The sequence below is a fragment of the Chiloscyllium plagiosum genome, unplaced genomic scaffold (assembly GCF_037043375.1).
Source record: "Chiloscyllium plagiosum isolate Xiang-an unplaced genomic scaffold, Cpla_swu_hap1 HiC_scaffold_18, whole genome shotgun sequence".
NCBI classification, from domain to species: domain Eukaryota; kingdom Metazoa; phylum Chordata; class Chondrichthyes; order Orectolobiformes; family Hemiscylliidae; genus Chiloscyllium; species Chiloscyllium plagiosum.
The window spans coordinates 53,780,461-54,068,818 of NW_028270156.1; the positions used below are offsets into that span (position 1 = coordinate 53,780,461).

The 288,358-nt window shown below is 41.1% G+C and overlaps 4 protein-coding genes and 1 long non-coding RNA gene across 17 annotated transcripts; 3 read left to right on the top strand and 2 right to left on the bottom strand.

Annotated features, from left to right (window-relative positions):
• Positions 1 to 25,762: 25,762 nt before the first annotated feature.
• On the top strand, positions 25,763 to 134,036 carry epx (eosinophil peroxidase). Of its 4 annotated transcripts, XM_087996633.1 has the most exons (17): positions 58,141 to 58,345; positions 67,393 to 67,483; positions 71,448 to 71,541; positions 79,867 to 80,042; positions 87,131 to 87,263; positions 90,430 to 90,559; positions 90,666 to 90,727; positions 90,821 to 90,872; positions 90,964 to 91,324; positions 94,417 to 94,577; positions 100,317 to 100,575; positions 102,181 to 102,351; positions 108,600 to 108,837; positions 113,019 to 113,230; positions 118,919 to 119,083; positions 120,102 to 120,195; positions 122,963 to 123,416. In XM_087996633.1, the coding sequence occupies exons 1-17, from the start codon at positions 58,343 to 58,345 to the stop codon at positions 123,096 to 123,098; spliced, it is 2,538 nt and encodes an 845-aa protein (XP_087852759.1). In that variant the 5' UTR covers positions 58,141 to 58,342; the 3' UTR covers positions 123,099 to 123,416. The 4 variants fall into 4 exon arrangements, with proteins under 4 accessions (XP_087852758.1, XP_087852759.1, XP_087852760.1 ...); XM_087996632.1 differs by lacking the exon at positions 58,141 to 58,345 and adding an exon at positions 25,763 to 26,054 and having other exon boundaries at positions 90,666 to 90,872; XM_087996634.1 differs by lacking the exon at positions 122,963 to 123,416 and adding an exon at positions 133,705 to 134,036 and having other exon boundaries at positions 90,666 to 90,872.
• Positions 127,142 to 195,491, bottom strand: rab3il1 (RAB3A interacting protein (rabin3)-like 1). Of its 10 annotated transcripts, none has more exons than XM_087996636.1 (12): positions 195,106 to 195,488; positions 144,355 to 144,610; positions 142,726 to 142,821; positions 142,183 to 142,260; positions 139,873 to 140,088; positions 138,865 to 138,981; positions 137,817 to 137,945; positions 136,948 to 137,060; positions 136,828 to 136,851; positions 131,302 to 131,401; positions 130,191 to 130,257; positions 127,142 to 129,548 (listed from the first exon to the last, which is right to left on the bottom strand). In XM_087996636.1, exons 1-12 carry the CDS (start codon positions 195,258 to 195,260, stop codon positions 129,466 to 129,468), a joined length of 1,434 nt encoding a protein of 477 aa, XP_087852762.1. In that variant the 5' UTR covers positions 195,261 to 195,488; the 3' UTR covers positions 127,142 to 129,465. The 10 variants fall into 10 exon arrangements, with proteins under 10 accessions (XP_087852762.1, XP_087852770.1, XP_087852764.1 ...); XM_087996644.1 differs by lacking the exon at positions 195,106 to 195,488 and adding an exon at positions 179,392 to 179,608; XM_087996638.1 differs by lacking the exon at positions 195,106 to 195,488 and adding an exon at positions 179,263 to 179,384.
• Positions 195,492 to 205,039: 9,548 nt separating this feature from the next.
• Positions 205,040 to 244,795, top strand: LOC122557879 (bestrophin-4-like). The gene is made up of 10 exons (XM_043706044.2): positions 205,040 to 205,119; positions 208,471 to 208,630; positions 212,857 to 212,951; positions 216,186 to 216,419; positions 217,463 to 217,617; positions 223,407 to 223,484; positions 224,533 to 224,685; positions 226,194 to 226,274; positions 228,758 to 228,909; positions 240,391 to 244,795. Exons 2-10 carry the CDS (start codon positions 208,479 to 208,481, stop codon positions 241,709 to 241,711), a joined length of 2,421 nt encoding a protein of 806 aa, XP_043561979.2. The 5' UTR covers positions 205,040 to 205,119; positions 208,471 to 208,478; the 3' UTR covers positions 241,712 to 244,795.
• Positions 244,796 to 269,510: 24,715 nt separating this feature from the next.
• fth1a (ferritin, heavy polypeptide 1a) lies at positions 269,511 to 280,409 on the bottom strand. Its single transcript, XM_043706046.2, has 4 exons — positions 280,136 to 280,409; positions 276,989 to 277,135; positions 272,918 to 273,043; positions 269,511 to 269,873 (listed from the first exon to the last, which is right to left on the bottom strand). The coding sequence occupies exons 1-4, from the start codon at positions 280,235 to 280,237 to the stop codon at positions 269,715 to 269,717; spliced, it is 534 nt and encodes a 177-aa protein (XP_043561981.1). The 5' UTR covers positions 280,238 to 280,409; the 3' UTR covers positions 269,511 to 269,714.
• A 3,068-nt stretch (positions 280,410 to 283,477) lies between these two features.
• On the top strand, positions 283,478 to 286,329 carry LOC122558054 (uncharacterized). Its single transcript, XR_006314028.2, has 3 exons — positions 283,478 to 284,027; positions 284,914 to 285,013; positions 285,996 to 286,329. It is a non-coding gene; the product is annotated as an uncharacterized LOC122558054 (long non-coding RNA).
• The last annotated feature ends 2,029 nt before the right edge of the window (positions 286,330 to 288,358 follow it).

A 288,358-nucleotide genomic window follows, 5' to 3' on the forward strand; every position in this document is an offset into this window, starting at 1 on the left:
CAATCCCCAACACCACTAAGCTGGCATGGCCTCTGTGCCTCTACTCCCCCACTCAGGACACATCACCATCTTTGCCCCATCTGCACTAGCATTAACTACCTATCCCACTCACTTTCATCTTATTTAGTCCCTGCCTTTTTCTCAATCCAAGAGAAAATGGTGCATAATAAGCCAGAAAGAGTCAGGGCAGGTGCCCAACGTTTGGAAAATCACCCAGTATAAGGAAAGAGTCCAGACCTGACTATATCCAAGCCCCTGCACTCATATTGGATGCTGCTCTTGATTCACTGTGTCAGGAACCCTTCACTGAATAGTCAGCTCTCCTCTCCTCTAATATTAGGACACAACCATTCGGTTAAAGCATACACAATCTGTTTGCCATGCTTCTGGTTGGCACATGATGCAGGTGCGGGAGCATGGTGCTGTACAGCAACATGCCCACCCCCTTGACAGGTGACTGCTGACAAACATGGCAGGCTGCCTGGATTTGTGTCTATGCTAAAAGGCAAGGCTTGACAATGAGAAGCAGGGCACAGCAGAGATGCTGTTCGCATCTGAGTAGGGTAAAGTGAGTGAGCACCAGGAGTGCAAGCGAGTAGTCCTGAGATGCAGCTTGGTCCAGTCTATGAGCTGATTCCTACTCTAGCAGACAAACTGTCCTTGCAGCAACATTGCAATGAGAATGACGTGGCAGTGCAGCACCTTACTGTAGTAGATCAGAGATGGGCCATGGTGGTGCAGAGAGGCTGGAAAGTGTTGGATGCCACTACTTATGGGCATGAGTGCATGCATTCACTATCCTGCAACACACCCTCAGATGTTGGTGCTGAATGTCTAAGATATAGCTCGGGAGGAGCAATTTTCCAGCTACCCACTTTGACTTTCAGGTCAAGAATGTTCAGTGTCAAGTTTCCATCCAGCGTGTGGTAGGATAGGAGCCAACATATTAATGAGATGACATTCTATGTTCAGAAGAGTGATAACAGGCAACAATCTGGATTAATAGGATCTTGCCACTCCCTAGTGAGCTTCTCGTCTCAATTTCCAGAACTCTGTTGGCATATGTGACCTGTTGCTCCTGTTGTTGAGAAAGGCCACCCTGTAGATCTCACATGAGTCTCTCAGGTTGCTCGCAATAGTCCATGTTGCTCAATGTTCCACCCATCATCTTTGTTACAAGTCAAGTCTTGGGAGTTCAGGAAGAAGCTCATCAAATATGTCTTGTCAAACTTGTGTTAAAATGCAGATCTGCATAGATACTTCCTTGGGTTCAGTAGTGTCAGTTGCTCTGATAAAAATTCCAAATATTTGACTCACATTGCCCCTACATTTAATCTTCAGGTTTATAACTAAAGTCCATCACTATGATTTGAACCAGATATTCATGCCTGTCTCATAAACTCTTGCTCACCTCTCCAAAGTTCCTCAGTGATGATCAGGATAATACTAGGTAAGATAAAAGGCAAGTTACCTTATTTCATCATAAATTTGAACAGCATGGACTCACTCATTGAAGCCTTTCAACCCAGTATTATGTTACACAATAAAGAACCCACCCTGTTTCTTCACTTGAGTAGGCTGTCATACTTGGCTTAAAGAAGATAATTTCTAACTGAACTTGAGCACTTCCAGCCACTGAGTTTCTATGGTAGGCCTGGTAACTTTAATTTTTAAAACTGACTGACCATGTATCTTTGTTCATCCTTGTTTCTGTCTTGAGGAAGTTAGAGCTTGCTTTTCATGTTCTGTCTTCGGGTTCAGGGCAATATTTGAGGTGCTGTTTGTCCTTTGAAGCTAACTCCAACAAAGAGAGACATTCCAATGCCTCAAAAATATCAATGCTTCTCGTGAACTCCTGTGATGGAATAACAATGCCTTTTGGTTCCTGATATTCATAAGAACATAAGAAATAGGAGCAGGAATGGGCCATTCAGCCCCTCAAGCCTGACCTATGATTCTAAAATAGAGAGCTGACCTGCCTCAGGCCTCAACTCCTCTCTTGTGTCAGGTACCCATAAGCCTTCAACTCCTCAATATTTCAAAAATCAATCTACAGCATCCTTAATTACTTCCAATGGTCTAGCCTCCACAACACTCTGGGGTAGAGAATTCCAGATATTATCCTCTAAGAGAAAATATTACTTTACATCTCAGTTTAAGATGTGTGTCCACTTGTTCTGTAACTAAGCCCTATTTTGAAAATGGAAACATCTTCTCAACATCTACTGTGTCAAGCCCTCTCTAAACCTTGCATTTTTCAGAAAGATTACACTCGAACTCTAATGAATTCAGGCCTAACCTGATTAGCAAGTCTTGATATGTCAATCTCTTCATCCCATGAATCAGCCTCCCACGCCAATGCATCCTATCTTAAATATGGGAATTAGAAATATACATTGTACACCAGTTGCTGCCTCACCAACACCCTGTACAATTGTAACAATATTTCCCTATTCTTAAACTCCAAACCCCGAGCCAAATTGGGGCCAAAATTCCATTAACTTTCCTAATTACTTGCCAAACTTGAATGCAAACCATTTGTGTTTTGTGCGTAAGAATCATCAGATCACAATGGAGTCTCACTCCATTTAAATTATAGTCTGCTTTTTGATTCTTCCGACCAAAGGCATGACCTCACACTTTCCTACATTAAACTCCATCTGCCAAGTTTTTTCATTTAACCTTTCTATATCCCCTTGTAGATACATTATGTCTTCATCACAACATCTCCTCCACCTATTTTTTATATCATCAGCTCATCTGCACACATCATACTCTAATCCCATAATGTAGATAATAAATAATGGAGGCCTGAGGACTGATCCTTGCAGCACTCTGCTAATTACATCTTTCCAACCAGTCATCTGTGTGTTAACTAACCCTCAAACCGTGTTAAGGTATTATATTACCCAAATAGCGAGTTCCTACCTTGTGTAATAATCTACTATATGGCACTTTATTGCATGGCTTCTGAAAATCCAAATACACTGCATCCACCACTTCCCCATTATTAACTCTGCTCATGTAAATAAAGGATGGCTTAATGGGATACCGGCCTCTGCGCAGTTATTTCAACTGCCATTTGTAGAAGACAGTTGAAAACCTTTACAACTCTGTGTGTAGAAGTGCTTCTTAAAATCTCTCCTGAATGGTCAGGCCCTAATTCACAGATTATGCCTCTTTTCACGAATGCCCAACCACTAGAAATAGTTTATCTTCATCTACTCTGTCTTTTCCTGCTAATATCTTGAAGGCTTCGATCCTTTTAACCTTCCAAGTTCTAGAAAAAAAATCCTAAATTGTATAATCTCTCCTCATAATTTAACCCTGAAGTCCACGTATTATTGTGAAACTATATCAATTTCTGGCTCTGACACACAGCTTCCAAATGGGCTTCCATTTGAAAATAATTTAGTTTAAAAGCTCAACTTTTTAATGGAACAAGTAAAGTATGAGAAGCCATGAGCTTGAACAATGGTTCTCTTTACTTCTGTAGTGAGAATTGCCCATAGCAGTGACTGTAGTAGATGTGCACCTTTATCACTGTCTTCCTGGAGAATCTAAATCTGTAAAGGCAGATCTGTCCTTCAGGCCCTTCCAGGTATGCCTGGGTCTGTGAGCACAGCTTCACAACCAATGGTTGTTGCACAAGGTCCATGCCTAGGAGAAGCTCACCTTCTCTTTCAACTTCAGATTCACATCAGAAACTTCAAACTATAATCTACAGCTATTTAAGCAAGTATCTTTACAGGTTCAAAAACTATCTCTGTTTCCATTTAAGAATTTAGTCCTTAAGAAGTTCTGATTAGATGTTAAATTGAACTGAAATGTTAGTTCGGTTTCTTTCTCTGCAGATCATGCCAGACCTGTTGAGTGTTTCTAGCATTTCCCAATTTTTATTTCAGATTTCCAGCACTTGCACCATTTCGCTTTTCTAACAGTGTAGTTCCTGGATAAAGCCTGAATATTTTGTCACTATTTATGGTTAGGCTATGCACACAGCAAAATCCAACCACAAGACTTTCTACCTGCCTTCATGTGATATTAATAATGGGAGAGTTGCCCCCACAATACTTTGCTGGCAATTTTGGATATTAAGAAGCAAGACAGTATCAGGCGAAAATTTCCCAGCCAGCTTTCCTCTATATTTACATCATCTAAAATTGCTAACCTTCATGCTGACTTGCTCTAGATGAGCTCTGATCATACCATGTGCCTTCAATATGGAATAATGAGCAAGGACAATGAAAAGACCCAACCCATCAGTGAAGACTGTGGAAGCATTGGAGTAAGGTCCCGAGTAGAGGCTGAAATGGAACGGTGATTTGTAATGGAAAGAGGAAAAGGTGGTGAGGTGAGTGGTGGAGTACAGAATAGAAATTAGGAAAAGCAAGTCAATGAAAGACAGTCTTGAGTGGACTGTAATCCCACCTGCTTACTAAAAATTATCCATTTTCTTCTACTGCCAAAATCAAATGTCACCCCCAATGCAAATAATACTCTAAATAAAATCTAAGAAATAATGTCATAACCAGGTTTTTGTATACAGTGCTGCCAGCTGAGTGGTATAGTTTATTCAGGATAATAATTAAGTTTATAATTAGAAACAAAAAACACAGGAAACAGATAGACAATAGGGGCTAAAGAGAAATTTCTTCAGATTTAGGATGTTTTTCCAACACTACTCCGTGTTTCCAGCAATTTCTGTTTTTATTCAATTTCTAGAATCCCAGGTCTTTCTTTGATCTTTAATATTTAAATAAACTTCATTGTCTGCAGCTCTGCTTGTTGTAGTGTCAGTGGGAAGTGACTTATCGACATAACACAAGCACATTCTTTGCTTTTTATTTTTCTATCGGTCTTCCCTTCGATAGGGTGAAGAGGATCTATTGACCAGTGAGCTTCCACTCAGATAATAACATATCTTTGAATTTCCAATTACTCCCAATTACTTCATAAGCCAAATGAAGCCTTTTTGACAACAGTGTGTTATTTCTTGTGCTGAATGTATGAATCCCAGGGTTGTCTGTGTTTTCAATGATTGATTAGAGTTGGAGTGTGGCAGCCAACATGAATACATTACTGCTCATTTAGACTCTGTCATACACACAAGACAGCTCAGATGACTTTCTGTTTGGTCTACAGCTGCCAAAAACAATAATTTATTGAATAAGGTTTGCAAATAAGCTCTCTTATGAGAGAGAAAACAAATGTAGGCCTTTCCCTTCAGTTCTGCTCACATTCAATGTATGATGGGGGGGTGGAAGCTAGTTGAAACATTGGAATCTTCCCTGCTGGCTAGAGAGCTGACAAGAGACCTGAGCTGCCTCTTTCAACTAGGTAAGGTCTGCTAAAGCAATAATCAGGCAGTGGCAAGGCCACTAACGGGTCTTTCACTGAAATTAAGACCCTGAGCTCAGAAATCACACTCAGCAAGATGCCAGCCCAATCAAAAATTGATGGTTCTTGAGCTTAGCAAAAGCAGGCAAAGGCTGGTGGCAGTAGAACATGTCTGGAGTCCCAAGGGTGCAGGAGACCGACAGCAGGCAGCAACTCCTGCCCCATATCCAGTCCCCTGATCAACCACTGGGCTGCCTTTGATCCAGCAGTTCCTACTGCCCTAAGCTGACAAGGAGTCCCCACAATTTGATCCATCATGCCCACTTGCAGCTGAGTTAATACCAGAAGCAATACGGAGACCTTAATTTGGCCTCAGAACCTGTTAGTGCAATGATCTGGCAGTGGGCCAGAAAGCCATCCTACTGTTCTGATTGGTCCCCAAGTGAGGTACCCCAAGTTGTTACAGTCCCAGGTGAAGTACCTCAAACCATTAAGTCCCTGGGGTGTGCGCGTGTGTGTGTTTGTGTGTTTGGGGGGAAAGGAGGATGTGAGGTGAACTGGCTCCACCTGGCTATTCACTCGCTCCCCTCGGTTGGTCACCACAAGGTTAATTTTAAAAAGGATTGATTTCCTTGTGGATATCTGTCTCCCACCAAATGAACTGATCATCTAAAAGGAACCACTTTAACCAGGCTTTCTCATGTTAAAAGAAGTGTTTTTATTAATTAATCTGAAAAACTTGAGAAGACAAGATGACTTGAGAAGACATGGATTAGAAATAAGAGGTAAGTCTGAAAACATAAAACTTTTTAAGAAGTTACAGATCAGTCTCTGGAAGGTTCATGAAGAGCCAATAGATGAATGCTATGGACATGGCAATGGAGGGGGTATTGATATGAATAGCTCAACAGTCAATCTTGAGATTCTTTGCTTTGTAGATTGATTGAAACTCTGGTTACTTTACTAGCAGGGCAGGGTGGGGGTTTAATTGGTTGTTCTCAAAGCTGTGATGCTTAAAACACCTAATTAACATAAAGCTATGTTAAGGATAGTTCAGAGCAGACCACATCACACGGTGATGGATGGAACTTAAGAAGTTTCTAAGATTTCAATTGATGTGTGTGTTTCCCGGGAGAGGTTGCTCACTATTTGGAGCAGAGGAGTGCTAAAGCAGGAAAAGTCACTACAGGCTGTACATGCACTGCTGTTAGCAGTCTCCAGACAGTAGCACTCAAGAGAAGTCCCAGGAAGTAATGGTTCTGTGCTTTAAAAAAATTAACTCTTGAATCGTTGATAGTACAATGCAGCGGGGAGTGGGGTAAAGAATGTTTACAAGCTCTTCATGCAGCTAAAAAAAAATTGAAACTTAGAGACGTTCAGCGGCAGCAGCAGCTCAGTGAGGCTAGCTGTTTAATAAAAGCTAAAAATGTAGCAGTAATTAGATACTTGGGAACAATGTTACCTGTAATATTTTTTGCTACTACGTCGGTCTCTGAAGTCCAGAAGTAGAAACCATTCATCGACAGGCCAACTGATGTGTGTGGGGTTTCCCATCAGCTGCAGGGCTGTGGAACTTAGGGAACGTTGCCTAGGAGCAGTCTCAGGAGTCTGAGGTCTCAGGCGAAGACAGCCTTCGAAGGAATTCCAAATCTTGATATTCAAAGGTGAAGAATTAAAATCTCTTGAAAAGAAAACAGAGGTTTAATTCAATTTGGGGATACACAGAGTCACTTGTCTCTGAAAGAGATTTATGCTAGCTGCATTGGCTATTTATACAACAATCTATGGGACAGTCGGCCACAGTTAGTCTGTTAAATCATATTTGCCTCCATTTAATCCTGCATGTTAGAATCTAAACTATATATAATGTGTACTGTTAGTATACTTATTTATTCATTATTGCTTATGATTGCTTTGTTCAAGTTAGTCCAATTAAGTTTTTCAGCATTTTAACTCAACCTGGTATCCTGCCATTTTTTTTTTGTATTTGATTCTTCCAGACATTGTAGTCCATAAAAGATTATGGTCTATTAAGTGAGATCATAACAAAGATCTGACTTGTCCAGTTCTCTCATAACTGGGATCAGAGCAAAAGTAAGATCTGCTAATCTCATACATTGTGTGTTTTTATCATCATCACCCTATATGATGTGAGAACAACCATTATCAGCTAACAGCGTGTAAATGAGTGGTCTCACCTCAGGTGATGCTTTCCTCTGTGCTTGCAGGAGTACATGGAGTAAGGAGGAGCAGTGGTTCACACTAACAGATGTTCTCTGGTTACGGTCTTGCTCCCCTATTAATTCATGTGTCTGTGAAAGTTGACCCATGAAATTGTTCAGAGACATTGCAAAGGCTATTCAATAAAAACTTGGAATGTTTTGCTCATGATAAGTATGAATAAACCAGAGACGTGTACACGTTTTATGGATCATGTAAAATATTTTAACAATTCATAGCCTGACAGAAATGGGCAGTTCTACTTAACCTGTATCCGGACAGCATGGAAACAGAATTGACTTATCAAACGTGTAGAATAAACTAGAGGAAAGAAACATGCTATTCACAAAATGGTCAGCCACACAATACAGATCTATCATGTCTATTGTGCCAACCAGGTCTTCATGAAGATGGTAGACACCAAACTACAAGAATGCTATGACTCATATTCTGATTCCACAATAAGTTAGGCCACATAGCCTGAATAATTACATTGAAAGTTATCCCTGCCCTTAACCTTTCTCAACTGGATTCATCCCGATACTCAAATGAGGATATCCCAGAAATCAGTTGCTTGGATGACAATGTTACATTACTATAACCAAAGCTTTTGTTTATCATTTGTGCAGCCGAATGCATGTCGGAAGCAACCATGTTATACACCATATTGTCAGCACCTTGCTTACGGTGTCAAGTGTCAGGGCAATACTTACTGTAAACATGCAGCCATTTTACTAATCATATGGCTTTTCACTAAAAGAAAGGGAAATTATTCTGTCAACCCCAGTTTAGCAGTTTATATTCTCAACGGAGGATTCTCCCCACTGTAGTTGACAGCTGTGTCTAACCAATCTCCTGCACTTCTACCCTCAGCACTTTCCCAACCTTCCCAAAACTACAATAGGGATCCCCCCTAGCAGTCTCTGTATTCAAAGGATCAAGCTCTGCCATTTCCGCCACATTCAGCAGGATGCCATCATCAAATACATCTTGCCTTTCCCTCCCACTATGAGCACTCTGCAGGATCAGTCCCGACATATTCTCCCACTTTAGTTTGCACCCATTTTACATCTTTTTTTTTTCTTTTTCACCATCATTAACAACCCATTTGTCTTTTGCATTGGGCCTCTACACCATTTGTTGCCTCCACCCCCTCTTCTGACAAAATTGTATAAAAGCGTTTTCTGACACTATTCAGTTCTGAAGAAGTTCATGCTGAACCTGAAACCATGTCTGTCTGTCTGTCTCTCTTTCTCTCTCTCCACAGATGCTGCTGAGATTCTCCAGCAATCTCTGTGTTTGCGCCAGCTTATTTATTTCATTTGGTCTCAAAACTACATGGGGTAGAAATTTAAATACACAAAGTTTACACACAAAGACATAGGGCCTACTTTTCACCCCGGAAGCATCAGAACCTCTCTCCCTGCCCCAGTTATTTTTTCTACTGATCAGTTGTTATTGATTGTATTACCTCTGTGTATAGTCTCCAGGGATGTGCAGGATAAATGAGTTAGCCATGGTAAAAATTCCATGTGGGACTATGGGTATGGGGTGCAGGCATGTATCTGAGTTGGATGCTTTTCAGAGGGCGAGTGCAGTCTTGATGGATTGAATGGCCTCTTTCTGCAATGCAGGGATCCTATGACAGGTGTGCCCAGGGCACCATTGTGTTTTCCACTACCTGTTTGTCCCCATATTTCTGAAGGGATGTGTGAACCTGTTCAATGCCCAATTGCACAGTACCTACTCTCCTGCCACCTGTGCAGTGCCAAGATTATCAAATTGTACATCGTACTTGCCTTGCTGACCCTGACATGGAGCTAAGATGATACCCTGAGCCAGTGTTGATAGACCCCCACACCACACCATCTCCCCTCAGCAGTTCTGAAACAGACACCGCCTGAAACACATTCGCACGCTTTGAAATTCCATCATGCCACCACCGTGGCCCAGGTTTTTGAAGATGGGCCAATACGCAGCAAGGTGGAGGTGTGGGGTGAAAAGCCTGATCCATCAGTAAGGGTGGCAAGGAGACACATATTGCACACGAGCAAGATGTGTAGGTGTCACATAAACTCATAGGGTGACACAGGAAGGTGCAGATGAGAATCTGTCATTAATTTGAACATGAATCGTGAAAAATAGTGCCTCCTGGGAAGGGTGTGGTGCAAGACAGCATTCCTGTGAATCAGACTGGGAGGAGATTGCAGTAACTCAAAAATGTATCCTAATTTTTGAGAACTTCTTCACTGTCCAATTTAAATAAAGGAATGACTCCACACATTCAGGCTACTTACACTGTTCCAACTTAAAAAAAAACCCAAGGCTTCAAAAGCTATTTACCTTATTGGCTTTGAGCAGACCCTTCTGAACCTCAGCCTCAAACTTTCTTTATCCACAAGAAAGGACAAAACACATCTTTTAAAGCCATAGTACCATCACACTTGGATGAGTGCATAAGAAGTCAGGATCACAGAGAAGCAGACCCGGAGGAGTGTACAGTGGGTCAGTATCGCTGTGAAGCAGACCCGGAGGAGTGTGCAGTGGGTCAGGATCACTGTGAAGCAGACCCGGAGGAGTGTGCAGTGGGTCAGGATCACTGTGAAGCAGACCCGGAGGAGTGTGCAGTGGGTCAGGATCACTGTGAAGCAGACCCGGAGGAGTGTGCAGTGGGTCAGTATCACTGTGAAGCAGACCCGGAGGAGTGTGCAGTGGGTCAGGATCAGAGAGAAGCAGACCCAGAGGAGTGTGCAGTGGGTCAGGATCACTGTGAAGCAGACCCGGAGGAGTGTGCAGTGGGTCAGTATCGCTGTGAAGCAGACCCGGAGGAGTGTGCAGTGGGTCAGGATCACTGTGAAGCAGACCCGGAGGAGTGTGCAGTGGGTCAGTATCACTGTGAAGCAGACCCGCAGGAGTGTGCAATGAGTCAGCGTCACTGTGAAGCAGACCCGGAGGAGTGTGCAATGAGTCAGCGTCACTGAAGCAGACCAGGATGAGTGTGCAGCGAGTCAGCGTCACTGTGAAGCAGACCCGGAGGAGTGTGCAGTGGGTCAGGATCACTGTGAAGCAGACCCAGAGGAGTGTGCAGTGGGTCAGTATCGCTGTGAAGCAGACCCGGAGGAGTGTGCAGTGGGTCAGTATCACTGTGAAGCAGACCCGGAGGAGTGTGCAGTGGGTCAGGATCACTGTGAAGCAGACCCGGAGGAGTGTGCAATGAGTCAGCGTCACTGAAGCAGACCAGGATGAGTGTGCAGCGAGTCAGCGTCACTGTGAAGCAGACCGGGAGGAGAGTGCAGCGGATCAGTATCATGGTGAAGCAGACTGGGAGGAGTGTGCAGAGGGTCAGTATCACTGTGAAGCAGACCCGCAGGAGTGTGCAATGAGTCAGCGTCACTGTGAAGCAGACCCGGAGGAGTGTGCAATGAGTCAGCGTCACTGAAGCAGACCAGGATGAGTGTGCAGCGAGTCAGCGTCACTGTGAAGCAGACCCAGAGGAGTGTGCAGTGGGTCAGGATCACTGTGAAGCAGACCCGGAGGAGTGTGCAGTGGGTCAGGATCACTGTGAAGCAGACCCAGAGGAGTGTGCAGTGGGTCAGTATCGCTGTGAAGCAGACCCGGAGGAGTGTGCAGTGGGTCAGTATCACTGTGAAGCAGACCCGGAGGAGTGTGCAGTGGGTCAGGATCACTGTGAAGCAGACCCAGAGGAGTGTGCAGTGGGTCAGTATCGCTGTGAAGCAGACCCGGAGGAGTGTGCAGTGGGTCAGTATCACTGTGAAGCAGACCCGGAGGAGTGTGCAGTGGGTCAGGATCACTGTGAAGCAGACCCGGAGGAGTGTGCAATGAGTCAGCGTCACTGAAGCAGACCAGGATGAGTGTGCAGCGAGTCAGCGTCACTGTGAAGCAGACCGGGAGGAGAGTGCAGCGGATCAGTATCATGGTGAAGCAGACTGGGAGGAGTGTGCAGAGGGTCAGAGGAACACCTTGCTACGGAGCACCATTCAAGGAGGGGAAGAAAAGATGTTATAGTAATAGGAGATAGCATAATTAGGGAACAGACACTGTTCTTTGTAGCACGGACAGACAGGGCGTGTGGCCTTTTAGATGTTACCTTTGAGGACATCTCCTGAGGTGTAAAGGAACTTGAAGTGGGAGGGGAAGGATCTAGATGTCATATTCCACAGAGGTACCAATGACATAGGTACGACTAGGGAAGAAATTCTGCCGTGGAGCTATGCATAGCTAAGAGCTAAATTTGAAAGCAGAACCACAAAGATCCTAACCCCAGAATTACTATGTGACCCATGTGTAAATTGACATAGGGTAATAAAATTAAAGAGATAAATGCATGGCTGAAAGATTGGTGTGGGAGAAACAGCTTCCTATTCATATGGCACGTGCACAGTACTTAGGAAAGAGAGGGCCATTACTTTGAGATGTGCTTCATTTGCACCCAGCTGGATCAGGAGATCTGTCTAACTAGCATTGTAGGTCGAGGTTTAAATAAATTACTGGTGGGAGGTTTCAATTCAAGGGAAGTTTTAAAAATCAGAAAGAACCGAGAGAGCAGTTGTACAGGATAGTAAAAGGACAAGTTGGTTGCACAAGTAGAAATAAGTGATTATGACTTGATACATTTTGAGGGACATGGTCACGGCGTGACCAAGACTGGGAACTCAATATTCAGGGGTATTCAAACCAAACGAATGGCCAAAAAAGTAGAAGAGACGGGATAGCTTTGTAAATAAAGGAGGTTACCAGTGTGGTGTTGAGTGGTGATATAGATGCAATGAATCATTTTGTAGCATCAGTTTGGGTGGAAATAAGAAATAGCAAGTGAAAGAAGTCACAGGTGGGCCTCATTTATAGTCCCAAAGAGTTCCCTCTCTGTTTGACAAAGTATAAATTAAGAAATAATAGAGGCCTATAAAATGGGAACAACTGAGGTGATGATTGCTTTTAATCAGTATATTGACTGGACAAATCAAGATGGGAAGGGTAGCACAAAAGACAAATTTTTTTGTGGGCATTAGGGATTATTTCTTAGAGCAGGATATAACATAGTCTACTGGGATTAGGATATTTTAGATGTAGTAATGTGTAGTTGGGTGGGATTAGTGAGAGATCTCTTACATTAGGATTCTCCAGAGAGTGACAATCACAACGTGATAGAATTTCAAATTCATGTTTGAGGGAGGGCAGCTGTCATCTCAAATTAGTGTTCTCAACTTAAATAAGGGCAATTACAGAGATAGGAAGAAAGAGTTGTCTAATGCAGGCTGGGAAAATAGATTAAATGGAAGGTCAGTAGAAGATTAATTGAAGAAACATAATTTTTTGCTGAGCAGGAAGAACTATTCTGATCAAAAAGAACTCAATGAGAAGAATTGTCAACAAAGGTAGCCTATGGTCAACAAAGGTAGCCAAGGAGAGTATCCAATCAAAATGCATATAAAGTGGCAACAAACTAATTGCAGGCAAAAAGGATTGGAGGTTTTTAGGAACCTGCAGTGGCTGACTAAAACCCTAATAGAAAGGGAAGAAATTGATTTTAAAAGTAACTGGCAAGAAGTTCAGAAACAAACAAGTAAGAGCTTCCATGGGTACATACAAAGAGACCACCTAGGATGCATGTGGGACCATTACAGGATGCAAGTAGAAAATTGATCATGAGATACAGGGAAATGGGCAATAATTTAGACTAATGTTTAGCATTGTGGAGGAGACTATAATAATGCCAAAGATATCAGATGAGCAAGGAGGTAATGGGAGGAATGTCTTGCAAAGTTCGCCATCAGAGTGGACATAGTACCTGATAAACTAATGTGACTGAAAGCAAACAAGTCACCAGGACTCAATGACCTGCATCCAAGGTACTTGAAATGAATGCAGACATAGGAGAGGTATTGGTTGAAAAATTCCAGAAGTCATTGGATTTTGGAAGGGTTCTAGTGGATTGGAAGAATGCTAATCTACCTTATCTTCCCATAAGGATGTGGAAGCTAGATCATTGAAAGTACTTAAACAAGAAGTAGATAGATTTTTGAAATATCAAGGAGTTGAGAGCTATGAGGAAGTGACACAAAAGAAGAGTTGAGGCCTGGGACAGATCAGACATGATCTTATAGAATGGTAGGGCAGGTTTAAGGGACTGAACGGTCTGCCTTTGCTCTCTTTCTTATGTTCTTCTGAGTGAAAACAGATAAAGCATGCAAGAAAGTTACTGAATTTTAAACATAACTGTGTTATACTCGAAGTCTCCCTTCCAAATCTAAATTCTCATTTACTGCAAACTTTGGTGCTAGTTTAAGATTTAATTTATCTAGATAATGCTCTGCCAGCAAACTGGCCTGGTTAAAGTTATGAAATTGCACTGATTCCACTAATTCAGGAAGGCAATTTACATTTTACTCATTGTTTGAGATTCTAGTATGCAACAGTTTCTTCACATCAAAAAACCTAAATTATTGCTTAGTGTACACAAATTAAATGATTAAATGGTTCATTATCATGTTTTCAGTCATTTTCAGTTACTTTAAATCAGTTTACTCACAGGGAGAGGTCAAGACAACCTTTTTAAAATAAATGCAAAGTTTTGGTGATTAAACCCATTTTCGTTTTATTAATAAAATGTCACTCTCCAAAACTTTTTCACATTAAGAAAAGCAAAAGAACTATTTCATTCTATTATGGGTTTGATTGTGATGGGTTCATTGAAAATTTTATATTTGTGATTATGCAAAAGAAATAGCAGAAGCTTGCACCATTACTTATCCAATGCACCTTGAAGTGCATTTTGAGAGTAACTTACCGATAACATCCAAATCAGAAACTCAGCCCTAGAGTGGTTTATTCAGGCCACAGATGGCTCAGTTTGATTGATGCTTTTGTCAAAGTCACTATTACAGGTCGCTTCAAAAGCAATGGGATAGCTCCCCCTCTGGCTTTGTTGGTAAACGCACCATATGTCATCTGAATGAATGCTTCCTGATGTCCTTCCTGCTCCTCATGTCAGTCAGCCCCAGCATGTATTTCTACCCATCTTATTCAATGGCTAGACCCTCTGAACATCGTACAACAATCGAATGAGGGACATTATCAGTTTCTCTGCCCCTTACCAACCCTCTACGTACTACTGCATACAAAACTTAGAGTGCTGGGGTTTTGCATGTGGATCATTTCAAAATATGCTAAGGGAGTTATTGAGGGCTGTTTTGGATCTCTTGAAATTTTTTAGGGGATCTGTCATCAGTTCTGAAGCTGTCAGTCTGCTTTTGTCAGTTTTGTAGGTTGGTACGTCTGAGTCAGGTTGCCAATGATTATCACTATCAGTATTTTCTGGGATGCCCAATCTCATTAGCAGCTGGATTATATATTTACACAGGGCTCTTCTAGTCAGAGAATACTTTCATTCTAGCAAATTGAGTCACACTTGAACCCAGGCCACCAAGCTGAAATGCCCTTAACTAGCCGACCAGTTCACTATCCACAGCATTTTATGAAACAGTGCAGTCAAAACAGCATACCGGAAAAGATTACACTCCTCTATTCCTCCTCCACTTCTCCAGCTCCATTTCAGTCCCCTTCCCCAACTTAATCCAGGTGGGACCATTTTGACTGGCAATGACGCGCCGAAAAGCTAAATTAAACCATATTAGAAATGTCCAGTTAATCTGCCATCAGCAACAGAAAAAGGACACAATATCATATCAGCTGCAGCCCATTTATCAAAGCGGTAAAATTTACAGAAGAACCACATTTATAAAAGGGACAGAACAAAACAAAAAGAAGAGGTTGGGGGAACAACACACACGCATATATAAGAGGGGAAATATGTACCTGTCAAATACATTAGAAGAAAACATGAAATGGGAAGAAGTGGGTAAATTACCTTTCTGTAAATTTTCTGTACTACTGCATGTCACAGAAATTAAGGGGTGACCTTGAGTTTTTTTAAAACTGTTTATTAGCTGTTGCTCGTTCTCTCGATGTTGGTCTGTATGTTAGTGTGACATGGTTCTTCTCAAGTTACAATATGAAGTCTTTTTTCTAGTATTGTGAAAGAAGCACTCTGAGAAAAAGAAGAGAGAAGTTTGAACATTACATTCCCTACAGTTTGTAAACAGGCCATTTGGCCCAACAAGTTCACACCGACCCTCTGAAGATAACCCACCCAGACCCATTCTCCTACCCCATATTTACCCCTGACTAATGCATCTAACACTATGGAGTATTTAGCACAGCCAATTCACCTGACCTGCACATCTTTGGATTGTGGGAGGAAACCAGAGCACCCAGGGGAAACTCATGTAGACACAGGGAGAATGTGCAAACTCCACACAGACAGTCGCCCGAGGCTGGAAGCAAACCCGGGTCCCTGGTGCTGTGAGGCAGCAGTGTTAACCACTGAACCACCGTGCCACCCTCTTTGCTCAAGTAGAATATTCTACATCATCCCATTGATTTAGCAAAAGAGATCTAGTTGGAAAAACAACAGCTGCAGGCTGTATATCAGTATACAAGACAAAAAAATATCCTGTACAGAGTCACCTTGTGTCACAGCAGCATTTGAATGATCAGCAATTGACAACTCATTACTTAACAGCAAAGCATTCACCTCCAACCCACTGTTATTGCCAACAATACACAAAATAAACTGCTGTTTAAGTGCATGATCTCCAGGGTCAATGGAATGAGGCTAAATTCTTCTCACAGTTTAATTTATCTCCCCTAGCTCCTTCTATGAGGCAAGTGCAATGATGTGGTATCCCACAGATATAGATGGCCACCTCTGTTTGGAACAGTATTTCCTGAGTTCCTGGGACCGGTGAAATATCCCAATCACTTTTGGTGGTATTATGGAACATCAGAGTTCCAGTTAAAGAAGTTCCCACAATGTCTTACTCATGGTAAAGGCACTATAGACATGTGGAGACTGTTTAAGGAGCAGTTGTTGTGAGTGATGAATAAATATGTCCCTCTGAGACAGGCAAGAAGGGGTAAGATAAAGGAACCTTGGATGACGAGAGCGGTGGAGCTTCTCATCAAAAGGAAGAAGGTAGCTTACATAAGGTGGAGGAAGCTGGGGTCAAGCTCAGCTCTAGAGGATTACAGGCAGGCAAGGAAGGAGCTCAAAAATGGTCTGAGGAGAGCCAAGAAGGGACACGAGAAAGGCTTGGTAGAACGGATTAGGGAGAACACAAAGGCATTTTACACTTACGTGAGGAATAAGAGAATGGTCAAAGAAAGAGCAGGGCTGATCAGGGATAGCATAGGGAACTTGTGTGTGGAGTCTGAGGAGGTAGGGGAAGCCCTAAATGAGTTTTTTGCTTCTGTCTTTACGAAATAAATGAACTTTGTAGTGAATGAAACCTTTGAAGAGCAGGTGTGCATGCTGGAATGTATAGAGATAGAGGAAGCTGATGTGCTGAAAACTTTGTCAAACATTAAGATTGACAAGTCGCCAGGCCCAGACCAGATTTGTCCTCGGCTGCTTTGGGAAACGAGTAATGCAATTGCTTCGCCACTTGCGAAGATCTTTGCATCCTCGCTCTCCACTGGAGTCGTACCTGAGGACTGGAGAGAGGCAAATGAAATTCCTCTCTTAAGAAAGGAAATAGGGAAATCCCCAGCAATTACAGACCAGTAAGTCTCACGTCTGTCGTCTGCAAGGTGTTAGAAAGGATTCTGAGGGATAGGATTTATGACCATCTGGAAGAGCATGGCTTGATTAAATGCAGTCAACACAGCTTTGTGAGGGGCAGGTCATGCCTCACAAACCTTATCAAGTTCTTTGAGGCTGTGACTAGAAATGTTGATGAGGGTCGAGCTGTGGATGTGGTGTACATGGACTTCAGCAAGGCAGTTGATAAGGTTCCCCATGGTAAGCTCATTCAGAAGGTCAGGAGGAATGGGATACAGGGGAACTTAGCTGTCTGGATACAGAATTGGCTGGCCAACAGAAGACAGCGAGTGGTAGTAGAAGGAAAATATTCTTCCTGGAAGTCTGTGGTGAGTGGTGTGCCACAGGGCTCTGTCCTTGGGCCTCTACTGTTTGTAATTTTTATTAATGACTTGGATGAGGGGATTGAAGGATGGGTCAGCAAGTTTGCAGATGACACAAAGGTTGGAGGTGTCGTTGACAGTATAGAGGGCTGTTGTAGGCTGCAGCGGGACATTGACAGGATGCAGAGATGGGCTGAGAGGTGGCAGATGGAGTTCAACCTGGATAAATGCGAGGTGATGCATTTTGGAAGGTCGAATTTGAAAGCTGTGTACAGGATTAAGGATAGGATTCTTGGCAGTGTGGAGGAACAGAGGGATCTTGGTGTGCAGGTACATAGATCCCTTAAAATGGCCACCCAAGTGGACAGGGTTGTTAAGAAAGCATATGGTGTTTTGGCTTTCATTAGCAGGGGGATTGAGTTTAAGAGTCGTGAGATCTTGTTGCAGCTCTATAAAACTTTGGTTAGACCGCACTTGGAATACTGCGTCCAGTTCTGGTCGTCCTATTATAGGAAAGATGTGGATGCTTTGGAGAGGGTTCAGAGGAGGTTTACCAGGATGCTGCCTGGACTGGAGGGCTTATCTTATGAAGAGAGGTTGACTGAGCTCGGACGTTTTTCATTGGAGAAAAGGAGGAGGAGAGAGGACCTAACTGAGGTATACAAGATAATGAGAGGCATAGATAGAGTCGATAGCCAGAGACTAATTCCCGGGACAGAAATGGCTAACCCGTGGGGTCATAGTTTTAAGCTGGTTGGAGGAAAGTATGGAGGGGATGTCATAGGCGGGTTCTTTACACAGAGAGTTGTGAGAGCATGGAATGCGTTGCCAGCAGCAGTTGTAGAAGCAAGGTCATTGGGGACATTTAAGAGACTACTGGACATGCATATGGTCACAGAGATTTGAGGGTGCATACATGAGGATCAATGGTCGGCACAACATCGTGGGCTGAAGGGCCTGTTCTGTGCTGTACTGTTCTATGTTCTATGTTTTTTGAGTAGGCCAATGAACCAGAAGCTGCACCTTTACTCTTCATCATTGCCGAAGTCAGATAGTCCAAGCCTAGCAAAAGCATTAAATCAGCTACTCTATGATTTGTGAAATGCCATAGATCTGTCCAGAATGTGGAAGATTAAACCACTGCTTGGTCATTGTACAAAGATCAAAATGGTGGTCCAGATATAGTTACAGATAAAGTTGATATTCTCAATGCAAACAAATCAGCAAAGCAGTATTATTCCTCTGGCAAATACCTATCCAGTTTTGAACTTTGGTGGTCAACACATAATTCAGTGAAACTGCAGCTTTGTCTCCATGGGACAATTTTAAAGTTTATTTCTTTTTTTAAAGAAAATTACCATCTAAAATTGACAAAATGTTCAATTTCATGGTCAATGTTGTGCTCAATGACACACAAGAGATTGAGCATAACTTTTTAAAAATCTCTCCTTCAAAGCAATTCAACTTTGGGCCCACCTTCCACCCAGATCCTGCACATAAACTCCTTTCATAATTTCTTTTGTAGTTCTGGAAGTTAAAGATTCCATGACAGTTTTTGAAGGGAAGAGTATGGAATTCTCTTGATGGGTGAACATTCAACTGGGTGAACATTCACCCAAACAAAAACATTAAAAACATTAACAGATCATTCATCTTATTGTTTTTTGAGATGATGCGATATAAAATTACCACCACATTTGCTAGCATAACTCTAGCCACTCCACTCCAATAGTAGTATCATGAACAGGCGTGGCAACTTGATGTGATAATAGTAATGTGATCAAGTCAGCATGTATATATTCAACAAGTAATTGGGAAAGCTACTTGAATATTGCCCCTTATTTTAAGAGGGATAGCACTTAAAAATAAGCCTTGCTAGAACTTTGTGACACAGCACCTAAAGTATTGGGTGCAATTTTGATATTTTTTATTAAGGAATATGTTTGCATTAGAAGTAGTTGAGAGAAAGTTCACTCGGCTAATGTCTGGGAATGAAAGGATTGCCATATGAGGAAAGATTGAGCAAGTTGGCCTATTACCCCTTTCAATTTAGGAGATTGAGAGGTGATCTTAAGATAAGATTATGAAAGGGCTTGACAGGATAGATGCTGACATGATGTTTCCCCTTCTGGGGGAATCTGGAAATAGGGGGCTCAGTTTCAAAATAAGGGACTAATTATTTAAAATGGAGATGAAGAGGAATTACTTCTCTCAGAGAATCACTAGTTTTTGAAGTATTATTTTGTTAACTTATGAATAGGTACGAATAAAACAGATGGTTGCAATAATTCATAAAAGGCCAAAATTTCAGCCACCATCTTTAATTTTGGCAATGTAGTTTGAGTTGCCACGTCAACAGCTTTGGTTATTATAATCTGTTTTCATAGTAGTTGTCCCCCTAACAGAATGACAAGAGAATAGATTCTTAAAGCAGGTGATGCTGATTTACAAGCAAATTTAGCTGCCTACATCATGACCATGACTACATGACAAAGGTAATTACTTGGTTGTATTTTGAGATAGTGTCTTCTTATTTGAGAAGCCAAACCCAGGTCCGAAGCTGAGGGGTCAACACAGTATCTAACTCACTACTCTGTGTTATGTATTATATGAATACTCATGACGTCTCCTTTAAGAATTTTCCATTCCTACTCACACAACAAGGTATGTAAGTCCCATCAAAGGTCTTTGTTCTTTTATCTCTCTTTCCCAGGGAAGGGCTTAAGCAAATGTTTGGTAAGTTAGTCATTACCCAAAGTTCATTTTGTCTCGTTGTGTTGTAAACCTATTAACTATCCCAGCATTCTGTGCTTTGTATACACAGAGAAATGAAACACCTCATGATGCAACCTATGGGTCGTGGGATAAATGTCAATGAACTTCAGAACATCAGGCTTCTCACCCCACACACTGAAACATAGATTAATGGACTGCTCACATGCAACCACACTGGAAACCACATACTACAACAACAAGAACTTGTATTTATATAGCAGCTTTAACATAATAAAATATTCCAATACACTTTACAGGAGCATGACAAAGCAGGATTTGACACCAACCACTTTGGGTAATTTTAGGGCCAATGGCCAAAATCGTATAGAAGAGGTAGGTTTTACAGAATGTCTTAAAAGAGCAAGGTAGTAAAGAGAGAGATCTACAGAGGGTATTCAAAGCTAAAGACCTTATTGGCAGCTGAATACACAGCCACCAATTGTAGAACATTTTTAAAATGATATTTTTCAGAGAGTTGTGGAATTGGAGAAGACCTCAGAGGGAGAGACCATGGCAGAAAGGGTTTACAAACACAGAACAGGTGGGTGAACAGGATTTGGTGCAAAGGAGGATATGGGCAACTGAGTTTTTAAAGACCTAAATTTTACTGTGGATAGAAAGTGGGAGGCTGGTCAGACTGTTAAAATAGTTCAGTCTAGAGGCAACCAAACCTCAGATCAGAGTTTCTGAAGCAAATGAACTGAGGCAAGTGCTGGATCAGACGATGTTATAGAGCTGGAAGTAGGCAGTCTGAAGAAGGGTTTATGCCCGAAATGTCGATTCTCCTGTTCCTTTGATGCTGCCTGACCTGCTGCGCTTTTCCAGCAACACATTTTTAAGCTCTGATCTCCAGCATCTGCAGTCCTCACTTTCTCCTAGTCTTAATGATGGTGCAGATATATGGTCAGGAACTCATCTTGCCTAGTTTGCAAATAGATTGACTCGATCTCAGAGAGTTGCCATGATGAAGGATGGATTAGGTATCGTCCCAATACTTAAACTGGAAGAAATCTTCTAGTACTGTATGATAGTGTAAGCTGTCTGATAATGTTATGAAAGGAGAGGAAGCATGAGAGGCATGATAGCCCAGGACTGGCAATTGTCAGTGTGCTTGTGAAAGCTAACAGTGTGCTTTTGGATGATATCACTGAGGGTCAGTTTGTAGCTGAGAAATGCTGGGGTCCAAGATTAAGTTCTTGATATTAACAGGAAGAGAAGCCATTGTAAGTTATTCTCTGATTAGGATTGGATAGATAAGAGGCAAGCACCATATCACTCAGCTGGGTGAGGTTGGGAGATGTTGGAGGCTGATGATGCTATCAACCATGTCAAAAGTTGCAGATACATCAAGAATGATGAGGGCTGATCGTGTTGGAATTATTGGAGAGAAAAAAGAACCTGAAGAGAATGGACTGTTCACAATATACACTAAGTTTGGAAACAGGAAGGGACATTGAGTAGTCAACAGTTTAGTGGTTCATATGAAAGCTTTCCAACCACTCTGTCAGCAGCAAATGCTGTTCCATCTCTAGGTTGATGTTCCCAGAGATAATGGATTTGACTACAATGTACTGAATTAAAAGCAGTAACTCTCATTCCCTGTTATTGCTACATTCATTCATTAATATTTCCTGCACTGAACCTTATAATGGTGAGACATAAAGAATCGTGATTGCGGTTCAGGATCATGTGTAACCCATCTCCCCTTCACCTGTGAGAATCACCAGACTCATTGCTCCATCTGCTTCTGTCCATATCCCACCTGTCAGTGATTTCCTGTCCTCTGCTCATCAGCTTAAAGCAAAAGAAAAGAGTTATTACTAGAAGGAATTATAGCTTTCATACAACAAGTGAAAGTGGCCTAGTAAAGTACAAACTGTTTGGTAAAACTATTAATCCTAGTTAAAACTATATTTTCATTCAACAGTTTAACAGTTTAATATAAATAGACACTATCCCTGTGATTCAGAAGTTACACCATTTCAATAATACACATCCAAAAGTTTCTGATTTTCTATTGTGTAACTTGAAGTAGCAGGTAACACAACACAGAGAAAGCATTACAGACTTTAAATATAGTGTTAAACATCACAGAAGGAGGCCATTCTGCCCATATCTTTAAAGATCTATCTAATTTGGCCCATGGATTACCCAATTCCCATCCATTAAATGCTAATAGTAAACACAATGTCTGCAATAATTAAAATCCCATTGTACCTATATACAGTATATATAATGAAAAATAAGCTAACGACTGTCAATGAGAATGTTTTACCTTAAGTATCAGTTTCTCTGCTTTCTGGCTTTCCATTTCAACATCTCATAAAATGTTTGCTCTAGAGAATAGTTCCCCATACAGGCTGGCAGAAACTGGACAGAAGACATCTTGCCTGCACCAGAACAGGTCATCCTGAGGTACAGTCAATATTGTCTCATTTATATGAGGCATCAAGCTGCAGACACTTGTATTCTAAGGGGGCTTAACACCAGAGGGGATTTCAAAAGCAGACCACTACTCAGCCAACAAGCAGCAGGAATATGTTTAAGGTAAGACAGATTCCAGGTGAAATTGTAAAAGCTGTGTGAAACAACTCTTCTGTAATAGGCATAGGAACAGCAGTAACACTATCTTTTTGGGAGTAGCATAGACGACAATCAATGGCAAACACTTACTTTTCATTGGTAATCTGTAGGTTCTTTAACCCCAGCTACATGTTCATGATATTTTCATAAATAGGTCACTCTAATTTCTGACAACTCTCTAAGTGACATTTATTCTCTAGATCTTTTCCAATAGTCTTAAATCTGTCAGGTTTGGTTATTGATGCATGTTTCACTCTACTTGATAAATCCTCTCTTGAAAAATTACATGCGGACATCTCATAATCATCTCTGTTCCAAGAGGGCAGTGTGACCTTTCTTAGCCTCTCCTCAAACCTGAAGCCCCTCATCCCTGGTCACATCCTGATAAACCTACTCCACAGACACCTTTTCTAAGACCTCCATACTCCAGCTGAGGCCTATCCAGAGATTAATAAATTCATGCACAATCTCTTTGCCTTAATTTTCCTTGTCTTCCTAAACAGGAGGACCATTTTCTCAAAATGACTCAGTTTTCACTTGGTGACCTCCCACTGCTGATAAAATTTCAACATCAATTGGCCACTTATGGGCCTTAATTTGCCTAAAGGCGGGTGAGCCAATGGACTCATTTTCCACAGCTGGCAAAATCTCAGTGGAGGCAGGTGGATGACTGACATGACACTGCCATTACATCTAGGAGAAAGTGAGGACTGCAGATGCTGGAGATCAGAGTCGAGAATGTGGTGCTGGTAAAGCACAGCACTATCTGACCTGCTGTGCTTTTCCAGCACCAGGCTCTGAACACTGCCAATGCACTTCCCAATTACAGACCACTCTGCCTGCCAATGTGTCTCTAGGGGTGGGGCAATTGCCGGGCCAATATCTGCTGCACAACAGATATCTGCCTTCTCTGTTATCTCATCAAAGAATTCAATCAAGATAGTCAGCTCGATTTGCTTTGAACAAAGCCACACTGGCTCTCCTAAGACTTTCACAATGAAAGCAGTTCCTCATAATAGTTTTGAACACCTCCCACAACTCCAATATTTGACTGATTGGTCTTCAGTTTCCATTTGACCCTTTTCCCTTTTTATAGTGGTATAAAATTAGAAACCCTGCAGTCTGAATAATGACTCCTATATCCAGTTAAGATTGTGACCAATATCCGAGCTGTTACTTATTGAATAAGTGTTGCATTGCTTCTCGTACAGGCCTGACACCTGGGAACTCAGCAGATTGACTAAAGTTCGTTAGTCAGGCGAAATAGAAGGCAACCTCAATGCATAATATTATCAGTGGCTATCTTCAGCTCTGGGAAATGATATCCACAAGCAAATCAACACATTGAATAATGGTTTGGATAAATCAACTCTTGTTTTGGCTGGTCAACAGATCAAATGCAAATAAAGCAACTGGTTACAAAAACTGTTGATTGTTAAACATATGGTAAGAAATTTCTAGAAAATATATTTCTCACAACTATTATAAGCTCATGAACAAACTTAATGAAGTAACAATTAAATTATATCCTGGTTTCATTAACAAACCCTGCCACACCCCTTTTCTGTACAGAAACATTTCTAGTTTTTTTTATCCTATCCTTGCTGTCCATGTTCTTCCATGGTGTTATGTTCTTCATTCAGCCTTTGCCTGCCATCCTGATTTTTAAGTCTCTACGATTCTCAAATGATTTGTGTTCCTTTGACTCAGAATTCTTGATATTCTCCCATTCCCTTTCAGTGGCTTCAGCATAAACTATGCAATACCCTCCCTAAATCTCTTTACCACCTGTAAGAGTCTCTATAAATCCTCCATCTGTGACAGGGTTTGTCTTTATATTTCTTTCTGTGCTTTGATGTCAAAATTGGTAATACTTGTAATGCAACTTGGAGTGGTGTACTACATTAGAGGCACAATTGGGCGGCATGGTGGCACAGTGGTTAGCACTGCTACCTCACAGCGCCAGAGACCCAGGTTCAATTCCCACCTTGGGCGACTGTCTGTGTGGAGTTTGCACATTCTCCCCATGTCTGCGTGGGTTTCCTCTCACAGTCCAAAAGATGTGCAGGTTAGGTGAATTGGCCATGCTAAATTGCCCCTACTGTCTGGGTGGGTTGCTCTTCGGAGGATCGGTGTGGACTTGTTGGGCCGAAGGGCCTGTTTCCACACTGTAAGTAATCTAATCTTAAATGCAAATTGTTATTGTCAATAACTTTAAAATGAAAACATCCATTTTAATTCCAGGAAAAGCAGAGCTATATCTCCATTACTCCAGGTGATCATCACGTTAGCTGCATTTTAATAGAACCTTACGGATGTGTACCTTAGAAATGTCCATATTATAGTCAGCAATCCTTAATCTGACAAATTGTTCAAGTAACTCTGCCCTATTTGTATTTACAGTTGTTGCTGTGTTGCATCTTATGGCGTTGGAGATTCAGAAAGGACAGATTTTTAAATCTGTTTTTGCCTCCTTGCTGTATAAATCTTCAATCAGAGTTGCAGGGCTTTATCAGCAACGTGAAATAGATACAAAGTAATCAGAACATGGATTTAAATTTCATGCGTGGACCCAAAATTCCTGGGAAACTTGCAGGAATCTTGCAGGAATCTCATGCAGTCTGGAATTCAGCCATAAAATGTATTTTGAATGCAACGGCATTTTACCGGTTGAGAAAAGAGGCATCATTACAGGAATATCACCAGCAAATAAAGAACAATGGACTTGTGATACAGGGACTATACATGTCATACATTGTGTGAAATGGTCAGTCACCCCAGCCAGCCCTGCTGATAATGACTCATTCTAATATCTCTATAATTATTTTTGTTTCAAAGCAAGGCAGGGGAGTTAATGAAAGGAATGCAAGAAAAGGCTAAGGCACTGGAACTAGTGCTATTAATTATTATGGGGCAGGCGGGAGCAAAGCTATCGAAAGACAAAGCTTGTGAACCAAAGTGAATGGCTTGGAAAATGGGTCTGCAGAGACAGGAGAGTGAAGAGCAACCATGGAGTGTGATCTGTGAACAAGGTCAAAGCTTTTGAATTGAAGTTTGAATTCACGCCATTGAGGGATTGGAGGGTAATGGAAGTCACCAAGATGTAAATTTCAAAATAGGATACAATATTGATGGTGAGTTTAAGACGGGTTGAGATAATGTCGACTGGTGCTCAGGAAGCTGGTGATGAGGCCATTGCAGAAATTGTGTCTGGATGTAACAAACAACAAGAAACAAAAAAAAAACAAAAGTGAGCGTAAGAAATTTAAATCAGAGAACAGATGCACACAGAGTTGAGAGGCACTGCCAAATTTTAATAACTGGAGCAGAAATCTTGTTAAAATTTAAGAAACTGTTGATTGGTGATTTGCAGAAAGGCAATAAAGAAATGTGTGAAAAGAGCAAATACATGCGTTTTCTCCAGAACTGTGTCGTAACATCTCTGAGCAGGTTAATCAAAAATATCCAGAATGACTCTCCATGCAGATGATCAATACCAACATGAATTAGTTTAATCAAATAGTCTATTCCCACATTGGATGTCCTGTGTAAAAGTGTGAATGATGATTACAGCAGTAGGGGAGATCAGGCAAGCACAGGGATTGGTGCAATTGTGGAGCCAAAATTAATTGGCCTTGGCATAAGATACACACTCAGCATCAGATTGAACAGAAGTTACATAATTCACAGTGTATAGTTAAGACTGAGTGAGAAGATGGGACAAGCATGGCTTCAGAATTAAGCACACAAAACTTTTTTGGCAAAGATTTTTCAATGTTTAATTGAGAAGGTTTTAATTCATTCCCAGTTCAAAATCAGCAAAGTAGTGTGAAGATGCAGAGTAATGGGTACATAAATAGACAAGGAAGGTGGATAGGCAGAATTGCTCAAGACAGAATGCACATGGAAAATAACAAATTATCTGACAAGAGGCAACATACATGAAGAAATAGGATGGGGAAGGATTGCCTTATGGAAATTTTATGGAAATTATAAAGGTACAGCTTTAGAATGAGAAAATAAACAATTTTTGAAGATTTCAGTTTTTAGCACAAGCCACATGTTACAATTGAACTGGTATTAATAGCTCTGCTGGAATGATTTGCAAACACTCAGTTTGTGTACTCCTTTAGTTGTGTTGGCAAATGTAATGTCTTTCCACTGTCAAGGTAAGCATTTGTAGCTGGAAGTCTCCACTGCCATTACAACACAGGTTGACAGCTTTATACACATTGCACAAAGAAACAGGTGAGGAGGGAGGGCAAATATAAGAGACCACATACTTTTCATTTTTTGGGAGTATGAACTTAAATGGAAATTAGACTGCTATAACTGGAATACACTTGAATATAACTGGAATAACGTACAAATCAAGCATTGCATATTTTTGAGTTATGCGATACAATATTGTTTTTTGGAAGCAGTAAGAGGGAGAATTTGAGGCTTAGTGGCCCCTCAGAATCTTAGGAAAATGTTGCATGACAACAGCCCTCTAATCTGTCTAGTGTTAAAAGTCTGCATGTGCCAACAGCAGCAAAGTGAAAGAAAAATCTAGAACCCTGTAGACAGGTAGCATCTATCTCTCCCTCCCACCTTCTCTCCCTTTGGAAAAAGACAAAAAATCAAGAAAGTTTTTAAGAAAAAATTCATACAAGAATCCGTAAGTTTACCAGATTGAAAAACAACTGTCATCCTTCAGTCAACAATTTATCATCAATGCAAAAGTCAAAAATATATTACTTTTCAACTGTGGACTTTTGATCTGCAGAATTTAGTTTACCTTGTCTATATTATTTTTCCACCCATACTATCTGTGTTAAATCATTTGAATTCTGTCTGACTTAAACATGATTGAATGTGAGTGCATTTGGGGTTTTAAAGGAACATAGTTTAAGTTGCACAAATTATGAATCCTTTCTTTTCACTGTGCTTGTTAAAATTAATTGTATTACAATAAAGTAATTTTTCATGTTAATGAAGAAGTGCGGTATGAATTGAGTAGCAGTCAGTCAGGGAAATTGGTCATTTTGGTGATCTTATTGCTTATTCATTTTGTGACAGGTTGTGGAACAGTGGGGTACAATTATCAGAGCAGTCTTTCCAGATAAGTCATGACACTTGTCAGAACCTTTACTTGAAGTTCCATCAATAGCAGAGACTTGTCATACAAGTTAATACATAGGCTTAACATTGCAGATTTCTTCATGTCTAATATTTTTAATATGGCATTCTTCCAGATCCTGCAAATTTGATAATCAACATGATACTATCTTGAGACTTATCTTTCTAATATTCCTGCAGAGGATCTTCTGGTTTTAGTGAGGGGATGGCCATTGATTTCAACCTTCTGTCTTTCCAATCCATTCTGAACACCTTAAAGCTCTATGTCCAGAAATAGTGACTCTTTATCCTAGAGGTTCTACATCAAAGAAAAAATACTAAGTAAACAGTTGGCTTTTGTTCTGACTAGTATTAACAATGGTTTTGTGCTGCTAAATGATATTGAGTATGATTACTGAGCTTCATGTTCAGGTAACACTTGATATCTTTTTATCACAAAGAGGTGAAAGAGAAAATTATATATCTTTATCAACATGTTTAATTGCACTGGGGCAGAACTGAACAATGTCTAGTGCAATAGACTACCTTCTAACTGTTCTCGGATAAAATAAATCTGAAAGAAGTTAGAATTGGGAAGACAGTAATAAAATGAAATGCCAGGACTCTGCATACATTTTTAATTTTGTTTTAAATTAGGTTTAGTGTAGTATTTCTGGTGTAGGGCTACAGTTAACGGCATCTCAACTAACGCTAAAAGAAAGCATGCAAACTGACAGATCCAGCTGCAGTTTTAAAGTTTGAACACAACAACTTTAATGGAAGTTTATCCAGCTACATGCGCTAACTGACCATCCACTCCAGGTCAGGCGTTCCATGTGTAACACAGAGTGTATCTTATCTGAGTACCATACGATATCTAATGATCATCACCATGATAATTCTTATGTTTGTCTACATGTATTACTGTTTTATGGTATAGTCAAAAATAAACAAACCCAATCTGTTCAGGGAGTTAGTAATTTTGGTGGTAATTTATGGGTTAAAGAGTAAATATTAGATTTAACTGAGCTTGTGCAGTAAAGTGCATTAATTAAAGTTAATTTCTCTCAGCCTATACCAAGAACTGGCGTGTGACCCAATCAAAAATAACTAATTTCCCTTCCAGCAGAATACTAGGTTTCAAGTAGCAGGTAAACTCCAAATCTCGAGCATTGTTGGGAGGTTAGGTAGTGTACTACTGTTTGTGCATTTGGAGGAAGCTGACAATTCCAGCAGTTTCTGTCCATCGAACATAGATTAGGGTGAGGCAAAGGAATTCCACTCCAATCTAAAGTTCCAGATTTAGTCTATTCAGTCTTCAACAGAAACTGCCTCCCCTCTCCAGAATGATAAACACTAATAGCACAGTGCTTCAGATAAGGCTTGGCTCCAGCACCCAGGAAGCAGAGACAAGAATACTGGCTTTGTGCCAAAGCTGAGATCAACAGGAAACAAAATTCAGGGTCTCAAAGATGACTTCACCATAAATTAGTCAAGTTAAACCAAACGGGGAGGAAAGAAAACAAAATTCCAAGGTGAAATGAGCCATCTTTCAAAAGTGGAATCAGCTACACCCTCAGATTATTAAAGGGATTGTCACCAAAATGATTTGACTACAGGAAGTCTAGCAATGAATATATTTCTTTCATAAACACTTTTTTGAGAAGTCAGGGTTACTGTGAGTTATGGCAGTTCAGCAACCCAGTGGGACATCTGACACAAAATTTACAGAGGTTTGCTTATGTCTGAGAGGTGTGTGATGATAAAAATTTCAAACATATGAGTGAGGAGCAGGAGACGGCCATTTGGTCCTTTGAGCCTGCTTCAACATTTAATAAAATCATGACAGACACAATTGTCACCTCAACACTACATTCAATCTACCTCAATGACCTTTGCCTACCTTGTTGGTAAAGAATGTATTTATCTCAGCCTTAAAAATATCAAATAACATCGCTCCTTTGCACTTTGCAGAAAAGAGTTCCTCTAATTCAAAACTTTGAACTGCCTCCAATGCCAGTATATCCCTTCTTAAAGACAAAATCAAAACTGTACACAGTATTCCAGGTGCAGCCTCATCAATACCCTGTAAGTGTAACAAGAATGTTCTATTTTTAACTCAAATCTCCTAGCAATAAAGGCTAAAATTCTGTTTGCCTTCTTTATTACTTACTGCATCTGCACGTTAATATTTTGTGTCTTTTGCACAAAAACACACAAATCCCTTTGTGCTGCACTTTTTGGAGTCTCCTTCCAGTGAACTAATAGTCTGCCTTTTGTTTCTTTCTACCAAAGTGAATAGCTTCACGCTATCCTACATTAAACTCATTCCTGATGAAGGGCTTATGCCTGAAACATCGATTCTCCTGCCCCTTGGATGCTACCTGACCTGCTATGCTTTTCCAGTGCCTCACTTTTCAACATTAAACTCTACCTGCCTTTTTTTCCTTACTCATTCAACCTATGATATCCCCTCACAGATCCCTTATGTCTTTATCATGTTGTGCAGTCCCATCTGTTTTTATATATCAATACCAAGTTTGGATCCATTACATTCTGCTCCTCCTGCAAGTCATTAATGTAGATATTATAGTATTGAGGCCCTAGGACTGATTCTTGTTGCACTCCACTAGTTACATGTTTCCAATCTGAAAACGACTTAATAGTCCTGACTCTCTATCATCTGTGTGATAACCAACCCTCAATCCATGTTAACACTTAAGCCTAATTACCATGAGTTCCTAACTTGTGAAATAACCTTGGAGTCCACAAGATTGGTGCTGGGCCCTCTACTTTATGTCATTTACATAAATGATTTGGATGCGAGCATAAGAAGTACAGTTAGTAAGTTTGCAGATGACACCAAAATTGGAGGTGTTGTGAACAGCGAAGAGGGTTATCTCAGATTACAACAGGATCTTGACCAGATGGGCCAATGGCCTGAGAAATGGCAGATGGAGTTTAATTCAGATAAATGCGAGGTGCTGCATTTTGGGAAAGCAAATCTTAGCAGCACTTTTACACTTAATGGTAAGGTCCTAAGGAGTGTTGCTGAACAAAGAGACCTTGGAGTGCAGGTTCATAGCTCCTTGAAAGTGGAGTCACAGGTAGATAGGATAGTGAAGAAGGCCTTTGGTATGCATTCCTTTATTGGTCAGAGTATTGAGTACAGGAGTTGGGAGGTCATGTTGCAGCTGTACAGGACATTGGTTAGGCCACTGTTTGAATATTGCGTGCAATTCTGGTCTCCTTCCTATCGGAAAGATGTTGTGAAACTTGAAAGGGTTTGGAAAAGATTTATAAGGATGTTGCCAGGGTTGAGGTATTTGAGCTATAGGGAGAGGCTGAACAGGCTGGGGCTGTTTTCCCTGTAGCGTCGGAGGTTGAGGGGTGACCTTATAGAGGTTTACAAAATTATGAGGGGCATGGTTAGGGTAAATAGACAAAGTCTTTTCCCTGGGGTCAGGGAGTCCAGAACTAGAGGGCATAGGTTTAGGGTGAGAGGGGAAAGATATAAAAGAGACCTAACGGGCAACTTTTTCACACAGAGGGTGTTGTGTGTATGGAATAAGCTGCCAGAGGAAGTGGTGGAGGCTGATACAATTGCAACATTTAAGAGGCATTTGGATGGGTATATGAATAGGAAGGGTTTGGAGGGATATGGGCCAAGTGCTGGTAGGTGGGACTAGATTGGGTTGGGATATCTGGTCGGCATGGACGGGTTGAACCGAAGGGTCTTATTCCATGCTGTACATCTCTATGACTCTATGTCACACCATACTGAATGCCTTCTAGAAATCCAAGTGCATCTCCCCTACCCTCCAAATGTTTGCCTGCTAGCACCACCACACAACCCCTTGAGAAGAAGGGATACCTAGAGGGAGATTGAACTTTGTCATTCTCCTTTCACTTTGCCATTGACGCTGAGCACTAGAGTGATGAAGTGCAGGCCTGAGGGCATATCCAGCACCCAATGAGAATTCTGCTGGACCTGAACCTCTAAAAAGGCTGACACCTTCCCCTTAGAGGAGCCAAGTCATTGCATGCTGGAGTCATCATTGTATCGGGAACACAGATAGGCATCTCTGTCTTTCTTTCCAGTCTGTCAAGGATCCTTGGAACACCGACCTTGAGGTTCCTTAGATTCTCTCAGCAGGTTGATCATGTCACATATGGATGAGTACAGAAGCAAATCTTCTGAATAGGGCCTGAGCAGGTGCCTGATCTCCAGTTCTGAGGAAGGGTCATTCGACCTGAAATGTTATCTCTGATTTCTCTTCACAGATGCTGCCAGTCCTGCTGACCTTTTCCAGCAATTTCTGTTTTGGTTCCTGATCTCCGGCACAGATAAATCGGTGTCAGCAAACTCTGGTGTTTCTTCCTCCACATGCTGCGGTCTGGTACATGCCGGCGATGTGCTCTTGATATCACTGTGTCCCTGAGTCCACTCTGCCCAGTATGCCCCTGTCTATGATGGTGAAGGGCGTAAGTGGTACCATGTCAGTGACATTGATCTCTGTGAGGTAGTTTATTAAAGACAATAGAACATATCATAAGTTATGAAGCAGACATTACAGCATGCTAACCAATTTCTGTATTGCAACCCCACAACTGACAGTTGGCAGAGATACAACATTGTAGACACACAGCATATGGGGTGCTTACAGATAAATCCTTTTAAAGGCCATGAATTTTTAACTGATCTCTTGATGTTAATTTTGTCTGGATATTTTCACTGTTATCAATAATATTGTCTATTGTTCCTATTTGTATTGTAAGTTACTCTTTCCCCAGTAGATAGCCTTGCAAGGTACCTGAACCCTCAAAAGCCCCAGGTAGCTGAGGGTTCTCCAGGCTGTAGAAGACCTGGCCACTGCCAGGAAAATGGGCACACACCTTTAGAAAGTGGTAATAGTGATTACAAATCCCTTGATTATTTATGGAATGGAGCCCATTGCTGTTGCTGAATTCCACAAGTGCTGTGTTCATGCCTTCTCAGTGCCATGTGAGTGTAGCTGATGGTGTCTTGCACTGGCAGATCCCAGCTATGTTTCTGACTCCAACTGCCCAGGCTGCAGCACTGACCTTGTCATGGGGGCAGGAAATGAACTAGTGTGACCTTACACAGACACTGACAGTCTCAAAGCATGTGTGTGGGACACGGGCTGTGAAATCTCACACAGGTCACCCGTCACTCCCTGGCAGCAGCAAGTCATATAGGAGTGACTGTCATCTTCACAACCTTTGGGAGAGGGTGGTCACCCACTTCTGCAGCCCTCAGGTCCCACACCAGCATCTGGTGCAGCTCCATCACTGTGTCCCAGGGATATAGGGAGCATGCATCAATGCTGCACCTCAACGCTCCCTCAGGAACGGAATCAGGCACTAAAACCTCTTCAAGTTTCCATACATCCCTGAGATCACTGTGGCTGTGAGCTCTCCTTGAGCTGGCAGGTAACAGTATCTCCCTTCTCTTTACTGAGGATTATCCTCCTCCGGTTTCTGACATGGTCACTTGATTGTAAAAAGACACAGTGTATTTGTTGCACAGACAGCCAGCACATGCTTTAGGTGTTAGATTGGCATCCAACTGGGCTGCTTATCAAGATGTGCTACCGACACACCTCCCCCGCCCCCCCCCCCTCAGTTAACAACCCCTCCCCCCCACCACTGACAGATCCGTGAGGGTGACATGACAGGCAGCTTGTCTGTCTATGTGTACTAAAGAGCATCTTGATACTGCAGGAAAGACAGGCTTTTCTTTGGCTAAAGCTCCATAACAGGCAAGGCACTACTAGGCATGGATGCTTTTAGGATCTTGTTCAGCAGTGGGCCAGAAAATCTGGGTTTAAGTCCCTTCTAATCTGGACTTGTGTTATAACATTTTGAACAGGTTGATTAAAAATATCTACAGCAAGGCATGAAATGTGTAAGTACTATGAAAGTAAGCAAGCAAGCTGAGCTGCTGCCAGCCCCATCTTTGAACTGGGTGCCTATGGTGTGCACAAAGTGTCCCAAACTGCTGGTGTGCCTTACAATGCAATCATGTACCTTCTGAGCAGCCCGCAAGTATCTTGGTAAAGTGCCAGGAAGATTAGGAGGGTTTTGGAAAATGCCAGATGCCAATGACTATGGATGAGGGCTGAATGTGGCTGTTTCCTGTGCATCATACCCTGGCCTGCAGTTTGATCCCACACAACATAAAGGTGCTTCGGAGCAAGCAGCCAGCTGAATCCACCAGCCGCATACTCCGGTTTCAATGTCATGTCTTCCCGATGTCTAGTTTGTTTGGTGAGTTTAGTAAGACAGAAAGCTGAATCGTTCCATTAACAAGGCATTTAATAAGCAATAATTATCCTCAATTGCGAAGTCACTGGTGCATAGCAAGAAACTCACCACATCGCTCATCGAAACCATGAAAAGGTGAAGTGGGATGCTCCCAATGTTGAGATGGGCCTCATTACACTTGCCACCCAATTCTGCTACAAACCTTAGAATAGCCCACATTGCTCAGACCCCTGTGAGATTCTGCCCAGAATTTAATTTGTCAATCGCTTCATGTATAAACCTCTGCTGGGCTACCAAATGGCCTTAATTGCAGCTTGAAGGTACTCCTTATGCCTGGTCTATTCAGATTGTGCATTGCTCTTTGTAGCTTTACTCTAGTGCACTATCTCTGCCAATGGCCTTGTCCCTGCATATGCATTGCAAAATTAACTGAAAGCTGGGTGTCAGTTGTGTCAACTGTCTTGTTTGTTCTTCAAACCTGTAAACTTCATCGAACTGCAAAACTCACTTCATACTTGTTATCTGTCCTTCAATAACTCTGATGTTATAAGTTTTCTTGATAATCTTCTAGAAAGCTTTCTTGGAGTGGATGAAATCACAAAATTGAAAATTCTGTCTCTCTATCTGAAAAGTACATAATGAGTCCTTTTCACAGCATCTGCTCACAGGATGGTCTATAGATTCTGTCGGCTCTTATCTAAATAACATGAATTCTATTCAATGAATGTAGATGGTTAATCTGACTCTGAAAAGGTCTCCTTATGTGGTCCATATCTTTTATCCTTTTAAATGTGAATCCTGACATATTACATCTTTCCAAAGCAAATCTTAACAGTTTGTTGTTCTGAATTGGACATACCCAAGGCCAGAAACTATCACTCTGAACATTGTTCAGACATTTTAAATTCTGTTGGGTAGTCTGTTTTATCTCAACTTAAATGAGGGAACTTTGTGGAAAGTCTGACTATATGCCTTTGACCTTCCCTTGCTTGCTATCAATCTGGTACACTCCCTGATCACTTGCCTTTCTCAAGCGGTTAAACTGCTCTCTCAATCGGGATTTGCTGATTTACCAGCAAGCTATGTTGTCAATAATGTCCAACACTTTAACGAACAAAAAGGGGAAAGTAGGCTCAAGCGTTTTAATATGATTTAATATTGTCAACTTTGTGTTTCCTCTATAGATTAGTTTGCTTGCTAATGTTCAAACATGATAGATCTTGCCACCATAATCGTTACATTGCTGTTCACCATGTCACATTAATGTTAAAGGTGTCAAAATCAATTGCTCATTAGGGATTGAATCACTCTGTGGGTTAGTTGCTTAAAACAGTAAAACACATTATAAGTTATGAACCTGACACTCAGCAATCCAACTGATTTCTGTGTGCAGCTTGCAGACCAACAGCAGGGCCTACCGGCAGGCAGAGTCAAAACTAAGTATGTACTGTACATAGCACATGGAGTTCTTAAAGGTGAACTCTCTTAAAGGCAAAGTTACGCAGACTGCAAGCGGCACCTCTGAGGGTTCACAGCTGTCAGCCTTGGGGGTGGTGGTGCTGTTGGACAGAGGCATCAGCCTTTTGCATCAGATGTGTGTAGTAACTGAAGGAGAGAAGAGACAGGAATAGTTGATGAAGATGCACAATTCCTCATATAGATGTTTGACACTGCCTGCATATCTGAGAAGAGCAAACTGCAGTGTTTCTCACTCATTTGTTTCTGTCATTGCAATTTCTTCCTTGTTGTATAACCAGGTACAGTCCTCACCATGCTAGGTGCAGAGTCGTCCCCAGTAAGTGAGTGCGGGTGAGTTGTTCAGTGCTCAGTATGTGATGATGAGGTTGACACTCCTATGTGATATGGCTCTGCAGTGTTCAGTTGAGTAATATCCCTTTCAGTGTCAGTTGTCAGGAAGAAGGAGAGCAGGAGGTCATTCATCCTCTTTTAACATTGGGCTCAAGTCCTTTGTGCTAACCACAGATGCATTCAATGCCACCTTCAATGACCACTTTCAATGCACCTTTTGCCCCCGCCTCCCTGGTCAGTGGGAATACTTCCAGGTGTCACCACTGGGAAAAAGCACCACCTTCAATCCCCGTATGACCTGGAACATGACCTCTAGTGAGAGCCAACTTGTTCAATCTGTGACATCTTCAGGGAAGCTGGGAGGGACAAACACATATCGATTCGGTGCTCCTGGTTTGCAATGAAGGAAGAGGCGGCCTTTAAACATAGTGCCACAAACTTTAAACGTGGAATGTCTTAGCAGGAGCAAAGGATTCTCTACCTGGTTGACAAACGAGACAATTCATTTGCTTACAAAATAAGCGGAAAAGCACATAACTGTGACAGCAAACCTGGCCAGGTCATGGCAGAGGTGACATCCTGTAAGACACTCAATTCAGTACTTTAAATCCAAACTGGAAAATCCAGGCCAGCATTTCAAGTCCAATATGACTCGAATTTGGAATTCAGGAACAGGAAAGTGGACATTGTTAAAAGACATACCAAGTGAAAATTGTCTATGTTCCTGAACAGGTACAGTTAAATGGGAAGGGAAACCTCAGCTGAGGACTAGGTTCAGGTTTGGCTGTGACACCTCTCTGCAGTTTACACTGATGCACACTCTTTAGTCTTTTGCATGGGGAATAGCTACTTGTAGGGGTTGAGGGCATCATTCTTGCAATTGTTGGACAGGGTTGGGGGCGGGAGGGGGGGCGGTGTTGGACAGGGTTGGGGGCAGGAGGTGGTGGGGTTGGATGGGGTTGGGGCTGTGTTGGACGGGGTTTGGGGCAGGAGGGGGTGGGGTTGGATGGGGTTGGGGTTGGGGGAGGTGGTGTTGAACAGGGTTGGGGCGGGAGGGTGTTGGGGGTGTGTGGTGAGAGCTCACGCACGCTGTGATGCTGCCTTATCTCCTAAACAAGGAGAAGACTTTACAGAAAATTCCAAGCCCTAGGGGAAAGGCATTGAATCGATTAACCGAATAATCAATTATCTGAACGAAATAGTGCCCACCCATCTCGTTCGGATAATCAAGGTTCCTCTGTACATATTCACCAAGTGCTCCGAGCTCACATCCTCTGTGTTCATTCCTGCGCTGATTGTACTCAATGCTGGAAATACACAACAACCCCTGTGCATGATATCAACATACATATGTTACATTGAAGGGATACTGTTTACTATGACTGAAGAAATTAATTATCCTTTTATGGGATTCATGGATATTTACTAGTATCATCCAAATCTCCTTCCAGTAATGTATTTGCTTTTCCCTAAAAAAACTGTAATTCACGAACCTTGCTAATGGATCATGTAGTAAACTACAAACATGGTCACAAGGTGGCAGCACTATACAAATAATGCAGATAGCACAGCGCAGATAGTTCAATGCAGTCATGAAGCATAGATACAGACCTTTTGGCGTATCATGTCTATGCTGACCAACAAACATGAAACTATATCAATCCTATTTACCTGCACTTGATCCAGAGCCTACTGTGCCCGGGCACTTTAAGTGCTTATCCAGATGCTTCTGAAATGTCATGAGAGTACCTGCCTCCACCACCTCCCTGGCAGTACTTTCCATATTTCTACCACTCTGAGTGGAAAAAAAATGTTGTCAGATCTCCTCTAAACAACTTATCCCTCGCCTTAAACTTAAGCCCTCTGATCTTAGACATGTCTGCCATGGAAAAAGATCCTCACAATCTGTTCTGGCTCTCAATTTTGTATAGCTCAATCAGACACCCCCACAAATCCAGTATCACCTCATAATTCACATCCTGGTGAATCTTCGCTGCACCCTCTCCAGTGCAATCATGTCCTTCTGATAGTGTGGTAACCAGAACTGCACACAGGGCAATAGCTCGGGCCTAACCTATGTTTTATAAAAATGTAGCAAGATTTCCTTGTTCCTATATTTTACACACCTTGTAATGAAGGCAAACATCCATTTGCCTTTGTCCCCAGTACTTCCTCGGGATATACCATTCATTGTGTGTATCATATCCTTATTAAACCTCTGAAAATGCATCACTTCACACTTACAGAGTCATAGAGGCATCCAGCACGGAAACAGATGCTCTGGTCCAACCAGTCCATGCTGACCCTAATCCCAAACTAAATTAGTCCCACCTGGCTGTGTTTAGCCCATATCCCTCCAAATATTTCTTATTCATGCACTTATCTAAATGTCTTTTAAACATTATAATTGTACCCTCAACCACCACTTCCTCTGGAAGTTCATTCCACACGTGAACCACTCTCTGTGTAAAAACGTTGCCCCTCAGGGTCCTTTTTAAATCTTTCTCTTCTCACCTTAAAAATATGCCCCCTAATTTCAAAACCCCCACCCTAGGGAGAAGTGATCTTATCAATACTCGTCATGGTTTTATAAACCTCTATAAGGCCACCCCTCAACCTCCTACACTCCAGTGAAAATAGTCCCAGTTTATCCAGATTCTCCTTATAATTCAACCTTCTATTTCCAGTAATATCATGGTAAATCTTTTCTGAACCCTCTCCAGCTTAATAATATCCTCCTATGTCAGGGAGACCAGAACTGGACAAAGTACCCCAGAAGACAACTCACCAACATTCTGTACAACCTCAACATTACATCCCAACTCCTTCATTCAAAGGTCTGAGCAATGGAGGCAAGCATGCTAAATGCCTTCTTAACCACTCTGTCTACATGTGACGCAAACTTCAAAGAATTATGTACCTGAACCCCTCGTCTCTCTGTTCTACAGCACTGCCCAAGGCCCTGCTATTACTTGCATAAATCCTGCCCTTGTTTGTTTTACCAAAATACAATACCTCACATTTATCCAAATTAAAATCAATCTGCCACTCCTCAGCCCATTGACCCAATTGTTCAAGGTCTCTTTGTAATCTAAGATAACCTTCTTCACTGTCCACTATGCCACCAATTTTGGTGTCATCCACAAACTTACTAACTGTGCCTTCTATAATTCTCACCTAAATCATTTATATAAATGACAAACAAAGTGGACCAAGCACCGATCCCTGTAGAACATCACTGGTAACAGACCTCCAGTCCAAAGACAACCTTCCTGGGCCATTCTTTGTCTCCTGCCATTTAGCAAATTTTATCTCCAATTGACAAGCTCACCCTGAATCTCATGTGATCTAGCTTTACTAATTAGTCCACCATGTGATTGTCAAAAGGCTTTACTAAAGTCCAAGTAACAACATCTACCACTCTGCCCTCATCAATCTTCTTGGTTACTTATCAGGATTAAAATCATTCTTCTATTGCCCTGCCCATTTTACCAGCTGATCAATATCAGACTGCAGCCTGAGACCATTCTACCTCACTATCAATAGCAATGTTTGTGTCATCTGAAAACTTATCAATTATATATTCTACGTTCATGTCCAATTCATTAATGTATACAACAAACAAGGGTCCCACAATCAATCCCTTTTAGACAAGCTTTCAATCTCAGAAAATATCCCTTCTATTTATAAGCCAATTTATGAACCAGTTTGTCAACTTCCATGGCATTTATCTTTTGGACCAGTCTTCCATGTGGGACCTTGTCAAAAGCCTTACTAAAACTCATTTAAACCATATCGATGGTGTTACCATCATTGAATTCCCCACTATTAACATCTTGGAGTTTATTATTGACCAGAAACTCAACTGGACTCATCACATAAACACAATGGCTACAAGAGCTGTTCAGAGGCAATATTCCCCTGAACAGTTCAGTTCAGAGGAATACAGCTGCAAGTAATTCACCTCCTGACTCCCCAAAGTTATTCACCATCTACAAGGCACAAGTCAGGAGTGTGATGGAATACTCCCCACTTCCCTGGATGAGTACAGCCCCAACAATACTTAAGAAGCTTAACACCATCCAAGACAAAGTAGCTCTCTTGATTAGGACTACACCGACAAGCATCCACCATTGACTTTCAGTTGCAGCAATGTGGATGGCACGGTGGCTCAGTGGTTAGCACTGCTGCCTCACAGCGCCAGGAACCTGGATTCGATTCCTATCTCAGGTGACTGTCTGTGTGGAGTTTGCACATTCTCCCTGTGCCTGCGTGGGTTTCCTCCAGGTGCTCCTGTTTCCTCCCACAGTCCAAAGATGTGCAAGTTAGATGAATTGGCCATGCTAAATTGCCCATAGTGTTAGGTGCATTAGTCAGGAGTAATTGTAGGGGAATGGGTCAGTGTGGACTTGTTGGGCCAAAGGGCCTGTTTCCATACTGTGGGCAATCTAACCAAAGATGCACTGCAGAAATTCACCAAAGATCCTCAGACTGCACCTTCCAAACCCACAACCACTTCCATCTGGAAGGACAAGGACAGCAGATACATGGGAACACTACCATCTTCACGTTCCTCTCCAAACTACTCACCATCTTGACTTGGAAATATATTGCCATTCCTTCACTGTCGCTGGGTCAATATCCTGGAATTCCCTCCCTAAGTGCATTGTGGATCAACCAAAGTAGATGGACTGCAATGGTTCAAAAAGACAGTTCAAGGGCAACTAGGGAAAGGCAATAAATCCAGGCCAGACTGCAATGTCTACATTCCACAATAAATTTAAAAAAACAACTGCACAATCCTCCTCAATATATTTCATCACATTTTCCAAAAACTTATCTAAATTTGTCAGACAAGATCTCCCTTTAACAAATCTGTGCTGACTATCCCTAACCAATCCATGACTTTCCAAGTTTGGATTGATCCTGTCCCTCAGAAATTTTTTCCAATAATTTCCCTCCCACTGACATTAGTCTAACTGCTCTGTAACTACCTGGCCTATCCTAGCTGCTTTTCCTGAACAAAGGAACCACGTTAGCTATCTGGCACTCACCCATAGCCAACGAAGATTTAACTATCTCCACAAGAACCCAAGCAATCTCCTTCCTCGCCTCTTATAGCAGCCTAGTATACATTTCATCAGCCAATGGGGATCTTTGCACCTTTATGTGCACTAAAACATCCTATACCTCCTCCATATTAATCTTAACATGTTTTAGAACCGTACCACTGCAACTAAAATCCCCGGTTACAATATCTTTCTCTTCTGTGAATGCAGGTGAGAAATATTTTCCTCAGAGAGTAGTAGAGGTGTGGAACGCACTGCCTGCAACAGTAGTTGACTCGCCAACTTTAAGGGCATTTAAATGGTCATTGGATAAACATATGGATGAAAATGGAATAGTGTAGGATAGATATGCTTCACATTGGTTCCACAGGCTTGCACAACATTGAGGGCCAACGGGCCTGAACTGAGCTGTATACATCTAAGAAAAATGATTCACCATGCAAGAAGAGGGAATAAATATTATAAGACATTGTTATTTTACTACAGTGAGTTTTTAAAGAATCTGTTCATGGAATATGGGTATCACAAGCTAGACCAACATTTATTGTCCATCCCAAATTACCCTCGAAAATGTGAGAGTTAGCTGCCTCGTTACAGTCTGCGTGGTGAAGGGAGACCCACAATGCAATTAGGAAAAGAGTTCCAGGATTTCAATTCAGCAAGGGAATGAAGATATTGTTCCCAAGTCAGGATGGTGAATGACTTCGAGGGAAACTTTGCTGACGATCAAGAGTATTTGGCTTTGTTAAATTTGTCCTGCTTTTTGCCATTGGTGTTGTCAGCTGGATGCCGATGTCTTATCAGTACTGGAACAGATTGGTCTATACTGGTGACATGCTCCTTATGTTCACTGGCCCAGGCCAGATGAAGCAAGAGCACCAAGAGATGTACTCTATAGTATCCTCGCAAAGATCAACTGGGGAAATGTTGCACATTCCTGATTGGAATGACTCCACATAGGAAGAGCTCAGAAATCTTCACCAGATGCACCACCCATCCCCTCTACCTGGAAGTCTATCTTAGTTCTGCTAAGGAATCCTGGCCAATGAACCAGCATGAGCTGAAGGCCAAAGTCACTCTATGTGTGACAGTACCATGGGTCATAAATCAGCCAATCGCTGCCATGTTGTGGTACCAAAATGATCACTTTGATCCCTTCCCTGAAATCTGATACAATAATATAGAGATGCTCTCAAAGGCAGCAGTGAGTCACTTCTGAGATACTGAGCCTCCCATTTAGTGAGGCTGAGCAGCTGCTGAGGTGTGCTTTCACCCCCACACTCCACTCCCTACACCCGACTCGCCACACCCCACTCCAACTGGGAGTAACTTGCCTCTGTCAGACCCTGCAATGGTGTCCCCTGTGAAATATTTCTCAAGCAAGGTTCCAGCCCTCAATTATGAAGTGCAGCTCCTGTTTGTGAATGGCTCTGGTCTTTGTAACGTGTTACAGGAGATGCCAGTCCATTACGAGGACCTGGTCTGGGTTCAGGACACAGTCACTTCCCTCCGTGGCTCACCCTCATAAAAAATAGGGCGCTGTACCTCCTGAATTCCCACCTCCGCCTGTTCACTTTGAGGAGGCTGGAGGAAGGAGAGGACTCAGGCTGCTGAGGTGGCAGCCTCAGGGATGTGCTGGATGCTGGCGGAGTGGGATGTGATGCCACAAGAATGATGGGTGGGCATCAGTTCATGGCATACACACTGCCAAAGCCACCAGAGTTTGAAAGCAGTGGTACTTGTCCCAGAGTGTGGTGTCATATCAAACTGGCTCCATTCAATCAGAAATTCACATTCACCCCAGGTCCCAAAACTTCCCTTGAGTGTTGGCGGTGGGGGAGGGGCAGAGGAGCTGTCTTGAGGAAACTCTCCCCCATGTCATTTTTCAGCATGGATCACTTCCCTTTGTGGACTGCTCCTGCACACCCTTCACTCCCTCACCTCAGTCCACTATGCAGAGAAGAGTTGGCAGCCCATCATTCCAGGTGGCAGTGGCAGAGATCCCAGTGGAGTGCTTTTTATGTGGTATCATTTCTTTTAGCATCTGGCCCTGGGGTGGCACACAGCAGTCCCACATAAAAATATGGTAGATGGGTTTAAGGGCTTGCAGGCTGCCTGTAATTTTTGTACACGAGGAGTTCATTGTTGATATTCAGTGCAACAGGCTCCAACACTTCTTTAACTTGTTTTAAATATTTGTTTGCACTTTGTCCCCACACTCCTGACTTTTGGATACCTCCCCTGGGTACCCAATGAGGAACATCTCATCCAGACCCAATCCTTTTGGACCATGTAGAGCTACTGGAAAATCAGCATTAAATTCGATCATTATTTCTATTACTGCAAATGAGATTAATGTCTAAAAATACCTGGAGTTCCGCAATGGAGACAAGTGGGGACTAGGTAGAGGGCCCCAGGGTGTCCATTGCTCACCTTCCTTATCCTATATGCACTCTTGAGATGGTGGGCTGAGGGGTGTCTGGGTCTCACAGGTGTATGACAAGCTGTGGTCCATGTGGTAGCGCCCAGGGTCTTATGCAATGTGTCCTTGTGGTATTTGCTCTTATGAACACACAAAAGGATTAGGAGCAGAGGTTAGCCATTCAGCTCTCTGTGTGAACTCTGCTATTCAATAAGATCATGGTTGATCTGTTCGTAGTTTGAATTCCATAGTCCCATCTACCTCTGATGAATTCCCCTGCTGAATGGCAATCTACCTACCCCTGTCTTAAAAATAGTCAATCTCCACCCTCCACCCACTTCTAAAGCGGGGAGCTCCAGAGTTACACAGCATGCTAAGAGGAAATATTTCCTCTCTTCTCTGTCCTACAAGGGTGACCCATATTTTTAAACGCTGTCCCCTAGTTCTGGACTCATCCACAAGAGGAAACCTTTCCACGTCCATCTTGTCCAGACCATTCAGGATTTTATTAACTTCAATCAAATCACCCTCGCTCTTCTGAAATCTAGTGAAAATGAGCCTAGCCTGTTCAATTTTACTTGAGAAGCCAACCCACTCATTCTTGGTAACACTCCAGTCAACCTTTTCCTCCAATGCATTTACATCATTCCTTAAAAGAGACCAAAACTACACACAGTGTTCAGGATGTGGTCTGACCATTGCCCTGTATAATTGAAGCATAGGATCCTTACCTTAAGTTCCATTCCTTTGGTAATTAAGGTAGCATTCCATTAGCATTCCCATTTACATACTGAAACTGCATACTAATCTCATGTATCTGCAGCTTATTTAAGATAGGAGCCTCTTCTCTTTAGGCTACCAAGTGTTTTCCTCTACCACACTAGCGTAAGCAGGCCTATAGGACTCTTTCAGGAAAGCAAATGGTGGCAGCAATTCTACCGGATAATTCATCCAATGTGACAAGTAGTGGTGAAGATTCATTTTACAGCAGTCTAAACATTCTTAAAAAGAGGCACGTGCAGGAGTTCAGTCTGTGCTCCCTCTGAAGCACTTGAATGTTAGGTAACTATTATTTGTGCCACTATGGAAGCAACATCAGCCACCACACTCCGGCACATGGTTCAGTCAACAACTGTGGGACCCAAATACAACAGAAAGTGTTGAGAAACTCAGTCGGTCTGACATCATCTGTGGAGAAAGAAACAGAATCCAATATCCATCATCTTAGCTTGATACTGAAGCGAGCCACCATTTCCATGCTGAAAAGAATGGGTTTCAAGCTCTATCTAAAGCCTTGCATAAAGTTGTTATTAACCCTTCCAACCTCCTATTGACTACAAGCTTCTTGGCAAGTCTACCAATTCACCAAGCATTCCCGTTTGCATGATCACCAGGGATTTTTCTGCAGCCCACCCCACCAAGATCCTTCTCCAAGTCCACAGAAACTGAACTCTGGGAGTTAGCATCTGTGCTGTCCTAACCCCTTACCCAGGCCACAGGTCAATGAAATCAATGATTCACTACTCAAATCTCCGACCTCTAGGTATTCCTCTACAGTGTACACAGTGTCTCAGCTGGTGGCTGTGCGTATGAGATTAAGAGATGATGATTTCAATCATCATTCGTTTGTTCCTCTTTGACGTCACTACCTGTACCTCTGCCTGGACAGCTTCTCCAGTAAAGGAGAAAGGCGCAAGGATAATATGTATTCTGATGAAGGAAGGGATCAAAAACAAGTGGTGCAACTTTGTACCATCTGCAGCTTCTGAAGAAGAAGTGATTATGTGAGGACTGGGAAGTTGGGTGTGAGAAGGATACACAGCAATGAGCAAACGGTTTCCACCCTGCTGCAAACCAGAGCCTGGATACGGCTGCCCCAATGATGGCAGGCAACACTTCCTCCACTGGGCTTAGTACATGCAGCCAAACCTTCTCTCTCTCACTATTAAGCTGCTTCAGGTTATGCACCGTTTTGTCCTGCAAGAAAGTAAAGACTGTGGCGGTGAATGCGGTACAATGTGATTGGGTGATGTGGCTATTGTAATTGAATAGCTGACAGTGTTTGCAGGTTTTGAGACAGTGGTGTTGAAGTGGTGCATGAGTATATGAGGGTGAGATGAAGCTGTGGTTATTGGAGATAGCTGGCAGAGTTAGGGTGCTTTGAACAGTGTGTGAAGCTCTTGATGCAATTGGTGGGATATGTCATTTTAAGATTCATTTGCTGTACATATGCCTTGCCTCAAAGAGATTCAGCTTTAAGAATTTGGTGTGCTCTGTGTGTTTATAATTTTGAAACTCTATCTTTCATGTAGTCTAGCTGTGGGTGGGCAAGCTGAATGGACAGAAATCAGTTGCTAGTGTGTTGCTGGCAAAGCACAGCCGGTCAGGCAGCGTCCGAGGAGCAGGAGAATCAATGTTTCGGGTATAAGCCCTTCATCAGGAATGACGCTTGTGCGTCGGTGCAGAGAGATAAATGGGAGGGGGGTGTGGGGTTGGGGGGAAGGTAGCTGAGGAAGTGATAGGTGGGTGAAGGTGAGGGAGAAGGTGATAGGTCAGAGGGGAAAGTGATGGACAGGTCAGGAGGGCAGTGCTGAGTTGGAGACTTGGTACTGGGATAATGTGGGGGAAGGGGAAATGAGGAAGCTGTTGAAATCCACATTTATCCCCTGTAGTTGCAGGATCCCAAGGTGGAATATGAGGAGTTCTTCCTCCAGGCGTCAGGTGGCAACGGTTTGGCGGTGGAGGAGGCCCAGGACCTGTATGTCCTTGATGGAGTGGGAAGGGAGTTGAAGTGTTCAGCGGTAGGGTTGGTGGGTGCAGGTGTCCCAGAGATGTTCTCTGAAACAATCCGCAAGAAGTTGTCCGTCTTCCCATTGTAGAGGAGACCACATTGGATGTGACGGATACAATAGATAACATCGGTAGACGAACAGGTAATTTTCTGACAGATGTGGAAGTATCCTTTGGGGCCTTGGACAGAGGTGAGGGGAGTGGTGTGGGTGCAGATTTTGCAACTCCTGCGATGGCAGGGGAAGATGCCAGGAGTGGGGTGTGGGCTGGTGTAGCTCGTGGGCCTGATGAGGAAGTTGCAGAGGGAATGGTAACTCCGGAACATTGATAGGGGTAGGGAGGGAAATATATCTTCAGTGGTGAGGTCCGTTTGGAGGTGGCGGAAGTGGTGGAGGATGATGTGATGTATGCATAGGTTGGCGGGGTGGAAGGTGAGGACCAGGGAAGTTCTGCCCTTGTTACATTGGGAGGGGTGGGGTTCAAGGGCAGTGGTGTGCAAAGTGGAGGAGATGCGCTGGAGGGCATCATCAACCATGTGGGAAGGGAAGTTGCAATCATAGATGAAGGAGGCCATCTGGACTTTCTGAGGTGGAATTGGTCATCCTGGGAACAGATGTGGTGGAGCCGGAGGAATTGGGAATAAGGGATGGCTTTTTTGCAGGAGGTAGGGTGGGAGGAGGTGTAGCCTAGATAGTTGTGGGAGTCAGAGGGCTTGTAGTAGATGTCTGTGGATAGTCGCCACCTTCAAACGGACCCCACCACCAGAGATATGTTTCTCTCCCCACCCCTATCAGCGCTCTGAAAAGACCATTCTGTCTGCAACTCCACACACCGCACCAGCCCACAACCCACTCCTGGCACCTTCCCTGCCACCGCAGGAAGTGCAAAACCTCTGCTCACACCACTTCCCACACCTCCATCCAAGGTCCCAAGGGATCTTTCCACATCTGTCAGAAATTTACCTATACATTTGCCAATGTCATCTACTGCATCCGTTGCACCTGGTGTGGTCTCCTCTACATCGGGGAAACAGGACGCCTTCTTGCGGATTGTTTAAGAGAATATATCTGGGACACCCACACCCACCAACCCCACCGCCCCATGGCTGATCACTTCAACTCTCCCTCCCACTCCATCAAGGACATGCAGGTCCAGGGCCTCCTCAACTGCCAAACTGTTATCACCTGACACCTGGAGGAAGAACCCCTCATGTTCCATCTTGGGACCCTGCAACCACACAGGATAAATGTGATTTCAACAGCTTCTTCATTTCCCCTCCCCCCACATTATCCCAGTCCCAAGTCTCCAACTCAGCACCACCCTGAGGTCCTGTCCACTCCCCCCTCTGACCTATCACCTTCATCCACCTATCGTTTTCCCAGCTACCTTCCGCACAAAACCAACACTCCCCACTACCCCCCCCCCCCCCCCCCCCCACCGCCATTTATCTCTCAGCCCTGGCCCACAAGTCTCATTCCTGATGAAGGGCTTATGCCAGAAACGTCGATTCTCCTGCTCCTAAGATGCTGCCTGACCTGCTGTGCTTTCCCAGCAACACATTCTCAACTCTGACCTCCAGTATCTGCAGTCCTCACTTTCTCCTGGCAATCAGTTGCTCTGCTCTAACGTCTGTTTCATTACTTATAACGCATTGTCATGCTTTTCTATAAAAAAAATCCTTCGAATTAAACTAATCCCTAAAAAATGATTGATTATTAGTCTATGATCATTAACATGACATCATTCACTGACTAAATTGATTGAATTCTCTGCAGTGCTCGACTTTTGGAGGTGTCACCTTCATAATGAAATACTGAACCAGGTATTCTGCCCATCAAGGGGCTGTAGAAAATCTTATGAAAAGATTTTGAAGAAGAGTAAGGGGATTTGCGTTGGATTTCTTGTCAGTATTAGCCCTCAACAAAAATTGCCAGGGTTGAAGGCTTTGAGCTACAGGGAGAGGTTGAGTAGGCTGGGGCTGTTTTCCTTGAGCGTCTGAGGCTGAGTGGTGACCTTGTAGAAATTTATAAAACCATGAAGGGCATGGATGGGGTAAATAGACCCTGCAGAGTGGAGAAGTCTAAAACTAAAGGGCATAGGTTTAAGGTGAGAGGGGAAAGATTTAAAAGGGACCCTAAGGAGCAACTTGTTCACACAGAGGGTTGTACGTGCATGGAATGAGCTGCCAGAGGAAGTGGTGGAGGCTGGTACAATTACAGCATTTAAAAGGCATCTGGATGGGTATATGAACAGGAAGGGTTTAGAAGGATATGGCCCAAATGCTGGTAAATGGGACTAGATTAATTTAGGATATCTGGTCAGCGTGGACAAGTGAGACTGAAGGGTTTGTATCCATACTGTCCAGTTCTATGACTCTACCACTCTAAAAAATGAATTGTTTTATCATTATCACATCATTTGTTTTTGTTATGATCAGCTAGGTTACCTTTTTTTGTTTTAACAGTGACTACAATTCAAAAGTATTTCATTGGTTAGAAAATGCTTTGAAACAGACTGATGTTGTTCTGGGTCGTTTTAAACTCAATTCTTTATTTTATTCAGTTAAAAATCACACAACACCAGGTTATAGAACAACAGGTTTAACTGGAAGCCCACTAGCTTTCGGAGCGCTGCTCCTTCATCAGGTGATTTTACTCAGCTTCTAATCTTGGGGATCAGTGATGCAGACTGCTGCCTCTCAGAGATTTGATCCTGTCACCAGATCAGCTGGGGGCAGAGATCCAGGGTTCAGCATCATGGGGTTCACCTGGACACTGCTGCCCTTTCTCACCACAGTAATTTGCCCTCAGAACACCTTGCCAGTGGCGCACGGCAAACAAAACCTGGAAGCCCTGGTGCAAACTCCAAGGGTGCAGCCATCAGCAGTCCACTTTCACCAGCTGTTTGTAACACAGGAACAGCTTACCATATCTTGGCATAGTGAAGCAGAAATATACAGGCGTGTTTAGGTAAATATGAGGAGAGAGTAGATTGTGTTTTCTATATCCCTAGCTAGACAGATTTCTATAATTGTGATAACATCCTAAGGCTTTCAGCAGAGGCATTAATGAACCTGTGTCTTATATTTATTCATGATGCATAGTACCCAGTCGAGTCTGACCATGCTATATAATTATTGTCAATTAGTCAAAGCTTCAAAGAGGGCTGTTTGATGTTGAATTGCTGATTAGTGGCACTATTTGTACAATGCCTTTCATTCTTCCTGCTGAGGAGTGTATTGCAGCTTTTGTGGTCATAGGAAAGGTTTTCTTTGAAGTAAGGTGTGGGACTGAGCCAGTGAGAAACACACAGTGCTTTCAATTAGCTCTTGTGGACGACAACTTGGAGCTGTATTGAGGCTGGTGACTTGCTCGAACTGTCCTCACCTCTTATTAGGCCTCATGCCACTGGCATTAGGCCTGTGGGCCTTGTTGACAGGATTCTGGAAGTAGGCCATAACTCTCAGGCTAGGAAACAGTCAAAGGCAGAGGAAAGCTCAAACAAACAAATAAGCTCCACAAATATCTAGCCTGAGGAAGAGGCTAATGCTTTAGGGTTTTTATCCCTATCATCCAGCTGTATAGTGAATACCGACTAGACATACAAAGCAGAAACTTAATCCCATCAATAAGGTCAAAGAATTTAACTCAATACTAAACCTGGTACATTATGGGCTAGTATCTGAAAAAAAAGATCATCACAATGCTAGCTAATTGTAAAAACTGGTTAACTAAAGCCTTTCAGAAATAGGAGCCTGATCCAGTTTAGTCTACATTTGACTTGCATTACAATATGTGGTACTCCCAATAAACCAGCTACTCAGTTATCACACAGTGGCTACAGAACAGAATCATAGGAGAAATATCAACAACAATCTAAGCATCAAATCAGGGCAAAGCAGAAGCAGTCCAGCCTGATCAACCCGGAAAAGTATTTCTCGCTCATAGCTCGGGTATGGTGAAAGCTGGGAATCCTATATAACGAGTATTGTGTCCTCAAGCCAAACAGAAGAAAGGAACTTTCAGGTGGATTACCATCCAAAACACCTCACTCAAAATATCATTGCTCATCAATGATGAATATTTGAAGGAAGTACTGAGAAAAGTCATCTATCATGAAATATATTCTAGTGAGGTAACATCAATGGACTTCATTACCTCTGCTGTTTCAGCAAGCCAGAACACATGCCTGTGCTGTACTATCCAGTTTCTCTCATACTTCCTCCTAGTCTCTATCTCAGAGTCATAGTGATGTACAGCATGGAAACAGATCCTTCAGTCCAACTCGTCCATGCCAACCCGATACTCTACATTAATATAGTCCTATTTGGCCCATAAAAGGCCTCTAAAGGCTTCCTATTCATATACCCATCCAGATGCCTTTTAAGTGCTGTAATTATACCAGCCTCCACCATTTCCTCTAGCAGCTTATTCCATACACGCACCACCCACTGCGTGAAAAAGTTGTCCCTTAGGTCCCTTTTAAATCTTTCTCCACTCACCTTAAACCTATATTCTCTAGTTTTGGACTCCCCCACCTTGGAGAAAAGACCTTGGCTATTCACCCTATCTATGCCCCTCATGATTTTATAAACCTCTATAAGCTCACCCCTCAGCCTCTGACACTCCTGGGAAAGTAGCCACAGTCTATTCAGCCTCTCCCTCTCACTCAATCCCTCCAAACCTGGCAATATCTTTATTAATCTTTTCTGAACTCTCTCAAGCTTACTGACATCTAGCAGGGAGACCAAAATTGAATGTAGTATTCCAAAAATGGCCTAACCAATATCCTGTATAGTCACAACATGACTTCCCAACTCATCCACTCAATGCACTGACCAATAAAGGCAAGTGTACCAAATAGTTTCTTCTATCTGAGTTTGTCTTTGATGAGACCAACCTTTTGATCCCTTAATTCCATTTCTAATAAACTGATAACTTCACAATTTCCTTTTATATACCATTATATACCATTCATTATCTCAGGTGCTGCCCGACCATACAGACAATTAAGAGTTTCTGCAGCTACAATAAGGATGGTTGTTATCTCCCTGATTCTAGGTTCAGGACATTACTGAGCACGCAAGAACAGTCTGGGGGAGGGGGCGAGGATGAACAGTCACTAGTCCATATTGGTGATGACATAGCTGGGGAGAGGCATGCGGTCCTGGAGTCATGGAGCTCCAGTAAGCAAGACCTCAAAGGCAGTCATTTCTGGATTCTCATGTTGCCACAGACAAGTGAGCATAGGAATAAGACAACAAAGTGATAAATATATGGCCAGAGAGATGATGCAGGCTTTAGAATTCAGTAACAAATTTAGGGGGCTATGGGACATGTGCAAGTTATACAGGTTATACATCATCAGAGCTGGAATCATCGTCCTTACATGACAATCTGCTACTGCTATTGGGTGGATTAAACTAACGTGGCAGGGAAATGGGAACCAGGATGTAGCCTTAGAAAGGATAAGTGTACTGAGGATTGGAAGAGGCATTCTAGTACAGGTGAGGTCTGAGTAAAAGGGAGCATCATAAAGTCTAAACTAGATTTACTGTGCATGTATGTAGATACACAGAGTATGGTAAATAAGGTTGGTGAGCTGCTGATAATCATATGGGAGTATGTTGTGGTATTAATGGAGACTTTGCTCAAGAAATGACTGGACTATATATATATAGTCATTAAGCCAGTCATTAAGCACCTATCTAGTCCAGTGTTCCAGCACTTGACCCATAACCTTGTATGCCTGGAGCTTTAAGTGATCATCTAAATATTTCTTAAATGTTGTTATGATTCCCACCTCTACCACTCCTTCAGGAAGTGAATTCCAGAAAAACCCCACCCTCAGGATGTGAAAAACTTCCTTAAATCTCCTCTAACCTATCCGCCTTTTACCTTAATCCATGTCCCAGTATTGATGCCTCTAATGAGAGGAAATGGTTCTTCTTATCTGCACTACCATGCCCCTCATATTTATATGCATCTCAATCAGGTGTCCACCCCCTCAGCTTTCTCAGCTCTAAGGAGAACTACTCTCGTCTATCCAGTCTCTGTTCACAGCTGAAATACTTAATCTCAGGCAACATGCTGGTGAATCTAATGCAGTCATCTCCTTCCTATAGTGCGATGACCAGAACCCCACACATTACCCACGCTATGGCCTAACTAGTATTATATACAGCTCCATCATAACCTCCCTGCTCTTGTATTCCATGCCTTGACAAATAAAAACAAGTATCCAATTTGCCAAAATACATAATCTCGCACTTTTCAGGATTAAATTCAATTTGACGTTGTTTTGCACGTCTGACCAGCCCAACTTTATCATTTTGTAGTCTAAGGCTTTTCTCCTTGCTGTTTACCAATCACCAATTTTCACATCATCTGAGAATTTACTGAGCAAGCCCTCTATATTTATGCCTGGATAATAATGTGCAGTGCAAACAGCAAGGGACCCAGCACTGAATTCTGCAGAATGCCATTGGACACAGGCTTCCAGTTCCAAAACAAGCATTGACCATTACCCTCTGCCTCCTGTCACTAAGCCACATCTGGTTCCAATTTGCCATAGCACACTGGATACCATGGGCTCTTACCTACTTGACCAGTCTCCCATGTGAGAATTTGTCAAAAGCCTTACTGAAGTCCATTTAGACTACATCAAGCATACTACCCTCATTTAGTTACTCCTTCAAAAAACTAAAACAAACCTGGAATATTGCATGCAATTCTGGACTCCTTTCTATCGGAAAGATGTTGTGAAACTTGAAAGCGTTCAGAAAAGATTTACAAGGCATCTCTATGACTCTGTCAGGCATGATCTACCCCTAACAAAGCCACATTTACTATCCCTGATGTAGATTATTGGGCCCAAGGGAGTAATTGATCTTTAATCCCAAAAACTTTCCCAACAACATTTCCATACTAATACTGATTTCCTTCCGTTTCTCCCTCTCACTAGCACAGTGTTCCTCAACATTGGGATGTTACTTTTGTTTTTCTTTGCAAAGACAGAACCAAAATATATATTTAATTAGTATGCTACCCATTTTTGCCCATTGTAACTTCTCCTGTTTCTGACTGTAAGAGATCCACATCTGTTCTCACTAATCTTTTTCTCTTCACATACCAATAGGAGTTTGACAATAAGTTCTCCAAAAGTATATTTTCATCCTCTAACAGTCTCTTCTTAATCAAACCCTTGGTCCTACTTTGCTGAAATCTAACCTACTCCCAATCCTCAGGTCTCCTACTTTTTTGGCTAATTTGTATGCCCCTACCTTGGATTAGATTTTTTTAGATTTTAGATTACATTACAGTGTGGAAACATGCCCTTCGGCCCAACAAGTCCACACCGACCCGCCGAAGCGAAACCCACCCATACACCTACATTTACCCCTTACCTAACACTACGGGCAATTTAGCATGGCCAATTCACCTGACCCTGCACATCTTTTGGACTGTGGGAGGAAACCGTGGGAGGATCTAATGTCTTAATTTCCATTGTTAGTCATGGCCATAGCATCTTTCCCATTTATTTTTGTGCCAGACAGGAATGAACAATTGTTACAGTTCCTCCATGCACTCTTTAAATGTTTGCTATTATCAATCCACCATCATCCCTTTAAGTAATCTTCTCAAATTTATTGTAGCCAGCTTCCGCCTCATACCTCTATTTAAATTCAAGACCCTAGTCTCAGAATCAATTATGTCACTCTCCATTTAATGCAGACGGTCAGAGTCCAGTGCAGATTCTTGCAGATGGAATGAATCCCGACTTGTGTTACCAAGTGTACAGAAATAGGTTGAATTTTACCAAAGCTGAAAAGTTTGTTGCTGGAAAAGCGCAGCAGGTCAGGCAACATCCAAGGAGCAGGAGAATCAACATTTCAGGCATAAGCCCTTCTTTATGCCCGAAACGTCGATTCTCCTGCTCCTTGGATGCTGCCTGACCTGCTGCGCTTTTCCAGCAACACATTTTTCAGCTCTGATCTCCAGCATCTGCAGTCCTCACTTTCTCCTAGTTGAATTTTACCAAAAAATGACTAAATATCAATTTCAGTGAGCTTTATGTCAGATTTTTCTCCTTGAACTCTAGCAAGTTTTCCCACTCGATCTACGACTGCTCACCCCATTATGAATGTACCATGCATCCATGGCACTGTTCTCACACAATCTTGCAGTCACCAGCAGTGGAGGTATCCACTCCTGCCAGGACCTACAGTCTTGTGCTACTGGAACCATATTTAAATCCCAGCTGTGCACCAGATCTGACACTGCTAGAAACTGCCATTCACACTTTGTTGCTGCACAATTCAAAAGGTCAATAGTAAGAGAGAGTGGTTGCCCCCACTTCACCAAAAGGGACCTTGAAGCCCTGATGGTCAGGATTGGAGAGATGAGTCATCCTGTTTCCTTAGGATCACCAGAAGATACCAGACCCTGCCAGACTGGTCTGCAGCTACCACAAGGGTCAGTGCAATATCTATGTACTGGGGGAATGCCCAGCATTGCAGAAAGAAGTGTTACTTTTATATACAAGAGCTGACTTTATCCATCCTCTTCTCACCAATCTTTGTGTCTCCAGTAACTTCAGCAGGTACACACTCAATCCCTTCATCCCGGTTATAAACTGTAAATATTTGAGGCCCCAAAACTGAAAGTCTAGTTACAGCCCATTTATCCTGACTCTACGCTTCCCATTAGTTAACCAATCCTCTAACAGTGCTAATTTGTTAACTCCAACAACAATATCTGTGAGTGTTCACTTCATTCCTTGAGAAAACATCCATGCAAGCAATAGTCTGATATCCAACATCTGTTTCATTTCCAATGATATTGAATATATTTATCACTTGCAAATCTATTTATACCTTTCCTGAAACGCTGTGTCTAATTCTTTATAATGAGCTTTTCTCTTAAGTATAAAAAGCAGTAAAAACAGAGGTAATATTTGGAAATTAACATACTGAAGCTCCATTCTAAACTATACAAGTCAAACCAGTATATCATTTGCCATTTTTGCTGTATTTTCCTTCTGGGTCTGACGTTGTCAAATACCATCTACTTGTTACAATGGTGCATTATCTCTTATAATTTTTTATGTAGCATTTGAGAAGGTCAATGACACCATTCTCACTCCCTAATTCTCCACCATTCAATGTTTTTATCTTTCCTAAGTTCCATTCTTACCCATCCAATCATAGCAACAGCAGCTCCCAATAAAGACTCCTTTCTCTTTCTACCCTTGCACTATTGCAGGTAAATTTCCCCAAGATTCTGTTCTTGGCCATCTCCATCTAAATGCAGCTCCTTTAATGAAATAGAGTCAAAGACAACCTCCAAAGGCTCATCTCTGATTCCATCCTCCTCCATGCCATTGTCTTGGACTACACCAGATTGTTCAAAATCTTATTTGACAACAAGCTGAGCTTCCAACATCAAACGTTTCCTCTCACAAAGATCATCTTCTTCAAACCCAAATTCAGTTTACAAGCTGCTGAATCTTTTATCCATAACTTCAATCACATTCAAATTTCATGTTTCCAAAGTTCTTCATCCTGGGCTCCCGTTATCCATCCTCCACAAAATCCAGTTCATCATTAACTCTCTCTCCTATCGTGAACTAAGTCCCATTCACCAATCATTGCTACTCTTCATAACCTACATTGGTACCAAATTCCTTGCCCAAATCTCCTATTTAAAACCCATCCTCGTATATAATTATCAAGTGGGGACTTGACATTCCTATCCGTGCAGTATCTTCCATCTCCGGCCAAAATCTTTATTCTCAATTTAGACCTTTTCCCATCTCTGCTCCCTTTGATATGCTACTGGTAGCTATCTATCTTGGAATATTTTCTTGTCAGCTCTCTCTCTCTCTTCTCCTATGAGGCTCTTTTTAAATCAATCAGTTGTACAAAGTTTTTGGTCACCCCAGTTAATGGCTCTTTTGCTCAGCTCATTTATTTGCCCGATTACAACCTCCAAACTACCTTGGAATGTTTGCTGTTTTCCCTCACTGGGGTAGTGTGCTCAAAATCAAGCCCCACTATTCCTAGTGTCATCATAAAAGTATAAAAGTTTGTATAAATATGCAAAATCCTCCAATTTACCTGTCTTTTAGACCCAGGCTGACTGAAAATACTGCCCAGATTTTTCTATTTAGCAAAAATTAATATTGACTGCAAATAGATTTCTAGCAATAGGTAAACAACTTTGAATTGTCAGCATATATATCTCCTTGATAAAACTGTGGGTCCCTTATAAAATCCATCTGCACACTTATATAGGCAGTCATACCGACACAAAAAAAGGGTGTCATGGGCACAGGGTGAGCCTGAGAAGGTAGTTCAATGATCACTATCCACAGGGTTCACTGAGATAATCTCATTGGCTTGTCAAGACTTGCTGCTCCCCGACCATCCTCCCCCAGGTACTTTTACTTGGTAGTAGGAGGCAAACAATCAATAGTTCACGTTTATAAAGTCTCTGATTTAATGATTAAAACCTACAGCTTTCAGAAAATGATGTGGAAAATAAACTGGCTATCTTCAGGCTTGGTTTTTGCTGTAGAAAAAGGCCAGCTCCCTTCTTTCCAAATGTCCAGTGACTTGTAATCCAAACACTCACATTTACATGCTGTTCAGCTGCCTGGGAGCCAATCACACAGTTGGTGGCAGGCAGATGGCTGTTTTCATCAACAACAGGTCACCATTGCACAGACCTACCAGCTACTTGCTGCCAGCCAAATCTCCATTCATGCAACCATCGTGGCTCCAGCTCATCTCTAACTTGCCTTCCTCCTACTGCTTGAACAAACAGCTATGTAAACAGCATTTACAATGAGTTTCAGGTACTTGCCCTTAAAAAGGGCAGTAATCCTTTCCACAATCCTTGGTTTTTTTTTTGAAACCGTCCTTATCCCATTTTATTCTACAATTAAAAATACTGAAAAATAAAAAGATCCAGTCTTTATCTTGTCTACAAATGCAAGTTCATAATGTTTTGCCTCATTGACTGCTGTAGGTCTATGATGACTACTGTTGAATTTCTTCTTCACAAAACCTTCTGTTGTCATTTTAATTTTTTTTCAACAGTTACCATTCTAAATTAACTTTAGAAATTTTAGATACCAACTATCACAATGTAGTTTCAGTCTGTGGCCATTTGTTGGCTTTGTTGAGTGAGTTTCCAAAGTTTCTTTCTCATTTTATATGGAAGAGAAATTTTCAACCATCAAGGGACTACTGACAACGTTACTGACAATGAAGTATAATTATCAATGTATTTAAACATTTGCAACATGTGGGGGAGAAAATCATTACATTGCACAATAGGAATAAACTTTAATTTGATTGTTGCTTTGTGAATAATCTCACAGTACTCAAAAATACTCTGCCATCATTTTCAAATGCATGGAATCCCCAACAACATCCCTTATCAGAAGGGGAAAAGGCATCACTTTGACCTTCGTTGATGAATTCTGACAGAAGTTATGTTCTCTATTTTGATACAGATACTGTCTATCAATGCCCAAACCACAAATTTGAATATTTAGAGCTAGAAATCTTTTTGAAGTTTGTATGAATGAGACTATTATTTAGGAGTAGTTGATGCTTTGTTCTGAAGTAATGAATTCTGCCAATGCAACAGCTAAATCCAACAGATAAAAAGAGAACTGAACCTTATTGAACAAACACACAGGGATAAGTCACGAGTTATGAACACTGGTCTCGAATTAAACTACAGCAGGGGGAATCATCACAGGAATCGAGATACAGAGCTGGAAATCCTGCTTCAAAACTGAGTTTCAGCTTCAAACTAAAAATCCAAACAGAACTGGGATCATTAGCTTCACCAGTGAGAATTCAGACACCAAAAATTCAAGCTTTGGGAATCCTACTGAATAGCAGGAAACCGCAGCGTCTCATATTAACAGAATGGTAAGGAATAAATTCTTTAATCTAATTATAGCAAAGTTTCAAATAAACTAATGAAGAACTAAAGATTAGTTTGGCACTTCATACTGGAACAACAAATGACAAGGAGTTGGGGTTCCACGTCTCACTCCTCGTTTCCCAGTCTATTGTAGCCTTCTCTTTCTCCATGTCCTTGTCAGTTTCTGTCTCATACCACCTTTCCTAGTTTCTCCACATGTTAACTTTCTAATTTGTTCAGAGTTCATCTGATTGACGGAACGGGCTCAGGTCTTAGAGTCTGTGAAACAAAAGTGCCATCAAAGACTATTGTGGTTCAATCCACTTATACAGATACAGAATTGCTTAGATCGCTGATCACAAACCTATGATAGCTGTCGGTGTCTATTCCCACTCTCCATCTGTCGCTGTGTCGCTCATCCCAGTATATTCATTCTTTGAAAGTTTGTGACATCTCTGTAAATGTTTCTGCCATTATAGCTGATACCTGCTTATAATATTTAAATCTTATCTTGTCGTTCTGTTATGTTGATTATTACGTGTTATTTCCACTTGAAATTTGTAAATGTTTCACAACCAAATGTTTATTTTTAAAAGGAACAAATAATACAGGTGGATGCAATATAAAATTGAAGAAATATAAAAGTTAAATTAATTAGATTGTTAAAAATTAGCAGTCACAAAATGCTTCAAAATTGTAAGAATTATGAATCAATTTTCAGGATTTTATTTAGGAGTTTTTATTTCCATGGTCTAATTTGTATGTTTTAGTTGTCCTTCAAAAAAAAGTTGAAAATATCTAGCCACAACTTTGTGACCAGTAGGAACTAAACAGACCCATTTGTTAAGTTCAATGTAAGGCATAGCTCACTTTAAAAGCAAGATTTATTTTGATACTTTAATCATAACTAATGTGAACATTTTAATTACAGTAAAGGAGAGTAAAATTAATAATCATCACAATCCTTGGCTTCAGAATTAGAAAAACTCAAAAATAAAAGGGCTCAGTCTAACATCTTGTAATTTAATTCAGAATTACAATTTTATAGCTTCAGCTCAGTTCAGTTTAATGTAGGATAACAGTAGTATATAACTTCATGGAATACAATACCTGCTTGGCAAAGTGTTCGCTTGCAGTTTATATTGTGAAGAAACAGGTGGCTTTCAGACTGTTTCTGTTTCAATCCGTGTTGTAGACAATGATTTTAAAAAAGTACTCCACACTTTACCTACATAAAATCTTAAATAAATTGTCACCTCTTAAATTGTTCTATGTAAATCAGCTCAATTTAAAAACCTGCAGCCACAGTTGGTCATTAACAAAGCTTTTGTTAAGCAATACTTAATTCATTTATGTCATCTAGAAATAAAAAAAACTGAACAGGACACCCCATGTAATGTATTTTTGCAAACGTTTCATGGCTACATTAGATATGTTTGTGTAGTCTTTGTCTTACAGAACTTAGCTATTAAAAAAGCAAAGGTTTATTAAAATATAAATATGGAACCTCAATGATGCATGATAAGCTTCAATATGGACTAATGAATTATTATTAGTCTGTTACTACTTCAAGTATGTGTATATTAAATTTCTACAGTCACTCACCTTCTTTCCTAGGTGAATCAACTGTCTTACTTACTTCACTTATTTAATTACTTTGATTACTGACCTTTTTCTTTCATCCTAATTCCATAGACCTAGCCAATTCTTAGATTTTGACTGTCAGTGACTTTCTTACTGAAATAACAGTGATCTTACAAGCAGTGTTCAGAATGGCCTGCCAGGAGGCTAGAAGAATACAGCAAGCCAAAAAGCATCAGGAGGTGAAGTCAACAATTCCCTCGTGAAGAAGGATTTATACCCGAAACATTGACTTCTCTACCTTCCGATGTTGCCTGGCTTGCTGTGTTCTTCCAGCCTCCAGTTTGTCTACTTTGGATTCTGGCATTTGCAGTTTTTTTTGTCTCTAAATCAGAACGGTGTGCTCAGTACTCGAATGATTTAAATTGCTGGAATTTAGTTTAATCTCAATTATAATTGATACATGAGTAGCCACCCCTTTAATTGAAATTGTCTTGGGGATGATTCACATCTTGCGTTAAAGTGTATATATCATCTGCTGACCTATTAATAAGTTTATTGTATGAATCTGCCATGCTCCCTATGTTGTTACAAGCTGAAATAGATCAAGAAATCTCCTCTTATTTGGAATCAGTGTTTCTCTTGAAAATTCACAACCAAATTCATGAGAAGCACTTTAATAAATTCTTTATTAACTTCTCCAACATCCCTTTCTGTAAAGAATATGTATCATGGCTTCTAGCAAAAGGTGTTCATCTCTGTCTGTCAATGCTAATATAGTAAATAGCGAAAACATCCTTCACATTTGCTCCTGACTATGTGATGGACATCTTAGCTCCTAATTTTTCGATTACATTTTTTATTACAGCTTTTAAATATGCTTCTGCCTCCTCACTTAGATTTTTTTTCACTTTTTCACTGAAGTTCAGCATTTTGTTTTTTCAAATTCTCTATCCTTTTATTTCATTTTCACATTCAGCAAGCTTCTGACCAGGTGAGCTACTTTGACTGTCTGTTTGTTCTAACTTCTTTTTCATCTGTTCATATTCTGACTTCCTGTCTGAACTTGACTTCCTTCTTCTTCATTCTATTAACTTAATGTTCTGTGCTAATGCTACAGTTCTTTAACCACTGTTCAAGGTCGCTTCATTTCTTTCTGTCTCAGCTTTTTTTTTCTATTACAAGTATCATGATGGATAGGTTTTATGAATTTGTACTCTAAGCTGAGAGCTGTGTGCAATGGAGCCAACTGTGTAGGCATTCAGATAGAAAATCATGCAAGTGCACTGATTTGTAAAATCTAGGTCAATACTTTCAAGTGTTCATTGTCTCACTTCCAGAATTTTATGACAGTAACAATACTACACTTTTGTGCATTTTTAATGATCTATATTCCCCAGTCATTAACTCTTTACTGAGGGCACATAAATGCAAAATATAGGAACATGGAACAGTTTATAAAGTTGGGGAGATAATAATCCCATCTGGGGCTTTTGAGGAATTTGGGTGGGTGTAGATGTATCAGCTGTAGCAGCACAATGCTCTCTTATTCATATTCTGTACATGTAATGTTTAACATTGTAATTGAAGTCACTGCTCATTGAGGTCCACCCCCCACCCCCAACCCCCGGTTAGTCTCCACATCCAGCACCTTGAGTATGGTGGGTATTGCCTCATCTACATTATCTTTCTATCTATTTAATCTTCTAATTGTTTCCCTTTAGTTTGCTCATTGTCTCTGAACTTTTCATAAATATCATGTCCTCCAATTTACCGACTGCTACTATCATTTACAAAGTATTGTGCCCTTCTCTCTCATTAGCATTTTTGCATTTTTGTGCCCCATCTTTATGTTTTGTTTTTGTTTTTCTTTCCTGTCCTTCAACTTTGCTATCCCCTTTTCCTATCTGAATTCTAATGAGAAAGTTAATTCTGGGTCAGAGGTCACTATTAGAATATGCACAGGTAGTGATGCCTGGGTATGTGATGTGGTTGGGTGGGGTTGCTGCCACCAAAGCCCCTGCCAATTCAAAGAGTCAGTTCAGTAGACAGGTAGAGGATGGACTACAAATAAGTCTCACAGAAGAGGCCCAGCAAGATGTAGTTTACTGCTTAACAGCAACTATACACAGATTACATTAAATCCTAGCAATATGAACTATTACTAACAAGAAATAGAAAAGACATGTCTCCAACAGAGACTGTGCTAAACTCTGACTTATTCTCCAGCCTGTGGCTGAGTCAGTGTGACTAAGTCAGAAGTTATACGGCACCAGGTTATAGTCCAACAAGTTTACTTGAAATCACAAGCTTTCAGAGCATTCCTCCGTCAGGTGAAGGAGCAGCATTCTGAAAGCTTGTGATTTCAAATAAAGCTGTTGGACTGTAACTTGGTGTCGTGTGACTTCTGACTTTGCCCACCCAGCCCAACACTGACACCTCCACATCATCTTCTAACTAGTCAGAGCTCAAGATACATTAATTCTTTCAGAATCATTTTCTTATGCAACAGTCTCCAACTTTATAATTAGTTTGTTATCACAAATCCACTGAGAACACAATCTGCCCCTTACTTGCCTCACTGCACTTAACCTCCTCTTAATGTTATGCAGATTCAACCAAATTGATTGGACAGTGCTAATTATGATAGTGAGTCATCAACAAAAGGCTAAGTAGGACGACTTGGCTTCACTTTTAGCTGAAGATGCTGGGCATTCTTGCATTCACATGCTAGTTTCACCATGGTTGAGAACAGGGCTGTTCCTTGAACCAAGTGATACATTTCTTCGCTACCATGTTAGGTGCAGATTAGTAGAAAGTTTTGTTTTGATCAATTGGCTATGGATTGATTTGCTATCTACAGAAAAACCCTAAACATTTGGGTGTTTAGATTATGGGCAGCCTTGAGTTGCAGTTTCACAGGTTAGTGTCCAAGTCTGCATTATGGGTGCTACTGCTTCTGGGGCACCTTCTGTAATCCCCAATGAAACAAAGGTTGATTTTCCTTACTCACCATGAAACAAAAAGAGAGGAGAAGTGGGCATTGTGCTGACTTACGTAGTGGTATAACAATCAGCTGACATTTGGTGGAAGCCCAGTTCATAGAATCATAAAATCCCGACAACGTGGAAACAGCCATTTGGCCCATCAAGTCCCTGAAAAGAGCATCCCACCCAGACCTCTATCCCTACCCTATCCCCGTAACCCTACATTTCCCATGTCTAACCCACCTAGACTGCATATCCGTGGACACTTTGGGTAATTTAATGTAACAACATGACCCAAGATGCTTCACTGCAGTATTGTGTATCAAAATTTGACACCTTAAAGACAACATTAAGAAACCTGCATATCTGTACCTGCAGCTGCCTAAGCTCTGACACCTAACCTGCACACTTTTGGACTGCAAGATAAAACTGGAGCACCCAAAAGGAAACCCAGGGCACAGGAAGAATGTGCAAACTCCACACAGACAATCATCCAAAGGTGGAATCCAACCTGATGTCACACTACTATGTAAAATGCTTTGATCAATTAGACATGGGATGATTTTAACTAGTCACTTAGGTATTATCTGGAGTCAATTGAAATGAAAATACATGTGGATTATCTATTAACCAACTGTTCCCTATCCAGTGGGAATTATCTAAATCAACACTCCTGTTGTCACAAGCAGTGTAAGTTGATCAACTCCTGTAAATACTATCATGGACTGCAACAGATTAGGGTGGTCAGAGGTAAAATAGGTTCCTTCCACAAATTGCTTACCTCACTCATTCAGAAACCAACCAGCCCTAACAGTGGGGTTCAACTGGGCCTTTCATATTGGGAGACCCTGAAGTCACTGAGCCAGAGTACAATCTGCTTTCTCCAGGATGCTCAGCATGGGCAAGTTACTGATTAATCAGTTGATTATGGAGAAGAACTGATGACATTCAATTTAATTATTAGATCTATCTGATTTTTTCCTAATATTAAACTTTGTACTAGTTGATTATAACTGGTCACTTCAGAAGCTATTAAACACCTACTATGCAGCATAAGCCAGACATGTAGACCAGACCAACTCAGTCAAAGAGGTGGGTTTTAAGGAGCATTTTAAAGAGGAGAGAAACGTAAGTTGATAGTGAGACTCAGAGAGGGAATTTCAGCGCTTAGGCAGCTGTAGATACAGATATGCAGGTTTCTTAATGTTGCCTTGTTGTTACATTAAAAGCATTATATAAATGTAAATACTTGCTCTTATTGTTGGAGTAATTACCACACAGACTTTGTGGAGAAGTGGTGTCACCTTTACACTGAGAATATTCTGCATTGTATCATGCTCCCCCCCAGGCTGAATGAAATAGATTCAGAACAAATCTAGCAATTTAAAACAAAGCATGTGTGAGGTTGTGTGAGCCATTGGAAACAGCAGAATTGTACTCCATCACAATCTGTAACCTCATGGCCAGGCATATCCTTCAATTTACCGTTACCATAAAACCAGCGGATAAACACTGGTTCAATGAAGAGTGCAAGAGGGCATCCCAGGAGTAGCACCAGGCATAAATAAATGAGGTGTCAACACATGACTACCTGCATACTTGACAGCAGAAGAAACATGAGATGGGCAGCGCTAAACAACCCCAGATTTAGCAGATCAGATCAAATATCTACCACATCCAATTGTGAATACTGAAGTACAATTAAACAACTAACGTAGGAATTTTCTGCATAAACACCCTCAACCTTAACATATGTGGTGGCCAGTATGTGTGTGCATACAATACATTGGAAACATCTGCAACGGTCTTCAGCCAGAAGTGAAGAAAGTGAGGTCTGCAGATGCTGGAGATCAGAGCTGAAAATGTGTTGCTGGAAAAGCGCAGCAGGTCAGGCAGCATCCAGGGAACAGGAGAATCGACATTTCGGACATAAGCCCCTCTTCAGGAATGAGGAAAGTGTGTCCAGCAGGCTAAGATAAAAGGTAGGGAGGAGGGACTTGGGGGAGGGGCGTCGGAAATGCGGTAGGTGGAAAGAGGTCAAGGTGAGGGTGATAGGTCAGACTGGGGTGGGGGCGGAGAAGTCAGGAAGAAGATTGCAGGTTAGGAAGGCGGTGCTGAGTTCGATGGATTTGACTGAGACAAGGTGGGGGGAGGGGAAATGAGGAAACTGGTGAAATCCGAGTTCATCCCTTGTGGTTGGAGGGTTCCTAGGCGGAAGATGAGGCGCTCTTCCTCCAACCGTCGTATTGTTGTGGTCTGGCGATGGAGGAGTCCAAAGACCTGCAGTGGGAGGGGGAGTTGAAGTGTTGAGCCACGGGGTGGTTGGGTTGGTTGGTCCGGATGTCCCAGAGGTGTTCTCTGAAACGCTCCGCAAGTAGGCGGCCTGTCTCCCCAATATAGAGGAGGCCACATCGGGTGCAGAGGATGCAATACATCATCTATTGCGTCATCTATTTCCAGCAACACATTTTCAGCTTCAGCCAGAAGTGCCAAGTGGATGATTCATCTCAGCCTCCTCCTGAGATCCTGAGCATTCAGTTCATTCAACTCACACCAAGTAGTATCAAGGAAGGGCTGAAGGTACTGGATATAGCAATGGCTGTGGGCCATGAGGACATCCCAGCTCCTAAGCTGAAGGCCTGTGCCAATCTCTGTTCCAATATAATCAGAATACCGTTGTTTATCTGATAAGGTGGAAAATTGCCCTACATTGTGCTGTTCACAAAAAGCAGAATAAATTCAATCTAGCCATCAATCATCAAAAACGTGAGGGAAGATGTCATTGACAGTGCTATCAAGCATCACTTGCTCAACAATGACCTGCTGACTAATGATCAGATTGGATTCCATCAGGACAACTTGGATCCAGTCCAAGCATAGGGCGGCACAGCGGCTCAGTGGTTAGTATTGCTGCCTCACAGCGCCAAGGACCTGGGTTTGGTTCCAGCCTCAGGCCACTGTCTGAGTGGAGTTTGCACATTCTCCCCATGTCTGCGTGGGCTTCTTCCGGGTACTCTGGTTTCCTCCCACAACCCAAAGATGTGCAGGTCAGGTGAGTTGGCCATGCTAAATTGCCCATAGTGTTCAGGGATGTGTAGGTTAGATGCATTAGTCAGGGGTAAATGTAGACTAATACAGTAGGAAATGGGTCTGGATGGGTTACTCTTCAGAGGGTCAGTGTGGACTTGTTGGACTTAATGGCCTGTTTCCACACTATAGGGATTCTTTGATTCAATGATAGACAAAAGCATGAAATTCCAAAGGTGAGGCAAGAGTGAGTTGACTTAACATCAATGATTCATAACTGAGTGTGACACAAAGGGGTCCGAGCAAAACTGAAGTCGGTGAGGATTAGGGTGGAATCTCTCCTTTGGCTGGAGTTATATCTAGCACAAGAGAAGATGGTTTGCTATTAGAAGGTAAATTGTTGGCAGCTCACTACAACCATCTTAAGGACAATTTTGAATGGTCAATAAATACTGGCCTTGCCTTCCTGTGAAATGATTGAATACCACTTCACTGGGGACATGGAGAAATGCATGCTTGCTCAGATGTTTAGAAGTTAAAATGCACCTCGATGTCTTGGTTTCAAATAAAAGGTCAATCGCTCTTTGTTCCATCTTGGAAGCTCTCATATAACATTGGAATCTCTGTCAGAATGGAGGCAGGCAGGATTTCAGAAGGGTGCTTGGGATCCAACTCCGGGATTGTCGATCCCCATTCACATTTTTATGACACAGGATAACCATCTGGCAACATGCAGCACTGCTCCCCTTACCTACATCATTTGAGACATAAGAATTTTAGGCCCCACTGCTATTTTCATGGAGTTAGACGCATTTTGATACTGGACATAGTTCAAGCATCTCATAGGAACTGTGAACCATCACGGGACCTAATCCGGAATCAAGGGCTTGGGGTGAGTGAGGATTGAGGGCTTTTGTGAGTGAGAGTTAGGGTACCTCACACTCATATAAAGTGACCTTCTAAACTGCCAGCCTCAACCTCCATATGCCTCTGTTCCAATCTTGCACATGGTTCTAAAGGGGGAAGCCACATCTCCAGTCCATTTCAGTTACCTTATAATGAAATTTGTTTCTGCTCACACTGCCAGGCAGGAGACAGGATCACAACACCAGCAACTTACAATTCCTGCCTAAAGGATAAAAATCCAGGTCATGTTCCAAATTATCTTATGTTTAAAGACTCATTTACATATGCAGTTCTAATCTTTTTCAGATCACTTATAACTGAAAAACTGAGACACTCACCCACAAATCCACTAAAGTCTGCACATTAATGTTTGAAATGTTACTGTGCAAATGTTTTATATACAGTATTTATAGGATTGTTCTCTGTCCACTATTTTAGTTCATACAATTTTAAAATGAGCCTGCTAATTAATTCATCATTCTTTATAGGCTAATATACAATGAAATTACAGTGTTAGTGTGGTGCTAACTGTTTATTTTTTTCACATGTAGGTACTAAACACAGGAATCCACCAGTTCCTGCTCCTGCTTAGCTGCCTGAGCTCCACATGCACATCAGCAGAAATGCATCCCAAAGTATCAGGTAAATGAGACTGTAAGTCATGCGTTTAACAATTTTGCTACCCATAGAGTTTTCATAGCAAGAGAGTTTCGTAGACACAATACTAAAGTTTGGAATTTGGTGCAAATGGGAATTCAGTGCAAAGAAGGAATTTTACATTTATTATTGTTGAGTTCTTCCAGTTGCTTATGCTAAATAATCAAAAACAATAACCTTTTAAAAGCTTAAATTCGTAACTAATCAAATAAATATAACTTAGGCTATATTGATGTGGCAGTTTAGGTAGTGTGGTATTGCTTCATCATGTGATAGTTTGTGAAGTGAATTGGAATCTCCAACAACCATATCTACAGTTAAATGTTAACACTTTGATGAACTTCAGCTCAGACGTGTTGCGCTGAACTCAGAGCTGCAGCTAATGCTGGGCATTTTGAGCAGGAGAGCTACCACGACACATTATTCCAAAAGACAGTTACATTAGGTTAAGTAGGACATTAGGATTGGTCAATAGACAGGGACTGGAGGTGTATAACTGTTAGTCAGGCAGGCAAAGACTCTACAAGGAGCCTTTATGTTTAGATTTAACCATTAGACACAAGATACTCTCTGCCTGTTTGGATGAGAACAAGGACTGCAGTATGAATGATCAAATTAATCCTAACACTATAGTGTCAGAGTTCTGAATTACGTATCATCATCTAGGAGCTACAAAGATATTAGTCAGGGATCTGACCAGTCATGTCTAGGGATTGCTTATTGAAGTTGTCCAGAGGTCTTGAGTAAATACAGTCTGGGATTGGAGGTGGGGGGTGGAGGTTGCGGTCGGTGTCCGTCCATTGATCTTGCAGGAAGGTTCAAAGAGGGGTGCCATAGGGGCAGCAAGAGGAATCACTTTCAAGAGGGATGGAGAGTCAAGGGTGTGGGGTGTGGAAACTGAGGTGTTGGTGGAGGTAGGGACAAGGATGATGGTGAGGGAGAATTCAAGGTGAAATGGGAAGCGGGAGGGAGGTAGGCAGAACAGCTTCAGAGGGAATAGTTGTGTGAGCTAAAAGGAAACATGGAGGGTTTGGTCTGGTACCTAGTGGCCAGATGAAGTCTGCTGCTGATAGTCTTCACCTCAAGCTACATGCTCTGCCATAACTTTCCATTGCCTAGATGCAAAGTGCTTCTAGGAAATGGCTGGGACAATGCCTAGGGTGGACTGAGTCAGTGTCAATTTGTTGTGTGAAAGTGTGGGACCATATTTGTTGGACTCTAAGACATTGAAGATGCAAATACATAAAGCAGCCATTTACAAAACCCCAGGTACATTTAATTTGCAATCACTTCATCATCCATGAGCTGTGGAAGATGCTGGGTACAGGGCTGTTGAACTTGGGTGTCTCAATAATGGTGAAGTTAGCAGTAATGATATTAAAAAGGCCAATACTGGCCAAATGGGATTCATTATTCATGCAACTTCCAAGGTATTATATGAGCCCAAACCATTACTTCATCATCTGTCACATAAGTGTAGTGATGGTTCTTACTGAATACAGGGAGAAACTGAGTGACCAATATAGGTCTGAGATAAGAAGGGTCTCAGAGAACAGAAGGCACTCCCTTTTTGAGGCAATGTGGTGGTCACTCATCCAGTGTGGCTCCTTCATCAAGCTCCTGCATGTGATGAAGCTGGATGAATGATAGAGACATGGTCTCGTAATTGTCTGCAGCATATCTCATCATATGGTGAAGTGTTCTCAGTCCTTATTAGCAGAGTATGGAACTGATCACCCTGCTGAGATCCAAGAATCTCTTCCACACTTTCTGTTTCCAATGAAGGTCATTTCCACCAACAGCCCTGTACCCAGCTGCTGGAGGGACATTTCTCCCGATGGCTACCTTCCTAAGAAGGTGAAGGTGCACATAGCAGGACCAGGACCAACAGCAAGTCCAGGAGCAGCAGTAGGTTACAACAGAGGAGAAGGAGAACCCAGTTCAGGGAGAGGTTGCAGCTGTAGGGGTCCTCAGGATGCATGGTGTGTGTAAGTGGTCTAGATCTTGCTGGAGATGAGTGAGACACAGTGCAGAGGGTCTACACGTCCCAGGACACTGCAAGGAAACTGCTGAAATGGGACCTGAGAGCTGCAGGAATGCAAGGCCATCTTCTCCCAAGAGCTGTGAAGATGACAACCACTCGGAATATCTGTGCATCTGGCTTCTTTCGGGAGTGACAGGTGACCTGTATGGGATCTCTTGGTCATGCTCCTACAGATACATCAGGGCAGTAACCAAGGCTGGCTATGAAAGGTCACAGCCTTTCATTTTGATCTCCCATGATGAGATCTGTAGGATTTGGTAACATTGGCTTCCTCCATGGTTGTGACATGTGGCAGTGAGAGGGGACTGCACACTTTTCACACTGAGAGGACCAAGCCACTATGTTGTGGAATTCTAAAGGAATGGGTTCCATTCATTTAATGTCCAGGTGATTGGTGATCACTGTTTCCCTTTCCCAAAGAGGAGTACCTACTAACCTGGCAGCTGCCACATCTCCTCTATCCTGGAGCAGTGTGATGTACCTGCTGTGATTGAGGATGCAGGTGCCTTACAAGGCTGGATACTGGGAAGGAGAGCTACTTCCACAACCATGACACCATTGTACAAGTCCCACCCAACTGACACAGAGCTTGGGTTGAATGCAGCCCATGCATTAACAAGGCTATGAGGAAGCAGAGTGCAGGGCTCCTGAAGATGCAGTTCTGCTGTTTGTCCAAGTTCAGACAGAATGTGTCACATCACCCTGGCATGCTGTACTCTGCACAATTGGAGCAGGTAATGGGGCATTTCCTGGATGCACAGGTACTAGGGTAATGGTAGCATTCTTCCAAGGATGAGGAGGAGGAGGAGGTTGAGGACATAAGGGAGAAGGAAGCCTCCTTCCAGTGGATGTGATGTATTTGAATTTTCAGCAGCTTTTGGTAAAATCCCATACAAGAAGGAAGTAAACAAAATTAAAACCCAAGGGATTGAAGATAATATACAAGCATGGATTGAGGATTGGTTAACAGGCAGAAAGAGAGGAGAAATAAATGGATGGTTCACAGGTTGGCAAGCTATGACCAGTGGGTACCACAGGAATCAGTACTTGGACCCTGGTTTTTCACAAGCTCTGATTTAGATGTGAGGTCAATTATAACATTTTCAAGTTTGAGAATTGTACAGAACTTAATGGGAATATGAGGTAAGTGCAGCATGCAAAGAGACTTCAAGGGGACTTATGCAGGCTGAATGAATGGGCCAGGTCATGGAGATGGAAAATAATGTGGCTAAGTGTGAGGTTATCCACTTTTGGTAGGAGTTGAATAACTAAATTATTAGCTGTTAACTAAAAAACCTGACTGACACACAGTCAGAGATGAATATAAATATCTACATCACCAACTGTCTTAAATTTAATAAAACAAAGAACTCCAGATGCTGGTGATGTGAAACAAACTGAAACAGAAATTGCTGGAGAAATTTAGTAGTGAACAGTCTAGGATCTCTGGTTCACTTTCTTTTACCTTGAGGGCAGAAACCTTTGTTAAACACATTCCTGATATCAACCAGGTGTCAAGTTAACTCAATGCAGACACCACAAACATACTTGTGTCCTTCTGGTTCATAGACCTCAGTTCCCACTGGCTTTACCAGCTGGGCCATCAGAAACACTTGAGATTTTTAGAAAGTTTAATTCCATATCACTGACATGGAAACATGGACAAGATTTCTGCTCAGACTAAAGCAGAGATGATGCATTTTCAGCTGAGAATTCAACTGAAGATCACATTTCTATGTTTGGATGACCTAGTGTCTAAGGATAGCTTCCCAGAAATGGAATATACGGAACTAAATATGACTTTAAAAATAATTAATGTTAATCTACAGTTTCTCCAAAGTTAATACTATTAAATCTATTGCTTCACTCTTTAAACCATGTACCAATTCCTTTCTGCTCTTGCAGGATTGGTGACTCAGCGTGGGAGCGGGCTTGTCAATGACGCAATTCAGCGAGCACTTGATCTTGTCAATGCTGCGTATAAAAGATCAAGAGACAGGTAAAATGTTAAATAAAAGGGGCAAGTTCAGTTTTCTTTTATACTGCAAAACCAGTTCATGTGCCAGAGCCCACCAACAAAAATCTCCACATCAAAACGTGGCAAAGAATAGGTAGCAGGTTGAAATGAATCTAGGTGTAATGCATTTGAAATTAATTTTACAAGAAACTGTAGAGGATAGAGACTCTAGGAGTTCTGAGCTCCAACAATGAGGCCACAGGGAGAGGAGAACAATTTGATAGACAGTTGTGTTATTGTGAGGAACCAGATACACTGTAAACTACACACAAATTTCATTCAGAAAGTTCTCAAAGATAGCTGATGCAAGAAAGTAAAATGTTACTGGGTGAGATTTGCTATAAGGTATGTCATTGACAGACTATGCAAAGAGATTTACCTGATTTTCAAATATTCCTTGACTCAGTAGGTAGTAATTTTATCTCTGAAACAGTAATTTGTGAGCTGTAAGGCCTCAGAACAGCACTCCCTAATCTAAGTGATACATTTAAAATATCTTACATTTATGTAGGACCTTTAAATTATTGGAAGATGTCCTATGGCATTTCATGCTCGATGCATCAGATAAAGTGTTGTCTTGCTGGAGGTGTAATTCTTTGAATTATACTCTTAATTGGGGCCGAGAGTGTGGTGCTGGAAAAATACAGCGTCAGGCAGCACCCGAGGAGCAGGAGAATCAACGCTCCGGGCAAGAGGCCTTCATCTTGCCCAAAACGTCGATTCTCCTGTTCCTCGGATGCTGCCTGACTTGCTGTGCTTTTCCAGCACCACACTCTCGACTCTGATCTCCAGCATCTGCAATCCTCACTTTGTGCCACCTACCTCTTAATGCCAAGAAATTATCCTGGTTAATATACTTTGCTCTGTCAGTACAGATTAATTTGTCTTTAATCTTGTAGTTGTTTATTGGATCTTGCTGGCCTCTGAATTTATCTAAATAAATAACAATGACCACACTTCAAAGTTAATTATCATGTGAAATGATTGTTGATATTTCAGAGATCTGGCATCGCACTGCATATTTGCATGTCAGTTTGCTATCCAGATGGCGTTGTAAACTGGTCTAAATGGAGGGGGTGCTGTGGGGCGGGGTGATGTGGTAATGAGAAGTTTGCTTTGTACATACCTCATCCTGTACCTGAACTAGATGCGTTCAACAGGATCTGTGTGCTACTTGCTCCCAAATATATCTTCGTTTACTGAACTTTGAACAACGGAAAATAAATTACAAGATATGAATAAAGGGTAATGATGGTCATCTGTAATACAATACACAGACCTTAGGTAGGAAAATCTTCACAAATCTCTTCTAAAACATTAAAATGATTTTATCTTTAGTGCTATTGAATCAAACAGAATAAGTTACCTGCTGATCTATTCTTAACTCATATGAAACACTGCCTTAATACAACAATGACTGCCTCTTGACATCAAGGGTCAATTGACATTTGATTGTGTGGTGTCAATGAGTCTGAGCAAAACTAGAATCAATGGGAATCAGGGATTAACCCTCTGCTAGAGGAGGAGGCAGATTCTGTTGGAGTCATATCTAATCCAAAGGAAGATTGTTGTGGCTATTGGAGGTCAGTCGTCTCAGCTCCAGGACATCTCTGCAGGAGTTCCTCTGGGTATTGTCCCACTTCTGACTATCTTCATCAATGACCTTCCTCTGTCATAACATCAGAAGTGGGAATGTTCACTGACAATTGCACAATATTCAGCGCCATTCGCAACTCCTCAGATACTGAAGCAGTCCATGTCAAAATTCAGCAAAACCTGGACAATATCAGGAGTATGATGGAATATTCCTACTTGCCTGAATGACTGAAACTCTAACACCACACAAGAGGCTTATCACCATACAGGACAAAGCAGCCTCTGAATTGGCACCACACCCGCAAACACTTTCTGCCTCCACCCTGGATGCATGGCATCATCAGTGTGCATCGTGTCCAAGATGCACTGCAGAAATTCACCAAGGCTCCTTAGACAACACCTTCCACACCCATGACCACTTCCATTTAGAAGGACAAGGGCAGCAGATACATGGGAACACCACCCACTGCATTTTCCATTCCAAATCACTCACCATCCTGACTTGGAAATATATCACCGTTTTTTCACTGTCAATGCAAAAAAATTTGGAACTCCCTCACTAATGGCATTTTGTCCCTAACAGCAATGGCAAATGCACTGCAGCAGTTAAAGAAGGCAGCTCACCACCACTTTCTCAGAGGCAACTAAGGATGGGCAATAAATGCAATGTCCACATTCCATGAACAAATTTTTAAAAATGAAAATGGGGCTAAAATTTCACTGAGTAATTTTCCTTATTGATATTTTTTCCATTAAACATTATCTAGCTTTTCTTGAAATTCTCACTCAGTACATGGGCATTCCTGGCTGCACTAGTATCTGTTGACCATCACAACTTGTCCTCGAGAACGTAGTGGTCTGCTGTCTTTTTAACTGCAGGCCATCTTGTGTGGGTACACCCAGAGTGCTGTTAGGAAGGGAACTGCAGGTTTCTGAAGTAGTGACAATGAAGGAACAAACAAAAAGTTCCAAGTGAGAATGGAATGTGACTTGGAGCGGAACTTCAAGCCTATGGTGATCTCATTCATCTGTTGTCCTTTACCTACCAGGTAATAGAGGTCATGCGTTTGGAAGGCACTGACAGAAAAGCCTTAGCAAGTTGACTCACTGCATCTTGTAGATGATACTGTTATAGACTAGGCCAGACCACTTAAAACATTCTTAAGTAGGCAGCCCCGACCATAACTTTACAATTTGTTTCATTAAGTGTACCATGAAAATTACCTGGATTAAGTTAGCAAGGTTGAATACCAGGTTTTAAAACAGAAACAAAAATATTCACAAAATTACACAATGAAACACAAACAACAGAATAAAGAACCCCTACAGAACTCACTCTGTCCAAACTAGACTTAATTATACTGTTCCAAATATACACAACAGTCCCAATAAGCAAACCCTCTTGAAACACAGTTAAGAAATGGAACAGCTCTATATAATCATTCTCTAAAATTTGACACATAGTCCAAATGGGTGATCTCTGAATTCTGACGTATTAATTTCTCCTTAATCAATTTTAATGGCCCTTTTACTTCATGCCCAAAAGTTAATTCAAATGGACTGAATTTGGTCGATTCATTCGGTGCATCTCTGATCACAAAAACTAAAAATGGCACTCCCTTATCTCAATCATCTGGATAATCCTGACCATAAGTCCTCAACATGATCTTTAATGTTTGATGCCATCTCTCTAGTGCTCCCTGCAATTCCAGATTGTTTTGCCAGTGGGATAAAGAAAGGAGATGCTGCGAGTGGTGCATGAGGTACCATTTGGAGGTCATTTAGGGGTGAAAAAAAAGGCTAAAATTTGAATTGCTTGATTCCCAAGTTTTTCATAGTTTGGATAAGTTTGGATGTGAAGTTTGATCATCGATCTGACTGGATCTCTATTGGCACTCCATATCTAGTTAAAAAACTTAAGTAATTCTTCTAACCCTTTTAGCTATGATGTTGCATAATGGGATTGCTTCTGGCAATCTAGTCAACACATTCATTATTGTTAATAAATCATTATTCCCACTTTTTGTTTGATGTAGAGGACCTACGCAATCAATCAAGAGTCTTGTGAAAGGTTCCTCAAATGCTGGAATATGTATTAAATGTGCAGGTTTTATTACTGTCTGTGGTTTTCTGATTAGCTGACATGTATGACATGTCTAGCAAAATTCAACTCCATCCTTGTGTAGTCCAGGCCAGTAAAAATGTCTTTGTATTTTAGCTTGTTTTCCTCACCCCTGAATGACCTCCAAGTGGTGGCTCATGTGCCACTCACAGCATCGCCTTTCTTTACCCTCCTGGCAAAACAATTTGATGAATCTATGCCCAGTTCTCATCTGCTTGAATGTGCGATGGTCTCCACTTCTTCATTAAGACATCTTTTGTTAAGATAACACACAGAGGTGCATTCACTTTCCTTCTCTGTAAATGCCTTTTGATATACCAGTTTTAACTCTTCACCTTTCTGCTGTAATTCAATCAGCTTAGCAGAGCTAAAGATATTTGCATGTATACCTATTTGTGCCTGCTCTGTTCTACTTATCTGATCAAAAAAGGTATTGGATAATGCAATGTCAGCTTCCTTTTCTGTGCCGTTTGATCTCTCCTGCTTCAACTTGTGCCTCTGTGTTCTTGTGACCATATAATCGGGGAAAGTTCCTGGATAAACATTCTTCATATTTTCAGTTGCCTGCGTCTCCACTAGCTTTTCAACAAGAGTAGGCAGCATGCCTACCAGTGAATCAGCTATATAATTTACAAGGACAAATTGTATTCCTGGAGCTGAGAATTTGTCCAGTACTCTTACCACAAATTCTCCACTCTTCTCTGGAATCTCTAGCCTCACTTTACATAACTGAGCATATTTTTTGTCTCACCATGAATTCCTGTTACCAGTACCTTTTCTGGAAATAGTCCCTCAGGAGTACATATCTCCTCATCCTTCAGCATTACTGACTGAGAGGATCCTGTGTCCCTTAATATTGTAACCTCTTTACCTGTTACTCCTGGCCTATGTGAATAAACTTTACCCTTGCATGTATATTTTTTAAGTAGATCTGGCACTTCCTCCTTAACCAGACTCTGATCATCTTGAACACTCTGAGGCAATTGTCTAACTTCCCTTGTACTTTTTGTTACTAGTTCAAGAAAACTCCCAGGCTTGTCAGATTTTCCTACATCTGTCTTTCCCCTAGCCCACCAACACTATGATTTTGTGTGGCCCACTTTATTACAATGAAAACACTGGAGCTTTTTAACTCCTTTGTCCCCCTCAAGGGTTTCCTTTTTACCCTGTGGTAATTGTCCTTATGATCTTCACTGAGGTCTATCTTTCCCTTTCCACATGAGGATTTCTCTTTGCCCCAGTTTCTATCCCTCATGGACTGAAAATGATTCTGGAAGCCAAACCGAGTTTTATGAACCAGCTCAATCATCAGCCACTTCAGTTGCTAACCTTGCTGTTTGAACTCTCTGCTCTTCCACATGAGTTCACACTACTTTAGGCAGTGAATTTCTGAATTCCTCCAAAATAATTACCTATCTAAGGGCATCATAGTTTTGCTCGATTTTTAAAGCTCTTATTCATCTATTGAAATTACTCTGTTTGATCCTTTCAAATTCAATACAGGTTTGACCAGGGTCCCTCCTTAGATTCCGGAAACATTGTCTATAGGCTTCTGGTACAAGCTCATATGCGCTTAAACTGGCTTTTTTCACCTCCTCATACTCCTTGATACCTCCTCTGATAGGGATGTCAATACCTTACTCGCCCTACCTATAGGTTTCATTTGGATCAACAAAACACCATTGCGAGTGACCACTGCATTTGTTTAGCCACCCTTTCAAATGAGATGAAATAGGCTTCCACATCTTCTCATTAAATTAAGGCAATGCTTGAACATACTTAAGCAGGGGCTTGCTCATCCTCACGCTCTTCCTCACTCAGCCTTTATCTCCAGCCTTTTAAGCTGACTCTCCTTTTTAAGTGTAAGTTTTTAAAGTTCAAAAGCTCTCTCTTTTTCTTTCTGTTCTGCTGCTCTTTCTTTCCCTCTCTTCTGCTTTTAATTGTATATCAAATGGTTTCATTTCTGCTGCCCTTTCCTTACCTCTCGCCTCTAACTCAAGCTGCATCATTTGAAATTGAATTCTTGCCATCTCTATAGAATCTGATGGTTTCTCCAGCATGTTTAAATGCTGAGCTACTGCTGTAATTATCTCTCCTTTCCTCATAGAAGCAGGCAACTCCAATTCCAGCTTCTCTGCTAATTCCTGCAGCTTGGACTTTTTCACCTTTTGCAAAACTTCCAAAGTCACCGCATCCACATCAAGAGAACTTTTAGTGACTGAAAGAGCCATTCCTTTCCCAAGCTTTGTCTACCCAACCAAACCAACACCCAAAATAAAGACATTGGAATCTACCACTTGCTGTTTAAAATCCCACAAAGAGACCTCAGTCTGTTATGGACTAGGCCAGACTACTCAAAACATTCTTATGCAGACAGCCCTGACCATAACTTTGCAATTTGTTTCATTAAGTGTACCATGAAAATTACCTGGATTAAGTTAGCAAGGTTGAATACCAGGTTTTAAAACAGAAAAATAATTATTCACAAAATTACACAATGAAACATAAAGAACAGAATAAAGAACCCCTACAGAACTCACTCTATCCAAACTAGACTTAATTATGCTGTTCCAAATATACACAACAGTCCCAATAAGAAAATCTTCTTGAAACACAGTTAAGAAATGGAACAGATGCTTACAGGTTGGTTAGAAGGGCAGAGAAAGAGAGAGAGAGAGAGAGAGAGAGTGTTTGTTTCCACACAGTTCACTGTTGAACTCCAAACCAGTTCTGTACTGAACTAAACTGCTCAGCTAGAGAGCTCACCACTCCCCTTTCACTATATGGATCACTTCCAAAACATGACCACTTTGGCCTGAAGTCTCAGCTGTTTACATATAAAGAAAAAGACCTCTCAATACCTTTTAATCTCTGTTTCAAACCAGTCTAATCAGCACCAAAGTGGTTTATTACTCCTCTGAAAAAAACCAAGGACAAAATACTCTTGAGAAAAGGAACAACTTTTAGAAAACAGAAACCAGCTTTGTGACAGTACATACAGCTGCCACTGTGCATCTGTGGTAGACTGAAGGTTTAAGGTGGTGCTTATGGCTCCAATCAAGTGTGTTCCTTGGTCATGTGACCATGATGCCATTCTAAACTGATCCCATCTGCCCGCACCTTGTCTGTATTCCTCTATTCCCTGCTTGTTCATGTGTCTGTCTATATCTCCCTCAAACGTAGCTAATGTATCGGCTTCTATATACTCCACTGGCAGTGTGTTCCAGGCACCTACCACCATCTGTGTAAAAACCTTGCCTCGCGCATCTCCTTTCCCCCGCTCATTTTAAATCCTTGTCCCTCATCAATCATCTACGTCATTTGCACAAAAGTTCTCACACAAGACCTCCCCTAAACAAAGCCATGCAGACTATCCCTAATAAGTCCATTCTTTTCCAAATGTCAGTAAATCCTGTCCCTAAATGTCCTACCATTAATTTCCTGGATTATGCCTGTTACTTTCTCTACAAAGGAGTGTGACATTTGCTAATCTCCGGTCTTCTAGGGCCTTTCTACTTTAATATTTTTCAAGACACCACCTCCTTCTTAATATTGACACAACCCAGAATATCAGCATACCCCTCCCAGATCTTATAATCTATTTACTTCTACTTGGTGAATACCAATGCAAAGCACTCTTTAAGGACCCTTGCCCATTTCTTCTAGCTCAACGCATAAATTCTCTCCTTTGTCCTTGAGTGGACTTAGCCTTTCTCTAGCTACATTGAATATTGTTAAAAATCACACAACACCATTTATTTGGAAGCACTAGCTTTCAGAATGCTGCTTCTTCATCAGGTGAGCAGCGCTCCAAAAGCTAGTGCTTCCAAATACACCTGTTGGACTATAACCTGGTGATGTGTGATTTTTAACTTTGTACACTCCAGTCCAACATCGGCACCTTGAATATTGTTGGAACCATTGTCAAATGGAGTTTCTTAAAATGATGCCTCAAACGATTTCTGGTTGGCTGGACAATGGCATCAGAAAGTGGCCAAAGCCATTTGTCAAAACATCCCAACTTGTCATTTGCCCAAAGTAGATTGGGCAGCCCCTAGTGGCCAAATAGCAATTTCTTGCTATTGCTTCATGTCATTGATGACAACTTTGAGTTGGAAATTAGGGAGTGTTGAGATTTTCTTCTCTCCAACTAACTCAGTAGAATCCCTTCAAATAAAGGACTCGAGGTTCGACAGGAGGATGAGTCAAACTCGTGGACTGATTTATACATTTTATCTCCCTACTTTGTACACATTCTGTTGGGAAGGGTTCATACAAGATTTACACCACCGTGTGTAAACTATTTATTAGTCTACGAGAAAACAAAATACTGTGAACATTGGAGACCTGAAACAAAAACAGAAAGTGCTGGAGAAACTTAGCAGGTCTGTAGAGAGAAAACAGTTAATGTTTCAAGTCCAGTTACTCTTCATCTGAACTGGACTGGTCAGAAGCCCAGTTCTTACAAAGGGCCACTGGACTCAAAACGCTAACTCTGTTTTTCTCCCTACAGATGCTACCAGACCTGAGTTTCTCCAACATTTTCTGCTTTTTTTAAATTGCTCTAAGATGTGTTCTTTGATTTCTAGGAGTAAAGCAATGCTGGCCGAAGGCTTCATTAGTGCCAGTGACCTGCTTGGCTTCTTCAAACATCCAGTAGCAGAGACTCGCACAGCAGTGAGAGCAGCTGAGTTGATGGAAACTGCCATAGAACTCATTCGGCAGATGGTGTACACTCAGGAGAAGATATTCATGAATGTAACAGGTAAACAACAACAACTTATTTTTAGATAACAGCTTTAAAGTTAAAGTATTCTGCTGCGTTTTACAAAATAACAAGAAATCCCATGTGGAAGACAGAAACAGATATGGACTGGGGAGCAGATATTAAGATCAGTCTCGTTTTGCATCACATTCTGATAATATCATTTTTGGCCTTCTTATAATCACTCAAAGATTTTGGTAAAGTTAGAACCTCACAAGAGACAAAGGAAGACTGAAATCAGATCTAGATATAATACCAGAACAGGCACACATCTAAAAGCTGGTATTTTGGATGGATAAATGTAGTATTACACATAAGACTGATCTAACTGTAATATATTGCAATAATCGAGGATTTTGATATACTGAGCTCTCTGATGCCCTCTCTGTTGGGGAGGTGTAAATAAAGTTTGTTCAATAATGGCTATCTGCTGTGAGCTCACATACAATACAACATACACCAGCAAGGGTTGTTATGGACCAGGCCAGATCCTTTCAAAACATTAAGAAAGTGACCCAGACCCTAACATTGTTAGTTGTTTTAAGCAGGTGTAACGTGGATATTCCAGGAATGTTGCAGCTGGTCATCCCACTTAGTTGTAAACAAAACAGAATTTATTTACAAGATTACCGCATGTAACACAAACAACAGAGAACAGAATACCGAATAGCTTAATCTATCCAAAAATCCAACAGGTCATCCCAACTTGATGATGCTGTTCCAAATACTTGCAACAATTCCATGAACACCCCTTGGCACAAAAGGTAAAATCAAACACAGGATCTTACAGGAGAGACATCAAAGAGAGACCAGCATGGACCTGCTTCTTTGAGTCCAGAAGCTTTCTCCACACTTCTGTTAAAACCCAAACCAAACCAGAGAAAAGCTCACCTGGGAGAACTGGCCACTCCCTTTTCATTGTATAACTGTGTTTTTTAACTTGAAAGCTTTCTGTCTGAGGCAGTATCTGTTAGCTATAATCAAATTGGCCCTAAAATCCTTTAATCCCAGACTTTCAGAGTACATGTCACTTATGACCTCTCTGAGAAAAAAGCCAAGGACATCATAACCTTGTTAAAGGAGTGGTTTCATCTCAGAGTTCAACACTAAAATCTTTCAGGCAGCAAGGACACCTAGATGTTATCATGAATGAGTCCTTAAAAGTACATGCCAATGTTATAAGGTTATCATAAATAGAAAACTAGGAGCCATTCCCATGAAGGGTTACTGGACTCAAAACATTAATTCTGGTTTTCTCTCTACAGATGCTGCTAGACCTGCTGAGTTTCTCCAGCACTTTCTGGTTTTGTTTAGATCACCAGTATCCACAGTTCTTGATTTTATTATAGAAAAGTAGGAGCTATTGCTGGAAAGGTACAAAGTATAAATCAAGTTTACTTTCTTTATATAAGACCTTGATTAGGCCTCTATTTGCAATATTGTGTTTTGCTTGATCAACAACTAGAATGATATCTTATTTAAAGACTCTTACATGTTTATATAACCATGGTCCACTTAGTCGAGAAAAGCACAGTCAATGAGTTATCATGTCACATGATTTTACAGTTCTTAGATACCAAGTCATTTATTGCATGATAGCAATAATTACAGGTACATTTGGCAAAAACTACTCAGACCTGAGGGAGCTGGTCCAGACAAATCTGCTCACTACAGAAGCTGGAATAGAACTCCTCGTCTTCACGCTCACAGTGTGGTGTGACATTAATAGAATATTGGAGTCAATGTTACAAGAACAGTAACTTCTTCAGGATAGTTACCTCATGCAGTATCTCCACACAAGATTTCTTTCCTCCTAGTTAACCCAATATATATTCATGTAAGGAATTATCATGCAAGATATCAATAAGTGCAATTACATTTAGTGAGGCATAATTATTAGGAATTTAGGGAGCTGTTATAGATACAGTTCCCTTCAAAACCTAAAGCAGAATGACTTGTCTCCATTCACAGACTGTGTGTGACCATCACTTGATTGGATGGAATAGTAGATTGGTGATTGATTAGCTCAGTCGCCTGGATAGCTGGCTTGCAATGCATAATGATGCCTACAGTATGTGTTCAATTCACATATCAGCTGAGGTTAGCATGAATGTCCTACCTTCTCAACCTTTCCCCTTTCCTGGGTTGTAGTGACTCTCAGGGTAAACCACTAGCAGTTATCTCTGATGAAAACATGGGACTATGAGGATATTCCTTTACTTTTACAGATGAAGCAAATGTAACATGAACATCAACACCTTTGGAACAATTACTTTATATGACAGATCATTTCAATGTTGATATTCTACGTAGAGTACTGTTAAGAAAGAACTTCAGGATTTTGTCCCAGTGATGATGAAGGCTCTAAGTCAGGATGCCTGTGCCTTAGAGGGGAACTTGCAGGAGATTGTCCCCTACTGGGTTGCATTGTCATGGTTTTGGAGGGGTTTGTTCTGTCCAGCTGCTGAAAGAATCTACTCGGTTACCAATCCATTTAATCTCTTAAAGAAACATTCTATGATTTTTGTTTCTTGACCAAATTAAAAATCTGTATTCATTAGTATTATGCTATTAAAGATCAGATATTTTCCTTGGCACTGCATTTTTAGCGACACAAAGATCATCAAATCCACTGTTTAAGCATTAGATTCATAGCTTTAATATAACTACATAACTGACCTTCGTTTATAGTACATGGAACAGCAAGATTTTTACCAATGTTTTGGGAAGTAGATTTGTCTCCTTTCTTGTGAAAACAGCAACATAGTAGTTTCAGTTAGAACGCTAAACCCCAGTTTTAGTCAGACATTCATCTGGCTGTCTTTGCCCAGTGAAGCATTAGCTGTCGGACCTGCGAAACTGCTTATTGTTAGAGCGGAAAAGATCAAAGAACAAAGAAAATTTACAGCCCAGGAACAGGCCCTTCGGCCCTCCAAGCCTGAGCCAATCCAAATGTACTGTCTAAACCTGTTGGTCAATTCCTAAGCATTTGTATCTCTCTGCTCCCCACCTATTCATGCATCTGTCCAGGCGCCTGCCTCAACCACCTCTGCTGGCAACGTGTTCCAAACGCCCACCACCCTGTGTGTGAAATACTTGCCATGTGTATCCCCCTTAAACTTTCCACCTCTCACCTTGAAAAAGTGTGTCCTCTCGTTATTGAATCCTTCACCCTGGGAAAAAGCTTGTCTCTATCCATCCTGTCTATACCCTTCATGATTTTGTAATCCTCAATCAGGTCCCCCCCATCTTTTTTCTAGTGAAAATAAATCTATCCTACTCAACCTTTCTTCATAGCTAACACCTTCCATACCAGGCAACATCCTCGTAAACCTTCTCTTCACCCTCTCCAAAGCGTCCACATCCTTTTGGTAATGTGGCGCCCAGAACTGTACACAGTATTCTAAATGCAGCCGAACCATAGTCTTGTACAATTTTAACATGACTTGCCAGCTCTTATACTCAATACCCCGTCCAATGAAGGCAAGCATACTATATGCCTTCTTGCCCACTCGATCCACCCGTGCAGCAACCTTCAGGGTACAATGGATCTGCACTCCCAGATCTCTCTGCCCATCAACTTTTCCCAAGGCTCTTCTGTTCATTGTATAATTCGCTCCAGAAGTAGACTTGCCTAAATGCATCACCTCACATTTGTCTGGACTGAAAGCCATCTGCCACTTTTCCGCCCAACTCTCCAGTCTATCTATATCCTCCTGTATTCTCTGATAGTCCCCTATGCTTTCTGCTACTCCACCAATCTGTGTCATCTGCAAACTTGCTGATCATACCAACAGTGCCCTCTTCTAGATCATTTATGTATATTACAAACAACAGTGGCCCCAATACTAACCCCTGTGGAACACCTCTGGTCACCTTTCTCCATTTCGAGAAACTCCCTTCAACTACTACTCTCTGTCTCCTGTTGCTCAACCAGTTCTTTATCCACTTAGCTAGAACACCCTATACACCATGTGACTTCTCTTTCTCCATTAGTCTACAATGGGGAACCTTATCAAATGCCTTACTAAAGTCCATGTATATGACATCAACAGCCCTGCCTTCATCTAACAACTTGGTCACTTCCTCGAAGAACTCTATCAAGTTGGTAAGGCACGATTTCCCCTGCACAAAACCATGTTGCCCATCACCGATAAGCTCATTCCTTTCCAAATATAAATAAATCCTATCTCTCAGTACCCTCTCCAGCAACTTCCCCACCACCGATGTCAGGCTCACTGTCTGCAGTTACCTGGAATATTGCTACTATCCTTCTTGTACAGGGGAACAACATGAGCAACCTTCCAGTCCTCCAGCACCTCACCTGTATTTAAGGATGCCACAAAGATATTTCCTCTCTCGCCTCCCTCAGCAACCTGGATAGATCCCATCCGGTCCTGGGGATTTGTCCACCTTAATAACCTCGAGCATACCCAACACATCTTCCCTACTTATACCAACGTGATCCAGACAAGTCAAACATGACAGAAACATAGAAGATTCTTACAGTCTCCAGTCTCTACCTGGCTGCCTACTTGTTTTCTCTTCTGGTTCCAGTCCTCTGCCACATTAGTTTAAAACCTCCCAACAGCCGTAGCAAAACTCCCACAAGGACATTGGTTCCAGTCTGGTTCAGATGTAGACCGTCCCTTTTATAATAGTCCCACCTTCCCCAGAACCAGTCCCAATGTCCAACAAATCCGAACCCCTCATTCCTACACCATCTCTCAAGCCACGTGTTCATCCTGCCTATTTTTTCATTTCTACACTGGCTAGCACGTGGCACTGGTAGTAATTCAGAGATCACTACCTTTGAGGTCCTCCCCTTTAACTTCTCTCCGAGCTCCCTGAATTCTTCTTTCAGGACCTCATCTCGCTTTATACTTATATCGTTGGTGCCTATATGCACCAAGACAACTGGCTGTTCACCCTCCCCTTTTAGAATGCTCTGCAGCCGACCAGTGACATCCCTGACCTGAGCTGAAAATGTGTTGCTGGAAAAGCCAGCAGGTCAGGCAGTATCCAGGAAACAGGAGAATCGACGTTTCGGGCATAAGCCCTTCTTCAGGAATGAGGAAAGTTTGTCCAGCAGGCTAAGATAAAAGGTAGGGAGGAGGGACTTGGGGGAGGGGCGTTGAGACAGGCCGGCTACTTGCGGAGCGTTTCAGAGAACACCTCTGGGACACCCTGACCAACCAACCCAACCACCCTGTGGCTCAACACTTCAACTCCCCCTCCCACTCCACCAAGGATATGCAGGTCTTTGGACTCCTCCATCTCCAGACCACAACAAAATGATGGCTGGAGGAAGAACGCCTCATCTTCCGCCTAGGAACCCTCCAACCACAAGGGATGAACTCGGATTTCACCAGTTTCCTCATTTCCCCTCCCCCCACCTTGTCTCAGTCAAATCCATCGAATTCAGCACCGCCTTCCTAACCTGCAATCTTCTTCCTGACTTCTCCGCCCCCACCCCAGTCTGACCTATCACCCTCACCTTGACCTCTTTCTACCTATCACATTTCCGACGCCCCTCCCCCAAGTCCCTCCTCCCTACCTTTTATCTTAGCCTGCTGGACAAACTTTCCTCATTCCTGAAGAAGGGCTTGTGCCCGAAACGTCGATTCTCCTGTTCCCTGGATGCTGCCTGACCTGCTGCGCTTTTCCAGCAACACATTTTCAGCTCTGATCTCCAGCATCTGCAGACCTCACTTTCTCCTTCCTGACCTGAGCACCTGGGAGGCAACATACTATCCGGGAGTCCCGTTTTTGGCCACAGAACCGCCTATTTACTCTCCTCACAATAGAATCCCCTATGACTACGAGTCTTTTTCCTGCCTTTCTGAACAGCAGTGGCCGCCATGGTGCCATGATCTTGACAACTGCTGCCCTCTCCTGGTGAGCCATCTCCCCCAACAGTATCCAAAACGGTATACCTGTTTTGGAGGGAGATGACCGCAGGGGATACCTGCACTGCCTTCCTACTCTTTTTCTGTCTTTTGGTCACCCATTCACTGTCTCCCTCAGCAATCCTAACCTGCGGTGTGACCAGTTCACTAAACGTGCTATCCACGATCTCTTCAGCATCGTGGATGCTCCACAGTGAGTCTATCCGCAGCTCCAGAGCAGTCATGCAGTCAAACAACAGCTGCAACTGGACACACTTCTTGCAAGTGTAAAAGTCAGGAACATCAGACATGTTCCTAAGCTCCCACATCAAGCAAGAGTCATATGCCACGGGTCTGAGGTCCCCTGCCATTGTAAGCTTAGCTTTATATGAACTAACTAAAATCAAACAATGCACTTAAATAAATGTAAAAAGAAATAAAAGCCTTACCTTACAGGGTCTTTTTCTTCCGGTTAGAGGAGGGGGGGGGCCACTGCCCAAATATAAATTAAGCCCTTACTTTCCCAGCTGCCCTCGCTTCACTCCTCCTTCTCTCCTCGCCACTCTGTCAAAATGGAGGCCAGACTCCTGAGGTAAGTCCCTTTTTATGCGGGAAAACTTACCCTTCCCGGCAGCCCTCGCTTCACTCCTCGCCGCACTGGCAAAATGGAGGAGTATCAGTCCAAATAAAAATCTTACTTGACATGTTCATTGTTTACTCCTGACTTTTGACTTATAGCACAATTCCAGATCAATTATTTTAATATCTCAGTGGATAGCAGATGCACTGTTGAAACAACATCGGCCCAACCCCCTTTCAGTACCAGTTACCTGTGGCGTTGCATTTGGGGTGCAATGTCCGAATCCCTGTGACCCTAAAATGGAAGAAAGGAGACAGATTCACAACTCCTGAAGCTCTACTAGAAAATGAACATGTGGACATCAGATTAGTGCAGGAATGGAGATCAGCTCTGATGTCCTTACTAGCAGATAAATTTCCCAAATCTCCCGTCTCGATCCATACAAAAAGAATGATCACTCAGACAAGGAGTGAGATTTTGAATAGGAGTCAGTGCCTTCGGGGCAAATGAGGAGAAGGGTTGCAATTAACAGAGGAAAAAACTTCAAATATCTTGCTGTTTCCCTGACTGAAATCAGACCTTGCTGTCTCTGATCGTGAGAGTGTTTTTTCCCCTTGCAGATCTGCTCAGCAAGCTCGATCTTCAGGTGCTGGCTGAGGCAACTGGTTGCACCAGTCAGTTGCGATCGGTGACTTGCTCCAATTCCTGTCTACTGAACAAATATCGAACCATTACTGGCATCTGCAATAACAGGTACTGTACCCACTGGAATAAGTGTGTTGGTGGTTTTATCAGATCTATCTGTTGCTAGGACAGTCCATCAATCTTGGTTGCTTCTTCTTAAGTTGATGATCTTAGCTGAAAGTCAATGGCACAAGAATACCAGTAGGTTTGAAGGGAACAGGACAGTTGAAGATGTATGTTGAGGTGAAACCAAGCTTAGATTCAAACAGCCATAAAGGAGATAAGAAATTGTATAATTTCAAAGGGAAATATTGCTTTTTGTTATTTATATGGCAATGATTTGGATGTGAACATAGGGGATATAGTTAGTAAGTACACAGATGACACCAAAATTGGAGGTGTAGTAGATAGCGAAGAAGGTTACCTCAGAGTACAACAGGATCTTGATCCAATGGACCAATTGGCTGAGGAGTGGCAGATGGAGTTTAATTTAGGTAAATGTGAGGTGCTGCATTTTGTAAAGGCAAATCAGGGCAGGATTTATACACTTAATGGTAAGGTCCTGGGGAGTGTTGCTGAACAAAGAGACCTTAGAGTGCAGGTTCATAGCTCCTTAAAAGTGGAGTCACAGGTAAATAGGATAGTGAAGAATGCGTTTGGTATGCTTTCGTTTAGTGGTCAGAGCATTGAATAAAGGTGTTGGGAAGTCATGTTGTGCTGTACAGGACATTTGTTAGGCCACTTTTGGAATACTGTGTGTAGTTCTGGTCTCCTTGCTATAGGAAGGATGTTGTGAAACTTGAAAAGTTTCAGAAAAGATTTACAAGGATGTTGCCAGGGTTGAAGGGTTTGAGCTATAGAGAGAAGCTAAATAGACTGGAGCATCGGAGGCAGGCGGTGACCTATAGAGGTTTATAAAATCATAAGGAGTATGGATAGGGTAAATAGGCAAAGTCTTTTCCTGGACTGGGAAGTCCAGAACTAGAGAGCAGTGAGAGGGAAAAGATTTAAAAAGGACAGAAGGGGCACCATTTTCACGCAAAAGGGTGTATGGAATGAACTGCCAGAGGTAACGGTGGAGGCTGGTACAATTACAACATTTAAAAGGCATTCAAATAGGAAGGGTTTAGAGGGATATGGGTGAAGTGCTGGCAAATGGGACTAGGTTAATTTAAGATATCTGGTTGGCATGGACGAGTTGGACTGAACGGTCTGTTTCCATTTCGATGTGTATGGCTCCATGGCTCTACTATTGTCTAGACTCCTTGCCTGATTTAATTCAAGGAAAACAATTCAAACTAATTGATTCCAAAGCCAGATTTCAGGCAAGTAGTCTTGTGCGGTGGTCAACAGTTTGCAAAAGGAGCAATGTATTCTCAGAGGATTCACCTTGTTGGTGAGATGTTAAACTGAGGCTCTCTCTGTCAACATTATTAAAGAAACCTACCATGGACGTTTCTCCAAGAGTGAAGGCTTCTCACAGTGTCCATTCATCCCCTAACCACTACCACCAAAGTAAATTCATTGGTCATCCTTCTCACTGTAGTTTCCATACCTCCCTACGTACAAATTGACTGACAAATTTGCATAAAACTTCTGAAATAATTAATTAACTGAGAAATATTATGAACAATCCCCAGGTGATGTTCCCCAAGTCATAACATATCCAAATGGTGTACATCAAATTGTTAAACTCCTGGAATAAGGGAGATGAGCTGATTCCCTTTCTTTATTCACCCACTTCCTTGGCTGGCCACAGCAAGGTTAATTAAAACAGATCCCTTCACTTATGGATATCTTTCTCCCTTACCCAATCAAGTTAGGTTTTAAAAGGAGCCAATTTACCTCAGCTTTCTGAGTTAGCCAAATAATTAGTTGGAAATGAAAAGTGAATCTAAAAAAGATAAAAGTTAAAAAGATACATAGATCAGCGTTTGGGTTATTTCTAACAGTACATGGTGGAACACAGCTGATAGTTGAACATGGATTTCTAGAGTCCTGGCTTTTCAGGTCATTTGAAATTGCCTTGTCCATTTGTCTTTTGAACTGGCTTGCTGACCAGTTTCCAGCATTCCAAAGTTAGGAAATCCCTTACCTGCAATACAGGGGTGACTTGTAGAAAGCTCCTTGACTGTGATTTTCACTGCACACTAGCACTTGAACCCAAGGTAGTACATCGGTGCCTCAGCTCACGAGCACAAACAGATCATGTTTGAAACTCCATTTTAACTTCTGTCTTTGTGTATTTTTGAAGAGGAGCAAATACAAACTTGACTCCTTCCCAGCCTGTCATCTTTTCTACCATCATGTTCACAGCCTGAGATACACACAGGAGACTACAGTTTGGTTTGTAGTGCATTTCTCTCTGAAGCTTCCTTGTGACCTTTCAGCGGTGACATTTCAGGGTTCGTCTATAGAATTTAGATGTGCAGCTAACTTTTGGCTGTATTACTACTTTTTAAGAAATGCTTTGGGACATCTTGGAGATGAGAACATAATAATAAGATTCAATCTGTGTTCTTTCTTATTTTCTTCACAATCATGCAATTGAAGGGTTATTAAAAAAACCGAGAGCTGACAGGGTATAAAGTGTGAATGGAACGGGAAATGCAGTGAATGAATTAGTTTGTCTCCTCAAAAGGAGACCATGCCCATGGATTGGTCTACCAACATGTAAGCACATTTACAGAGAGGAGAAGTGATACATAGTGACCCTATTATTTGAACAAGGAATAACTTTCAGGTGGATAGCTCTTTGTAAATCTGGGAAAGCCGCTACATCTATGGACGGTGATTCTTTGAGATGCTGCCCAGCAGAACAGTCTCCTGTATACGAACCACTATCTTCACCACAGTATATAGCACACAGTATATTAGCTATGCCACTCTGTTCACTCGGGTTTCGGCATGTGCTTACTGCCAGTGGAATCTTGTAGAATCTGACCCACACTCTGGAGATCTGGCCTGATACATGTTCGATTAGAAATTGTCTTACTGACTTTATCAGTTGCTTAGATATCAATAATGTTATAGCCTTACTTCCAGCAAATTAAGATTTCACAATATCTCTTATTAGCAGGTATACATTTGTCCCATCAATAGATGTACTACAATTTACCTCACGTAGAGATTGATTAGAGTCAACATTACTACTTTGTCTAACCCCTTTTAGAATTCTTCAAATGTCTGCTCACCAATAATAAATTATGATTTGTTGTACTTTCTCTAACTATAGACAGCATTCCTGGTGGGGAGCAGCTAATGTCCCGTATACTCGATGGTTACTGCCAGAGTACGATGATGGATTCTCACTTCCGAAAGGATGGGTCAAAAGCAAAGAATATAACAGGTTCCCCTTGCCACTGGTATGTAGTGGGGCACACTGAGGCAAAGTAATTGTATACAGTTGGTCAAGCTGTAACAGTAATGAGACAGCTTTCTGAGCTTCACCATTGCATTGGTTATTTCCAGGCCAGGACAGTGTCTACTGCAATCCTGTATACTGGCAATGAGAATATTTCTCTGGACAGCAGGTATGCTCACATACTGGTGGAGTGGGGACAATGGATTGACCATGATATGGACCTGACACCACAAACTACCAGTTCTTCTTCCTTTTTTGATAGCAGTGACTGCTCATCGTCATGTGACAACAGAGGCCCATGCTTCCCAATACAGGCAAGTCTCTGTTCTACATCACTGATACATACCAGACGTAACATTTCAAATCCTGTCCATTTTCCAATGATAAAATCTTGTTGTTTCACAGATCCCTGATGATGACCCACGTGCCTATGAAAATGAGAAATGCATGCCCTTCTTCCGTTCAGCTCCAGCATGTGGGAGTGGCAAGTCTGGTGTCTTCTCCGGTCAGCTCCATCCCAGGGAACAAATGAACAGTATCACTTCCTTTGTGGATGCCAGCATGGTTTACGGGAGCACAGACTCCCTGGCACGGAAACTGAGGAATCTTACCAATGATCTCGGATACCTAGCCGTGAACCAGGAATACTCTGACAATGGCCTGGCCTACCTACCCTTCATGAGCAAGACACTTCAAAATCCCTGTGAACTGACCAGAGACCAATCTCTCAACACAAAAAGGTCAAATGTTCCTTGTTTTCTGGCAGGTAAAACAATATCAAGGTGTAAATGCCACAAATTTATCATTATACTGAGAAAGAGAAAGGGACAGAAAGTAAAGAAAGGCCTTTGAACTTGGACCCAAGTCTTCCCATGCATTTTAGACTTGCCAGGTGTCTTGTCCAAGAAGTGATAATTCCTCATTTTGAATGCATTGCTGACTTGGTGCCTTCAATCTTCAAATATATTTCAATGCACATTGTGCTATTGCTGCTAATTGGATGGTTCTTTCTACATTTGGCAAACATTGCATTTAGATTAAGCAAAAAAATGTCAAAGTTGCATCTCCTATTTCTTTCCTTTCTTCAAGTACTATCATCACAACCAATTTGTTTTCTGGCGATAAAGGCTCATAGATAAAATCCCAACCTCTAAGTCTGGACCAAAGGATTTTGCTCAATAACAATATGGCTAACTGATGCCAAAATGCTATCTCCTGAACACAGGAGAACCACCCCCCCCCCCCCCCCCCCCCACTGTACCACACATTGTTAACTGGTTCTACCCTTTACTTCCCATTGTTTAATAATTAAGCAGTACCTTTGTAATCTATAGACTTTTATTTCAGCCATTTGCAGTGTCCCCCTGGATGGTCACAGATCTATGTCCCGGAAAGCATCCCTTTCTAGTGGTGCTCTGAGTCCCTCACTAATGATAGTATCCAGCAAGCAATTATTTCACCTAATACTGTCGTTCTGCTGCATTTATCTCAAGGTGCTCTTAGGTTCTTTATTGCTGGCATCTACTCAAAAACCCTACTTTATCATTATCTTGTACACACTATTTTGAAGAATGACTTGTTAAAGCTTTAGCAGGATTTTCCACTTAAACCAAGAGCCTGAAAGCCATTTAATCCAGTAACTAAGTAATTAATCCAGTGCACTGAATTTCTGAAATAACTTGGTAGATAAAAGTAATGTGTGAAATTCACCCTTAAAGCTTAGAACACTCTAATCCATGGCTTAGTCTGTACCAAGTTATTTGGTCAAAATTGGATTATCTGTTGAAGTGCTTTGTTTGGCCTTAGTGCTTGAAGGGAAGGGGGAAACAAAAATCAATCCTGTGCCTGATCAGTGATCTCCGCTGGGATCATGTGTGGATGTCAGATTAAGACAGGACTGCAGTTGCCTATAACTCTAAGCGAATGTTCACAGTGAAAAATCTGCCAAGGGCTAAGGCCGCACTTTCTCTTCTGAATCGGGATTGTACAGTCATAAAAATTCCAGACTCTTCAGAGTCAATTCAGGCAGAAGTGTTTGGAGAGGATTTTTGTTCCAGATAGAAGGATTAACTGGAGTTGGGCATATCGCGAGCAGAAAGAATATTGGAGTAGCCACAAGTCCAAGATTGAATTAGTCTTTATTTCAGCTGTAAAACAAATCAGTTGATCTAACACCAATTCTCACACATTCACATCCATGTGCACGTGCACGGACACACACATATCCCCACCCCATGACTCTTCATGATCTGTGTCCCAATACTTAGCAAGCCATAATCCCACCCACCACCATTTGCACTTACATCTTCCATGCCATATCCACCAACAGCTGGCCTCAGGAACCCATGGTGAGATAAATTAAAATAATGTTTTAGTATCTATTATAGAAGTAATTATATTTTAATGGAAACACATTCATTAATAAAGCCCATTCAATAAGTATAAAATACCTTCAAGTAGTTACCAAACATAGAATTTGCATTCATTGTCCCAAATCAAATATTGCTAATCTCTTCATAACCATGTAGAATTATCAATCAAACTGAACTTGTTGTGATAATGATAGACTGTGGGTTGGGTACAGTAGCATTAATCCTCATGTCACCAAATGGTGAAATTGGAAAACATATTTCTTTTCAACTGCAGATTGGATAGTTCCCTTTTTCAAAATATTATAGAGTTTGAAGAACTTGAATTACTTGAAAATGTAATTAATCTGCAGAAATTATCCATTTAATATGTATGTTTATGTTTTCTTTTAACAGTTGCAAAGGATACTGATCTCTCCCAAAGAGGCAACTGACATTCCCAAAAAAAGAGAACCTTACCTTTGCTCAGATTCTTTTCTCAAATGCCAAAAGCCCACATGGCATGTTTTGGAAATCCCAAGAATGAAAATTGCCCCTATTTGAAAGCAGATGCACTCTTAAATGCTCTGTTGTTCCAGATACCACTGAGATGTGAAATATGTCCTGCCCAATTACCCTTAACACCATTCCCAGCTAAAATGGTAGTTGCTCAGACTGGGGAGAGACTTTTGGAATTAAGACGAGGGTAGCATGGTGGCTCAGTGGTTAGTACTACAGCCTGACAGCACCAGGAATCCATGTTCGATTCCAGCCTCGGGCAACTGTCTGTGCGGAGTTTGCACATTCTCCCTGTGTCTGCGTAGGTTTCCTCCGGGTGCTCCAGTTTCCTTCCACAATCACAAAGATGTGCAGGTCAGCTGGATTGGCCATGCTCAATTGCCCATAGGGTCAGGTGCATTAGTCAGATGGAAATGGGTCTGGCTGGTTTACTCTTCGGAGAGTCAGTGTGCATTTATTGGGCCAAATGGCCTGTTTCCATACTGTAGGAAATCTAATCAATTGAGTCCTTTATGGCTAAACAAATCTCCCATATTTCAAGAAACAGGAAGAGAAGATTAACATGCAAACAGTATGCAAAATAGTAGCTGACCTCTGTGATACCATTACATCTCAGAAAAGACAATGGAAGAGACAAACAGTTCTCTCAGGTCAGACCAGTACATACTGGAGTTGGGACCAGTTCTTTATAAACTAACAACCAACTGTGAGAAATTAGTTACCTTGCATTAATTAACAGCAGAGCTAGCTTATAGATTTGAAAAAGGCCCCAGAATTTATAACTATAAAGTTAATGTGAAACATTAAAATGTGTGAACTTTATTGCTCAGAAATTGAACACTTTCCATTTGAGGCATTGGTACCAAGACAAGAGAAACAAAGGTTATTTCAGAAACCATTATGGCCAGTTTCTGTACCAATAAAATAGAGACACTGCAGCAAGACTGGCCAGTTTGTCCAATACCTGAGAATTTGAGAATTTGTTTTGCAGGAGATTCCCGAGCAAATGAACATTTAGGGATGCAGGTACTGCACACAATCTTCTTAAGAGAGCACAATCGAATAGCCTCAGAATTGCACCAACTAAATCCACACTGGAGTGGAGAGATTGTGTACCAGGAAGCACGGAAAATAATTGGAGCATACCATCAGGTAATGAAGAGAATTACTATTGGCAAGATAGGGACCTCTGGATATTCCGAGCAATTTCTTTACCTCTGCACTCAGATCCTTTTAGGCAAAGCACTGTGTTAGGAGATTGTGGCTATGTGATTTTCTTCAATGCTTACATCGGAACTGCATTTTATCCAGGCTTTAAGAAATGCATGACAGATGCCTAAGTGAAGACATTTTATTCAATGACAAAACAAATATATTTGTAGATAATAATCATGTCAAGTCTGTGTTTTTGAAATTAACTCACCACAGTTTGTGTTTATAAATGGAGTTCAATGGCCCAGTTATTAAGCATATGAACAAGGAGCAAGAGTAGGCCTTTCAGCTCCTCAAGCCTGCTCCACCATTCAACTGAATCATAGCAGATCTGACTGTAACCTCAAATCTGCATTCCCACCTACCCTGTTAAATTTTTAGCTTTTTCCTGAACAAGGATCTACCTACCTCTGCCTTAAAATATTTAAAGGACCCTGCTTTCATCAACTTTTCAAGAAAAAGTTCTAAAGATTTATAACAGTTTGAAATGAGAAAAATGCCTAGTGTTGTTTTAAACATGTCTCTCCTGATTCTTAAACAATCACCTTTAGTCTAGATTCTCCCATAAGAGGAGGCAACCTCTCCACAACTAACATCTCAAGATTACATAGGATTTTACATGTCTCAATCAAGTTGCCTGTTAATCTCCTAAACTCAAGTAGAGCCTAACCTATCCAGCTTTTCCTCATAAGATAACACACTCATACCAGGTATTAATTTGTCAACCTTCTCTGAGCTGCTTACATCACATTTCCATCTTTTTCTTAGTAAAATGACCAATAGTGTGCACAGTACTCCAGCTGTGGTCTCACCAATGCCCTGTAATCCTAAAATGTAACCTTTCTAACTTCAGTATTCAATTCCTCTCCCAGTAAAGAATAAAATTCTCTTAGCTTTTGAATTACGTGCTGTATTTCATACAAATCTTTTGTGACTCGTATTCGGTCATCCAGATGCCTCTGCATCTCAGCACTTTCCAAAACTTTCATCATTAAGAAAACATTTTTTTTATTCTTCCTGCAAAACTATACATTAATTGTTACAAAGTAATGGCAATTCCATTTACACAACATCTGTCATGACATCCTGCATCTGAAGCACAATTGCCAACAATCTGTGGTTTTGCAGGGAACAATACATACACAATAAGAGAGTTTGGCTCTTTTCTCTGAGTCTGGACGGGACTTGCAGCGCACATCCAAATGAAGCTATGACAAGAAAAGCAGCTCATAAGAAATTCTCATCCCATGTTCCTTAGACTAAGATTTTCCCAGACAATTTTCACATGAAAACCACAAGGAGAGAATCAGGAGAATTTTATCACAAGAAATATTCAAAATTAAGAAGCCACAGGGTGATGATAACAACACACTATAGGTAAAAGAAAGGATTCTACAAATACCTCCTCCTTCAAGTATAGCTCTATAAAGAGGCTAAGACCTTTTGTACACAGACTTGCTTTCCTGTGATGTGTTGCAAAATGATTCACTCAACACCTGCTAAGTATTTTCTTTAAATATTTGTGATTATTCATTCACCAGGCACAAGTCTGCAGTGTGATGGAATACTCTCCACCAGCCTGTCCAACAAATAATGCTGACCTTGCTAACGTTGATCTCTTTTGCACGCCCTGTGCAATGTTACCTCTACCCCTCTTTCTAAATCTTTTCTTCTGTACATTTCTGCTTACTATGAACTGCCTGTACTGCTCGTAAACAAACCTTTTCACTGTACTTTGGTACAAATGACAATAATCACATCAATCAATCAACGGAAGAGATTTAACACCATTCTGGACAAAGCATTTCTTCTGATCCATCAACTACCTTAAATATTCATTCCCTCCACCAATAGCATACGGTGGAAGCAGTATGTAACATCTACAACTGCACAACAGCAATTTGCTAAGGCTTCTGCAACAGTACTTTCCAAACCCACAACCTCAACCATCGGGAATAACTAGGGCACAGATAAATGGGAGTATCAATACCTGCAAGTACCCCTCTCAACCACACATCATCCTGACTTTGTAAATATATCCCTCACTATCACTGGGTCAAAATCCTAGAACTCCCTTCCTATGTGCACTGTAGCAATTCATCACAAGGACCAAAGTGGATTCAAAACATAGCTCATTGCCACCTTCTCAAGGATAATGAAAGGCGGTCAATAACTGCTGGCCTTGCTTGTAATATCTGGACCCATGAATGAAAAGTAGGAGTGTTTACTGTAAATTAGTACAAGTGAATCAACCTGCCTTTCAGATTCCAGAGCTTGCCTGTATTGATTTTTGTCATTATTAAATACCATGTTCCTATTGTCATTATTCTAGGAGCTCCCTTTTTAACGATAGATTAATGATGATAAGCTGAATATTCTATCTCATCTTTTGCTCTGTGTAATTTTGTGAAAGCACACTAACAGCTACCACCTCTGAAAGGCAAGGTGCATTGAGAGCATAACAATGCAGGAAGTGGTGTAAATTATTGGGCAGTTGGAACCTTGTAAAATGGTGGAACCGACCAAAGGATGTGACAAGGTTCTCTAATGTATGTGCTGGGCACCTTGGTGCAAGAAATGCAATGGAGGAGAGGGAACTTCTTCCCTACTGGAAGAAAATACTGACAAGGCAGTGACAAAACAGTCAATTTCTGCCATGAACTAGATATGAAGTGAAATATTGTAATGATCTCGTACGAGTGCTCAAGATCAGTAAGTACACCCTTAGTCACTATTTCATTCCATCATTGTCCAGTACTCTAACCCAGGGTCAGTTTCTGTGTAATCCTCAATGTCTGGTACCCTAACCCACGGTTTGTTTCAATGTCACCCTCATTGTCTGATATTCTAATTATTCAAACAGGTAAAATATAGTTTAAAAGACTAATATTTCAAACTTAAGTGTAACAATTTGGCAGTCTGACAATTCATCCTAATACTCAGGATATCCATCTGGAGAGGTATGCAATGTTCTCTGTTGCAGTTGTCCAAGAATTCAGCTGTCTTGCTTTTAGTTTCTATTGCTCAGCCACTGAACAATCATAGTCATTGGAGTATTTTCCTCTCTTTTGTGTATGAGTGGTCTGCAGTTTATTAGTCTGAGCTGGTTTCCTTCACTGCAGAATCATGATCAGTAATCATTTTGTATTATCTGGGCTGGTGGCGTATTTTCAGAAACATTTGCATATATGCAAGTTATATTTGTATTTATAACTTATATTCTCTGTCTGGTGTGCATTTCTGGTAGATCTCCACCTGCTTACTCATTGTGTATCTCTTTCATTCTCCTCTTTCTTTGAGAAGAATGTCCTCTCTCATAGAATGTTTGGACAAGTAGTTGCTGGATAAGGTTGTTCATACTTGCCTTCCAAGTATAGGTTGTGCCTGCACTAGTAATTCTTTCACAATTGAGGCTGCATGAAAACTCAGCAATATAATGTGAAAGTCTTGTTTTGTTGCTCAACAATTAATGACTATTTGTTTAAAAGTATATATCATTTGAATGTGGATAGTGGGGTGATGACACAATATGGGTCACTCCCCACTTATTAAGTGTCTGGAAATGGTATGCCGGTATATCGTGGTCCTTTGCCAAACACATACTGATCTAGGCCAGTAAATATGCTGAAATAGCAAGTTCACCTTTGTATGCCCAAAGATTTGTTTTTAGGTACTTCATTTTAGGTACTTCTTTTATACTTTCAGGCCACCACAGAAAGCTGTGCTCATATGTAGCCCTACTACTGCATAGATATCCACCAGGTAGAAGATTTCAGGACATCAAGGCAAGATTGTATATTGGCACTGCAGTGTGATTCTGCCAATGCACAGAATTGCTGATTTGTTAAGGTGTGAGATGGCCTTTCAAATGTTGTACCTCAGCAATGGAACTCAATGGCACTTCTTTCAGGATGCATAGTGGCGACATATTGGTTTCCATCTTAATTTTAGCTTTTAGTGAGTGTGTTATTCTACCTTTGGATATCAATGGTAATAAAAGTTTCTGATCACCTTATACCATCTTCTGCCATTTGTCATTTCCTTGGCAGTCTCTGAATCTGATATGTCTGCATTGGTATACCTTCTTAAAATAAAAGATTAAAAACATCCTTGACGACCAGCTCAAATTAAGAATTAACTCAAGATTAACAGATTCCCACTGAAGTCATACAATTAATAACCCAACAGCCTACTGACCAGGTTTCTGTGACATGTCACAGGAAAAGTTAGGAGTGTGAATTTTTTTTCCAGAAACAACTGACAGAGGATGAAGGAGCAATTTCCTTGATACCAGTGATGTGGTGTTGTTCCATCTTATTGGTTACTGATTACTTGCTGGGAATTGTCTTGGCTTTTGGAACCTGACTTATAATATATAGGTGAAAGTGAGGACTGCAGATGCTGGAGATCAGAGTCTAGATTAGAGTGGTGTTGGAAAAGCACAGCAGTCAGGCAGCATCCGAGGAGCAGGAAAATTGACATATTTCAGGCAAAAGCCCTTCATCAGGAGTGAAAAATAAATGCCTAATATGCCTTGACACCACTTTCTTATAGATATCAAGAAAAGCTGGACAGTCTTCAGGTACATGTAGCAAACTGCATCTGTTACAGATTTTGTTAGTTTGGTATTCACAGTAATGATGCTAGCTGCACCTAAAGCATTTAATTTTGTTGGCCTACCTCTTTGGCCTCATGCTTGCATCTATCCTCAAATAATGTATTAATATTGTTTCTTAATTAATTTTCTTGCCTAAAGATCCTTTCTCAAGATTTAATTAATGCAGACAACTAAATGACTAACTCAGTGAGCCTCTCAGAGTTCTTCTTTGGAAGAGTCGCACTCATACCCTGTGCTGAAGCATCTTCCAATAAGCTGGTTAATAAACTCTTGAGGTTGCTAACTATATTGCCTAAGTTGAAGCCCGCTAATCCTCAAGTCAATTCGTACTTTGAGCTAGCCTTTGAGAATCTCCCAGGTCTTTATATGGATCTTTCTGATCAGCTATAGAAAGGCTGGGTGGGTTACCTTTGTAAAGCCCCTCCATGCCACTGCACTGATACTTTTAGAGCAAATTTTCATAGGATCACTGATCACTCGATCTGTAGAGTAGAACTATATATGTTGTTTGAACAATTATAATTCAGTCGGGGTGTCACTGATTGCCTAATCCATAATAACGTTTCTGTTATCCATGATTCTGTTTTAACAATATTACATTATGTCACCATAAGCCATGTGTCCCTGTCTGTGTATCAATTCAAGTTAAAAATGTCCTTTAGAGAAGGAAACCTACCATCTTTACCTGGTCTGGTCTCCATGTGACACCAGCCCCTCAGTACTGTGGCTGCTTTTTAACTGCTGCCTGGGCAATTAGGGGTGATCAACAAATACTGGCCTAACCAGCAACACTCATCTCATAAACTAATTAAAAATGGTCAGCAAGAACAGAGATTGTGACAAGGCAAATAAAAAAAGGTGAAGACAAAAATTGAAGTGCATACAGAGAGATGGAAGTCATTATTAATGGAGACACAGGGAAAGACTGATCCTCACTGAATTTCAAATCTATAAACTAAGAGTGTTGAGATGCCATTTTGCTTTCAGCATCTAAGATTTATGCTGGTCAATGGGCTGAGGAGAAGGAAATGTAACTGGAGCTTCCCTTCCCGTTCCGACAGGTTATAAACTGGAAGGAATATATACCTAAAATTCTCGGGCCAGATGCCACAAAGCAGCAGCTGCCTCCTTATAAGGGTTACGATGAAACAGTTGACCCTCGGATTTCTAATGTATTTGCCACAGCAGCATTTCGTTTTGCTCATGTTACCATCCACCCAACAGTGTTTCGACTAGATGAAAATTACAGAGAGAGCCCAGTCTACCCCAGCATCTCTCTGCACAAGTCATTCTTCTCTCCCTGGAGAATTATTGAAGAAGGTAAGAACTAAAAGTTACACATTTTAACATGTATAGTATCAGGAGCAAAATCCATTAATGTTGGGTTTATCACGTACCTGCTATTTGGTTCCAGAGATTTGTAATTCTTTATTCAAACCATCATGTTCGCCTGTAAATCTGAACAGAGAGTGTTAGTCAGCCAATGCAATCCTCTTCTCATCCTGTATGCAAACTTATTGGGTTAGAATTTTCTTTTGGGAAGGAATCCCGATGTTAGATGATATTCCAAATCCAGACGCTGCCTCATATCAGTACCAGTCACCAAAAAGAATTTGACCAAGAGGTGAGGATGTAGGGAATATGTTTTCCCAGCACCTGAACTGGAAAGTCCAAACGCAGTAAGAGGACACCTTGCTATGGAGGTACTTCTGAAGAAAGGTAGAAAATTGACAAGGTAAGAAAGGCCACAGGTGCCAGATCATCTCCCCTCCTGCCATTGGCTGGCAAACAGCCATGACAGCCATCCCAGCAGAGTGGACAGATGTGCTTTAAAATTGGAGGCTAATCTGCTACCACCTGTGATCTGGAAGGGGAACAAAGGGAAAATTTACCCCCACACTCTGTTTCAGTGTCATCCTCATTGTTTAATCCTCTAACACAGCGTCTGTTTCAGTGTCATCCTTTTGTCCAGTGCTCTAACGCAGAGACTGTTTCACTGTCACCGCCATTGTTCAGTGCTCTAATACAGGGGCCGTTTCACTGTCACCGCCATTGTCCAGTGCTCTAATATAGGGGTTGTTTCACTGTCACCGCCATTATCCAGTGTTCTAACACAGGAACTGTTTCACTATCACCCCCATTGTCCAGTGCTCTAACACAGGGGCTGTTTCACTGTCACGCCCATTGTCCAGTGCTCTAACACAGGGGCTGTTTCACGGTCACCCCCATTGTCCAGTTCTCTAACACAGGGGCTGTTTCACTGTCACCCCCCATTATCCAGTATTCTAACACAAGAACTGTTTCACTGTCACCCCCATTGTCCAGTGTTTGAACACAGGGGCTGTTTCACTATCACCCCCCATTGTCCAGTGTTCTAACGCTGGAGCTGTATCACTGTCACCGCCATTATCTAATGTTCTAACACAAGAACTGTTTCACTGTCACCCCCCCATTGTCCAGTGTTCTAATGCTGGAGCTGTATCACTGTCACCGCCATTATCTAGTGTTCTAACACAAGAACTGTTTCACTGCCACCCCCATTATCCAGTGCTCTAACACAGGGGCTGTTTCACTGTCACCTCCATTGTCCAGTGCTCTAACACAGGGGCTGTTTCAATATCACTGCCATTGTCCAGTGCTCTAACACAGGGGCTGTTTCAATATCACTGCCATTGTCCAGTGCTCTAACACAGGGGCTGTTTCACTGTCACCCCCATTGTCCATTGTTGTAGCACAGGGGCTGTTTCAGTGTCACTCTCATTGTGCAGTGCTCTAACCCAGTGTCTGTCACTGCCATTGCTATGTGGTCTAGCTCAGGGGCTGTTCCAGTATCTGCCACATTGTCTGGTACTCTAACCAAGTGTCTATTTCAGTGCCATTCTCAATGTTTGGTACTCTAATTGAGGGTGTTACATTAAACTGCAGGAGGTATTGACCCTATCATTCGAGGAATTATACTGAACTCTGCCAAGCTTCAAACACAAACACAGATGATGCCAGAAGAGCTGACAGAAAAATTGTTTCAGCCCAAGGAATCCTTAGCATTGGACCTGGCAGCACTAAATGTACAGCGAGGGAGAGATCATGGACTACCAAGTGAGTATTAGCAGATAAACCAAGTTCACAGACAGCATGACCAATAACATTGCAAAGCAATCACTTTACAATAACATTGCAAAGCAACAGCTATCTTTATGTTGGCTTCCAACTTATTCCAGTAAACTGTTTAGATGTGGGGCAGTCCTTCGTTGACTCAAAGTATCATCCTCTGGAGAAGTATAGAATTACCAATGTAGCTTTGCATTTCCACATTTAACTGCACACGTGCAGACTCCAGAAACAGAAGCTGACTTCAGAACAGTAAAGAAAATAGAATAGAATTGGCTTTATTGTCATGTGGAGTTGAATGAGTGAGTGAAACTTTTGCAATGTCGCCACATATGGCCCTATGGTAGGTACAGAATACCGAGGTACAAATACTCAAGTATTGTTACAGAATTGAAAAAATAATGAATAAAAGTTCAGCATAGGAATACAGAGATTTTTATTTTAAAAACCCAAATTGCATTCCTTTTCACAAGCCCATGCCAGCACTGAGCTCCAGACCACACCAGACTTCAAAACAATAGGCCTCACTGCCAATTGTTTCCTGAAGAAGGGCTTATGCCCGAAACGTCGATTCTCCTGTTCCCTGGATGCTGCCTGACCTGCTGCGCTTTTCCAGCAACACATTTCCAGCTCACTGCCAATCCACAAGAGCCTCGTTTCCCCTTGAGGCTTCCAGGCCAGGACTCGCCTCCTGGCTTCATTCCCCCCCCGCCCCCCCGCCGCAGCCAGCCTCCCGTTCCAGGACTCACCCTCCCCACTATCCCCCCATCCCCACCCCACCCACCACAGCCAGATTCCTGCTCCAGGAGTTGCCACCCCCCACCACCATAGCCGGGCTCACACTGTGGAGCTCTCCCAGACAGCAGAGATAGCAAAAGCTAGCAGTTTTACCATTGCTATAGCAAAATCTAACCATCACAAAGAATACATTACATGGGTGGGTAAAAAGACAAAGGAATCTGGGAGTCAGTTGGGGAGGGAGGTACATGTGATTCAGATTACTGCTGATATGGGAATAAAGACTAACAGAGACTGGTTTCATCAACAATTACTTTTTGTCTAAGTTCCATTTAATTCTCCAGCAACCAATCACATTAACAAATGGCTAAAGTATGCCACAAAAAGGATAATATATAATCTGACATGTGTAACAATTAGGAACTCTTTGGATGATATGGATGAGATTGTTCTATTTTAGTAAGATTCTTTCTCTTCCTGTTTGGAACCTGGAATTGCCTGCCTGCCAGCAACATTTCTTCTGGCCATTTACTGCAGGGCAAGGAAAGAGCAGCACTGGCTCACTCAGTGTTCAACCTTTAGGAAAAGTCATACATAAAAATATACCTACTTCATTCTCAAAGGCTAACTGGTAAAGCAGGTGTGAAATGAATATTCTGAGAATAGGGACTTGTAAAGAATTATCTTGCAATTAGAGGAGCAGTGATAACGCCGAAACTTAACAATGCCTCAGGCCTGGAGGTATCAAACCACAGGTCAACACAAAAAATAGGAGCAGGAGTAGGCCATGCAGCCTTTCATCCTGCTCTGCTATCCATTATGGCCATGGCTGATCATCCAAATCAGGAACATGTCTCCTGCATCTACACTGTCCCATCGTAACATCATACAGCACGGAAACAGACTCTTTGGTCCAACTCATCTGCATCGAGCAGATATCCCAGTCTGACTTGTCCCATTTTCCAGCACTTGGCCCGTATCCCTCCAAACCCTTCCTCTTTCCACACGTGCACCATCCACTGTATGAAAAAGTTACCCCTCAGGTCCTTTTTATATCTTTCTCCTCTCATCTTAAATCTACACCCTCTAGTTCTGGACTCCCCCACACCGCGGAAAAGAACCTGGCTCTTTACCCTATCCATGCCCCTCATGATTTTCAAACCTCTATAAAGACCCCCTCAGCCTTTGACGGTCCAGGGATAAAAACCCTAGCCTGTTCAGCTTCTCCCTATAACTGTCTTCCAATCCTGGCGACATCCTTATAAATTATTTCTGCACCCTCAAGTTTAACAACATCCTTCCTATAGGAGGGTGACCAGAATTGCACGCAATATTCTAAAAGTGGCCAAATCAGTGTCCTGTACATCCACAACATGATGTCCCAACTTCTATATTCAATGTTCTGATCAATAAAGGCAAGTAAACCAAGCGCTTTCTTCACTTTCAAGGAAATGTGCATACGCACATGTACCTCTCTGTTCATCAACACTCCCAGGGCCCTACCATAAACTGTACAAGTCCTGCCCTGATGGAGGTTTCAGTTTCTAAATGATATTCTCTCATTCTTCCTAACTCCAGTGAATATAATCTTTAATGCATTAAGCACTCCGCATTCATCAGTCCTGCCATTTTGGTAAGTACCAATGGAGCAGAAAATATGAAAAGTAGTAATTGCATTGATTTAACACATTACATGATCCTACAGGCAATTAAGTACTTGTTTGAAGTGATGTCACTATTGTAACAGAAAATATGACAGTCAGAGTGCACACAGCAAGCTGCCTCAACAGCAATGTGACAAGAGTCTTGGGTCTCCTATTAGCATTTAAACAATACAATTGGGTGGTAAAAGGAAGCGTGAAACCAATTCGGGATTATAAAAGGAACTTATACACAATGGCTGGGGACAACTTGAAAGACTAATTTAATATTTTCCATCTGCATTTACCAAAGTAACTTCATGGTGAAAGAGGAAGCAATGTAGGCACCTGATAGGCATGAAATTAGAGTCAAAGAGATGCATAGTATGGTAACAGACCCTTCATCTATGCTGACCATATATCCTAAATAAATCTAGTACCATTTTCCAGCACTTGGCCCATATCCCTCTTAACCCATTCTCTTCATATATCCATCCTGATGCCTTTTGGCAGCACAGTGGCTCAGTGGTTAGCACTGCTGCCTCACAGCGCCAGGGAACCAGATTCAATTCCTGCCTCGGGTGACTGTCTCTGTGGAGTTTGCACATTCTCTCTGTGTCTGCGCGAGTTTCCTCCCAGTGTTCTGGTTTCCTCCCACAGTCCAAAGATGTGCAGCTCAGGTAAATTGGCCATGCTGAATTGCCCATTGTGTTAGGTGCATTAGTCAGGGGTAAAATGTAGGGGAATGGGTCTGGGTAAGTTACTCTTTGAAGAGTTGGTGTGACTTGTTGGGCTGAAGGGCCTGTTCCACACTGTAGGGAATCTAATCAAATGCTGTAGTTGTACCAGCCTCCACCACTTCCTCGGGCAGCTCATTCCATACACACACTGCCCTGTGTGTGAAACAGTTGCCACTTAGATCCCTTTTAAATCTTTCCCCTCTTATTTTAAACCCATGCCCTCCAGTTTTGGATTCCCCACCCTGGGGGAAAGACCTTGTCTATTACCCTATCCATGCCCCTCATGACTTTATAAACCTGGATAAGGTCACCCCTCAACCTCCAATGCTCCAGGGACAATAGCCCTTGTCTATTCAGCTTCTCCATATACTTCAAGCCCTCCAACCCTGGCAACATCCTGGACTGTTTCAAGTTTCACCACATCCTTCCTGTAGGAGGGAGATCAAAATTGCATGCAGTATTCCAATAGTGGCCTAACCAATGTCCTATATACCCACAACATGACCTCCCAATTCCTATACTCAACACACTGACAAATAAATGCAAGCATACCAAATATCTTCTTCTCTATCCTATCTACCTGTGACTCCACTCTCAAGGAAGTATGAACCTGCACTCCAAGTCGCTTCTTTCAGCAACACTCCCCAGGACCTTACCATTAAGTGAATAACTCCTGCCCTGATTTGTCTTTCCAAAATGCAGCACCTCACATTTATCTAAATTAACTCCAACTCCCACTCCTCGGCCCATTGGCCTTTCTGATCAAGATCACATTGTATTCTGAGGTAACGGTTTTCACTGTCCAATATAGCTCCAATTATGATGTCACCTGCAGATTTATTAACCATACCTCCTATGCTGACATCTAAATCACAAAAATTGAAAGAGAAACAATATTAGATCAGTTTCTGTGCAGTATTCAAAGTCGATAAGATGCTGCATAAGATGCATTTAAACTTGATGAGGGAAGTAGAGTTGAAAATTGAGGAGGCATACTCTATAATATTCTGAAATCAAGTATCATCAATACATAAATGAAAGATAATTAGGGAAAATCTGCACCAATATGCTAAGGACAAATAACATTTAACTAGTGTGTTCAGGTTTTTTTTAAAAAGGTAACTCAGAAAGCAGAACCTTCACAGCCCATCAATGTGGTCATTAGTTAGGCCACTGTTCAAATATTGCGTGCAATTCTGGTCTCCTTCCTATCGGAAAGATGTTGAGAAACTTGAAAGAGTTCAGAAAAGATTTACAAGGATTTTGCCATAGTTGGAGGAGTTGAGCTATAAGGAGAGGCTAAACAGGCTGGGGCTGTTTTCCCTGGAGCATCGGAGGCTGAGGGGTGACCTTATAGAGGTTTACAAAATTATGAGGGGCATGGATAGGGTAAATAGACAAAGTCTTTTCCCTGGGGTCGGGGAGTCCAGAACTAGAGGGCATAGGTTTAGGATGAGAGGGGAAAGATATAAAAGAGACCTAAGGGGCAACCTTTTCAAACAGAGGGTGGTACGTGTATGGAATGAGCTGCCAGAGGAAGTGATGGAGGCTGATACAATTGCAACATTTAAGAGGCATTTGGTCGGGTATATGAATAGGAAGGGTTTGGAGGGATACGGGCCGGGTGCTGACAGGTGGGACTAGATTGGTTTGGATATCTCATTGGCATGGATGGGTTGGACCGAAGGGTCTGTTTTCATGCTGTACATCTCTGACTCTATAACTATGGCAAAAGAGTTAGGAGAATCATGAGATCGAGAATGAGTGCTTCACACCATTGAGAACAAGAAGTCCTAATTTCCAAGTGTTGTTTGGCAAGATGAGATTCTAGCTGCTGACTGGCAAGAGGTCTATTTGAATGTATTGGTTTGTATTTACATGATTAATTATGTAAACTCGCCTCAATATAGTTTTGCATTCTCCCACCTGCCACATAGAAAGTAAATGGTAACAATCCCAGTGTGAAAATCAGAACAGTTATCTGGTGACTCCAGCTCACTGTTTGCCCCTCCGGACCTCTATCAATTACCAACATCTCAGGACACACTCCATGGGCAGTAACAACCTGCACCTCCATGAAAAGGAAACACTCCATCAAACTAGTCACAATCAATATTTATTTAATTTTTGGTAAGAATTGGACCAAGTGTTAATTGGCTTAATGTCATTAATGTTGTGTATATGGACTTCCAAAAATTATTTGATAAATTAATGTAGAACAGACTTCTGAAAAAGGTTAGAACTCATGGAATTTAAGTAATTATAGCAACTTATTGTGAGCAACAGAAAATTGAGAGTAGTTAGGGCAGTCCTTTTTCATACTAAAGGGAGGTTTATAGTCAGGATTCAGCATTGAGACCCCTGTACTTCCTAACATATTAAGTATCCAGACTGTGATGTACAAAGCACAATTTCAAAATTTTCAGGTAAAGCAAAATTTGGAAGAAATGTGAACTCTTGAATAATATAATGGTTCTGAAGGAGTTAATGTTCTTGTTTCATTGAGTTCCACACATTACAGTAGCCAATCCAACAAAGTGTTGCATGGGCCTGGTTACTACACCCAAAATCAAGAGGTCCATCATAATATGTATTGATTCAACATATTTTAAATCATTAACAAGAGAAATTTACCCTTTGTTTACCCTCAATAAGAATTTAGCCAAATTGTCTAAAAGTATTTTTGCTAATCAAATCTGATGCCAACAGTCAGTTCTGAGAGGAGCAAGACTACTTACGATATTTTTCACATTATTTGGGAGATTTTGTTCAAAGATTGCCATTTGATCATCTCAGCACCAGAAATCTTCAAACTTTCTATTTCCAATACATCAAAAGGATTAGTTGGGGTAATATGCCACACTAATGGCTTATTGATACACAGGAGACAGTCTAGTGTCCATATGGTTTTGAAACGCTTTCTGGCCAATAGGCATACCCTCAATGACAAATGTGAATTTTCAAAGGAACGTATTTGCTTCCTGGGCCATATTGTTGACAAAGATGGGATAAGGCTGGAAATTAGTGCATTATGCCTGCAGAGCATTATGCAATGACACAGAATGTGGTTCTTTTTTGTTCCAAAGAACAATTTGAACTTTCTTTATTTTCTGGATAGGTTACAGTGCTTGGAGACAATTCTGTGGACTACAGGAAGCCAGAAATCTCTCTGAATTGATACAAATATTTAACAGCACATTCTTGGCCAAGAAGCTCCTATCAGTGTACAAGACACCTGCCAATATCGATGTGTGGGTCGGTGCAATAGCAGAGCCATTACTGCCCAAAGCTCGGGTTGGAGAACTCCTGGCCTGCCTTCTCGGAAAACAATTCCAAGTTTTGAGGGATGGAGACAGGTTTGTATAGGAATTCCCAGTGCTCCCCTAACCAAAACAGACTGGTTAGGTTAGAGTGAGTCAGAGACTAATTTCAATGATCTGCAAAGTTTTTAAACATTTTACGTTCGTTAATGTGTTTATTTGTTTTCACCCTAGCTGCGTCTAAGTCAAGTTACACATGTACTCTTGATTGCTTGATACAAAGTCTGCACACAGCATCTCCATGAGGACGCTCCATACTTTCCTAAATCCAATGACTGGCATACACCAACTGGGTTGGGAAATCAAATAACAGAAGGGCAAATTTCAGAATATATAGGATAATTGTGAAACTGGTTGCCAGGATCCATGTTTTAGATGTCCTCAGAAGTATTCAAATGTTGTGCTAGAGTTTAAAAAGCCAACACTTTGTCCAGCTCATCTATACATTCAACAAGGATCACCAAATCATTCTGAGCATTGATTTTCTTGATTATTGGAAGCTGAAGGGAAGAATCCCAAATCTTAGTGACAGGCATACCCTCTGGTGCCTGAACTCCTGCAGGGATTATGTATTCTCTATATGCTTAGCACTAGAGCCCCATTCGTTCCTCTGGGTCTAATTAGTTCATAAACTAAGCTCATGAGTAGTCAATGCTATAAAGAGTTAAATGTCTTAATGCCCTCAAAGTTACTGAGCTTGTGCAAAAGGAAGTATGTCATGGTGATGTCAAATCACATGGTCAGAGATTTGATAGAAGAAAGCACCAGAAAATCTCTAGTTATGTATTTGGTAATAAACATTAAAAGTTTATCCCAGGCTTGTGTTCAGTCAAAACACCTTAAAAATATTCCAGCATAGAGGCAAGTGGTAACCAACAACTTTCCCTCTAAGCTGGACATGCTACACTATCCCTGGTATTGACTTCTGGCTTTGGAAACTGTTGCTGCATATGGATGGTGGAGAAAAAAGAAGAAAAGAACACTGGGGAGCTTTGGTAACCAGATCCAGAGAAAATGGTGGTAAACAATGAGGAGAAACCTGCAGAAAAAGCCAGTGTTAACAAAGAGCAACAGGCTGACCTCAAGGCCACACCAACAATAAGAGTGCAAGAAGGAAACCCTGCCAGTATGCCCAGCAACCAGCACAGACAGCACCAAAGAAAACATGGCCTTCAATTCAGGTGAGCAATGAACTCACCCAGCACTATCCAGCCACTTTCCCGATTGTAGGTAGCCCCAGACAGCGAAGCCAAGGGCAAAGTGCTTTGAAGATTATACATCTCAGTGGGGACAAAACCAAAAGCACATCAGAACAACATTATTGGAACCATCCTGAAAAAGCAACAAACGTCATTTTGCAAAGTTGTCATGGCTTCAGGATGCCCATAGGCAAAAAGCTTACACTATCAGAACCCATGGCTATAACATTAGCAGTTGTTTTAAAACAACAGCTTGCTTCAAAAAGTTTGTGTTTATAAACCACTAGGCAGAAGCTATTAAAGAAAGCCCTGCACTAAAAATCACATTTAATGGAGAAATCACAAAGAATAAATAACAATATTAGAGAGCTAAAATTAAATTCAATGGACATCATACCAATTTTAAATTAAACACAGGTGTGATACTTACTGTTCTGTTGAATGGGCTTGAACAGTTGCAAATTATCTAGCAGTCTTCCCCTGGCAAAACTTCAAGGCCCAGGAGGAATCAGCCTCAAAGTAAGAGATTAGTTTCAGGTGATATTAAAGGCAAAAAGACAGAGAAATCTCTGAAACTCAATTAGTTATCACTCAACCAGTTAAGTAAGTAAGTCTGTAAAGGTTCGTCCTCATTCCCAATGTGGTAGAAATCAACAAACAATTAAAGTGAATTTAAATGACAATTTCCAAAATATTTCCAATGCCTTAGAAATGTAAATGCTGCATACAACGCAACACTGAAAGAAAATGTCATGACCAGTCTGTTTCTTCACACCCAGGAAGGTTTACAATTATTTCTACAAAAAGGGAAGAAGTGGGATTGAGATGATGCTTCTGAGCAGGTTATTTCACTAGTCACAGAACCCACAAAGCCTTGTGATCTGCTATTGCCAGTTCCTGGATAGATCTACTAGAAATTACATTAATTTAATGCATTTGAACAAGACAGAACCATGAGAAATGCACCTCATGGCATCTGGTTCACAAACAGCACAACTTTCACTAAGCTGAATACAAACATTAGATTCTGGTAATTTCCATTAAATGAGGAGTCCAAACTCTAGTCACCTTCATTGGGGTGGCATGGTGGCTCAGTGGTTAGCACTGCTGCCTCACTGTGCCAGGGACCCAGATTCAATTCCTGCCTTGGGTGACTGTCTGTGTGCAGTTTGCATATGCACCCAGTGTCTGCGTGGGTTTACTGTGGTTTCCTCCCACAATCCAAAGATGCCAGGTGAATTGGCCATGATAAACTGCCCATAGTGATAGATGCATTAGGTAGAGAAATGGGTCTGGGTGGGTTACTCTTCAGAGGATCGGTGTGGATTTGTTGGGCCAAAAGGCCTGTTTCCATACTGTAGGGAATCTAATCTATAACACTCTTTAGATGTTGTTATTTCAAAGGTCTTACTTTTGCAACCACATCCTCACTGGGGATTCTGGAAAGACAAATGTTTAAAATAGTTGATGTGGAAGGTGTCACATGCCACATGAATGACAGACTCATCCATGGATCCACCAACGAACAACATAACAATAGACAACATGGAGTGTTGAAAATATTACAAGATACCGGATTAACACTTAATGACAACAGTCAATGTTCAAGGCCCACCACAAACATTTGAGCCATAATGTCCTGGCAAAAGAGAATATGTTACACCCTCAAAAAGCAAAATTCTCTGGGAATTTCTACCACCCAGGAATATTATTCATCACCAAAGATTTATGGATCTGTGAACTAAATTGAAAAACTCCAGCCCTAGGGAGTCAAAGTAAACAAACATTTGAGGCAAGGCTTCCCAAACAATGGGTCATTAGCTCCAATGCAATGATGACTACCACAGAGCTCTGACCAATGACTAAAATTCTCCTTGTAGTGGAGAATTCACTACAAGGGTATACAGGAAAGCCACACACACAGACCAAGTCCTAAACTATGAAAGTAACCACCCCAACACACACAAACGAAGCTGCATCAGGACACTATTCAAAAGGGCCACAACACACTGCAGTACACCAGAACTGCAAAAAGAAGAAGAGGAACACCTATACAAGGTATTCGCCAAAAACGGATACCCGCGCAACTTCATCAACAGATACCTAAGAGAAAGACCACGGAACGAGGACATACCACAACCAAAAGGACTAGCCACACTACCATACATCAGGAGCATCTCGGAACTGACAGCCAGACTACTGCGACCCCTAGGACTCATAACGGCACACAAACCAACAGCCACGCTCAGACAACTCACCAGAACGAAGGACCCGATACCCAACATGAGCAAAACTAATGTAGTGTACAAAATACCATGCAAGGACTGCACAAAACACTATATAGGACAAACAGGAAGACAGCTAACTATCCGCATACATGAACATCAACTAGCCACGAAACGACACGACCAGCTATCCTTAGTAGCCACACACGCAGACAACAAGCAACATGAATTCGACTGGGACAACACTACTATCATAGGGCAAGCCAGACAGAGAACAGCCAGAGAATTCCTAGAGGCATGGCATTCATCCACAAACTCCATCAACAAACACATCAACCTGGACCCAATGTACCAACCACTACAGCGGACAGCTGAAACTGACAACCGGAAGCGGCAGGGACAAACCACTATAAACACCGGAGGAAACATCAAAGAAGCACTTCGCAGGAGGCTCCCAAGCACTGATGATGTCGCCTAGCCAGGGGACGAAACGTTTGCAACAAAAACTTCCAGCTCGGCGAACAGAACCACAACAACGAGCACCCGAGCTACAAATCTTCGCACAAACTTTGAAAATCAGTTAATGTTTCTCACTTTTCTCAGTTCTGATGAAAGGTCATTCACCTCAAACATTCTGTTTCTCTCTCCAGACATGCTGTCAGAGCTGCTGAATACTTCAGCATTTTCTGTTTCAACTTTTTTTCAGATTTTCAGCATCTGACAATACTCTACTTTCCAATTTTGTGCTTTCTTCTCAGTCCTGCACCTTACTCTGCTGTATTTTTCTCCTCAGGTTTTGGTGGGAAAGTGATGGCATGTTTACCAGCCAGCAGAGAGAAGAGCTGAGCAAAGTCACCCTGTCCAGAATCATATGTGACAACACCAGGATTCAGAGAATTCCAGTGGATGTCTTCTCACGCAATGAATATCCCGATGACTTTGTATACTGTAACAGTTCGGCTATTCCCTCACTCAATCTGTCTCCATGGAGAGAGAACGTCACTGGTAGGTAAAAGCTACCTGTCAATTCTAAAACCAGATTAGAATCTGGTGAGGCTTGGGTGGCGGGGGGAAACATGGCAGAAAGACTGGGAGAAGAAGAAAGGCGAAGAAAAGGGATAAGGAAGAGGACGGGGAGGAGGAGACAAAACCATACAGGAAGAGGATGGGATCAGGACAGCACAAGGATTGGACAGAGAAGATGTAAGAGAGAGTTAGCATAGGGAAATGGCCTGGGATAAGGTCAATAGAGATCAAAGTGAGTGCTGGGCAGGAGTACCAGGAATGGAAGTGGTTGGAATAAAAGGAAAATAGTGAGTGAACTCAAATAAGGGAGGGATGAGATTACAAGATGTGTACTGATGTTTGGTTTTGTAATGAAAATATTTTCAATAGCCTATTCTAACCTCAGTACCAATACATATGCATCAAGAGACAGAGAAATAAAACCGAGGTACTGCATAATATAATCTCCAGCCCAATATACACCAACACAAAATAGCCTCTAAAATAAGCCCAAGTCTGATATATTCTGTCCCATGATATCTCTGTGACAGATGTACCCCTTTGCCCAATATGCTGCTGCTTGTAGTTAGTCCTGCCAGGAGATCTGCTGGCATGCTGTGTCACACCCATCTGTCTTGGCCCATCCTCACACACACACGGTAGCTCTTCTGCAACCAGTGACATTTCCCCATCCAACAATGCTTCAATTAATGTCTTCATCTATTACCCTGCACATTTCTGTACCTTTTCAGCTCTAATCAAATGATTAACATTTTCTAAATGTCACTTTTGTGGATTTCTTTTTGTTCTTGAAATATTAAGCATCCTTATATTTGTCTAATGGACTGTGTTTGGAACTTTTAGTGTACATCTTAGTATCCACATTTCAAGGACGGATTTCTTCCACAGATCTTTATCTATTATCCAGGTTTCTGAGGCATACAGAAAGATGAATAGAATGTATCATCTTCTGAGTCATTCCTTTGTTACAAAGTGGAGTTTGTTGTTAAAACATCCTTGATCTTCAAAAATTTATTTCCGGCTATCTCTGTCCTTCTAACCTTTGCATTACATATAAAATACTTACCTCACGTATCAGCAGACTCCATTTCAGCAGCAGGAGTTGAGAGAGCACAAGACAGGAGGCAGCCAGGAAGGTGTTGAATATAAAATACTTACCTCGGGAATCAGCAGAGCACAGGCTGAACAGGAGTGGAAGCAGATACAAGGACTGCTGGGTTACTGAACTCATATATTCGGGCTGTGGCTAAACTCAAACACTATACATGTAGTGTCTCCCACCCGTCCTCCCCCTCCTCCTCCTCTAACCAAATAAAAGACTCTGTGTGGAGGGTTCGTACGGTAAGGATTTAAAAAAAAATCTTTTGGTAATTTAGAGCAGAGAGGATGGAAGCTCAGGCAGTTACATGCTCCTTTTGCAGGATGTGGGCGGTAAGGGTCACCACTAGTGTCCCTGCTGACTTCACCTGCGAGAAGTGCATCCAATTCCAGCTCCTCACAGACCGTGTTAGGGAACTAGAGATGGAGCTGGATGAACTTCAGATCATTCAGGAGGCTGACAGGATGGTAGAGAGGAGTTATAGGGAGATAGTCTCACCTAAGTTACAGGATGTGTGTAGCTGGGTGAGCATCAGGAGAAGGAAAGGGAATAGGCAGCCAGTGCAGGGACTCTTGTGTGACTGTTCCTCTCAGTAAGAAGCTTACCGTTTTGGATACTGTTGAAGAGGTGGGGGAATGACCGACCAGGGGAAAAGCCACGATGGCCAAGTCTCTGGCACTGAGCCTGGCTCAATGGCTCAGAAGGCAAGTTGGGGAGGAGGGGAGAGGGGGGGGGGGGTGTGGAGGGAAGAATAGGAGAGTGATAGTGAAAGGAGATTCAATGGCTAGAGAACAGCCTGGAACAGGCTGATATGGTCAAACATGATGGTGAGGAGGAAGCCGTGCTGGTTATTTTGAAAACATGAGGATAAATAAGTCCCCTGGGCCAGATGGAATATATTCAAGGTTACTATGGGAAGCAAGGGAAGAGATTGTTGTGCCTTTAGTGATGATCTTTAAGTCCTCACTGTCTACTGGAGTAGTACCAGTTGATTAGAGGGTGGTACATGTTATTCCCTTGATCAAGGAAAGGAAGAGAGATAATTCTGAGAATTATAGAGTAGTCAGTCTTATGTCAGTGGTGGGCAAAGTATTGGGAAGGATTATGAGAAATAGGATTTATGAGTATTTGGAAAAGCATAGCTTGATTAGAGATAGTCAGCATGGCTTTGTGAGGGATAGATCATGACTCAAGGCTTATTGAATTCTTTGAGGATGTGACAAAACACATTGATAAAGTGGATGTGGTGTGTATGGATTTGAGCAAGGCATTTGATAAGATTCCCCATGGTAGGCTCATTCAGAAAGTAAGGAGGCATGGGATGCAGAGAAATCTGGATGCCTGGATACAGAATTGACTGGCTCACAGCAGGTGGTAGTAGATGGAAAGTATTCACCCTGGAGCTCAGTGACCAGTGATGTCCCACAGGGATCTGCTCTGAGACCTCTGCTCTTCGAACCTTTTATAAATAATTTGGATGAGGAAATGGAAAGGTAGGTTAGTAAATTTGCTGATCACAGAAGATTGGAGGAGTTGTGGACAGCATGAAGGCTGTTGTAGGTTGCAATGGAACATTGACAGGATGCAGAACTGAGCTGAGAAGTGGCAGGTAGAGTTTAACCTGGAAAAGTATGAAGTGACTCATTTTGGAAAGTCAAATTTGAATGCAGAATACAGGGTTAAAGGCAGGATTCTGGGCAGTGTGAAGGAACAGAGGGACCTTGAGGTCTACCATAGAATCCCTCAAAGTTGCCACCCAACTTTATAGAATTGTTAAGGCTGCATATGGTGTGTTGGCCTTCATTAGCAGAGGAACTGAGTTTAAGAGCCACAAGGTTATGCTGCAGCTCTATCAAGCCCTCGTTAGACCATACTTGGAGTATTGTATTCAGTTCTGGTCATCTCAATGTAGGAAGGATGTGAAAACTTTAGAGATGGTGCAGAGGAGATTTACCAGGATTCTGTCTGTGCTAGAGGGCATGTCTTAAGGAGAAAAGTTGAGGGAGCTGAGGCTTTCTCATTGGAGCGAAGAACGATGAGAGATGACTTGATAGAAGTGTACGAGATGATGAGAGGTATAAATAGAATGGATAACCAGACACTTTATTTCAGGGCGGAAATGGCCCTGGAGGCATCATTTTTAAGGTGATTGGAGGAAGGTTTAGGGGAGATGTCAGAGGTAGGTTCTTTTACAAAGTGATGGGTGCGTGGAATGCACTGCCAACAGTGGTAGTAGAGGCAGATACATTATGGACATTTAAATGACTCTTGGATAGGCACATGGATGATAGGAAAATGTTGGGTATGTAGGTTAGGTTGATCTTAAAGTAGGATAAAAGGTCAGCACAACAGGGGGCTGAAGGGCCTGTACTGTTCTATATTCTATGATAAAGAGCATTCCTGATGAAGAGCTTGTGTTCGAAATGTCGACTCTCCTGCTCCTCAGATGCTGCTTTTTCAGTGCCACACTTTTTGATTCTGATCTCCAGCATTTTTAGTCCACACTTTCTCCTGTTCTATATTCTATGTACATTTGTTATCATGTTCCTAAAACAGACAAACTCTGATTTGCTCCAGTGTGACACCATCCACTTCAGTCTTCACACTGGATTCTGCTAATCTATTTCTTCTAATTACAATAGTTTTGGTCTTTTGTTGGTCATTCTGAAACCATCTTTTAATCTTTTCAATTTTACTTTAACAGTACATTGTAGGGCCTTTTCTAATTCTGTAAGTAATGTCGTATCTTCGCTGTAGCACAAGTTCGTATTTGCTCTTGCCTCCAATTTCTAGATTTAATTCTCTGAATCTTTGTTGTGTGTAGACGGAATAATTTTGATTAGTTATCGAGATTTATAAATCATGGGGGCATAGGTAAGGAAAAGGCCCTTCCTATTCACCTTAAGGTGGGAGAATTCAAAACTCAGGGTCATACTTTCAAGGTGAGAGTTGGAAGATTTAGAAAGGACATGAAGGGCAACCTTTTTCAAAGCAGAGAGTGCGCTTCGTGTATTGAATGAACTGCCAGAGAAAGTGGTGGATACAGGTAATTAGAACTTCTAAATGACATTTGGATAAGTTCGTGAACAGGAAAGGTTTTAAGGGATATGGGCCAATGACAGGCAAGAATGACTAGTTTAGTATGGGAACATGGTTGGCCTGGACCGGTTGGACCAAAAGGTTTATTTCTATGCTGTATGTCTCTCTGACTCTACAGCTATATGACTGTACCATTTTACTCTTACCTTCACATATAGAGTCATAGAGATGTACAGCATGGAAACAGACCCTTCGGTCCAACCCATCCATGCCAACCAGATATCCCAAAACAATCTAGTCCCACCTGCCAGCACCCGGCCTGTATCCCGCCAAACCCTTCCTACTCATACCCATCCAAACGCCTTTTAAATGTTGCAATTGTAGCAGCCTCCACCACTTCCTCTGGCAGCTCATTCCATACACGTACCACCCTCTGTATGAAAACGTTGCCCCTTAAGTCTCTCTTATATCTTTCCCCTCTCACCCTAAACCTATTCCCTCTAGTTCTGGACTCCCCAACCCCAGGGAAAAGACTTTGCCTATTTACCCTATCCATACCCCTCATAATTTTGTAAATCTCTATAAGGTCACCCCTCAGCCTCCGACGCTCCAAGGAAAACAGCCCTAGCCTGTTCAGCCTCTCCGTATAGCTCAAATCCTCCAACCCTGGCAACATCCTTGCAAGTCTTTTCTGAACCCTTTCAAGTTTCACAACATCTTTCTGATAGGAAGGAGACCAGAAATGCACGCAATATTCCAACAGTGGCCTAACCAATGTCCTGTACAGCCGCAACATGACCTCCCAACTCCTGTACTCAATACTCTGACCAAGAAAGGAAAGCATACCAAATGCCTTCTTCACTATCCTATCTACCCATGACTACACTTTCAAGAAGCTATGGACCTGCACTCCAAAGGTCTTTTTGTTCAGCAGTACTCCCTAGGACCTTACCATTAAGTATATAAGTCCTGCTAAGATTTGCTTTCCCAAAATGCAGCACCTAGCATTTATCTAAATTAAACTCCATCTGCCACTTCTCAGCCCATTGGCCCATCTGCTCAAGATCCTGTTGTAATCTGAGGTTACCCTCTTCACTGTCCACTACACCTCCAATTTTGCTGTCATAATTTTCCTTCCTCTGGTCTGATGCTTGCTGTTTGGTCCTAGTATACGCTCTGGATAAATCTCACATCTTTACTGAGCTGCACGATTCAGAAGTGCACCAGCTGACCAATAAAGCGGGGATTGTTTTGTTGGAGTTATTCAAATACAATAAGAATGAGCTGGCACAAAGATGAACTGACCTGGCAGAACAGCTCAAATTCTTAGAAGTGATCAGACACTTTGACAATCATAATGATTAAAGCGAGGCATTTAAATAACTGAAGCCCTACAGGAATTATTTAACAGGTCAGCCAGATGCTCAAAAACAAAATGGTTAAAATCCCAATAAATCCTCTTTATTCCACTGCCAAAACAATCTGCATTTCAGAAGTTAGTTAAAGTTGTATCTTCTGATTTTTGACAGAAACTCCTTGTGGAAAGGCTCCTAAAGCAGAAGGAGCACACTTCTTCTTTTGTAACACCTCCATCCATTTTGAATGTTACATGGGGCTTACACTCATTGGACCTTCTTCGCTAACCTGTGACCTCCCGACTGGAGCATGGAGCTCTACAGCACCTATATGCCAAGGTACCTAGGGATTTGTTGTCTTAGGTCTGAGCAGTGACAGTGCACAGATATTAAAAAAACTGGTTAGTGGGAATACCAAATACACCAATGACTTCCTCCAGTGGAGGATCCGCCCCCACTTCTCGGTGAAAGTTCCCTAGCAATTCTGAATAGCCATTGATGTCTCCAGTTGTCAGCTTAGTTAACTGTGTCAGTCCATGTCACGTTACAACGAATAGTGATTTTTGATCATTTGCATAGTTTTTTTTAAATTCTTTAACAACAAGAATTGAGGCTCATTTTATAGGGCACCACTAAGTTTGGAAAAAAGTGGAAGCCAAATCAACAGCTCGTATTTAAGCGATGGCAAGCTCAGTTTTTATAAAACCTATAGATTTAGGAGCAAGGAAGGACAAGGGGTATGGTAAGAAATTCTGATGTCCTGAGTAAAAACCAATGCAATTCGTGTTATTTCAATATTAAAGGGTAGTGAGAAGAGGAATGGGAGACAGATTAGATGTAACAGGAGAGTTTTTAAAAAGCGCTGACATTGGTAGTTTAAATAGAAGTATGACAGATTGTAATGGTAATAGTGTTCTTAGCCTTAAGTTGAGAGATAGGCCTTTGGTCTTTTCATATATTCTATGCAGGGGTCTGACAGAGACTGCAGATGCTCCCTCAACACTGACTAGCAGTTATTTTTCAAAAAAATGTGACCATGGCTGATTGGGGAAATAGTATTGGGGAAATGGACTCCGTTTAAAGCAAAATAAAAGCAGAATCATAATGGAAACTGAATCAAACATACATAAACTCATTGTGTTAGAGCTTCTTCTGTACTTACCGTAAGATAGATAAAGCCATAATTGTTCAACCAGCAAGTTGCAACTCAACATTCCTTCTGCATCATCATTGATGGCTATTAATATACAGAAACCTGATTCACTGATAGATAGAGGTCCTCCTATAATTTCACTTAGTTACTATTTCACAAGTTTTTTTTTTAAATAACAAACTTATTTTAAAATCTATCAAACAGATACCATCTCAAAGAGTCCAAGCCTTATCACAACGGTGGTCATTGTCTGTGGCTGTGTTTTCAGCATCATTCTTATGGTTTCCTGTTTCCAAAGGTAAGATTCTACTGGTAAATAGCTGTTCATCCATCAGCATTGAATATGGCGAGGTGAACATAGGCACACACACATTTCAGCACTATCCAAAATTCCGCATCTTACCCCACCTTACCTTAAAGATGACTCATGATAAGACGTGAAAATCATTTATACAGTCAGTCTGTATTTTGCCAAAGCTAAAAGTCTAGATAACTGAGTGCCCATGAGGTGTTCATGGGCTGTTTATTATGGAGACCAGCAAAGCCAAGCCTTTTCCTCATTTAACATCCACCTATTATTTAATCTTTATTAGAAATGAGTCCCACTTTCCAGTGCTTAGCATTTCAAGTGGATTCCTCAAATCCTTCTAAATCTTCTGCCTGCCATTTAAAGTTATGACACCTTGTTACTGACCCTTCAACTAAGGCAAACAGCTGCATTGTATCCACTTTGTCCTCCCCTAACTGAGGCACAATTTTCTACCCCCCTCCACTCAGCTTTCTCGACTCTAAAACAAACAAACCTATCTAGCCGGTCTTCATAGCCAAACTGTTCTATCCCAAGCAATCTCCTCTGCAGCCTCTCTAGTACAGTCACATCCTTCCTATTGCATGGTGACCAGAACTGTACACAGTACTCCACTATGGCCTAACCAAAGTCCAATACAACTTCACCATAACCTCCCTGCTCTTACGATCAATGCCACAACTGATAAAGGCAGCGATCTGTATGTCTTATTAACCATCCTATTAACCTGTTCAGCTTCCTTCAGGGATCTGTGGACAAGCATTGCAAGATCCTTCTGTTCCTCATGTCCTGCCATTCATCGAGTACTCCTTTGCCAGAGTTAAATTCCATCTGCCTCTGATCTGCCCATCTGACCAATAAATTACACCCTCCTGTACCCGAAGACCTCCTTCCTCACTGTCAACCACTCAGATAATTTTGTCATCCACAAATTTATTTGCATCCCACCCACACCGGCTTCCAGTCAGATTACTACTGTTTCTGTCTAGCTCCTACCACTAAGCCAATTTTGGATCTAACTTTCCAAGTTATCCTGGATCCTACGGGTTTTTATCTTATTAGTCTCCCTTGTGGGAACGAGTCAAAAACTTGCTAAAATCCATTATCCTCAATGACACACCTGGTCATCACCCCAGAAAATTTAAATCACATTTGTAGGCATTATCTCCCTCTGAAAAAGCTTGATCAAACCTTGCCTCAAGTGAAAGTGAAGTGCATATCTTCAGAATTTTCTCCAATAGTTGGATTATTTTTTTAAATTTCATTGCTAGCCAGAGCAACTACAGCTAATGTGTGTGGTATTGCAAACTTTGAGGAGGATTATGATAAGTTTCAAAAGGACATAGTCAGTCTGGTGGAATAGATGAACAAGTAACAGAAGATAATGCAGAAATGCTGGAGGTGATTGATTTTAGTTGGAGATTAAGGACAGACAATAAAAACATAACTCTAAAGAAAATGCAAGAGCAATGGGATATACGTGCACAAATCATTGACAGTGGTAGGGCAGTTCAAGGAAGCTATTGATAAAGAAGATAGAGTCCGAGACTTTATAAATACAGGCATAAGTTAGAAGAGGTAATTATAATAAACCTGTGTAAAACACTGTTCATTCTCAACTAATTCTTATTAAATGACACAGCAGACTCAAAAGGCTTGATGCCCTACACGGCTTCTAACCTGTATGTTCATTTTTAAGAATGGTGCAATATTCATGTGTGATGCCATTCTGTACATAAATTTGGTAAACCTAATTAGCACAAATCCTGTGGAGTATGAATTTCTGGAATGCATGCAACATGTTTTCTAGAATAGTATGCTGAGAAACCAAATCAAGAACAAGTTATTTTAAATCTAGTAATGCAATAATAACAATGCGCTGATTAATTGAAAAAGGGGATTTAGGGATAGAGTGAACATTCGTAGAATTTTACATTAAGTTTGAAAGTAATGTAGTTCAGTCCGAATGGATCTTAAACCTAGAGAAAAGGAAACTATAAAGTTATGAAAGGCTGTGGTTGATTGTGGGGAATCTGCAGTAAAACATGAGATAGACAATTAAATGTTTACAACACTTGTGCATTCCTTTTGTGCCTGTCTTAAACGTGCCTACCTTAGCATGCCTACACAGTACAGACTCAGTGACTGCATATGGAATTCTGGATCAATGGTGCTGGAAGAGCACAGCAGTTCAGGCAGCATCCAAGGAGCTTCAGCAAAATCGACGTTTCGGGCAAAAGCCCTTCATCAGAAATCTGATGAAGGGCTTTTGCCCGAAACGTCGATTTTGCTGAAGGTCCTCGGATGCTGCCTGAACTGCTGTGCTCTTCCAGCACCATTGATCCAGAATCTGGTTTCCAGCATCTGCAGTCATTGTTTTTACCCGACTGCATATGGAAGCAGAGCAGGTCAAATACAGAAACAAAAAGGTGATCCAGATGAGCTACAAATGGGAATGGTTGAAACATTGTTTCATTACCATTTCTTCCTTCAAAGGTCATCCTTTGTTATTTAATCTCTCTCATCTACCACCCTAATCACAGACCTTCTCTTTTGTTCTTTTCCATTCATCCTCCACTTACTCTATACAGGTTTAAAACTAATTTAATCTCCACATTTTTCAACTTCTGACAAGAGGCTTGACTTTGTTTCTTTCTTTCACCAGGCTACTGCCTGACTGGAGTATTTTATAACAAAAACAACTATGGGTTTTTAAAACTAGGGGAATGCTGTAAATAATGTCTTTCTTTCTGTCTAGATATCGGCAGAGGCACCAGGATAGGGGTGAGACAGTGATTAAATGTGAATTATGCATCAAATACTTCTCATCTGATGATACCAGACAAGGCACTAGCATTGGACACAACACAAAAGCTAATTCAGCATCCACATGACTCAGAAATTCCATTTGCTAATTCATTGCTGCACTAATTCATCATATAGACTTCCTTTCCTGCAAAACCTGTCTATTCAAGGGCTACAGCTTTTTCCACATGACCATGATACTGTCAGCCTGAAGCCACTGAATCCCAGAACCAAGTGTTCTGAGAACCTATTTCATCCTCCCCTTTATTGGAACCTCCAGTCACTTCCTGACAGATATCTATTATAACTCCAGAAGATGAAACCACTTGAGGTTGTGCAGACTAAAAAAAAAATGTAAGTAGTCAGATAGAATCTGCTGGAAAATATATTGATTTTGTTGGGTGTCATTCTTTCTCTCTTTGTAAGTAGTGTTGGAATTTCTCTCTTCCTTTCTATATAGTGTACTGGGATGGAGGAGAAAAAAAAAACTTACTTCATTCCCTCTGACCCTTATACTCGAAAACATACAGTACTGAGTTTCAGGAAAAAAAACTATTGTGGACCTTTATGGATTAGAATGTCTCTCATCAAATAGAGCAGTTGGATTCCCAATAGCTTGAATGGGGCTGTGGAATTTTGGGAGTATTTTGCTGGCTTTTTTAAATCAAACCAAAGTCAGTAATGTTATAGCATCACTGCTTCCAAATCTAGTTACACAGCCAGTCATCTGGCTGCCAGGACTAACACCACAGATTCAACAAGTACCTCACTTATACGGCAACATCTAAGTAATCACACTCTGAATGAATTCAAAAGAAACAGTCAGTCTTAACAGGGGTAATTCACATAACATTTGGTTTATTTTCATCTCATCACCTTATCACAATCAAACTCTGTGTCCCACAATTCCAACTAATGTCTGGCATCAGGAGCTCTATCACAAAGTGAATCAGTGCTCTACAAGTCCCCTCACACCTCTCGGCATTTGTGTGTGGATTACTGGCATTTTCTAGACAAGAAAAAAAAGAGGCAAATAACTGAATGGTTAATAGTGAGTGCAAGGGCCCTATTAAAATATAAGTATTCATTCAATGCACAGAAGCTTGGATATCTGTGCCTCCAAAGACCACTGTGGTTATTCTGAGGTGCAAAGGGAACCACTCTGAATTGAAGCTCAGTCAATATCCCCCACAGTCCAACCTACATGAAGGCAGTAAATCATTACAAAAGATGAATATTCAAATAGGCACAGGCGAGTGGGAACCTAACAACCTAATCACCTTTTAAGATATAAATTACCTTAAATTTTTGGTTACATAATTTATACTATTTCCAACCTGGAGATTCATTTGCTAAATTAACAGAAAACACTGAATAAAGTTCAAGATTTATTCAAACCCCAATAGCCATCAATAGGCTGCTTCCCATAGCACAAACTGTGGCTGGATTATAAATAGCAGGGCATTTAAAACAGAATAACAATTGTTACAAGGATCTTGGGCTCAAAATTTCCACAAAGCAACAGTAAACATGATGGTAACGTCCAAGAGAATACTAAGTTCATTCTCTCCAAAGTCAATGTCGAATGACAAAAGTGGGTGGGAATGAGGTAAGCCTATTGAAATCTTCCAGAATAGGAGGTACTTTTACTTACTCCTTTTGCAATTGATGGTGGCATTTGTTAATTTACTTGTAAACAATTTCACTCAAAAATTCTCAGATTTCAACAAAACTTGGTACACAACTGTTGTATAACCTAAGGAAGATTAAATTTTTTTGGATGATATGGCTCCAAATCAGAATCTTTGGATTTTAAAAAAAATCCATTGACATTGGGAAAAGGACAAATTGACATTGTTTTTTAAAACAAATGAGATTAAGACTGTTACGACTACTTTGGAATGCTGTGGATCATGGAATTCATCACTACTATCAAAATCAATGCTGAGTTTTCAGAGCAGGTTGGTGGATGTAAATTGGCTGAAGTCTCCTCAGCAGAGATGAAAGCTCTGGATAAAAGATTTTTTTTCAGCCAAGTCGCTCAAGGTGGTAGGGAAAATTGTCAAGGAAGAAACACAATGGCCACAACATTGAGTAAATAGTACAGCTGTGCTGGAACAATATACAGTGGGATTCAACAGGACAGAGATTTTATCTTGGTTTTAGCATCAAGGGTAATTGAAACAGATTATCCTAATTGGTACAGAAATAAAATGAAGTGAGATATTGAGATGTCAAAGTGTAGTTGTAGCACCTGTGTAATCACAAGAATTGCAATTGTGTAATTACCAAAATCTGCATCGTCATCCCATAAGGGTGTTAGATGATATAGCAAGTCTAAAATAAAATATTCAGAATCCCTACTTAGCATTATATATTCTTCCCATTGCAATAGTTTATTCCATATGTGTTTATATACTCCAATAAAACTTTCAAAAACATATCTTGCAACTAGGCTTGTTTCATATAAAATTATTCATGTTAGGAAATAATGCAAGCTACCATTAAGAATGTTTCAACACGCCAACATTGTCTTTATATTAAAGTCCCATGTTATGACCTGTTGAGTCAGAAAATACATAACCTGACAAATGAGGTGAAAGTATCTTCAATAGTAGAAACATTTCACTTACTGTCACCAACTCACATTGTATCCTGCCCAATAGTTTAATGCTATTAGTCAACTATCAAGGTGCTATATAACTGCAAACTGATGTACTAAAACATCACAAACCTTTACAGGAGTATCAATAACCAACAAAATGTGACAAAGTATGATTAAGATAGGGAAAATCAATTATTTAAACTTGTAGCTAATTAGCAAGATTCAAAACAAAAACATTGAAGGTTTCATTTGACTACAATAACAATATGAAAAGGTCACGCTTTAATTCATCTTACTCAGAATATTGAAGATAAAATTAATTTCTGATGCTACCTAATTAATTTAAATGAGAGATGCAAGGTGAGCAAATTTAATCTATATTTTAACTTTTTTTTTTAAAAAAAAGTCTTTAGGTTGAGAGAGAAGGTTTACTGGTTAAATTGTACTTTCTGGCCACAGTGATTTTAAAGCATGAGTGTCCTTTTATGGGGTTTTAATCATAGAAAGAACTTTTAAAAAAATGAACAAAGTAAGCAATTGTATATTAGGCTTTAAGTTGAGGGTCAGAGATCAAATTCTCCAAACTCGAAATCAACACAGCCAAGTCAAACCCTCTGTGACACAAAGTAATTCTCTATAATGTTTGGGTACTATAAAAAGTAGTGTTGTTGGTAAATGATTGAAATTCAGAGCTTTTCCAAATCTTTTAACTTGTGTAAATAGTTTGGTCCATTCTTTTATCTTAACTTCTTCTGTATAATGAACTTTTATTTTATTTCAACCAAAACTGCAGCATTGCATGCTTGCAATTCAGTGAAAGGCTGCATCATTTAAAATCAAAAATAAACATGATCTATCAAGCCAGATTTCAGTCTGACATCAAACATGTCCATTAAGTCTCAGATGGGAATCACAGCTTGTGGAGTTGGCACCCTTAATATGAACACTTTAGTGATGGCTGATCTATTTAAAATGGAAAGCTCCAAAAAGCATTAACTGCTGCTCACCAATTTTGAACAAGGCCAATAGTCTCCTCGTGCACCAGGGACATCAGAAAAACAGCAAACGGAAGTGATATAGATTGTGCACATAAGATAGTTCTATGCTAATATTAGAGACATCCAAAATTTTTACAATAAGAAAGTTATGATACTAGAAGAGAGTCTTGATTGGAAGTACAGCAGCTTTGTGTCCGTGACTTTTGTTCTATTCCACTGGAAGGTTCGGGTTTCTGATCACATCCAGTAAAGAAACTCCTGCCAGATTCAGACTGGAGTCCAAGGGATTACGTAGAACATCAATGCAAGTCAAAGAGTCAAATGAGCACAGTATGTTCCATGCATAACTTTTGCAGCTAAAAACATACAGAATAGGAAGACACCCTAACATTGTAACTAAAATAATCATGTAGATTATTTACTTCTATAAACCATCTGGAGCTCAGAAATAATGCCAGGCTACAATTCACATTGCGAAAACATTTCCTTCAAATATGCCCATCAACATCACTTTGTTCAAAGAAGCTAGTTGTCAGTTTTATAATTAGTATTTATTCATACATTGTAGAAACGTACTAGACATTTATACAACTATGCAGTCAGTCCAGCCCATTGAAGGAAAGTTCCAACTGATTTTCAGGGAGGCATGGATCCCCCACGTCCAGTAATCATTAGATTGGCAAGTGGTGAACAATTCCCCACAATAAACACTGGAATTAATGATACCTGAAAAAAAGTCATTAAAAAAAATTTTAAGCATGCACCATGCAGTTTAAAGGAGCACAACCTTTAGGAAAGGTGTTTGGCAAACACCTCTCTTTTGCAGGGTATGGAAAAGGGGAAAGGAAATACTGCGTCATTTTTGGGCATTTGAGCTCTCACACAATTAGATATTTTTACAACAAAAAAAAACACACTGGATGCTGGAAAATCAAACAAAAAGCAAAAACTGCTGGAGAAACTCAGCAGGTTTGGTAGCATCTGTGGAGAGAAAACAGAGTTGGTGTTTCGGGTCCAGCGACCTTTCTTCAGAACTGATTGGACAGCCACGAGTCCTGTCTCCTGATTACTATCCAGCAACCCCAGCTGGAAAGTATATCTGTGTTAAGAGGAGGAGAGCAGGCCCCTTGTGAATCTTGACATTTGAACTGCCTGACAGCAATCACTCATTAGTCACTTAGGTCCAATGCTGACGGCAACAATTGCTGCTCACCCTGGCAGGAGACTTCACTTTGAAGACAAGAATGAAAATTGGCATAAATTAATTTTCAGATTAATGTTTGCCAAACATTTGATGGTGCTCCTTTAATAGTAATGTATGGATTATAAGGAATTTTGTAGTGATTATAATACTCTAGTACAAGTTAAACATGTAGAAGAATGATACTTGGCTCAAGCCAGTTTGTAATCAAAGATTAAGAACTGAAAGTCTAGGCTCCCATCCTCAGAATTCTGTGTCGCACAATGAGGCATTTGGAGACATTACTTAGTCACAACATTTATTGCTTAGGAGACTGGTCATCATGGCGACAGTGCATCCAAAAAGGAAGGGATGCAAAAACATCATTGTACGGTTGTGGAAGAGGAGAGATACACTGTGGAATGTGAACGGAAGAGTATGGATGGCTAGTGTACATTCCATGTTTGTATAGGGCCAAGGCTTAAAGACGTACAGAAGCAGAATCAATGCTTCGAAACATCACTGAGTATCAGCTGGTAGTTTAAACTGTCCAACACAATAAATACTAAAAATGGAGTAGTCTGTGTACAATAATGGAATGCACTGCACATAAACAAACCAACAGGTCATAGCCGAATGGCTCTCAGCTGGAAGATGACAGCATGGACAGTTGAAGATGTATTTTGTGGGACTGTGCAAAGGAACAGTGACAAAGAGTTACAGGAGCTGGCAGAAAGCACGATGGCCATCTCAATGATTCATGGAATTGATAGGATCAGATCGTGACTGAGATACTTCATAGTCATGGTAATCCATGAAACCTTCATCCAATTAAGCATCCCTTGCACTAGCACAAGTGCAACATAGATGACATTTCATGCACCTATCACCACCAACCCCACATCCCACCCCCCCACCCAAATCCCTCCTTCCCAGCTTGTTGAGGAACTCTTCTGTGGGAGTAAGCGGCCTTTCCACTATCTAGTTGGGGGAGGAGGCGGTGGGTGGTTTAGGGATTAGTCTCTATACTTGTACTGTAGATCACTGCCACATCATTGCTGCTATCTGATGTGATGTAACAGGACTATTTCAACCAACTCAACACTGGCCCTACCCATGTATTCCTTCCAAAACAAAAAGTAGTTGGTGAATAGCACCTCAGAGAAGGGAAATAAAAAAATCAAATTGCTGCAATCATGGCTGGGCTTAATACCCTAGCTTGAAGTCCAATTTTCTACTATTATTACATCGAAAAGGAAGAAACTTACTTTTCCTTCAAAATGGTCCTCCAAGAACCACTTTTCTCCATTTTATACCAGTTTACCAAAAGGAATTAAGCCGCTGAGGCCTAACAGGCACAAAGGTTTGTGGTGGTTTTACAATTCTTGGTTGTTGCAACAAAGATCCAAATTACGAGACCTTTGATCAATGGCTAATGAGATAAGATTACCCTGTATATTATCCATAGTCACGCCTTGGCATTTAACATAACTTTTAATATAGCCCAGGTCACGGAGGCAGTCATTCATCCACGCTAGGAACATCACCATGCTTCCTGTTCATTTCCTGCTCTTATTTGTGATGGCATTTTCCATTTTGTTTAAATCCATTGTTTAAATGAATGGTCCCTTGACTTGAAGCTTAATTCTGAATCTGGGGTATCAACCCAGAGATTAAGACTCCTCGGTGTAGTATCCTAGTTTAGCATTAGACATTTCCTTCCTCAGCTTCATCACTTCCCAGTACATCTGTTCCACTGCAAAAGGGAAGAAAATAAATTAGAGTGAAAGACTTGCAGTTGTCCAATACCTTTCCCTAACTCAGATGTTCCAAAACACGTTATAGCCAAGAAAGTACTTTTGAAGTGTGGTCATTGTTCCAGTTTGGAAAAGGCAGCACCACCCAATCTGCACACAGTAAGGTTCCACATACCACAAGGTAATAACAACTAGACTTTAAAAATTATTGCTGTGGTTGAGGGATACATATTAGTCAAGATACCGGGGATAACTTCCACAGTCCTTGAGGAGTCTGTCATGGGATCGTTTACAACTACCTCAGTGAGGACACTGGACCTTTGTTTAAATGCCTCAACCAGACCACAATGCAAACAGAGAACTCCATTCCCTCAGCATTACAATAAGTGGCAGCTTTGTTTTCCTGTGGACACAAATCTCCGCAATACGATCAAATCTCAATTTTTTTCATTCAGACCAATCCTGGTTCACCCAGTACCCACTCAATCACTGTGGTAATCCCATTGCTATAGGAACTCTACATATCCCTTCAGCTTATAATCAAGTTGCTATTAAAAACTGCTTCTATTCTAATGTTAATCCCAGAAATGCTGAAAAGGCCACTATGAACTTTGAACATAAGAGATGCTTTACAATCTTACCATCTTGTCGGACTAAACCTTGTTGGATATAACGAATATATGTGAAGAAATTGCAAACAGCAGTAATCTGTGAAACAGACAGTATCACAATTATAAATGTCAAATCCACAATCACAAAACAGAGCCCAGCCTCCTCTTACCCTCCAATCCCCTCCATACCCAAAAACTGACTCCATGTTCTCTTACATCCCATCATTCCATTTCCATACCCATTCAAATCAGTAACCACGAGGAACAGAATTCATGAGCCCTTTGAAACTCTCACAAGAAAAAAGCTTTCGAACTCCAGTTGAGAAAAAAAAACTGTCCCTTTGGGAAACTCAATTAGCAAGCATAACCATTGAAACGCCACTTGGGAAAAAAATATACTTATATATATCTGACAAAATAAAAGATACTGTCATTTAAAAACTCGCTCAAACATTTAATCCAGCTCGTTGCTCAAAAAGTCAAATTAAACAGACCCCTCCATTGCCATGTAAACAGCCATGGAGTTAAATCCATGAGCAGCAATTGGAACTCAGTCTGTTGCACAACTGAATAGACAAATCCTCCAGAGCGCAATGCAATCTTTGATTGAGTCTTTGAAGTTGACTGCTGAAAATGTGTTGCTGGAAAAGCGCAGCAGATCAGGCAGCATCCAAGGAGCAGGAGAATCAATGTTTTGGGCATGAGCCCTTCTTCAGGAATGGCTCATTCCTGAAGGGCTCATGCCCGAAACGTCGATTCCCCTGCTCCTTGGATGCTGCCTGACCTGCTGCGCTTTTCCAGCAACACATTTTCAGCTCTGATTTCCAGCATCTGCAGTCCTCACTTCCTCTTTGAAGTTGACTGTTCAGTTTTCTTTCAAAAGGTTCAACTGTGTCTGGACAACAGATCAAAGAAAACAAAAAAAAGGGGAAAAAAAAATTTATGTTGTCCAGATGATCAATTTAAATCAGATTCTTCTTTAAATACATACTTTTTGTTTTTCCAAAACAAAGTATTTTTATCTGTTAATGGGCAATGCAAAGTTATCCTTCACATCCTGAAATTCAAACAACTTTGTGTGTGTTAAATCCTGTTTGCAACACACCATAACACAAGTCTTCTCCTTCTGAGTTATACATACCCTGGACCTGCAGGATGGTGAAATGTAGAAATAATTTCCAGAGTCCCCCAGTTTGATGCGATGCTTACAGGTTCTGGATAGGCCACTCAGTGCACATTTCCTGAGGAGAAGGAACAAAGAGTTGCACAGTAAAACACCAAATCGGAAACGTCGATTTCAAAGCTCCTTGGATGCTGCCTGAACTGCTGTGCTCTTCCAGCACCACTAATCCAGAATCTGGTTTCCAGCATCTGCAGTCATTGTTTTTACCTTTTTAAAACACCAAACTAGCTGACATGTGTATTATCCTGGCCGGAAGTTAACAACAGTGTGCACACTATTTAAATAGGCAAGGATCCACCGGAGTCTAAACTAGGCCTTTTCAAAATTTGGGCAAGATTTGAATACAGGAATTAATGAATCTCAAAAGTACATTTCTAATGGATAATGGTCAAGTATCTCCAAGGTAGGCAGCAATGCTTTCTACAGTTTGGCTCAGATTCCTGAGAGCATGAGGAGGTGCAAGAGAGAAAAGGTTCAAATTTCTTTAGAACAGAGGCAGCAGAGGGAAAACCTAGATGAGAGGCATGAAGTTCTAGGAGGTTTGAGAGCGCAGCATGGTGGCTCAGTGGTTAGCACTGCCACCTCATAACACCAGGGAACTCGGGTTCAATTCTACCCTCGGGATACTATGTAGAGTTTGCACAGTCACCCTCCGAGTGGGTTTCTTCCTGGTGCTCTGGGCCTTTTCTCCCCCCCCCTCCCCCCTCAGTCCAAAGATCTCCTGGCCATAAGAAACGTAGGGTTACTGGGATGAGGTAGTGTCTGGGTGGGATCCTCTTGAGGGTTAATGTAGACTTGATGGGCCAAATGGCCTGCATCCACACTGTGGGGATTCTATAGAATACATACTCTATTCCTCTTGTTGAGCGATCCATAACCAGTCCACAGATTTAGAGTGATAGGTAAGAGATTGAGGGGACATTTGACATTAACCTTCTCAAACCAGAGGCTGACTGGGGGCCTGGAAATCACTGCCAGAGATGGTAGAAGCAAAACCGTAAAGACTACTTAAAAAGTGCAGTAACCTTCAAGGCTATGATCTAAGAGCTAGAAAGCAGAATTAGTTTGGGTGGCCATAACAGCAGCATGATGAGGACCAAAATGGCCTCCTCCTGTGCTGTAAATGTGATCTGACATGTACTAACTCCAGGTGTAGGATTTCTCATCCCGAACCATACCTAGGACGGACTATTAAAGTGACTATAGTGTTGAAGTAAAATGGCCAACTGTGTGCGTCTGTTATCTACGTCAAGGAATCAAGTACTTTCAACATATACTTCTACATCTTCCTCTTTCAGTATGTTTATTTTCCTGTACTTCTCTTCTACATTTCACAGCCTGCCTGACTGTATGGTGCGCAAAAGCATTCTTTTATTTCTTCCTCTACTGTTGTGGTATCGTCTTTCTTATCTGGCATCATGTCCCTGGGGTACAGTACTTCCTTCTTGATCTGCAGGAATTATTTATACAATCATGGAAAATATTCCAACAATCCCCAGCCCCGTCAGATACAAAGAGGCCCCTCCATTAATCCTTCAAGCAGCACATTCCTGAAGCAGAGACTTTACACAATTTTAATTTATACTGGAAGTGTTGATTTATAAGGGGTTGCAGTCATGCTCACTCCCAGCAGTCCTCTTGTACTTTCCTTGATTAGTTAAATCCCCACTCTGGCATCTAAGTGTATTGTGCACATGTGTTGGTAAGCATTCGTGTTTTAATCTCTATCTCCATTAAAAAAAAACTTCCAAATAAAATGTAATTTCCCAGTGGTTAAATCTCTTTCCTTCCCGAGCCATGGGCAAGGACAATGCAGAAGCACCTTGACCTGCTCCATACTGCAACAGTCCTGGTTCACTGAACCTAGATAGAACAAATCTTTGGTACTAAAGGGATTGATCAGTTTCTTCTAGTTCCTGGAAAAGGATAAGTGCGGACAGTACACCACGCAACCAGTTTTGGTTTCAAACACAGTTTAGTAGCAAGCAGGGATGAACATACCAGATCCCTCTGGTATACTGAGCTGAAGGATGACCTGAAAAGGTAGTGACAGTTTGGATTACGCAGGCGAGCACAGAGACAGATAACATTGCTCACAGGGTCATCATGTACTGCTGTTGCAGGCTGTCTCTCCTACACTTGTCTGTCCACACACTAGCAGAGGAAGAGAAGGTGTAATAGCTAGAGATAACTGCTTTGTGCTGATGTGATATCACTGAATATATGCCAGCTTTGATAGATGTTTTATAACATCACAATTTCAACTCAAGTAGAAACATCACAATATAATACAAGGTTTCAACTTTGAGAAATTACTTGCATTTATGTTATGCCTTTTGCAACATTGGCAATATTTTTCAGCCGATAAACTTACTGAAGTACTCTCCGAAATGCTGCAGCGATTTTGTGCTAAGTAAGACCCCAGAACAGCAAAAAGTGACTAGTTAAATCTGACCTGGGTGGTGGAATTCTACATTGAAGATACTGGGAGAACACGGTCCTCTTTCAAATAGAGGCGATGGGATTTCTTCCAATCAAATCAATTCAAAAGATGGTACCACCCTCAGTACTGCACTGAAGTGTCAGCCTAAGTTTGGACACAGCAATTGAGCACGCTCCCATCAAACCAAACTTGTAAAAAAAGATTGTTGACTATTGTTTTAAAAAGTCAAATAAAAAAGAAAGTGCGTGTTCCTTTTTCACCAAAATCATTAAGCAGTTTCAAAAGAATTATAATTTTATTAAAACTCAAAAGAAATCCTAATTTAAACTAAACTGCGTTGGAATGAAGAGAGTTGGAAAGAGGAACGTTCATTGGAACACTTCACACAAAGTACAACAGAGATAGGAGGATATTAATCCAAGATCACTAAAACGAACTGTAAAAGCATCAAAAAGATGCGTTTGAGAAAGAGAAGGAATGAGATATACAGTGAGAAAACGTGTAGTTGAGGTAGATTTCTGAATAAGGAATATTATGTTTAAAAGCTTTTCCTAAATCATTAGAAGTGTACATACAACACGTGCTCAGCATGTTTCTCTGTCTGCATGTGAGTGCCTCTGGGAATAGTCTAATTTAGAAATTGTACATTTAACAAATTTCATGAAGCTGGGCATTTACCACCCTCTGCAGAACACTGTCAGAACTGCAGTCATAATAGGGGAGAGAATAGTGAAATGAAGACCGTTCAATCCACACAATTTCAATTTAGAATTGGGAATCTGGCCCCTGGTTCATCCCTACTCCAGGGATGAACAGGGATTTATTAAAGGACTAGGACAATTAATGACAGGGACCAGATTTACCATACAAGTACAGTGGGCAGTGCCCTGGAGACCCTCCAGAGACAGACTGGCAGCCCAATGGACTAAGCTGGAAGCTGATGAGTAAGAGAGAAGAAGGGGAAGGAAAAGGCAGGTCAACAATTTTAAACTTCAAATAGCCACAGCTACCTGGCCATGATCATGAGGGACAGCCTGTCTAATGAGGTAGCCAACAGTCACACCTCTGGCGTGGTCATCATTATGGGTCATGGGGGAGGGCCAGATCTTTTCTTGATCCATCACCACTGTCTCCCACCATTGTTTGCTCCAAGTTCATCCTGTTGACCTGGACAACTCAGGATTAGGGATTGTGGCAGTGAGCCAGCACACAGAGGCTAGTTACAAAGTCATAGCCCTGACAGCCTCCAATCCAGACCCCGCACCATTTAAAAATTCAACCCAATAGCTATAGACACATCCCCCACACATTTTCTATGAGAGAAACACTGCATAATAAATACTCCCAAATCCTCAGATAACCAAACAAAAAGTCCATTAAACACCGATTGAATTATCTCCAATTGCAAGATGCCCACCCATTGTTCACACCAGTTGACTACATGTCAAATGTTGAAACTTTATTGCTGGAACAGCACAGCAGGTCAGGCAGCATCCAGGGAACAGGAGATTCGACGTTTCGGGCACAGGCCTTCTTCGGCCTGTGCCCGAAACGTCGAATCTCCTGTTCCCTGGATGCTGCCTGACCTGCTGTGCTGTTCCAGCAATAAAGTTTCAACTTTGATCTCCAGCATCTGCAGACCTCACTTTCTCCTCCTACATGTCAAATGTTCCCTTGCAACCTACTGATATGCCCAAGCCCTCATACAGGTAACTGTGGCTGTCCTAGGTTTAAAATTGTTGACATGCCTTCTCCTTCTCCCTTACTCACCAGCTTCGTCAATTGGACTGCCTGTCTGTCTCTGGATGGTCTCCAATGGCCCTCCAGCCCCAGGCCACTGCCCACTGTACTTACTAGCATGGTAAAGTGGTCCGTCATTAATTGTCCTAGTCCTTTAATAAATCCCTGTCGATCTCGGAAATAGACCACGTGAGGGCAGAACCTGGGGTGAACCAGGTGCCAGATTCCCAACTCTAAATGGAAATTGCGTGAATCAAACGGTCTTCATTTCACGACCAGCCTCACTGTTCCAGTAACATGCAGAGGAGATGATTATCTTCATTATAGATCTATAGGCCACCCCTCTGCAGCTACAGGAAAACAAACACAGGGTCCCCCTCCACCTCATCAGATAATATTGATGGGCTCAAGTCATTACTTCTGAAAGGCAGCATTAGCAATGCAAAGAGTATTATAATTGCTGAAAACAGGTTTCATCCAAAAGAGGCAAGCCAAATACATACAATTACAGAAGCCATGCAACAAGCAGACAAAGAGGAGTCTTATGTCCATTTATGGGAATGAGTGTTACTGGCAAGGTGAGAATTTATTCCCCATTGCCTGGGGAGAAGGTGGAAGTGAGCTACATTCTTGAACTTTTACAGTCCCTGGGAAGATGATAGTCTCACAATGCTATTAGGAGCAAAAAGGCCAGGATTTTAACCCAACGACAGAAAACCAATGTTTCTACAACAGGATGGTCTGTGACTTAAAGGAGATTGGTCTTGCAGGTTGTGGTATTCTTGTGTGCTTGCTGCATGTTCTGCAAAAACAAAACAGTCTGACCCAAACATCTCTAGTACATTTGCATATGGGTCCCAAAGGTCCTTGAAACAAGTTTGAATACATATATGCTTCTGTGTTAGCAATATAGATCAGCACCACCTTGGGGTCATCTGCTACACAAATTCGGGATTATCCATTTTCCCAAAAAATATCCTGTAGCTAGCTCTGTCAGGGTTAGCTGACTTGAAAGCCTGCTATATAGCTAGGACAATAGCCAATAAAGATTTAATTGAAAACGTGTCCCCTACATTTCACACTGGGAGATTAGCTGCCTGCTGGTTTCAATGTGTTTACTCCACCAATACAACTCAGAGCCAGAATCCAGAAAAGTACAGATTGCAAGACCATATAGCCCCAGTCGGAATAGGTTTCAGCGCCACTATGGAGTTTACAGAAGCTGTATTAATACTGTGAGTAAAGGCTGATTACAAAAGTTAGTGTTCATTAGGATCAGGAATATCCATGTAAACACTTACGTCAACACTTCAGCCCGCCACCCACTAAAAGAGAGAAAGAACATTAAATCAAGAGGAGAATCAGACCAAATTAACAATAAATCAGATCAAAGGCTATAAGAGTGAAGAATGTGCTCTTACTTTGGTCCTCCACACTCTATTGCTGAGGCCTTGACGACTGGTAATGCCTGGGCAGCAGCTGGCTCAATACTCAAAGTATTGTTCTCCACAGCAGCTTGGACTGCTTCAGTCAGCTGAGAGAGACAGGGCGAGAGAGAGCGCGCAAACAAAAAAAGACACAGATCATGGGAAAGCAGAGGCAAAAGTAAATAGGACATATAGCAAGGTAGAGTGCAAGACAAAATCAGAGCATGCAAGTCAAGCAGGACAGCAAGAAAGAGAAACAGAATAAACATTATTAAATACAAGGGCAATTCAATATTTGTTCACAAGAGTTTTATTTTACCTGTAAACCAATTGAAGTAAATAAAAAGTCAATCATGTTGCTCATTCTCTGGTCCCACCCCCAATGCAGACAGTCTCTCTAGGCAGGGAGCGAAAGCAGCCCACAGTCTCCCTCCAGTTTATTTGCCTCACTTGTTAGACTTCTTTGCCATCCTGCTGCTGAAGTGCTCCAGTCAACAAACACAGTGCTTTTGAAAGTTGAACCATCAAACACTGGGAGGAAGTTTGGAAGCATAAAGCTGGATAAAATGTGTTAAAGAACTCTCAACTGCAGTCATCAGGAACTCCCAGAAGTAGTAACCAACCCCTCAAACAGAAACCAGGTACAAAAAAACCCTCAAAAAAACAAAGGACTCATTCCTCATACACCACGAGCACCAAGCTGCCCCTTAAAGGCACCAGTCCAGGCACAACGTGAGGTCTATGGGCTTTCCAGAAGCTAAAGATTCATCCTCCAGAACTCTATTTGCCATCAGGCAATCATTGTGCTCTGTCTAACAGCAGCTCATTCCAAAGGGTTATCTACTTTCAGCCACCAAGCTCACCTCATGTTTGGCAAAGGAGAGACATGGGCTGATATCTTCCTGGTAAATCCTCTCCAGAAATGGACAAGCCTTATCCAGGGTTGGATCCTCCTTCCACGATTGGAACTCCTCGAATAAAATCAGGTCGATCTGTAAGGAGCAAGATACGAGCATCAGGAATAGCAGTATTACCTTGAAACCAGAGGTCAGGCAGGTAAGCAAGCATCTCCTTCTTATATTAGATTAGATTACATTACAGTGTGGAAACAGGCCCTTCGGCCCAACAAGTCCATACCGACGCGCCGAAGCGCAACCCACCCATACCCCTACATTTACCCCTTACCTAACACTAAGGGCAATTTAGCATGGCCAATTCACCTGACCTGCACATCTTTGGACTGTGGGTGGAAACCGGAGCACCCAGAGGAAACCCACGCAGACACGGGGAGAACATGCAAACTCCACACACACAGTCAGTCGCCTGAGGCGGGAATTGAACCCAGGTCTCTGGCGCTGTGAGGCAGCAGTGCTAACCACTGTGCCACCGTGCCGCCCTTAGTGCCAAGGCTACTTGTATTCTCCCTACTCCCCAAACATTAACTCTCGATTACTCCATGAGCACCAAGCACACACTCCTTCAGTCTCATCACTTTTTGTAAGTATGGATGTGGAATGGCAGTAAACTGTCAATGGCTTCACATCACTAATGGGTTAATGAAATGATAAACCTGTTCTGACTCCAATAAGTCACTTACAACACAATTATTCCAGATGCATATTTTTCATTCTTCTAGTGACATTCCAAATTCGTGCCCTTGCTTATATTGTACCATAAATCACACTGGAAAACGAAACCCTAACTCCTTTCAGCTCATTTCTGTCTCAGAGATAGCAGAATAAGCATTAGCCATTAGCCTAGGCTGAAGGGTTTAATTCACCACAACACTGTCCTTCAATTCTTTTTACCCTAGTTTAACATCAAGAGGAGTAAACACAAAGTACATCTCTATGACAAAGATCATTCGCAGCAATATGACAGGACAATTGGGGCACAAGGTGACAACTGTACCTGATGCTCCTGCATTGACGATGGCTTGGTAAGATGCCCATACGGCTCAGGTGTGACATAAATCGCCCTCCCAGGTACGATGCAGAGCAGCAGAGAGAGGAGAGTGGGCACCCCTGCCTTCAGGAGCACCATGAAAAATCAGTGTTAGCAGAGTTAGAATATTAGAACAGACAGACAGGGAATTGACCATAAACCAATAGTCTCAAGGAGCACTTCTTGTGAGTTCAACTCAGCATGCCTTTTAAGATAGCATCAGGTCCCAGTTGATGAATAAATTTAGTCTTTAATTGATTGTTCACCCATTTTTAAATTCTAAATCAAACACTTTTCTCTCAAAGTGCCAAACACATTCAGTGGTCACTAACAACTCGTGAGCATTTATGTGGACAGTTACAAGTATATGTTGTTGTACACTTCCCTTAACCCTCCCCTAATCAGGGCTGACAAGGGGCTTCCACCACTTACTTTTGTGTGAGGCCAGGTATTAGGTCAATAAACATGATGCCACCCCTCCAAAATCAATTTAGTACCGAGGTTCAGGTTTACTAGATTCTTCCTGAAGAAGGGCTAATGCCCGAAACGTCGATTCTCCTGTTCCCTAGATGCTGCCTGACCTGCTGCGCTTTTCCAGCAACACATTTCCATCTCTGATCTCCAGCATCTGCAGACCTCACTTTCTCCTCAGGTTTACTAGTGGCAGAGCATTAGAGCTATAGCAGACAGATTCAAGGCCCCAGCTATCTCAATCTCTGCAAACCTACAGAATTGCCCCAGTGGTGGGTTGGAGTTAAAATTACCCAGGATTTGTTCTGCTGATGTCACATTTAATCAAACAAGGTACTGAATCACATTCCCACTGAGGGGCACATATCTCGACCCAGACAGGTAGAATGAGAAACAAGCAAGGCAAGACAGCAAGGCAAGCAAGCCAGGAGAAGCAGACAAGAGAAGACCGCTAATGAGACAGACAAGTGGACAGAGAGTGATCAGAATAGTTTCCACACTCACCTCCCTACCATCTTTGCTGATTGGCTTTAACTGGGTATTCTGTGTCGCTGCCGTCACAATGGCACTACTCAAGCTTTTGTTGCGACTATGGCCCTTCTTAAAGACCACCTTAGAGGGGCTCTGGAGCTGGGGGTGCAGCTCCCTGTTCGGAGAAGATGGTGTAGATGTAATCACAAGGGTCTTCAATGCTGTTACCTCAGCCAAAAGCATGTCAATCTAAGATGGGGTGGGGAGAGGAAACAGAGAAAGTCAAACATTACCCAGCCAATCATTTGAATATGGTAGTGGATGCTAATCCTGAAGAACAAATCAATTAATTTCAGACACTCAAGAATTGATTGTAACAAGACCTGCAATATGGAAACTGAGCAGATGGGGTTTGGGCTCAGTTTAAAATTGCCCAGAGGATCCGTGCCAATGTCCTGCTCCTATCCCACATTTTTCCAATTTAAATATACTTTTCTGAGCACATGCATTAGACACTTGTAGGGAACTGCAGGATATGTCTTCGTGTCAATTGGATTCTGATGACTTCATTGAATTGAATTTGTTATTTTAACTACTGATCCACATGCAGAAAATATCCCCATCTAGTGAATCAGGCAGGTTAAATGAAAAGAGAGTCAGGACTGAGAGGCATCCAAAGAAAGTTAGCTTATATTTACATTTTCATATAGGAACAGGACCATTGACAATCTGCAAAAGGACCATTAGAAATCAGAGAATTGTTGATACAGCAAAGATGGCCATTAGTTCCACTGTGCTTGCACCTCTTGAAAGAGCTATCCTCCTCTTTCCCCACAAACCAGCAAATGTCTTCCCTTCAAAAAAGGTGTTAGTGAATTACTTTTTGAACATGGACATTTATTCAATCAGCCTTCCAGATAATACATCCCAGACCATGACTCATCCAGCTGAAATGTCGTAGCCAATGTTGTATTTGGTTTTTGTTTGACAATCACCTTAAATCTGTGCCTTATGATTATCAAATCTTCTGCCACTTGAAACAATTTATTTACTCTATCAAAACTATTCAAGATGTTGAATACCTTCAAATTGTCCGCAGTCTCTCCGCTCTTGCCCAGGCTCTCCACATACATAAATCTTTAAATCATTGATACCATTCTAATAAACCCCCTGTAAACCATCTCCAAGCCCATCCTATTCTTCCTCATGTGTGGGACAGAGAGTTGGCCATAATCTACAGCTGTGAGCTAATTAGCATTTTGTAAAAAAAAGATTAGCACAGCTGCCTTCCTTTCACACACAAATCTTTCCAATGAAAAAGCCTGCATTAGATTTTTTTAAGGAAATGGCCATCTCATCTTGCCATGTCACCTTTGAAGGATTTGTCTCTTGATACCAAGATCTCTATCTTCCTGCACTATTTTAATACTGTCTCATTTCCCTCATTGCCTCTTCTCATTCTTAATGAAATTAATCACTTCACACTTTTCCCTGCCAGGTGCTTATTTATTTCACCAGTTTGTTTATCTCCTTAAGTTACTGCCCCCTCACCACCTGCTTTATTTCTAAGTTTCATGACATTTGCAATCCTTAAAATTATAGCACATTCCTAAATCCAGGTAATTACCCTTATATGAAAGAGAGCAGTGGACCCAACTGTGACTTCTCAGGTCTACCATTGCACACATGCTTTCCCTAGTCTGAAAAACAACTATGCATGTCAGTTGCGGTCTCTTAGGTAATTTCACATTCACTCAGCCACTGTCCTTTTAAACCCACCGTTTTGCTACAAACTTTTACCACAAAATAAATTCTAAGTTTGAGATCCAGAAAATGGTATAAAGAATCCTGGAACATCTTGCATGTACTCAATGACACCCAAACGTTATTTGCACTTTCAACAAGCAGAAATATAGAAAATAAAAGTAGGCCATTTGACCCTTCAAGCCTACTCCACCATTCAATATGATCATGGTTGATCATCCAACTCAGTACCACATTTCCACTTTTTCTCCATGGCTCTAAAGTAAATATATCTGACTCCTTGAAAACATTCAATATTTTGCTGTCAACTACTTTGTGGAAAATAATTCCATAGGCTCACCACTCTCTGGGTGAAGAGATTTCTCATCTCAGTTCCCTCTGTCCTTTAATCACCTCAACCACTCAGGAGACTACACAACAAACTATGGTCAATATTGAAGACCAGGGTCAGCTCCTTCTGAAAAAGATGTTGCTACAACTTGAAGCTATAATGCTACAAATCCTTCTGAATCACCCTACAAGTCATCAGGTAGCTTGTGGGACACACGTCTGACCACATGGTGAGGAGAAGTTACCTACCTTGCCTTGGGCTTCTCGGAGTTGCTTCTCAGCTGTGGCCTGTTTAGTGTTTGCTTCCCGCACCATCTTATGCGCTTCCTGTTCATAAGAAACAGTAACAATTACTGACCATGAGCAAAGAGCATGGGTTAGATGACAGGGTCAAAGGACAACAGCTCAAGAATATATTGGCATCAAACACCCAGGTTTGAAGCCCCAGAAATCACAGACCAGGTCAAAGGAAGCAGCTCCTTTGTCTGTGAGAGTCCACTCAAAACCTACAGGCCAAACCTGACCCTTCTGCTCTCCAAGTAGTCAAGTAGAGGGGAAGAACTTTATAATATAGAAAATCATGAAGTAGTCAGGGACGCCAACATAAGTTAATTACAGGAATTAATCCCAAAATGTGTATTTGCCCATTTTAGAGTTTTGTTTTTAAAAACTACAGTTTTCTTCCAATAGTCAACGTAGAAAACAGCATGAAGCAAACCTATCCGATTAGGAGGAAAGTACATTGCACAGGCGCCATTTTCCTGACTGACTGAAGCCTAGAGTTGGCAATACCTCAAAGAGACTGGCTGTCAGCTCTTCCAGTTCCTGCTCCAATTGCTCCCGCACTTTAGATAGTTTCTCACATTCTTCATCCTTGAGCTTCAGCTCCTAAAACAAGGAACAAAGACATGTCAGTCACATCAATGACTTAGGAGAATAAATGGAGCGTCCAATGCAGTACAGAACCAGGAATGGCTCCAAGCCTAATATCAATTCAGTGATAATTTCACCCAGGATGGAAGTAAATTTGGCAATAGTCAGCCATTCTCGGGGTGGACTAAGAAGTCACATGACACCAGGTTATCATCCAATGGACTTACTTGAAACAACAAGCTTTTGGAACACTGCTCCTTTGGTACCTGACAAAGGGGCAGAGCTCCAAAAACTCGTCATTTCAAATAAACCTGTTAGTCAATACTCTATTCTCAGAAGTCACACGACACCAAGTTTACAAGAACGGTACCTGGACTTCAGGGGTTAAGTTAGGAGGACAGATTATATAAATTATGCCTGTTTTCTCTAGAATTAAGAAGGTTAGGGGTTAAGCAAAATCTCCAAGCTGACAGGAAAGGACACGTAGATAAAGATCAACTGTTTCCATTAGTTGGAGACTTTAGAACAATGGGGCTTAGTCTGAGAATTTAGGCTCAGACCATTTAGGAGAGATGGTAAGAAGCACTTCTTCAAAGAATAGTCAAGGTTTGAACTTTATTCCACAAATAGCAGTTCATTTTTAAAATTGGAAACAGATAATTTTTTGTAAAGATAAGGTCTGAAGAGATACAGGCCAAAGTAGGTATATAGCGTTAGATCACAGATCAGCCATGATCTCATTGAGCAGCAGGACAAGTCAGGGGCTTCTGTTCCTTGGCACCATTTCTCTCACCCTTACCCTGTACCTCACATATAATCACCCACGTCATGCTCCAAATCCCTGTCCAGATACACTTATTGGTAAACACTTGTGTGCATGAACATCAGATGTGAGCTAAGGATGGAAAGATGACAGGACTGTGAGGTGTAGTCCATAATAGCTTTACAGTCAAAGACAGCTGAAAAGGTGGAATGAGTTCTAAAACAAAGGGTGGCTAAAATACACAATGATAACAATGCTACTGCATAGGAGTATCAGCTGTGTCAAAAGTTGACGGTAAGGTGATTTGATGCAATGCAGACCAAGAGGCTACACAGTCTAATAAACTCTATGCTGTTCAGCTGTCAAGGTAGAGGTGTGTTTCACATCCCAAAGTGGAATCCTCAAAAATAACCAACCAGCTCAATTAACGGATGGTTCCTGCTGCATGGTAACGTTTATCCATAGATGGGTAAAAAAAGGGTAAATCAGATGGTCAGCTCTAGCTTTTATATCGTCTTTACTACAGATCTAAAGTGCAAGATGTCTCCATCATATTCAGTTATAAATATATGATGCTCAGGAATGAATGTGCTAACATTTCATTTGCCACAATCAAAAATGTAGAGCAGACAGTAAACTCCAGATTCCTTCAACCCGGTTTTATTCTATTTACTTGTACCCTCTCAAGTAAGCATCATTCAACAAAATACACAAATATTTAGACTAAAACATTTAAGCAGAACTAGAAAGCTTTTGAAGTCATACACTGCAACCTGCACTCTTACCCTCTGCGCCTTTGCCAGCTCCTCCTTCAGCCGTTCTGATCCTTTCTCCCGTATTTCCACAGAGGAACTCCGCAGCCGGGAGAGGTGGTACGCATTGCGAAGCATCTCCTCGCTCATGGGTTCAGAGGCTTCCTGCTGAGCTTTTGCTGCATGCTGCTCAGATCCTGCTTCATCATCCCCAGGCATTGCCTCCTTCCAGGTGCTGAGCACAGTTTTACTGGCCAAACACTGGCTCCCAGCAGTTAGCTTCTGATCCCTGATGAGACGAACAAATTAGGACCATCAGGAGTAGGTATAACTCAGTCAAAGCAACATAGCACAGCTTCAATCTTTCACAAAGAAAAACAAACTCAGCTGGTCTGGCAGCATCTGTGGAGACAGAAACAGTCAACTGTGACCCTTCCTCAGATTTCTGTTTTTCTCTTCAAAGATTAGTCAGATCTGCCAAGTTCTCTTGAAACTTTTATTTATCGTTTGTCTGAGATCTCCAGCATCTGCAGTTTTGTTGTTTCATTTTAGTGTTAAATCTTTAACTGGGTACAAAATGTGAGAAAAAAAGCACGATACAGGAAGGACAAGAGAAAGGATGGAAAAAGAGGTAAAGACTCTGAGAATGAGCAAGGGTGAAAGAATAAGAATAATAAAGGGATTAAAAGTAAAAGAGGCATTGAGACCAAAAGATTGAGAATAAAGATCTACAGTGGGAAGAAAAAGAGTAGCAGAGCTGAATAGGAAAAAGACACAAGGACAAGTAATTGAAAAAAAACTTCAATGGTGAACAGGGACGGAGTTGTGAATCCACACATTTATAAAACATTGCAAGTTGTGAAGATAAAAGTCAACTGCAGGCCACAGCCTGTAACTGAAAATCAGAATTTAAGAAACACTAGATGGCGACCACACTCCATTGGGAAGACTGGGCATTTATCCTCAAATTTTCTTCCCTTACGGGAATTGGTAGGGTGCAGAGTGAAGCCATTTGGCCAATTGTGTCTGCATCTTCACGTCCATCTGCACAGATGACAGGATTGAGATGGAAAACCTGGCACAGATTTCTGAGCTTCTAAAGCTGGAGTCATTAACAATCATTTTGTGCTGCAGGACTTGCATATTGCTGAGAAAAAAAAAGATACATTTTCCAAAGTTTTTCATCAGGACAATTTGCAATAAATAGCAATGTAAAAGGAAATCAATTCTTTCGTTTCATGCTGTTACTATGCAGTAGCACTGAGTGGAGTGCGCCACTAACAGAATGTAGACATCAAGCTAATGAATTTCAGCATCATGGAGATATTAGGTACACCACAAAGACTGGCAGATTACATTAAACAGCTTATTCCTACTGTTGTTTGCAACCAAAGTACCCAACCAGGCAATGCTTGCAAAACTCCCAATGAACAACATTTACTAAATAAAGTCTGTGCACACAAAAATCTACACTGAAACAATTGGGAGATTGCTAGTCCCATTTGCAGTGTGGTACACTTTCACATACATAGCACCCTAACTTTTGCAGACAGAAAGAATGTGTACACACTGCATCCATTTCAACTCAAAACAGGTGACCGCTTATTCCCTGGTTCATTTCCCAGGGGAATGCCTTTAATGAGCATCAACCCGACTGTTTAAATTTAAGCAAGTTTGTCAATTAATGGTCAGTCATTATCTAGGAAAAAAAGCTTATTCACTGAACAGATTAATTACTAAATGAATTAATAACATGTTAAAAACAAGAAAAAGGTGAATAAGATCAGCTTAAAAAACAGATTGGTCTCTAAAATTGTTCATAAAAAGAGATGATTGAAATAGCAGCTATTGTAGTGGCCATCTTATCGGTAGCACGGATGTTGACAGTTGATTTCAATATCCTTAGTTTTGCAGAATAGTTACAATTCTATAGGTCTGATTCCTTTTGACCATGACTGAATTCCATATGCAGGGTAAGGGAGAGTCAATTTATTGTCCTGTTTCCTTTAGTTTAAACTAGTTTGCGGCACCCAGATATTAAACCTCCAACACAGGAGTGACTCAGGAGTAGATCTTAGACTGTAAAAAACACTCAAACCCAAGCTAGTACAGACAACATTCACTCCTACTAGTACACTCTAGTAGAGTTAAAACTGGTTTTCTTAGCCTTGTTCTTATGTTCTTCAAAAGGAACAACATTTCTGCAGTTTGAGACCTAATCCACAGGGGGATGGCTTGCTTTTGAGCACAGGATCATTAGCCCCTTTGATTACTTCTGACTACAAAGACAACATGTCCAGTCCATTTGAAGTTTCTAGCTATTGCATCCTATCACTCCCACACAATTTTTCATATTTGCAGTTACTTGGTCTCTGTAGAAACAGAAACAGAAACAAAAAACACATTTTAGAACCAAGCGCTAAACATTCCAGTTTTACTTTGCGGTTCCAACCACCAACTGGCATTACATCATACAGAGAAACAGAATGTAAAGTGTTCATGGAACAACAGGAAAAGCAGTGCTTTCAGGGCGAAATAGAGGGCAGAAAGCCAGCCAGGCCAAATAAAAATCCACACACCAACAGGGAGACTTAAAGAACCATCCCTGGGCTGCGACCCACAGGAATGAAGAATCAACATAGGAATCACTCCATTCCCCAGATATTTGGACTGAGAGGGTTGCCAGTGTCAATATCAATTGCTGCTGTCTGCTGGAACTACAGTAGACTCAGGCCTATTGCAGCTGCTTTATAGCCAGGCCAATAGTGTCGTATTCAGCTCTCAGAGGGACACTGTTACTTAGGCCACACAGCAACAAAATTACACAGGTAATCTCCCATCTAAATATCCACAGGTGCGCATACACATTGGTCTCACCCAAGGACATTCTTACGGGGCATAAAATGCCCCAGTTATCATACTCCAAACTAAGTAGAATTTACATATAGTGGACTTTTTAAAAAGAGATTTCAAAAAAAAAGTGATCCACTTGCAGAAGAGATGGCTATCAGGTGGTGATCTTTTGTGGTTTCTATACAGGAATGTTTAACTCAAAATTTTTAGGATCTATGGGATTTGAATTGATGTCTCAGGACACAAACCTGGAGTTCTGGACATCTACCTCAGTGACATGACCACTACTGCACCACCCCCACCCCCCACCTCCCCCCTCCTAGGAGAGGTGTGTCTGTTTTGGCACTTACACTTTTGGGAATGTGTGTGAATAACGATCTTTTTTCCTTTGGATTTAAAATACCAGTAGCTTACCTTCAAGTCTATTCCTAAAAGTCACAATACCAAGCAATTTTAAAAGATTCACTTTAAAATAAACATTTTATGAATGACCGAGAGATTTTGTAAGATAAATCAGAGCAGGACTTATCTACTCAAATGGTAGGGTTCTGGAGAGTGTTGCTAAACAAAGAGACCGAAGAGTGGAGGTTCATAGGAGAGCGAAGGCAGTGTCGGGTACACTTGTTTTTGTTGGTCAATGTTTTGACTATAGGAATTGGGACGTCATGTTGCAGCTATTCAGGACATAGGTTTGGCCATTATTGGAATAGTGCGTGCAATTCTGGTCTCCCTCCTATAAAAAGGATGTTGTGAAACTTGAAAGGGTTCAGAAAAGATTTACAAGGACTTTGCCAGGATTGGAAAATTTGAGCTATAGGGAGAGGCTGAATAGGCTGTGGCTATTTTCCCTGGAGCATTAGAGGCTAAGGGGTGACCTTGTAAAGGTTTATAAAATCATGAGGTGCGTGGATAGTCTAAACAGACAAAATGATTTTCCCCAGGGTATGAGAATCCAAAACTACAGGGCATATGTTTAAAGTGAGGAGGGAAAAAATTTAAGAAGGGACCTAAGGGGCAACCTTTTCACGCAGTGTGGAGAGTGTGTGGAATGAGCGGGCAGAGGAAGTAGTGGAGGCTGGTACAATTACAAAATTTAAAAAGGCATCTGCATGGGCATATGAACAGGAAGGCAGGGTTTATAGTGACATGGGCCAAAAACTGGCAAATAGGGCGAAATTCATTTTGGATATCTGGTCCAAATGGGGTCTGGTTCCATGCACTGACGATGTGCAATGGGGGAATGTTACCCCACCACCTCTCTCCTAATAATAGACATTCTATTTGTACTCCATAAACCCAATTCACAAGTTTAGTCAGCAGGAATACAAGTTATGTAAAGTGAACATTTCAGTATCAAGTGAGGAAGAGATCAGGGTTTGATCAGGCGTGCAAAGATGCCATTTGAGATGTCCCACTGCCACTACAAGACTGCTGGTGGCGATAGAATTGCAGTCAAACAAGAGTCAGTGCCTGCTGCAGTGCAGACAGAAAAATGGAAAGAAATGGAATGGAAGCAAGCCAAAAGCATGGGATGTGTTTCAGATTAGTAAGTGAAATGGCTGCTGATGCTGGCCACATTTTAAGTGGTATAAGCAACTTCTTTGAAAAACACGTACCTTCCCATTTTAGGAACAAAATGGGATTGTAAACTGGTGAAAGATTCATTAGTGCAGTCAGTTTCATACAAGACCATTAGACGGATTCTTCCTGCTTCAAAACATTAGGCGAGAGGACAAACTGATCACAAGACAGGCACTCACTCAACGTACAACATCTCTATACAAACCAGTCTGGATAACAGGAAAAAGCTTGAACATTTTTGAAAAGCTAACATAATAATACTTAATATGTGAAAACAAGTAATTCAATAGTACATGCAAAGCAATGGAATCGCCAACCTATGACCTTCACTGTCATTTAGCACTTGCTAACAAGTATGATTAACTAGCGACAGGGAATTTCCTTGGTGGACATGGGCTCTGGCGGCCCCCGTGTGGCTGATAAACTTGATCCTAGAAGAGCATCTCTGACCATGAATTTGGCACGTGCTTCCAAGAGCTAGAATTGGTCCTTGGTCTAGAGACCATTGGCATTCCTTCTTCCAGTTCATTTCCTGCATTTCCTCTTGCTGCCCTATGTTCTTTAAGAATTGCCCCTTCACGTAGGAGTTTCCTCCAAGTCAGTCTCTTCTGAATGTTAGTGTCCCATGGATTGACATCTATGCTCTATTTCTTGAGTTAAGCCTTCAAGGAATCTTGGAAACACTTCTTTTGTCCACCTCTCATTCGAGTACCTTCCTTGAGCAGCTGAATGAAGGTGGTTTTGTTTTGGCAGTTGGAACTTGGACAACCTAAACACATGGCCAGTTTATTCCAGATGATCATATTCTTGATGCTGGTGTTGTCAGCTGCTTCAAGGATATTGTTGTTAGTATGGCTGTCCTCCTGCTGATGTGGAGAACCCATCACAAACAAACAAATCATGTTGCTGGTACCTCAAAAAGGCCTTGATGTGACATCTATATCCAAGTAGTCAGAGTCATACAGAACAGTCAGAAAGATGACCACATTGTATAAAAGGATCTGGTACTAGCACAGACGTCAGTGGAAGATTCTCGTCCTTCGGTGTTCAAAAGGCAGCACACGCAGACTGGATAAAATGTTGAATCACCCCATTGATGGCGAGTGAGGATTTTGTCAATCTTAAAAAGGAGAGGTGAACTTGAAACTGACCTGGCATGAGTGGCAAAGGATGCATGATTTCCTGAGGCGGAAGCTAATTCTTCCACAACTTTCCGTGAAAGCTGTAAGCGAGGCTTGAAGATTCCATTCAGAGAGAGAGCAAAGGTGATATTTTCATCTGCATGCTGAAGTTGCACAAATGAGGTCAGTGCTGTTTTCTACTGGGATTTCAACTGGTTGGAGGTTGAAAAGTTCGCTGTCCATCCTGTAGACAATGCCCACATCACTATGAAGCTTGTTCTTGACAAAGATGAGGAATGATGGCAGTGAAGATGAAGAAATGGTTGGGAAGGGGTGATGATGCATCTCTGCTTGACCTCAAAAAAAGAATGTTATATAACCACTGGTGAGGATCACTGACATAGTGCCATGGATGAGATGAAGGATGTTGATGGTCAGCCAGCCTTTGACAGGACCTTAAATACCACTTCCTGATTGGAGTGAAAATGGTTGGTCAAGTTGATCAAGACCATGTAAAGAGTGGTTAGTATTGTCCCTGGCATTTCTCTTGGATTGCTGAGTAGTGAAAAATCATATTGCTAATTCCATGGTTTGTTCAAAAGTCACAATGGCTTTCAGGAAGGATTTCTTTCGGAATTATGTGAAGGTGCCTAACAAGAATTTCGGTGATGATCTTCCCAGTATTAGAGAGTCGAGATTCCTCTATAATTCCCATAGACTGTCTTGTCTCCTTTCTTGAGAAAAAAAAGGTGCTGATGGTGGTGTCCCCGAGATCGGCAAGGATTTCGGCCTTGTCCCAGATTTTCAGGAACAGTTGTTGTGGATGAAGGGTAAGCTCAGCTCCTTCAAGTTTGAAATTCACCACCAGAAATCCAACTACTCCTGCAGCTTTTCTATTCTTCCTGTGTCTAATAGAGGCTTTAAATGTCCACCACACTGGGTGGGAGTCCAAGATCATCTTTGATAGGGGATTTCCTTAAAAAAAAAAAGTCCTCATTGATGATGACATGACTGTTTCAAATATCTAAAACTGTCTCTCCCTTGGAGACAGATGTTTTGACTAACAGAGGGTTCAATTCTTACTCTGCACTGGTTTGAGGCCAAGGGAGTTGAAAGGAATTATCAGGAATGTGCTTTGGCAAGCTTATGCCCAAAACTTTGATTCTCCTACTCCTCAGATGCTGCCTGACCTGCTGTGCTTTTCCAGCATCACACTTCTAATCTCCAGCCCTCACTTTCTCCTTAAGGCCAAGGGACCTGGGTTTGTATACCACCTTGGTGACACTGAAAAAAACCCAGGTAAAGTCAGAGGAGGAACAACCAGACAAAACACAACCCAACCCAAAACAGGTCCTCAACTGGCAGAAGATATTTGAGATATAAAATCAACCTTTGCTGTCAGACACAAAGTACAGTTCACTTCACTGAAGGGGGGAAACTAAGCAGCGAATATGCAGAGTGCATTCTGGGAAAGTCTGCTCTTTTCCCTCCTAATGAATTCTGGGCCCTTAGCTTGAATTTACCAGCATCTTGAACCCGCCATAACGCAAAGATGTTCCTGAAAACAATTTGTTGTTTCAAAAATGTAAATGAAGTAGCTGCACAGACTTCAATGAAGTTTTACAGGAAGCTGATTCTCACACTGCGCTAAATATGGGTTTTTTTTTTAAATCTCAGCCCATATCTACAACCATCCCAGGAGCAGTGCTTTCAGAATGCAAAAATCACAATGTCAGTTCCAGCCATTGGTCAAGATCTATCAAAGGGCTGATCAGGCTCAACGGCTAGATGGCTAAACTCTGCTCCCAAGTTTAGGGCAGATGACAAACTGAAAGAGGGGGCATAAAAAGGCTTAGATTTATAAAATGCAGGATACCTCAAAAGATCTTTTCCAAAAAAAAAACTGAAAGAAGCCCAGAGGCAAGTGGCTGATTAGAGTCATACAAAATACTTATTTAACTAATTAAAATGTATTTTAAGGACAAATTAATGTCACAAAAATGATAAAAAGGTTCACTATATATTTTTTCCTCTTTCATGAAGTTGATGAACCGTAAAATATTCTTTGGCTTTACAACATTGTAAACACATGTTTTTCATCCTTTCAAAGCACTTAGGTCGGGGTTTCTTTTGATGCACCGTACAAGACTGGATAAGAACCTCTATCTAACACAGTCTAGGAAGTTTGGCCAGAACCTGCTGGAGACATCACTGGCTACCAGAGGTATCCAGGTGTACCTGCTCTTGTTGCTCTAGCACTATATAAAGGAAAACAGATAGTTTCAAAAAGGGCCATAAAGGCCTTAAAAACTGAAGCAAATTAATTTACTTCACCCATGGCAGAGCCGAAATGATCACAGTTCCAGTCTAATGGCCGGCATGGAGATGTTACTGCACAGAGTTGGATGGAGGAAGGGTTTGCAATCCAAAGCACTGAAAAAGACCTGGAATGCTGCATACAGAATCACAAAGACTCAAACAGACGCAGACGTATCCTTGCCTTGTTCTGGCGTGATAGTTGACTCTTCAAAAATCAAGTCACAACACAGAAGATAAATTGCCACCAATGAGCTCTTTCATAATTTAAGAGAAACGGCATCAGAAATCCCACTTTATATGTTATCTTCCCGGGGTTGTACCACTGGCAGGCCAGTTACAGCAAGTGAAGGAATTTAAGAATTCGAAATTAATTGTAATTGTCATGTGTACTCATAGGGATACTGGAGTAGTGAAGAGTGTACAAAGTTGCCACTCGGAGCACCATTTTAGCTACAAGGTAGTTAACTACAAAAAGAAAAAATTAAGTACATTATTGACTTTGAACTTAGCTTTACAGTTCTTCTCGATATAAAGTGAGGGGAAGATTCCCCAACAGCTGTTCACTCAAAGCTTTACTGGAGACTAAGATCCTGAAAATATTGAAGATTCAAACCAGCAATATGGGATTGTAGCTTAGAAACCAATAATGCTACCAACTGATTCAACTAAAACACGAAATTGCATATTTATCTTCATGCAATATTTAATGTTCCTTTTAATACCATTACTGGAAAAAAAACTGTAAATCAACATTCCAATGAGAATTCAGAGTATTGTTTTATTCTTCAGAGAATGTCTTTGAGAAGTCAAAACCAGAATCCCATTTGGTTAGAACTAAGTAAAATAAAATAAAATGAGCCATTGCATTACTTGGTACATTTTATAAGCCACCAAATAGCAGGAGAAACAGAGGAAAGCAAAAGATAAGGAGTTGCTTAAGGTGTGCAAAAACTACAAGTTCATAGCAAAAGACTTCAACTAACGCAATACTGAATTTAGTTTCCTGACAGAAAAAGTGAAGAAGAATTTCAGAAGTGTGTGCCCAGTGGCAAAGAAGTTATTATATGTAGCCCTGGGAAATGAAAGGAGTCAAGTGTAAAATGTCAGTTGGCAGCACATTGAAAATATAATGTTCATAACATCAAATTTTAGATTAACAAAGAAATTGAATACAAAATTGGCTTGAAGGCAGAAAGTAGAGGGTGGTGGTGGAGGGCTGCCTTTCAGACGAGAGGCCTGTGACCAGCATATGCCACAAGGATCAGTGCTGAGCTCACTTTTGTCTGTCACTCAAATGTTGTGGATGTGAATATAGGTGGTGTGGTTTGTAAGTTTGCAAATAAAACCAAGGTGGTGTAGTTGACAGTGAAGATCTTAAGAGTACAATGGAAATTAATCAGAAGGGCTAATAGGCTGAGGAATGGAAGATAGAGTTTAATTTAAATGTGAGGTGTTACATTATTGATAAGTCAAATAAGGACAGGACTTATACAGTTAAATGTAGCTAGAGCCCTGGGAAGTGTTGACAAATGATGAGACCCGGGTGTATACATGCATGGTTCCTTGTAAGTGGAGTCATGGGTAGACAGGTTAGTGAAGGTGATTGGCACACTTGTCAGATTAGTCAGAACATCGAGTACAGGAGTTAGAATGTCATGTTACGGCTGTGTAAGACATTGATGAGGTTACCTATAATACTGCATATTATTCTGGCCACCCTTCTACTGGAAGGATATTGTTAAATTGGAGAAGGTGCAGGCGATATTTACAAGGATGTTACTGGGACTGAAGGGTTGGAGTTTAAAGTGAGATGATGAACAGGCTGAACAAGGAGAAAGAGGCTGAGGGGTGATCTTAAAATCACGGATAGGTTAACAAGCCAAGATTTTATTCCTCGGGCAGGGAGTCCAAAACTAGAGGGCATAGGCTTATGGTGAGGGGAAAGATTTAAAAAACAAAAACCTGAAGGGTAACTTTTCCACAGAGGATGATGCATGTCTGGAATAAGCTGCCAGAGGAAGGGATGTTGCAGGCTGATACAATTGCAACATTTAAAAAGGCATCTGGATGGGTATATGATTAGGAAGGGCTTGAGAGTGATATGGGCCAAGTGCTGGCAAATGGGACAAGGTCAGATTGGGAATGTCTGGACCAACGGGTCTGTTTCTGTGCTATGACTAAGTCAGCTGGAATTAAATTCCAATTATTTAATCCAAAATTATGATGGCATTGATTGGTTTGATTAGCTCCAACACTACAGGTGGGAGAATGGAATAACCATTATATAATTCAAAAGATAAGCAAGGTTGTAAGGTTGGTTCAGTTATGTTTACAACCATCAGCTTCTTTAAAATTCAGTTGTCAGTTATTTAAAATCATGGACTCCAGCACCTGTGTGTGTCAGAATATTTCAAAGAACCAAACAAACATTTGAAATCAGAGACAGTCAGAATAGAAATTTCAAGAGATACACGATATCAGTGTAGCACCTATAACATTAGGCAATAGAGGAAATGAGCACTCAACATTCAAAGTGAGTTCCAAACATTAGTAATTCAGTCAAGCTACAAAAATAAAAAAGCATCTTATGTCATTACATTTAGAAAGTATGTTTCTGTAAATAGAATGCATTTAGTCACCTTTTTTGATGATAAAACTCAAAGTCTGAAACAAGTTCTAATGATGTGATTCACTCCCAGCTATTTTTAAATACAAAATAGAATCTGTGCACGAACTGTCGTACTTAAAGATAATTAATGGGAAAGTTTTTCTTAGTTGCCATCCTAGGCATGTTACTCAAAGCAATTAGGGGGAAAGTGAGGGTGCAATAGAGTTCAACTAAGTTCAGTGATCCAGCTCTGCTCAGTGGTTAGTATTACTGCCTCAGGTTCAATTCTCACCTCATTCGACATTCTCCCTGTGACTGCATGGGTTTCCTCCCACAAACCAAAAGATGTGCAGGTCAGGTGAACTGGCTACGTTAAATTGCCCATAGTGGAAATAAGCTTTATTCCTAATGAAGGGCCTTTGCCTGAAACGTCGATTTTACTGCTCCTCGGATGCTGCCTGAACTGCTGTGCTTTTCCAGCACCACTAACCCAGAATCTACAGTCATTGTCTTTACCTAAATTGCCCATAGTATTAGGTGTAATAGTCAGGGGTAAGTATAGGGTAGGGGAATGGGTCTGGGTGGGTTACTCTTCCGAGGGTCAGTGTAGACTTGTTGGGAATCTAATTATATCGAAAGAAATCTGTTCACAGGATTGAGGCTGCCATTGGCGATGTGGGAATGAAAGAAGACAGTGCCACCTGTAGCACCCCCCCCCACCCCATCATCGGGAAACCATGAGAAGTTACTCTATTTTATCCCTTGAGATCAAACCCTTGGCCCACATGGATGTTTATTTTCTTCTTGCTATTTTTCAAAACCCATATTCTCTCTACAGAACTACACTGTCATGTGAACGTGCGAGTTTGGGATAAAGCGGATATAATTTAATTCCACATAGAAGCTTTGTTAACCAGTTTGACTACTTATGGGAAGAATAAGATTATAAACAAGTTATTTTTGAGTTTAGTACATAAAATCTGGTGTAAGTTTGTATTACTATCCAGAATTAAAAAACAAATTGACCTTTTATGAATAAAATACACTTTAAGCACCGCTTCTGTAGTGCTTGGGATTGATTACCCATGCACTCCTCCCAGACTCATAAGCTATCCTGTTCAACTTAAATTAAGTTTGCTTTCCAGTGATTTAATCAGAGAACCTCAAACATAAAACACAAACTTTATTTGAAATGTTTTCCTTCTGGAGGGAAAACATCTACCTTGAATGCACGTGGACAGATTCATTGGCTATGTGCCCAGCAAATGGCCTAATTTTCAAGTTAATGGAACTACTTGATGGTAGGGCATATTTACATTAGCTACCCCTAGAAATAAATGGCATGAAAAAATCCCAAAGGGATGAATTTTAAAATAAGTCTGAAAAAATGCTAAGGACATATTACAAAACTGGAACATATACAAAAAGGCAATATGACATTGACTCAGATGTCCCACCATCCATGGAGATTTCCTCAGACATTCTATACAGTCAAATGCAACATACAGCAAGATCTAATCCCAAGCAGATGGAAAATAGTGTTGGCCCTCATTATAATGCACCATGATATCTTAGTGAATCTGTGAAGCATTTTTATGAAATGATGTGCCAGCGGATGACACTCAGCACTAAAACAATGCAGACCTGGCCACAAGGAGCAGACCCAGATTTTTATGACAAAGCGACTGTTCCAGTCCAACAAAACAGGGACTGGAAAACATACCCATTATTAGGGTATGTTAAAAACCACCAGGCCTCCTTCATAGGTGGGTTCAATTAATCTTGCTCCATCTCTAGAAATGCAGCACAATCATGGCAAAAAACATTAAAATTATGCTCTTGCTTTCCAAGTCTCTCAGATGGTTAGCAATCTCCCGGTTTTATCATTTGAACAACCTTAGAGTCCAGAGTGGAAAGAGCCCAAGAAGCAATTACCACAAAGACAAAAACTGGCTACTAATCTGGAGAACTAGGAAAAGCCCTTCTCAGACAGATGAAAAATTAAGCCAAGACACGACAGTATTTTTTAATTCTCCCCTCAACTTAGACTGATCTTGGACTTTAATTAGTAATTGGGTTAGATCAAATGGTGGCACTGACTTGAGAGAGGACCAGCATTAGGATAATGGACTGTGACAGAGAGTGGGAGCAGTAAGAGATAATAGAAATTAAAAGCTATAAAACTAAAAGGATAGGGAAAAGGAAGTGTTAAGAATTTGGAGTATTGGAAAGTTCCATCTTGGCAGCAGGATTAAAACTCAGCATTAACCTAGAAACTAATCCGGAAAAGAGTTATCTAACACTGCTTTGACTTACAAATTATATCATAATTCATCTCATTGAAATCTTTGTATCTGCTAAAAAACACAGGGGCTGAAGTAATTTGTTTAGCCCAAGGCACTTAACCAAGGAATATCCAATAATATTCAGCGATCAGATGTCACATAACAAATTAACTTAATTTCCAGTACATTGCCCAAGGTGGTCACCTCTTCCTGTAAAACTGGGATTAGTCACAGCAAACAGACTGGATTTATCTGGAATTTACTTACTTCATGTCCTGAAATTGCATAATTCAGATCCTGTACATTTATTCATTCTTGCATAAAGGTAAAACACAGAGGGGCAGGATTAATCAAACTATTCTACAAACACCCAGCACAAGCACGATCAACCAAATGATGTTCTTTTGTGACATATCATTTTGATTGTCATATTTGGACACTTGTCCCGCCTGAACTCAGGATTAATTTATTTTTAAAGTGGCCAAATCATATCCCATTTTCACAATACTCTCAATGTATCAATTTAGATAAGGTTCTGCCCAGACTCACTTTCCATAAAGGTCAAAGGAATTGACCCCTGAAGCCTGCTCCATTATTCAATAGGATCATTGCTGATCCAACATTCCTCACACTGACTTCCCTGTACTTTCTCCATAAGCTTTAATGCTCCTACAGATCAAGAATTTTTCACCCTTAAAATATTCCCTATATACACTATACATCAATTCATGATAATGGAGCTGATTTTTAAAAAACATCCAGTGGACACTGACATTAGACATCTTGAAATGATTTCATTCTCTTCAACAGTGGGAGACAGCAATCAAAAGGAAGTCAGTACAGTGCTAGCAGTCCTGATTGGCCAATCATAGACATGGAGAGGCCACACCTTGGACTTCTATGTCTACATGGAACGTTAGCAGAACGTGCAGAAACCAGGCAAGAGGAGAACACTATGGGTAGAGAAGAGCTAAGAATGATCAATTGCAATCTGCAAATGTATATACATTTTGTTTCCTGCTTTGAGAAGCAAACAGATTGAAATTCAAAGGGAAACAACAATATGTTAGCTTATGTTATACATAAAATAATGTTGTCTGATAGGGTTTTAAGGATCTAAGTCATGACAATCAGGTCACATGATACAAAATTGACCTCTATCCCTCGCACATATTTTGTAACAATCTTCCAGAGATTGCCTGGATTGAGGGACAGGACTAACTGAAGGTGAGCAATAGCATGGTACACTGAGAGGAGCAGTTCTGCCAAAATGTGTTTACAGGAACAACTAATCATTGCACAGGAACCAGTTGTGATGCAGCAACTGTAAAATATTTCAACATGCTTTCACTTCCTTCAAATAGAGCCCTCTTTACCACACTCTTTAATGCAGCAAGGGGACAGTCAATGTCAAGGATTGTTCTGCTTGTTAGATTTTCAGTTTTCAAACCATGGCTAAGTATCAGGCAGAGTCTAAGACTATATCCTCAACTGAACTGATTTCTGCATGGTCCTAATGCCCATCTGATGTAAAGTCTGTGGCCAAGCATATGACTATAATTAGCCCCTGTGGCTAATGGGGAACATACTTGGAGTACTGAATGCAGCTGTGGTCACTCAACTATAGAAAGATTATTATTAAACTAGAAAGAATGCAAAAATGATTTACTAAGATGCTACCCAGACGAGAAGGTTGGGTTGTAAAAGGAGGTTGGGACCATTTTTTTTCCCTTGGAGTACAGGAAAGTGAGGGATGATCTTATATAGGTCTATAAAATTATGACAGACATAGATAAGGTAGATAGCCAATAGCTTTTCCCCTTGGTAGGAGAGAGGACGACTCGGGGGGGCTGGGGGTGGTGGTGGTCATAGGTATTAGGTGAGAGGGGACAGATACAAAGCAGGCCCAGAGGAGCAGTCTTTTCACACAGAGGGAGGTGAGGGTAAGGAATGGGCTGCCAGAGGTAATGGTGGAAGCAAGTACAACTTTTTTATTTTAAAAACATTTAGACAGGTACATGGATGGGATAAGTATGGAGAGGTATGGACTATATGCAGGCAGAAGGGACTAAATTAATTATGAAAACTGGGTGGCATGGGCACGTTGGGCCAAAGGGACTGTTTCCACGCTATAGACCTCTATGTCTCAGAATAGAACATCATAAATCAGCTTGTTAATTTACAATGGCCTCAATCACTGGAGTTCTTAAAAAGCAACCTTTAGGAAGATAGAATTAATATAATGGAAACGTGTGAACTTAGTCACCAGAGAACAAAGGCTGTTGTGGTTACAGCTACGTTTTCTGTTAAGGGACTAAGCCAGAGCTTCACAAACATTTTCCCCACTGTACCTCCATTTTAAAGCTTTTTCTAATTTATTCCTGGGTTGGGTCATCACTGGCTAGGCCAGCATTTATTGCCATTCCCTAAATCAGAGGATAGTTAAGAATAAACCATATTACTGTGTCTGAAGTCACATGTAGGCCAGACCAGGTTAGGACAGCAGATTTCCTATGAAAACACAAAAACGGCATCAGTGATACAAATGTCTTTATAAAAAAGAAAAATTGCCAGTGATTATACAATGATGGTTAGATCTTTATTGTTTTTTTTTAATAAATTTAATCTGCCAAGGTGGGATTTGAACCCATGCCCCCAGAAAAAACACCACACACCTATTCATGCTTTTTTATTGGACCTCAGAGCACAAATTAAAAAAAAAGAGAAGTGACCCAAACTGTGGTCACGTTACACAGGTTCAAAGAAGCACTACCCTAAACTCTGGAAGTTCCTTCTCAAATATCTCCACTTCTCATTTTATTAAAAGTTGTTTGACCCACCTTTAGGTCATCAAATTTAAAACGTACTTGATGTAACTTTGCTTTATCACCAAAAAGGGGTCAGAGGGGGTTAATAGGATGGTGTGAGGGAACCTGTTTTAGTTTGTCCACTGCAAGTAGCAGTCATGTGACCAAGGCAGCACAAACTTCATGGAGGATCAGGGTTGACCAGTGGGACAAGATATGTATATTTGCATGAGAAGTGTTTACGGAGTCTGAATGCTGTCAGTCTTTAAAATACACACTTATCACATATCTCATGGCAAACAAAAAATGGATTTTTGCCATCTCTAGAAGCTGTCTATTTCGTGGGTATGATTCTAGAAGCAGCAGCTCTCAAATCATTTTAGTGATCACTTTTCACTTGTGATTCCAGGCAATAAGCACCAGTAGGATTTATAAGAAAGAGCACCATGACACATGCATTTCCCAAAGCTCCAAATACAAGCTGGAAGTGTTCCAGGAGAAAGTGAGGACTGCAGATGCTGAAGATCAGAGTCGAGAGTGTGGTGCTGGAAAAGCACAGCAGGTCAGGCAGCATCTGAGGAGTGGGAGAATTGAGGTTTCAGGCACAAGCCCTTCATCAGAATTGAGGCTTGTGTGTTGGGGCTGACACATAAATGGGAGGGGGGGGGGGGGGGGGGGGGAAGCTATGGGGGATGAAGGGGAGAGAGTAGGAGATAGGTCAGAGTGGGGAGTGATGTGAAGGTCCAGAGGATGGTGCCGAGTTGGAGACTTGGCTCTGGCATAACGTGGAGGGAGGGGAAATGAGGAAGCTGTTGAAATGCACATTTATCCCGTGCGGTTGCAGGATCCCAAGGTGCAATGAGGCGTTCCTCCTCCAGGCGTCAGGTGGTAATGGTTTGGCAATGGAGGTGGCCCAGGACCTGGACGTCCTTGATGGAGTGGGAGGGGGAGTTGAAGTGTTCAGCCAGCCACAGGGCGATGGGATTGGTGGGTGCAGGTGTCCCAGAGATGTTCTCTGAAACAATCCGCAAGAAGGCTTCCTGTCTCCCCAATGTAGAGGAGACCACACCGAGTGCAACGGATGCAGTAAATGACATTGGTAGATGAACAGGTAAACTTTTGATGGATGTGGAAGGATCCATTGGGGCCTTGGGTAGAGGTGAGGGGAGTGGTGTGGGCACAGGTTTTACACTTCCTGCATTGGCAGGGAGTGGTGCCAAGAGTTGGGTGTGGGCCTGACGAGGGAGTCGTGGAGGGAATGGTCTTTTCAGAACGCCGATGAGGTGGGGAGGGAAATATCTCTCTGGTGGTGGGGCCCATTTGCAGGTGGAGGAAGTGGTGGAGGATGATGCATGGTATGCAGAGGTTGGCGGGGTGGAAGGCAAAGACCAGGGTAGTTCTGTCCTTGTTGCATTGGGAGGGGTGGGGTTCAAGGGCGGTGGTGCTTGAAGCCAGCGTCAACCAACTGGGAAGAGAAGTTACGATCATGGAAGGAGGCAGCCATCTGGAATGGTCACCTGTTCCTCTGCTACATCAATGACTGTATTAGCACCGCCTCATGCTCCCACAAGGAGGATGAACAGTTCATCAACTTTACCAACACCTTCCTCCCTGACCTCAAATTCACCTGGACCATCTCGGAAACCTCCCTCCCCTCCCTGGACCTCTCCATCATCATCTCTGGCAACTGACTAACCACAAACATATCACAAGCCCACTGACTCCCACAACTACTTAGACTACACCTCCACCCACCCTACCTCCTGTAGGAAATGCCATCCCTTATTCCCAATTTCTCTGGCTCCACCGTATCTGTTCCCAGGATGACCAATTCCACCTCAAAAGTCAGCTAATTAGTACTCTCGTATCCTGGTGGCTAGCTCCCTACCTGTCTGTCCAATGTAAATGTTTGTTGCAGTTCTTGCCACTCCACCCACTCAACCTAGGAATTCCTCAAAGACACCAAGGTAGAATATGACAAGTTTCCTTCAATGTGACGGCTCTACTCATACCAATAAACATCACCCTGACCATAGAAACACTGGCCTCAGTTTGAGACAAACCAGGGATACAAACACCTGACACCACCAACTCCAATCAGCACGAACAGCATCCTCAAACTATTAGACCTGTGCCTCACAACCCACTTCCATACAAATCAATGGAACACCTATGGGATCACCAATATCAGGACTATTAGCAGAAGCAGTTATGCAGAGGTTAGAACGAACAACCCTTCCCATAATCCAGCCCAAGCTTTGAGTCCACTATGTGGATGACACCTTTGTCATCACAAAACGCAATAAATTTGAAGAAACCCACAAAACAACAACATCCTTACCAGTATAAAGTTCACCAAAACAGGGAGAGAATAATAGACTCCCCTTCCTAGACCTCACAGTAGAACGAAAAACCAATGGACAGCTGCAGACCAGCATTTACAGGAAAGCCACACACACACACTGACTAGATACTCAACTACAGGAGCAACCATCCCAACACCCACAAACAGAGCTGCATCAGGATGTTATTTAAATGGGGCACAATACACTGCAGCGCCCAGGAACTACGAGAAGCGAGGGGAAAACTCCTATACAACTTATTCAGGAACAAGTACCCATTAAGCGCAGTCTGCCAATTCCTACATAGACCTAAACATACAACGACGACATGCCCAAAGACTCTCGCCACCCTGCCATACAAAGACATTTCAGAGATGACGACCAGTCTACTCCAGCCCCTAGACATCATGGTTAGCCCACAAACCTACCACCACACAAACAGCTCCTGATGACTTTAAAAGGACCCCCTTACCAACAACCAGCAGAATGAACGTCATGTATAAAAAAATACCCCGCAAGGACTGCAATAAACATTACATTGGACAGACAGCAGGAAACTAGCCACCAGGATACACGAGCACCAAATAGTCACCAAAAGACATGACCAACTAGCACTAGTACCCACACAAACGAAGAGGGACACCAGTTCAACTGGGACAATACATCCATCCTAGGACAGGCTAAACAAAGGCACGCACGGGAATTCCTAGAGGCCTAGCATTCAAACCGGAACTCCATTAACAAACAGGTTTGGACCCCATTTACAAACCTCAGAAACAGAACAGAAAATGATATCACCTACCACAACAAGCCGAGACAGAAATAGCAAGCAAGACAGAACACCAACACTTCAGAGGCTCACTGATAATATTACCTAGCATGGTGACAAAATATCAGAGAACAAATCTACTAGCTCAGAAAGCAAAACTTTACAACCTGACAATCATTGTTTTTATTTTTCCCAAAACAATATTAGACATGTTTGAGAAACAGGAATTCTCGCTGCCTCTAAAACATGCCAAGTCAGCAGTCTTCATGCAAAATCTCAGCAAAAGGATTTCTGTTACTTCATGCTGGAGATCAGAGTGACAGAATACCATACAAACATGATGCAGCATCATTAACATGCAGTCCTTTGTCTTTGAAACAAAATAGAAACCTGGCAATTTTTTTTTGTTTTGAAGTAGTGGTGGGATTTGGGCCCAATTACAACAATCCAGACCCAGCTGCTGCTTCCAATCTCTAGTGAGTTAGCTGATATCAGCTACAATGAGCAGCAGGGACACTCTAATTTGACTATTTCTAACATCAATGGGTACAAATCAACCAGATATCCAGTTAGATGTTGCACAAAGTTTCTTTGTACTATTCTATCAAATACTCCTGTCAGACCAGGCAAAGTAGAGGCTAAATTGCGAGCCTGATTCAGCTGCTAACACATGCGAATGAACAAAACTATCATACATTTGTGCATGAAATTCTGAACTTGAGTGATTCAGTTGAAAATGTTGACCTTTGACAATATTTATTTTTAAAATATGATAATCCTATCACACTATTTGAAGAATAGCAGGAAGATTTCCTGCATTTTCGTCAGATTGTTCTCTCACTAAACCAACACCACCCCTCAGAGCAGTGTAAATTGTTGCTTTGTGTGCAAACTGAAGGGAAGGAAAAAAGTCCCTTTACAAGTCATCACTCCAATCTTTCCAATTTTCCAAATGTTCATTGTAGCCAGTCAATCCAGCATAGGCCCAGCATTGAAGAAAGATCTTACAATCTGGAATGCACTGCTTGAAAAAGGGTGATGAACACACTTGCAATGCCAGCTTTCAAAAGGCAAGTGAAGACATACTTGAGAAAGGAGATATTTGTAGGAGATGGGGAAAGCAAGCGGAGATTGTGACTATTTGGGCAGCTTGGCATTTATCAATACATAATTCCATGAAGTTTTAGAGCTTTAAAAACTATTAGAGGTTTTTGCAAACTAAACTGATTGTTATAAATAGACATCATTCAGAGCAAGAGCAAAAGCAGGGTATTTGAAGCATCTGGACTGACAGCACCAGCAACCTTCTCCAGCAAGACTGGAGCTCCTGCTTAGACCCAATTCAGACCAATAATGGTGTATTGTGCAGACTAGTCATGTAAATTTAGACAGATGCTTCAAAAAGGGACAAGGAGTTTGTTGGGAGGTCTAGGGGATTATGAATTATAGCCACTTACTTTCATTATTGATCCCCTAACCACCTATTGTTTTGGGCATGCACACAAATTTGCCTCAGCTTCTGGGATTTCTCACCTGGAAGCTGCCCATTTTCCACAAGCTAGAGAAACAAACACAAACAGTTATTCCCTGCACTTATCCCTACAACAGCTGGCGAGGAACAAAACAGAAAACAAGAGCACTAAGACTCAAGTTGCAATTGAAGATGCAAGAGAAGTCACCCAGAAAAAAAATGTCTGAGCTATTTGCAACAGAAAACTTAGTACAAAATAAATTCTTTTCTCCATTAGAACTTTTTCCCCCTGGAAAATGCTGCCCTGAATGTCTCTTGTCCTTCCAAACCCAAATTTCCTAACTATGTTCTTTGTCCTTCTTACTGCTGTCAGTGTTCTGATCTCAAAGCCAGGTTCTCCAACTCTACCCTAACCAAAACATTAACTCGTTCAAAAATGTTTCTTCTTTCTCCAGTTCAAGACTATTACATTGCTTAAATCACTTTCACTGTTCAGCCTTATTCCCGAACCCTTCATCTAATGTATCTTAATAAAACTTACTGATTTAAAATTGAAGCCATACATTAGCAAATAACGTATATGGGAACCACCCAAGTCATGGCTCCCTTTGTAGCAGGGTTAAAATAATAAAAAACTAAAAGATCCCTGGCTTCATTCCCAGTCCACAGAGAGTTGGTTTATATTGGTCTAGATGGTGTCAAGATTCTTAACCATTGATGATTTCATTCCCCGAGCTGGGGGTGCAGGCAAGAGTCAGCCAGAGTTCAGATTTCATGTTGACATTTAGTGCCTCTTTCTAGAAAATGTGCAAATGTAGGCTTGGGTCACAAAAAGGTTTGTATTTTTCAGTGATGACTCAGATGAATAGTTGAGTTCATTGTACTGCTCAAATAAAGTCTTTTGTACATTTAGATCAGAGTCATACATATGTGGACACGAGTTACAGACTGGAATCTAATTGAGAAGTTTGGAGTTTTTATTTAACAGATACAGAGTGAAACCATGATTCCAATTGATCTAAGAGAAAACCAAGCAAGCCAGTCCACAGCCCTAGAAAAATCACAGCAAGCTATTCCTCAAGATATTCTCCTCAGCTCAACACTTTGTTTTGGGCTAACAGACTAGGACTCAAAACAAAATGTTTAAACTTAGTGACAGATATTAACACCAGATCCTGCCAGACAGACAATGGCCACCTTCCACAAGATGGAAAGGCCTAACCACCTCAGGCTGACCTCCTTCATCCCTCACCCATCAACATCCAGGGGAAACCATTGATCAGAGACTTAACTGGAAGATCCATTTCACAAATGCTACAACATCAAGAGAGAGGCTGTGACAATGAGGGTCACCTCCTGATCCCAAAGTCTTTCCACTATTTAGAATATGCAAATCAAGAATGCGACAAAATGTCAATGGCTATTCAGCATGCAAGGAACTTTTTACTGAGAAAATAACCCACTTATTTGAAGTGTGCCATTGGTCTTAATATCCACCCCTCTGCCAGCATACAATGGTTGCCTTATACAGTATATATCCACAGAAACCCCAGTGTTTATTCCTATGCTCAAACTTAAATGGATTCCAGTACTGTTCAGCGCCCCTGGAGATATTACCTTCAAATCTTCTTGAAGTTCAAGTTGTTTCTTATCCAAGAACTTTCCTATTACACTGAAAATATGCCCACTGCAATATGGTCACTTCAAAATATTGGCTTCAGAATTTGTTAGCAAGGCTATATAGTGGTGAATAAAGAGTAAAAAGGAAGAGGAGAGAATGAATAAGTTTGCAAAAACTAAAGTATTTATTGAATTAAAATCCCATCCTTTGTGAACAATGTGACAGATGTGATTTAACAATATTTATGCTTTTTATAAAAGACAATGCCTTGTTACTGTTAAGTCTTTCATCTATAGATTGCCTGGAGTAAATTCCTCACCTGAAAACTGGCCTAAGGCTAAAATTTCTAATCCATTCATTTCCAACCATTATCTCAAAGTCCAAACAGATTCACTCAGTCCTCCTTAATATTTACAGAACTGGAAATGTTTTCTTCTCATCAAAGCTTAATTCTGAAGAACATATAACACACAGGAAAAATTTCTTTGTTTTTGTACAGTCCCAGGGTTTGGCAAGAGGTGGTCAGGAGTTGAGGAAAGAAAACAGGATCAGTTTCCACAAAGTTCTTCTGACAAAATATTTTGTGGCCAGAAAAGCAAAGATTTCCTGTGAAGAGAGAAAGCAGTCCCATTGGAAGCTACACCAACACTGAGGTCTATTAACTGCGTCTGGAAAACAGCTATGGTTTAATCCTGCTGGTTGCAACAACACTTTTTCAGCCTAACATTCAAAACTATTCTTCCTTCTGATGATCAGTTCTTGCTTGTTCTGCAAAATCTTTGCCAGGCATGATGCTGCTTTACTGTTAGTCACTATACTCCTTTGGACAAGAGGGGAACAGATGGTTATTGAAGGGATTACAGCTGTGAAAATCCTGTGGTGCTCATAAATTATCCAAGTCTCCAGTTAGAGCTGGACAATAAATAGATAGATAAAATAAAATAAATAAATAGATAGATAAAAGGAACTTTTGTTGTCTGCCCATATTCTGTTTTTACTGAAGTCAGGAGACAGATTTCATGGGTGAGTCAGAGAATTCAGTATAGTATAACTAAAATGGGTGTTTGTCCACTGGTAGAGTGGAGTGTTTTGGTCTACAATGGAATTTTCATGCGATACATGCTCAGCGAAAACAGCAAATGGAAGCTATTATTTACATATTTCATTTTTAAACCTCACTTTAAAAGTCAAGAATACATTGTACAATGATGTGCAAGATGTGACAACTGAAGTTCTTATCTCGAGGCCCTGAAATATCAGCCTTTGTAGTGAACTTGGGGCAGGATACATTTTCCTTTTTTAATTAATCAACAAAACACAGGAGGTAAGCAAATTATAATTAAAAGTTTTATTTTCTTTCTATACTCAAGTTCATTTAATAAACTCAAATTATTAAGACAGCCAGCTTCTAGATTTCTCAATTTGAAATGTTTTATAAATTTAAAATCCCAAAACCTTCAACATGCATATAATTAAAAATCACAACACCAGGTTATAGTCCAACAGATTTAATTGGAAGCACTCTAGCTTTCGGAGCGATGCTCCTTCATCACCTGATGAAGGAGCATCTCTCCGAAAGCTAGTGTGCTTCCAATTAAACCTGTTGGACTATAACCTGATGTTGTGTGATTTTTAACTTTGTACACCCCAGTCCAACACCGGCATCTCCGAATCATGCATATAATTAGTATTGTCTTACTTTCTCAATTTGAAAAGAAACTAGAAAGAAAAACTAAACAATGTTTTTGAAATAGATTTTACTGGAAAGCAGCGAAAATTAATGTATGCAGGGTTTCTCTATTGCAATGGTCATGTATTTTTTATTTTGTGCTTCATGGTTGTAGACAAAATTAGAAAGTATTGTTAAAGTAGTGTTTTAAGGAATTGCAGCATATTTTGAAAAGTAACCTGACACTTATGGCAGGCACTGGATTTGTACAGCTATTTGAACAAGCAGCAATTGAAGAGGACTCAACTGTGACCATTGCAGCCGCGATGGCAAGATGTTAATTGACCTATGGACTAGTGATCACTTATTGATACAATGTTCTTTTGCCTGCCAACAGCTATGTAATTGCTTTCAGGTAACTAAATGGCTTGGGACTGGGAACTTGTCACCTGCCAGCTCAGAAATGGAGTTGGTTCTCTGTCGTCAAAGCTTACCTTAAACCTGAAGAAAACCAATTTCTTTCCTCCTGCAGTTGCTGCAAGTTATGACTTCTAGTTAATAAATCATAATTTTACAAGTTGAACAAATCAACATGTCTCAAAAAAAAAATCAGTGAAAGCATTCAGAAAAGGAAAGCCAGGAAGAAACTTTCAGACCAGCGTGACAGAATTTGTGGACAACAACGATTGAACTCTTTCCAGTTTCCCCTCAATTCCATCCATCTTTTTTCCTGTCTGTACATCTGACCTGTATGAGGAGTTTAAAAAGGGAATAAAGAGGTGCATTCCAACAGTTTAACTGTTTACTTGTAGCTACAATATAATTACTTTTAATAAACGGTAATTCTTGTTCAGTACAGAAACCTGGGCCATGCTTCCTATCAAACTGGGTCTAAAAAAAAATCAGAAATTGAAGCACTTAATGTAACGACTGTGTTGAGTTTGCACGTTCTCCCAGTGTCTGTGGGGGTTTCCTCCGGGTGCTCCAGTTTCCTCCCACAGTCCAAAAATGTGCAGGTTAGATGAATTGGCCATGATAAATTGCCCATAATGTTAGGTGAAGGGGTAAATGTAGGAGAATGGGTCTGGGTGGGTTGCGCTTCGGTGGGTCGGTGCGGACTTATTGGGCCGAAGGGCCTGTTTCCACACTAACTAATCTAACCTAATGTACTTATTTTGAAAGTTTTTACTTCTGTGGCAAATTCAGGAACAACAGGTCTTGATTTCTTGCACATAGCCACACTGACTCATGACACTAATCTGTCACAACTGAAGTGCATGAGCCATGGAAATGCTGGCAAAACAGCATCGGCATAGACAAGACCCCTCCCCCCACAGGAATCCCACCCTACCCTTAATGCTGCAGTCGCTGAAGAGTGTACATTATACAAATGCTCAAACAGATTAATAGTATTCCTTCTCTCGGCAAATGTATAAATCCTAGGATTTTGAAAGAAAGAGACTCAAAAAGTAGAACCTTCAATGAAGACATTTTAAAAACGACAAATTTAAATCCATTGCAATAACATTTCAATATTTTAATTATTTGATGTTTAAAATATTTGACATTTGAAATCAGCAATTTAAGATAATTTAAATGATGCAAAAAAGTCACTTTATGTTTCTCAAACTGTTTAATTGCTAATAGCTGATAAAATTACAGTTATACAGTTATACAAAGTTCAAAATTATGACAAAGTAGGCTTCTGAAGTTAAAATTTTGTGTAAATCAAAATTAGACTACATTTTATCTTCAGTTTTTACCCAGCTTCCTCAAATACCATCCCTCACTCTAAAAGGTTCTGCTGAGCTGCAGTTAACTAACTCTGGTACTTCAACCAGACTTTGTCAGCTTTCACATCTGTAAATGATCAGGGGTCAAACATTGACATCTGCCTGATCAGAAACAGACCCCAACTGAAGTCAGCAACTTTTGCAGACAGCGTAAGTTGGACAACAATGCTAAGAGATCTTACTGAGCAACACTGTTTCCACCCAGTGGTCCACCATTCACCACCTCTCCTCTACAACCAATTACATTCCAACTGCACACCAGGCTGTGTTCTCCCAGTTCCTGAGGCTATACAACTGTGCCAGTAAAAGCAGGAGATTGAACAAAGTTGCACAAATTCTATTGTAATTACACACACACAAAAAGGAAATTACATTTGTATAGCATCTTAAAGTGGCTGGTAGGCCAATTAAAATTTCAAATCATAGTAACTGATGTAGAAAACATGGAAGCTAACTTGCACACAAAACACCCACAAGCAACAGAGGTAGGACAAAACACTTTGGGGAAGACATTCAGCTCCAGTTTTTGAACTGAAATTGAGGCTGCTACAAAAAGGGATTTTTAAAAAAATAAGTTCAGCTACTAGCACTACCAGAAAAACAACAGCTTTTCAGCTGGATTTCCATGGGTCTGGCTGTGTCTCTGTGGGTTTGTTTCAAAAACAGTTTGTCTGCACTGCAGAGCACAAACTGGAGTTTGGCAGTAACAACTACAGTTAGTGTGGTTAAAGTGTGTAGGTGGTGAACAGGCCGACTTGGGACAAATTGCCCAAATTCAGTCCCAGTGCTCAAGTAGCAAATAACTCACTCATGCAAAATCGACAGCAAAGTCACAGACAAAGACTTGCACTCCCAAATATCCTCCCATCCGGGACTAAACATTGCCAAATAACATCTAAAATTCCTAAACTCCACTAAACAGTCAAAAACCCTGTGCCAATAAACTCCTAAATATCCCCAATTCACTAAAAATTAAAATTCCCTCACATGAAATCTAACTCTCACTCTCCATCCACTAACACTGAATTACCTCAGGTATTATCTATTCTCCAATTATGTTCAAACTTTGCCCATGGCTATTGCAAGAGAGTTCCCACCACCGTACCCGCCTCCCCCCACCCCCCCAAAACCCCAGTGAATCTAGACAAACAGATCAGGATTTTCAGATCCCATTTAGTTTGGAACCAGATCAAGCCTGAAAAATGAGGCAGCCAAGCAATTAGGCTCATTAATAGCCATGTTAAATGGTAACTTTAGGAGGCTGACTCATTAGCATGCACCAAAAGACCACACTGTAGAGACGACCCAATTCTACCACATCTGTGGTTTTCTTGATGTAGCCTACATCGTAGCCGCAAGAAAACTGCCTTATTGTAACAGTCTCAGTTTATAGAATCCCTACACAGTGAGGAAAAAGACCCTTTGGCCCAAGAAGTCCACACCGACCCTCTGAAGAGTAACTCACCCATTCCCCTATATTTACCTCCGACTAATGCATCTAACCTACACATCCACGAACACTATGGGCGACTTAGCATAGCCAATTCACCAAACCTGCACATCTTTGATTATGGGAGGAAACCAGACCACCTGGAGGAAACCCATACAGACACGGGGAGAATGTCCATACTGCATACACAAAGTTGTCACAGTCTGGATTCGAACCTGGGTCCCTGGCCCTGTGAGGCAGCAGAGCTAACAACTGAGCGAGGTACTCCTCTGAAGTGGAGATGGTTCCCGATTGATTATTCAGCTTTCATAGCCCCTCCATTGCCCTTATTTGGACTGGTCTCCTTGCCAATTGAGGGGTCACCTCAAATTCCCAGTGGGTAACTACTTACTCCCTATACAACCACATGGGGGAAAACAACTCCCCTAGCCCCACTCCAAAAGCAATTCAGCCTGACACTGAGGGCTAGAAGAATGACAAAGCTATGTTGCCCAGTGAATATTTCACTGGGCCATTAGGTGGTGAATGGCCCGTCCCCCCAAAAAAGCACTGTAGCTCAACTATAAGCTTTACCCTATTTAACTCTAGCCAACAGCACAGGCTGCTCAGATTCAGACACACAAGCCCACATAACTCGACACTATAACCAAACAATGTGTTTACTCAGTAAATTAATCAGGACTGCAGTGAAAGTGAGCTTAACTTGTTGACAGACATATCACTGTGTATTATTCTCAATGTGCACACAATTCACTCCCTCATCTTCTGATAATCAGCCAAAGCATATATAAAAAAATAAGAAAAAGCCATCCACACAACAGTCACTGACCGGAGTGCAGAGCTGTATTAATGCAGCATCAGCTCACTGTTATTCCAAGAGCCAGTCGATTCCCCTGCAATTCCTCCAGTGACGTGTTTGTTGAACTTGGCTCTCACTAAAAAGAGTGAGCACTTGCACAGCCTGCTCCTCATTTCAAAGTTACTGAGAGATCTGTGATTTTGAACTGTTTGAGTGGATTCATCTGTGCAGACTGGCAGAATGGAACCACACTTCCTCTTCCAAATCCCCAAACCACATGCAAAAATAACATTGGGCGCAGAGTCAGGAATTTGTCTTTGAAATTGCAAACCCTTCAAAAATAAAGGAAGAGAAAAAAACCTTGCATTTCCAAAGTCACATCTTTCAGATAGATGTCAACCTCGCTTATAAAAATGGGTGTTCGTGCACCATTACTGCAATCATGGATGCTCACAGTTAGGCCACCTTCAACTTTATCTTGAATCCAGATAATCTCTGCACTTTTAAGCGCACCACCTCATGTTCAGTCCTACCAGAACTAGGACCTTACTCAGTACCAGTCATGTGCAGGCTGAGAGGCAGTGAGCTCCAAAACTTTTCATCGCTGATGACTCAGTTTAGAACGTGATTTTATCTTGACCCAGCATCAGCACACACTGCAACCAGTTAAGAGTCATTTCATAGCGAATTATTACCATAACTGGACAGTCTGTTGGTTAAATAACTATTTCCCAAAGAAAGTTTTGGGTCTTGAATTCAATAAAATTTGGTCTTTTGCAGGTTATCATGACACAGGAAAGCTGAAAGACTGCAATTTTAAAAAGTTAATCTTTTGCTTGGTCTTTACAATAACTCCAGTGATTAACTTTTAATACCCTCTATGGTCTAACAACCATCAACCATTAGCTTCATACAGCCACATCCCAGTCGTGTCTGTATTAAAAAAAATCAGGAGCGAGACATGAATAATCCTCCCTCTCCTTAGATCAATCCTTAGCATTGTCACAAGCCTTTTACATACTATAAAAATATTTACATGGAAAGATTTACAATTCTCCAATTTTCCCCTCAGTTTAATAACTTTTCACTAATTTCAATAAGTTTAAGGATGTTCTGAATTGCCAAATACTCAAAACATTAGGGGTTAGAAGCTCAAATTAAAAAAAAAGTGCATTATGTACTAAAGTTAATCATTATTTGATACTTGGGCCAGTACAATGACTGTACATAGATGCTATCAGCACAAGTGTCCAAAGTTGTTTAGTACATTTCCAAAGAAATGTACTAAAGTTGATTAGATACTGTGGCATTGTAGCCCACGTCAAACAATCAACATTTGGAGCCAAGGAATTGTACATTCAAAGTGGGACCAGATGGACCTTTTGTCCTTAGGATTGTATCAGAAGGTCAAAGAGGAGAATAATCACCTTCAACCTCCCACAGCATACTAACTAAGCAACCTATGGTCTGTGCTACAAGGACAAAGGCAATATTATCGTACTAAAAATGCTGCAATTCAGAAAATTAAACCTTTGGGAAATAGGGTGCCTTAATAATGTTTAGAACAGACAATTGAGGGAGATAGATTGTGTGTTTGACATATTTTTCTCCCTTGGTTTCCACTTAAAAGATTCTTACTATGATGGGGCATAATGCCAGAGGTCATTCTTCATCCGAGAGTCTGGACAGCTCTTCCCTTCTTGGAGGATCACAGTCAAGGTCCAATTTGCACTGTCTTGCCATTCACTTCATTACACTGTACAATGCAGACCAATATATAATGATCAGAAGTAGGAACAATAACTGATACTTCATTCTGGAAAGGCATTGGTTAACTTGCACATCAATAATTGTCCCAGCACGCCAAAGAATCAAGCCCTATTCCAGAGAATTGAGCACGTCAGGTACTGAGGGATTATTGTTTCAATGGTACAGTATGTTAGAGTGCAATCTGTTGTCTGAGGTTAAAAAATTCCAGGGCAATACTTGAACAAGGGTAGAGCAGTTTTCCTGATGTTTTGGCTAATATTTAACCTCAACGAACATCTTTACAAACAACGTGTCTGTCTCTGGTGTGAGAAAGAACCTTTATGGCCATATTCAAAGACACCTTTCTAGTTGTGAAAACCAGTTGAGATATCCCAGGCAAGTGAAAAGGACTATTTTAGAGCAATATTTTTCCTTTACATGGTGGGATATAGAATTAAGTCCAATCTGTAAAGCATTCCCAAATCAAAGTACTGACTGGTCTGAGGTTTTGTTTAATAACCCCAGGAACATACCTCAGTCTTAACCCCACAAAAAGGGTCATCCCATTTTGTCCACTTCACATACCAATTATCCCATTCTCTCTAACTCAAACTGATGGTTTATTGTGGTCTGGGTTCAAATCAGTTAAGTCACACCATGGTCAACTGTTGGACCCAAAGCTTTACAAAGAAAAAAAAAGTTAAATGAAATTAAAGTTCTGGTGAATGGTTTTGACTAGGTTTCTCCCCACAGATGCTGCCTTAAAGACAGCGTGTTTTCCGATTTTGTGTTTTGAGATTTCCAGCACTGGTGTATTTTGATTTAGTTCAAGATTACTGACATGAATTGATACTACATCAGCATCTCAACAAGCTCAGAAATACAACCATTCATCAAGATCATAAAGGCACTTACATTTCATATGTCATGTATTTCTAAAATGGTTTAGTTGCAAGCACCTGCTCATTGGGTTAATTATCATAGGCAAAACCTAACTGATATCACCTGATACTCAAACAAGTTTATGGACTTCAAAGTCATTGGATAGAAGTTAGGAGTAGGAGTTTTCATTGATTTTCCCCTCTTAGTTCAGAAGCTTAGAAATCAGTTTATGATACCCTTAGTTTGAATAAGCACATATCATGGAACAACACTCAAGCCGGTGTCTTTCTACTCTCAGTCACTCTTTACCAAAAGAGTCAGTCATCGGGGAGGCCCAGCTATGCCCTTAAAAGACTTTGTGCCCAGATGAGCACCTTTTTGGGTATGCAAGACTTAAACAACCATCATCTGTACCAACAAACAAAGGGATTTAACACAATCTTGCTTGGGATTTGAATTGCCACCAAGTACATGACACCAAAAACATTTCAACACAATCTGAAATTCAGTACAGAATTACTCGCAAAAGTTGAGGTTTACCAAATTATTCTTCAGGAGTATGGTATCCCTTTAAGAATGTGTATGGTTAAAAAACATTGCAGAGTTTCTCAATATTACATCAAACCACAGTTATGTTAATCTCACAGGGTGGAAAAAAATTCTAAAGAACACCACCCAGCAAGAGAACGATCCAGACTCAGTAAGTCAGTACAGGAGCAATCTAGCATCTCAATTAGGGAATGACCATCCATTGCAATATAAAAATCAGAAAGCTGCAATTTAACCTGAAGTCTGAAGAAGCAATCTCAGCCAGATCAGCAGCAGGGTAACTATAAAGGTCTCAGCAACCCTGGCTAGATAAAGGAAAAACTGTTTCGCCTTCCTTTCCCTGATCACAATGATGACCCACTCTGCGAAGTGCAAACATGTGACTAGATGAAGACAATGTTGGCTCAGTTGTGATGCTTCCACAACAGAATAATCCAAATGTCACTGTCGAGACTCAAACATCAAGAATGGCTCCTAGCCCATGGTACCTGAAGTTGTCTGTTGACCATGAATTACTGAGAGAAAACTGGGGGAAAGGTTAAAGTACATACATATGAACAGTATCACTGTTCACATAAAAAGTGCAAAGGCTTTACATCCTTTGAACAGTAAAGATCACTCCTTGATTTAAACAAGGGATAAAGCAAAGAAAACAACTGCCAATGTCAGGAACAAACCACAAAGTTATTCTGTTGATGCACAAGTATCCTTCTCGTTCCCTAGTCTTTTACTTGCCTTTCTAGCTTCAAATTGCTAAGACTGTATATCTATTTTGAAATAAGCTGGAGTGGCTTAATGCCCCTTTTTCATCCCTGACTTTTCTAAAGTTCCTGCGTTTACAATTACATCTTTGTGAGGTTCTATGTATTTCAAATACAAGGATGGATAAAGAGCTCCTCCTCAGAAGTCACAAATCAACATTTAATTTACACCTTTCACCAAATTGTAGTGTCTGAAACACATCAATAAACAGCAGTGTAAAATCATTGCCTGGTTGTAACTCTGGCAGAAAAAAAAACAGAATTTAATATAGCAATAACACTACAAAATGTAGCCCAGTTTCCCATCCCACACATTTCCAGCTCCCTATCTCCACTAGCCTCAAGCCTCCCCAGTACATTTCCTGTCAGAGACACCACTAGGTTTGCAATAGACAGGAGCTTCCCTACTGCTAACACAGGAAAGAAGCTGTAACTCAACAGGGTTCAGACTTACCGTTTCCACATAGTAGTGGGGGCTTCCCCTCACCCCACCACAGCACACCACACCTAGCTGTCCACTGCGACAGTTTGCAGCTGTTGCTCCATTACACACAGGCCCACGAGGGGCCAGGATGCCAGCTTCTGGCACCGAAACAGCAGGGGAGCGGGGGAAAGATTTCCCCCATCCACCGTCCTCCACGGGCCAACAGCCCCAACTCTGCGCTCAATTCTTTCTCTCTCCACTTCACTGCATTCGACAGCACCGAGCACGCACAGAACAGCTCAGCAGCCCAGACAGAATATCACATGATCAAATGCAGCTCGCTCACTCAGGGTTTTTTTTGAATAAGGGAAACATGTGACCTTCCCTCCGGAATCTTATGACAAATAGACAGACAAGCAGCTCCAGCTGACAGAGAGCAACAGAATAAAGGTCTGACTGAAAAAACAGCTTTAACTTTCACCCAAAATGCCTGGGAGAGAGGCTTCCCTTTCCAAGCAAAACTGACACCCACATCCGGCCACCTGAATAATAGAAAGAGCTGCTGAGTCAATGGCTCCAGACTCCTCTCTCGCACACACTCCATCAGCAATTTCCAACTTGTGAAACAATTTGCGTCTCAGAAGCTCGGCAGCTGCTCAACTCACAGCTAGAGAAGTGAACTGAAATACAAGTAATCCAGCCTGTTATTTAAAAAGTTGTTTCAGACAGAGCAATTTTTTGCCTCCTTTTCAAAGGTACCCACTTCACCTTAGTGGATGTAATTATATGGGGCACCGGTCAGCGTCCATCACTTTCTTCACGTGGTCAGATTTCTACATCCATTCGTGGCTGCATCCTGACCCCTCAATATTCACCTTCCTTCAGAGTATCTTGCCTGATTTTCCTAACTCAGGGACTAACTGTGGATCCAGCTAACTCAACCTAGAATAGCACTCAATTTCCAGGCATCTGGAACTCCGTATTGTATACATGAAGACTGGTAGCTGGTGAAAGTGAGTTGTTTGCTGTATATTCTTACAAAGCTTCGAACATAGCTAATTAAAATTGTGCACGAGGTCACAAAGTGTAGAATTATTATTAATGCCAGGGCATAACTGACATGAACAAACCTATGGAATTATAAAATCCCTACAGTGCAGAAACAGGATATTTGTGCCATCAAGTCCACACTGACCCTCTGAACAGTATCTCAGCCAGGAGAAAATGTGAGGTCTGCAGATGCTGGAAATCAGTCGAGAGTATATTGCTGAAAAAGCACAGCAGGTCAGACAGCATCCGAGGAGCAGGAGAATCGACGTTTCAGGCCAGAGTCTGACTCCTGATGAAGGGGTCTAGCCTGAAACATCTATTCTCCTGCTCCACAGTATCCCACCCAGGCCCACCCCTCTACCCTATCCCATCGTGAAATCAACCTAACTTACACATTCCTGGACACTATGGGCAATTTAGCATATCCAATCCACCTAACCTGCACATCTTTGGTCTGTGGGAGGAAACCCACACAGACACAGGGAGAATATGCAAACTCCACACAGTCCCCCACAGCTGGAATTGAACTCTGGTATCTGATGCTGTGAGGAAGTACAGCTAACCACTGAGCCAATGTGCCACCCCAAATATTGTTTTATGTATGAACTGCTACTACCAAGCTACTATCACAGGGAGTGTCCACCTGCCTTATTCTTCTTGGGTTTAGAGACCCTGTCAGGACAGTTGGAACATATGTGATAGCATTTACACATCACACACCTACCTCACACATAGCAATATAATAATCAGAGCTGATACCAGCATAAAATACTGCCAATGGGTTTTAATAAGCACCAGTAAACAAAAAACAAAATCTCTTCCAGGTAATGTTTCAGCCATGACTCTGTTGATAGATTTCTTAGCACTGAGTCAGGAAGTCAAGGATTCAAGTCCCACTCCAGAGTTGTAATCTCAATAAACTCCCAAGCCAAACTGCCCAGCATCAAGGCAGCAATTACACAAGTTCAGTTTGATTGAGCAGGATACTTCAATTCTATGCCTGATACCAGACATCCAAAACAATTGCTTTACTCAATACAGAGTCACTGAAGGAGCCTCCAGGAAGGACAGCAGGAATGCTTTAAGGATATCATCAAATTTTCTCTGAAAACATCTCCACCAACTCATGACATTCCCTAGCCTGTGACTAACTAAAATGAAGAAAACCCATATGAAGAACTGTATCAAGAACACACAAACCTCCCAACAACTCATCTGCCTGACCCTTCAAATGCCATCTCCCCAGGCATGTGACTGAGTCTGCAGACCATACAATAAACTAATCAACCAGCTGAACTCAATGAATCAGAATTCAAACAAGTTCATCCTTGATCCAAAGGGACTGCCAAAAAGCAAGAAACTGTTGCTAATCTATTGGCTGCCTTGTTTCCTACAATACAACACTGACTATACTTCAAAAGTACATCATTGGCTGTAAATTGCTTTGCAAAGTCCTAAGGTTTTAAAAGACACTTTCTACCACCATGCAAAGGTTTTAAACACTTTTTAAAATAACTTCTAGCATTAATAGGAAGGGTTTGGAGTGATATGGACCAAGTGCTGGCAAATGGAACTAGGTTAGAATATCTGGTCAGCATGGACCGAAGGGTCTGTTTCCGTGCTGTATATCTCTATGACTCTATATTACCCACAAACAATATCAAGAGGGGTCTAATTTGCTTCAATTCTATCCTCTTTTTGTCATCTAACTTTACCTTACATGAATCTAATACTTGCAGCTGCATTGACCAGTCAGAAACTTAATTTCCAATGTTAATCACAATATAAAATTCTTCAATACATTTGACAAACTGTCCTGTGACCAGTTTTACTTTACCAGTCCCTAATTCCAGTCAATTATCTAACCTTATCCACACTGATCCACCTTGTGACCTTTGTGGAAAATATCTCATTTACAGAAAAAAGGTGCCATCCAATGCAGGATCCAATTTAATGACATAAATTAGAAAAAAGGACTGAACATAGAACAGATCCTTTGAGCATTCCCAGAAACTTGGATATACAAAATTAAGATTACCATGATCTTCCAGCAAAGTAATTCAATATCTTTCGCAATTCAATTGTCCTGCATTCTGTACGGTCTGGATAGAAGGACATAGTAAAACTACCAGCTCACAGGCCTTCTCCATTAGCGCAAATCACCAACCTGATTCTCAAGTGTGCAAACTGGTTGTTGTCTTTGGACAGGATAAGGCCTGCCCATAAAAGCTCAGCCTCTGGCACTCTCCATTTCTACAAATTACAATCTGTGAGTGAAATTTGATGCACACATACAGAGAAGAAGGCAATTCCCTTAATCCTGGACCTTGACAGTATGTTGCGATTAATTTAATCAAATCCAAAAAGCAAAAACAAACTGGATCGCTGTGAAGTGAGTGTCAGTAACTCCTCCCAGACAGCACTGTCTTACTCACCACACCTCCGATGAGTCTAATCCAGTTTCGTCACATTGTCAGGCTTAATAAATACTCCCATATTACTGATGGTATCACTATTGATATTACTTCAATTACTTTGCAGTGTTGCATTTGTCATAATTCTTTACAATAAAGGCTTTGAGACTTCATTTGCTCATTGAATCATTTGGTGTGGTGCTGAACCACACAGACCAACAAGTATCAAATTCAGTTGTTGGTGTTCAGTTTGCTGATCTTAGCAGTCAAAGTATTACACTTAGCTTCAGAGCCTTAGGCTGACAATAAGAGTTGGATAGGATTCCTGCTTCTCCAATCGTTTCTGCAAGAAAGTGAATCTCTAAGGGCACCCCAAGCCCAGGTTCCCCAAAATTGAATTAATTGTAGCACATGGTATTCAGATTCACACAACCCACTTTTGGAAACTCCTAGGAGACAATGTCTTCTGAAGTGGATGGGAGAAAATTAATCAGGTGAAGTGAGGTTTTTGGGAGACTGGTTACTGCAATCAGGAGCAAAGGCTGAACAACTCAAAAAAAAAAGCGGAGTAAACCTATAGATAGTTTACAAATAATGTATATTTCTGAAATTTAAAAGAATGTAAATGCATCATAGTCAGGTTCAATTTTCAAAGGTCATGCATACTTTTCAAAGGGGTATGTGCATCCTGGTCAGCAGAGGATCCCAAACTGACTGCTTTCCTTACTTGCCCAGGTGTTTAAAGTCAATTGTGGAACCACTGCCATTGCAATGAACAAAATCAGCACGGATGATGAAGTGACTTTTTATTCTGTGGAGCAGTTCATTTACTAAACCATCAAGAGCTCTCCTTTCAGTTGTTCACCATAAGAGAGACACCCATTCCGGGTAGAGGTGTTAAGAGAGCCTGACACAAATGTGATAAAGAATTTCATTAAAAATACTTTGAACAAACTTAATCACCGCATACAGACTTGCAACATCATCCAGACAGTTGCCAGAAGTCACTGAGTGCAATGATAGAATTCTAGATCATGATAAACAAGATAATTATTGTAAGTTACAGTATAAAGCTGGACTATCCGATAATGTACCGCACCTAAAACTGATGCAAATTTAATCCCTCTCCTACTGTAATGCAGGAATAACATAGAGAGTGGGTTTTAACCAGTACAAAGCTTTGTACTCACAGAGTAATAGTGCCTCAAAATAAATATTGAAGGGCTATTGTGAGAACAAAATAAGACAAAGTAAATGAGCTATGGTGAAAGATTGGACAAACCTAAATGATACAAGATTAAAGAAAAGAGAGGAACTATCTCTATCTCTAAAGCGAGGAACTATCACTATATCACTTCATGAGTTGGAGATGCCGGTGTTGGACTGGGGTGTAATAATTTCAGTTACATCACACTGTAAACTTTTGCTATAAATTCTGTGTCTTACAATTGTGTCCTCCACAACCACCTGATGAAGGAGCAGTGCTCCGAAAGCTAGTGCTTCCAATTAAACTTGTTGGACTATAACCTGGTGTTGTGTGATTTTTAACTTTATATCACTTCAAAGTGATTAAAATCAAAATGTGTACATTTAGATTAGGAAGAACAGTTTAAAATAGACAGTTTAAATGTAAATATCCTGGTATTTCCAACATAACAGCACATCACCACATAGACTGAAGCAGTTCAACAATTCAGTTCAACGCTGTTTTCAAGGGCATTTAGGCATGCACTTTAAATGCAGGTCTGATAGTGAATAAATGAACAAATAAAAACTTTAAACAGCAAAATACTGCAGATGCTGGAGACCTTATCTAAAAACATAAAGTCCTCAAGAAGTACACTATGTAAGACAACATCTGTGGAGGGAGGAATGAAGTTAATGTGTCAAGTCAATGTGACTTGTAAAGGCCCTCACTACTTTTGTTTTTCTTATTTCTTTTGGTTTGCAACTGTGAGATGTGCTTAAGAGTTGAACTTGGAATAACAGCTTGTTCTAAAAATGAGAACAAAGACAGATGTTGGCTGTTGGCAACTGGCCTTAATCAACTTAATTACTGTTTTAAGGACACTGTAGAGAAATCAGTACTGAGCTGTTTCAGTGCTCAGGCCTGGCAGCTGGTTGGATCTTGAAGAAGGGAGAACCGGCACTAACAAAGCAACCACCGAAATCTTTTTTCTGATTAAATTTCTGATGAAAGATCATCAGCCTGAAGTATTATTTCTCGCTCCACAGATCCTGCCAATTGACTGGCTGAGTATTTCTAACATCTTCCAAGTCTAGTCAAAATTCCCAACATCTTCAGTACATTCACATTCATGATTGATGCAAAGATTAAAAGTATGCAGTGCTAAATGATCTTATAAAGATGAAAGTAAGGTCAGTTTGTTATCATTGAGGCTGGTTTGCTTGAAAGTTCTTTTCAGGAGGAAAAAGGATTGAGACCATGAAGCCAAATTTCCGTATTTATGATGGCTTCTGTAGTCAAATAGCTTAAGGCTTCTCCCGTGAGTAAGCAGAGCTGAACAGGTTCTGAAAGAAAATTAAGGAATCTTTACTTCACGTTGAGGATAGTGTGCTTTGTGGCCTTTGGTGGGGTCGTGCAGTAGTCTAGAGCTGAAAATGTGTTGCTGGAAAAGCACAGCAGGTCAGGCAGCATCCAAGGAACAGGAGAATTGACATTTCGGGCATGAGCCCTTCTTCAGGAAAGAAGAAGGGCTGAAGAAGGGCTCATGCCCGAAACGTCGCTTCTCCTGTTCCTTGGATGCTGCCTGACCTGCTGTGCTTTTCCAGCAACACATTTTCAGCTCTGATCTACAGCATCTGCAGTCCTCACTTTCTCCTAGTGCAGTAGTCTAGTTTGCCTTCTTCCATCTCTCTGTTGAGAATCTGCTTAGATGGTCTCTTCTTGGAATTCTGAAGAAGTGGTCTCTCACAGCCTGTCTTATCACAATCAAAGCAAGAAGGCTACCACATTAACAATGATGAGTCATTGTATGACAAAGGTAAGTCAATAATGATGAAATTCCTTATGGTGTCCTTCCAGTGTCCTGCTTTCCCAGGAGCTTTGAAATCTCACACCTCCAGGAGGACCAATTGGGTTGTCCAGAGTTAATCAAATTCTAAATGTGTTCCTTTGTGATTGATGCTGAGATAATATATCAGTCTGACTGTTTCATTGGCTGTATCAACAAAGGCAGTAATGTGACTTCAGGATCCACATTACAGGTTTCTGTGTAAATTATTACAGATTAACCTAGTTTACAAGTTATGTATTAAAGTTACACAGTCATGATACTTGCCAGAGTGCTGATGACAATAATTGCTGTACTACTAACATTGCCCCTCATTGGAATTGAGATAACTCAACACTGACTAGGAATCAAATCTAGATCCATTTGATCAACACAGTTCAATATCAAATCAGTGATTCCCTCTAATTAAATGACCATTGGTGAACAGAAACAGCAGTGAAAGCGCAGGAATTAAAAAAACTCAAATACTGATAACTTAAGTTGTGTTCATAGCATTTAGAATGTGGCAATTATCAGATTACATTTCTCCTTCAAAGTTAATCTTTCATGATCTTATATTTACTTAGACCTTACACTTCATAGTAATAGTCAGAACACAAAGGACTCTGAATAAGGTTTCTATTTGCAAGGGAACAGATTAGGATATCTGAAAAGAACTTGCAGTCCACTGTATATGATGTTTATATTGGTTGCAGGCCAAAGCTCAGTGAATGATAGAGAGCTAACTCATTTGTTTGAATAAGGACAATTCAGCATTGGCCAAGGTGAACTTGGGGCAGTTTGTCTATTGTGAACAGCAACTGCTCAACTTCAGTGGAAGTAAATATATACTCCCATAATTTATATATATATATATATATATATACTTTTTTGTATCTTTTCCACTCATCCAGTGATAGAGTTCAGAAGCCAGGGAACTGGTTCCAAACCTCTTCCATCCTTTGCAAGGCCACAAAACTACATTGCTGCTACCCTACTGTTCAAATTACACCACAAGCTACTCAGGGTATATTTCCCCGAATAATCAAATAAGTGAACATTGCACATTACATTCCACTGCTCCGGCCACTTAGAGCACACGATACATTCTGTCTAATGTATAATTCAGCCAGCAACACCCTCAATCTGCAGTTTATTGCAAGTATAATAAGCTTTTGACATTCTTTTACAGTATGAAATGTGCTCCCACATGGAATGATGAGGTGATCAGCGTAGGAACATTTAAAGGAAAGCTAGATTAGTATAAGAGGAGAGAAAAATGAAGAGAAGGATATACCTGGGAACAGATAAAATAGGTTGGGAAAGAGGCTCGTGTAGAATATAAACACTGGCAAAGAATTGTGCTGCTGAATGGCCTGTTTCTGAATTGAAAGATTTTATGTAATTCTATATATTAAGCAGCCGAGCTGTCTTTCAGTCAGTAGTGTACTAATACTGCCTAAACATAATCATTAAAAAAAATTCAGGCTGTTATGATAATATCTCTTTGTGTTCCAAACAATACTTTGTCTGCATGTCTTTCTCCAATATGTGGTCTGAAACAATTTGTGAAAACATAGCCAGATATAAATCATGAAGTTCCTTTATATTAGAAAGCAGGTGAACACAATAATACCCACAAAAATTTCTCTTACTTAATCTCATCTCATTCCTCAAAAATGAGGAAGAAAACAATAAGCCTCACATTCTGTCCTTATTGTGAGCTGACTAATTCATATTTTGTATTACAATTCTTCCCAAGCCATTCAAATGGCAAAAGCTGCCTCTATTTTTATCCAAAAGTCTAGCCTCTAGACATACACCTAACAGTCCCTTGATAAAAATTGATTCCAGGTCCCTTTCTTGTCTGTTCCTAGCAGGAGAGCATTAAAATCCAGGCCTTTTCCCTTCTCAGTTATTTGTCAGTAGTCTTATTAGTAATGCCAGCTGCCTAGGTAAAGCCAGCCAGAGGTTTGGGTTCAGGTTTAATAAGTATTTTGGAATAGACAATGAGTTGTGATACTCCACCAATTAGCTATTTCGATTTAACGCACATATAATATTCAGTGCCCACAGCAATTTTGTTGACAACCATGTGAATTTTAAAACACAGCACTTAAAACATGTCATGCCGAGCTCATGAGGTCTGGAATCCCCTATTCCTGGAAAAATTACCGAAGGTTTTGATTACTACCCCTAATGCCTCCTTGTGGGGCTCAGAAGCAATTTTTGCTTGAGATGTTTTACTGCATTAAACATATGGAAATGCAACTTAACATTGTTTTCATAAAATAGTCCCAAAACCTTTTCTGTTAAGAAATTATCAAAATTACTGAAATCTGTTAAGAGCAAATATGACACAATAAGCACAAAAAAACTATAACTTAGAAGGGGCTAATTTTTCAAGTCTCCTAAACTGATCAGGGTTCATCACATATTGCAAATTCCTCAAATCAAAACTCAAGATGCATTGCATTTCCTAAACCTACAATTCAAACTTACCTCACCCTTCCTCACAAGAAGTAACACTTAGTGAATCTTTGCTCAGTGACCCTAATTCTTCCCAAACTGTGCAAGTTTGTACCAATATCTATTGAACTTGCAGCATGGATTTGTATCTGGGACTTCGATGTTGTGGCCTTTCGGAGACATGGTTAGAGCAGGGACAGGAATAGTTGTTGCAGGTTCCAGGATTTAGATGTTTCAGTAAGAACAGAGAAGATGGTAAAAGAGGGGGAGGTGTGGCATTGTTGGTCAAGGACAGTATTACAGTTGCGGAAAGGATGTTTGGGGACTCGTCAACTGAGGTAGTATGGGCTGAAGTTAGAAACAGAAAAGGAGAGGTCACCCTGTTGGGAGTTTTCTATAGGCCTTCGAATAGTTCCAGAGATGTAGAGGAAAGGATAGCAAAGATGATTCTCCATAGGAGTGAGAGAGACAGGGTAGTTGTCATGGGGGACTTCAACTTTCCAAATATTGACTGGAAACACTATAATACTAGTTCTATAGATGGGTCAGTTTTTGTCCAGTGTGTGCAGGAGGGCTTCCTGACACAGTATGTAGACAGGCCAACAAGGGGCGAAGCCACATTAGATTTGGTGCTGGGTAATGAGCCCGGGCAGGTGTTAGACTTGGAAGTAGGTGAGCACTTTGGTGATAGCGATCACAATTCTGTTATGTTTAGTGATAGAAAGGGATGGGTGTATACCACTGGGCAAGAGTTACAGCTGGGGGAAAGGCAATTACGATGCGATTAGGCAAGATTTAGGAAGCATAGGATGGGGAAGGAAACTGCAGGGGATAGGCACATTAGAAATGTGGAGCTTATTCAAGGAAAAGCTACTGTGTGTCCTAGATAAGTATGTACCTGTCAGGCAGGGAGGAAGCTGTAGAGCGCGGGACCCATGGTTTACAAAGGAAGTGGTATCTCTGGTCAAGAGGAAGAAGAAGGCTTATGTTAGGATGAAATATGAAGGCTCAGGGAGTTTGAGGGTTACAAGGTAGCCAGGAAAGACCTAAAGAGAGAGCTCAGAAGAGCCAAGAGGAGACATGGGAAGTTGTTGGCGGATAGGATCAGGGTAAACCCTAAGGCTTTCTATAGGTATTTAAAGTATAAAAGAATGACGAGAGTAAGATTAGGGCCAATCAAGGATAGTAGTGGGAAGTTGTATGTGGAGTCAGAGGAGATAGGGGAAGTACTAAATGAATATTATTCACTCTAGAAAATGACAATGTTGTCGAGGAGATTACTGAGATACAGGCTACTAGACTAGGTGGGATTGAGGTTCACAAGGAAGAGGTATTAGAAATTGTGAAAATAGATAAGTCCCCTGGGCCGGATGGGATTTATCCTAGGATCCTCTGGGAAGCCAGGGAGGAGATTGCCGAGCCTTTGGCATTGATCTTTAAATCGTCATTGTCTACAGGAATAGTGCCAGAAGACTGGAGGATAGCAAATGTGGTTCCCCTGTTCAAGAAGGGGAGTAGAGACAATCCTGGTAATTATAGACCAGTGAGCCTTACTACAGTTGTTGGTAAAGTGTTGGAAAAGGTTATAAGAGATAGGATTTATAATCATCTAGAAAAGAATAACTTGATAAGGGGTACAAAGTTAAAAATCACACAACACCAGGTTATAGTCCAACAGGTTTAATTGGAAGCACACTAGCTTTCGGAGCGACGCTCCTTCATCAGGTGATTGTGGAGGGCTCGATCGTACCACAGAATCTATAGCAAAAATTTGCAGTCTGATGTAACTGAAATTATATATTGAAAAATTGATTGTCTGTTAAGCCTTTCCAATCGAGCCCTCCACAATCACCTGATGAAGGAGCGTCGCTCCGAAAGCTAGTGTGCTTCCAATTAAGCCTGTTGGACTATAACCTGGTGTTGTGTGATTTTTAACTTTGTACACACCAGTCCAACACCGGCATCTCCAAATCTTGATTAGGGATAGTCAGCATGGTTTTGTGAAGGGTAGGTCGTGCCTCACAAACCTTATTGAGTTCTTTGAGAAGGTGACCAAACAGGTAGACGAGAGTAAACCGGTTGATGTGGTGTATATGGATTTCAGCAAGGCGTTCAATAAGGTTCCCCACAGTCGGCTATTGTACAAAATGCGGAGGAATGGGATTGTGGGAGATATAGCAGTTTGGATCAGTAATTGGCTTGCTGAAAGAAGACAGAGGGTGGTGGTTGATGGGAAATGTTCATCCTGGAGTCCAGTTACCAGTGGTGTACCGCAAGGGTCGGTGTTGGATCCACTGCTGTTCGTCATTTTTATAAACAACCTGGATGAGGGCATAGAAGGGTGGGTTAGTAAATTTGCAGACAACACTAAGGTCGGTGGAGTTGTGGATAGTGACGAAGGATGTTGTAGGTTACAGAGAGACATAGATAAGCTGCAGAGCTGGGCTGAGAGGTGGCAAATGGAGTTTAATGTGGACAAGTGTGAGGTGATTCACTTTGGTCGGAGTAACTGGAATGGAAAGTACTGGGCTAATGGTAAGATTCTTATTAGTGTAGATGAGTAGAGAGATCTCGGTGTCCAGGTACACAGATCCTTGAAAGTTGCCACCCAGGTTGACAGGTTTGTTAAGAAGGCATACAGTGTTTTAGCTTTTATTAGTAGAGGAATCGAGTTCCGGAACCATGAGGTTATGTTCCAGCTGTACAAAACTCTAGTGCGGCCGCACTTGGGGTATTGTGTACAGCTCTGGTCACTGCATTATAAGAAGGATTAGATTAGATTAGATTAGATTAGATTACAGTGTGGAAACATGCCCTTCGGCCCAACAAGTCCACACCGACCCGCCGAAGCGAAACCCACCCATACCCCTACATTTACCCCTTACCTAACACTACGGGCAATTTAGTATGGCCAGTTCACCTGGCCCTGCACATCTTTGGACTGTGGGAGGAAACCAGAGCACCCGGAGGAAACCCACGCAGACACGGGGAGAACGTGCAAACTCCACACGGTCAGTCGCCTGAGGCGGGAATTGAACCCGGGTCTCTGGCGCTGTGACGCAGCAGTGCTAACCACTGTGCCACTGTGCCACCCGATGTGGAAGCTTTGGAAAGGGTGCAGAGGAGATTTACTAGGATGTTGCCTGGTATGGAGGGAAGGTCTTACGAGGAAAGGCTGAGGGACTTGAGGCTGTTTTCATTAGAGAGAAGAAGGTTGAAAGGTGACTTAATAGAGACATATAAGATAATCAGAGGGTTAGATAGGGTAGACAGGGAGAGCCTTTTTCCAAGAATGGTGACGGCGAGCATGAGGGGGCATTGCTTTAAATTGAGGGGTGATAGATACAGGACAGATGTCAGAGGTACTTTCTTTACTCAGAGAGTAGTAAGGGTATGAAATGCTTTGCCTGCAACGGTAGTAGATTCGCCAATTTTAAGTACATTTAAGTCGTCATTGGACTAGCATATGGACATACATGGAATAGTATAGGTTAGATGGGCTTCAGATTGGTATGACAGGTCGGCGCAACATCGAGGGCCGAAGGGCCTGTACTGCGCTGTAATGTTCTATGTTCTAATTATAACAAACTATGTTAAAACTATCACTTAGTGGTGCAGTGAATGAGAAAAAGGCCTCATATCTTTGTGAGTTAGAGTCAGGTCTAAAACTACTGTTGGTTCCACAATTTGTATAATAAACAAACAAAAATTTAACGGTATTAGGCAAGAACTTGCAAAAGTTTTTTGGGGCAGATGATGGCAGGTAAATGGAGAGCTGGAAAATGGGAAGCATATTCCTGTCATAGTGAAAGGCAAGCTGGTAGGTATAGGGAAAGCTGGATGACTAGAGAAATTGAGGTTTTGGTTAAGTAAAAGAAGGAAGCATATGTCAGGTGTGGATAGCAGTGATCAAGTGAATTACAAGAGTGTAAAGGCAGTAGGAGTATACTTAAGAGGGAAACCAGGAGGCAAAAAAGGGACATGAGATAGCTTTGGCAAATAGGGTTAAGGAAAATCCAAAGGGATTTTGTAAATAAAGAAAAAGGGTAACTAGGGGGAGAATAGGCGCCTTAAAGATCAGCAAGGCAGCCTCTGGGTAGAACCACAGGAGATGGGGGAGATACTAAACACATACTTTGCATCAGTGTTTACTGTGGAGAAGGGCATGGAAGATATAGAATGTGGGGAAATACATGGTAACATCTTGAAAAATGTTCATATTACAGAGGAGGAGGTGCTGGATGTCTTGAAATGTATAAAAGAGGGTAAATGCCCAGGACCTGATCAGGTGTACCCTAGAACTCTGTGGGAAGCTAGGGAAGTGATTGCTGGGTCCCTTGTTTAGATATTTGTATCATCGATAGTGACAGGTGAGGTGCCAGAATGCTGCAGGTTGGCTAATGTGGTGCCACCATTTAAGAAAGGTGGTCAGGAAAAGCCAGGGAACTATAGATTGGTGAGCTTGATATCGGTGGTGAGCAAATCTTTGGAAGGAATCCTGAAAGACAGGACTTACGTGCTTTTGGAAAGGCAACGATTGATTAGGGATAGTTAATATTGCTTTGTGCGTGGGAAATCATGTCTCACGAACTTAATTGAATTTTTCGAAGCAGTAACAAAGAGAATTGATTAGGGCAGAGTGGTGGATGTGATCTATATGGATTTCAGTAAGGCACTCAACAAGGTTCCTCATGGGAGACTGATTAGCAAGGTTAGGTCTCATGGCATACAGGAAGAACTAGCCATTTGGATACAGAACTGGCTCAAAATTAGAAGACAGAGAGTGATGTCGGATGGTTGCTTTTCAGACTGGGGCCTGTGACCAGTGGTGTTCACAAGGATCGGTGCTAGGTCCACTGCTTTTACATCATTTATATAAATGATTTGGATGTGAACATAGAAGGTATAGTTAGTAAGTTTTCAATGACACCAAAGTTGGAGGTGTAGTGGCCAGGGAAGAAGGTTACCTCAGATTACAATGGGATCTTGATCAGATGGGCTAGTGAGCTGAGGAGTGGCAGATGGAATTTAATTTAGACAAATGTGAGGTGCTGCATTTTGGAAAGGCAAATCAGAGCAGGACTTATACACTTAATGCTAAGGTCCTGGGGAGTGTTGCTGAACAAGGAGACCTTGGAGTGCAGATTAATAGTTCCTTGAAAGTGGAGTCACAGGTAGATTGTATAGTGAAGAAGGCGTTTGGTATGCTCTCCTTTATTGGTCACAGCACTGAGTAGAGGAGTTGGGCAGTCATGTACAGGACATTGGTTAGGCCGCTTTTGGAATATTGTGTGCAAGCTTGGACTCCCTCCTATAGGAAGGATGATGTGAAACTTGAAAAAGTTCAGAAAAGATTTACAAGGATGTTGCCAGGGTTGGAGGGCTGTTTTCCCTGGAGCATCGAAGGCTGAGGGTGACCTTATAGAGTTTTATAAAATCATGAGGAGCATGAATAGGGTAAATAGACAAGCTCTTTTCCCTAATTTGGGGGAGTCCAGAATTAGAGAGCATAGGTTTAGGGTGAGAGTGAAAAAATTTAAAAGGGACCTAAGGGGCAACTTTTTCACACAGAAGGTGGTGTATATATGGAATGAGCTGCCAGAGGAAGTGATGGAGGCTTTACTCATCAGGACTCATAATAGACTGAGCACTGCCCCTGATATGAGAGGATCACAACTGTATCATCCACTGCTACTGCAACACCTCCTCCAGGATCGACTTGGGTAGACAACAAGAAGAACGAGTATTTATTTAAAATATTATTCCAAAGATGAAGGAAGTATGAACTCCCTCAGGGACTATGAACTATCTCTTTCTGTAGATAGTGGCATTACTTCCACATGAGGCTGCCTCTCTGCTGACAATGATATCGTGAGAACTCCAACTTTGTCACAATTGAGATCAAGAAGGAAATCCCAGGTGGTATTCTGAGTCCCAGACTTGATTAAAAGATACATTGAGAAACATTAGCACCAGGTATTTCCTCCACAACAGCTTTACTTGCATTAGGAAGGACACCGCAGCTTAATACGTTTTAGGTACTTACTCTGTTACCAACATAATCTATTGATATTCTTTATGTGGAGTACTCTGCTTCTGCTGTATGTCATTTTCTTCTGTTGCACTATTTCTAATGTTGCTTGATCATGCTCTGTGGCTGCCATCTTCTATGGAGTCAGGTTCCTCTTGTAAATGTTCCAGACTATTCTGTTGTGAAATAAAGCACTGATTTTCTGCAGAAATCCTGTTGCCTCCTTTTCAACCTCTTGCTGCATAAGCAACTCCTCAATAATTGTCTGAAAATCCACCCCATTTAGTTTACAATATATATAATATGGAATGTCTTTGATTTTCTGGGTTGAGGCATTGTGTGGTGCCATGCCACACATTGGTGTAAATAAATTACTTACAGCAATGTCTGTCTCCTGCTGAATCTCTATTATTTCTAGCTGCAGTGAGTGTATTGCAGTTTGTATTGGAGCTGTGGCAATTTTACACAGATAACAAGCTATTCCATATCTTCACATGTAAAATCAGAATAAAATCTATTTAGTCCTTCCTTCAACCCTGCCTTTTGATTCAGTGACTCGTTCTGCAACATTTCCCACAGTGAAATTCACAGACTCCTGTGTAGCTTGGGTGTTTTACTTATTTATATATTTCTCTTCCTCAACCGTTTGCAAAACAAATGTGGTTCTGTGAGTTTTCCTTCGCAAAGTTGCTAATTGTTGAAATAATCTTTCAGTGCTCGGGCTTTCTTCAGCAATATACCGATCCTCTAAAAACAGACATCATGGACAGATAATGAACATCAACTACATTGTCTTCAAAAAGCAAAGCAAACTTCAGGGTCTCCTCCAATAAAACATCCACATCACAGCCATGGTCATTTCATTTCACTCTTTTATAAAAGAACAAATGAAGCTCTGGCATGTCATCTTGCAGCTGGTGAACTTCACCCTTGTGCTCCTCTCCTTTGCTTCTTCTGGCCTTTCCTCACAGAGAATTAAATGATTACAATTTCCTCCAATGGGCCTAGGATGGAGTATCTTCAATGAAGAGTGATACACAATGAATATGAGCAACTTGATTTTCTTCTGCATCAGATAAATAAAGAAGATTGAAAGCCGTATTCAATAGGAATAATGCTGATCAGAAATCATATGCAAAATATTAGTGATCTTTCCTACACTATAACAAAATGTAATATGTTTTTAAAAACTGAAAGAACTGCAGATGCTATAAATCAGAAATAAAAACAGAAGTTGCTGGAAAGATCAGCAGGTCTGGCAGTATCTGTGAAGGGAAATCTGAGTTAACATTTCAGCTCTGGTGACCCTTCCTCAGAACTGATGGTATTGAAGAAATGCAGGCATCACCCATAGTGTTCTCTCAAAAGGAATGGACATTCCTGCACCTGTGTCTAGTTTGAAATTTGTATTCCTACTATCAACAATGATATCTACATATCAGAAATGCTCTTGTGGATCCATCACATCCATCAGGAGAATACATCTTGTTCTTCAGTATGTCACAGCTCACTGCAGTGGCTTACCAGAGATGAAACCCCACTATTCTTGAAGTCAGTTTAAAAATTAGAAACACCGCAATTTACCTGTTTTTCAGGCCCAGGTCGAAAGAGGGCATGAAGCAAGTTTCTGTACTTACAATAATTATTATTTAATACAAGTACTTAGAATTCAGCTACAGGTAAACAGTTATAAATTATCAGCATATAAACTACAAATTAAAATTATAATCTCCTTATACCCATCTCTTTACATACACACACACAAACACAAACTTGCAGGCAACAGACATGGAAGAATAGAGCAGAGCGAAACTGGAAGGCATTTCAGTGGTTCTTATTCACAAGTTGCTGAAGTGATCCTTATGATTTATCTGATAGTTATAACATCGTTTTCAGTTATCTTTCTCCAGATGCTTACACCGGTTTGCAAGAAATACAATGTGGCTGGTTCACTTAGAAAAGGTCTCTGAATTATCAGTTAAAAGTCACAACTTACAACAACTGTTGAAGGAAAGATGAACTTGTTTTCTTCAAGGTTAACTTGACAAGGTTAACTAGAGAACAAAGAAACAGCTCCTGAGCTGGTGAAGATCAAAACACTTCACTCTTTGTCTTGTTTCCAGTCCGAAGATGTTCAGTTATCTAAGAACTAATCACGTGGTTTTGACAGGCAAAAGGTTTTTGTTATTGATAAGTGGTCTCTAGGCCTTAGACCAGTCAACTTCTTGGCACCACCCAGATGCAACTGTACTCAAACCTACTCGATTGCAATTCATCTGCAATCACTTCAATTACTGCTTGTTCCATCAGCCATTTGCACAATGTTTGCCATAGTGCCAGGTTAATTGCTTTTCAAAATATACAGGCATCTTCTAAAACAGACTGGTTTCAAGACAGTTCTTCCTATTTCAGTCTGTAATTTTTAAAAAGTGCAAAACAAAAAGACATAGTTTTTACAAGTCTCATTACTTCTTGGACTGCTGCAAATTGGTCTGGTTTTAAGTTTGTCCTACAAATGGAAGTTTACGGTTGCTCTGACAAGCCATCTTCAAATGACACCTCTATTATTATGTGAGGTAGTGCGAGCTATTTTATTAAAGGGATCAATAGTCTGCCCAGCTCCTGGCTGCATTGACCAGACTTCACCAAGTCCATTATAAGGTTGGAACTTACATGAAAATAAAAAAAAACAAAGGACTTAATGACATCTTCATATTTAACAGTTTCTTCTTCAATATCCTGCCTAATTAGGATGGCATAAACACTTCAACTCATTGCACTTAGCAGTGCCCTAACCTAACACATGCTAGGCTTATGAGATCATCAGGAGGTACCTGCTGAAGTGGTTGGTCAAGGTCCTCCTCATGGTCCAGGTATTAGGAAAGGAGTAAAGCTTTTTCTATTGCTCTGTCCACTCTAGTCAACTGCCTTGGGAATTCAGTAATGATTACTTGCTTTGATTATTGCTGTGTGTTCTGCTATGCCACCAGCTTTACACATATAACAGAATAAGCCCAGGTCCTCAATAAATAGTTCACATACCACTGCCACTATTTTTTAATATCACACCTACATTCTGGATGCTGTTGATAGATGAGGACTGAAAAATAAAGGCGTGCAAATGAATGAACATTTCTGAACAGAGACATAGAGAAGCAGGACTCCACTAGAAACTTCTTCCCACACATCCCAGTTCCTATAATCTGAAAACATCAGACATCACTGATGCTACACTCCAGCCATTAAGATAACAGCTATGAACCCTTTATCCTGCAAAAGTACTTCATAGGAAATATGAAACAAAATGTGAGATCCAGCCACATAAGGACGTATTAGGTTAGATGACCAAAAGCTAGGTCAAAGGGGTAGATTTTAAGAAGTGTCTTAAAGAAGGAAAGTGAGATAGAGCAGTGCCTGGTGGGAGGAATCTAGAACTTAAGGGTTATGGGCATCTGAGGTGATGGCCTCTATATGGAGTTATTAAAATCTGGTAGGGTTGTGGCTAGGACTGGAGCAGGAACAGAATAGGAGTAAAGGAGAATGCAGTTAGGTCAGAGGAGCTGAGATCGTGGTTCGAGCTTGGATGAGCATTTGGTCTCATATAAAAATTCATCAGGAATCTTAAATTAGTATCTCCAAATTACAGCTCATGAAATACAACTCCAGATGATTAAGGTGGGCTTCAAACTGATTACTGTTCTGTTTATATTTCGGAAGCCACTCTACATAACTTTTTCTGTGACATAGCTTGGTGACTTAGGACCATGAAATGTCCTTGCAGTACTTTGACTGAAAGTATTGATCAGACTCTGGTCTGAAAACATTGGAATATGCAAGAAGCACTTACACTGTTCCCCTTCACCCCCTCTCCCCCCCCCCAATCCCATCCCATCCCCGAAAACACTCTGACACACACACACACACCTCTGTGTTTATTTTACAATATTTCCTACCTGTCATTGGTTGGCTGCTCTTCACCGTTTAGCACTGCGCAAGATTCGAGACACTTTGTACCTTCCGGACAGGGCTCTGCAAACCTGCTGAGAAGGGCAGAGGTGGTGCAATGCCCCAAAACAGTTTTTCCTGTCATCATCAAGTCCAGATTCATTCTCAGGGAGTTGGAAGCAGCTGCATTTACTTCACAATCCTGTTTATGAGACCTCCCAGAGTGTGAACTCCTCTTGATCCCGGCTCCATTTTGCAATCCCTAACTCTGTTTCTTTGTCTCCTTTTCCTACATAATAAAGCAATGGAGACCTCGCACAGCCAAAACGAACTTGGAAGCTTTTTTGGGAGTTAGTTGGTTGGTTGAAAGTGATAACAGACACAAGCTCCTCATATTCTCAGCTGCAGCTTTTTACTGACGTAAGGACACGCTGAAAGACACTCTGACCCTTGGCCAGTCAGACACAGACCGTAATAAGAAACCAGCTTCGTTCAGTTATTGCCCTATAATAATTAACTCCAGACTGCAATGGCTAAGCAATGAAACACTCTCGGGAAAGACCAAAAGAAAAGAGGTAAATAAGTTTGAAGACAACAATCAAGCTTAAATCCAAAGATTTCAGAAACAGGTTTATTAATTCAGGAAGACTATGGCTTTGTAATATTATCATCAAACTATTAATCCAAAAACTCAGCTAATGTTCTGAGGACCCAGATTTGAATCCTGACATTGCAGATGGTGGAATTTGAATTCAATAAAAATATCTGGAATTACGAATCTATAGATGACCAATAAATAATTGTTGATTGTTGGAAGAACTTATCTGGCTCACAAAGTCTGCTGGGAAGGAAACTGCCATCCTCACCTGGTCTGGCCTACATGTGTCTGAAGTCATGGCTTTTATATGGAGTCATTAAAATCTGGTAGGATTGTGGCTAGGACTGGAGCAGGAACAGAATAGGAATAAAGGAGAATACAGTTAGGTCAGAGGAGCTGAGACCATAGTTCGAGCTTGGATGAGCACTTGGTCACATGTGGCTAACTCTCAATTGCCCTGTGGGCAATTAGGGATGGGCAATGATGCCCTTATCTTGTGAATTAATGAATTTTGAAAATTGATATTAAGCTCATGCCCCAGCAAAATGTCAGAGATCACAAGGTTACAAAGGAACGTTTCTAATTGCCAGTTACTAAGATAAATCATGCAATCACAAAACACTGCTCAAGAAGACTAGTCCAGGAAAGCTGAATGAGTAAATCAATCATAGCTGGGGAGAGAGAGAAGCCTAAGACAGAAAAGCAGAAGAGATTTCCACTCCTGCTCTCCAAGGTCCCACAGCTGTAAGCCCCTGGTAGTCTGCAGGTTCATGCATCTCACTGTTAATGTGGTATCAGGGATTGAATCATATCATTGGAACTTAAACCTTTGATAATTAAGATCCCTAACTATGAAGATGATCTCAATACTCTCAAAAGCCCAGAAGTGAAAATGCTAAAGAAATGCAGTGCACAAGACCATAATTTAAACTTCTCCCTCGGAAGTGATCCATTCCTCAATGAGAGCAGAGTTAAAATTACCACTGGGACATACAAAGTTTGTGCTGAGTTAATTGATATTTGTTGGGACCACTAAATTCATTCTTCAGAACAGTTAGATTACAAGAACATTTCTTCTGCACTGTCACCTCACTGAACGTCTCTCTCTTAGCAAAACATGGTTTGACGGAGCTGACTTTCCCGCACCATTTCCTTTGTTTAAACTGTAGTGGCAATCTTACAATCTCTTTCCTAGTCTGTGAATAAGAATATTTCACAATTCTGATGGCCTTAAATTTTCTCAGTTCCAGCAATTTGAAGACGTCTACCCAAACTCTCCTTACTTGGAAGCATCACAAACCAGAGTATGCTTCTGCTGTTGATAGTTCCCCTGCACTGACTTGACTTCCTTGATAGGAGAGATTGTTCTACCTTCTTAACCCAACTCTGGGTTCTTCTGAACTAAAACTCCGAACCTTCTATTCTAAAATCAAAACAAAACAATTTGTCTAGACGTGTTTTCTGTCATAAACCCAACAGTATAAATATTTTACCCATCAGCACCACAAGGGATCTCCCAGACATTTGAGCAAAATCACATTCTTTCTTGGAACTGATTGCAGTCACTGCCCAAAATGATTTTCTGACCTGTTTAAAAAGAACTGTCTTCACATAACTGACCCACATCCGTCTGCCCCTGTTTTGAAATCCACCTTCCATCACAAAGACAGTGACATAGAGAGGTGGAGCAGTGTATGGAGGGCTTCCAGAGTTTAGGACCTAGGCAGCTGAGAGCATGACCATAAATGATGGAATGATTATAAGGAAAATGCTCCAGAGGCCCAGAGGCCAGAATTAGATATGTGAGAGAGTTGCAGTGTTGAAGAAGATTACAAAGAAAGTGAAAGGGGATGCCATGGATTTAAAAACAAGGATGAAAATTTTAAAACTTAGACATTGCTTAACTATGAGCCAGTGTATAATGCATTAAGATAAGGGCAACAGAGTTTTGGATGAACTCAAAATTAAGGCATGTATAATGTAGGAGGTCATTGGAACAGACATGAATGAGAGTCTCAACAGAGATAATCTGAGAAAAGAAGATTAGGTGAGGTTAAGGAGATGGAGATAAACAGTCTTAGTGATGGCACAGATATGTAGTCAGAAGCTCAGCTCAGGGTTAAATATGAAAGCAAGATTGTGAGCAAACTAGATTATTCTGAGACTGTTTCCAGAGAGAGGGATAGAGTCAGTAGCTAGCGTAAGAATCATGACATTTTTTTGTTTTTGTGTCTGTAAGAACTGTGGACTGCAAGGAGAAAGAACTGTTTTTAAAAACAAGGATTTACCAAAATGGCTACGTAATTTCACTGTAAGGAATCCGATCCTGCTTGAGAACTCTGTTTTGTGTGGCTATGGGTTCTTTCAATGTGTGGATGATTAAGAAGCTGAGGAGTTGTTTACAAGTGAAGCTGCTTAGTTCTCAGCTAACTGAGCAAGTTTGAACTGAAAACAAGTTACAGAGATGCAGATACAGAGAGAAAGGGAAATGCAAAGAATTGTTGTTTTTCTTCCCAGCAGAAGCTGCCTGTTCTCTGCAGTTAAGAATTTAGTCTAACTTGAAGAAAACCAATTATTTTTCCTCCAGCAGTTGCTGTGAGCTGTAATTTTTTAACTGATAAATCAGAGATATATTCCAAATGAATCAGTTGCTCTATACATCTTATGAAGCTTCCAGAGAAAGACATCCAAACAGCAAGGGGTCTGGCGAGTTATAGAGTCAGAGAGATGTACATCATGGAAACAGACCTTTTGGTCCAACTCGTCCATGCTGACGAGATATCCCAACCCAATCTAGTCCCACTTGCCAGCACCCGGCCCATATCCCTCCAAACCCTTTCTACTCATACACCCATCCAGATGCCTTTTAAAAGTTGCAATTGTACCAACCTCTACCACTTCTTCTGGCAGTTCATTTCATACACGTACCACCCTCTGCGTGAAAAAGTTGCCCCTTAGGTCTCTTTTAGATCTTTCCCCTCTCAACCTATGCCCTCTAATTCTGGAGTCCCCAACCCCAGGGAAAAGACTTTGTCTATTTACCCTAACCATGCCCTTTATAATTTTGTAAACCTCTACAAGGTCACTCCTCAGCCTCCGACGCTCCAGGGAAAACAGCCCGAGCCTATTAAACCTCTCCCTATAGCTCAAATCCTCCAACCCTGGCAATATCTTTGCAAATCTTTTCTGAACTCTTTCAAGTTTCATGACATCTTTCCAATAGGAAGGAGACTAGAATTGCATGCAATATTCCAACAGTGGCCTAACCAATGTCCCACACAGCCACAATATGACCTCCCAACTCCTGTAGGAGAAAGTGAGGACTGCAGATGCTGGAGATCAGAGCTTAAAAATGTTTTGCTGGAAAAGCGCAGCAGGTCAGGCAGCATCAAAGGAACAGGAGAATCGATGTTTCGGGCATAAGCCCTGAAGAAGGGCTTATGCCCGAAACGTCGATTCTCCTGTTCCTTTGATGTTGCCTGACCTGCTGCGCTTTTCCAGCAACACATTTTTAAGCTCCCAACTCCTGTACTCAATACTCTGACCAAGAAAGGAAAGCATACCAACGCCTTCTTCACTATCCTATCTACCTGCGACTCCACTTTCAAGGAGCTATGAACCTGCACTCCAAGTTCTGTTTGTTCAGCAATACTCCCTAGGACCTTACCATTATGAGTATAAGTCCTGCTAAGATTTGCTGCAGCACCTCACAGTTGAAGTAGGGTCACCTCATTACTAAAATCAGGAAACAATGAAAACTTAAGTGACTTTCAAGTTCTTCTGTCCCTCCACCAATAATCTATTTTTCCTATCTATTTGTGTGTATACATATACTGTATATGTATATATGTGTGTGTGTGTACAAAATGGGGAGCTTATAAGGGGATTACGGTTTTAGTTAGTCAGGTTATATGCCAATGGTTTATATCCAAATAGACAGGCTGGAGGCTGGAAGAACACAGCAAGCCAGACATCATCAGGTCGTGGAAAAGTCAATGTTTTGGGTTTGTCTCTAATGGTTTATATCTGTTTACTTGTAGCTATAGTCCAATAACTTATAACAAATAATAATTCTTGTTTGTTACAGAAACCTGGTCCATGCTTTCATCAACCTCAATCTTAAAGGTAGGCAAATTGGGGTGATGTGCATACCTTTAAAAATAAATTAACATTTGTATGGCTCTGGGAATAGCAGGGTTTGATATATGGCGTGCTACTCCAGCAAGTTTTAACACTAGAGAATTGAATTTGGAACCGGGTCCACAAACAATGAGCTGAATCTTACATTTCTTTGAGTAAGTCTCAATTTCATCAGGTTTCGTGGAGGGTTTCTTCACATCGGCTTTCATGGGTTTTTTCACTCCAATTGTCCAAACTCATCACATAAACTATCCATCCTGCCCCTATCATCTAACACAAGCTTAATTCTCCCATTGGCCATAGCCAATGCTTGGATATTGGAGAATAGACCAGCATACCTGGTCCAGTGCCATCTTTAAAAGGCTGCTGTACACCCAGACAAGTAATGTAAGTCCAGAGCTACCCTGCATGGTTCAGGACGTTTGCCCCAGGAATGGCAGAGAAGGATTATTTGGCAGCATGCTTTGTGGACTGGCACCTGGAGATCCTGCCAGATGATGTGGTGCAGTGAAAGGCCAATCCCCAGGCCTGGCAGATGAGGCCACAACACCAGGCTCTGACAGTCTAGTCTGAGGTTACCAGCAGTTTGTTCCATCTGGAGGAACATCCAGCAGAGTAAGTAGAAGGTTAATGACCTTTTCTCTCCCATTGGGGTAAGTGCCACACTCTTCTTTCTACCACCTCACACTCACTCCATCTCTGCTTCTGCATCCACTTTCTGCCAAGTCTCATGCTCTACCCCTTTCACTATCACATACAATATCTTCCTTCACTTGTTCTCACCCGCACAATCTCAACACTGCTAACCCTGCATTGCCTACTCACTCACTCTGGACACCTCACCACATTTCTCTCATCTGCTCCAGGGCTAACAGCTGTACAACTCACTATCATAGAACATAGAACATAAAGAACATAGAAAAGTACAGCAAAGAACAGGCCCTTTGGCCTACAATATTGTGCGGAGGGTTAATCCTAATGTAAAATAAAATAACTTAACTTATGCACCCCTCAGCTCACAGCTATCCATGTGCATGTCCAGCAGTCGCTTAAATGTCCCTAATAACTCTGCTTCCACCACCACTGCTGGCAACGCGTTCCATACATTCACAACTCTCTGCGTAAAGAACCTTCCTCTGATGTCCCCTCTACACCTTTCTCCTAATATCTTCAAACTATGACCTCTGTCATTCTGCCCTGGAGAAAAGTCTCTGGCTATTGACTCTATCCATTCCTCTCATTATCTTGTATACCTCGATCAGGTCTCCTCTCTTCCTCCTTCTCTCCAGAGAGAAAAGTCCGAGCTTATTCAACCTCTCTTCATAAGGCTAGCCCTGTAGTCCAGGCAGCATCCTGGTAAACCTTCTTTGCACCCTCTCCAAAGCCTCTGTATCTTTCCTACAGTAGGGCGACCAGAACTGGATGCAATATTCCAAGTGTGGTCTCACCAGGGACTTGTAGAGCTGTAGCAAAACCTCGTGGTTCTTAAACTCAATTCCCCGTTAATGAAAGCCAAAATACCATATGCTTTCTTTACAATGTCATCCACTTGGGTGGCAATTTTGAGGGTTCTATGTACCTGCACACCAAGATCCCTCTGTTCCTTCACACTGCCAAGAATTCTGTCTTTAATCCTATATTCAGCATTCGAGTTCAAACTTCCAAAATGCATCACTTCGCATTTATCCAGGTTGATCGCCATCTGCCATTTCTCAGCCCAGCTCTGCATCCTGTCTATGTCTCGCTGCAGCCTGCAATAGCCTTCGATACTATCGATGGCACCACCAACATTTGTGTCATCTGCAAATTTACTAACCCACCTATCAACCTCCTCATCCAAGTCATTTATAAAAACTACAAAGAGCAGAGGCCAAAGAACAGAGCCCTGCAGGACCCCACTCGACACTGACCTCCAGGTAGAATACTTGCCATCTACAACCACTCTCTGCCTTCAGTCAGCCAGCCAATTCTGAATCCAGATAGCCAGTTCTCCCTGCATGCCAAACTTCCTGACTTTATGAATGAGCCACCCACGGGGAACCTTATCAAATGCCTTGCTGAAGTCCATGTACACCACATCCACTGCTCGATCTTCGTCGACCTGTCTTGGCACCTCCTCAAAGAACTCAATAAGATTTGTGAGGCATGACTTGGCCCTCACAAAGCCATGCTGACTGCATTTAATCACGCTATGTTTTGCTAAATAGCAATAAATCCTATCCCTCAGAATTCTTTCCAAAACTTTGCTGACCACAGACGTAAGACTGACTGGCCTGTAATTGCCAGGGATTTCCCTATTACCCTTCTTGAAAAGAGGAACAATATTTGCCTCCTTCCAATTTTCCAGTATGACTCTCATGGAGAGTGAGAAGGCAAAGATCTTCGCCAGCGGTTCAGCAACCTCCTTTCTTGCTTCCTGGAGCACCCTAGGATAAATCTGGTCTGGTCCTGAGGACTTATCAATCTTAATGTTTTCCAAAATTTCCAGCACATCAACTTCATCAATCTTGATCTGGTCAATCCTGTATCCCAGCTCCTCAAAGTTCTCATTCATATCTCTCTTAACATCGCCCCTTCACTCATTTAAGGAAAGAGAAAGTCCATGATAGAGCAGGAAGAGGTAAGACAGGGGGTGGGGGTGCCTGACATCCTGCTGCTCACCACTTTACAAGGGGGTCCTGACCCTGACTGCCCCAAGCAGCTGACTGACCATTTCCAAAACGTTGGATTGGTATTGGAAGCTGCCCTTGATTTATTGTGTGGAGACCCTGTGACTGAAAGGTGTCTCCCTTGGACCTAACTGAGGACAGCTGATAGCCACTGCAAGCTTCCAGGCCTTGTGACTGTGCTGAATAGCATGGCAAATCACAAGGCAAGACAGGTATACTGTGAGTCTGCTAATTCCGGCAAATGTGGCAAACGCAAAATGGCAAAGCAAGGTATGGCAGCGATGTTATGAGCATCCTGGTAGACACAAGGTGAGTACGTGTGTGAGTGAGTGAGTGAGTAGGAAGGAAGCAAGTTAGCAGCCAACTCCAATCTGTAAGCAATCCTTGTACACAGTGTCCTTGCAGAGCATTACAATGATAACTCCCAGTGAAGCAGCATGGTTCAAGTGGATTGGAGATGTGCTACAAAGATGTGGAAAGACTGTCAAATATCTGATGCCAATGACCGTGGACAAGGGATATACACGGTCACTATGCATGGAGCATATGCTGAGATGCTGGTGCCATGTATTCAAGATGGAAGTCCAGAAATGGAGCCAGAGTCACCAGGTCCCCACTTTCAAATTGGGAATTTGTGGCACCTAGTTTCCTCAAGGCAGGTGGTAGGATGGGAAGCTGTATGTTAATGAGGTGAGATCTGTCGTTAATGAAGCTGACAACAAGCCATAATAGACGATTCACAACGCTGTTGGAAAATACAACTAGTTACTTGTGACATCAAGAAAGAACTCACTGGATATCTCATGTAATTCTCCCTGATTTATTGTCATCATCCACTATATTTAGGCTCCTCTCAGATTGTGTTCAATGGCTTCAGTCCTCCCAATATTTGGTTGGAATAAATTTAAGCTCATCCAGCTCTGTTAACAACTAGGCCTCAGATAAGATTCTCCAAGTTCCAGACAGGGTATCCCAAATTGTCATGTTCTCAGGTGAGGGTGGATGAAGTGACACCCATTTTTTATTCAGCAACTTTCTCATTAGTCACTACTTAAATTACAAAGGATTGCCTCCTTAGTGGATACTCTCCATCTGTTCAACTGAATTCATTCTAAAAGGAGCCAATTTAACAGACTTTCTTGAGTTAAAAAAAAAATATTATTTACAAAACACAAGAAGAACTAATAATGCAGCACACCTATACACAGATTAGAAATGAGAAGTGAATCTCTCTCTCTCTCTCTAAATGAGAGGCGTGATGGTGGCAGATTTAATGGAGAGAGGGACAAAACCTAAAAGGAAGAACAACATGGGTGTCAGACGGATAACTTGGGTGTAGGGTCAAGGGAGCTCAAGTGGTTTTTATCAACAACATGTTTTTGTGAAGAAGCTATAATACTGAAAATGCTGCATATACACAGCATATCTGTCAACATCTAAAATATTGGGCTAACATTATTAAACTGCAGTTCTGTCAAAGGCAAAGCCCAAACTGCTAACCCATTTTATTTTCCCTTTAACATGCTGAGTAGCCTGCTGTGTACGTCCAATGTCTTCCTTTGCTCTCTGAGTAATAACAAATAAAGTTATTAGCAATTTTTGAACTGCCAAACAAAGGTCTGCTTAAAGAAATAATCCAAGCTAAGATTTCTAATCTCCATGGATACAATAACAGCTGATGTGTGCAGTTGGTTTCTTTGATGTATGAGAGTTTATTCCATTTGCCCAGCTCCATGTTTAAAACACAGCATGACAATTTGAAAGAAAAATCATATTTTTGTTTGGAAAAATAGTCTGAGAAAGTGATGAATACTGAACCTGCCTCTTAATGAACTGTTGGACTGGGTTGGAATCCTACCCAGTGAGACTAACTGGATTGCTCTAAAGAGAGAAAAGAGAAAATAGCCTCCTTCTTTCTCAGAATGACACAATGATCCAAAGGCAAAACAATGAGAGATTTTAAGAAAAGTAAAGAACAACGTGTGTTTGGGGCTATGACAGGGGAGCTTTCCAGGAAGTTTAGCTCAGTTGGTTCATGATAAGGAGGGAAGGAGCAGAAGCGAGACCTAGCAGCAAATGGATAAGCCATTTGTTGCTATTATCTTCCACTTAAGTCTGTGCTGCTGGGCTTAAGGGAGTGAACATTGTGTCCATACTAGGTATAAGGGAAGCCTTTTTAATGGGAATTGGGGCATCAAAGGTGGGGGAGAGGCTGCAAAACTGTTATGACAAATAGAGGGCTAAAGGTTAGATATTTGGGATTTTAATAGTGCAAAATATGCAAAGAATTATGTTTTTAAGGTCTTATACCTTAACGGTCAAATATCAGTTTGGTCTTTTACAGTTTATACGCTTAACCACCGAATGTTGTGAAATAGCAGTAAAAACCTAACAGAATGTTAGAGGAAGAGATTAATACATAAACAAAGCAGTGCTGTAAATCTGCAGATTAGCTGATCAAGTGACCACCACTACTTGAAAGGGTTTTCAAATTCCACGCACTTTTCTTTTGCCATATTACTACGCGCACACACAAAAAAATGAGCCTTCTGGAACCTTCCGACAGTCAGAACATGAACAGAAAGAAAACGGAGAGCCCATAGCCCTAACCTACAGTAAGTACCATTTGTAAAATGACATCTAATTGTGTTAAAACTAATTAATATTAGCAGCATCTTCGCTAATGGTCTGTCCAGATAGCAAATCTGACTAAGTACAGTATATCTAAAGAAAGGTGTTCTATATCTGTTGTTTATTCTAAAATTGCAATGGTTTATCTCAGTTTTGAACTGTCAATGATTTGTGTCAGCTGGAATAGTAACTCTGCTTTCAGAAATCCAAACCAGAAGAGAGAAGAACCACTTTACAAGAAGCAAATTATCCCAAAAAGGCAAAAATTAATTCCCAAACAAAACATTCAAGGATCATGTGGATCAGAATCTGTTTCAAACTTGTCTAAATATGTACCCATGTAACACTGTGTTACATTCTTATAGACTTATTATGTTACAACCTGACTTCATTTACTATCACTATTGATATACTCTTATTCTATTAGTCTAATACTGTTACATTTCTGATGTGTTACAGTTTGATATTCCTCATACTACTAACAGTCTGTTACTATATGATGTTCTGATTTGTCACAGAATTGCACTTGATACTTTTACCATGCCACACAATTTTATAATTGCTTAGGCAACACTAAAATTTAATATTCCCCTAGAATTCAAACACATACATGACACTTTTCAAACTAAGCTACCAGAGCTCCACTATCCACAATCTAAATCCATCTATCCATAGAAACATACATTCATGTTGAAAAGAAAACTTTCATTCATAGCAGGCCTTTATGAACTCAAGATGTCCTGAAGAACGTCATAGCCCAAGAAACATTGTGTGATGTGTAATCAGTGTTGTAATGTAGAAACAGTGGCAGCCAGCTTCTGCACTGCAGGTCCTTCCAACAGCAATATACGGACTTTAAGTATCAGTTTGAGGATGACTGATGCCCGGTGACACTGAGATCTCTCAGGCTCTGCCACAAGAAACTGGGTTGTTTAACCGTCCACAGGTTAGATGGGGCTTTGGTTTAATCTCTCAAAATTGTTGTTTCGCCACGCTTGTCACTAATGTGGATGGTAAATATTGTAATTTTAAAACATGCCAGGCTGAATGCTCAGTCAGTTTAGAGTTAGCTGATATCAGATTGGGTGCTCACAAGTGCACTGGTCAATACCTTCTGCTGAATTAGTGTTAACTAGGCACGCCTCATGGCTGAATTATACTTACAAAAAATTATGCAGTCAATTCTTAATCATGGCCAAATGCATCCCAAAATGAATTAATAGCTTCAGACCATAGTGTCATAGAGTCATACAGCATGGAAACAGACCCTTTGGTCCATCTAATCCATTGTGACAATTATCCCCAAACTAAACTCGTCTTACCAAACTTGATTGAGTTTTTTGAAGAGGTAACAAAGAGGATTGATTAGGGCAGAGTGGTGGACGTGATCTATATGGATTTCAGTAAGGCTTTCAACAAGGTTCCTCATGGGAGACTGGCTAGCAAGGTTAGACCTCGTGGAATACATGGAGAACTAGCCACTTGGGTAGAGAACTGGCTCGAAGGTAGAAGACAGAGGGTGGTTGTGGAGGGTTACTTTTCAAACTGGAGGCCTGTGACCAGTGGTGTGCCGCAAGGATCGGTGCTGGGTCCACTACATTTTGTCATTTATATAAATGATTTGGATGTGAACATATGAGGTATAGTTAGTAAGTACGCAGCTGACACTAAAATTAGGTGTAGTGGACAGCGAAGAAGGTTACCTTAGAGTACAATGGGATCTTGAACAGATAGGCCAATGGGCTGAGGAGTGGCAGATGGAGTTTAATTTAGATAAATGCGAGGTGCTGCATTTTGGAAAAGCAAATCAGAGCAGGATGTATTCACTTAATGACATGGTCCTGGGGAGTGTTGCTGAACAAAGAGACCTTGGAGTGCAGGTTCATAGTTCCTTGAAATTAGAGTCGCAGGATAGATAGGATAGTGAAGGAAGCTATTGGTATGTTATCCTTTATTGGTCAGTGCATTGAGTATAGGAGTTAGGAGGTCATGTTGTGGCTGTACAGGTTAGGCCACTATTGGAATATTGTGTGCAATTCTTGTCTTCTTCCTATCAGAAGGATGTTGTGAAACTTGAAAGGGTTCAGAAAAGATTTATGAGGATGTTGCCAGGGTGGAGGATTTTAGCTATAGGCTGGGGTTGTCTTCCCTGAGCATTGGAGGCTGAGAGGTGACCTTAAAGAGGTATATAAAATCATGTGGGACATGAATAGTGTAAATGGACAAGGTCTTTTCCCCTGGGACGTGGAGTCCAGAAGTAGAGGGCATAGGTTTATGGTGAGAACGTTAGATGTAAAAGAGACCTAAGGGGCAACTTTTTCACACAGAGGGTGGTGACTGTATGGAATGAGCTGTCAGAGGAAGTGGTGGAGGCTGGTATAATTACAGCATTTAAAAGGCATCTGGATGATATATGAATAGGATGGGTTTAGAAAGATATGGGGCAAGTGCTGGCGAATGGGACTAGATTTGGTTAGGATATCTGGTTGGCATGGACAAATTGGACCGAAGGATCTGTTTCCATGCTGTACATCTCTATGACTCTACCTGCCTGCATTTGGCCCATATCCCTCCAAACATTTCTGATTAGTATACTTATCCAAATATCTTTTAAACATCGTACCTGCATCCACCACTTCCTCTGGAAGTTCATTCTACAAACAAACAACTCTCTGTGTGAACAAATTGCCCCTCATCTCTTTGTTAATCCTTGCTCCTCTCACCTTAAAAAAGTATGCCCCCTGTCTTAAAATCCCCAATCCCAGGGAAAATACCTAGGGTGTCATTCACCTTATCTATATCCCTCATGATTTTATAAACTTCTAAAAGGACACCCCTCAACCTTTTACGCTCTAGTGAAAGAAGTCCTATCTTTTGTAACCTCTCCTTATCAGTCAAACCTTACATTCCTGACAACATCCTGGTAAATCTTTTCTGAATCTCTCCAGCTTAATGATATCCTTCCTATAACAGGGCGACTAGAACTGTATGCAGTATTCCAGAAGAGGCCTCACCAATGTCCTCAGCATGATGTCCCAACTCCTCTACTCAAAATTCTGAGCAATGAAGGCAAGCATGCTAAATGCCTCCTTAACTACCCTGTCTACCTGTGACGCAAATTTCAAAGAATTATGTATCTGAAACCCGAGGTCTCTCTTGAGTTCTACTTCATGCTTATACAATTTGCTTTTTCAAAATGCAATACCTCATATTTATCCCAAATTAAACTCCATCTGCCACTCGTCAGTCCATTGATTAAGAGGCGAGAAAAAGTGGTGACAAAGAAAATGTTGAAAAGTGTGCTACAACATTTGAAGTCATGTTTCTCCTTCTAGGCTGTGCTATGACCGTAACCTACACAAGCCGCGTGGCTAATGCCCGTCTGTGCGGCTTTTCCAAATTGCTGCTACAATGGAAGGGGAGCATATACAAACTACTGTACAAAGAGTTCCTTATCTTTATGCTGCTTTATCTCACTCTCAGCTGCATCTACAGGTAAGAACAGTCTCTCACTAAAAAGAAGAACTGGGTTAGAGAGTGTGGGGTACAGTGATGGCAGATTATGTCAATGATATTCTGTAGTTTGTGTAGATCATTCTATACAATTTTCCTCTGCCCTCCCTTTTCTTGTTACTTGTTCCTCTTCTTTCCTCCTCATCTTCCTGTTTGCTTCAATCACTGGTACAAACTGGAGTGACAAAACAAAAAGAAAGACATCCATTTTCCTGACATCTTACCACCTGTCTTAATGCTTCACGTGACAAATAGTTACTTACAAGCACAGTTACTGTCCTTCAAGGCCTCAAAATAGCAGTGAAGTGAATGACTCTTTTAAATGTGCTTTGTTGGTATTGGTTGAGGAGGACTAGTGTCCAAGTCACCTCTCTGCTCTTGTACAAATGACATTGCAGAATCTTTAATGAGTGGAGACTGCCACATCCATTGTTTATCACATCATGTGGAGGACCGTAACCATGATCAGGCCCTCTCCCACACACACAATCTCTCTCTCTCTAACACACACACACACAATACAGTTATTTCTATGTTGTAAATGCAAGTTTAAGCTTTGCCACAAACATTCCTGAAGAACTTTAAGAGGAGGGTGGAGGTGGAGCAGTTAACGATTTTGTCCATACAAGGCAATCATTCAAACCCTACATTGATGGCCTGTGAAATCAGGCTGAAATCTTGATTCATCCAATGCATAAACACAAATCATGACTGATTAAATGTACTACTTTCTCCAAGCGAACATCTGAAGGCTTTCTGGGGTTAGATTTGCTTTGGTCTTTATTATGTCACTGATATACACCAATTAAATAAAACCTTACCCATCCAAGATAGCATTTTTAAGGTTGCACCTTTACATCACAGTACCAGAAATCTTTGATCAGCACATAAATAGTAAGCAGTAAGTAAAAGGTGGGCTATTTCGGACAAACATTATATCACATGTTTAGAAGTACAAGACAAGGTTAGAATACATAATGAATATTTAGTATCAGTATTGACTAGGGAAAGGGATATGATAGAATATCATTAGAATCAGAGATGGCAGAAGTAATGGATTGGGTAAAAATTGATTGGAAGAATGTACTGGAATTGCAGGATATACTTAGGGTGGATGTCACCTGATCTGGATGGTCTTAGGAACAGTAATTGGGTAGGGGTGGGGGAGGGGGGATCAACAGGCACTTGGAGAAACTTGAATTAATTAAGGACAGCCAGCAGGTATTTGCATAAGGCAGACCATGTTTGACTAATCCAGTTGAATGGAGTAACAGAAAGATTGATGAAGGGAATATGTGAATGTTGTCTGTATAGATTTTAGAAAAAAGTAACAAATTACTAATCAAAAGTCTAATTAATAAAATTGAGGCTTATGGAATAGGAAGGGTAGTGTCAGTTTGGATTAAAAACATTGGCCTCTGTTTTACTAGAAAGTGCCATTTTTGGTAATTTTCGTGGGGATTTATCTCAGTGAGCTCGAACATGTTTTCTCACGATAACTTCCCAAACTCTCATCATTACCATTGCACCACACCCCTATAGTGCCCTGCTCACCTTCCTCTCCCAAATATCACTGGTGGAAACATAGGAATTCCTGGCACCTGCAGCATCCTGAAAGCCCAGCCATTCACCTAGTCAAATGCCGGCAATCTGCTATTGCCCCACGTTGTTCTTCTTAATTTCCCTGGACAAGACAGACAGAAGGATATTGGCACCATGCTTTGGTGATAGGGACCTGGAGGGTGATGGGTATGGTCACTGTAACTGGTGCTTATCTTGAAAGGTTACTGCCTGGTGTCCAGGATGGAGAACCAGGAGAGCTCGAGTCACCAGGATACCACTCTGACTTCCATGTCCTGAACTGTCAGCATTTGGTTTGGTTTGGGCAACTGCACATCAGTGAGGTGAGATGATGTGACCAGAAGGTGGTGGGAACCTGGAACTCACTGTACAAAAGGGTGGCAAAGGCAGAAACACTCAGAGGACATACTTAAATATCCATTTGCAAGGCCGAAGCATTCAAGGCTATGGGCTGAGTGCTGGAAATTGAAATTAGAATAATGAGGTAGATGTTTTCATTGGTATAGACTCAATGAGCCAAAAGGCTTTTACTCTGTGCTGTAGACCTCCACATCTCTACCCATGATCATACTGAGTGGCATAGCAGCCTCAAAGGGCCAAGTATCCTGCTCTAAATCCAGCTCCTAGTTTCTGTGTTTTTTTTTTCTGTATTGGAACCTGGATTCCATATATAGAGGTATTAAGTACAAATAAATATCAATGTTTTGCTGAATCTTTACAAAGCCCGAGTGAGTCGCAGTTAGAATATTTCACCTAGTTCTGGTCACTGTACTTTTGGAAGGATGCGAAGATCTTTGAGAGGGTGCAGAGGGGTTTTACCACAGCAGGACTAGTGCTGAGGGATTTTAGCTACAAGGTTAGATTGAAGCTGCACAGGAGATGTACAAAATAATGACAGGTTAAAAATGGCGGACAAAGAAAATCTGCCCCCATTAGCTGATGATACAAGAATGTGAGGTCAGAAAATTAAGATTTTGGGTATGTGAAATAGGTGGTAATTTCTGATAGAGCTTTTTCACATGGTCAGTGGTAATGATTTAAAACTCAATGCCTGTTACAATGCTTGAGTCAGAAACAATTAATGATTTCAAAAGAAAGTTGATTTGATGGAAATGAATTTGTATGGCTAGGAGGATACAAAGGGGAAGATGAGACTGCTCCACAGACAGCTAGCACAGACTTGATAAGATGAGTCAATCGTTTGTGTGCCAAATGATTCTCTATGAAACTTTAATCTCCTTCTTGTTCATTCCTGCTGACACAGTGGAAATCAAGACTCATCGCATCACCGCTTAGTGTCAGTAGTGCAGAAATATTTTGAATCAGAATTGAGGAGGTGTAACTGTCAGGAAATAATAAGCAGGCTGAGGATATGAAAAAGACTAAGATGTAAATGAACTGGGCCTAAATAAATGACAACCACTAACATATGAATATTATCAGAGGAATTACTTTGCACAAGAGTGAGGAAAATGTGGAACTTGCTGCCACATAGAAAAGTTAAAAATTGCAGAATGACAGAATGAAGGAGGAGGAAGCCATTCAGCACATTGTTCCTACACGATGGATAACATTGATGCATGCAGAGAGAGCCTAATTCAATTAAGAGGCAACACAGGGCCAGAGAGATTTGAGAGCAGGAAGGAAATTGAAAACTCTTATGGAATGTAAACACTAGAATTATTTGTGAGAAGTTACATAATTCTCTCCTGTAGATTCCATGACTAGAATCTTATTGGGGTGTGAGCAACATGGGCTATGATGAGATGTGTGCATAAGTGCAACAAGAACAATTTTGACCTCAAGATCATCTTGCTCCACCTTTTCTTCTTTTCACAAGTGACACAACGCTGAGATGCCAAATTACACTCATTAATGCTTGCTAAATGTTTTGTTAACTTCAATAGTATCAGACTCTCTTCTGTCTGCATGACGGGCTGTTCCCTCACACCCTAGAGATGACACTGACCTAGGTGGTGATCTCAAGCCAGACTGGTAGGACCTCCAGGTTTCTGTTGGAGAATCACAGGCTCCCCCTCCCCCCCCACTTTTCTGACATCTTATACACAAATTCTTAGTCGTGCAGGGGCTGCATCGGAATGCTAGTGCTCATCTGCGTGTTTTGCAGAGTCTTAAAGACAGAACAGGCAAAAGGGCTGCCAGTCTTTTGGCAGATATCCATGGTGGCAAATTGTACTGGGAAAGGTATGTGGTAAGACACACCATGGAGTGGGGTAGATAATTGATGAGCTAAGTTCAGTAAAATAGGATGAGAAAGTTTGGTAGGCCTTGCAGCGAGAAACTCCAAAAAACCCAACACAACTTGAACTTATCCAAAAAAACATAAAATTCAGCCGTTTATGATTTCCTCGCATGACATGAAAACTGGAATTCATTACCTCCTGTCTTTCCTCTCTCTCTGTCTCTCTAGACAACCTTTAAAATCCAAGCTAGGCGGCAAGTAGCCAGTACTAACTGATATATCTACTCTTTCCAAGTCTACTTGTTCAAGACTGTATATTTTGGCTGATCATTTGGTTTCACTAAAAAAAAAATATAAAATGAGCAAGTTGTGAGTTCTGCTTCGCAGTTATGTTATTTTGAACTTATTCCTGGAATATGTGCAGGTTTATGCTGGAAGAGAGCCAAAAACGTTTCTTCGAGAAAATGGCCATCAACTGTAACAATTATGCTGACCTAATCCCAATGTCATTTGTGCTCGGTAAGAATTCCATTCGTTATCAGCCTTTTCTCTTGATCTTCCCTGCACTTGTAAATTAAGGTATGAATTTTTTTTGGCAGAGTATGCATTCAGATCATTTGCCCTAAATATGTTCTCAGTATAACACTTTTCATGTGGGGGACCTCAATTCAACATCATTAGAAACATTGTGTGGTCTTACAGCAAGCCACCAACAATAACCTATTTAGCAAAACAGAGACTCACACTCCATCTGCACAGGCATTTGAACTACTGCAAGATTGGCTGGGATCTGTTTTAGACAACCCTGGGAATATTTGAAGTGAATGGCGGCCTGTTTTTGATAAAAAGAAGTTTCTTACACCTTTCTCAGAGCACTATGGGTAAATTCTTTGGCCATTATTGCAGTCTGTGCTTCCATATCCTGAACAGCCCAACCAGCAGCCACTCTAAAAAGATCCCTAAACCTTCTGAAGTATAGACTCTCGTGGAATCAAAGGAAGTTGGAGCGCTACACCGAGCTCCACAAAACATCTGTAGCTGCTTCTGGCCAACTCACTGGTCCAGTTGTGTCTTATGGCAAATCTTGTCCCCAGAACAGGCAAAGGTTTCATCTTACTACGCAAATATATTTTGATTAGAGATCCTTATCAATGATGGTAGCAGACAGGTAATACAGAATGGCAATATTTTAAGGACTTCCTATGTTTCAATATTATATGTTATCTCTTGAGGTAGAGAAATAATGCTGAGATAGGAACATAGGAATAGGAGTAAGCATTTCGCCATTCAAAGCTGTTCCACCATTTAAGGAGCTCACAGTGGATCTGTGACTTAACTGCTGCACTTTGCCTGTGTCATTTAATTCTTTCTTCAAAATCCACGTCCTCTACCAGATAGAAGGATAAGGGCTACAGATGCATATGAGCATCGCAAATTCCCCGCCAAGCTATACACCATCTTGATTTGGAACTGTATTACCATTCCCTCTGTTGCTGGGTCAAAATCCTGGAACTCTCTTCCTAACAGAGCCTACCTCTCATACACTATCATACAATGATTCAAGAATGCAGCTCACCACCGCCTTCTTCTGAACAATTTGGAAAAGGCAATAAATACTGGCCTAGCCAGCACCATTGACATACTCCACAAAGAAAACACCTTTGGATAACAAACTTTGGCAATCTGTTTAAAATTAACAAGAGATCTCACATTAATTGCTAGTTATGGAAGAGAACTCCAAATTTTTATCATCCATTTTGTGTTGAAGTATTTCCTAATTTCACTCCAGAAACATCTGGCTTTAATGTTTTGACTATACTCCAATAATTCTACATCGCACAGCCAGCAGAAACAGTTTCTCTCTAATCTAATTTCATTTATAATCTTAAAGACTTTCATCAAATCACACTTAACCTTCTGAATATTGGGGACGTAAAATCTTAGTTTATGTAATCTTTCTTTAAATTTAACATTTAGCAACCAGATATAATTCTGATAAATATATTCTGTACTCCCTCCAAGTCCAAGGTATCCTTCCTCAGGTGTGGTGCCCACAATGGGTCACAGTACTCCCGGTGTGATCTAATCAGGACTGTGTACAGATAAAGCATGATTTCTACCCTCTCATATTCTAATCCTCTAGATGTCAAGGTCAGTATTCTATCAGTCTTTTGATTACTTTCTCTACCTACTCATGACGTTTTATTGATCAATGCACCTAAACAATAACATAATCCCAAAATGTGTGTTGAACCTCCATTGATTCGGCTTTTCAGCATTTAGAACATGACCTGTTCTAACTCTTTTAGATTTAATGTGGGTGACTTTGGGATTCATTTGCTACAATTTTGTCTATTCAGTTAATCCATCAATATTATTTTACAATTTTATGCCACTGTCTGCAAAATCTCTGCACAATTGACAGATCAGAAAATTTGGATATCCCACTTTCTGCCCCTTCATCTAAGTCAGTTATACATATGGTCGATGATTGAGGCTGCAACACAGATTCTTATGGGACACCAGTAGTCACATCCTGCCAATTAGAGTGTCTTCCTACTATTCCCATTCTGTCTGTCCCATCATTCAACTAATTCAGTAGAGTGTCAATTTTTTTGCATTCAATTCCCTGGGTTTCAAGTTTGCTAGTTTCTTAAGAGAAACTTTCTCGAATGCCCGCTGGAAATCCAGATGAACTAGCATAAACTCACATTTCTCTGTCATCATTCCAGTCACCTCTTCAAAAAAATCAATCCTTTACAAGTTTGCACAAGCTCTCCCCGATCACCTGGAAGTTTTAGGGTGTTTCATCACCCTGTCCTTAATTATAGGGTCTACCAATTTCCTGACATCTGATGTTGGGTTAACCAGTTTCCAATCTGAAGAAATGTTTTCAAACTGAAGAAACTTTGGAAGATCATAATTTGATCACATTTAATGTTCTCACCTACTTCTTTTAAAACCCAGAGCTGGAAACTATCAAACCCTAAGTACTTGTCACACTAATTTTAATTTATCCCTGACTACTATTTTGATTTTAATGAATTTCTGTTCCAATTATTCAATGCATTCACAATTTCCTTTAATTTCTTTGAGAATGTTATCAGACGTCGAGATACTCATAAGACTCATGATCTCTCATTTTCCGAATATAATTTTAAATTGTGTGTTGAAAAATTGAAAAGCCCAAATGGCTATTTGCCGCTCAACTGGTATTAGAATAAATAATTATTCACATTGCTGGTCAGTTCCAAAGTAACATTGCTTTGTGCATCTACCTTTCCACATCATGATGTGACAACTGTCTGATTTTAAGTGCTGGTAAAAAAAAATGTCTTGCAGTTTGTATGTTTGTAGCTTTCTGAGGGTTTTGTTTTCACATCCATTATATACAACAAGCAGACAAAAGAAAATAGTTTGTGACCTGCCTATGTTGCTCAATATTTCCATTCCCAATCAGGCCGTCTATTGGAAAGCAAGCCATATAGATCAGCTTGAAAATTCCAACCCAGGTCAGTCCTCCTTGTTTTGACAGAAACATTATGTCTTTTCACTTTGGAATAATTTTCCAAACCTTCTTGTGAGCTGTCTCCCTCTATTTGATTGCATAACCAGTATTTCCCCTTTGTCCTTGTTCCCAATCGAGATTTTTACCTGCAATATGTTACAAGACAGGATTTATATCAGATGGTAGCCAGTCCACCACTAGACTTTACTTTGCTACTCACTGTGATGATATATATCTTTCCTTAGGTTTCTACGTGAGTCTGGTTGTGTCTCGCTGGTGGAACCAGTACCAGAGCATGCCATGGTTGGACCGCCTAATGTGCACTGTTTCCTGTCATGTCCAAGGCACGGATGAGTACGGCAGAATACTGCGGAGAACATTGATGCGCTATGCCAACCTGGCCTCCATCCTCACCTTCCGCTCAGTCAGCACCGCTGTCTACAAACGCTTTCCAACCATGAGGCACATGATGGAAGCAGGTGAGCAAACACTACACAGTGGCTAACCATGAAGAACCCAGGGCTAGAGCCCCCAGTCCAGGCACAGCTCCACATACATCTGAGAAATAGGGGAAGAAATAAGTAAGAGGTTGGGGAATCAGAATGGGAGTGGAGGATGTGTGGGGATTGGAGGTTGAGCAGGTGGAAGTAGAAGTGCGAAGGGAAATGAGAAGTGAGCGGGGAGATATCTGACACAAAAATAGAAACCAGAAGAGGATTGGAAAAGAATAAACAAGGTAAAAGCAAATCAGAGCAGTGAGCTGGAATGGCTGATGAGGGAGTATCAGATAGGAGCAAGACAGATTGTACAGATGAGAATCAGTCCTTTGTGTATCCTCAGTCCAGGAGACTTTAGCAGCAGTCAGCCAAACATCTGCTGTCTCAGCTGCAAAAATTGTCAGCTCAGGAAGATAAAGGAGGTGGGTTAAAGTGGAAAAAAGGGAAACACTGCCACAGAAAGACTGGAAGAAGTCTCTATCCAACTGAGCTTTAAGCCATACAGATCACAGGGTATCATGCTCATTCCCTGACCTATTCTGGTCTGCGTTGGAGCAGCAGCTGTGGACATAGTTGATCTCAGAACCCCTGAGTTACACAGGAAGCAGGTCAACTGAAATTTTCACTAATCGTAATCATTCAACAACCCATATTGCAACTGTTTCTGTTAGTGTTGAATGAGAACAGGAGTGAGTTTTGTTTGTGGTGTCCCAGTAGTGAAGTATTTTAAAGATACTCACCACCTCGGTTCCCAAATTTAAAATTAGCACTTGAATGAGTCATTTTAAGGCAGCCAGCCTTCAGCTTGAATTTATGCCACCGGGAAAGGAGCAAGTATAACTGGATAGAATTGTTTGCCAGGCTTTGCACTTTTGAGCTCACCAGTGTTTAATTTCCACCCCCAACAAAATGAGAAATAATGGACTGTTTCCCATAAATCCCAGACATGGAGTACACCAACTATATAATAAATGAAAAAGCAATTTCCTCACCCTGTCCTTTGTCTGTCATCTTTGTGTTTCCAGGTTTTATGACTCCAGATGAGCACAAGAAGTTTGAGAGCCTGAATTCTCCTCACAATAAATTCTGGGTTCCCTGTGTGTGGTTCGTCAACCTTGCGGTGAAAGCAAGGCAGGAAGACCGAATCAGTGACTATGTGTCTCTGGCCCATATCTTCAGAGTGAGTATCTTCACCCTGTTGCAACCTTTTCCCTTCCTTCAGACACATCTGACACCTGCCAGCACCTTCCTTGGGTGAAATCATATCCCAAATGATTTTTTTTACAACTCCGCTATTTTTAACTTTCAGAGAAGTGAGTGGGAATAAGGGAGTAATAGATAAAATGTGAACGCTTAAAATGAAGGGAAGTTATACAGGAAATTTATCACAGACACATGGGCTCAGATGGATACCAGCTGAAATATTAGCAATATTTTCCACTACTGGTTGAAAGACTCATTGAGAAAATGGGTTTTGGCATCTCACCCAGTTTCTCATGAGTGTGGACCCCTTACTATAACATTAGTACAAAAGTAACCATCTCACTTAGGTTGGAGAATGGACTCAAGTGTGCACTGAAGATCATGGAGTAGACCTTGCCCTGAACAGAGATCGTCTTGGTGTCCTGGCCTCACTATCGGCAGCTACTGAGGCAATCAGTGAGGTTACAACAGATTGAATAAGTGGGGCAGCCCACCAGCTCCAGCACCGGCAGCTCAGGCTGCTCATTCTGACCCTAACAAATTACACACTTACTTTGCCTATTCTGAACTCAAAATAGCCATTGGGTTCCTACTTGCATCATCGGGCCTTAATTATGAGCCTACTTTCTCAGTCAGGGGACTTTTCAGTGATCGATCTTTGGGAACATGATCTTAACAATGGCGAAATTGCCATTGTGGACGATTTAGGCCAAAAGAAATGGAAATTCAGCCAAAGAATTTCAAGTAACATGTCCCTAGGCACTTTGTAGTGCTCCTCTGATGTACATAAACATGGCCCAGATTGACCAACTCATTCTTTCCTAAGGGCAAACAGTTCTTAGATGCTTAGAGTCACCATCATGCTTTCTTTTTAATCTGCTCTTAAATGGGTTACACAGAAATTTATAAAATGTAAATCACAGATCATAAATCTAATTTATAATGCAGAAGTTTAATTTTTACCCAACTCTGAATTATTGTCGCTTATGATTCCATATCTGCAATCCTTATTCTTATCTCTCTGATCTATCCTGTAGCAAAAAAAAAGACAATCGTATCTTAGAGTTGAACTCAAATCTTTAGGTTTGAATCGTACCCAATAAGAAATATTCGTAACCATTACTGGCTCTGCACAACATATCTATTTACCTGTCTGTCCATCTACCCATCATTTATATGTTGGTTTCTTTAAAATCAGTTTCTACCAGTTTTCAGGAATAATTCATAGATTTTGTTTTATCTTTTGTTTAATCAGTTTTGAGCAGGGAAAAAAAACTTGAACATATTCCTTAATGCTTTTATTGCCAAAAATCAGGTCTCAGAGTTAAACACACATTGCTTACTTAGGATGCATGTTGAACAATATCAATCAGAGCTATAGCAACTCTAACAAGCTGGATACACTAAATTATGAGCACAGTTCAAGTAGACTTTCAAACTTACATTCAGACTTTGGAAATATTTACACATCACGATGGCAGCAATGTGCAACATTAAACATTGATTTTCTGACAACATTTTTGGCACGTACCGCAAGTACAAATACTATGAATTTATTTTACTGCTTAAATATCTTGGCAGTATTTTGCTTTTATGAATATTTATGTAACATTACTTCTACTATCATTGAATTATTGGAATGATGCAACACAGAAGGGAGCCATTTAGTGTATTGTGTCCGTGATAGCTCTTTGAAAAGTCCTCAAATAGTCCCATTGCCTTAATGATCCCCTGGCCCTTTTATTATTTCAAGTATTTATTCAATTCTGTTGTAAAGTTCGTGTTGAATATGCTTCCACTAATCTTTCAGGCAATGCAGTCCAGATCAGAGTTCATTGCTGCCTGTGTTTTTTCCAACATCTCTTGGTCTTTTTGCAATTATTATAAATCTGTATACTCTGCTTACTAACCCTACTGCCACAGGACTTTACCTTCATTTGCTCTGACTTTGAGTACTTTTATAAGTTTTCTCTTAACTTGCTCTGCTCTAAGGAGACCAAACTCCAGTTTCACCAGTGCCCCCATATGTACTGAAGTCTTGGATTCCTGATGTTCTTCCAGCATAGAACTAGTTAGCACAGTTGCCTGGATAACTAATTGTGGTTCAGAATAAAGTCAACAGTTTCGGTTTAATACCTGATCCAGCTAATGTACTTTTCAAACTTGCCTCTTTTCTTCTGGATGTGGAAAGCAATGGAAAATTACCACTGCCAAAAAAAACTGCCGAGAAAACAGTTGAGAGTGAACAACAGCAGACAATGAGCCAAGGTCACCTTCAGCTAGAGCACACATAAGGTTCTAGGAAATCTCTTCAGCACACATTCCAAGGCCTTGACTGTAAGGTGTGGTGGCGAAAATTACTCTGCACTGCTCCTGCTGTGGGCGAATCAGTTTTTCGTGACATTGACCAAAATTTCCTTGTTTTTGTGTTTTGTCTCTGTTTATAAATTAATGAACGGCCTTTGCAACTTACTTTTGCTACGTTCAAGGATTTTTGTTCTGACAACCTCTCAGTGCACCATTTAGATTACATTACTTCTCCTCACACTTCCTACCAAATGTGATCATTTCACACTTCTCTATATTAAATATCATCTGCCATTTCATCAGCCGATGAAAGTCTGTCACTATACAGCCTTGTCAAGTATTTATTACTATTGTCTCTGAGTTTCACATCATCCACAAACCTTCAGCTCAGGTCGTTAATACATATCAAAAAGAATAATGGTCCAGCAACAACACTGCATTAATAATAAAAGTTAATAAAGCTGAAAAAATCTCAGCAGGCAGACAATATCTGTGCAGAGAAATAGAGTTAACTTGTTAATTTTAAATCTGAGCTAAGATAAATTTTTGTTAAACAAAACTATTGAGGGATATGGATCAAAGGCTTGTCTAAGGAGTTAGGCCATAGATTAGCCATTGATCTCATTGAATAGTGGAACGGACTCAAGGGATGAATGGCCTTTTCTTGTTCCTGTCTACTTATGTTCCTAGATTAACAACAGTTCAGAAGAATTTGGTAAAAAGGCATTCCACCGACAGCATGAAAGTGACTGGCATTCTATCCTCCCACACTCCAAATTAACTTGTCAAGATTAACGTGTCTCAAACCTTTCCCCTTGCTAATCTTAGGCTGACCAACCCATACTGACTGGTTTGCTAATACTCACATAAACAAATATTGCTGGAGAAATTCAGTAGATCTAGCAGTGTCTGTAGAAAGCATGCTGAGAAAATGTTTCGAGACCAGTGACCTTTTTTTCAGAACTGAACTTGCAATTCTAAATATTTATTCTAAATCTCCGTTTTCTTTTTAAGTTTAAACTCAATTGCTTTATTCACCCTTGGATTTGCAATTTTGGATGCCATTTCTTCCTCCCCTTCTCACCCCCCGTGCATCCATTCTGAACCTGTACCATCTTCTCTTTAAAGGCTTTCTATTTCCCATTTCATGTTTTACCTGCTAACTTTTAATTCTATTCAATCTGGGCCAAATCCCTTTTCAACCAACCAAAAATAGCCCTTCACCAGGTGAATATATTCCCATTTTATCTTTCCATGTCCTTCATCATAACTACTTTAAATTGCATGATATTGTGATCCTTGTTTTCCAAGTGCTGTCCCATTGGAACTTTGCCACTTCAATCACCAAAATTATATTCAGCACTGTTTCCTTCCTTATTGGCCTAGTTAAATATTAGTCAAGAATGTTTTCCTGTTTACCTTATAGAAATTCGTCCCCATCTTTAGCTTTCTAGTCTAGTATAATTGCTGTGCCCCTATTATTGTTAAGGTTATTGCAACTTTCTCAAATTTGTCTGCATAGTTACTCCATCATCTCCTTCCCACAATTTAGTGTCTCACAGCATATACCCCATAGTATAATAGCTCATCTATTGTTCCATCATTCTAGCCAAATAGATTACTCCTCTGAACCTCAAAATACATCCTTCCTTGCTGTTTTTGTCACAGTGTATTTGATAAGTACTACTAGCCTCCTCCATTTTGCCTTTACTATCTTTCCTTCATACACAGGAATATTCATTGCACTTTTCTTGCCCTGTTTAAGTTAAGTCTTTGTAATTGTCACTCTATCCCATATGGCTAGTTGTCCCAGCAATTCATCAATTTCTTTCACTCACATGCACTCAAACCCACAATAGCCTAACCTCATTTCCCCCAGTCTCTTCCCTCCCATTTCTGAACTCCTCTTTATACTGATGTTTCTCATTCTGAGTTCTCTCAACATCCTGTATCTACTCCATTCTGTTTCATCCTGGTACTCCCCTGCCAAATTTAAATCTCCATCCTAGTCAATCTCCCACAGAGATCCAAAGTTCCGATTGATTTCTGTACATGTGCCATGTACAGGTCTTCCTGCCCCAGAACAGGCCCCGAAGCCTCAAGAATCTTAAGATCTCTATCTTGTGCTATTTCCCAATCACATGTCATTCTTTCCTAACTTGCTGCTCTTAAACTCACTAATATGCAATACTGTAATTCAGAGATTACTAACTTTGAGGTACAGTGCTTTAACTTCCACCTTAAATCCTGAAACTTTAATGGTGGCACCTCAATTCTTTTACATCCGTAATGTGATGGCCTATGAATTTTTAATCATTGCTATTTGCCATTGAAGATTTATTGTACCTCATAAGTTCTGTCATTGGTTTGTTTGCAATTGAATGTTGTTCAAAATAAAAACTGGCTTTGTTTTTTCTGAGTTCATCCTGCACTTTTCAACTACGTTTATTCTTGAATTTGAGCCACCTTAAATTTTTGATCAAAACAAGCATTAAAAATCCTTATCTACATCAGTAAAAATCTGATGAGTACTTCGACTTTCTGTAACTTTTTCCCGAGATGGCTGCCTCTCTCGCATTTTGATTAATGCAGCTATGGAATTTTAACCTAACACTCAGCAGGAACCAAACACAATCAGGTCAGCTGCCTGTTTTAAAATCCTGCTACATTTTATTTTCAATTTCTTCTGGTGGGGTGTGAAAAACACACTTGATGCCATCAGTTTCTTGCCGAGTTGATTAGGTTAAAGTGATCGTCTTTCCCTGCCCAATGATTCAAAGATGGTGTTGCTTTTTTGCTTCCCTTTGGACCTCTCAATGTGTTCTCCAGTTGAGTACTGCCATATGCCTCAGGGAACTTGGGCTTGTGGCCATGAACAAGCCTTTGGCACCATACTGTTAGCCCAAATGTTATACCTCAGCTTTATTTTGCATGAACCTCAGATTCCCAAGCTCAAAAGTGAAATTCTGAAGTTTCAACACTCTACCCCAAACCTGCATCTGTGGCCATTGATAGGAATCAGATTTCAGAACCTGAGCACATTTTAGAGGGGCTTCATCAGTTTGCAGTGAGGGAGAGATGGAAGGAGGGATTTGTTACAATAGGAGTGATTGATTGTGGTGCAATCCAACTACAGGTAAACTCTAGTTATGATACAACAAGTAAATTGAGTAGGTCACCTAACATCAAATCGGGAAATTCTGTATCTTAAAGAGTGAGCAACATCGAAATCAAATCAGATCTCAGTTCCGTTCACAGCAAGCTAAAAGAATGTGATGATGCAGGGTGAGCAGGCGTTGCAAAAAGGAACAGCATGATCAGTATTCTAAGGACCACTTTGAAACTACTCATCAGATGAAGGAAGAATGCAATGGAACCATACATGTTGCAATGTTCTTATTTTGGAAATTGAGAAGTGGGGATAGGTTCACTGTACATCTAACTGTGTTGTTCCTACAGGAGGTGAATAACTTGCGCAGCCAGTGTGAGAAGCTGTACAGTTACGACTGGATCAGTGTCCCACTTGTTTACACACAGGTAAGATTCACAGATTTGGGTGAATTAGAGCTGCTTTGGGCAGATACACCACTCCACACATAAAGAGTGTAACTGAGGCTGACAGATTGGGCAGGTTTACTGTTTTGTCTCACTTTTGATAATTCTAACAAGAAGGAAAAATACTTCCTGCTGTAGCTTCCGAGGATTTGTAGCTACGATTTGATATCAGCACAAGCACAGGTAAGTTGTAATGTAATGGTAATCTCTGTAGATTATGTTCTGGAGATACAGGTTCAAATCCCTTAACAGCAGATGTCAATGTTTGTTTTAAAAAGTTGGTTACATGTAACCACTGTCAATTATTGTTAAAATCCCTCCCGGCCACCAACATCCTTTAGGGAAGAAAATTTGCCATGCTTACATAGTCTAGTCTACACGTGACCCCAGACCCACAGCCATGTGGTTGAATCTTTGAGCAGTTGATGATAAATGCTGGCTTGGCCAGAGTAGCTTGTATCTCAGGAATGAATAAAAACAATGTCAGCCTGACAGCACTTTACCCTTCCTTGAAAGATAAACAGCTGTAATGCAAAAGATGAAGTAGTCGTTTTGATTTAAGGAAATCTACATCTGCATCTTAATAGTTTATCATAAAGTTAGATATTTATGCAGGTTTAACCTGAGGTAGCTCTAAATCAAACTGGACAGGATTTACAGCTCACTGATATATTTAAGACCGACATGATTAAAAATTTGAATGTTTATTAATTCTCCATGCAATGTAGACTGCACATCATCGTAACTATTAACAGTGTCAACATCAAAACCTGATAGCTCCAAATTAGCAAAGGAGAGGTATAGGGCAGATTGATTCTGCTCTTGGCTAAAGCAGTATATTTGTTAGACTATTCTTAGTTGCTGGAAAAGCTGTGAATGATTCTTGTTCACAAACAATCATAAATTAAAACTTCCATGAAGTAATTATATGATTGATTTGTAAAATAAAAAAGACAACAGGCTCTGATTCTAGCTGTAATGGTGGACCTAAATTGCATTCATCTTCCTATTTGTGTTTATTATATCCCAGGTTGTGACTATTGCTGTTTACAGCTTCTTTCTGGCCTGCCTAATTGGTCGGCAGTTTCTCGATCCAAGTCAGGGTTATGCAGGCCATGAGCTTGACCTCTACATCCCCGTCTTCACCTTGTTGCAGTTTTTCTTCTATGCTGGTTGGCTTAAGGTAATGTCTCAAACTGGATGCAATATGAAATAATTAACAGGTGTGTAATCTTGATTGAATATTTCGTGGATGTCAGAGAATGAGAGGCCTTCTCAGAAACCCTGTTAGTAAATCCCCAGATGGATGGTTGATAAATGCACCACACTGTGCTGGACTGAGTCATACAGGTAAGCCTGAGGTTCCGAATCCAACCTGTGCTACATTAGGGAATCTCATCCAGAATAGCAGTCATAATACAACATCTCCACACTCCTGTGCTAAGGGTAGAAGTAGAGACAAGAGAAGAAACAAAATTCAGCCAGAGTTGCCATAGTACATGCCTCGGGCCAATAAATGAGAATATTTTTATGCCTTATTATGTTTGATTTCCTATTGATAACCTTTCTTCAGATTGACACATGAAGAATAGCTGAGGTACCCTAGATGATTGGTACTTGTACAGCAAAGTAGATGAGGAAAGAAATAAACTAAATCAAACTTTCTTTATAATGGTGTAAAAATGTCCCCTCTGATTTACTCCAATGGACTTGAGTTGTAAATATTGATCAGAAGTGAAAATACATTATTGCATAAAAATAACTGATTATGTAAATGGGCCTGAACTCCAGGAACCACAAGATTCCATAATATCTGGTTTGTATTCAGTTCATTGGTACTTTTATAACCAGACACACAGTGGGGATCCCCAGTGCATTATGGTTCCAGACAGGACATGCCAAACTGTTAAGTTCTGGCTGAAGAGGGATGACTTCTTTATTCATCCATTCCCTGGGTTGGATGTAACAAGGTTAATTTTAAAAGGGTCCTTTCCTTTGTGAATACCTTTCTCCCAGATCAAACTAAATTTATGTTTTAAAAGGAACCAATTTAATCAAATTAAGCCTTTTAAAATTAACGTATAGGGAGTTTGTTAATTACTCCACATGGGAAGAAATACTGATGTAACATACAGATTAGAAATGAGATGAGTCCAAAAAATAAAGTGTCATACAATTGATGCAATGTATTACATCAAATCAGTTGTAATGACACTTTGATCTTTTACTTATAAATTCTGTATCCTATGTATCCTGCCCCATTAGCCATCTGATGAAGGAGCAATGCGCCAAAAGCTTGTACTTTCAAACAAACCATTCTGATGTGTTGCATCAGTATTTCATCCCATGCGTAGTAATTAACAAACTTTCTATGTGTTAATTTTAAAAGGCCTGATTAAATTGGTTCCTTTTAAAATATAAATTTAGTTTGATATGGGAGAAAGGTATTCACAAGGGAAGGGACCCTATTTAAATTAACCTTGTTGTATCCAAAAGTGTGATGTCATGCACTTTGGTAGGAAGAATTAAACTCCAGCTGTGAATTTCTGGCAGATCAATAATCCACATCTTCAGACAAGCAGGAGAGGAATTGAAAATATGGCCAGTCTTTCCTGTATATTGAGTACATGTAAAAGGGAAAGCAGGAAAAATAAGGCCAGACTCACTATTAACATGATTGAATCTTCATAGGTGGCTGAGCAACTGATTAACCCTTTTGGTGAGGACGATGATGACTTTGAGGCGAATTGGCTCATTGACAGAAATTTCCAGGTAATTAATAAACTGTCATAGTGACCTACTGTTCAGAAACTGGCAGATTAAACAACCTTCATAGTCCTGTCAGTAAAGGGGAAGTTTCAGAAAAGTCAGCCATTTGTAATGATTGTAGCGTTCTGTTTGTGAGCATATAATAAAGAGTAATAACTAGGAGAAAGTGCCTGCAATACTGAGAATACGACCACCTGCAAGTTCCCTCCCAAATCACATATCATTCTGTCCTGGAGTGATATCATCATGCCCTCACTGTCGCTGGTTCAAAATTCTGAAACTGCTTTCTTAACCAATCAGTTAGAAGACCCTCTGTCGACTGTAGCACTTCCAGAAAGTTATTATCCACCACTTTCAAAGTCCTTTTGATTGGCCACTTTCAAGGCCAATACAGACTGGCTTAGCCAATGGCATCTACCTGCAATGACGGAATACAAATAAACAGGTGAATTGTGAGTTATTGACCACCACTTTCAAAGTTCTTTTGATTGGATTGGAGATGCTGGAGATCAGAGTTGATGAAAGGCTTTTGCCCAAAACGTCAATTTTCCTAGCTCCTCGAATGCTGCCTGACCTGCTGTGCTTTTTCAGCACCAAACTCTCAACACAGAGTATTAACTGTCTATTGTAGTAGATATTAGACCATTTATAGATATTAAAGCCTTGCATATAATTAGAATGGCAGAGACAGCAACAAAGGTTTAAGCTTAGAACTTTATCATGAGGCTCAAACATCTCAACTGCTTCAATGATTTTCCTTCCATCATGAAATCAGATGTGAGGATGTTCTCTGATAATTGCCCTATGTTCAACACATCATGTAATGAAGCAGTCCATGTCCATGTGCAGCAAGTCTTGGATAACATTTAGACTTGGACTGCTAAGTGGCCAGCAACATTCACGCCACAAGTGCCAGGCAATGACCATCTACGACTATTCAGAATCTAACCTTGACATTCATTGAAACCCCCGGGAGTTACTACTGACTCTAAACTGAACTGCATCAGCTACATAAGTATTTGGCTACAAGAGGAGCTCAGATGCCATGGATTCTGCAATGAGCAACTCACTTACAGATTCCTAAAGCCTTTTATAAGACAAAAGTCAGGAATGTGATAAAATACTCATCACTTGCCAGGATGGATGTAGCTCCAACAGCACATGAAAACATGACACCATTTGGGGTAAAGCAATCCACTTGACTAGCACCCCATTCACTATCTTCAACATTTACTTTCTTCATCACCAAGGCAAAGTGACAAAAGTGTGTACCATCAACAAACTGCATTGCAACAACTCACCAAGGCTCCTTTGACCGCACCTTCCACACACATAATCTTTATCACCTCAATGGACAAGGACAGCACTTACCTGAGAATACCATCACCTGCAAATTCCCTCCCAAATCACAAATCATTCTGTCCTGGAGTGATATCATCATGCCCTCACTGTCGCTGGTTCAAAATTCTGAAACTGCTTTCTTAACCAGACAGTTAGAAGACCTATCCTCTGTGGACTGCTGCAGTTCCAGGAAGTTATTATCTACCACTTTCAAAGTTCTTTTGATTGGCCACTTTTCAGGCCAATAATGACTGACTTAACCAATGGCATCTACCTCCAATGAAGGAATAAATATAAATAGATGAATTATAACTGTTGAACCTGGTTCATGATGTAGTGGGGCAATGGATAATAATATCTTACTATTCCCGCTGATGGAATCTTGAACTCCACTGAGCTGAGCTGATAGGACCTTAGTCTGGACATATTCTAGCATTCTGTTAGAGAAGCTTGAGCTGCCAATGAATGAACTGAAGAAGTTTGAGACTCCAGCACTGGAGATCTTTCAGACTTGCTGCCTTTTGCAAGACTGTTGGTTCATAACTTCCAGGAACCAAGGCTGATTGGAGCTTAGCCTTATTTTATTAAATCAGACCAATGTGTCTTTACTCTCAAATGAGTTGAATTGTTGGTCTCTTAACCTCCTAAATTATATAAAATTACCTTCATCACTCATCATGTGAGCACTGTCTCTAATTGATGGGGATGGAGACGTGAAGTAGTCTTGAAATAAAATGAAACAGAGCATAGTGTTAAATGTAGCTGTGATTATTGCATTAAATTATGACTAATTTTTTCCATAGTTGTCTGGATTCTTCTAATTTGATGACTGTATTTCTAATGAAGAGAGTGCAAGACGCAGACAGAATAACAAAGAACTGTGAACATTTACACAGTTCGTAAACTTTAAGCTGCTGAATAAACAGTAACTCATACTCTTGTTCAGAACTCTGAACAGTTTATGCTTAGTCAGTGGATTAATTAAGTTTAACTTGTAACTATGTAGAATTTCTGTTTATGCAGCACTGTAGAAAAAGCTTGCTGGACTCAAAAGATTCCTGCTTATTCAATATTGTGAGTTACTGATTACATAATGGTACTCTTCAGCTGAGTTGATAATTTGTATATTCTGACTTTTTTTTAAGGTTTCCCTCCTGGCCGTGGATGAAATGCATCAGAACTTACCTGCTCTTGAGAAGGATAAATATTGGAATGACAATAATCCAAAGCCTCCATACACAGCAGCAACCACAGAACACCGGAAAACCTCCTTCCTGGGCTCCACTTTTGATATCAGGTTAATTATTTTCACAGTGAAATTCTTTATGAATCAAAAAAAACACATAATTACAATGGCAGTAGTTACCTGTCTGTCAGATGAGATGCCTAAACATCCAGCATGTTACCATGGCAATTAGCCATTTGTACATGTGCAGTGTGTTTGATTTTCTTGTCCATTGTTATCTTTCATTGGAAGAAAAATAAGCAAGGTCAAAGAAAAGAGGAATGTCAGTAAACTTATAGGAGGGAAAAATGATCACTTGGGAGAACCCAACTCCTTTTCTTGAACTTGTTCTTAACAATGTACACAGCATAAACCTCCAACTCGTTTTAGGACCCTTTCCCTCTCCTGATCCACACCTACAAACTGGCCCTTAACCCGCCTGACAGCCTTTCTTATGGAATACAACCACCACAATGTAAATATAGAATTCTACAGTGTGGAAGCAGGCCACTTGGCCCATTGAGTCCACACTGAAGCTCTGAAGAGTAGCATCCTACCCAGACCCACTCCCTTACCCTGTCTCTGTAACACTGTATTTCCCGTGAACGTTCCTGGACAATGTAGCATGGCCAATCCACCTAACCTGTACATTTTTAGACTGTGAGAGGAAACTGGAGCACTTGGAGGAAACCCACACAGACACAGGGAGAATGTGCACATTCCACACAGACGGGTGGAATCAAACCTCCGACCCTGGCACTGTGAGGCAACAGTGTCACTGAGCCACCATGTCGCATGTGGAGCAAAATCCTATCGCTTAGCTTCATTTTGCTCATCCAGAGCTTGAGTTCCTGCCAAAAGCAACTCAGACCTCCTGCTGTCACGCACACACAAATTTCCAGCACCTCAGTGGAAGAGCAGCATTTGAATAATCGTGGTTCATATGTCTAAGTAGAACATAAGCAGATGGCTGAATAATAACGTAGTAGTTTAAAATTCAGGTCAGCTGGAGATAGCTTCATGAGATTAATGCCATCAGTTAACTATATCAATTGTAGTCCATTTATTTTGAATTGTTGACATTTTTATTAAAGAGTGGATAAAGGAATATGTTTCCAGTACATTGTGATAAGTTTAATAAAACTATGAATCCCTTTCTTGTGAGATATGCTCAGTCTGAAGGGGTACATGTGAAATCAGAAGTTCAAAGGGTGGGGGATTTCTGGTAAAAAACTGAATTCCAACATGGTGCAGCATTCCCAAGAGTTCAAACCAGGCAGAGATTAGGTTTGTAGCTGAGTATACTTTAGCATTATTCTGTGGTGAGTTCCTGTCCTATGCATTCAGCAATAAGTGCTAAACAAAGATGAGAGATTTCCCAGAGAGATTGAATCTCTGGGCTATCTCTGTACTTCACTTTCTTCCAAAATGTTTTTGTTCCTCTACTTTTCTTTGCCAATGTGTCAACTCTTGTACTCATGACTAAAAGGGGAAAATAAACATGCTGGTGACCCAGAAGACTTCAAACAAAATAAATACTGTTGATTCTTGACAATGGTGTACCCCAAACACCTTGTGGCAACGCTCAGTGCAGAAGAATACTTCAAAGAACAATACAGAGAGCGTTTTAGACCTGACAGAAGATGTGCAGTTCGATAGGAAATGGGAGGTTTCAAGGGAGAGGTGTAGGTTGCATCATAAAGTGGTACTTTGTGGGAGTGCTCCTCAGGTTGACCTGAGCCAGTACAGTGACTGATCAGAAGTTGAAGATTGTGAGAGTCAAAACTAAATGGTCCTTGCACAAAAGCAGAAACTTCAAACGGAGCAGTAGTAATGAAAAGGCTGTCATTTTTCTTTAAAATGTTACAGTTTTGAAAGAGTGTCAGTGCCATAGCACACAGATGCTCCAAGACAAGGCTTGAAAAATTAAGCTGTAAAGGTCAATAAAGAAACTCATACTTCAAGAGCAGAGAACTGGGGAAATTGCTAACTTGGCCATTTAATCAGATAAGCACTGGATAATTTACAGAAATTTGAGATTCCGGTTTAACACAATTTTCTTTTGGGTAGCAAGTCGAACAAAACAGTAAGGTTCTGAAACACAGAAAGCCTCCATTTACAGATGCTAACAGAGGGAAAGACTTGATTACAGCTGCAAGGAGAAGGTAAACCTACACTATAGGCAGGAAGAGAGGGTAAATCTCCATTATAGCCATAAAACATAGAAAAGTCCTCCTGTTCAGTACAAAAGCAGCAGAGAACCACCATTACTGAAGAATACTAATCTTTAAAAATAAAAAATAGTTGAACACTTTTGGAAGTTATGGCATCAGAAATGTTTTTGTCAGAAAGATTTAGTTTCAGAAATGGGCCAAATAGAATACAAAACTATACATCCTCGAGTTATAAAACAGCTTCTCAGCAGGAATGTAAGTCAAGAGCAGAACAAGAAAATATACTTCTGCACACAATTGGGAGTACTGCTGATGATGTCATTCTTCACCGTATTGAAATAGAGTCATAGAGATGTACAGCACGGAAACTGGCCTTTCGGTCCAACTTGTCCACACCGACCAGCTATCCTAACCTAATCTAGTCCCATTTGCCAGCACTTGGCCCATATCACTCCAAACCCTTCCTAATCATATACCCATCCAGATGCCTTTTAAATGCTGTAACTGTACCAGCATCCACCACTTCCTCTGGCAACTCATTCCATACATGCAGCATCCTCTGCATGAAAACGTTGCCCCTTAGGTCATTTTTAAATCTTTCCTCTCTCATCCTAAAGCTATGCTCACTAGTTCTGGACTCCCCCACCCCAGGGAAAAGACCTTATCTTTTTATCCTATCCATGCCCCTCATGATTTTATAAATCTCTATAAGGTCACCCCTCAGCCTCTGGCACTCGAGGGAAAACAGCCCCAGCCAATTCAGCCTCACCCTTAGCTCAAATCCTCCAACCCTGGCAACATCCTTAGGTATATTTTCTGAACCCTTTCAAGTTTCACAACATCCTTACCATTACGTGTATAGGTCCTGCTCTGATTTGCTTTTCCAAAATGCAGCATCTCACATTTATGTAAATTAAATTCCATCTACCACTCCTCAGCCCATTAGCCCATCTGATCAAAATCCTGTTGCACTCTGAGGTAACCTTATTTGCTGTCCACTACACAGGTAAATCCTGCCATTCAGGATTCCCTCCAACAACTTGCCCATCACCGAATGTCAGGCTCACTGGTCTATAGTTCCCTGACTTGTCCTTACCCCCTTTCTTAAACAGTGGCACCACGTTAGACAACCTTCAGTCTTCCGGCACTTCACATGTGACTATCAACGATACAAATATCTCAGCAAAGGGTCCAGCAATCACTTCCCTAGCTTCCCACAGAGTTCTAGGGTACACTTGATCGGGGATTCCTGAAGAAGGGCTAATGCCCGAAACGTCGATTCTCCTGTTCCCTAGATGCTGCCTGACCTGCGGCGCTTTTCCAGCAACACATTTCCATCTCTGATCTCCAGCATCTGCAGACCTCACTTTCTCCTCAAAGATTTCAACCTACTGCGAATCCTCTTACAAGGATGCCTTCCTTGAAGAAGCTCTCTTTCTCCCTCTACAAAGGTTTCAGTGAGTCCCTCTCTCACTGCACCCCCCAGGTCATCTCCTCTGCACAGAAGCTCTTCAGCCACATTCTCAAACAGACTCGCTACCACAGCCACATCTCCTTCCTCAGCACCTGCCTACGGAACCGACTGATCCCGCACGCATTCCTGAAGAAGGGCTAATGCCCGAAACGTCGATTCTCCTGTTCCCTAGATGCTGCCTGACCTGCTGCGCTTTTCCAGCAACACATTTCCATTCCTGGGGATTTATCAACCTTTTTGCATTTCAAGAAATCCAGCACCTCCTCCTCTGTAATATGGACATTTTTCAAGATGTCACCATCTATTTCCCCACATTCTGTATCTTCTATATCCTTCTCCACAGTAAACACTGATGCAAAACACTCATTTAGTATCTCTGCCATCTCCTGTGGCTCCACCCATAGGCTGCCTTGCTGATCTTTAAGGGGCCCTATTCTCTCCCTAGTTACCCTTTTGTCCTTAATATATTTATAACATCCCTTTGGATTCTCCTTAACCCTATTTGCCAAAGCTATCTCATGTCCCCCTTTTGCCCTCCTAAGTTCCCTCTTTAGTATACTCCAACTGCCTTTATACTCTTCTAAGGATTCATTCAATCTCTCCTGTCTATACCTGACATATGCTTCCTTCTTTTTCTTAACCAAACCCTCAATTTCTCCAGTCATCCAGCTTTATCTACACCTACCAGTCTTTCCTTTCACCCTAACAGGAATATACAGTCTCTGGACTCTCATTATCTCAATTTTGAAGACTTCCCATTTTCTAGCCGTCCCTTTATTTGCAAACATCTGGCCCAAATCAGCTTTTGAAAGTTCTTGCCTAATACGGTCAAAATTGACCTTCATCCAATTTAGAACTTCAGCTTTTAGATCCAGGCTATCCTTTTCCATCACTATTTTAAAACTAAAAGAATTATGGTCACTGGCTCAAAGTGCTCCCCTACTGACACCTCAGTCACCTGCCCTGCCTTATTTCCCAAGAGTAGGTCAAGCTTTGCACCTTCACTAACGGGTACATCCACATACTGAATCAGAAAATTTTCTTGGACACACCTAATACATTCCTCTCCATCTAAACCCTTAACACTATGGCAGTCCCAGTCTATGTTTGGAAAATTAAAATCCTCTACCACAAGATTACAGATAACTGAAATCTCCTTATAAATTTGTTTCTCAATTTCCCAATGACTATTAGGGAGTCTACAATACAATCCCAATAAGGTGATCATCCTTTTCTTATTTCTCAGTTCCACCCAAATAAATTTCCTGGATGTATTCCCAGGAACATCCTCCCAAAGTACAGCAGTAATGTTATCACTTTTCAAAAACACCACTCTTCCTCCTCTCTGGCCTCCCTTTCTATCCCTCCTATTGCATTTTTATCCTGGAACATTAAGCTGCCAGTCCTGTCCATCCCTGAGCCATGTTTCTGTAATTACTATGATATCCCAGTCCTATTTCCTAACCATGCCCTGAGTTCATCTACCTTTCCTGTTAGGCCTCTTGCATTGAAGTAAATGCAGTTTAATTTATTAGTCCTACCTTGTTCTGCCTGCCCTGACTGTTTGTCTAGCTCCTTTTCCAACTGCACTGGTCTCAGATTGATCTCTTTCCTCACTACTTCCCCGGGTCCCAGCCTCCTTCCCCCCACCCCACCCACCCATACAGTCTGTGCCTCTGTCTAGAGAGACCCCTGTCACAATTGATCACTTGGAACCCAATGTACCTCTCATTACATTAGAGCCAGTCTTGATACCAGAAACATGGCTGTTCATGCTACATTCCCCCTATATTTTCCAAAACAGCATACTTGTTTGAAATGGGGATAGCCACAGAAGATTCCTGCATTACCTGTCTACCCCTCCTACCTTTCCTGGGGTTAACCCATCTACCCATGGCTTTGGTCCCTTCCTTTAACTGCTATTCCTCACACCCCTTAGCTCTTGTAAATGAATTATTAATTGCCTCTACCTGCATCTCTGACCAATCCATGCAATGTGATAGAATTCACAACCAAAGACATCCTGAATTGAATTGAATTGAATTAAATTTATTGTCATGTGTATTGAGGCACAGTGAAAAGCTTTGTCTTGTGAGCAATACAGGCAGATCACAGAGTTAAGTAGCATAGATAAGTAAATAATAGGTAAACAGCGGCAAAAACAAAAACACAGGTATAGGCGAATGTTAAGAGTTTGCAAATCCATTCAGTATTCTAACAACAGTAGGGTAGAAACTGTTACGAAACCGGATGGTGTATGTGTTCAGGCTTCTGTACCTTCTCCCTGATGGTAGCGGTTGTAGAAAAACATTGCCAGGGTGGGATGGATCTTTGAGAAAGCTGGCGGCCTTTCCTTGACAGCGGGTCTGGTAGATGGATTCTATAGATGGGAGGTTGACCTTTGTGATTGTCGGGGCCGAGTTCACCACTCTCTGTAACCGTCTCCGATCTTGAATGGTACAGTTGCCATGCCAGCTACTGATACATCCAGATAGAATGCTCTTGACGGCACACTTAAAAAAGTTGGCAAGGGTATTCGCTGTCATGCCAAATTTCCTCAGCTGCCTGAGGAAAAAGAAACATAGTTGGGCCTTTGTAACCAGTACGTCCACAAGAAGAGTCCAAGAAAGCTTGTTGTGGATGACCACTCCCAGGAGCTTGACACTCTTCACTCATTCCACCTCCGTGCTGTTAATGTGTAGGGGGGGAAAGTAACATCCCTCCGACAGTCAATAATGAGTTCCTTGGTTTTGCGGGCATTCAGGAGTAGGTTGTTCTCAGTGCACCATTTTTCCAGGTCTTCCACCTCCATTCTGTAGTCTGTTTTGTCGCCATCTGAGATTCGACTGACTATGATGGTGTCATCAACGAACTTGTAAATGGCGTTATGGTATTTGGCGACGCAGTCATAGATATACAGTGAGTATAGGAGAGGGCTGAGTACACACCCCTGGGGGGCTCCAGGATTGAGTGCTAGTGAGGATGAAATATTGTCCCCAGTCTTCACTGATTGTGGCCTGTGGGCCAGGAAACTGAGGATCTAGTTGCAGAGAGTGGGGCCTAGTTCGAGATCACTAAGTTTAGTAATCAGTCTCGAGGGAATAATAGTGTTGAAGGCTGAACTGTAGTCAATGTGTAGGATTCTTACATAGCTGTTCTTGGTGTCAAGATGTTCTAAGGAGGAGTGAAGGGCAAGTGATATGGCATCTGACATGGATCTGTTGGTCTGATGGGCAAATTGGAGTGGGTCAAGAATAGTGGGGAGGCTGGAGTTGATTAATGCCATGACCAGCCTTTCAAAGCACTTCATGACCACAGAAGTTAGGGTCACTGGGCGGTAGTCATTGAGACATGCTGATGGGTCTTCTTAGACACAGGGATGATGTTGGCCCTCTTGAAACAGGCAGGGTCAGTGGTCTGTTGCAGAGAGAGGTTGAAGATGTCCGAGAAGACCTCTGCCAGTTGATCTGCACATGCTCTGAGTGCACAGCCTGGTACTCCGTCTGGTCCCATCGCTTTCCTTGGATTCACACAAAGGAAAACTGATCTGACCTCTAATGCAGTCACTCTTGGGATAGGTTTGTCAGGACTTCTCGGAATAGATGTTACCTCTCTGCTGAAATTCTGCTCAAAGCGAGCATAGAAGGCATTGAGATGATCTGGGAGGGATATGTCATTGTCTGCTATCTTGCACTGTCTCTTTTTAGAACCTGTGATGTCATTCCTGCAGACATAATCATCAGTAACATGGAAACTCTCCCTAAACTCCCACATCTGACAGGAAGAGCATATCACTCTGCTAAAGGCCATCTTTGCTCCTCTACATTTACCAACCCAGAAAATAGCATTGTCTTTTTGCTCTAAAAAAGTGTTCCAGGCTAACTTTGTACTTATGGTTTATATTTTTAAAATTTAATCAAGAGACAAGTCTCAATAAAACATGTAATCAAGAAAGAACCCACTCTACTCACTATTGTAGGTTACACTTAAAAACTATGCACTAATCTGCTCCTGTACTGTTGGCTCTCCCACATAGATTCCTCCAAGGTCAACTGTGAATTTCATTTTTCCTAGATGCACTACGATGTCCAGAGATACATGAACTCAAACAGCAAAGGCAGTAACTGTGCAGATTCACTGCTGTGTCAGTTAGCAATGTAGGTGTCTTTCTCTCTCTCCCTCATTGACCATGTGGTCACTGCCTCTTGTCCATCTTCCTCCTTTTAAAAGTGCCGTGATCTTTTTTCCCCAAAGTTCCAAAACAATGCAACAGCCTATAACACAGTAATTGTTGCTCCTGGAATTCAAGGGAATCACCTCCGATACCTAAAATACCTCAAAGAAAGGAGCAGCTCTTACAGCCACAATCTTTTCTTGTCCTCCATCTTGGATTACCTACCACACAAATTTAAAATGGTACCGAAGACCTTTGATAATAATTTAAATCTAAGATCTAATAAAATTCTTGAAAGGGCAAGAGCTAACAAGAGTGCAGCATCCAGGTGAAGCTATATATGATTCCATTAATGGTCTCTTCAGGCTAGTGGAGATGTCATTATGATGATTTAAAGTCAAAATTTGTACAAGGCTGGATTGCTGAAGGCATTACTGGTGAATCTTTGTCAAATTAGTTACAGTAAAAAATAACTAACCCAAGAGAAATCCATTCATCAGATGGAGATTAAAGCAGAAGTCCCGAAGGAAACAGGTCAATCCTTTGAGGAGAAGGTTAAACCTGGGACAAGAGAGCTACAGAATTTATGCATTTCTTAAGATACAAAAGATATACAGATAAACCTATGCAGCATGCTGGATAAACAGAGACAAAGTCATTGCCAGAGCTATGGAATAAAGAAGCATAGATGTGAACAGTGCTCAGATTTTAGAACTTAATGCTCTTATTGTAAGGAAGTAGGTCATTTTCAGAAAATGTGCCAAAGCAGGACCCAGCCAGAGAAAAAAAAAATACCAATGAACTACCCAAATAAACAGATAAATAAAGTGAAATATTCTCCACTAGAAGATAAATCCATAGTTCTCCTGGGCAAAATCAGTGACTGAGACAAAACACTTTGACATAACTAACATTTGTATCAAAGTCCAGAACATTCAAGAAGATAGAAGTTTTAAACCACTTTCCATAGAACAAAGCTCTGTGCAGATTGGGAAAGGCAATTTAAAGATATGGTCCATTCAATTCCAAGGAAGACACCACTAAGAACAGATATGAAACATGCAAAGAAAAAGAATTACCTACAATAGCAGGAATTAAATTCACATAATAAAGAATAGGCATACATCACCAAAGTCTTTCATGAAAGAATTATAAGAGATTAAAGACCCTTCAATTCAAGAGGAAACCACAGACCTCAGACCATCAGGAAGACAGTCCAAGTCAACTACCTCCTACAAGTCCAAAGAGAACACTTTACGGTAAAATAGTGGAACATGCAAATTTGAATTTGTAAAGTCAAAATCTTGGAGATAGTTGGGATAGCAGCAAGTGCAAATTTATAAACACATGCATAACAGTACAATCATTATGGGGATAATTGGCTTGGGGGGAATATTATTTATAGGACTAGAAAGATGTGGAAGTGTTCATAATTAATTGAATTCAGTAAGTGTGACTCACTGTGGTGATATCACAGGGACTCAGGTAGTATAAAGAAGGAGCTTGTAAGGCACTGGTCTGAGGTTGATGTACTCCTAAAGACTCTGTAATAATGAAGGCCATATTCATGTAATCTGTAAATAGTTGCAGTAATGCAGTAAACATCATATTGTTTGTATAACAAGTTTCTTCTGCTTAACCCAAAAAGGTGAATATTCAATTTCACACGAAAACAGTTCAAGCTTGAAGGAATGCATACACCGCACTACCTTCTCTTCTTCCTCTTCTAAAGATGTGAACTCATGTTTAACCCTTTGGTAACAATATAGTAATTCTTCACATTATGAACCTGGTTGGTAAATATTAGCAGACTATTTCATCATGGGGCCATCACAGATGAACACTGATCCAGCACAATAGCTACAAAGGAAATTTACGCCCAGGCTTTGGGCCTCACTGGTCCCACCACTGGTTACAAACATTGGCACAGAAAAAGATCAATTAGCATTCCATGTCCTAACAACATTATTTTTCCTTAAATTTCTCTCTGTACTTTCTCCAATTGTATTAAATTCACACATTCTAGTCTCTGATTCACTTACCAATGGAAATGGATCTTTATTTTTGCCTGAATACTTTGTAAAAATCCTTATAATAGATCTCTCCTTGTTCAAATACAATAAGCCCCAGTTTCTTGACTTTTGCTTATAACTAAAGTCTATCAATACTTAGGAAATCTATTTCACATACTTTCCATAATCTTTGGTATAACTCCACGTGCTCAAAATAGAGCACACTAACTGTTGCCTAACTTACAATTTGCATAGATTTAATATTACCTTTTTGTCTTTGCCCTTATCTATAAGACATAGTATGCCAGATACATTTTAGCGACAAGAAAGTAAGTCAGGTCAGGCTGAAGCAACTGTACTTTTACATCCATCTTTTGTACTTTGCTCCATCCCTCCTTTCTCTCAGGGCCCAACTGCCCATTCTTACTGTGTTGGACATTGTGTAGTGGCAGATTATTCAACAATCTTCACGATCTTCACCTGTTCCAACACAAACACATTGTCTAGCAGTTTCGTCACAGGACTGTGAGTAAAAGCAGAAATCCTGTCTGATCTTCGTCTCCCTACCCCACAGCATTTAAGCCATGAATAGAATGCCAGCTGTTGCCCTGTGACTTGAAGTTGGATACTAGGGAATGTATGCAGTTTCCACCAGGACCTTAGGGCTCCAGGTGCCTCCCAGCAGTTTCCATGAACAGACAGTGAACTGAAATGCAGCGCTATTCAAGAGTTATAGGATTAACAATGATCATTTTCTTTTCTGTAATATCAGCCACTGGTGATTTTGTAAGATGCCACATGTTCCACATACTTTTCTAAAAGCTGTACACCTTTTAGACCAAAAAGGATACATAAAAACTAATTGCTAGATTCATGTACAATGTATTACTGCTCAGAAGCAGCCTATAAATTAAATGTTCAAAGTAATAAAGGTAGAGAGATTCCACATGAGGTTAAAATGAACCTTTCGGAAGATAATTCTTACAGTTCTTGATAATTTAGAAGCATTCAATGGAACCCCCAATGTCTGAACTTCACCAACTATCATTCAGCTGTACCTGAGTCCTTCAACAATCTGATACCTCAGGTAGGTATATAGTACTAGCAGTAGCCATTACCTCCCTACTAAAATCTAAGCAATGAAGAACTGCCAGCCTCTGATTGACCAAAAGCTCTCATCAAGTGGACTTCTGTTACTGGGATTAAGGATCTTGGGGAGGGTCCAACAGTGCCCACTTAAATGCCTGGAAAAAGATGTCACAGAGCTCTTGCTAGCTCTCCAGGTGGTAGGCAAGATCTTTGTTTCCTCCATGAAATAGCACTAGAGAGAGCACTAATACTGAGAAATTACTATTTCTACAAACATCTTCCTTTAATGGTTCGGTCATCGGGAAAATCTTGTCCATGTAGAAGTGTGTATCATAAAATTTAGTGAACATCGTATCCATATAAAATTGTTGAAGAGTGATCAGTTTTCATATTGTGGTGAATATATTACTCCCTAATTGAGGAACATGGGGGCTAACTCCATCTAATCAGAGGTGGGAAAATATGGAGGATCTAACTTAGTGCATTCTAGGCCATCAAGGGCAGATGTACAATAACTTTGCCAATTGATCCACTTGTGAAACCATTAGAAAACACACTCTTTTTATGCTTTGAGAGGTACAACATACTTGATTATATATGCTTTCTTAAAACTTACATTTGCCCTTACAGCATGCTTAAAGAGGAAATGGAGTTCCAGCCCCTGGAACAGATCAATGAGAATGAAGAAGTAAACCATGCCACTCCACTTCTGAGTAACTTAGGCCGACTCCTCGGAATTCCATCAACAAACTTGCAAAACATTTCCAGATCCACTCCTCGAATTAATCTAATGAGGAAGAGGAATGGTGCTTTGTCGCAGGCGGCTATGTACAGCTTCTTGAGCTCAGAGTCAACGCCCAATGGTTTCCATAAGCCAGGATGTCTCCCTCCAAATAGACCCTTTGCAAGAATCCACCGAGCCTCCTCATCCTCGCATTCACCTTTAGGGTCCACTCAAGGTTGTGCTGCCTTGGATAGTGAGTCAAGGGATTTTGACAGCTTCATCTCTTCTTCACTTTATGACAGACCTGGCTACTATAGTGCCCCTCAAACACCCATCCAATCCATTCCCATGACATTTCCTCTCAAAAGGATCCCTTTAATGAAGCCCTCTATGCTGACCAATATCTCTGTCTCCTCTGCTGGAAATCAAGGCAGTAATGGCAATGAGTCAGCCTCCAAACCCAGTGAGCTGGACATAGGAAACAGTATTCTTGCCAATAAAGGAGCCTCCCTGAATGAAACATCGACAGAGGTAACAACAATGGAAAATAGTCAAATTGCATCTGAAGATGAAGCTGTTACAAATAGCCACTCTAAAAACTGTAAAGAGACTCTTATACCAACAACCAACAGCATGAATCCTAACAGCAGTAATAACCTCCTACTGGTTCCTGAAAGTCTATCCTGTCTCCTGACAGACAGTTCTTCAAACACTGATAAGCCAATCGAATTGAAACAAAAGCTCAATACAACCATTGGTTTCCGAGCACGCAAGCATCCTAGACTGACTCTTGAGTCCTTTGGACATGCAAACAGTCCAGACCCTCCAAATCCTTCACTCAACACACCAGGCTGTGGCTCAACAATGTCCACCTTTTCCTTCACACCAGTGTCTTCCCCAATGCTGGGGAGGTCAAGGATACTAAGTCACAGTGGAACAATCTCTGGTACTGATTATAAGGTAGGAAGCACACCTTCCCCAGGATTTTCTGAAATGGGCACGTCCTCCAAGTACCTCAATATAACCACTCAGTCCATGACCACTGCTGATTGCACAACTGATACCAATATGAAGGCACATCTGAAATATGACAGCTTGCCTCCAAATGATTCGAGATTCTCACTCAACGATGGGGACCTAGTCAACCTGATGGATATCATAATTGAAACAGCAGAAAACATTCCAGAGAATGGGAAAATGGATAAGCACACAGAAGCAAATGACTGAGATGAAACATTAAAGACTCCATGTATCATTTTGCTTTGTTGAGCCTATATAGCTTTATTTAAACCATATCTCGAACATAGCAAATTTTAAATGCAGCTCCAATGTGGCATATAGTGAAGCAAGCATACACAACACAACGTAATTGCTACATGATTTCTCACTGCAGAGGCTTTAAGAAGTGGAATGAAAGAAGACACAAGCTTATAGACTGGCTTTTCATCTTTGAGCATATCAGCCTGCCAGCTGCAAGGTTCCTTTGTAAATTAGGTCTGAGCAACCTCAAACTAGATCCGAATTATCAAGCTCACAAAAGCACCAAATTGCCCCTAAATTGGCAGCTGTAAGCCATTGGATGACTTGTGTAGGAAATGGAAATTGTCACACTGGTGCAGTACAAGTGTTATTTTGGTTTGAGATTACTTTTCCTTTAAAAGGAAAATATAGGGAAGGATTTACACCTCAGTTGTGTCTATAGTGGGGAGTATTTGATCCTTACGCTCATTGCCAAAATAACAAGTATTCTGTTCCCCAATACTAACATTATTCACAATGAGAAGCATAAACTTCACCATTCATGTCTCATTTCCTTAAAAGATTATCACCCTCCAAAGCTAAGCTTCAGACAGTCACTGGATCCACAGTTAAAAACAGCAACTTAAGAATTTATTGGCTAGATTTTGTTGGTGGTGACATAACAGTGTCCAATGGTGACCTGAAAGAACGTTGTCCACAAAGATTTACTGCTTTCTGTGGTCTGAATTATTTCTTTCCCAATGCTAATTTGGACCTAGTGCCTAGTCAAGAAGATTTCTGTCCAGTAACTGTGATGTCATTATGCAGGGTAAGCCACCAATTTCACTGAAGTAATCTTACAGACAGAAAGCAAGAAAATATCTTCACTTTGGATTGTAAAGTTCACTGTGGGTGTTGACTACACCAAGATGCCGTCAAAGATGGCAACTGGCCATGTGTGCACATAGAGATGGTGCTGATCACAACACATTGCAAAATTGGAGTCTCCTGGCCACTGTCTCCTTGCTGCTGGCTTACCTTGTTGTAAACTAAATCCCCCCAACTCCCCTGCTACTTTTGCTATAATTCATCATTCAAATAAATACATGGAATGAAAATATAAATTATATAAATATAAGTTATCATAAACTTTTAGAAAAGATTATTTTAATTTTTTTATCACATTGGAGAAATCTGACATTCAACAAGTGAAATTATTCTTTCAGGACCAGTGAGAATAGCCAGCCGTAATTACATATTTCTAAAAATCCTCTTCTAACCAGTCTGTTCAGAGATGTTATGACACACTTCTGGGACTTGAATCCAAACTTGCTAACTCAGAGATAGACACTGTCACTGCACCACAAGAGTCCCCTAATTCCAAACTTTAAGATATTAAAAACCTAACTATACCAATTCAATGATATGTGACAATTTCAAGTGCTTTTACTACGGGACTAAGAGCCTAAGAGTGGAAGCTCACCTTAGGGTTAGAGATTGCTAATTGATTGCATTCTTGAGTGCATCAGTACGTTTGCTATAATTTCTCTCCAATTGGGGGGAAAGACACAATGAAAGATTAAAGGTGAAGATGATGTTATCATCCACTGCTTGTGAACCAATAAGGTGATCCAATGGAAGCAAATTCCCTTTCTGTCACTGAGGTTTCCAGTGGTGAAAGTCCTTCCCATCAACAGCTGCAGCCAATCAGAGGTCAGCGCCACTTCCTAGTGACATAGCACCCAGCTGAGACCCAGGGTCACAGAGAGACCATAGGTAATATGTAATGAAGGCAAAATGATGGCCATGTTAGGGGATGTGGGGATTAGAGGCAAGAGCAGATGGGTGGCTTTCAGTGACTGCTGCTCAATGCCAGATCCCTTAATCAGGTAGAGAATGGCCTGATAGCAAGCACCCCTCCCTTTCATGGAAGGCCAATAATAAACCTGACAGGTTTTGCTAAGTGGGTTTGAGAGGGCCAGGAGACCAGCACAATCTCCACAACACCTTAAGGATAATGGATGCCATTTGACTCATGTCTGAGCTTAATTGACATCCTGCCCACACCAGCCCCATACTTATCCCACTTAATTAGATATTCATGTGGGGCCTCTTCCATCATGATGGTGTCAGCCTGACAACAGTTTCTGCCGCATAAAATTCAACCCACAATGAGGTGTTGGAAATGGGGGCAGGAAGGTATTGAATGACTGGCAATGGAAGCAGAAACCTGCTGAAACGTGGGAAATGGATGTGGAAACAAACTAAAATACACGGAATCAGAGTAATTTATTGAATAGAAGAACATTGGACCACTAAGCTTTTGCTTGCAAATCTCTCCCGTGAAATCCCTTAAATTGAATGTGGATCAAATGGGCTGAAATTCATACGGTTGGCTTTTTGAATGTGCTATAATTTTATATTCAAACAGCAACAGAATTTTTTATTATTACTTAATGTTGTTTCAATTTCTTAATTGTAAACTGTTTCTACCAGAGCTTAGAGACTAGTTGGCTTTTTGAATGTGCTATAGTTTTATATTCAGTAAGCAACAGAAGTTTTTATTATGACATAATGTTGTTTAAATGTCTTAATTGTAAATGGTTTCTTCCAGAGCTTAGGGACTAGGGAGCTAAGCACAGCCACCAATACCAGAATAATTAAGAGGCTAAAACTGGAAATCAACAAAAATCTCAGAGAGCAGTAGTGATGAAGAAGGTTACGAAAAGGGGAAGGGCATGACCCTGGAGGGATCTAAAAACAAGGATGAGTATTTTAAAATTGTAGCTATGCTGGACCAAGATGCAATAGATCATCGATACTGCTATCAAGTAGTGCTTGCTCAGCAATAACTTGCTCATTGATGCTCAGTTTGGGTTTCTTAGCTCTTGACTTCATTACAGCCTTGGTCCAAACATAGACAAAAAGTGCTGAATATCAGGGGCGAGTGTGATTGTCCTTATAATCAAGTCAGCATTTGACTAAGCATGTTATCAAGGATCAGTGGCAAATATAGTTTGTGCCACACCTGCCTGGCAATGACCAACTCTGAAAATAAAGAATTTAACTATCTCCCCTTCATATTCAATGGCATTATCATCGCTGAAAACCCCACTATCAACACAAATGACTGTGGATGCTGGAAATATAAAACAAAAACAGAAATTGCGAAGAAACCCAGCAGGTCTCACAGCATTGTGGAGAGAAAGCAGAGTTTCAAGTCCTGTGCCCCTTTTTCGGAACTTAACACTACCAGCTGCTCCCCTCTGAGCCACTCAGGGCTCAAGTCTCTCCATCTATCTCCCAACCGAGGGTTCCCTTTGAAATAACTCGATGGCCACTTTTTGATTTTAGGGGGATAACTTTTTAGTTTTCAGGGACTATGTTTTAAGTCTCATGAGCTCTGTCATAAGGCGATGCAAACACTTGGTAATCACACTTTCTGTATTTGTGTTGATATATGATTGTTGTGGACTAACAGAGAAGCAGAATTAAAAAGGTTCATCAATATTCCCAATAAGCATCACAAGGCTTTCAAATATAAAGGCAAAACACACAATGAAAACATTAATTTCCCAGTAAGTAGATACAATAAAAGACATTAATTAGCAACAAAATGGCACTATCACACACTCTTGCACACTAAAAAGCCATCACCTTAAACACACTTTCCACAGACTGGTGAAGTCACAGCTAAACCATTGCACTTTTGCGTCTAACATACTTCAAACAATTCATAGTATGTAAGATATTTTGAGATTTGATAACACATAAATACAAATCTTTTGAAATGAAACTATTCAGTGTTAAATGATACAATTGACACAGTGTTCATTACAATAGTGTCCACTACATTTTCCCCATAGATAACTCTTGAACATCTGCAGCTTTAGTCTAGAGACTTCACTTTAATTTGCATGGAACTTATTACTTCCATTTGCCTGTTCTCCGCTGGGTGAGTATTCCTTCTATTGAAAAGTTTTAACCTGTTTTCTCCTCTTTGCAGCCCTCGTATCCTTGCAGAACTTTTCCATTATTTGCAGACCCTTTCCTCCATTTTCAAACCCTCTATTCCCAATAGTTTCAGATTTCAAAATAGTTAAGTGGAGGAAATTTCTGCTTATCCAGTGCTTGTTATCAGACAAATAATGTGACAAATCAAATTCAGTGGAAGATTTGATAGACATGATGCTGAGACACACTGAAGATTAGAAATGAAACGCAACATACAGTGAAGGCTTAGAGATTTAGAGAGTTATACAAAAGAGTTAGAGGTGGAGATAACCAATATACTGAAGGGCCAGAGATGAGAAGAGAAAAATGTAAAGAAAAATATTATAATTCTTTACAGCTACATTGAAATACACCGAAGAAATAGGGCAGCATAGTGACTTAGTCTCTGTCTCCCCCCGTCTGCTTGGGTTTTCTCTGGGTGCTCCAGTTTTCTCCCACAGTCCAAGAATGTGCAGGTTAGGTGGATTGGCCATGCCAAATCATCTGTAGTTTCCAGGGATGTGCAGGCGAGGTGGGTTCACCATGGTAAAATATGAGGTTACTGGGATAAGGTAAGGGGATGGTTCTGAGTGGGATGCTTTTCGGATGGTCGCTGCAGACTCGATGGACCGAATAGCCTCCTTCCACACTGTAGGGATTCAATGATTCTAACTGGAGACAGAGGGAGACGTAGACTGAAGGGTTGGAGATAGAGGGAGATGGACGAGAAGGTTGACAAAGTTAGAGACAGCTGGAGAAACATATTGAAGATCTGGGGGTGAGGTAGGAAACATAGTAAAGAATCAAATGGATAGAGAAATATATTGATATTCCTTACAAATTACTTTGAGTTTTAGACTCTTATAAATGTAACAAAGTTCTCTGGGTTAGTTGGGTGCCTGAAATATTTCACGCCCACCTGTAAAATGCAGGTAAAGTAAACATAAATGCAGGTAATGTCAAGTAGTTTCAAATAATGCCACCAGTTGAAGAAAGAAAGTTTTATTCAGGATGATAATGAGTCAATTTCTGCAGATTCCAGAAACTCTCATGGACAGACTTAAAACTTAGTTATCGATCATTACTAAACTTCAGCTAGAGGCAGCATTTCTTCAATAAAATGGTATAAACTCCATGCTGTATAATATTTAATGCACAACTTTGAAATGTCTGATTTATTGTAATTTATCATATTCAGCATTTACAATTTTGTCAATTGAATAATTATGTAAGTACAGTCAATAGTTATTCGGTTGAAGATTAAAGTCACCATAATTTGATCCACTATGATTATAAATATTAACTAGCTTGATTGTTACTTATTGAGTGCAAAGGATTTAAAATATAATGATAGTGGATATGAAATTTTGGCATTTATGTTTTTTTTTTATCATAGTCATTTTACTCTGGTCATACCAGTAATGAGTATCCTTGCAGAGAGAACTACATGATTTTTTTCTGATAGGATGTTTGAATGAGGATGAAAATAACTATCTGTGAGAGTTGGTGACTCTTGGGAGAATTGAGTGTATCTAAACCTGCATGAGCAGATTTGTGCCTCTGTGGCTCTGAGAATGGGCATGGATACAATTGTCAGTGAACATGGCCAGTCTAGCTGAATGTGTAAGTTTGTATACATGTTTATGAAGAGATATATTTATGAATGTGCATTTGTGTGAAAGTAGAGGGTAATGTAATATATATAATATGGGAGGGTGATAGTGGTTGAATGCAAGGCTAAATGAGATACATAATGATGAGTCTCTGAATTGATATCTGGCTTATATTGGCATATCATTATCATTAATAAAAAATTGAAGTGAACCAGGTTGGGGGTGCTGGCAGAAATATCACTAACAGTAAAGTAATTCCCACTCTCTTTATCGTTTCTCTGACACTTACTACAGTTCAATGCGATGACACTACCAACCGTCACACTGGTAGTCATTTTTCATGTGTGACCTATTTTGAGTGAGTGCAGTTTACAATTTTTATAGTATCTTCACTGGATAATTGAGTGCATGAACAGAGGAGGTAATATTAACAACTGCTTAACTGGTACATGAGTGTGTTAGTTGAACCATTCACACCAGGGAAATCTCAATAATTTAGTCCTGTTTTGTGCTAAATTAGTTTTCTTTAGATGGTGTGGATGTGGTACAAGACATGGCATATTTGAGCTAGAAAAATCAGACAGTACATCAGCTCATGATTACTTTTGAGTGACTCTATTGCAGAGGGATGACTGACATTTTGACTTAGCTGTGATGTTCCATAGACAATAGCTGCACTTGCAAAATACTGCAGATGCTAAAAATTTGAAAATCAAACAGGAAAAGCTGGTAATAATTAGTAGGTCAGTCAGCATGGGAAACAGGGTCTGAAGTTTCAGCTCAGTTTTCTTCAGGACTAGAAGATATTACAGGTGAACAGAAGTTTTAAAAAACAACAGAAGAATGAGGAAAAGCTGGAGGAGGGGAAACACAGAGAAAATGAAAGACTTCGACTACAAAAGTGCTTGGAACAAAAGCAAGAAATGGTTAAATTACAAAGTTAAAAATCACATAACATCAGGTTATAGTCCAACAAGTTTATTTGGAAGCACTAGCTTTCGGAGCACTGCTCCATCATCAGGTGGTTCTGGAGTATAAGATGATAAGACACAGAATTTATAGCAAACGTTTACAGTGTGATGTAACTGAAATTATATATTGGAAAAGATCTGGATTGTTTGTTAAGTCTCTCATCTTTTAGAATGAACATGGTGACTTCAGTTCTTTCATAGCTGAAAAATGTGTTGCTGGAAAAGCGCAGTAGGTCAAGCAGCATCCAAGGAGCAGGAGAATCGATGTTTCGGGCACAAGCCCTTCTTCAGGTCTTTCATATAAATTGCAGGACTTTTTAAAAATTACATTCTTAAGTGAACTTTAACAGTTGGTGTCCTGTCTGCCCAGATAATGCATTGAAGGTGTGAGGTGCCCTGTGTGAGACTATCCGTGCCCCAATGTTCAGACTGATTCTAATCTAAAAATGGATTTACACAACCGTACTTGGGTTCATGCAGTTTTTGAACAAAGTAAAATGTATTTCTGCAAGTACAAGTTCACCCCACACACTTATATGTGTGTGTGTGCATGTGGGGTGTGAGTTTTGGGTTATGATTGTCAGTGAGAGAAAGTGTGTATGTGTATGTGTGTGTGTGTAAGGGGGTATAAGTCTGCGAGAGGGTGCGTGTGCATGTGTGAGTGTGTGAGTGTATGTGTGAGCGTATGAGAGAGAGCTTTTATATGAGAGAGGGTCTGTAGGAGTGTGTGTGTGTCTGTAGGAGTGTGTGTATCCGTAGAAGTGTGTATCTGTAGGAGTGTCTGTGTGTACGTGTGTGTGTCTCTCTCTGTGAGTGTGCGTCTGTCTGTGTATGTGCATCTGTCTGTCTGTGTGTGTAGTGCAGTGGGGTCACCTGTAGTGTAACATGAACCCAAGGTCCCGCTTGAGACCATCCCCATGGGTACCGAACTTGGCTATCAGCCTCTGCTCAGCCACTTTGCATTGTTGCCTGTCCCGAAGGACGGTCACCCAAAGATCCGAGGTCGAATGTACCAGACCACTGAAGTGTTCTCCGACTGAAAGGGAGTACTCCTGTCTGGTGATTGTTGTGCAGTGTCCATTCAACCGTTGCCATAGTCTCTGCTTGGTCTCACCAATGTACCATACTCAGAGCATCCTTGCCTGCACTGTATGAGATAGACAACATTGGCTCAGTCGCATGAGTACCTACCCCATACACAGTGGGTGGTGTCCCCATGTGTAATGGTAGTATTCATGTCAACACTCTGACATGTCTTGCAGCGTTTATGGTACAAGGTTGTATGGTGTTGTCCTGAAACCAGGGCAGTTTGCTACGATCTATGATGTGTTTGAGGATTGATGGTTGTTTAAAGGTGAGAAGTGGAGGCATGGGGAAGGTCTTGGCAAGTTGCTCATCCTCATTGATAATGTGTTGCAGGCTGCAAAGAACATGACGTAGGTTTTCAGCTCCTGAGAAGTACTGGACAACAAAGGGTACCCTGTCGGTTGTAGCTCGTGTCAGTCCCCTGTGAAGGTCATTACGGTTTTTCGCTGTGGCACGTCGGAACTGACGGTCGATGAATTGAGCATCATACCCTGTTCTTATGAGGGCATTTTGAGTACTTCCAGGTGCCCGTCACGTTCCTCCTCATCTGAACAGATCCAGTGTATGTGTAGGGCTTGTTTTTGGGGATGGCTATTTTAATATGTTTTGGGTGGAAGCTGGAGAAATGTAGCATTGTGAGGTTGTCAGTGGGTTTGCGGTAGAGTGTGGTGCTGAGGTGTCCATCCTTGATGGAGATGCATACGTCCAAGAATGAGACAGATAGTAGGAAGTAGTCCAGGGTGAGTTTGATGGTCAGACGAAACACGTTGATATCACTGTGTAGTTTTATTAGTGACTCCTCGCCATGGGCCCAGAGGAAGAAAATGGCGTCAGTGTATCTGGTGTATCATGTTGGCTGGACATCCTGCATGGAAAAGAAGTCTTGTTCGAACCTGTGCATGAAAATGCTGGCATATAGGGGTGCAAGTTTGGTCCCCATGGCTGTTCTGTGTGTCTGGGTGAAGAACTGGTTGTCGAAGGTGAAAATGTTGTGGTTGAGGATAAAGCGGATGAGTTGTAGGATGATGCTCGGAGATTGGCAGTTGTTGGTGTTGAGTACTGAGGCTGGTGCCACGATACCATCATTGTGGGGGATGCTGGTGTAGAGTGCTGAAACGTCCATTGTGATGAGAAAATGGCAAATGGTATTAGCAGAAGGAAAAAAACTAGAGAAATGAGAAGATATAGCAGCCAAAGTGTACAAATATCTGGAGGAATTGATAGAAAGGCAAGTGTGATAAAGCACCATTTCAAACGGACCCTGATGATCAAGGATGTCGAAGAGTGTGGTACTGGAAAAGCACTGGTACTGGAATGATCCTGACGAAGGGCTTATGCCCGAAACGTTGATTCTCCTGCTCTTTGGATGCTGCCTGACCAGCTGTGCTTTTCCAGCACCACACTCTTTGACTCTGATCTCCAGCATCTGCAGACCTCACTTTCTCCTCAAGGAGTTGAGCAGTGGAAAATAAAGCAGGTTGACACCAATTGATTGATACTGTCTAGATTCACATAGGAGCACTGGCCATCAGAGAATAGTACTGGAAAGCTGAAATCGTGTGATGAATCCTAACTTAAAAATAATCAGCAATTAGATTACATACAATGTGGAAACAGGCCCTTCGACCCAACCTGTCCACACCGACCCTCCAAAAAGTAACCCAACCAGACCCATTTCCCTCTGACTAATGTACCTAACACTATGGGCAAGTTAACATGGCCAATTCACCTGAGCTGCACATCTTTGAACTGTGGGAGGAAACCGGAGCACCCGGAGGAAACCCATGCAGCCACGAGGAGAATGTGCAAGCTCCACACAGACAGTCACCCAAGGCTGGAATCAAACCTGGGACCCTGGTGCTGTGAGGCAGCAGTGCTAACCACTGAGCCATCGTGCCACCCCAGGAGATGACAAGAAGTTTGAACAGTAAATTAACATTTATATTATTTTTTGCTAGTTCAGATGCACTTTAGCTACAATGATCATTTTTATTCAGCAATATCCCCAGACCACAGGATAAAGAGAGACGGCTGCTCCGTGGAGTGAGATACAGCCAAGGATGTATTCTCACAAAGCAACCCAAAAGAAGGAGGGGTACTCAGTTCACCCAAATTGGATCAGAGATTTGGATTACCAATTGCCAAGCTGCATTCTTTGCCTCAAAAATAAATCCATGCGTGGTGCTAATCAGAGCCTCCACACCAGTCCTTCACACTGAAACCAATGTGAGCAAGACAAGCACTAACTCCTGCACATCTTAAAAATTGTCACAAACTAATGGAAGTGGTGGTTTAACAAGTAGATGAATCATGTTGATGATACAGGGGCTAATTATCCAGTATTTGTAAAGAATAGACCAGGAAAAATCTACCTTCATCTGATAATAAAACACCAGTTCACTTACATAAATCTATGCTACCGGCAAGTGGTTTATAACTAGTCAATCTGTAACCCAATCTGAGATATCCATTATGCCATATTAAACTGTTAAAACCCATTAATTCCCAACATTCAATGCACTGGTAAGGGAATGCTGCATTATCAGAGGTGCTGTCCTTTAGGTGAGAGGTTGAATGAATGATACAACACTTTATATACATTTTTCTTTCCCCTTGCCTCTTCTCCAAACTTTTCTTCGTGAGTTACATTTGCAATGAAAGCAGCTTGATAGTCCTGCTCCAACTTATGTCAAAGATCCATTGGTGTTTCAAAAGTGAATAATTTGAATCAAAGTATATTGGAACATCCTAAGAAAATGAAAGGTGCCACATAAATGCTAGTTAATTCTTTCTTCAGCCTGTAACTCATTTCTGAATGTTTACCATTTCTACATTAAAAATGTACATTATCACTAAAAGATCAATATTCCAGGTGTCATGGACCCCACCCAGAAACTTCTTCATAATGAAGTTGAACACTGACTGTTAGAAACTAACTTAGAACTGTGGAATATATGCTCGTCCCGATGACTATCACATATGGAAGAAACAATGTTCTTGCAATATCAATAAAGCACCTCTTTCTATAAATATAGACACACACACCACACACAGAACATCAAAACATAAACCACTTTCCTGGGGATGATAATGGATGAACACAGAAGAAGAAATAACCAGGAAAAGCTACTGACCTATTGAGAGATGTGACTGCAATCAACCAGACTTCCAGTAGTAAGAATGCTCCTGCTTTCCAATCCAACAAAACTATAGACACAAAGTAAGAAGAAACAGACTTAAATCTGAATTTCTCTCAGTACACATAAACCAACTTTAATATATTTTTCATTGTTTCACTATGCTCAATTGTTATCTAATTTATTACCTTCAAAATGAAATTAAAAACAGGCACCACGGGAATCACAGCTAATGTCCTGAACAACTAGTATGACTTAGTGTTTGTAGAATACTTCCTGTTATGATCTTTAGGCTGCTCCAGACATTGTTCTCACACTGAATACCAAGAGCCACTCCTATAAACAAACTTTCATCCTGATGAAATAAAATGTTATTTTGCATGCACACTATCTGGGAACAAAGTGCTTCTTTCAACCAAGTGGAAAAGCCCCTTTACTGTTGTCATATGTCTTCTTCAATACTGCATTGTCAGATTAACAGGGAAAGCATAGTGAATGGAATAGATACTATTCTTTGTAGCAAAGAATCCCGAAAGCTGTGTTGTCTACCTGGTGCCAAGGTTACAAACATCTCCTTTGGGCTGGAGAAGAACCTGGGGGTGAGAAGGGAAAGATCCAATTGTCCTGGTCCATGTAGCTACCAATGAAATAAGTACAACTAGGAAAGAGGTTCTGCTGAGGGTTTATGAATGCCTTAGCTTTAAATTGAAAAGCAGAACCACAAATGTGATAATCCCAGGATTACTATTTGAGCCACAAGCAAATTGATGTTGTGTAAATAAGATTGAAGAGGTAAATGTGTGACTCAAAGTTTGGAGGAGTGGATTCTGATTCATGGAGCACTAGCACCAATGGTGGGGAAAGAGAGACCTGTTCCGTTGGAAGGGGCTCCATTTGAACCATGCTGGGCCAGGTATCATGGCAAATTGTATAACTAGAATTGTAGATAGAGCTTTAAACTAAAGGGGGAAGATTCAATGGAAGGGAAGATTAAAGGATCATAAATAAATAAGAGAAAAAAGGTGCATTGTAGTGAGAAGGCAAACGATAAAGGCAAAAGTCAAGTGGTCATAATCCTCCCAGACTACAGGGCTGCTCTCTTGTTAGATAGAGAAGATTGGTGGTGGTTTAACCTGAAGGTAACCACTGGTGAAGAGGTTGAGAAGGAAGGTCCTTCATGGTGACCCCACAAACAATAATCAAAGCATCACAGTTAGGGGCAGAAAATATAAGCACAACAGTATTGGAGAAATTAAAGCCAGAATAAATCATAAGGCAAAAGGTCAAGGTGAGTTGTGAACTAGGTGCAATAGATCATGATGTAATTGGGTGAAAGTAAGGAATAGCAAGGAAAAGTGGTCAGGGTGGTGTAAATATATATGTCTTCGAAGAGTTGCCTCACTGACAAAGTATAAATTGGGGGATAATGAAGGTGTGAAAGAAGGGAACTACAATTTATCTGCATACTAATGACACAAAATACATGGGCAAAAGTAATATGGGTGGCAAATTTGTAGCGTGCAACAGGAATAGTTTCTTAGAGCTGTATTTTTTCCACACTATTTTAGATGGAGTAACATGTAATCAGATAGATAGAGATCTTGTTGGTAAGGATTCTCCAGGCGGTAATGATCAAAACAGGGTAGAATTCAAATTCAATTTGAGGGACAGCAATTCAGAACTCAAACCAACCTAAATAAGGGCAATGACAAAGGTTTGAAGAAAGAGTTGGGTAAGACATTTGGATGTTCTTGTGCGTAAAACACAGAAATTAGCATGTAGGTGGAGATGGCAGGGAGATGGCATGAAAGAGGAGTTGAAGCTAGGGTTGATGAGCCCTAAACTTATACAATATCAAGGCAAGCTTGAGGAGCTGAATGGCCTGCTCCTACTCCTATTTCTTCTGTTCTTATAACTGATAACTCTGCCAGACCATAGGCCACAATCTGTGAATTAGATTTAGTAGAAGTAAACTTTAGGCAGCAGCCAAAACAAAAAAATCGACACCAGATTCCTTTGGGTTTCACAAGAGTTTAACTTGCGGCTTCTTGGTTCACGAGGAAAATGTGAACATGCCTAATCTGGCAGGAAGCATAGGAAAGCAGCAAATGGAGAAAGATTGCATAATTCCGAGATACAGAGGGAAATGAGTATCCGGGATCACTTAAAGCTAGTGTGCAGGTACAGCAAACATTGTCATTCATTGTAAGGGGAGCAGAATATAAAAGTAAGGATGTTTTGTTATAGTTGTAAGGGCATGAGTGAGGCCATTATGTACATTATGGTCTCCTTATTTAAGAAATGATATAAATGTGTTAGCAGTTGTTAAGACAACGTTTATTCTTGGGGTGGGATGGTGTCTTATAAGAAAAGATTGGACAGGCTGGGCCCTCTAGTTTAGAGGAACAAGAGATGACTATAATAATCCTGAGAGGATTTGGGGTTTGCAGATAATCACTGCCTAGACATAAGCATAAAAATTGACTAGTTGACTAAAGTGCCAAAGGGTGACTGATGAGAATGAGCATCTCCAAGAAAAGGTGGGAGAAAGAGTGAAAAAAATGCTACAAATAGTTCAACACCACCACTAGATGGCGCAAAGTGGAAGCTGACAGCATTCCGAAGCATGGAAACTTTTATTAATGTCATAAGTGAAAGTTTTAAATGGAAAACTGACTATTTGTGTTGCCCCTAAGATTTATTTGTGCCAAGTTATTTGGGCAGGACCCTGGAGATTAATTCCATAAAAAACTTGAGGAAGATAAACAACCCCAAAATTTAGCAAGAAAGCAACAAATGTTATTTACTGATGCTCTGCAATGGGTTTGATAACTAATGTAATCCTTCAGTGTGAAGGAGAAACAAATTCCAAAAAGGGAACAAAATAAACTGGTGTGATGGATTGAGCAGCAGTGCCTCCTCTGCCTGCACCCTGGCCGAGATAGAACCAGTGCAGGGAGCTAGAAGTGTGAGAGTAGGTGGCAGGGGCAGCACAAAGGATTATCCATCACTTGTAAAAGGTTGTTATTGTGAAGTATGGATGGAGCAGTCTGGACAAACACTGGAGCTGACATCACCACACAGTCTGGCAAAGTGACTGCTACTGCAAGTTGCGCAACTGGCCCCATCTGGACAAACACAGGGCCTGATGAACCATTTCAGTATTCAGAGTAATTACTCCATTAAAATAAAAGAATGAAACATTCTACTTCCTTTGCTTTGACATTGATGGGCTACCAAGTGGCTCATGCAAATGTCTCCATAACAGCCCCTGGCATACAAACTCATCCCAAAATTTCCCAACTGCTCTTTTATTTGAAAATTACTTTTAGCTCATCTAAATCTGCACCCACACCCAGAGACACACCCATCCACAAGGCCTACTGTTCATGGAGAGAATCTGTGCCCAGTAGCAGTGATGGCCTGATGATCATAGTTTGTGATGATAATTTGGTCTTGGTTTGGACCAGCTAAATGTTAGTATGGTGGGGTGAGTGTATTAATGCAGATTGGAGGTCTTTTCTGCATCTACCTCTGTGATTGGTCAGAACATTAAAACACCATAGGTTATTTAGCCCTTTGAGCTTCCTCAGCTCTTCAATAAGGTCATGGCTCATCTGATTGTGGCCACTTTTCTGCCTGAGCTGCCATAACTTAAAAGATATGTCTCACAAACAGTTCTTGGTCCCTCCATCTCACTCAATCGCACAGGAACATTGCCAGTCAGATATTCTCTGTATTCCCATATGTTTAATGTTCCTATCCTGGGTCCCTCTTCCGACGTCCCCAACAGTACCCTTCCATCGACACTCTCATTCATTTGGCCGAACCGGTCCTCACCCTTAACAATTTCTCCTTCAAATCTTCCCACTTCCTCCAGACCAAAGGGGTAGCCATGGGTACACGTATGGGCCCTAGCTATGCCTGTCTCTTTGTTGGCTACATAGAACAGTCGATCTTCCGTAATTACACCGGTACCACTCCCCACCTCTTCCTTCGCTACATTGGTGACTGCATTGGCGCCACCTCGTGCTCCCGCAAGGAGGTTGAGCAATTCATCAACTTCACCAACACATTCCACCCGGACCTTAAATTTACCTGGACCATCTCTGACACCTCCCTCCCCTTCCTGAACCTCTCCATCTCCATTAATGACGACCGACTTGACACTGACATTTTTTACAAACCCACAAACTTCCACAGCTACCTGGATTACACCTCTTACCACCCTACCTCTTGCAAAATTGCCATCCCGTATTCCCAATTCCTCCACCTCCGCCGTATCTGCTCCCAGGAGGACCAGTTCCACCACAGAACACACCAGATGGCCTCCTTCTTTAGAGACCACAATTTCCCTTCCCACGTGGTTAAAGATGCCCTCCAACGCATCTTGTCCACATCCTGCACCTCCGCTCTCAGACGCCCCTGGTGTTCACCTTCCACCCTACCAACCTTCGCATTAACCAAATCATTCGCCAACATTTCCACCACCTCCAAAAAAGACCCCACCACCAGGGATATATTTCCCTCCCCACCCCTTTCCGCCTTCCGCAAAGACCGTTCCCTCCGTGACTACCTGGTCAGGTCCACGCTCCCCCTTACAACCCACCTTCCCATCCTGGCACCTTCCCCTGCCACTGCAGGAATGCAAAACCTGCGCCCACACCTCCTCCCTCACCTCCATCCAAGGCCCTAAAGGAGCCTTCCACATTCATCAAAGTTTTACCTGCATATCCACTAATATCATTTATTGCATCCGTTGCTCCCGATGCAGTCTCCTCTACATTGGGGAGACTGGACGCCTCCTAGCAGAGCGCTTTAGGGAACATCGCCGGGACACCCGCACCAATCAACCACACCGCCCTGTGGCCCAACATTTCAACTCCCCCTCCCACTCTGCCGAGGACATGGAGGTCCTGGGCCTCCTTCACCGCCGCTCCCTCACCACCAGACGCCTGGAGGAAGAACGCCTCATCTTCCGCCACGGAACACTTCAACCCCAGGGCATCAATGTGGACTTCAACAGCTTCCTCATTTCCCCTTCCCCCACCTTACCCTAGTTCCAAACTTCCAGCTCAGCACTGTCCCCATGACTTGTCCTACCTGCCTATCTTCTTTTCCACCTATTCACTCCACCCACCTCCCTAACCTATCACCTTTATCCCCTCCCCCACTCACCTATTGTACTCCATGCTACTTTCTCCCCACCCCCACCCTCCTCTAGCTTATCTCTCCACGCTTCAGGCTCTCTGCCTTTATTCCTGATGAAGGGCTTTTGCCCGAAACGTCAATTTTGCTGCTCCTCGGATGCTGCCTGAACTGCTGTGCTCTTCCAGCACCACCAATCCAAAATCTGATTTCCAGCATTTGCAATCATTGTTTTTACACAGGTGATGTCACTACTTTTGGGGAATGTCTGCTTTTAAGTGACAAGGGGAGTGGTTTAGAAAAAAGTACAAAACCAACACTGACTTTTCATCCCTTTCACACCAAAGTTGCTACAAACTAGGTAAGAAAATAGCTCAGGTCCTAGCTGGTGCTTTACCAAAGTAAGTGTACCAAATGTCAAAACTCTGAACATGAACCAAGCCAGTACTAGAGATTGTCTAAACTGGTTTTACAAAACTGGACATCTGATTACCTACACTTCTATTCCCAGATTTTGATTCATAAATGTGTGGTCACCTTATACCAGAATTGCTTTTATCGATTTTAATTTTTTTTCAGTTAAAAAATTTCTGAGATATAGTTGGCACACATTGTTTCATCCAATAAACTAGTTGGTGTAGTAATGTAATGGCTGCTTTAATCTCAGTCTCTGTTACATTTTTCAGACAATGTTCCAAAAGAGTATGCAAAGAGACTTGAGTTTAAATGCTGCAAGACACCTGCTTCTTTCAGCAGGAGCCTTTAGTGTTCAATTAACATGTAAATACACCATGGATCGTAAGAATAAAAATGGAATCGACAAGAGACAAAAAAACAACTTGCATTGAAACAGCATTTTCCACAACCACTGGACATCTAAGGATTATGCAGTAACTAAAGTACCATTCAAAGTATTGTCCATTCATGTTGTAATATGATAAATTTGGCATCTAATTGGAGTTAAACTTCCACAAAGAGATAGTGATCACATAATCTATTTTCTTCTGTGATATTAATATCATGTCATTCCAACCAGAACTCTATCAATAAACACATTGACTTGGATCCAATTCACCAGCCCTTAAAAAAAGAACAGGAAATTATATCATCAACCCAAGAAACCATGAACACTAACTAAAAAGCGAAGGCTCACTGATGATGTTATCTAGTATGGTGATGAAACCTTTGAAAACAAACCCCCCAGTTCAGTGAGCAAACTTACATCCAGAGATATCTCCTTGGTTTTCTTCAAAATAGTGACTTTGGATCATTTAAATGGAACTCAGCAAGCAGATACAGCTTAGTTTAATTTCTCATTTGAAAAAATAAGGTACCTTCAATGATACTACACTAGTGTGTCAGCTTTGATTTTGTGCCGAACTCCTGGAATGGCACTTGAACTCAGAATCCTTCCAACATTCTTCATTTGAAAACTTGTGGTGTTTTTGTTATGCAAGGACATTCGGACCATGGAGTAACCTTGTGATAATGTCACAGAATTCCACAATGTGGGCAGTGAGAACTCGCTAGATCTCTGCATCAAGCCAGACTACAACATAGACATGGACACAAGATAGATTAGGCTTTATCTAAAGTAACCAATGTCAGACCCAGGTACATCTATGATTACCATTTTCAGTAGTATTTAGAATTAAAGAATTCTGGGTAATCCAAGATGGAGGATGGGAAAAATTTCTGGCTGTAACAGATGCTCTTTTTTTGAGATATTTTAGGAGTTGGAGGTGGTTTCCTCAAATTCCAGGAGCAGCAATTACTGTTTTATATGTTGTTGCATTGTTTTGGAACTTTGGAGAAAAAAAAGTCAAAACAACAGCACTTTTAAAAGGGAGAGAAACAGACAAAGGAAGCACATGGTGAGGTCAGTGCAGGAGAGAGAGAGACAGAGAGAGAGAAAGAAACCCACACTGCTCCTACACAGCAGTGAACCTGTGCAGTTACTGCTTTTGCTGTTTGAATTCATGTATCGTTGGACATCAGAGTGCATCTAGGAAAATTAACAAACAGTGAAATTCGCAACTAATCTGGGAGGAACCTGTTTAGGAGATGTCACAGCACAGAAACAGAAGTGAATATTTAAGTGTGGCCTTACAGTAAGTCTGCAATAATGAGTAGAGTGGGTTATTTCTTGATTATATGTTTTATTGAGATATGTCTCTTGATTAAACTTAAAATATAAGCCATAAGTATTATGTTAGCATGCAGCAGTGTTTTGTAGAGGAATAAGACTGTGCTATTTTCTGGGTCTGTAGATTGTGAAGGAGCAAAAATGGCCTTTAGTAGAGTGATATGCTCTTCTTGTTGGATGTGAGAGTTTAGGGAGAGTTTACGGGTTACTGAGGATTATATCTGCAGTAAATGATGTTGGTTGCGAATCCTATCAGATCAAATGGATCAGTTGGAGAGACAGTTAGAGGCAATGAGGAATTTACAAAAGCAACGGTATGTGATAGATGGCAGTTATAGGAAGGGGGAAAAGTCGCAGATACAGTCACATAGATGGGTTAACTCCAGGAAAGGTAAGAGAGATAGACAGGTAGTGCAGGAGTCTTCTCTAGCTATCCCTATTTCAAACAAGAATGCTGTTTTGGAAAATGTAGAGGGTGATGGATTCTCAGGGGAATATAGCACAAACAGCCAAGTTTCTGATATTGAGACTGGCTCTAATGCAATGAGGGGTACGTCGGGTTCCAAGAGATCAATTGTGTTGGGGGACTCTAGTCCAAGGTACAGACAGACGTTTCTGTGGCTAGCAGAAAAATATCAGAATGGAGTGTTGCTTCTCTGGTGCCAGGGTCTCACAGAGAGTGCAGAATGTTGTCAAGTTGGAGAGGGATCAGCAGGAGGTCATTGTACACATTGGAACTAATGACATGGAAAGGGAAAAGGATGAGATTCTGAAGGGAGCTTACAGAAAGTTAGGCAGGAATTTAAAAAGGAGGTCCTCAAGAGTACTGATTACTCCCGGTGCTAAGGCCTAATGAGAGCAGGAATAGGAGGATACAGCAGATGAATGCATGGCTGAGGAGCTGGTGTATGGGAGAAGGATTCACACTTTTGGATCATTGGAATCTCTTTTAGGGTAGAAGTGACTTGTACAAGAAGGATAGATTGCACCTAAATTGGAAGGGATCTAATATACATGCCAGGGAGATTTGCAAGAGCTGCTCAGGAGGATTTAAACTAGTAAGGTGGGGGGCTGGGACCCAGGGAGATAGTGAGGAAAGAGATTAATCTGAAACTGGTACAGTTGCGAACAGAAGCAAGTCAAACAGTCAGGGCAGGCAGGGACAAAGCAGAGAACAAGGTAAGACTGATAAATTAAACTGCATTTATTTCAATGCAAGGGGCCTAATAGGGAATGCAGATGAATTCAGGGCATGGTTAGAAACATGGGACTGCGATATCATAGCAATTACAGAAACATGTCTCACAGATGGACAGGACTGGCAGCTTAATGTTCCAGGATACAAATGCTACAGGAAGGATAGAAAGAGAGGCAAGAGAGGAGGGGGAGTGGCATTTTTGATAAGGGATAGAATTACAGCTGTACTGAGGGAGGATATTCCCGGAAATACATCCAGGGAAGTTATTTGGGTTGAACTGAGAAATAAAAAAGGGATGATGATCACCTTATTGGGATTGTATTGTAGACCCCCTCATAGTCAAAGGGAAATTGAGAAACAAATTTGTAAAGAGATCTCAATTATCTGTAAGAATAATAGGGTGGTTATGGTAGAGGATTTTAACTTTTCAAACATAAACTGGGATTGCCATAGTGTTAAGCGTTTAGATGGAGAGGAATTTGTTAAGTGTATACAAGAAAATTTTCTGATTCAGTATGTGGATGTACCTACGAGAGAAGGTGCAAAACTTGACCTACTCTTGGGAAATAAGGCAGGGCAAGTGACTGAGGTGTCAGTGGGAGAAATAGTGATGGAAAGAATAGACCAGATCTAAAAGATGAAGTTCTAAATTGGAGAAAGGCCAATTTTGACGGTATTAGGCAAGAACTTTCAAACGTTGATTGGGGGCAAAGGTTCACAGGTAAAGGTACAGCTAGAAAATGGGAAGCCTTCAGAAATGAGATAACCAGAGTCCAGAGAAAGTAAATTCCTGTTAGGGTGAAAGGGAAGGCTGGTAGGTATAGGGAATGCTGGATGACTAAAGAAATTGATGGTTTGGTTAAGAAAAAGAAGGAAGCATATGTCAGGTATAGACAGGATAGATCGAATGAATCCTTAGAAGAATATAAAGGCAGTAGGAGTATACTTAAGAGGGAAATCAGGAGGGCAAAAAGGGGGCATGAGATAGCTTTGGCAAATAGAGTTAAGGAGAATCCAAAGTGTTTTTACACATATATTAAGGACAAAAGGGTAACTAGGTAGAGAACAGGGCCCCTCAAAGATCGGCAAGGCTGCCTTTGTGTGGAGACGCAGGAGATGGGGAAAATACTAAATGAGTATTTTTGCATCAGTATTTACTATGAAAAAGGACATGGAAGATATAGAATGTAGGGAAATCGATGGTGACATCATGAAAAATGTCCATATTACAGAGGAGGAAGTGCTGGATGTCTTGAAATGCAAAAAAGTGGATAAATCCCCAGGACCTGATCAGGTGTACCCTCGAACTCTGTGGGAAGCTAGGGAAGTGATTGCTGGGCCTCTTACTGAAATATTTGTATCACAGGTGAGGTACCGGAAGACTGGAGGTTGGCTAATGTGGTGCCACTGTTTAAGAAAGGTGATAAAGACAGGCCAGGGAACTATGGATTGGTGAGCCTGACGTCGGTGGTGGGCAAGTTGTTGGAGAGAATCTTGAGGGACAGGATGTACATGTATTTGGAAAAGCAAGGACTGGTTAGGGATAGTCAACATGGCTTTGTGCATGGGAAATCATGTCTCACAAACATGATTGAGTTTTTGGAAGAAGTAACAAAGAGGATTGATGAGGGCAGAGCAGTGGACATGATCTATTTGAACTTCAGTAAGGCGTTTGACAAGGTTCCCCATGGGAGACTGGTTAGCAAGGTTAGATCTCAAGGAATACAGGGAGAACTAGCCATTTGGATACAGACTGGCTCAAAGGTAGAAGACAGAGGGTGGTGGTGTAGGGTTGTTTTTCAGACTGGAGACCTGTGAGAAGTGGAGTGACACAAGGATTGATTGAATTGCTTGCAGTGTGGAAACAGGCCCTTCGGCCCAACAAGTCTACACCGACCCTCCGAAGAGCAACCCATTCCCCTATTAGATCCCTTCACCTAACACTACGGGCAATTTAGCATGGCCAATTCACCTAACCTGCATATCTTTTGGACTGTGGGAGAAAACCGGAGCACCCGGAGGAAACCCACGCAGAAAGGGGTAAAATGTGCAAACTCCACACAGACAGTTGCCTGAGGCGGGAATTGAACCCGGGTCTCTAGCGCTGTGAGGCAGCAGTGGACCGTGCTGGGTCCACTACTTTTCATCATTTATATAAATGACTTGGATGTGAGCATAAGAGATATAGTTGATAAGTTTGCAATTGGATGTATAGTGGACAGCGAAGACGATTACCTCAGATTACAATGGGATCTTGATCAGATGGGCCAATGGGCTGAGAAGTGACAGATCGAGTTTAATTTAGATAAATATGAGGTGCTGCATTTTGGGAAAGCAAATCTTAGCAGGACTTATACACTTAATGGTAAGGTCTGAGGGAGTGTTGCTGAACAAAGTGACCTTGGTGCGCAGGTTCATAGCTCCTTGAATGTGGATTTGCAGGTAGATAAGATAGTGAAGAAGGCGTTTGGTATGCTTTCTTTTATTGGTCAGAGTACTGAGTACAGGAGTTGAGAGGTTATGTTGCAGCTGTACAGGACATTGGTTAAACCATTTTTGGAATATTGCATTCAATTCTGGTCTCCTTTCTATCGGGAGGATGTTGTGAAACTTGAAAGGGTTCAGAAAAGATTTACAAAGATGTTGCCAGAGTTGGAAGATTTGAGCTATAGGGAGAGGTTTAATAGGCTGGGGCTGTTTTCCCTAGAGCATTGGAGACTGAGGGGTGACAGTATAGAAGTTTACAAAATCATAAGGGGGATGGATAGGATAAACAGTCTTTTCTGTGGGGTGGGGAAGTCCAGAACTAGAGGGCATAGGTTTAGGATAAGGGGGTAAGATATAAAAGAGACCTAAGGGGCAAAATTTTCACATAGAGGAAGTGGTGGCGGCTAGTACAACTGCAACATTTAAAAGGCATTTAGATGGGTATATGAATAGGAAGGGTTTGAAGGGATATGGGCTGGGTGCTGGCAGGTGGGACTAGATTGGGTTGGAATAACTGGCCGTCATGGACGGGTTGGGCTGAAGGGTCTGTTTCCGTGCTGTACATCTCTATGACTCTATAATAAAATACAATGACTTTGAAGTCCAAGACTCAGACTGTATTTTCTACCATCTCTCTCAAATGATCTACTGCTCTATCTTTTCAAAATATAGCACCATGGACTATTTGATTACTGAAGTAAACTAGTCACCACCACTGACCGTCACTTTTAAAAAGAGAACAAGAGGTGATACAGTCAAGCAGCCACAATATTGTCAAGAAGAGAATACCACAAAAAACTCCAGGAGACCTTTATGATCTCAAACACAAGTTGGCTCTGGATTGATCTATTATGATCAACTAACGCCTTGTTGCATCTACGTTTTAATACACTTGATCATGAATTAAGGGTGGATTAGCAAAAACTGCAAAAACTTAAACAGCATTTAATTGCTAACATAAGTTACCCCATAGGTACAGTTCTGTGCTAAGTCAGTCTGACCCTTCACTGTCACTTCATGAAACATCATAGTCTCAAGAATTCAATGTTACTAATGCAAACAAAATGGCAATATAACCACATTCACCTGCTACAGTTATGCTGATAACCCCTAGACCAATTGTGTATAACTATCATGAACCAAAAAATATAAATTCGATCAAGTAATGATTAGGCTAACAGTATTTGCTTATCAGAAAGCAACTTCTTCAGTATGCACACGGAGTTCAATGGGGAAATAGAGAAGTTCGTACATTCCACAGGTGCACTGCAAACCTCAGACTCCATGCTGAAATCCAGTTAAGGATGTAATGTTTTGGGAATTACCCACTAACCACACCAGAAAGTTGGGGCTGTGCATTTTGTAAGTAACAATGTGATAAGCCATGATTACTATCAAACAACCTCTGGGTTTGAAAACGTAACTTTACAAATATGCACTGCACTTTTGGTAAATTTTGCTATTCAGCCCATTATTTCGCTCTTTCACTTTCTGTACATGATTCAAAACTGGCTTTTACTTTTTTGTTTAGAATCTATATATCAATAAGAATTCTTCAATCTGATCAGTTGATTGCACTGCTCACATGCAACAAATGCCTTGTGATGGGTACCAGATTAAAATCAGACCTCTCCTTGAAAAAAACTGCAAAACTTGAGAGATGCAGTTCTTTCAGAAAGAAAATGCAATATTTCAATGTATACTAAACTGGCAAGCTGTGGGAAAATGTCAGTGCTTATATGCACCCTACATGGACTATTTTCTAAACGGTGAGAAAATTCATAAAGCCAAAGTATCAAGGAATCTGGGAGTGCTAGTACAGGATTCTCTAAAGGTTGACTTGCAGGTTGAATCCGTGGTTAAGAAAGACAATGTAATGTTGTCATTTATCTCAAGAGGATTGGAACGTAAAAGCCGTGATGTGCTACTGAGACTATATAAAGCTCTGGTTAGGCCCCATTTAGAATACTATGTCCAGTTTTGTGCCCCACACCTCAGGAAGGACATACTGGCGGAGATTCACATGGACAATCCCTGGAATGGTAGGCCTAACATACGATGAACAACTGAGGATCCTGGGATTGTATTCATTAGAGTTTAGAAGGTTGAGGGGAGATCTAATAGAAACTTACAAGATAATGCAGGGTGGACACTGGGAAATTGTTTCCATCAGGCAGTGATACTAGGACTCGTGGGCACAGCCCAGAATTAGAGGAGGTCAATTTAAATGGAAATGAGGAGACATTTCCTCAGCCAGAGAGTGGTGGGCCTGTGGAATTCATTGCCATGGGGGCCAGGACATTAAATGTCTTCAGGGCAGAGATTGATAAATTTTTAATCACGCAAGGAATTAAGGGACACAGGGAGAACGTGGGTAAGTGGCGTTGAAATGCCTAGCAGCCATGATTGAATGGCGGAATGGACTTAACTTGACGGGCCAAATGGCCTTACTTCCACTTCTATTTCTTATGGCCTTACATCCAAAAGGGCATTGATTTAGGAAAGCTTAAGAATATTACTGTTCCTGTATTCAATAGGCACTATTGCATACTTGAGGGAAAAAATCTGGGAATAATTGAATTAGTTGCTCAAGTACTATGGTCTTGGCTCAGTGTGTAACACTTAACTGAGGTAAAAGGTTCCAGGTCCTATAGACAATGGACTGAATAGCCAACTGTTGTGCTGTAACTGACAGACCTATGGGAGCCTTCCAATTCATTATAATGTACAGATGCTTTCTTTCACAAGAATACTGATGAATTCCTCTTCCTGTTGTGTTACTATCTGTATGAGGTAGCACTTGAATATTGTAACATTTAGGGGCCCAGACAGATCAAGTCATTACATTCAACTGTCACTGACAATTGTTATATTTTACTATTCCAAAACGTCAGTTACATGGTTATTGCAGATTCCGGAGTTTAGATGTTTCAGTAAGAACCGAGAAAATGGCAAAAAAAAGGGGGGGTATGGCATTGTTAGTCAAGGATAGTGTCATGGTTGCAGAAAGGATGTTTGAAGACTCATCTGCTGAGATAGTATGGGCGGAGGTTAGAAACAGGAAAGGAGGTCACCCTGTTGGGAGTTTTCTATATGCCTCCAAATAGTTCCAGAGATGTAGAGGATAGGATAGCAAAGATGATCCTTGATAGGAATGAGCACGACAGGGGGATTTTAACTTTCCAAATATTGACTGGGAATACTGAAGTTCAAGTGCTTTAGATGGGTCAGTTTTTGTCCAATGTGTGCAGGAGGGTTTCCTGACACAGTATGTAGACAGGCCAAGAATGGGTGAGGCCACATTAGATTTGGTACAGGGTAATAAACCCAGCCATGTGTTAGGTTTGGAGGTAGGTGAGCACTTTGGTGATAGTGACCACAATTTAGTTATGTTTACTTTATTGATGGAAAGGAATAGGTATATACTGTAGGGCAAGAGTTTTAGCTGTGGAAAAGGCAATTATAATGCAGTTAGGCAAGATTTAGGATGCACAGGATGGGGAAGGAATCTGCAGGGGATGGGCACAATTGAAATGTGAAGCTTATTCAAGGAACAGCTACTGCAGATCCTTGATAAGTATGTACCTGTCAGGTAGGGAGGAAGTTGTAGAGTGCAGGAGCCGTAGTTTACGAAGGACATTGAATCTCTTGTCAAGAGGAAGGTTTATGTTAGGATGAGATGTGATGGCTCAGTTTGGGCACTGGAGGGTTCCAAATTAGCCAGGGAAGACCTAAAGAGAGAGCTAAGAGGAACCAGGAGGGGACATGAAAAGTCATTGGCAGATAGGATCAAGGAAAACCCTAAGGCTTTCTATAGGTATATCAGGAATAAAAGAATGTCTAGAATAAGCGTAGGGCCAAAGATAGTAGGAAGTTTTGTGGGGAGTCAGAGGAGATAGGGGAAGCACTAAATGAAAACTTTTCATCAGTATTCATACTAGAAAAAGACAATAGTGGCAAGAACATGGAGACACCGGCTACTAGGCTAGATGGGATTGAGGTTCACGAGGAGGTGTTAGCAATTCTGGAAAGTGTAAAAATAGAAGTGTCCCCTGGGCTGGATGGGATTTAACCTAGGATTCTCTGGGAAGCCAGGGAGGAGATTGCTGAGCCTTTGGCTTTGATCTTTATGTCATCATGGTCTCCAGGAATAGTGCAAAACTGGAGGATAGCAAATACTGTTCCCTTCTCCAAGGAGGGAGGTGGAGACAATCCTAGTAATTTTAGGGTAGTGAGTCCTACTTCAGTTGTGGGTAAAGCGTTACAAGAGATGGGATTTATCCAGAAAGGATGAAGTTGATTAGGAATAGTCAACACTTATGAAGGGTAGGTCATGCCTCACAAACCTTCAAGTTCTTTGGAGGTGGTGACCCATCATGTGGATGAGGGTAAAGTGGTTGATGTGATGTACATCAATTTCATTAAGGAGTCCCACAGTAGGCTATTGCACAAGAGGTGTGGAATTGAGGGTGATTTAGTGGTTTGGATCAGAAACTGGCTAGCTGAAAGATGACAGAGGATAGTGGTTGATGGGAAATATTCATCCTGGAGTTCAGTTACTAGTTGTGTACCACCAGGATGTTTTGGGTCCACTGCTATTTGTCATTTTTAATAAGTTACCTGGTCAAGAGCATAGAAGGTTGGATTAGTAAATTTGCAGAAGATACCAAGGTCATTAGAGCTGCAGATAGTGACAAAGGATGTTGTAGGTTAGAGGGACATAGATAAGCTGCAGAAGTAGCAAGTGTAGTTTAATGTGGAAATAAGCATGAGGGGATTCACTTTGGAATCAGTAACAGGCATGCAGAGTACTAAGTTAATGATAAGATTCTTGGTAGTGTAGGTGAACAGAGGGATGTGTCCAGATAGATAGATCCTTGAAAGTTACCACCTAGGTAGATAGGTTTTTAAAAAGGTGGCATACCTTTTATTGGTGGAGAGATTGAGTTTCAGAACCACAAGGTCATGCTGCAGCTGTACAAGACTCTGGTGTGGTGGACTTTGAGTATTGCATACAGTTCTGGTCACCCTATTATAGGAAGGATGAGGAAGCTTCAGAAAGAATTCAGAAACTTACTAGGATGTTGGCTGGTATGAAGGGAAGGTCTTACAAGTAAAGGCTGAGGGACTGGAGGCTGTTTTTGTTAGAGAAAAGGTTAAAAGGTGACTTAATTGAATAAAATCAGAGGGTGAGATAGGGTGGACAGTGAGCTTTTTCCTCAGATGGAAGTGACTAGCATGATGGTACATAGCTTTAAATTAAGGGGATAATATACATAGGACAGATATCAGAGGTAGTTTCTTTACTCAGTAGTAGGGGCATGGAACACTGCCTGCAACAGTAGTAGACTTGCCAACTTTTAAGGGCAATTAAATGGTCCATGTACCTATCCAATGACAAGAATGGAATAATGTAGTTAGATGGACTTCAGATTGGTTTCACAGGTTGACAGACGGCTGAAGGGCCTGTACTGCACTACATTCTAGATGCAATCTTGTCCAGGGAAAGGCAAAGCTATTACAAGGTTTCAACAGGGACACTGAAGTGCAATTCTGGGATCATTAGCAGAATAATATGACAGACCAAAGCAAGCTCCATGCAGAAAAGAATAAGCTGTCCTGCTGAAACAGCAGCTGAACTGCACACAGAACCTAGCTGGGAAATCCAGCAAGTCCAGTTAAATAGCTGTTTATAAGCAGAAATTCTAAAGTGTTAGTAGGTTGTTAGCAAAAATCCTTATTTACTTAATTTTTGGCACTAAGGGAAGAGGATGTGGGAAGAATGCAAGAGAGGGACAGACTTAAGTATAGCATCTGAAACAGTGGACTCAATTCTGATCTAATGGCTTACTCCTGCTAAATTTTCTGTTCGAACAGCTGAGTACATGGAAGCATGAAGATAAGATCAGACTGACTCCACATACAAATCTGCATTCTATACAGAAGGAAAGCCTTCTTTCAAGTCGCACTTTTGCAAAGAGGATGACAGGCAAAAAACCCAGAAACAGTAATTGTTCAAATTGCTTTATTTGGAGATAAGCCAAAGAATGTTTTCTACAAGTAGACTTCAATAATCAATTAGCTTATTAGAAACCATTCAAGTTTTCAGGTTGCACAATTACATAATTGGGGTAGTGTGAAAACTGGACTACAAACAACTTAAAACATGCACTGAGCTGAGTGCTTCAAGCAGCAAGGAAGAATGCAGGTGTTTAGCTGCTGTCTTCACCCAAGGTGTGCTTGTCAAATAAATATTCAGCCATTCCATTTTCAGGAGCACCCAGTCTCCGCAGGTTGGTTACATGATCTCCTAGGAGCTTGATAGATTTGACCTGTTCATCCAAATAGTGGGTCTCTAGGAAGTCACAGAGCTGTGGAGAAAAGTCAGACAAACAATGCATTAACCTTGTGGGCAAAACTTCCATTATGTTCCAGGCCAGTTGGCATCAAGGCTCAAGAATTGCCAGTTGGGGGCAGCATTGGAAATGTCAATGGTTTAGAATTAGACTCCAGCATGAGAGAGTCACCATTTTGTGAAAGACGACAAGTAGAAAGAATTTCACAATACAATTTCTCATTGACTAGAGTCAAAAAAGTGGTGGACCAAGTAGGACATCAGATGCAATAATCTGACGATCTAACCAATTAGAAGTGAAAGCAATTAATTTGCTACAAAGTTAAGTGCACAAATTGCCCAAGGTATTACTTGTATAATAACTTGCAGTTTGGAAACAAATCTTTCCAACAAGCTGCCACAAACACCTTAATTATGGCAATTAACTGAAGTACAAATATTGTTATGTTGAGAATGCACTGGTATGGCTCTATAAATGCCTAGAAGTGTATTAAATGACTAAATCTGGGTTGGATTTCGAAGAAAATCAAACCAAGCTGTTCAAAGATATCCAAATATCTTCTACCTTCAGAAGATTCAAATCTGGACAAATATAGACATGTTTTAAACTTTAGAATAGAGAGACTGATGACATTACAAGTCAAAAACAAATGAAAGTGATAAAAAAAAGTATGATTAAATATCTCATTCAAGGTAGACAAAATATTCCATGAAGGAGATAGATATTAGGGAGGTGGATAAACTGAAGGTGAAGGAAATAGTGATTAAAACCAGTATGGCAAGGATTAGTGATAAACAATTTGGAAAGTTTCAAAAGCCAAAAAAGGATTTAAAAAAAGGTAAGCTAGCAAGTAACAAATTACACAGCAAGTGCTTTTTGAAAATAAGGGAGAAGCCAAAAAGCCAAAAACATCAGCCCCTTAGTGAATGGAGCAGGGAAAGAATGGGAATCACAAAAAAGAGAAATAAATACTTTACATCAGTTCTCAGATAAGACATGAGCAACATTTCCCCACATCTTAAAAATTTGCACCAAGAAAACAAACTGATGGAGCTAAAAAAAAAACTGACAAGTTTCTGGACCCAATACTTTTATTCTAGTACGGTAACTAAGTAGCTACAGAGATCAAGGTGTGCTGATAGTAATCTCCAATCATTTAGGCTTTCCAGGATCTAAGTGTTAGAAAACTTTATTAGAGTTTTTAAAAAAAAAAGAGACAAAACCCAGCAACTGTGTGCAACAGTTAGGATCACATCTGATTACTAAACATGTCCGATCCCAAACATCTGTTTGTTTATCTTTTGGTTTTAGTTAAGTCAGGCAAAAAATGAAAATTTTAAAAAAAAAGTGACAGCTTTTGAAAGAAGTGAAAACAGACAAGTCATTTGTGCCTCCTATAGATAAGTTACGAAAATCCTAAAGATTATTTCAGCAAACCCTGTGGACCGAGATCTGAGCTGCATGCAGTTCTGTACCCTAGGAGATTTAAAGAGGATCCAAATTTTAAACTAGATCAGTTGATGGATCATAGTTTACTTTTAGTCATAACTATTCACTAGAGTTTGATAAGCATAATCTTTGGTTTGTTGGACCAACATGTCTAATAGATAAAAATGGGGCCTTAGAAATTTCTAAATAAAAGTTTGAGGACAAAAATAGTATGGTTTAATTTCCAGCACACTGCCTCAGTTAGCAGTTTATTCTGCCTCTTTAAGGTAATCAAGAGGAAGTTGATCCCAGTGGTTTTCCAAGTGGCTGAACTTTTAGTCAGTTAAGAAGAATGAGAAGCAGCCTGGTGTTGCCAACTCAGACCAGGCTTTCTAGTTTTAAGGATTAGTTTTAAAACAGAAGCTTTGGGAAACTCAAATTGGAAGTTTCGGTGAACCTCTTCTCCCTGCCCCCCACCCCCCACCCTTTATTGGAGAACTGCATATTAGAATCTGTCTCAATTTGCCCGTTTGCCACAGGGTATGCTTATGGGATGTTACGAAAAAAGTTACTGTATATGTTTATTTTCCAAAAGTTATTCTAAATTCCTTACTTAAAACACTAAACAAATGTGGTATGTTTTGCTTGACAATAGTTTGACCAGTCACATTGCACTTCATACCTACCTTTGAAAAAGCTTAAAGTCTAGACTATGAAATATTGGGTGGGGGGGTGCTCTAATCCACAACCTGAAAGCAAAATTTAGACTTAAAGGATTTGTGGAGAGCATGATTGAGGAATTTCTTTAAGGGTAGTGAACTTGGAATTCTTTACTACTAAGACTCATTGAGAATGGACATTATTAAAATCAGAAAAGGAAATTAGGTAGCCCAAGAAAATAGGTTTGAGAATTCAAGTTAGCTGATTAGTGAGCTGTTTCTTCAGATAGAAGATAGAAAAATGAAAGATCAAAGAGGTTCTTATGAAGGGTTACGAGATTTGAAACATTAATTGCTTTCTTCCTACAGATGCCAAGTTTCAAAGCAATTTCAAATCTCCAACATTTGTAGTTTATTACAAAAATCTGGAAGGGTATCCAACACTTTAGGCTGGAGAGCAAGATACTGAGTTCATAGATTGACAGTCCATACCAACTGCCTATTCATCCTGGTATAGGAGTCATCCTAAATTATCAGATTGCATTTACTATTTGAACAGAGTTTAAAGTTTTAGGACATTCATTAAAAGTGACCAGGCTATCAGGTAATTGGTCAAACCACTAAGGTCTAACACCTACAGTGTTTAGTTTCAACTGCCACCGCTCCCCCCACCCCCCTCCAAGTCACTGACATCTACATTCCATTAACAAAAGATTAACAGCTTAAACCTGCTAAAACATCAAGTTTTAAGAGTACAAAAATGTAGCTCTGAAAACTGACTTTCCCCATCCACAAACAGGTACTTCAACTGAAATTAAAGCATTAATTCTAAGAACTCCTTCACCATTCTTCCAACTCTTTGCCAGCAGTCACCACACCCTACTTTCTAGTTAAGATTCTGCCTAGATGTGCATGAGCTATGAACTAAGATAAGCAACCCACTGCTAGACATGGTAATTGAGAAATACATACATGTGGATCATTCCTGTCTGTAGCCAGTTTATGCAATTCCAAGAGTGACTGGTTTACACTCTTCTCCAGCTCCAGAGAGCACATCATTGCATCCAAACCACTTCCCCATTCATCACGATCTGGTTTCTAAGAAAGAAAGTCAGTTATTTCACTAGGAAAGTAAAATGCAAGTGAAAGCAAAGGACAGCATCAGTTGTCTATGTCTCAGCCCAGATGGAAAGGTGTTGCTATCACAGCAGGCTGTGGCAAACTGTGGAATCTGGAGATCAAAGTATACAGGGTGAATACTTAGGTCTGAGAATGTGTTGTGCTGGCAGCATTATTAGTTGTAATTTTCAACTAATTTTGGAAACAATTTGTGCAGTGGTAGAATAACTTAATTTTCCATTTAAAAAAAATGGTTCAGTGGTGTCAAAGTATTATTGCACATTCCTAGTAGCCTTTCAGGTGATTAGCTGCCTCCTCAAATAACTACAATGCATTTGATGTAGTCATACCCATGGTGTTGACGGGGTGAAAGGGGTTGTTGGTGTGTGTTCAGTGATAGGGGTTCTAGCATCTGTACTAAAGATATTTTCAAGTTAGGATGCATGGCTTGGAGTGGATCTTGAAGGTGGTGTTTCCATGTAACTGCTGGCCATATCCTTCAAGGAAGTGGTCATGGTTTGGAAGGAGCTGTCTTAAGGAACTCTGGTGCATTTTTGTAGTTTTTCTTGGAGATGATATTCTGCTGCCACAGAATGTCAGTAGTACTGAGAATAGATATGGTGCCACTCAAGTGAACTACTTTGCCCTGCATGATGGCAAGCTTCTTCATTATTGGAGGCCTGATGCATTCAGGCAAGTCTAAAGTATTGCATTATCCCGAGTGCTATCTCCTTGTAGGTGGTGAACACAGTTTAAGGAAGTGAGTTATTCACTGCAATATTTCCAACTTCTGACTTGCTCTTCAGGCTGCACTATTTACATTGCTAGTCCATTTCAGTTTCTCATCAGTGGTAACCCCTAATGTATTTATAGTGGTGGATGAATCTCCTGTTGGAGCTGACTATGGCCTAGCATGTGACAAGGGTTTCCCCACCCACCCCCTCGGGTGGGGATTTCAAGATTAGGTGCATTCTTTTCTAAAAAAAAAGAGAAAGATTTTAAAAGAAAAGGACATGAAAGGCAATTTATTAAAATAGTTGTATAGAATGAACTGCCAGAGAAAAACAGTGGAAGGTATAGTTACAACATTTGGATAAGTTCATGACTCGGAAAGATTTGTTAGAATATGGCTCAAGCACAGACAGGTAGGACTAGTTTAATTTGAGATCATGGTTAGCATGAACTGGTTGGACTGAAGGGTCTGTTTCTATGCTGAGACCATGCTAAACTGAAATGTTAAAGAATCAGTGAATCATGCAAAGCACAAACAATTGTTTCATTAAGTGGAGTAACAGAAGTGACTCAATGAATTCTGCTTAATCCCACTTGAAACTAGGCTAAAAGAGGCCAAGTAAATGCAACCATACATTCACCAGATCAATGGCAAAAATAAACTGTACTATGCGACAGCATCAGCTTCTTAAAATATTACCTTGTGCTAAAAAGTACAACTCCCAGATGTCAGGGTTCTGACAAGCTCAAAATTAAGGCAGAGATAAAAACTGATGACAAAATGAGCCACAAGGTGAATATTTCTTTATTTTACTAAAACTGCATTGTCTGCAAAAGGGTGATAAATCTCCTAGTTCACAACTGAAGTAAATTATCCAGATGTGGTATCAAAATCATAGCCCTGTCCATTTTCTGTCAGTCAGGTCAACTTGATTGATGTGGGACTATAGACAGTATGGTCAGCCATAGCTCAAGCCGGCTAAGTGTAGCTATTACCTAATCCACATGATCTCCCTGGTGACTAATACACTCATGAATGCTAACAATGCAACAATCCCAAACACTCCTACATGCAGGTGTTCTAAACAATCTGCTCAGTGATTGTGTATGCACCTCTGGAGCAGATAAGACTTGAATCTCTCCTGGACACTCCATGAAATCTTTCAGAAGTGATTGGATTCTAGAAGAATTAATAATGTTTAACAAGGCAAATGCAGAGAAAGATCAGTTGTTCAGCACCTTAACAATTAAACAAGTGTGTTGCTGGAAAAGCGCAGCAGGTCAGGCAGCATCCAAGGAGCAGGAGAATCGACATTTCGGGCAAGAGCCCTTCCTCAGGAATCATGCCCAAAACGTCGATTCTCCTGCTCCTTGGATGCTGCCTGACCTGCTGCGCTTTTCCAGCAACACATTTTCAGCTCTGATCTCCAGCCTTTGCAGTCCTCACTTTCTCCTCCAATTAAGCACCTGCCTTAAATCAAGACAAAACAACCGATTAAGGGAGGAAGATCTCGTGGTGTAGTAATATCCCTATTTGAGCCAGGAGGCCCAACTACTCCCAGTGTTAGCTGGTTAACAGAAAATCTGATCTTCTACACTGATGCAAATTCAGGGGGTTGGTAGTGAGGAAAGACTGGGAGGGTTGATGAACATTGGTTTCTGGTATGGAAACAATTTTAAAAGCTAAAACCAAAATGGTATACTAACACAAAAGCACTTTGTTATCCTGGAGGTACCAATGACTTGAGAACCTAAAGATAACCAGCTATTTGGAACCACAAGCTTTGAAGGATCAAGGCATCTGTCTGATTGTAGCTCACCATAAGTGGTTCAACGCTTACCAATTTTCTGCATTTTTCCCCAATTGGGAAAGGGTTGGACAACTCAGCCACGTGAGTATCTCATAAGTACAATCATAGCAACACCAAAATTTTGTTCCGGAGTCAATTAGAATCAGAAGCGCTGGGAGACTGCCTTTCTAGATGATTCCTTTAAGATGTATTACAGCAGCTCCAGCTTTCTAAAACACATTCTAAACCTCTACCACCTAAAAATGACAGGCTATCTGGTAGGAAAAGGAACACCTCTAGCCAAAAAGTTCCCTTCAAGTCAGCAATCTTGAAGCAGCTGCATTGCCATTCCTTCAATGGAAGATCCTGCAATCCTTTTTGACAGCATTGTGGGTGTACTGACCCCCATGGGCTAAACGGCAGCTCAGTCACCTTCATGATTAGTTAGCAACAAAATACTACAGATGCTCACATCCCATAAAGTGCAGACAAAGTACACTAAACAGAAACAACACCTAATTTGCCAAGGTGGGAGGAAAAGAAAGGCACTAAGTGCATCAAACACCCATTTAGCTCAACATTTTAGTATAAGGAGCTGAGGCTTGCAATTGAACTATCAGGAAGACTGCCAAGCTGACAACTTTAAATTCTAGCGAGCAGTTAAGTTGCATTTGTTACACTTGGCCTAACCCTCCAGGGGAGGGAGAGAGAGTTAACTCTTGAAAGCAAAGATATTTAAATACTAGGACCATTGTAAGTCAAAGACCAGTGCCACAGAAAACCCATGCATCCTTCCCCAAACTTCTGAAAGATCTGTTGGAATGTCAGCTCACCAACTGCCCCCCTCCCAAAGTGGAATGGGTGTGCAGACACCCAGACTGCTCCAATCCAAGAAAATGAGATCTAAATCTGCAATTAATGTTAAGCCTACAGTTGCCTGACTTAGTAGTGAATTATATTGCGTAATCAGAAAATAGGAGAAAGTGAGGACTGCAGATGCTGGAGACAAGAGTTGAAAAATGTGGTGCTGGAAAAACACAGGTGGCCAGGCAGCATCCGAGGAGCAGGAGAATCGACGTTTCGGGCTTATGCCCTTCTTCAGGAGCCCTGAAGGGCTTATGCCCGAAACGTCGATTCTCCTGCTCCTTGGATGCTGCCTGGCCACCTGTGTTTTTCCAGCACCACATTTTTCAACTCTAATCAGAAAATAGGTCTAAAAAAGTTATGGTTTAATGGTCTGATTTTTTAAGCAAGTCAAACACAACATCCACGACCATTACCACTACAAGACTTTGCTTAGCACAGCTCAGTTATTGTAAGAATCAAGCCCCTAGACAACATTCTAGAATTAAAACAAACTTCAGTTGAATAAGTCTATACAAAAATTAGCAAGCTTCTTAACCTTGATATCCTGAAGTAAGATGCGCCCTCCTCGTTGATTTTGCAGTTTCATGAGTTTCTCAGCATGTTCACGCTCTTCATGAGATTGCTCCAGGAAGAATTTGGCAAAATTCTTCAATGCAATGTCATCCCGATCAAAGTAAAAGGACTGAAAAACAAGAATCAAGTTTATATTGGGAACATTGAAAGTGAAGTACAAGCTTATAAAGTGACATTTTTATTGTATGTAGCCTCTGGTTCTAGAATCCAAATTTAGACTTTGATTAAGGAGACAATTGAAATAAGTTGCATGTACAACCAAAAGTTAATAACCAGTAGGCTCCAATTCACGGTATTTATTCATATAGACCAATGGTTTTAAGCCTCTGCTTAAAAACAGATCCCATAATCCTAAAGCATTGCACAAAGATTTTTTTTAAACTATCCACAGTTGAATGAATAATCAAGGACATACATTGGTAATGTCAAGCATTTTTAAATGGAGCACTTGTGATGGTGTTGGCAAATTCTGCAGCCTTTCCTGCCAAAGGAAAAAGACAAAAGGTGCAGAGGCAACCAGAGCAGAGAACAGGAATTTATCTGAGTGTACAATGAACAGTATGAGAATTTTCAGAAGCTAAAATTTGAGAAAAGGTTCAACTATCATTTCTTCACCTCACCCTTGTATAGTGCTTGACAAGATAGGTACTCAACTCCAACCCACATGAAAATGCCAGATTCTTAGAATGTAAAAACCTACAGGCTCTTTGGATTGACTGGAATTTTGAACATGCCAATTTAGCCTAACACCTCCACACTGTGGACATGGAGTCAAAACAGAAGAGGCTAAAATAGCATTTAAGATGGTGCCAGACCTGTTGAGATTTTTTTTTAGAACAGAAATTTCTGTTCTTGTCCATGATTTAACTCATGAGGGAATGGATTTCTTGCAGATGCAAGAACCAAAATGTACAGACCAGGTTTAAAATGAAAACAAACAGCATTTAAATGAAACGTAAAAATGAGACACCCAATGCTAGGAGGACCTTGCTACCACATTTACAAGAACTTAGAATACAGCAGGGGTCCAGTGGCTGTTACTGTGGGGTAACAATTCAGAGACCTGGACTACTGATCCAGCAATAGTATCTAAAGTCCACCACAGTAACTGAGGATTTTAATTTTTTCCATGTACATTTGTAAAGGCAAGGACTGATTAGGGATAGTCAACATGGCTACATGCATGGGAAAATGTCTCAAACTTGACAGATTTTTGTAGTAGTAATAAAGAGGATTGAGGGGGACAGAGCAGTAGATGTGATCTATAGGGACTTCAGTAAGGCATTCAACAAGGCTCCCCGTGGAGACTTGTTAACAAGGTCAGATCTCATGGAATACAGGGAGAATAGCCATTTGGATACAGAATTGGCTCAAAAAAAAAAAGGTAGAAGACAGGGTGGAGGAGAGTTTTCAGACTAGAGGCCTGTGACCAGAGGAGTGACAAGGATCAGTGCTGGGTTTTCATCCTTTATATAAATCATTTAGATGTGAATATACAAGGTATGTTAGTTAGTAAGTTTGCAGATGACAAAATTGGAAGTGTAATGGACAGTGAACAAGGTTACCTCATTACAACAGGATCTTGATTAGATGGAGTTTAATTTAGATACTCAAGGTGCTGCATTTTGAGAAATCAAATCTTAGCAGGACTTACACAATGGTAAGGTTCTAGGAGTGTTGCTGAACAAAGGGAACTTGGAATGCAGGTTCATAGCTCCTTGAAATTAGTCACAGATGAATAGGATAGTGAAGGCAGCATTTGATATGCTTTCCTTTATTGGAAAGCATACGGAGTACCGGAGTTGAGGGGTAATGTTGCAGCTGTACAGGACATTGGTTAGGCCACTGTTGGAATATTGCATGCAGTTCTGGTCTCCTTCCTATTGAAGGATGTTGCAAAACTTGAAAGGGTTCAGAAAAGATTTACAAGGATGTTGCTGGAGTTGGAAGATTTGAGCTTATAGGAAAGAGGTTGAATAGGCTGTGACTGATTTCCCTAGAGTGTCAGAGGCTGAGGGGTGACCTTATAGAAGTTCATAAAATCATGAATGGCGTGGATAGGATAAATAGACAAAGCCTTTTCTGAGGTGGGAGAGTCCAGAACTAGAGGGCATAGGTTTAGAGTGAAAAGGGAAAGATATAAAAGAGACCCAAGGGGCAACACTCACTCACAGGGGAGTAAAATGTATGGAATGAGCTGCCAGAGGCAGTACAATTACAATATTTAAAAGGCATCTAGATGGGTACATGAATAGGAAGGGTTTGAAGGGATCTGGTGCTGGCAGGTGAGACTAGATTAGGTTGGGATATCTGGTCGACATAGACGAGTTGAACTGAAGAGTGTTTCCGTGCTGTACATCTCTATGAACATTCTACTTATTCACAAGTGTGAACATAAAATTACAGCAGTGTTTAAAACTCATTTGGTTCACCTATAGCCTTCGTTCAGACAAATGACTTTAGACTCAACAATCGCTTTCTAAAGAAAAGAGATTCGAGACGGCAGCGCACAAAAGGCCTTCTCAAAAGGAGACCAGTCTTATTGTCTCAACAATGCACTTGCCCCCATCCCCCTCAAACATGTGGGCAATCTGGTATCCATCCAGAGAGATATTAAAGCTGCCTTGTTGCTGTTCAGAAACGCCTCGAACAAAGGCGGAGAGCTCGCGAGCGAGCAGCCACCGCACAAATTAGCCAGCCTTTCATCTCAATGTTTGAAGCAAGCAGACTTCGAGGACAAAACGGTTGCTGCACTCCGCCAAGGCACCCACTTCGAAAGTGAATTCGCTATAGAATTCACGAACACAGTTCGCATTAAGCGCGTTATAAATGGAGACCGGCTCCTTCACACCGCGCCCATTATGCTAGCACTACCGAGGAAACAACATGATCAGGTACTAGCCACCAAGGCCCAAGGAGACGGCGAGAGAGCCATCTTCGCTAGTCCCCCACCACAGACTGGGTGTGCTCTCCTCGCACACTCAGCCCACACACATCCTTTTGCCCTTCACCACACACCCAGCTCCATCTTCCATCTTACTCTCCTGGGAGAAACACAAGTGTTGATCGGCCTCTTTCTGCCTGAGGGCTGCGGACGGTACTCACTCACCATGGAGAGATAAACATAAGAGGCATAAAGCTCCAGGTTGATCTGGCGGCTGATAGCGGCCTCGCAGTCAGGATGATAATTCTGTCGCACCTGGGAACTCATGGCATCGGACGGTTCAGGAGATAACGAAGGCGGGTATGAACAGAGAAGCTCGCGGACAGCAGTTGGGGATGAAGGTTCCGTTCAATCACTGTTGAAGCAGGAACACTACCTTTCTCCCTCACTCTGAATCCGCTCCCACTCTCAACAGCTTCTTATGGCAGGGGTAGGCACGCATGCGTGAACCTAGGGGCGACCGCGCACGCTAGGGGACGGGCTTCCGAAAAAAAAAACCCGAAACGTTCGCGCGCACCGCCCAGCTCCCGGTGGCGCGCGACACGCTGAGCCCCGCCTACCCCATCCACGCGCAACCCCCTCAGCCCCTGCGGCGCGCGACGCCATCAGCCACGCCCTCCCCCTGAGGCGCGCGGCCCGCTCAGCCCCGGCATCTGGCGGCGCGCGGCACCTTCAGCCCCGCCCTTAAAGGAGCGCGACACCGTGAACCTGGGCTTCTGCGCGTGCATTGGGCGTATCGCAGGATGGTGGCGTGCCCAGTTATGAGGGCCGTGGTAAAATAGCGAAGTGCATTTGGGGAGATTTCTTAAAATCTCCTTGCAAAAAAAAATGAAGGGCACGTAGATGATTTTATATTATCATCTCATTATTTCATCAGTGAAGAGAAACTGTACCATGACAAAGTGGAAGGGAAAAAGCCTCACATTCAGCTGTAACTTTGGACAGACGGACTGTGATATCAGATATTCCGCAGGGAACCCCCCCCCCCCATCCCCATCATTTCTGCCAAACCCCCAACAATTTACCACAGCAGTTCACATACAGATGTTTCAAAGGGAAAACATGTTCATGAACAGCCTTTGTCTAACAACACGGGTATTATTAGGATTCACCTTTCTTCTTTATCTCTGCCTTCGAAAGCCTGACGAGATTAACGCAAAAATTCATGCTTCAACACCCCATACCCCGAGGGGAAAAGCGACAATGTTTTTCAAAGCACATTACCAATCTGTGTTGATGCAATGTGGATTTTGTTCCTCTTCGTTTGACCTAAATCTTGTCACTTGTCATGTGACAAGTATAAGTATTCAAGGACAAAGTTAGAAATCACACAACACTAGTTTATAGTCCCAACAGTTTTATTTGGAAGCACTAGCTTTCGGAGAATTGATCAGATGGAAACTAGTGATTCCAAATAAACATGTTGGACTATAACCTGGTATTATGTGATTTCTAACTTTGTCCACCCCAGTCCAACACCGGCTCCTCCACATCATATTCAAGGACAAGTTGCAATCATATTCAGACTGGACAGGACAATCACATTCACACGCACACACTCTTTCAGGGCTTATTCCCAAAACGTCGACTCCCCTGCTCCTCGGATTCTGCCTGACCTGCTGTGCTTTTCCAACGCCACATGTTTTGACTCAGAATCCACCATCTTGCCTAGTTTAGAGGAACATAATTAGGGAAATATGCAAAGCAGCATTTACCTCTGAGCTAAATTTTAAGCAGGTTGCCATTGTTTTTTTTAAGTAGGCACTGCCTGAATGTCCAGAAAGATTCCTGTGAAGATTCTTAAATGTACACCAATTCATCCTATTTAATCATCTGATGCCATCTTGAACTTGCTGACATTGCTGCCTGGTTCTCAGCCACTTCAAGTTCAAGCTGTGGTGCATCATGTTGCTGACTATTCAGTTCTCAGACTGCGGCCAGGTGCATTATTCTCCACCTGCAGAGAGCTGAGTGTGAAACTGGGTAGTTAAACCTGGTTTGGAATAAAACTTGTTTCTGTGTACACTATGTTTCAGCACTGGTTCCACATCCGGTCAAGAAATGCCTTGCTAGATTTGTGATAGTGTGCTAAGGATAAAATAGTACAAAATTAGTAATTACATTTTTTCAGGTCGGCATGGCTGGGTTGGTTTGAAGGGTCTGTTTCCTTGCTGTACATCTCTATGACTCTACTAAGAACCTCCTGAGGAGAACAGGAACATTTCAGACTTGGAAGGAAGATACAGAGCAAGAACTGACTTTGTTCTGATGCCTCTTGGCTGGCAAGTTCTTGAGGTTCTGAACTGAACATCAATTCATTCCCAAACCTGTATGAACTCCAACCATGGTACATACTGCAACATACATACCAAGGGGTCTCCCCATCCAGCCATGATTCACAAAGTTTCTGGTGTTCTGCAATACTCAAGGGGAACTGAACTGCAGAGAAAATACTTTGACTTGCCCTTCTCAGAGCATAACTATTATAGACTCGCAGTGCCTTGGCCATTTTGCTCAGTTGTAGGACCCCTGTATCTGCTCCAGAAGGTTCAAGTGCTACAATGGGACTTGAAGGGAATAGAACCCAGAGAGAATGACCATTTGACTCAAACATCCTCCCCTTTTCCCCTGCCCCAGATGACCCTCACAGTGACACATCCCTGTAGCAGCATCCATTGTAAGCCTCAGCCAATTTCTTATCTGATTTTGTTTGCCCTGAATCTATGCAGCTCAGAGTTGCAAACCAGACTTGTTTGTCTTCCGTATTATTTTTAAAAACCACACACAGACTCCAGAATCATTGGGGAATTTAGTGTATTCTTCTCTCTCTGCTTTTGTGAATTTTTGAGTTCTCTATCTCTCTGGATATGTTTAACCCACTGATATGGAAAAAGGACACACACCAGGCCAATTTCAACAGCTGTCTGAGGTCAGGGTCTGAGCACTGCACAATCCCTGAGTTCTAGGAATAGGAGGTCTCTTTCTTTCCCCTTGCTGCTGATGTAAAAACCTTGTCACTTGAAAACTTAAGGTCATTTCTCTTTGACCCAGGTTGTAGCTGCATTACTCTATGATCAGGAAACCATTGGGGGACAGGGAATAGTATAAAGCTGAGGTATATATCCCTTTAATTGGAAGAGCTAGTGAGACAAATCAATATAATCTAATGTTTTGACCTCTTTCAAGTATGATGTTGCAGTTAAAAATGGGGTATCCAGGATTGTATCCACAGAAGAACATCAAGAAGAAAAATCAATTGCAGTCCCAATTTCTTGGCAGGGTATATTGTTTGATGGATCCAGGAAGCAGTGGCAAGTTGGAGGGCTATGACTTTATGGGATATATATGGAAACCTGATGATCTGCAAAGCACAAAACATGTTGCTTACAGGTAAGCCAGTATTCAATGTAGCAACATGTGTCAATTGCAAGACCTTTGTCTAGAGATGGGACGCACAAGTATTTTAATCAGAGTCCTCCAAAGAGGTAAAGGCAAAAAGGGAAAAGCATAGTCTGCTGACGCATCCTATCTCGGCTTGCTGTGCAAAGTCAGGGAGTGGTGATTATGTCCCCAGTCTGAGCAGGATCATGCTGGTGAAGAGCACATTTGAGGCCACTGGTGCAACCAGGTTAAGTGCTTGAGCCACTCATTTTGTTTTTCAAAATTATTACAAATTTGAGGTTTGGTATTACAAAACTGCAGAGACTCATGTGCAAATTATAAATGGTGTGTGGTATTGTAACCCCTCCCCAGTACCTAAAATGTAATCTTGAATTTCTCTTTTGTGCCCTGGCAGAAAGCACCCAAAAGAAATTTGCAGACCCGTTTGAATGATTTTATGATGCCCAGATGTGCTTCAGAGACCAAGACTGAGTTGGCGGATGTAACACAATGAGGGTTTTGTGTCAGGGATGTGTGAACAAAATGCCCCTCTGCCAAAGGTGGTAAACATTCCATTTTGAGTATGTCTTTTCAAAGGTGAAGAAGAGAACAGTTTCCAGAGGGTATTTCACAAAGTAAAGCTGATTGTGGCTCAAATTTGCCAGTGTCAATGGGGGTAGGTGTCCTAGTGTTGGAACCTAAACAATCTCAATAATGTGGAACAGTATACCTCTTTTGATCTTTTCTCCTGCAACCTCAAGATTTTTAAAATATAAGCTTAGTGTCACTGAAATCATTTACTCTTAATTTATTTCATTACTGATTTGTATCCTATTTGACTTTGATATTGCCAACTTTGACCCTTCGCTTAAGTTTTTCAATTATAATATTTATGCATACAATAAAACTTTTACATGGATGGGTTGGACCAAAGGGTCTGTTTCCATGCTGTACATCTCTATGACTCAGCTTTTGGAAGTTGAGTCCTAACAGTTATACCTTCACATTTCGTTCCATACATCTATGGCAAATTTGTAACTATTATACATGAATTACAAAGCATTATCACAACATATTCCTTTCATTACATAGAAATAATTACAAAATTAAATTAGCCAATGTTCATTGCTTTCGGAGAAGAAAATTTTACACACTAACAACTGTCTGAGAAAAAGCATTTTTCCACAACTCTTTCTTAAAATGAAGTCATCTTATTTTTAAAATGTTTTGCCAAGTTCCAGTCTCCTGCACAAGCAGTAACACCCTTCTGCCATCCACCTTATCGAGACCTTGCAGGATCTTGTATTTTGATAAAACTACTCTTCATTTAAGAACTGGGTTTAATTCAACATTTATTCATAAGGCAAAGCCTACATCTCGGGAATGAGTCAAGTGAATCTTTTCTGAACTGTTATCATTTTTCAAGTCCCTGTTCAGCTGCAATAAAATTTCTCTGCTTTTATATTTATATTTTTATATTATATTCCCCTTGTAATAAATACCAACATTCCAATTGACCTTTATCACTTGCTATGTCTCTATAATAATGCTTTGTGTACCAGGACATCCAGATTCCTGTATGGGTTACAGAAGTCCATCCATGATCCCTTTTCTTCATGACTTACAAGCCGTCTTTCAACAATATTATCGGGAAGCAACGGGGTAAGCTACTTCAGATTGTGCCTAAGCCATGAAAAGTAACCACTTGAATGAGGAACTGCAAGAGTAGAGAAAGAGATTTGAAGAGAAATGAAATTGGGGTAAATTGCATCATGTATTGAAAGTTGCATTCTATTGTGGAGAGAGTGAAACCTCCCTGGGAATAACAGAAGTAAAACAGAAGCAATAATGTTAATTTTGGTCAGCAACTTTGGTAAAAGTGTCAGGAAAACATAACAGGTCATATTCACTGAATGATACTAGAGCTGAACACAACTGATGGTTGGAGGCGTGTCAACATTATACAGTGGATAGAAGCTACAAGAAATCTTTTGATACTGTCACATAGAGATAAGAAAATCACAAGGGGAAAGAATTAAATCCTCATAGAAACTGAACCAGAAATGAAATTCCACTTGTTATGATAATGTGTTGTGTCAAATATTAATCATTAAGTTCATCAGCTGATTTCACATATTAAATATTTTTAAACTGTCATTGAATACCCTAAGAGGTCTGTTATACTTACTTGCATCTTAAAGCCTTTCAAATCACTCGAGGTCCAAAGTGGATTACAAAAAAAAAACTTAAATGACCCTGGGGACTTTCACACATGTTAATATTGAGGATTACTGCAAGAACAATGAAAATACTTTCCTGATATTGACTCAATGTTTGAAAAAATTCCATTGACACATTTGTTGTGAGAGAATGCAAATCTACTTTGTTAAGGAGCAGAAGTTTCAGTCCTGGAGGCGGGGAGAACCAAATTGCTTGATAAGATTACACTGATACTATATTTGGGACCATGACTTTGCAGTTTGAAAGCAAGTCACCTGACACCCGCCATTTTTATTGCAAAGTATAGAAAAGGCACTGCAAGCTGTTCTCTCACCAGAAGATGTTAGCAGGCTTGAGGAAAAGTGTCCATCTATTCTTTATTGATTCTCTTTTTCTCCCTTTCTGTTTCCTTTCAAACTAACAGCTTCTTTGGGTTTGCTGAATCTTCTTCTATTCCTATGTCCCTGCAAGCAGATGAAGAATTCTAACAGAAAACCTTTTGAATTTCTTCAGCAATGTCTCCAGGAGAAAGATGGACATTCTGGTTACGTTTTTGAAATATCATCTCAGTTAAGAACCAAAAGCCTGCAAATTACAGCAGTCAGAATACTAAATATAAATTGTGAACTGACATTACTTAGTGTTTGTCCAAATTTACCTACTTCTATTTTTAATTTATAATTGTGTGCGTGGATATTGAGTGCATATGTTCTATTTTGGGTCTTGTATTAACCATTTAATGTTCTTACCCAGGTTAGTTTCAGAAAAATATATTGACTCCTTTCTTTGTTTAAAAACTCAAGAAAAGCTGTCTGGTTAATCCTTTACAACCAGCATGTAAACACAGTCAGTACATACACTAAATCGACAAATCCATCTTTTAAATACACCACCTTTTCCTTTCCTTAATTCCCTGAATCTTACTTGTTTTGGTTCCAAACTTTTCTTTAATACTTTATTAACTGACCATATTTAATTCATGACTGTAAATGGTGAATATCAGCAAAGTACTTGACCGTCAAAGCATTATATGAGTTTGATTCTTACCTAACATCCACCCAAATATACTTTGGCAGTGCTTACTAGACGTGATAACAAAACATTAGGGCAGTTGCCTAACAAGGACTTTATGCACAAGTGTCACAATATCCCAGAACAGGTAAAATTTTGTGATTTATTATTTTCCATTTCCCATGTTTATATTTTATGTTTTCACTAACTTGTGAAAGATACATGAACACTTAAAATATACAAGCTATGTCTGTGTAACATTGCAGTTCTCGAATCAATAACCCCTTATTTTGAGTAAACATTTTGCCAAATAGTAGTCGTAATTCAGACAAGTGCAGTATTTAAAAGATGTGATACAAATGTCCACACTACACTTTGAGTTGCAGCAATTAAGCCCCTAATGAAAAAAAGAGGCAACTTTGCCAATAATTTACACACACTGCTAAGAGTTACTGCTTTGGGTACAATCAGAAATCAAGATGCAAATCACCCTGGATTTCATGAGTTTTTTTGCTTAATTTTCCATAAAACATCAGATCTAAAACTTTCCTTGAATCAATGCAAACAGAAATAATTTTAGAATTTAATTTACATGATATGCTTGATTAAAAATATTCTTTGATATTGCTGGAGCAATAACCGTAGTTGAAAATATACTCATTATAAAAATTGTACCATTTAATTTACCAATCTTCTATTTCACCACATTTCATTTACAAAAAGTGACTTTAAACAAGCATACTACACCGTTTCTAAGCTACATCTGTGGACACAAGTCACTTTGTTAGTAAAAGAAAAGGTGCCTATTTATGGCTTTGCACTTCATAAGACTTAAATTATGTCAAACATTCCTCAGTGGTTAAAATGGTTAGAAGGGTTCGCCAGTATTGCGAGTGTGCCTAGAATCTAATAAGATGTTTATTAAATTCTGGCAAAAGATCAAGGAAACTTAATTTACTCTGAATGAGATTTATGATTGCAAATCTGCAATTGGAACATAGGAGTAAGGGTAGGCCATTCAGCTCCTTAAGCATCTTTTGCATGATTTTTCCCAAAATCCACAAACCTGACTGCCCTGATTGACCTATCGTCTCTGCCTGCTCCTGCCCCATTGAACTTACCTCCTTATATCTCGACACCGTCCCACTCCCTTGGTCCACATACATTCAGACCACCACCCACACCCTCCACCTCTTCCATGACCTTCGTTACCCTGGCCCCCAATGCCTCATCTTCACCATGGATATCCAGTCCCTATATACATCAATCCACTATGGCGAAGTCCTCAAAACCTTCTGTTTCTTCCTCTCCCGCTGATCCAACCAGTACCCCTTCACCGACACACTCATTCAATTGATGGAACTGGTCCTCACCCTCAACAACTTCTCCTTCAAATCCTCCCATTGCCTTCAGACCAAAGGGATAGCCATGGATACCTGCATGGGCCCCAGCTATGCCTGCCTCTTCACAGGATATGTGGAACTGTCCATCTTCGGCAGTTACACAGGCAAAATCCCTATCTTTTCCTCTGCTGCATCAATAACTGTATCAATGCCACCTCGTACTCCCATGAGGTGATTGAACAGTTCATCAACTTCACTAACACCTTCCACCCTGACCTTAAGTTAATCTGGATCAACTCGAATACCTCTCTCCCCTTCCTGGACCTCTCCGCCTCCATCTCCAGTGACCAACTCAACACAGACATCTATTTCAAACCGTCTGGCTCCAACAGCTATCTGGATTACACCTCCTCCAACCTGGCCTCCTGTAAAA

Coding starts and splice junctions, on each gene's coding strand:
- rab3il1 (XM_087996636.1), bottom strand. CDS start 195,260: ATGAATCTGGACTTGATGATGACAGGAAAAACTGTTTTGGGGCATTGC. Junction 138,982..139,872: donor TCAGCAAAGATGGTAGGGAG/GTGAGTGTGGAA, acceptor GTGCTCCTGAAG/GCAGGGGTGCCCACTCTCCT. Junction 137,061..137,816: donor TCTCCTTTGCCAAACATGAG/GTGAGCTTGGTG, acceptor TGTCTCTCTCAG/CTGACTGAAGCAGTCCAAGC.
- LOC122557879 (XM_043706044.2), top strand. CDS start 208,479: ATGACCGTAACCTACACAAGCCGCGTGGCTAATGCCCGTCTGTGCGGC. Junction 208,631..212,856: donor ACTCTCAGCTGCATCTACAG/GTAAGAACAGTC, acceptor GAATATGTGCAG/GTTTATGCTGGAAGAGAGCC. Junction 223,485..224,532: donor TCCCACTTGTTTACACACAG/GTAAGATTCACA, acceptor ATTATATCCCAG/GTTGTGACTATTGCTGTTTA.
- fth1a (XM_043706046.2), bottom strand. CDS start 280,237: ATGAGTTCCCAGGTGCGACAGAATTATCATCCTGACTGCGAGGCCGCT. Junction 277,136..280,135: donor CTTATGTTTATCTCTCCATG/GTGAGTGAGTAC, acceptor CTTGTTTTTCAG/TCCTTTTACTTTGATCGGGA. Junction 269,874..272,917: donor CAGACAGGAATGATCCACAT/GTATGTATTTCT, acceptor TTTTCTCCACAG/CTCTGTGACTTCCTAGAGAC.
- epx (XM_087996632.1), top strand. Junction 71,542..79,866: donor TATAAAAGATCAAGAGACAG/GTAAAATGTTAA, acceptor TTTGATTTCTAG/GAGTAAAGCAATGCTGGCCG. Junction 102,352..108,599: donor GAGAGATCATGGACTACCAA/GTGAGTATTAGC, acceptor TTTTCTGGATAG/GTTACAGTGCTTGGAGACAA.